Here is a 215,767-nt window from a genome sequence, read left to right on the forward strand (position 1 = left end):
TTTACTTCTTGCAGGTAATGGCAAATTCTTTCTTGAAGGGAGAGCCTAGCAGTGATCCTTCACGCCTGCCACAGACTGCCCCGGGAGTGCCACTAGCGTGGAGGGTGGTGAAAGAATTTTTGAGAACTTGACACATGCCTCCTGGAATTTGGGGACATCTGTGAACATAGAAGATTCCCACTTCTCCCCCAGAGAATGCTGCAGGTTGAATAAAATAACCTACCACAGCAGGGTAAGGCGAGAAGGCAGAAGTCGGGGCGGGGGGCGGGGGCTTGTTCTCCCATTGGTCGGCATGGGGAGGATGCTTGAGTTTCCCAAGAAACAAGTAGGTGCCTCAGAATGAAGCTGGACTCCAGCTGTTGTGAAGTTATCCTGCTTTCAGCAGGCAACCTGTTGAGGTGAGGGATCCCCAGTAGTAAGAGGCCATGAGGTATACTATCAGGGATAGGAACTGAAGGAAGGTTGCAAGTAAATCAACAAGAGAGCCCAGTGTTCAAACTGGGGAACTGTGCAGTGTGGAGAGTTTTTTGGCATCTCTGAAGACTCCATCTATGTGTCCTCCTAACCTCTACCTCCCCCAAAAGCAAGCATTAGGAATATCTGCCACGCTGAGGACATCAAGGCCAGACTATATTAGGCAAGAAAGAGTGACAAAAGAGACCAGATAAGTAAAAATAAAAACAAAAATGAAACATCAAAAACAAAACACTTGGGGACACCTGGGTGGCTCAGTCGGTTGGGCATCTGCCTTCGGCTCAGGTCATGATCCCGGGGTCCTGGGATTGAGCCCTGCATCGGGCTCCCTGCTCAGCGGGAAGCCTGCTTCTCCCTCTGCCTCTGCCTCTCCCCCTGCTTGTTCTCTCTCTCTCTCTCTCTCACAAATAAATAAAATCTTAAAAAAAAGGAAAACAAAACACTTGGCTCCTTTCCTCTAACCCCCCACCGCCCCTTACCCTAGGGGACCCAGAAGCAGCTGAGCGAGGGGAAGGAGAATAAAAGAGCAGTAGAGGTCAGGCCTGACCTGGGATGGGAGAAGACACTGTTTGAGTGGAGTGGTTGGAGACAAAGCTTTTTTTTTTTTTTTTTTTTAGATTTTATTTATTTATCTGACAGAGAGAGCACAGAAGCAGGGGGAGCTGCAGGCAGAGGAAGAAGGACAAGCAGACTCCCCACTGAGCAGGGAGCCCATCTTGGGGCTCCATCCCAGGACCCTGGGATCATGATGTGAGCCAAAGGCAGACGCTTAACCAACTGAGCCACTTTGCCCTGAGACAAAGTTTTTTTGTATATACACTCCACCAAATTAAAAATGTTCAATAAATCAGGGGCGCCTGGGTGGCTCAGATGGTTAAGCATCTGCCTTCGGCTCGGGTCATAATCCCAGAATCCTGGGATCAAGCCCCACGTCTGGCTCCTGGCTCAGCGGGGAGCCTGCTTCTCCCTCTGCCTCTTACCCTGCTCATGCTCTCTCTCTCTCTGTATCTCTGTGTCTCGAACGAATAAATAAAATCTTTAAAAAAATGTTCAATAAATCAATTATATATCCATAGATCTAAATATACATTGGAAAAAATTGGGAAAGATACATATCAAACTGTTGTTTATGGTAATTACTAGGGATTTAGGGGAAGTTAAGGGTGGGGCACAATTTTATTTTTTACTTTATATGCTTCTGTATGAGTTTTATTTCATCAAGCACTAATTAGTTTTAAAATAAAGAAAGTAAGTTAAATAAAACAAGTTGTTTGAAATGAACTAACTGAAAAGTATTTGAGAGTTAATTTATTGTACACATTCATGAAGCTCAATGGATCTCAAGGAGGATAAACATAAAGAGAGCCACAGATACACACAGCATAGTAAAATCCATTCTCTATATTTTTTCGGTTTTTTTAAGTGGTTGTTAAAAGGTTTATCCTCAAATTCTGGGAAGATGGCAGCTTGAACAAATGTCCATGGCACACTCTTTCTACTCAATTCTGCCTAAGAATAACACAACAGCCAGTGTAGGCAAGGTGACGGAGCCTGGAAGCTGCATCTAAGGCCATATTTCTTTTAGGATCCTCTAGTGGGGATGAAAAACAGATTCAAGCCAAGGTCATGCTCTTCTTGGGCAGCCTCCAGCTAATGACTGACTAAGCATGGCAGGGGTGCTCGTGCCTGACCATTTTTGCCCAATGTGGGATACTTCAAATAAGAGATCTTTGCTCCGGAGTTACTTCTTCGGTTGGCTGAGACTGTTTGATCACCTTAAAGTGGGGTGAGAGTCAAGGGATAGTGGTAGAGGACAGGGCATATCTGTTGGAAACATGGGATAATGACAGTGATTTAGTGGTTCTCTGAGGAAGTTCAGCCTGCCCTATGAAGCCTGGTCCTGCCTACCTGCTTTCCTAAGGTCCTACAGGGGCCTGATTCAGCTGACCGTGGTGGACCTCCAAGAAAACTAATCTGTTCGTCTGAATTGCTACGGTTGGAAGAGATTTCTACTAGTGTTCAGGGAGACATGGGACAGAGAAGCTTCCTCCCTGTGCCTCACAAAGGCATAATGGCTCTTCATCTAGTTTATTTCTGACCCACAAAAACAAAAACTACTTAACCTTCTACCATTCACTACCATTTACCACTGCTCAAGAGATGCTAATTGCCTGACCTAATTGCTAAGGAGTCAAAATCACAAGAAGGCAAAGAGAAATAACCCATTTAAGGAAAATGATTACCTAGAGGGAGGAAGACTAACTTGAACAATTAGGTGGTTCCCATTAATGTAGAAAGGAAGAGTCAGAAGGGAATTATTAAATAATTAAACAAATTAATATTTGCAAAATGTTTAGAACAGTTCCTGTCATACATGTTTGTTAAATAATAAACTATAACAAGAAGTAATGAGAACGCCCAAGGATGTGGAATTGGAGCACAAAAAAGACCCTGTAGAACTAGAAAGTATGATTTTAGAAATTCAAAAATTCAGAACAAAAATCTTGCAAGCTTCCATGCAGAAAGAACACATTCTGGTTTCCAGCTGATTTGGACAACAGGAGGCATTGGTGGATGGTTGGAGGCAGGGAATACGGAGAAGCCAGAATATTTCTTCACCTCCTTCTCTGCCTCAGATAGCATCGCTAGTAGTGATTACAGCTCCTCTGTAGCCCCAGCTCCTACCAGGCAGGCTTCCACTGAGTAACCCTGGCCCCTGGGCTCCAGTAAAACCATTTCCTGCCTTTGACACCCGCCCCCAGCCTAGGGGCAGTAGATGTTCCCTGCCTTTCTTAATCTCTGGGCTGTCCCTTATTGTCCCCTGTTTGGTTTATCAATTCTTCCATTATCTGTGTGATCCATTCCCTGTATTTTTATATTCTATTTTATTTATTTATTTATTTATTTATTCATTCATTCATTTATTTAGTGATCTCTACACCCAACATGGGGCTTGAACTCATGACCCCAAGATCAAGAGTCGCATGCTCTTCCAACTGAGCCAGCCAGGTGCCCCGTATAGCCCTCTGTTTTGTTTTTTATTTTTTTAAAGATTTATTTATTTATTTGAGAGACACACAGAAAGAGTGCAAGCAGGTAGAGCAGCAAAGCAAGAGGGAGAGAGAATCCTAAAGGAGACTCCCCACTGAGCGCAGAGCCCGACATGGGAGCCTTGATCCCAGGACCCTGAGATCATGACCTGAGCTGAAATCAAGAGTGAGATGCTTAATTGACTGAGCCACCCAGGCACCCCTCCCTCAATTTTAAATACTCAGAGCTGTTTCTATTTTCTGGTTGGACTCTGACTGACACTCTTATTACAAAGGAAAATAAACCAGGATTAGAGGTTTTTTTTTATAAGGCTGTTTTTTTTTTTTTTTAGTGTATTTATTTATTTGAGAGAGAGAGAGTGTGGGAGTGTGAGTGAGAGAGCACGAGTTGGAGGTGGGGGGGCAGAGGGAGAAGTAGAGACCCACTGAGCTGGGAGTCTAATGCAGGGGCTCGATCCCAGGACCCTGAGATCATGACCTGAGCTGAAGGCAGATGCTTAACTGACTGAGCCACCCAGGTGCCCCAGGACTAGAGTTTTAATATATGACACAGAAAGCTGGAAAACACTGGAATACCATCTATAGAATGTTGGGAGTAGAGGATTGCTGGCTGACAAACATATACCAGGCTTTGACAGCCTGCTTCTAAAGTGGCTTCCAGTAATCCTCACCTCCTGGTATTCACTCCCTGTGTAATTCCCTCTTCTTGTGTGTGTGTTGGTCCTTGTGACTTGCTTATCACAGACTATGGCAAAAATGATGGGATGTCACTTTCATAATTAGGTTGTGAAAAACTGTGGCTTCTGTTCTGCTTATGTTCCCTCTGGCTGTTCTCATACTCTGATGTAGAGAGCCATCTGGCAAAAAAACTGAGGACCTCAGTCCAACAGCCAGCAAGGAACTGAATCCTGCCAAAAACCATGTGACTGAACTTGGACATGGATCCTGTCCCAGCTGAGCCTTGAGATAAGACTGCAGCCCCAGTTGATAATTGATGGCAGCCTGTGAGAGACCCTGAGTGGATACCCTGATGGAAATCCTGAGAGATTGTTAAGTAGATGACTCAGTTAGGCCATGCTATTCCTGACCCGTAGAAACAGTGAGATCATAAATGTGTGCTGCTTAAGCTAAGTTTTATTTTTTTTAAAGGTGGAATTCAAGATTAAAAGCAATAAACAATACAAAAAGGGGCATAAATTGTTCGATCTTTAATGAAGAGATGAGCCATAAACCTTTATGTACTAAATTGTTACAGCAGCTTAAGATTTAAAACAAAACTCTTAGAAACACAAGAAGATTTGGTAAAAACCACAACCATAATGGGAGATTATAATATACCTCCTTCAAAACTTAACTGATCAAGTACACAAAAAATAAGCTAGAAAATAGATGATTTGGGGGCACCTGGAAAGGTCAGTCTGTTGAGTGACTAACTCTTGGTTTTGGCTCAGGTCATGATCTCAGGGTCATGGGATTGAGCCCCCTGTTGGGCTCCATGTTCAGCGAAGAGTCGGCTTGGGATTCTCTCTCTCCCTCTTCTTCTGCCCCTCCCCCCCCACTCATGCTTGTTAAATAAATAAATAAAATCTTAAAAAAAGAAAATAGATGATTTGATTAATATAACCAAAAAGCTCAATGTATGACTATATATATATATATATTCATATGCATCTAAAAGTGTAAACTATTTTCTAATGTTCATTAACTGTGCTTCATCACAGAGGAGAAACTTCATAAATTTAAGAGAAGAGAATTCTTTTTTTTTTAAAGATTTTATTTATTTATTTGACAGAGACACAGTGAGAGAGGGAACACAAGCAGGGGGAGTGGGAGAGGGAGAAGCAGGCTTCCTGCCAAGCAGGGAGCCCGATGTGGGGCTTGATCCCAGGACCCTGGGATCATGACCTGAGCCGAAGGCAGATGCTTAATGACTGAGCCATCCAGGCGCCCTGAGAATTCTTTTTTTAAGTAAGCTCTACACCCAACATGGGGTTTGACCTCACAAACCCGAGATCAAGAGTCGCATGGTCTACTGACTGAGCCACCCAGGCACCCCTAAGAGAGGAGATTTTAGAGGCTGCATTTTCTCATTGTCATCCAGTGAAATTAGAAATAAGTAATAAAAGATGGTCAAAATATCTTTACTAGTTAGAAATTGAAGAACATCAATTTAATCCTAGATTAAAGAGAAAATAAAAACAGAACTCTTAAAAAAAGTTTAGGAAGTAACAAAATGTGGATATACCACATACTATGGGATCACCTAAAACTTTATTTAGAAGAAAATTTATAGCTCTGGGGCGCCTGGGTGGCTCAGTTGGTTGGAGTATCTGCCTTCGGCTCAGGTCATGATCTCAGGGTCCTGGGATGGAGCTCTGCATTACGCTCCCTCTGCTGCTGCCTCTGCCGCTCCCCCTACTTGTACTCTCTCACTCTCGCTCTTTCTCAAATAAATAAATGAAATCTTAAAAAAGAAAAAGAACTTTCTAAAAAAAAAAGAGGATTCACAGCTTTAAATCAGGAATCACAAAAGTCTAGGTAGGTGATGGAGATGTACGAAGTGGCTAGATATAAAAGTGGAGGTGGGGCCTATGGAGACTCAGCAGAGACATGACTGCCCTGAAAGCACTGGAGTCCACCAGTCTGTGATACCCCCTTTAAATGCTTTTCGTGTTGGGCGCCTGGGTGGCTCAGTTGGTTAAGCGACTGCCTTCGGCTCAGGTCACGATCCTGGAGTCCCGGGATCGAGTCCCGCATCGGGCTTCCTGCTCAGCGGGGAGTCTGCTTCTCCCTCTGACCCTCTTCCCTCTCGTGCTCTCTATCTCTCATTCTCTCTCTCTCTCTCAAATAAATAAATAAAAATCTTTATAAAAAATAAAAAAAAAATAAATGCTTTTCGTGTTAACAAAGAAAAAGGGCACCTCGGTGGCTCAGTCGTTAAGCATCTGCCTTCGGCTCAGGTCATGATCCCAGGGTCCTGGGATTGAGCCCCGCATTGGGCTCCCTGCTCAGCAGGAAGCCTGTTTCTCCCTTTCCCATTCCCCCTGCTTATGTTCCTGCTCTCGCTGTCTCTCTCTGTCAAATAAATAAAAATTTAAAAAAATATATAAAAAAAGATTTTAAAAAAAGAAGGGAAAAAATGGAAAATATGGAAATGAATCAACTAAGACCACAGTGGCAAAGCTGCACAATTATCTAAAAGAAAACATAAACGGAATTAATAAAAATAAAGCTCAAAAAATTAGTGAAACAGAAAATTGTCACAGGTTGGGTTCCCTGGGAAACAGATGCTGAGGAGGAAAGGATCCAAAAGGTTTATTGAGGAGTAGGGTCTGTGAAGCAGAAGAGGCAGGGCATGTTGGCGGCCTTGCAGACCTGACAGTCTCTGCCAGCTCACTGGGGAGCTGCACAGCAAAGATGTTCCAAGGATCCCGCATTGGGCAGAAAAGGCTATGCCCCAGTCCTTCCACCTTGCCTGGTCATTAGCCGTGGGCATCCCAAGAGCAGTGTGACCCTCAGCTCAAAATCTGAGGTGGACTCTGAAGGTCCTAAAGGCTGCCAGCACTCTTTGTGGCTGGGCAGTTAGTCCTTTCTGGAAGTGGGCTCTGAGTGTTGCCTCTCTGCCACAAAAACAATAAAAAGTGGTATAAAAAATTAATAAAACCAAAAGCTGGCTTTAAAAAAATTAATTCAGTTTATTAAAGCTTCCGCCTTTTATGTGTGTGTGTGCACAATTTGCAAAATTGTGCTGCAAGTGGAATCTATGGGCACAAATCTGCAAAGAAGGGACATTTAGACTATGTTGAATGGTATCAGGTAAAAACAAGTAGCCTTTAAGTCCCTCATCTTTTTAAACCAGCCTTCCTTCCACTGCTCTGTAAATAAGGAACTGATTTTTAATGATCTAAAATTAAGAAAAGGCTACCCCTCCTAGAAAACCAGAGAGGATCGTTGTATCAGGAAGGGCTTGGCTGGGACCTTGGACAGGGTATGTGAATGTGCCCTTGAATCCCTGAGGATTCAGAGATTGGGTGGACCCAGTTTGCTTCAACTGTCCAACTCACTGAGATTTCCTGCCAGTTTCTGCACTGGCTTGACTGGCATAATTCAAATGGGAAAACCTCACAGTCCTTCCAATTTTCTGGAGCTCCATGGTAACATGTAGTAACAGCTGATAGGATGTATTCCACACATTGTATTATGGAATTTCTTCAAGGAATTACTAAAATATATGGAGCTAATTGTTTTATAGTACTCCTACATGTTTTATTTAGATTACATTCTAGATTGTCAATAGATCCATTAAATGGCTCTGGAGATTAAGCCCAGTAACTATTCAGAACATTTGATCAGCCTCAGTGGCAGAAATGGAAGAAACTGCACTGTCCAGTATGCTGATCACTAGCCACATGTGGCTACCGAGCACCCAAAATGTTGGTAATCCGATTGGAAATGTGCTAGAAGTGTAAATACATGCAGGATGTCAAAGAGTTGGTATGAAAAAGGAATGTGAAATATCTCATAATTTTCCATACTGATGAATATTGACGTATTTTGGATATATTAGAGAAAATATATTAAGGTTTATTTGACCTGTTTCTTTTAACTCTTTTTAATGGAGCTACTAGTATTTAAAATCACACATGCGGGGGTGCCTGGCTGGCTCAATCGGAAGGACGTGGGACTCTTGATCTGGTGGTGAGTTTGAGCCCCACATTGGGTGAAGAGATTGCTAAAATAAATAAACTTTTAAAAAATCACACATGTAGCTCACATTTGTGACTTGCATCGTATTTCTATTGTACCGTGCTGCACGAGATATTTACTGTGAAGTTTCCTGAATCCCTGTTCTTTTAAAAAAATCATTTATTTTTTTGAAATTCCAGTATAATTAACATACAATTTGAATTCCTCTTCTTTCGACTCACTCGAGTTTCAACCGGCACAGCAATGGTGGTAAATCCATCCTTATGGCTTCCTAAGGCTTTAACTGTATAAAGGCTGGTGTATGTCATTACTGTGTTCATCTTCAGTTCTCCGTAATCTTTTGATTAATGGGGAGGTGAGGTGAAGATATCCAGCGTCTATCCACACTGGAAAGTGCACATCGAGAGAGGGGAACATGATGGGAAGGTCCTAAGCAGGGGCAGCAACAAAACAACAAAACCCGCATTAAGTTATCCTGCCCCGCGTGTGATAATGGCTCCAGCGAGTCCTTTTGTTGACCGACCTGTGAAGGCCAACCTTCTAGGTGTGCATTCGGCTGAAATCCTGCGGCTGTGTACCACTGTGTACCGCCCGGGCACTCGGCTGGACATCTGGTGCAGGAGGATGAACCGAGCGGCGGCCGCGGCAGTGCGGCTGGAGTGGCTCCAGGAGGGACCAGGCACCGCGAGCCCGGCCGGGGGCGGGGGGGGGGGGTGGCGGAGGCGGCGACAAAGAAGAAGGTGATAGCATCCGGGGCCGCGACGCCGGAAGACGGGGCTGGCGGCTACTTCCCTAAGCCCGGAAAACCCCGGAGTTACCGCTTCTGCGCGGCGGAGCCGATTCCCCGGAGCCGCCCCCACCGCCCTGTCGCCTCCGCTGGGAGTGACCGGGTCCCCGGGCTCCGCGTTCGCGCGCCTCACGCCTGACTCGGGGTTGGGCTTGCCCGTCCGCCGGCTCCCCAAAGCCGAGCTGTTTGGAAAGGACCAGTAAAATAAACTCTTGGCTAGCCAGACTAAGGTAGGAAGGAAGAAAAGGAGGAAGGGGAGGTAAAATATTAGTAATGAATGACGTTGTGGATAAAAACAGATCTATATTAAAAGACTTTAAAGAGAATCTCGTGTGCAACGAATGTGAATATACAGAAGGAATGATGGATTTCCTGGCAAACTATAAGCTACCAAAATTGGCCCAAGAAGGAGAAAACCGGAAGAGAGCAGTAACTGTAGATGAGAATGAAAAGTCAGCAGGTCCGGGTGCTTTCATAGCGAAGTCCTAGATAACCTTTAAGAAACAAATAATTTTAATGTCATTTGGTCCCTTCTAGACCAGTGTTTTTCAAAACATCTGTAGTGAAGCACCCGTTTTTAAAAAATTTTACAATTATTGTGGAGATATACTTTTGTAAAAGTTAATAAGAATATTAGAGAAATGAAATAAGCAAAGAGCAAGCGCAATTTTTAAGTTTTAGTATTCATCAGAAATAAATTACATTTCATTAAATATAATCAAAACCAATTTAACATAGGGACAAAAAAGTAATTACAAAAACGGCATGCAGTGTTCATGGATGAGTCCAGCGATCACTGCTTGGATGTCATAGCAATGTCTAATTGCTATTAAGGTTTCTAAACCCTCTCCATTTCTGTACTTATCCCGTCATGGGTTGGTAACAAACAGTCCAGGGACTGGCACCAGTTCTCAGACCACAGAAACAGATGGAAAGATCCCAGATTAATTTTTTAAAGTTAGTATAGCCTTACATATGGTTATATACTAAAATATTTGTACAAAATATACACATAGAAATTCCAAATAAAATCTTAAACAGAATCTAGCAGTGTAGCAAAAGAATAATGCACCATGACCAAGTAGGGTTTATTTCAGAAATGCAAAAATGATTCAACATTAGGAAGTTTATCAACATAATTTAGGACATGAAACAATTAAAGGAGAAAACCTATAGTATTATGTTAATAGAAACTGAAAAGGCATTTGAAAATTCAACAGCCATTCTTTTTTTCTTTTTAATTTTTTTTACATAGGCTCCACACCCAGGGTGGAGCCCAACACAGGACCTCAACTCGCAACCCTGAGATTCAGACCTGAGCTGAGATCAAGAGTCAGATACTCGGGTCGCTTGGGTGGCTCAGTCGTTAAGCATCTGCCTTCAGCTCAGGTCATGATCCCAGGGACTTGGGATCAAGCCCTGCATCGGCTCCCTGCTCGGCAGGAAGCCTGCTTCTCCCTTTCCCACTCCCCCTGCTTGTGTTCCCTCTCTTGCTATGTCTCTGTCAAATAAATAAGTAAAATCTTAAAAAAAAGAGAGAGATGGTCAACCAACTGAGTGCCCCTTCAGGAGCCATTCTTAATAAATATTTCAAGTAAAATAGAAATTTATTTATTTTTTAAAATAAAAATGTAAAAGAAACTACTTAGCTATGATAAAGATTGCTTACCAAAACTCAACAGCAAACATACTGATAAAATAGTTAAGTCATTTTCATTAAAATCATGAATGAGAGAAGGATGCTGTCACCACTATTCTTCAACATCGTTTTGGGTGCTCTAACTAATCTAGAAGACAAGACAAAGAAGTATTATGTGTAGCCTACTGTTAGTTGTCTTCAAAATTCTGTTCTCCCCTTCTTCCTTAGAAATACAGTTTAAGCTAAGGACGTGGCTGGGAGACTACATTTCCCAGTTTCTCCTGAAGCTAAGTGCAGCCATATGACTGTGTTTGCACCAGTGGAATATGCACGGATGTGATGAGGTCAACATATCCCTCAAGTGCTTAAAAGGAAGTTGTTTATCCTAGACTTTTCTCCCACCCTGTTCCTTATGGATTGGAACATAGATGTGACTGTAACTCGACCTCAACCATGCAGATGAGTAGAACACTCCAATAGATGGCAGGGCAATAAGATGAAAGGAACATGGGTCACTGAATAACCTGGAGGAGCAAGGGTATTTGTTCACCAGCCTGGACTGGTCAGTGACTGTGTAAGAAAGAAAGAAACTTCGATATTATTTATACCACTATATTTCTCTCTCTCTCTTTCTCCTTCTCTCTCAGGGGTGTTGAGCTTTTACCACAACTAAAATGATAGGAATTCACATTAGAAAGAATATGCAAACATCCGATTTATTTTTTATTTATTATTTTTATTATAAGATTTTATTTTTTTTAAAGATTTTATTTATTTATTTGACAGAGACACAGCAAGAGAGGGAACACAAGCAGGGGGAGTGGGAGAGGGAGAAGCAGGCCTCCCGCAGAGCAGGGAGCCCGATGCGGGGCTCGATCCCCGGACCCCGGGATCATGACCTGAGCCGAAGGCAGACGCTTAACGACTGAGCCACCCAGGCACCCCAAGATTTTATTTTTTTAAAAGTAATCTCTACAACCAGCGTGGGGTTCGAACTTACAACCTCGAGATCAAGAGTCACATGCTCATCTGACTGAGCCAGTCAGACGCCCCCCCAAATTATCCTATTTAAAAAATTATATTTGTGGAAAACTTACTAGATTCAAGTTTTACAAAAACTGCCAGAAGTAATACAAGTTTGTTGTGAGATGGTTAACTATATGAAAATAGGCAAAAACCGATAATATTTATGTTATCAATAACCAGCTAGAAATAGTAATGGGAAAGTATTCCATTCACAACACTGACAAAAATTTCAAATGCTTAGGAGTGAGGGTTGCCTGGCTGGCTCAGTAAGTGGAGTGTGAGACTCTTGATCTCAGGGTTGTGAGTTCAAGCCCCACATTGAGGGTAGAGATTACTTAAAACTTAAAAAAATACCTAGGAATGAGTGGAAGAGGAAATATACAGAATTTATATGAAGAACAGCATAGCTTCTTATTGAAGAACATAAAATCTGGAGAGGGGTGCCTGGCTGGCTCAGTGTCGGTGGAGCCTACAACTCTTGATCTCAGAGTCCTGAGTTCAAGTCCCATGTTGGGTGGAGAGATTACTTAAAAAAAAAAGATCTGAAGAAATGGAAAGGACATAATGTCATAAGAACAGTAATCTTCCCCAAATGACAAATATAATGCAATTCAAATAGGACTCAAAAAAGTCTCATTATTTAATTAATCATAAAAATTAAGATTTTGTTTATTGTTTTAAATGAGTGAAATATTCATATGGTCCAAGTTTAGAAGTTACCAAGAGGCACTAAATGGGAGAAACTTGTGACCTAATTGTCTATGCAGAAGATAACTGAGTGGCTGGGGGAGGGGTGAGGGAGGGGTGGAGAGAGCTGTGTGCCTCTTGTATCTCTTTCAGAGATACTTGAATCATTTTTTTACACAACATTCACACTGTTCTTCATATTGCTTTGTCTTAACAATGTAACTTTGAGATGTACCTAAAGAACTTGCTTCTTGTTTCTTTGTGTATACAAAATTTCATTTTAGGGATACATCATTGTTTAACTAGTTCTCTTTTGATGGACTTTAATATTTATTTTTTTGATGGACTTTAACATTTAAAATACCTTACCAATCTCCTTCTATTACAAACACTACTTCAATGAATAGCATTGTATATATGATTTGTATATTCCCAACTATATATATAGGATATATTTCTAAACGTAGAATTTCTGAGTCAAGCAGCATGTACATTTTAAATGCTTGTAGATGATGCCAAACTGCTGTCCATATAAGTTGTATCAATTTATATTCCTACCAACAATGTATGAAAGTGGGTGTTTTCCTCACAAAAATAGCATTTTATTAAACTTTTTGGTCTTTGCGTATCTGTGAAGTGTGGTTTCATTTCACATTTTTCTAATTATGATGAAGTTTGAACATGTTTTCATACATTGAAGAGGCATTTATATCTATGTTTTGTGAACTGTATGCTCATATTCTTTGCCCATTATTCTACTGGGTTGTCGCTCATTTTCTTGTTGATTTTATTGTGACTCTGTACATGTTATGGAAATTCGTCCTTTGTGAGATTAGTTGCAAGTATATTTTACCAGATATTAAAGGTACCAAAGAATAACAATAATCAAAACATATTGATTCCTGTATGGTACGTATACAGGAATAAAAACTTGATCAATGAAATATAATTGTCCAGAAACAAAATCCAAATAAGCATTGTAAATTAAAAGATAACAAAAGCAGCACTTTAATTCAATTGTTTGATAAACTGATATTGGCACAATTGGCTATCCACACGAAAGAAAATAGCCATGCCTCTATCTCATACCATATCAGAAATATAACTTAGATTTACTTATTTTAATAAAGTTATTTTAGAGTCCGGAAATAGACCTATTCATATATAGTCAATTATTTTTAAATAATATTATTTTGAAACAATTTTAGATTTACAGAAAAATAGCAAAGATAGTATAGAGTTTCCATATACCTTTCACCCCATTTCTTTTATTAACATCTTATATTAACATAGATGGTACATTTGTCATAATTTGTTCAAATACAGCAGTATTGATTCATTTTTATCAACTATAGTCCATACTTTATTTAGATTTTCTTAGTTTTACCCTAATGTCCTTTTTCATTTCCAGGATCCCATCCAGGATACCACATTACATTTAGTAGTCATATTTCACTGGGCCCTTTTTGATTGTGACAGTTTCTCAGACTTTCCTTGCTTTTCATTACCGTGACAGCTTTGAGGAATACTGGTCAGGTATTTTGTAGTATGTTCCTCAGTTGAGGTTTGTCTTCTCAATATTAGACTTGTTTTATGGGTTTTGAAGACCACCACAGAGGTAACATGCCATGTCATCACATATTAGCAAGGAGGACATATTATCAAAATAACATCATTGTTCCTATTAACCTTGATCGCCTGTTTGAGGTAGCATTTGTCAGTCTTCTCTACTGGAAAATTGTGCCCAGTCCCCCCCCCCCCGCCAATACTCTACTCTTTGGAAGGAGGCCACAGTGCACAGTCCACACTTAAGTAGTGGGAAGTTATGATGTACCTCCTTGAGGACAGAGTGTATACATAAATTATTTGAACTTCTTCTGAGTGGGAGATTTGTCTCTTCTCCCCTATTTCTTTATATAATCATTTATTTATAATAGTATGAATCTATGGATAAGTATTTTGTACTTATAATTTAACACTACTATTTCTTGTTACTTAAGTTGTTCCAACTTTGATTATCAGGAGCTCTTTCAGTTTGGCTCCTGTGTCCCTTTGACCTACCTTCATCATTGTGGATTTTTTTGAAGATTTTATTTATTTATTTAGAGAGAACAAGCAGGGGGGGCATAAGGAGAGGGAGAGAATCTCAAGCAGATTCTCCACTGAGCACGGAGCCCAACATGGGGCTTAATCTCACAACCCTGAGATCATGACTTGAGCTGAAACGAAGAGTTGGATAATTAACTGATTGTGCCACCTGGGTGCCCATGAAGGTAGATTATTTTAAAGGATTTTTAAAAAGCTTATTCAATTTTATTTTATTTTTGGTAATCTCTACACCCAATGTGGGGCTTGAACTCATGACCCCAAGATCAAGAGTTGCATGCTCTTCCAGCTGAGCCAGCCAGGCACCCCTGAAGGTAGATTTTTTTTATTTTAAAGATTTTATTTATTTATTTGACAGAGAGAGACACAGTGAGAGAGGGAACACAAGCAGGGGGAATGGGAGAGGGAGAAGCAGGCTTCCCGTGGAGCCGGGAGCCCGATGGGGGGCTTGATCCCAGGACCCTGGAATCATGACCTGAGCCGAAGGCAGATGCTTAACGACTGACACCCATGCGCCCCTCATTAGGCTATACTTCTAAGAATACTTATGTCAGGGATCGAGCCACGCATCGGGCTCCCTGCTTGGCGGGAAGCCTGCTTCTCCCTCTCCAGCTCCCCCTGCTTGTGTTGTCTCTCTCTCTGTCAAATAAATAAATAAAATCTTCAAAAAAAAAAAAAAAGAATGCTTATGGCAGCATTGTTTGTGGAGGCAAATCTGGAAACTACCTGAATGTTTAGCAGTAGGAAAGTAGATATGGTTATCCATATTATGGAATTTGACACAGCTATTAAAATATGAATTAGATATATAATGTATTGATCTGAAGATTTCCATGAAGCCTCATAAAATGAAAAAAGGTATTGCAGAACAATGTGTATGGCATGAGTTATTTTTTGGGGGGGTAACAACCAACAGCAATGGCAACAAAACCCCTCCATATGTTGGGAGGGGTTCATTCAGTATGAACAGAGGCCAGAGAGGAGATGGGTTACATTGGGTTTCCTCACCGTGAGACACTGAGGCAAAGCTTTGAGTACAAATAGTCTATATGGGAGGTGATAAGCATCGGTAGAAAAGTGAGGCATGGAAAGAAGGAAAGCAAATGCAAGGTGCATTAGTGAGCAGGCATGGTTCTGGGCAGTTGGGTCTCAGTCCTCCAGGGGAATCTCTAGGTGGCCATGGAACACAACTCAAGGTTGTCTCACCTGGGCCAGAGGCAAGGAAGCTGGCACTATTCCCTGCCAGTCCTGTCAGGGTATGGCCTCATTTCTTTTGGCTGGCTTGAGGGAGTTTCAGAGGCTTCCACTTAGCCATTTCTATCTTAATGGCTTCTACTTGTTAGGTGAGGGAACAACTTGAGGGTTCTTCTAACTGCTGAATATGTCTCTTCCAATAATATACTCAGGGACCACAGAAATGACCACAGAAAGGGTGTGGATCCATTGGTTTCACTGTAAGACTTGGGCCAAGACTCCATTTCCTATGAAGCCTCCACACATTGCACTCTAACAGAGGGCCCCATGATGGTGCTTTAGGTTCCCTGACATCAGCTCCACAGAACATGGGTGTTCCTTTCCCCTCTACTTTACCATCACACTGATGAATAGGCTTAGGTCCTGTGGAGGCAGAGTCGCTGGAATCATAACTGTATATATTTGCTGTGGATTTGCAGGGTCCTTCCTCAAGGGGACTTGGCCTTTCTTCACTTGATCAATTCTGGGTCTGAGAGACTGCTCAGGGATGGAAACTCGACAAAGGATCAGATTTTTCCACTGTGGCAACTGACAGTCTACTGCTCAAGTAGTCTTGATTTGTTTATCTTTATTTTTTTAGTTTTATAAGAAATACTCTTGCTGGTTTCTGTTATGAGCTGAATTGTGTCCCCCCAAAATTTGTGTGTTGAAGTCCTAACCCTCAGTATCTTAGAATGTGACATATTTTGGAGATAGGGCCTTTAAGGAGATAATTAAGGTAGAATAAGGTCATTTGGGTAGGCCCGAATCCAATATGACTGGTGTCCTTATAAGAAGAATAAATTAGGACACAGACAACATACAGGCAACCATGTAAGGACACAGTGAGAAGACACAGCCATCTTTAAGCCAAGGAGAGAGACCTCGGAAGAAACTGACCCTGCCAACAATTTGACCTTGGACTTCCAGCTTCTAGAACTGTGAGGAAGAATCTGACCTTGCCAACAATTTGATCTTGGACTCCTAGATTCTAGAACTGTGAGGAGATAAATTTCTGTTGTTTAAGCTCCCAAGTCTGGTATTTTGTTATGAACTGGTACAGCTTGCCATCTGTATTGTTCCCAAGAATGCCATAGTTTACTAGCCGTCTCTACAGATCCTTGCAGGTCAAAGCCCCATCTTTGCCACTCCAGATTTGGTGTCTATAATGGTTATGACACTTTCCTTGACTCTGACAGTTAACTGCTGCCACCTGGCTTCTGCTATTTTAGAATCCTATCATCCCCATTGACACCAAGGAGCCTAAATTACATAGTCGTCTCCCCTATCATGAACCCTGACCCACAGAAGACAACCACCATGGAGCTTTTCCACAATGCCAGTAACACATTTCTTGTTGCCTTAATAAAAAAAAGTGTCCTCTGGGCCCTTCCAGGGGATGCCATCAACTAGTGTGCTTTCTGGTCTTACATAAGGAAGCCATTCTAATGTGCCAACCCCTCTAAGCTTTTTGACCCTTCTCTCAGTACTCTTTCAAGGCAATTCCAACAACTCCACTTCATTTACTATATAGGCTTTGTTGTTTCCAAGTTTCAAGGAGCCATTCCAGCAGCATACTAGGACTGACTCCAGGTATCCCTGCCAGGATGTGGAATCCTGAGTCATGGGAGAGTGTTCCAATATAAAAAACTCTTCCATATCTAGTTTTATATTCTTCCCTGGTCCAGCCCCCTCAAGATCCATTCCCAGGTTTATGCTCTCAATTCCAGCAAGTATGTATTCACTAAGTCCTACAACTATTCAGTGAATAATCTCTTTTATCTCCTACCCGAAATGGTATTTCTCTGCTTGGGCCATAGTAAGAATTGTCCCTAAAAGAAATATGCTGAGGTGGGGACAGATCTTAAGGAAGACAAGCATCATCCTCCTGTGTAACTCTATCACTCTCACAATCAAATCTGGAACTGATTTTTAGCCTAGACTGACCCTTTCTGGAAGGAATGAAAAAAGATAAAAGTTCCCATGAAGGCCTTCTGCTTCCTTCCTGTTCCTTGACTTAATAATTGGCTAACCAAACTTGTCATTTGCTTTCTTTAGGGTTTCTACGGTCATTGACAAGAGCAAACCAACTCCCTGATTTTCAAAGTTTTCATCTCTCAAGTGCTAGAGCTATTGCATGAACCGGTGTATTTCCTTCCATTTGTATCCTATCCCAATCCAGCATAGGCAAGAGTCTCATCAATTGTCATTCTACAGCATGCCAGAGATGGCCACCACTCTACCTACCAGCAGTAGTGAGGTCTTTGTGTTCCTATGTTGTATGGGATTGTGTTCCAGAATCCCATCCTGAAGGTCTACTTCAAAAGACCACTTCTGGTACCAGCTGTCTTACTTTGGGTGAAACAGACCCTCAGAGAAGTATTTGAGAGCAAGTGGTGTATTTGGAAAATAAGCCTAGGAAGCCAAGGAGGGAAGTGGGGAAGTGAGACAGGTAAGACAGTGAAACAATACAAGGTCTGTAAATGAGCAGGTTAGTGCTGTGGGCCATGGGGACTTGACTCTATTGGGACCTCAGGAAGACAAAATAGAACATGCCTCAGGGTTTCCATCCAGGAAACAAGGACGCTGGGATATTTTTCCTACATTCATGGTCATCACTGAGAGGTTTGCTCCTATGGACCTTAACTCCCTGCCGCTTCTGGCTAAGCACACTCCTGTGGCCAGCAAGTCATCGGGCAGAGTTACAGGTGCCTGCAGGAGGGGTCATTGAAAGAGAAAGGACGAGTGCCTAGGGGACATTGGAGGGCCATCAACACAGGATGTTAACCTTTTCTTTATATACACTTGTGTCCTTTTTCTGGTTGAGGCGAGGATGTGCCCTGTGCACTGGCTGCCAAGGGGCAGGAAGATGAAAGATTTCCTCATTTATGGGCGCCTGGGTGGCTCAGTTGGTTAAGCGACTGCCTTCGGCTCAGGTCATGATCCCGGAGTCCCGGGATCGAGTCCCACATCGGGCTCCCTGCTCAGTAAGGGAGCCTGCTTCTCCCTCTGACCCTCCCCCCTCTCATGTAGTCTCTCTCTCATTCTCTCTCTCTCAAATAAATAAATAAATCTTTAAAAAAAAAAAGAAAGATTTCCTCATTTAGACTTTGTAGTGGGTAGTGCAGTCCATCAAGGCTGTACTCACGGGGGACTCCCCCCCCAATAGGAAGAGGAATTGGATGTTGGACAGAAAAAAATTCCACTATGCACACATTTCTTTTTTAAGATCTTATTTATTCATTTGAGAGACAGAAAGAGAGAGAGAGAGAGAGAGAGAGCATGAGTAGGGGGAGGGGCAGAGGGAGAGGCAGACTTCCTGTTGAGCAGGGAGCCCGATGCGGGGCTCAATTCCAGGACCCCGGGACCATGACTTGAGCCCAAGGCAGACGCTCAACCGACTGAGCCACCCAGGTGCCATCCCCACTGTGCACACCTTTCATGATCAAGTTAGGTCTCTGTGATATGTGGTGATGTTCACTCACAGCCATTTATGCCTACTTGTCACTCAGAGCTGTTTTTGTCTGCATGTAACTGGATAACTACAAGAGCTGGAAAGTATGGGTCTATGGTTTGTTAGTTTGTTTTCCCCTCACAGGACAAGAAGGCTGGAAGTCAGGGGCGGCTGGCATTTCTTCAGCAGCTCAACAATATCAGGGCTGAGGGCTGCATAGGTCTCTTGGCCTTTCCCTCAGTGTCACCAGATGACTTCTATGGCTCCACATTCGAGGCAAGAATAAGGAAGAAGAGGAAGGGACGATACGTGTGGCAGGAAGGCAACAGTTTTCTCAAGGAATCCATGCATGAGTTTCCTCTGTCTGCTCTAACAAAGCTCTGTGAATGTAGTGGCTTAAAGCAACACAAGCTTATCATCTTACGGTTCTGGATGTGAGAAGTCTGAAATGGGTTTTGCTAGGCTAAAATCACAGTGTTGGTAGGGTTGCCTTCCTTCTCTGAGCTCTAAAGGAATAGTGGTTTCCTTGCCAGAAGGTGCCTGCATTCCTTGACTGGTGGTCCCCTTCCATCTTCACAGCCAGTCACATCACTGTGACTTCGGCTTTTTCTCATCACATCTCTGACTTTCTGGTCCTCCATCTGCCACATTGAAGGATCTTTGTGATGACATTGGGCCCACCTGGATAATCCGTTATACGCTCCCTCTTCTTCTTCTTTTTTTTTTTCTTCACAGTTTTATTTAAATTTTAGTTACTTAACATATAGTGTAATATTGGTTTCAGGAATAGAATTTAATGATTCGTCACTTATGTATAACACCCAGTGCTTACGCTCCCTCTTCTAAGGTCAACTGATTAGTAAGCGTAATTCTATCTGCAACCTTAATTCTTTGCCGTGTAACCCAACAGATGCACAGGTTCTGGGGATTAGGATGTGATTGAGGGGACCATGATTTGCCTGCCATGACCCATTTTTGTTTCATTGGCCAAAATTCTAGCTGGAAGGAGGCTTGAGAGTGGGAGTTGGATTAACTGAACAACAGCGTCTGCCATATCTTGCTAGCACTTCTTGAAGTTTGTAATTACATATTTCTTGTGTGATTTTTTTCCCCCAGTAGACCCTATATTCCACAAGAGCAAGAACCATGTCTGTTTTGCTCACCATTGTATTTTCAGCATATAACATGGTACCTGACATATAAGAGCAGCTCAGTAAAGTTTTAGTGCATAAAGGAATGCATGAACAAGTACAGAGACACAAACACATGCACACATATGGAAAAGCATACTGTAGCATTTTCTGGGTCATAGCCAAGAAACGGAAGCAATCTAACTGTTCATCTATAGGAAACTGGTTATATAAATCATTGATTTTTGAAAAGTAAACCCCTGGTACATGTCTACAAAAGAATATTCAGTTTTTGTAAACAATGAGACCGATCTTAAGTGTAGGGACATGAAAGGATGTTCATTATTTATCACTAAGGGAAAATGCAATTTGCAGAACAGCACGTATTGTATGACCCTATTTGTGTGATAGAGAATCAAATGAAGCTTATTGCCCTCGGGAAGGAAGAACACAAAGAACCAGAAAGAACAAAGAGTCAAATTCTTGGCCTTGGATTGTTCTGGGAACCCACACCAAGCACATTCCTGTCTCATGGTCTTTGCACTGATTGTTCCTTCTGTCTCCATTACTCCTTCCTCACATATTAACATATTGATATTAATTAACAATGTTAACAGCTTGCTCTCCTCTTTCATTAAGTCTCTGTCCAATGTCATCTTCTTATAGAGGGCCTGACTTGACCACCCTGTCTTAAACAGCATGCCCTATCACTCTCCATTCCCATGATCCACTTTATTTTATATGACATTATATATCTATTTGCTTATTTTTTTAAGTTTATTTAAGTAATCTCTTCCCTACCCCCGACGTGGGGCTCGAACTCACAACCCCCAGATCAAGAGCCACATGCTCTACTGACTGAGGCAGCCAGGCACCCCTTGTTTAATTGTTTATTATATCGCTTCTCCACTCGAACGTAAGTGCCATGGGGCCAGGGATCTAGGTGATTCTGATGCAGGTTGCTGGAGTATCTCAGTTTAGGAATCACTTCTAACTCTTAGGACAGCAGTTCTCAAAGTGTGGTCTGCAGACCAGCAACATCAGCATCACCTGGGGACTTGTTAGAAGGGCACATTCTCAAGCCTCACCTACTGAGTCAAAACTCCTGGGAGTAGGGCCCAGCAGTCTGTTGTTAAGAAACCTTCCGGGTAGTTCTGATGCCCACTCAAGTCTGAGAACAACTGACTTTGCTTCTCTTTTTTAAGCAGCACTCCCTGGCTCTTTTCCCAGGGAGATTTTCCAGGTAGAAAGGGGTTAACTCTATTCCCTATCCTTTCCTCTATGCTGCTCCTAAGAATGTTCTGAATAAGATAGAAATGTTGAAATTCTGTGTTTAGGGGCGCCTGGGTGGCTCAGTTGGTTAAGCGACTGCCTTCGGCTCAGGTCATGATCCTGGAGTCCCTGGATCGAGTCCCACATCGGGCTCCCTGCTCGGCAGGGAGTCTGCTTCTCCCTCTGACCCTCCCTCCTCTCATGTGCTCTCTCTCATTCTCTCTCTCTCTCAAATAAATAAATAAAATCTTTAGAAAAAAAAAGAAAAATTCTGTGTTTAATGTACCTTAATTTAACTTAAATTTTTCTTGAACTTTATCCTCTAGGGAAGGGGCTGACAGTCAGCATTTTTGGCTTTGCCGGCCAGAGTCGGATGCAACTACCCAACTCTGCCCTGGAGTGGGAAGGCAGCCAGAGACAATATGTAAATGAATGAGCATGGCTGTGTGCCAATAAAACTTCATATATGGACACTGAAATTTGAATTGTCAGCAATCTGGTGGCATAATGTGTACATAATATGATGTTATTTTGCGTTTCTCTGATTACATTCATTTGGCCTCTTCTGCGAAATGCTTGCCCATTTCTTTTGCCCCCTTTCCTATCTGCTAAAGGGAACTCATTCCAGTGCGCAGTTCCCTTGGGCATTCCTTTTGTATGGAGGGAGATGAAGCCTGATATGTGGACATACACAGTGAATCCTGAAAAGTGGCAAGTATCTTGGCTCATTGGAGGCATAGAAGGACAACACTGCCCTACCAGTGGCAAGGTTGTCTGGGAAAGAGATACGGAGATGGGCCCCTGGGGTTGGTTCCAAGTGTGTGTATCTTTGTCTCACATTAATATTCACCAAAGAGCATCCATTGCAGAGTAGATTCAAAACCAACCAGGTGGGTAAGCCAAACTTTCTCCTTGGCTACCATAGTAGTGGTACCCTGAATAGGTGGTTATGCAGGCAGGCGGGGAGGGAGGCAATGCATGGGCCTAGCAGCATGGGCTTCGCCTCTCCAAGGCTGGTTTAGCTACTGCCACCTGCTGAGTGCCCAAGAAGCCAACAGCAGAGACCAATGGTGAGTCCTTTATACAGTGCTGATGGCTAAAGGAACACTAGCCAGCTACCTTATGGTCTTAATTCCATTAGGCCCCTTCCACCTTGGAAGGGAGAGTGAGTTGTCTTTGATGGAATCGACACATACTTTGGATTTGGGTTTGTTTTGCCTGCCTGTACTGCCTCTGCCCAGTGCTACCGCCTCCTCATTTGCTTCACAGGTTTCACTCTCCAGTAAATGCTTTGCATCCTAACTCAGTTTCAGCTTTGGCTTCCTAAAGAATGCAATCTGCGACAACCTCTTTTCTAGGGGGAAATGAGATACTTGTAATGCGTGGTATGCACTGGATGACGATTACTCAAATTATCAGCTATGGTGGCTTGAAATGGAATACAAGTGGAGGGCAAAGCTTTGGGAAATCAAGAGGCTAGAGCACTTAGTCCCTATGGTGACAGTGATGATTGCAAAGGATGTGGCTAGGGCTGCTTCTGATGACCGTAGAGAGCTTATACAAAAAAGAGGACAAATGGAAAGCCTTGAATGCACAGCACAGATCAGAGTGGAAAATCAAAGACCCTCACTGTCACCATTCAAGTAGTCTTTATTCTCCTGGAACTGTAGGATGGATATGCCTGACAGTCATGCCCAGGGACTGATCATAAACGTTGCAGAGTTGCAACACTGATTAAAGGTATGGCCTTGTTAGAGCTCTGAGGTTAACTGATGGGCTCTTCTGGGGGAAAGAATAGGACCCTAACACAATGAGTGGAAATATTTGGGCATAAACAGATGAAGCTGAGAAAAATTTAGCCTCCACATTTCCCTGAACCTTCCTTGCCAGGAGAAGGAGTCATATGTCCTTTCTCTAATGGTACCAGCCTTCCTCTGCATAAAAACCTTTTGGTGACTTCCAGGGGGGTGCTTGCCTCACAGGAAATACTGATTCTCCTCAGGACTAACCCCCACAACAGTTCATTGTCTCCACTCCCATAAGAATCATTGGATTTCAGTATATCCTATATGCCGTAATGCCCAAGGAGAAGGGAATGTGGAAGTGGATCTATGATGTGCAATCTGCTCAGTGCCTACCACTAACTCTACTCGTACAAAGACTGCAGTAGAGTTTCCTGGGTTGTGGGATTTTCAGCTTTAAAAATGTGACAGTCTCAGGAAAATTTGTACCGGTCAGTCACCCTATTGGGAGGTCATTCTTCACTAAAGCATTAAGAAATATATTAGGTGTTATACGCAACTAATGAATCATTGAACACAACATCAAAAATTAATGATGTACTATATGCTGGCTAATTGAATTTAATTAAAAAAAGAAATACATTGGTGAGAGGAGCACCAGTATGATTGAAAAGCTCTATGGAATAGCCTCTGTAGGCCAGAGATGATAGTGAGAGATGCTTCAGTGGAATTGGACACCCAGATTTCAAAAGGACTAATGGAGTCCTAAAGGGTAGAGTCTAGGGGATGGTGCTTAACTGTCAGAACTAATGTGGATGCAACTGACATAAAGCACAAGGATAGAGTGTTTTGACCTCCATCTGTTGCAGGGGGTGATTGTTTATGGAATTTCCTAGGAATGAAATAGATGTGATATAGAGAAACAGAAAAATTCTAGGTCTGGTGGACAAAAATTTTGCAGACTCTTGAACTCTTACTCTGTTCCCAGATCTACTAAGCCAGTTCACAGGTCTGAGGTCCTTGATTTTTTTTTTTTTTTGAGCTCCTTGATTAAGGGGGAGGCCAGATCTCTTTGAGAAAGGACCTTACTGCAATGCTATCACAGATGTATACTGCAAATCTTCCAAATGTTCCTCAGACTGAGACCTATGGTCATTTATTAGGAGGACATGACCAGGGTAAAGAAAATATCCAGAACCTTCTGAGGGTTATAAGATTCCAGCTCTGAATTGATGCTAATTATTGGGAGTGTGCCACTGTGGTTCATTTCCAGAGTGGGGACTTAGGGAGTCAGGTGATAAATTAGGTCTTGGTCTGAGTTCATTTCAGTGGGAACTTGGACCCATCTTGGCCAAATCACCACACATTATTTTTCTGACTCATGATCCATGGAGGGAGGGCTCTCATTATAGGAAAGGTCAAGTAGTATCCCCTGGAACTGTACCCATCTCCCCTTTCACCTCTATTGCCAATAAAGTAAACCAAAGCAACACCAAGTTCCTGGGGCAACTGAAGAGATAAGAGCCACCACCAAAGACTTGAACAATGAAATCGTGAAGACTCCAACCACATGCCCGTATATAACTTGCCTATTCAGCCTGTGGGTAAAGGCATATAAATTTTGGAGAATGCTTTTGAATTATTGTTCATTTAATCAGGTTGTGACACCAATCACAACTGTGTTTCTTAATGTGATATCTTTATTGGAGTAAATCAACCCAGCCTCTGGCACCTATTGACCTAGCAACGATCATCAGCAGAGATAATCAGAAATAGTTTGCACTTGCTCTCTTACCTCAGGGCTATCTCAAACTATGCTGTTTTCTGTTATAATCTAGTCCAGAAGGAACTTGTCTTTTTATTCCACAGGCATAATGCTGGTCCATGACATTGATGGCATTATGCTAATGACTCTGAGGAGCGGGAAGAATCAAGTATTCTAGATGCCTCATGACCAGAGGATGGGAGATAAGCCCTGTGAAAGTTCAGGAGCCTGCTACATGGATGACATTTCTAGGGATCCAGTAATCTGGGGAATGTCAGAATATCTCTTCTGAAGTAAGAGATAAGTTCTTTTTCCTTGTACTGCCAACCACAAAGAAAGAAACCAATACTTGGTGGACCTCTCTGGATTTAGGAGGCAACATATACCATATTTGGGTATGCTGCTCTAACCCATTTACTGAGTAACCTGTAAGGCTGCCAGTTTTGAGTGGGATCTGAAGCAAGAAAAGCATCAGCAATAAATCTGAGTCTGTGGTACATGTTCAATGAAGCCTCAATAGAAGCCTCATAGCACAGACTCTTAGGGTGTTGCAGTAAGGCCAGACTTTCCTTAATTGACAATTATTTTCCATTTGAAAGGCAATGCCTCTATTGCTTCCAGGTTCTGATAGTGACTGCATGAGACACCAGGAGACTATGTGACTTGAACGGGCCATTAGGAAATGGGTATTATCTAATCCACTCAATCATCAAATGGCCATGTGCAGCAGCATTCTATTGTTAAATGGAAACTGTGAATGAAATCACATCTGAGAAAATTGGGAAAGTAAAAGTGAAGTGAATGAGGAGCTAGCTCAGACTCACATGGTACTTGCTCCTACTATATCACTGCCTCTCCATCAGCCCCTACATATGGCCTCAAGGACAGTTCTCTATAATCATTGAACAGAGCAAGAGAATGTAGGCCTATGGCTTTATAGATGGGTTTGCATGGTAGGCTGGCACCTGGCAGAAGTAGGTCACAGGTGGCTGACAGCTCCACTCAGGGATGGCCCCTAAAGACAGAGGTAAAGGAAAATCCTGCCAAGTAGTACATCTAATTGTCTACTTCGGTGGAAGGAGAAATGGCCTAATATACTGATGTAGACTGATTCAAGGGCAGAGGCTAACATGTTGGCTGGATGGTGAAGAATGTGGAAGGAACAAGATAGGAATTTGGTGATAAGGAGGCCTAGGAAAAAGATATATGCATAGGCCTCTTAGAATGGGCCAGAAGTGTGAAGATTATTTGTGTTCCATATAATTGCATCTAGAGGACATCCACTGTGGAAGATGCTGTCAGTAATCAGGTGGATAATATAACTTATTTTGTTGATGTTAGCCTCTTTAGCTACTCTAGTGCTTGCTCAGTAGACCCATATACAAAATGGCTGTGGCAGCTGGGATGGGGTGTATGTATGGGATCTTTTCTCACTGAAGCTGATTTGTCTATTACCACTTTGAATTGGCAATCTGCTTATCAGCAGAGACCAAATGCTGAGGCACCAATATGCACCATTCCTTGGGGGCGACCAGGTAGTCATCTGGTGGCAGATTGGTTATACTGAACCCCCTTCCATCACGGAGGAGGCACTGACTGTCTTCACAGGAATAGATACATATTCTGAATACGGATTTGCTTTTCATGCCTGCAAAGCTTCTGCCAGCACCACCATGTGGACTCACAGAATGCCTGATTCATCACCATGGTATTCCACCCAACATTGCTTCCAACAAAGGAACTCAGTTTAGTGTGAAGGAAGTGTGGCAATGGGCTTGTCCCCATGGAATTCATTGGTCTTATCACATGTCTCATCACCCAGAAACAACTGGCTTGATAGAATGATGACATTTCCTGCCAAAGGCTCAGTTATGGCACCATAACCTGCAAGTTTGGGGTACTGTCCTACAGAACCTAGTATATACTTTAAACCGGGGCCAATATATCATATCATCTCCCTTGTAGCCAGAATGTATGGGTCCGGGATTCCAGAGGTAGAGGTGGGATTGACCCCTCTTCCTGAAGAAATATTTGCTTCCCATCCCTACATCTTGGACTCAGTGGGTTAAGAGGTTCTAATGCCCAAGGGAGAAATGCTTCCACCAGGGAACATGTCAGGATTCTGATGTTTTGGAAACTGACACTGCCCTCTGGCCATTTTGTGTTCTTCATGCTGTTTAACTAATGGGCAGACAAGGCGTCACTGTACAGACCAGGGTGGTCTATTCTGATTACCAAAGGCAGATTAGGTTACTCCTACGCAATGGAGGCAAGGAGAACTATCTCTAGAACCCAGGGGCTTCACTGGGGTGCCTCTTCTCACTCCCTTGTTCAATAGTACTGGTCAATGAAAACTGGTAACCCAGTCAAGGTAAGATTATAAGGATTCAGATCCCCTGTGGGGATGAAGGTTTATGTCACTCCACCAGGGAACGTATCGTGTCCTACTGAGAAGAGGGCAAGGGAAGCATGGAGTGGGTGGAAGAAAAATTGAAGCTATGATTATCAACTTAGGGCCTGCTTCTAGTTACAGAAGCAGGGACTATAGCAACTATGTTTTTTTTTAATTTTTAAAAAGATTTTATTTATTTATTTACTTGAGAGAGAGAGAGAGCGCGCGCATGCAGGGGGAAGGGCAGAGGAAGAGGGAGAGAGAGATTCTCAAGCAGGTTCCACTCCCAGCATGGAGCCCTATGCAGGGCTTGATCCCATAACCCTGAGATCATGATCTGAGCCGAAATCAAGAGTCAGATACCTAAGTGACTGAGCCATTCAGGTGCCCCTATGGCAACTATGTTTTATGCTTAGAGCTGCCTTTCCCTTCTACTTTGTATGAAAAGCACTGTTGGTGGTTAATATTTCAGATTTCATGTGAGCGTATGAATGAATTGACATCCCCCTGCAATGATACAATAGCTGGTGGGTATTTACATTTTGTCTGAGGTCATGGGGATTTCATCTGGATGAGGGACAAGAGTGGTGTGGAGGGGCAAAAGGAATGGTCAGTGCTGGGAATTCTCTGTTTTCCCTTTCAAGGTTGGCTTTACATCCTTCTCCACCCAGCTCTTTTCCCTGACTCACATTAACTGCATTTGGCCCCCCTGCATTATGGCTCTCAGTAGCCATCAGCCAATGGGAGGTATCAGCAACAGGAGATCAGATGGTGGAAGGAGAGAAAGGTCAGGAAATTTATTTCCTACATTCCCTCCCTGCAGGGATGTGAGTTGGCGGTGATTCTTCTATAGAAGGCCACAGTTCCTGTTGAATGTTCCTTTCCTTACTATTTTATTTTATTTTTCCTTATTGCCTTAGTTTTTGGTAACCATTCCCTCTCCTTGCCCCTTTAGGCTTACAGGTACTAACATCTTCCAGTGTTGCTAGCCCTGAGGTGCTTCACCATCCATTGTTGATTTCCCTTAATCCTGCCCACCCACATCCTTGTGCATGGTTCCTTCATTAAACTGTCTTTAGGGGTCCCTTGCTGGCTCAGTCCATGGAGCATGTGACTCTTGATCTCCGGGTTGTAAGTTTGACTCCCACATTGGGGGTAAAGATTACTTAAAAATAAAATCTTGGGGCACCTGGGTGGCTCAGTCATTAAGCGTCTGCCTGTGGCTCAGGTCATGATCCCAGGGTCATGGGATCGAGCCCCACATCAGGCTCCCTGCTCAGCGGGAAGCCTGCTTCTCCCTCTCCCACTCCCCCTGCTCGTGTTTCCTCTCTCGCTGTGTCTCTCTCTGTCAAAGGAATAAATAAAATCTAAAAAATAAAATAAAATCTTAAAAAAAACTGTCTTTATCCATTTTTAGTATGTCATCTGTTTCCTGTCATGAACCCAACTGATACAATTCCTAATATTTGTTTATATATACACCTTCTCCCATTTTTGTAATCAGTCTTTCCAGAGAGGTTTATCAGTCTTTTTTTTTAAAGATTTTATTTATTTATTTGAGAGAGAGAGAATGAGAGATAGAGAGCACGAGAGGGAAGAGGGTCAGAGGGAGAAGCAGACTCCCCGCTGAGTAGGGAGCCCGATGCGGGACTCGATCCCGGGACTCCAGGATCATGACCTGAGCCGAAGGCAGTTGCCTAACCAACTGAGCCACCCAGGCGCCCCAGGTTTATCAGTCTTATTAGACTTTTCAACCAACCAGTTTTGGGTTTTATTGATCTTTTGTATTAGACATTTTCTTTTTTTATTAATATTTGTTATTTTGAAATGTCCTTATTTCTGCTTTCTCATTTACTCTGTTATTGTTTTTGTAGCTTCTTAAATCAGATACTTAGGTTTTTAATTTCCAGCCTTGCTTCTTTTTTTTTTAATATTTTATTTATTTATTTGACAGAGAGAGAGAGTGTGAGCATAAGCAAGGGGAACACAGGCAGAGGGAGAGGGAGCGGGAGATGCAGGTTCCCCACTGAGCAGGGAGAGCCCGATGCGGGGCTTGATCCCAGGACTCTGGGATCATAACCTGAGCCGAAGGCCGATGCTTAACGGACTGAGCCACCCAGGTGCCCCAGCCTTACTTCTTTAATCATACAAAGGTTTCACAACATAAATTTCTTTCTAAATACCACTTGGGCTGCAACCCATAATTTTCAAATTAGTTTTCTTTTCTCTTAAGTAGGCTCTATGCCCAAGGTGGGGCTTGAGCTCACAACCCTAAGATCAAGAGTCACTTCCTCTACCGACTGACACAGCCATGTACCCCTATTAGTTTTGACATGTAATATTTTCATTATTGTTCTGTTCTAAGTATTTTCTAATTTTTAGTATGATTTTTTCTCTTTGACGCCTGATTTCAAAGTATGTTTTAAAATTTCCAAACATAGATGTTTTCTTTATCTTCTTGTTACCGATTTCCACTTTAATTGCAGTGTGGTCAGAAAATGTGAACTGTTTGAGACTGAGTCTTTGAAATTTGTTGACATTTTTTTTAACCTAGCATATGATTAACTTTTATGAATGTTTCATGTGTTGGACCACTACTAGATGACATATTGCTTTTGTATGAATTAGGAAAATGTGTTCTTTCTTCCAGATGGATGTAGCACCACACCTGAGCATGTGGTTTGGCAAATGGAGCATGAGATGGCTTTTGACCCCCACTTGTCCCCTTGGCTAGGTACTTTTGATCAGTGAACAATCTGTATGTGGTGACTTGTTCATGTGTTCTTGTAAAGAATGTTTATTTTCTAAGTACGGTGTTCTTTGTATATCTACTAGAACAAGCTTGTTCATTTGATGTTCAAATTTTCTACATCTTTACTGATTTTTTGTCTGCTTCATCTATGAATTCATGAGAGAGAGATGAACTAAAAACTCACTGTGGTGGTGGATTTGTCTATTTCTCCTTATATCTCTGTTAATTTTTGTTTCACATAGTCAAAGCAGTTGAATACATTCAAGGTTAGTATTATTACATTTTTCTGTTGAATTGAAATTTTTATCAGTATACTGTAAACTTCTTTATTTTTTAAAAATTATTTTTAAAATATTTTATTTTTAAGTAATGTCTACACCCAGCATGGGGCTTGAACCTATAACCCCAAGATCAAGAGTTCCATGTTCTACCAACTGAGCCAGCCAGGCACCTTTTATAACCTTCTTTAAATCTAGTAATTATTTTTCCCTTGAAGTCTGTTTTGTGTGATATTAATCTAGCTATAACAGCTTATATTTTATTGATCATACTATTTGCCTATGTATTTTTTCCATCATTTTTACTTTCAGACTTACTGTGTATGTGTGTTTTGGGGGTATCTCTTAAAAATAGCTAGACTTCTTTAAATCCAGACTGATAATCTTTACTTTTAACTGGAGCATTTGGTTCATTTACATTTTATGCAATTATTGATATATTTAAGTTTAAATCTACCATCTTCCTCTATTCTCTTTGTCCCACTTTTCCAAAAAGTTTTTCCTCCTTTCTTGCCTTTTTTGGATTGGTGGTTGATTTTTTTCTCTTTCTCTCTTTTAATTTTCCCCCTTTTGGTAGTTTGGAAGAGATATAATATCCTTTTATGTTAGTGGTTATCCTAGAAATTTTAATATGTATATTCAACATAATTAAGTCTTTAGTTAATAGAAATCCATTACCAATACTCAGCATTCTAGGGCACAATTCCACAAAGGGTACAGTTTTTGCATTCATTCTTCGATTATTTTATTTATTTTGTCTTGTTTTGCTTGACCTTACAGTGACCTGAAATTAAACTATCACTCTGTGCATCAGACTGTCAACATTGAAACCACCCAATCCCTAGCCTTCACCACAGATCTCAGTCCCTGCCTAGTCCATTGGTACCCTGGAGCCAGTGAGATCACCAGGGAACAGTACTCTCAGCTGCTGAGATAAGACCAGACTCTGATAGCAAAGGACAGGCAAGCCAACAGCAAAGATGCAAAAGATGTGATAGCTTTGCAATCTTATAGAGCGAAAAGCCAATTAGCTCCGAGGAATTCCTAAAGGAGTCATCATAACATGTAAAAATAGTTCTGCAGGCTCTGGGAGAAGGGAAAATCAAAGCTTCAAAGGGCATCACTGCAGTCAGGTCATACCACATTTGTAGCATACTGAGTAGTATGCATACTGCACACAGTTCAGTGTTTGGAAGGAGAAATCACTCTGATAAAGTGGCAAGGTAAACCACAATACACCAGAATATTGTCAGTGGCTCTCAACAGGGGGTTATTTTGCACTTCAGGGGACATTTTGCAATGTCTGGAGAGACTGTTGTAACCACTGGTGTGTGTGGGGGGGTTCTACAATACACAGGATCCTCCCTGTCCTCTACAAAGAATTATCTGGACTCAAATGTGGATAGTGCCCACTGCTATCGGTTATACAGTGAAGTATAGATAAGCAGCAGGATAGTGTTTCTTGTATCGCAGAAGCCATCCTATAATAATGATTTCACATTTCTTTAAGGGAGGATGATGGTACAGCAAGGATTCACTATACCTTTTTGTTGACACTTGAAAAGTCCATAATAATGAAAAATGAAAAGATCAGCGGGCACTCATTTCTCTGAACCTCCTTGAAATGGCAAAGGGTTTTTATGAGCAGATGTCACTGAAACTAAACGGTGTGTATTTTCTAATTAGTGGCTTTAGGATTTCAAAATCAGACGGGACATTAGGAGACTAGATATAGCTCATGAAAAACAATCATGAACAATGTGGTATTTCCCCAGAGCTTATTATGAATACAGCCTATCCCTCCAACAGCTTTTCAATGCAAATGAACCTGGTGCATTTGGTGAAAATTGCCAAATTTAGAATATACTAGTTCTAAAGTTCATACCTTAATATATGTGTGGTAGGATTTCTTTCTTTGGTTTACCTCTATTTTCTTAAATTTTTGCCAAACACTTATTTTTTAAAACTTTTTTTGTTTTGAAAAGTTGCACAAACAGAACAGAGAATCCTTGTGTGTCCTTCACTTAGACTCCTAAAATGTTAATATTTTACATTTGCTTAATCATCCAAGGGTTTTCTTCTGAGATATTTCAGAGTAAGTTGCAACATAATGCCCCATTATCTCTGAATACTCCAGCGAGTATTTCTTAAACAAGGACTTTCATGTTAACCATAGCACAAGTATAAAAATCAAGAAATTTACATTGATATAGTATTATTAATCTATAGATATTCAAATTTTGTCAGTTGTCCCAGTAATACCCTTTTTAGCAAAAGAAAAATGTTCTTTTTCTGGCTGGGGATCAGTTGTCATGTCTGTTTCTTTTAATCTGGAGGATTAGTGACTTTGATGATTTTGAAGAGTGCAAGCCAGTAATTTTGTAGACTGTCCCTCTATGGGTTTGTTTGATATTGCCTTATGATTAAATTCAGGTTATGCGAATTATGGCGTCATGAATACTACAAAATTGGTTGGTTTTTCTTAGCACCTTATCAGGAGGCACAGAATGCCCATTTCTGGGCGTGCTGATTTTCATCACAATTAGGACGGTATCTGCCATGTTTTCCCACTGTAGCTTTTATTTCGCCTTTGAAATCGTAGTATCTTGTCGAGAAATACTTTGAGACTGTAATGTAAACAAGTTGTTTCTTATGGTAATTGCGCCCCCTAGTTTTGTTTAAGGTTACAGAGGCAGAGGCTGATTACCGTAGGGTGTCAGCACTGGTGGCGCAAGTGTTCCCAGGGGTCAATTTCTGCTCGCATCCCTTGTATTAGCATGTCTAGCACATAGTAAATGGCTGCTTCTTTCCTGATTAATTTCTTTTATCTCAGCAGTTAGTAGGGTGTATTGTAATTGATCTGCTTATGTTTGTCTTTCCCACAGACTGTGAGCTCGTTGAGGGTAGGCGCAATGGCTTATTGCTTCTCTGTCCCCAGTGTCTAGCACATACTAGGGGCTTGAAAAATACATGTTTGAATTAGTGGCCTGGAGTAGATACTACGGAAGAAGATAAGGGCTATGAGTCGGCCTGGGGATGGCATTTTTCCTGTTCTAAAGGGAAGCTAGGGCAAGGGTTGTAGAGGGCGCGGTCGGCGCAGTCACTCTGCAAAGGAACCCATGGGTCTCAGCCACCTAGTTACAGGCAAGGCCTCGGGTTTCCGCGGGTGGGGAGGAAAGTGGGGCGGGAAATCGAAAACCGAACTCGCAGCTCCCGGCATTCCCCGTGGGCGGTGCTCCCCTTTGACCCCTCGCTCGCGTGCTACACATCCGGGCCTCTGCTACTAGTGAGGGGAAGATGGCGGCCGCAACTGTGGTGGTTCCCGTAGAGTGGATAAAGAACTGGGAGAAATCAGGGAGAGGCGAATTGTGAGTGTCCGGGCTGGAGGCGGGCGCACGGCCGGGCCGGGCCCGGGCGTCAGCCGTGCTCTCCCATGTGGGGAAAGGTTGTGGGGGGAAGATGTGCCCCCTCCCCCATCCGGGCGGCGGGTGTGGAGGGTTGGCTAGGAGTTTCGAACTCGGGGAGGAGAGGTGCCGGTAACCGTCGCCGACCTCCTTCCTTCTCTGGCCTCTCTGAAATCCCCGTTGCCCGCCGTAGGCTGTGTTCCTTTAGTCTCTTAGCAGAACTCCCGTTTCGCCCCTGCGGGTCCCCGCGCTCCCGCTCCGTCTCTTTTTGTCCCCCTCTTTGCTTGAGCTCACTTGGCTCCTTTCTTTTTGCGGGGCCGCGCCGGGGGGTTTCGGACTTTCCATCTCTCTGTCCCATTTCTTTACTCTGCATCCGTTCGACTCTGCAGTTTGGAGCCCGACGCCTCCTTTGCCCGAAGTCCGGGGAGGGCGAACCGTCCCGACTCCCTCCCCTCCTCTCCGCCCGCCGCCGCCGCGGTGCCCGGGGCGTCGCGAAGAGCCCCGCTTGGTACCTCTCTTCCTCCCGGGGAGCGGTCCTTTCGGATTGTCCCGGCCTCGCGCGGCGCCACTGGCCGTGGGAGAAGTGTAGCTGGGATTGCCGCTTTCCCCGAAGACCTACCGGCATTTCTTTGCTCCGTTTTTTCACTTTAGAGCCATTTCGGTTTTGATTCAACTTTCGTCATTAAATGTTTCCTAAACCCCATTTTGTCCTGGGACTGCAACTAATTTTGGCAACTCTCCAAGGTTCTCGAGTACCTGGAATAACGCGTTTCCTTTAGTCATAAAACTTGTTTTTTTCCCCCGGTAATACAGAAAACAGTAATTTGCCATACCCGCGGTTTCCTCGCCCAAAATTTCAGTTCGCGCTCTCTCGGAAAGAAATCGTTTAAGCAGTAAAACCCCAGATTCAAAAACAAATAACTTATTTCTAGTTTCTTTCTCTGAATCGCTTTATTAGCTAAAGCTCAACATTGTATGAGATTAACTCTCCTTAGCCATTTTTGCGGTCGTCTCCCCCCCCCCCCCCCCCCCCCGTCAGTTTAGGTTGCTGGTGCAAAAGATAGCGAATCTTTGGAACTTCGTTACTTCGAACGAAACCCGGGGAATGCGTTGCCCGATCTTGCGAGTGTAATATTGCCAGCCTATATGGCCTCCCCCCGCCCCCCTCGCGCGCACTCTCACTGCTTTACGAAGTCTTAACTGTGTGAGCTCTAGAATTGTAATTTCTTGGGTAAGCGGCGGTCTTAGCCACTTAACTAGCTGAGTGACCTTGGGTAAGTTCCTTAACCACTTTGACCGTTTCCCCTTGAGTAAATTGGGATTAATAAGTACTCTACTCAAAGGATTGTTGTGAAGACTAAATAATGCCTGTAAAGCACTTGGCTTATAGTAAGTGCTCAAGTGATAGCTATTAAAAGTAATATTATTATTCCAATCTTTAGATATTTAAACTTCTCTGGACAGCCCTTGCTCTTAAAGTCCGCACCACTCAGGTTAGCAATTAATTGGTCTTTGACTCTCCTGCATACTCTTGTACTCTAACGAATTGAGAGACCCTTGAAGAGTGGGGACTGTGGTTCATATTTATTTTGGTTCAACCCTCCCGCCCCGCCCCCCTCCCCCGCTCCCGCCCCTTCTCCCTCTCCCCCTAGCTTTTCTAGCATATGCTTAGAGTGAGGGCTTATTGGTTTATTAAGTGAGAAGTCTATTCGATAAACATTCATTTTTAACTGTTAGGAACGTTTTCCAGATCCTTGTACATGCTATTTAACAAATCGCTATTAAGTTCCTTGTGTGCAGGGAAGGCAGGATGGGAGGTTACCTAACCAAACCATCATTTTCATCTATGTTAGATTAGGATAACCTCCCCAAACTGATAAATCAGTTCATTGTTTTGTTTACCTACTTAGTTATTTAGGGCCTGTCATCTTCAGTAGATTGCACAGCTTCCTCCTTCCAGCTGTTTTTGACAGTTTTATTATTATTACTTTCACCTTAGAATGAGTGGCATTAGGGCTAGGAGGTGAAATTCTTCTTGACTTCTTACCGGCAGTGGTTGGAGAAAAATAGTGATGTAGGAGGTTGAAGTACCTCGTCAAAATGAGATTTTGGATTCACTTTATGTATATTTGCATGATCCATGTTACCCGTATTGTTCCTGAAGAGCTTTTTCAAAACTGTTGTTAGGGCTTATTTGTATGTAGTTATTCCATGGCTTGAGGAATGTAGTTTGAATTACCGTAGATCCAAATCAGTGTAGTCAGTTTTATAATTATATTCTGTTATATGAAGAGAGCATAAGGTGTTAATTGTATGACATAACGAAATGTTTTAAATAGGCAAACACATCACCATCCAGTACTTAGGTTTCATTTATTGACCTCTTTCCCCTCTTTGAAAACTTTGTTGTATATAGTCTAACTTCAGAGTTTTTGTATCTAGCATTTTCATTTTATTAGAATGAGTGGTCTTGTAAATATATTACCAAAAATCCTTTCCTTTCTCTGAAAACAGAGCCTCTTAATTATAAGCCAGCAACTAGAAATGTTAAAAATGAAGGTAATGTGCCAACAAATTATTAGTGAACCCATTTATAGATTTGGCTTTTAGAATATGACCAATATTTAAAATAACATCTTGGGTGGGTTTTTAGTTTTTAACGAGATAAATTAGCAGATGAGATTTAACTTGACTGAAAATTATCTTTTAAAGAAAAATGCATGAAGTATTTCATGAGGTTTTTAGTTCATTTCTTGTCGGTCACTTCTTACCAGTATATTTTGGGAGTTGTAGTCAGCTTCAGCCACATAGTGTTAAAGCAACACATGAGATGTATGGGACATTTAGTAAATTTCAGAGAGGGCAGTTTCTTAATTAAGATTTTCAGTAAGTTGAGAAGCAACTGTTTTAGGATGGAAAGTCTTGGCTTTGAAGAATAAGCTTTGTTAGGTAATTATGGGGAAAAGAAAAAACTTTATTTTGCTTGTCTAAGTGGTCAGTCACATACCTAGCTAACCTGTTGTTTCCAGAGATACTGATTATGTTTTTAATGATAAATTATAGAACTTTTAAAGTGATCTTTACCCACGGACACCAAAAGGACAAAGGAGGACTACCAAAACATAATTATTAAGGGTCTTTTCTAGTAACATTTAGATCTATTCTTACAAGTTTCACATCTAAATGCAAACTTATGAATTCTGCCACATATGAAAGATAAGGATTTAATCACTTCAATTTTGGAATTAGAGTTTTAGTTCCTTGACGACTTCATATAAGCATAGGACTTGCCATGATTATGCTAATAAACTTGCATGTGCTGGTAGATCCAGTGGTGAATTTTGTTTTTAGTAGAAATCATTAACACAGTGAACTCAACATTTCTTTGTGTCACAAGCAACCTTAATGGAGGATTTATGTTTCAAGCTCAATCTGAAGACTTTGGCCTCATGCCCATACTTGGTCTAATTTTGAAATACCTATATTTGTTGAATATTATCTATTTGTTCCAAGAACTTAATTATATAAAAAATTTACATATCAATTAGAAATTTTTGTTAGATCTCACCTTATTAATTATTGGTAGTTACAATAAGCTTTTAAAATTTAATTGTCAGATGTTTTGATTGCCATTCTTTGTCTTTTGCTGCTGCTAAATGATTTTACATCTTCCAGAACTTAGCTAAGTGCATTTGGACGTTCATTAAATGTTGTCTGACTTGAATTTTTTGGAGGGAGGTAGGGGGAAGGAGTCTGTGGCAAATAATCATTCAAAGAGATTTGTCTTGGTAGTTGTTTTTTTTTTTCTTCAAAAGATGCTCTTTCAGCTGAAGTTTTATCTGAAGCCTTTTCTTCATATTTTAGTTTTCATTGGCATTTATTTTCTCATTTTGACCTGTATTCACAAATTAAGAATAAATCTTTGTCCTTTTTCCTGGTAAGAGAAATGCATTTTTCAAAAAAATGTAGCAATATCAGGAGATTTTCTAGGCATTGCTTTCTTTGTTAGAAAAATTAAATTATTCTCCAGTGCTTAAATATTAAGGTACAAAGAGCGCTATTAATGTACTTGTGTGCAGGAACCTTTGTTCTTTTTTAAACATTTCCTGTTTCCTTTCCTCCTCATAAAGTGAATATTTTCATTTTCATAAATACATGTTTCAAGATAAAACTACATGCCCAATATTTCATTTTTGTGTTATATTTCTGTTCTGATAATGATAGTAGAGGTAGTACTTTACTTCACCAAATTTAGCCTTTTTTGTTGTTTTGCTTTTAAGAATTAATTGAAGGACAAATTGACATCAGTGTTTCATATGTGAAGCCAACTTTGAGATGGTGACCATAATCAAGTAGCTCAGGCTTGTGCTGTTTCCTTTTTTACTGGAAAATGGATTCAAGCTAGGTGGAAAGCTAAATACTCAAGAACTATTCACAAAATACCTCATGAGTCCTTGGAAGAATTTAAGACATTCAGTTTAAGTTTCACAGGTCTTTGACAGAATGTAGATTCTGTCTTTGTTCTCAGGGACCTGAGACAGCATCTCCTCCATAATAGCACCAAATTGTTTTAAAAGTGGAAAAACTGGCACCAAATTGTTTTAAAAGTGGAAAAATTGGCAAACTCAATTATTTGGAGTTATGAGAGGAATAAAATAATCACTTAGACTGAGGCAGAATATTTGATTAAGCCACGTTAAAATGGGCAACTACTGGAGGTAGTTTTTTTTTTCTTCCTTTATAATTTAGGATAGAGTACTAAAACTGTTTAATGGGTGTGGTAAGACATGCAGTATTCAAAAACAGAATTGTGGTTTTGTTTTGTTTTGTTTTTTTTTAAAGATTTTATTTATTTGACAGCACAAGCCGGGGGAGCTGCAGAGGGAGAGGGAGAAGCAATGTGATGAGGGGCTTGATGTGAGCCTAGTCCCAGGACCCTGGGATCATGACCTGAGCCGAAGGTAGATGCTTATCGGACTGAGGCACCCAGAATTGTTTTTTTAAGGATACTTTATGATTGATCTTCTGTTAGTGAATTACTTAGGGAGAAGAGCATGGACAAATCTACTGATTGGGGAAACATTCTTAGCAATTGGTTTAGTTTCCTCCTCCAACTAGAGAAGAGCTGTTTTATACTAGGGAAATAAAAGTATCTTATGCAGGTGAATTGCCTTATCGTAATAAACCATCTGTAATTCCTTACACAATTTGAGCAAATCTTTGAGATGCTAATTAATAGTTCATGATGACATTATCACCTACATTCTAATGAGTATGTTTGTGGCCTTGTGACTGACAAGATGGAATTATGTTTCAATTATTTCTTAAAATTATGTAACAGTGGCTGTACCATTAGATTAGGTGGGATGAGGTGGGAACACTGACATTCCCTCCTCCCCACTGGAAGGATTATTGTGAAAGATATGCTTTAAACTTATTAAAACAAACAGAAAATGAAGCTATTGAAAATGTAAACAAGCATGTAATGTTTACCATAAGGAATATTTGACCTTGCTTTTTAGTAGTCTGGATACAAAGGGAACGATGAGTTACTTGATTCCATTCCATTCTTCTGTCAAAAACCAATGTTTCGTACTAGTACTTTCTAAAGGGAATTGAACCTTTGGGGACAGTGAGAACCACAAGGAATTGTTTTAATACTTTATAACAAATATTGAAGTGATCTTGATATACTTTCTTTCTTTTTTTTTTTTTTAAAGATTTTACTTATTTATATGAGAGAGAGAGAAGAGAACGAACAAGAATGAGAGAGCCCAAGCAGGGGGAGCTGCAGAGGGAGAGGGAGAAGCAGGCTCCCTGAGGCCCAGCACGGGGCTGGATCCCAGGACCCCGGGATCACGACCTGAGCCAAAGGCAGACACCTAAATGACAGAGCCACCCAGGCGCCCCAACTTTCTTCTATATTTACTCTTAACAGAAAAGAGCTAGATGGTAGACATTTTTAGGTTACATTTTCTGATGCTAGTCTGAAGCAGATTTTTCTGTGTTGCTTGTTGGAAGGAAGATTGATTTTGTTTTATATTTCAGATAAGCTTGTGGTAGGTTTAACATTTTGAGAAATTAAAAGCTTTACCACTGTTCTCAGCACATTGGAAAGCCTGTTTAGTTTTCAGGGAAGTAGTTGAAAGTATTTGGGGTCAAACTTAAATCAGTTTATTTTACCATTTATAATGTACTCTCTGAAAATTTTTCTTTTTGTTTTTTAATAGGAGTTGGTTAAGAAACTAATAACTAAATGAAAATTTCAAACTATGCAGATTTAATTAGTCTCCATTGGCAAGGCCTTTTTATTCTTTGACTTTGAAGATAATTTTGTGAGACCTACATGTAAATTGTTGACCAAGAAAAGTTTACTTTATTGCCTTTAAACAACCTTACTCTGCTCATCATGATGATGAAGTATTGAAATAATCAAAAGACAGAGTGGTGAGCTGCGATAGCATAGATAATCTGCAGAGTAGATAATCTCTGTGTGGGTGATTGTAATGTGGCATATTTCACTTTAGGTGTGATAATAGAGTGATATTCTAGAAGTCTTAAAAATTGTTTTATTGACTGCGGAAAAAGGATTGCTAGACATAAAAGTAAAAAACACGCATTCATTGGTTTTCTTTTTTGTTAGAGCCTTGTGCAACTTGTAATAAGAATATTTCTTTTTGGGGGCGCCTGGGTGGCTCAGTTGGTTAAGTGACTGCCTTTGGCTCCGGTCATGATCCTGGAGTCCCGGGATCGAGTCCCACATCGGGCTCCCTGCTCAGCAGGGAGTCTGCCTGTCCCTCTGACCCTCTTCCCTCTCATGCTCTCTATCTCTCATTCTCTCTCTCAAATAAATAAATAAAATCTTTAAAAAAAAGAATATTTCTTTTTGTAAATTGTGCAATTAAAACAATGCAGAAAATTGCATAAAACTTAAATATAGAGCCTAAAGAATCAGTGTAATATGCACATCCATGTAACTCACACCCAGATCAAGACAACCGCCTTCCAGATTGCACACTTTTTTCCTCTCCATGGTAACCATTATCCTGACATTTATGGTTTTCTCTTCCTTGTTTTTATTTACAGTTTTACTACCCTATAAACTTAAGTTTGTTGTTGAATTTCCTATAAATGGAATCATAGAGGGTGTATTCTCTTGTATCTGGCTGCTTTTGCGCAACATTATGTCTTTAGGATCCATCAGTATTTTTGCAAGTATTTGCCATTCTTTGATTTTCATAGTTACAAGATGCTCCATTGCATAACTCTACCATAATTTTATTTCTTGTGCTATTGATAAACAATTTTGCTGTTTTGAAATTTCAGGTATTACCAACAGCGCCAATGAAACATTCTTATACAAGTATCTTGGTGTATATAAGCATGTGTTTTTGTGGGATATATACTGAAGTGTAGAAAATCGCTGCGTTCTAGATTGTGACTAACTTCAGCTCTCCTATAAACTGAAGCTATTTCAAAATACGCTTCCAAAAGCAGGTGTATGGGAGTTCCCCTTGCTTCACATCCTCGCTAACATTTAATATTGTCAGACTTTAAAGATTTTATTTATTTGTCAGAGAGAGAGAGCACAAGCAGGGGGAGTGGCAGGCAGAGGGGGAAGCAGGCTCCCCGCTGAGCCTGATGTGGGACTCCATCCCAGGACCCTGGGACCATGACCTGAGCCAAAGGCAGACGCTTAATGGACTGAGCCACCCAGGCATCCCTAATATTGTCAGACTTTAAATTTTTTGTCAATATTTATGTAATGGTGTTATATTGGGGCTTATATTTTCATGGGCATCTTTTTTAATTTTAATTTTCTTTAAAGATTTTATTTATTTGTCAGAGAGAGAGAGAGTGGGCGAGCAAAAGTGCACAATCAGGGAGAGTGGCAGGCAGAGGGAGAAGGCAGGCTCCCCGCTGAGCTAGGAGCCCGATGTGGGACTTGATCCCAGGACCCTGGGATTATGACCTGAGCCGAAGGCAGACACTCCACCGACTGAGCCACCCAGGCATCCCCATGGGCGTTTTTTTATGTTATTGGCTGGTTGGATTTTTGATTTCTTGCGAAAGGCCTCTTTATATTTTTTCTTCCATTTTTCTATTGGATTGTTTGCATTTCTTTCATTGATTTGTAGGAGTTCTTTATAGAGTCTGTATTTGTGTCCTTTGTGAGTTATAGTGTATATGTGGCAGGTATCTTTTACTCTTTGGCTTGCATTTCCACTCTTAAAATGGTGATTTTTGATGAACAGAAGTTATTTTAATGTCAAATTTATTGATCTTTTGCTTTATGATTAGTAGTTTTTTGTGTTTAAGCAGTCTTTTCCCCATTCCAAGGCAAATGAACTTATCCTCCTATGATCTTCTGGAAACATATTATTTTGCTTTTCATTTTTAAGCCTTACCTAAATGGAGTTGATTTTTATATGTGCTATGAAGTAGGGTTTGCAATATATTGTTGTGGATGATGTATATGAAGAAAATCCAGCCTCACACAGATAAATAGTTGGCAAAAGGAGGAGAATTTTAATAGTCTTTCCAGGTAATTGTATATATTCTTCTTTGGTATCATGTCAAAATTTGTCAGGTGGTAGTTTCTTAATGGTTTGTTGCAATGCCAAATCCAAAACCACATCAGTGAACTTTTTGTACTATGTTAAATTAAAATGCATTTGTCTTTTATTTGAAATCTTTACCCATGCATTATTTTGCAACATCATGCATTGGTCAGTTGGGAAATACTGGTTCACTGAATGATGCAGCTCTTCCAAATATTGACACAGTACATTGTATTAAATTTAAAAAACCCACATTCTTTAGTATCATCACTGAACTAATCAGGAAAGTTTTTATGAATTGGGAATTAGTCAAGTCCATGGTGGCAGCTGTAAGTTTTTCACTATTTGGATTTTTGTTTGAAACCTCACATTTTATCATTGGCAACAAATACTCTCAGTTGTTTTCCTTGAAGTGACTGGCTCAGTTGGTTCATTTTTGAGAAAACGCCTGCCAAAGCCCCAAGTCTGAATAACCATTGTTTGTCAGTTGTTCTTTCAAGTAAAAATGGCATTTTATGAAAAAGTGGCTAGCTCAGCTCACGATTTAAACAGTTGCTTAAGTGATTTTCCTGGAGACAACTGTAGTATTTTGGTGTGTGGCAGAAATGCTTTATGTGTAACTTCCATTTTGTCACATAGAATATTAAAATATATGTTCTTAAAAAATGTGTTCTCAGGGCTCAGGATTTAATTAAAGTAATATTTTTTTTTACTACTTCATCAAGCACATTTTTTTATTATAGATAAAAACACATAACGAGATCAGCCTTACCAAATTTTTAAGTGAACAGTACCATATTGTTAAAGATAAGCACAATGTTGTACAATAGATCTCTGGATCTTTTTTGTCTTGTGTAACTGAAGTTTTATACCCATTGAATAGCAACTCCCCATTTCTCTTTTTCTCTAGTCCCTGGCAACCATTGAAATTACACTTTTTGCTTCTATGAATTTGACTCCCTTAGATATACTTCATATAAGCAGAATCCTGCAGTATTTATGCTTCTGTGACTGACTTATTTCACTTTGCATACTGTCCTCAAGGCTCATCTATGTTGTAGTATATGACAGGAATTCCTTCTTACAGCTGAAGGAATATTCAGTTGTATGTATATGCCACATTTTCTTTATACATTCATCTGTTGATGTGCATTTTGTTTGTTTCTACCTTTTGACTATTGTGAATAATGCTGCAGTGAACATGGGAGTGCAGATACCTCTTTGAAATCCTGATTTTAACTCTTGTGAATAAATACCCAGAAGTGGGATTGCTGGGTTGTAGTTCTATTTTTAATTACTTGAGGAACTTCCATACTACTTCTCGTAGTTGCTGCACCATTTTACATTTCCACCAACAATTCACAAGGATTCTAGTTTCTCCACATCCTCCCCAGCACTTGTTGTTTTGTTTTTTTTTCCAAAGAATTAATTTTTGACAGCAGTTTTAGGTTAACCGAAAACTAGAGAAGAAGGTACAGAGATTTCCCATTTACCCCTTGCCCCCGCACATGCATAGCTATCTTCTTTATTTTCAACATTCCCCACCAGAGTGGTACCTTTATTGTTACAGTTGGTGAATCTATGTTGACACATCACAATCACCCAAAGTTCATAGTTTACCTTTGACTTCATTCTTGGTGTTGTATATTCTATGGGTTTATATAAACGTGTACTGATAGTATCCTCTGTTAGAGTATCAGAGTATTTCCCCTGCCCTAAGTATCCTCTGTGTTGTTTGTTCATCTCTCTGGCTACCCCCAACCCCTGGCAACCACTGATCTTTTCACTCTCTCCATAGTTTTGCCTTTTCCAAAATGTCATATAGTTGAGAATATATACTATACAGCTTTTTCAGATTGGTTTTCTTCACTTAGGAATATGCATTTAAGGTTCCCCCATGTTTTTTCATGGCTTGAATGCTCATTTCTGTTCAGTACTGAATAATAGCATTTTATCCATTCATCTACTGAAGTACATCTTGGTTGCTTCCAGGTTTTGGCAATTATGAATAAAGCTGCTGGAAACATCTATGTGTAGGTTTTTGTGTGGACATAAGTTTTCACTTCTTTTGGGTAAATACCAAGGAGTGAGATTGCTGGATCATATGGGTAAATACCAAGGAGTGAGATTGCTGGATCATAAGGTTAGAGTGTGTTTAGTTTTATAAGAAGCCACCAAACTGTTCCAATGTGGCTGTACCATTTTTCATTTTCACCAGTAATGATTGAGAGTTCCTGTTGTGCCACATCCTTAATAGCATTCAGTATTGGCGGTTTTCCAGAATTTGGCAATTCTAATAGGTGTGTAGTGGTATCTTGTTTTAATCTGCATTTCCCTGATGACATATAATGTAGGGCATCTTTTCATATGCTTATTTTGCCATCTGTATATCTTTGGTGAAATGTCTGTTAAGGGCTTTTGCCCATTTTTAAATTGAATTTTTTTAACTGAATTTTAAGAGTTCTTTGTATATTTTGGATAACTCCTTTATCAGGTGTTCTGTTTCTGTTTTTTTTTTTTTTTATAATGGCCATCCTTACAGAAGTGATACCTGTGGTTTTGATTTACATTTCTCTTGATAAGTGATGTTGTACATCTTTTCATATAACTATTGGCCATTTGTATGTCTGCTTTGGAGAAATGTGTTCAAGTTCTTTGCCCATTTTTTAATTGGCTTGTTTTTTTGCTATTGAATTATAGATGTTCCTTATATATTTTGGATATTAACCCCTTATCAGATATATGGTTTGCATATATTTTCTTCCATTCCATAGGTTGCCTTTACATTCTGTTTCCTTTGCTGTGCATACAATTTTTAGCTTGATGTCCTACTTGTCTGTTTTTGCTTTTGTTGTCATAGCCAAGAAATCATTGCCAAGACCAATGTCATAAAGCTTTTCTCTTAGGAATGCCACAGTTTTGGATCTTAAATTTATGTATTTAATCCATTTTGAGTTGGTTTTTGTATGATATAAGATAAGTGTCCAATTTCATTCTTTTGCATATGAGTATCCATAAATGCTTTTGAACCTCTTTTTTTATTTTTCAGTTATTAGTTTTTTTTTTTTCTTTAAGCCCAATATGGGGCTCAAACTCATGACTCTGAGATCAAGAGTTTCATGGTCTACTGACTGAGCCAGCCAGGGGCCCCAGTTATTACATTCTTTAGCTCCAGAATTTGTTCGGTTCCTTTTAAATATTTTCTGTCCTTTTGTTGAAAATCTCATTTTATTGTTGCATTTTCCTGAGCTCATTGAGCATCTTTATGATGGTTATTTTAAATTCTTTGTCAGGTAACTCACGTATCTCTAATTCTTTAGGGTCAGTTTTTGGAGACCCATTTTGTTCCTCTTATCGGGCCGTCTTCCCTGTTTCTTTACATTCTTTTTTTTTTTTTAAAGATTTTATTTATTCATTTTAGACACAGAGAGAGAGAGCATGAGCAGGGGAGAAGCAGAGGGAGAGGGAGAAGCAGGCTCCCTGCCGAGCCAGGAGCCCAATGTGGGGCTTGATCCCAGGACTCTGGGATCATGACCTGAGCCAAAGGCAGATGTCCAACCATCTGAGCCACCCAGGCGCCCCTCTTTATGTTCTTTTTAATTTTGTGTTTGTATGATTATATTTGAAAGAACACTCTCTCTCCCAGTCTTTATGGACCTGCTTAGTACAGGGAAAAGCCTTTACCAATCAGCCTGGCTATAGATTCTGGGGGCTTCTCAAACCTTTTCCCTGGAATGTGTCTTTTGGATTTATGTGTGTAGATTCCACATTAAAGGAATTTTCCAGTTTCTTTTTTTCAGAAGCTTGTACTCCTTTGGTGTCCATCTGTTGTACTCTGGGTCCTATGAAGTAGCAGCATACCACCCAGCTCTTTTTTGTTCTTGGTGGCCCCTAGGCAGCTAGAGTAGGCTGGATGCTGTCACTGCCCTAGGTCAGTCTAAACAGAAACTAGTCCCCCCAGGCAGTCCCCCCAAAAGCTGGAATGTTGGATATTCTTTCTCCCCTGAGGGAGAGGTTACTGAGCTGTATTGGTTTCTGTTTGCTGTACTATGGATTCTGTGGATCTGCAGCTTGCCACCCAGCTTTTTGTTGTTGTTGTCAGCAGGCCTCAGGCACCTAGGGTACGCAAGGTCCTGTCTGTGCTCCAAGATGTTCAGGAAAGAAACTAGTTCCTCAGGCAGCCCCTATCCCAAGTCAGAATGTTAGATATAAAGTCCAGTCTTCTCTTTCATCCTCAGGGGGAATTTGGGAGCTGGGAGGTTTTTTTCCTAATTGTGTGGTGCTGTGCCAGGAAGAAGGACTGTGGTGAAAGGGTGACATGAATTTTCCTGCTGGCTTTGATGCAGTTGGTTTAGTGCTCACCTGGTGTGCAGGAGCTTCTTAACTGGTTTCTGAATTTCTCATGATGGGAATTGGTATGTGTATTGTTGTTGAGTTGGTGTTTCTTTGGGAGGAAGGAGAACCTGGGACTTCCTGTTCTGCCATCTTGCTGATGCCACTCCCATCAAGTACCTTCTTAAGTGAAACTGGCTTTTGTTTTGAGAATGATGGTGAAAAATAAAATAGTTTGGTGACATCTTACACGGGACTGGCTTTATTCTTTCCTTTCCTTTTTTTTTTTTTTTAAGGGTTGATTTGAGAGAGAGAGAGAGAGCATGCACACGTGGGTTGGGCGAGAGGCAGAGGGGGAGAATCCCAAGCAGACTCTCCACTGACCAGAGAGTCCAATGTGGGGCTCAATCTCAGAACCCATGAGATCATGACCTGAGCCAAAATCAGGACTCCGATGCGCAACCAACTGAACCACCCAGGTGACCCTCTTTCCTTTGATTTCTTGGTCACGGAGAATCAATGAAGCAGTTTGGTGCAAGTGCCTTGATACGTGCTAAGGTGCCAGCAGTCTTTCCTTCCTTTTCTTTTGAACTGTTAGTGCATGGGCACCTGGGTGGCTCAGTTGGTTAAGCGTTGGACTCTCGTTTTCGGCTCAGGTCATGATCTCTCAGGGTTGTGAGATCGAGCCCCATGTCGTGCTTCAAGCTAGGTATGGAGCCTGCTGAGAATTCTCTCTCCTCCCTCTGCCCCTTCCCCCTCTAAGAAAAAAAAAAGAAATGAACTGGTAGTGTAAATGTTAATACTGCAAAAAAGGGAAATGAAGTCTTAGTATTATTATGAATATGGTTTTGACCTTGCAGAACTCTAGAAAGTGTCTTGGGGATCAGGGGTTCATGAACCACACTATCAGAACTGCTACTTTACCAAATTATAACGGGTCCTTTCTATTCCTATTTTTAAGTCTTTTTTAAAAAAGTAGTGAATGGATGTTGAATTTTGTCAAATGTCTTTTATGCATCTGTTGAAGTCATGTGATTTTTAAAAGTCAGTTTAATGTGAATTAATTTGAACCAACTTTGTGTGTTTGGGATAAACCCACATAAGTCTTGATGTATTTCAATATTAGTTTTCCATTTATCTATATATTTAATACTGCACATGTTTAAATACCACAAGACACTATTACTGTTATCAGTTAATATTCTTTTAGAATCACCCATATACTTGCCACTTTTTCCTCATTTCTTGCTTCAACTCCAAAGTTCTCTCTGGAATAACTTTTATTCTGCCTAAAAAATGTCCTTAAGTGTTTATTTTAGTGTGTGAATCAGTTATTTGTCTGAACTTCAGTCCTTATTTTGCCTTTTCTTGGAACTTGGAACTATGCTTTTTGGGTATAGAATTTTAGGTGGGCAGATACTTTGTTTTAGCACTTTGGATGTATCTTTCAGCTATCTTTTGCATTCAGTGTTCTGGTTGAGAAGTCCTGAAGATACTGTCTTTTTTCCCCCCTCAGGTGCTTAACTGATTTTGTCTTTGGTTTTCTCTAGCTTTATTATGATGTGTCCAGTTGTGGATTTCACTTCAGTTCTAGAAAACTGAATTCTTGGCTATTATTTCTTCAAAAATCGTTTTTGTCCCTGTTTTCTCTTCTTTCTGGAATTCCAATTAAGCATACCTCTTTTCACTGTGTTGTGTATATCTATCCTTTACAATATTTAAATTAACCTAATGAAGAGGTATTTAAAATGTTTTTTTTCAACTTTCAGTTTTTTTTTTTAAAGATTTTATTTATTTATTTGACAGAGAGAGACACAGCGAGAGAGGGAACACAAGCAGGGGGACTGGGAGAGGGAGAAGCAGGCTTCCCGCCAAGCAGGAGCCCGATGTGGGGCTCGATCCCAGGACCCTGGGATCATGACCTGAGCCGAAGGCAGATGCTTAACGACTGAGCCACCCAGGCGCCCCTCAGGTTTTTTGTTTTTAAACTTTATTATTGGAAAAAAATCTCAAACAGATGAGAAAGTATTCAGAATACTAATGAAATCATCCATCAATCAACTTTCGTAGTTCTCAACTGCTGGCCAGTCTTGTTTCACCTAATACCCCACACCCATTTTCCCATTCCCATTTTATCCGTGAATATTTCAGTATTATCTTTTAAAGATACATTTTCATAAAATTTATAAAATTTTTTTGAAGATTAGAGAGCATGAGAGAGAGAGCGAGCTGGGGGGAGGGGCAGAGTGAGAGGGAGAAACTCAAGCAGACTTCCTGATGAGCGCAGAGCCCACGTGGGGCTTGATCTCATGACCCTGAGATCAAACCTGAGCAAGATGCTCAAACCAAGAGTCAGATGCTTTAACCGACTGTACCACCCAGGCGCCCCCAAAGTTTATAAGATCTTTATAAAATACTCCAGTTGACTCAGAAATATTAATTTTAAAAATACTTGAAAAAAAATACTTGTTTGAAACAGGATCCAAACACTGATTGATGTATCTCTCAAGCCTTTTTTAACCTGAGGATTCCCTGGCATCTTTAATTTTTCCTTGCAGGGTATTTGTTGAAGAGACTGGGTCATTGTCTGTACAGTTTCCCCACAGTTTGAATTTAGGTTCATGGCTTTTTTTTTTTTTCTTAAAGACAACTTCATAGGTGGGTGGTGTATTCTTTCATCAGGATTAGGACACACAAAATGTTTGATTGTCTCTTCTTGTGATGTAAACAGTTCCTGATAGATGTTTAGATCCTTTAATTTATTAGGGATCTTTAAATGGTGGTGTTCTTCTGTCATTCTTTCTTTATTAACTGAAATACTTCAGTACAGAGACATTTATCAATTATTGGCTCATATGTGAAAGGCAGATTAAGTGTTTTTTACTCATTTCCAGTTTTCAAAAATAATGAATTGATTTACTAGCATCCTCCAGTTCTGACCAATTAGGGTTTTTAGGTTTGCTTTATTCTCATTATAAACTAATGGTTTTAAATACATCTTATACGTTTCCAAATATTTTTAGTTGATATAATTTGCTTTCTAAAGGTCATCTATATTAGGATTGGAAATGAATGCAGATTATTTCTATTTTATTCTAGTTTGCATTTATGCCGGATCCTCAGTGAAAATAAAAGCCATGATAGTTCAACTTATAGAGGTAAGACTTTTAAAAGTATCATAGCTATTATTTTTGGCTTGGTCAAAATTAATAGATGTTCTGTTTTCCATTAAATTGTTATGAATGAAAAACAAAAGCTATGAGATAGTTCACATTATATAAAGCCTTTATATGAATATATTACCGTTAAGATTAAAACTGTAGTTATAGTAAGACTATATATTTCTGTATATAGGTGTTTGATCTGCATAATCATATATTGCTTGGCTTTTATCATTGTGACATGGTATATTTGGCCAAATATCAGCAGTTGCTAGCTGTATTAAAAATTATACAGACTAGCTATCAGTCATAAACAGAAGAGAAAAGCTAGTACGGAAAAACTATTCGATTTTGTTTGCACTAGGAAATTTCCAGAAACTGAGGTGGTGTTTTTACTAAAGCTGGTTATGTTTAGGTAGTATCTGGGGATCTTATTAAAGTCAGTTGTCATGGAAAACATTAAAAGCAAAGGAGTTGTTTACTGCATATCACAAGTATGATTTATTAAGTAAGATGTAATTAAACAGGATGTAAATTTTAATTTTAAAGGCTTTTACTATTTTACATTTATTAATTTAAAATTAGGCATTTGGATTTAGAAAAGGAGGGGCAAAAACAAAAGCAATTATGTCTAGTAAGGTTAAAGCATTTTCATATGTAGCTTTCACTGAAGGTAGAACCCATAACAGTTTTTTCAATCTGGAAGAAATAATTTATAACCAGTGATCTATTTTAAATAAAAAATGATTAAATAAAAATTCATTATAGTTATTTAAATTATGCCTTTGTGAATAGAAGATTAAAAACAATGTTTTTCTATAGATTTACTTTTGTTTTATAAGAAATTAAATATTAATATGATTAAGATTTTTAAAGAACATTTGAATTTTTGAGTGGAAAGCATTTTTTAACAAATGAGCCTTTTTTTTTTTTTTTTTCGGTCATTTGGGTAAGACCCGTTTTAAGACTTGACATTCCTAGCCTGCACCCCTACTTATTTTCCAGTTTATCCTGCTTATAAACTCGCATGATCTTTCATAAAGATTTCTGAGGTTGTTATAATGCCTTTTCTTTTTTTTTTTTTTAAAGATTTTATTTATTTATTTGAGAGAGCGAGAATGAGAGAGAGAGAGCACATGAGAGGGGGGAGGGTCAGAGGGAGAAGCAGACTCCCTGCTGAGCAGGGAGCCCGATGTGGGACTCGATCCCGGGACTCCAGGATCATGACCTGAGCCGAAGGCAGTCGCTTAACCAACTGAGCCACCCAGGCGCCCATGCCTTTTCTTTTGAATAAGTCAGTTGACTGCCAGAATTGTAAGAAAGTAAAGAAAGACTCCTTCCTGAAAGCACTTGGATACTTAACTTTTTTTCTTCCTTATGTTTAAAACAAGTTTATAACTTCTCAGTTAACTTTGATCTTGTCTGTGATTGAAATCTTATGTGGGTAAAATAAGAGAAAGAATTTTCAGAAAACTGTAAATAGTGTGACACAGGGTGATTACTCTTCAGTTTTAAATGGGACTGTATGGATCTTTAATAACTACCAGATTATTGTTAATTTGCATGGTTGTTCTGATTCATGTATGAAACCAAAAATAGTTATGAGCGTGGCCTCATTGACAGAATTGCCAGTGCTCTCTTTCACCTGCCTTTGCCTGCTTCCTCAATACATACATTCTTTGGCTGGTATCTGTCAACAGTCAAGCTTTGGTCTAAGGGCTCCAGTTGGTAGTCCATGCAGAAAGCTAACTGAAATGTCATTTCTTCAGAATTTCCTTCGTTCTGTCTTAGGGGGATTGAGTCTGGGTAGTGTTCCCTGAGCCCTTTCCCTTTCTGCCCCTCCCTTCCCAGTTTCCTCTGCTCACATTACTTCTCCTTTTTATAAGTTCCTTCCCCCCAGTAAAATGATATTGTAATGATGGCTGATAAATAGGAGTAGCCCTGACATAACCAAGAACTAGTGTCTTTAGTGTTCAAATCCCACAAAGAATGTCTAAGAATCTCTAGAAGTCCCTTTTACTTGTGGCCGCCCTTAAAACTACTTTTTCTGAGGGGCACCTGGCCGGCTTAGTTGGAAGAACATGCAACTCTTGATTTCCAGGTCGTGAGTTTGAGCCCCACATTGGGTGTAGAGAATACTAAAAATAAACAAGGGAAAAACCCTACTTTTTCTGAAATGTTAGCATTAAGATAGAATCTTTTATTAAATTTTGTGTATAATTATAAGGTTTGTTAAGTTTTTCTCCACGTTGTAAATGTAATGCTTTTCAACTTTAGTATAGATTTTACAGGATTTTGTGGGGTTAGCCTTGGTAGTCTTAAAGTACCACTTATTGTTTCTGTGGCTAAAATACAGTAGATGTTCCTAACCGCTTAAATGGGCATTTAAAAACACGTGAATTGGCGAATGCCTTTGCTCTTTTGTGGACGACATTGTGATTGTTTTCATGTCACTTAGTGTTAGCAGAATGACCTGGGCTATTTGTTCTCTATTTTAATCTCCTTCTCTGATTAAGATTAGAATTTCCTCAGCTCCTATGAGCCCATATTCTTCTGGGACTTTAGTTTATGTTGTTCAGCTGTTTTGTCCTTCCAAGAGTGATTGCTTTTTTTTTTCTAACTTAGTTATCTGGATAACTTTAATTTTATTTATTTATTTTAGAGGTAGCACACTTGAGAGGGGGGAGGGGCAGAGAGAGGGAGAGAAGCAGATTCCCCACTGAGTGTGGAGCCCAATGAGATGCGGGGCTCAATTCCATGAGCCTGAGATCATGACCTGAGCCGAAATCAAGTTGGACGCTTAACCAATTGAGCCACCCAGGCGTTCCTAGTTTTTAATTTTTTTAAAGATTTTATTTTTAAGTAATCTCTACACCTAAGATGGGCTTGGACCCACAACCCTGAGATCCAAGAGTTGTATGCTTCACTGAATTAGCCAGCCAGGTGTCCTTGGATAACTTTAAACATGAGTGTTATTTGTTGTAAAAGCATTTTATTAATGGAAATTGAAAGCATGAAATTGACCTCATATTTCTATCATACTAACAAATAGAAATTTTTTCCTTTGCATTTTAGCTTTTATAGTTTATTATAAGCATAATGAAGGCATATTTATGAAAAAGGTATAGAATATGTTTAATAATGAATTCTTCATTAGGAATTGGGATACTCTGGCTATATTTCTTTTTTTAAAATTTTTTAATTTTAAAGATTTATTTGAGAGATAGAGTGAGTGAGAGAGAGAGCACAAGTTGGGGGAGGGAGAGGGAGAAGCAGACTCCCCACTGAGCAGGGAGCCCGACGTGGGGCTTGATCCTAGGGCCCCGGGATCATGACCTGAATTGAAGGCAGACGCTTAACTGACTGAGCCACCCGGGCTCCCTCTGGCTATATTTCTTTAGCAAATAATTTAATGGACAAATTTATTTCATTGTAAAATAATTGTAAATTAATAAAATTGTGAATAAGGTTTAAAGGGATATTGCTATGTTTTGATTTCTATGCTATTCCTTTTTTGTGACAAGTAGTCAAACTAAGGGAGAAGATTTTTAAATATTTGATGTTTTACTTGCTATTTTGCCCTGAAACATTTTTGATTCCCTTCAGAAAGATAAATTGACTTTATTTTACAGCTGTTTTTAGAGCTACTTGTTTTTCTACTTTTTTTTTATTGAAGTATAGGCGACACATAATTAGTTTCAGGTGTACAACATAGTAATTCAACAACTCTATAACTATACATTATGCTGTGCTCACGCAAGCATAGGTACCATCTGTCACCGTACAGTTTTCTACTTTTAATGAGAGGAAGGAGGTAAAGTTTTCTGTGTATAGGACTAAAGAAAAATATGGCCCGAAGGAGGTAGTCATGTGATCATTAGCTCCCCCCACCCCCGAATTCCTTCTCCAGGGAAGGAAGCTATGGTAATAGTGAATGAGACTATCTGTGGTTGACAGTTATCATAGAACTGCCATTTTACGTATGTATGTATGTCATTATTTTAGTTTGAATTCTGATGGAAATAGAGGCGAAAAGATCTAGATTTGGGGAGACATTTCTCCGAGAGTAGGATATGGATACAACTTGATTTTATATTGACTGGTAGTCTTTACCAGTTGTTAGCGTAGCCCTGAGAGTGAATTGGCTGTGATCCCAATATATGTAGACAAAGCTGTGAAATTTGCTGGTGAGAGAAATGGTTAAATTAGTTTATATCCACCTGCTGGAATTCCATGCAGTCACTGAAAATAATTTGGGAGACTTTGGTAGCATAAGAAAATACTTTAAAAAGTGTGGGGGAATCCAAATACCAAATGATGTGCACTGTGAATGCAAATACGTAAAACATGTAGATACGTAGAAAAAGATTGGAAGGAAATGTTTAAGCAGTAATTATGTTATAGTAGTGGAGTCAAGGTTAACTATTTTCTACTTTTAGTGTTGTGTTTTTGTGAAAGTAAAAGGGAAAAAATCTGTCAGAGAAAAGCATTAGAAGTATATTTTTCTTATTTTTGATACTTATAATTCTGAGAAGTAGGAAATATAGAGGTCTTCCCTCAGAAGGGTCTACCTTTTATGTTCAAGAGATTGTGTTCTTACAGTCTTTCTTTTATGTTCAACAGATTTCCAGCAGGCTCTTTATGAGTTATCATACCATGTCATTAAAGGAAATCTAAAGCATGAACAGGCATCTAATGTTCTTAATGACATTAGCGTAAGTATATACACACACACGTTTTTTAATTTAATAATTACATATATCTTTTTGCCTTTGATACAAAAATCCCTAAAGTATATAACTTGTATTTCATTTTGTTCAGAATTATAGTAGTGGATGTTTTAAGGCAGTATTGATAAGCTGTTGTTGCTAGGTTGAAATTTTAATCTTTGGTTGTGAGTAAATCAGAAAATGTTAGGTAAGCTGAGAGGGCAAAGAAAAAAAAAAGCCTGTCTTGGAACAAAATCACGATATACTTAATTAAAAAATGCTACTATAAAAATAATTTGACTAGAATATTTTTCTCACAGTGAAGCATATCAAAACATTTTCTTTTGTTTGCAGTTATGTTTAGAAATTAAATATATTTTAAAATTTGAGGATTAAGTTATTTTAAATTGAGGTTGCATAGTTGTAACTAATGCTCACTTGATGCCAGTTTTCATGTGTTTGCTGTGTTAGAAAATATTAATAACTAGATTTTTTTCCTGACCTTTAGGTGATTTTTCTGTCTCTTTTATTAGACAATTTAAGTTAGATTCAGACCAGATACTTTTCATAGGTGTTTGGTATTTGAATTGTAAGATGAGCTCTCGAATTGTAAGGGTGTTGTTTGTAAACCAGTAGTTAGGTTTCTTAGGTAGTTAAATGGTGTATTATTCTATTATTATTAGGCTGGATTTTAACCTTGTATAAATAAAATTATCCAGTTGAGAACAGCTTTCATAATGAGTATTATCGACGTGTAGGACCTGAAGCTTCTTGATACCAGTATGAATTTCCCTTGTGCTACTTTAAACTTCTGTAGCCTTTTTCTGTTAGGATAGGTAATGTCCTTCATATGCTTTTTGTGCTTTGCTGAGGATAGTTGTAAGGAATTTCTATGTTTAGCTGTTGTGATTTTTTTCCCCCTACATATTGAGATGTATTTGAGCAGTCAAGGTTCAATATGAGTTTCTCTTTTATCCTTAAACTGTCTCTATCTGACCACAGCAGTATTAATTCATGTTGGAGTAGTCTTTTTTTTTTTCAATAACTAATATTCCATGTTGAAAACTCTCGTCTTGCTCTTTTCTTCAAGTAGCCTGAGTACTTGTATTCAAGTAGACATAGCAAAAATTCATAGCCCTTAAGAAACTTTTGAGACTGAAGTCTGGTGTGCAATTAAGGTTCTTTCATTCTGTAAATTGGCCATTGGTATAGTCTGTTTATAGATTCGATTCTAATATTTTTCCCATTTTTTGAAAATTAATAGTCCAAATGGATTTAATATGTATTTTGTTTTTACTTAGCTTCCCCTTTCCTTTGAGTCTTTATATATACCTTTGCACCTGGATTGTCTTTGTCATGGCTTTCTCATAGTCCCATATCTCACTGTCCCATATCTTAGCCATGGAAGCATATCTTGCACGTTTCTTATAGTGTCAATTTTTTTTTTTGTTAGGATTATATTTCTTTCCTTTACTCTCTGAAAATAGGCTAGTTTAAGGGTTGCTATAGTGCTAGCAAACTAATTGCAATGACTGAACTATGATCCTTACTAATGGAAAATGTCTCTAAAATTGGGCATGGGAGTGGGAAGTCAGGAGACAAATCTAGAATACTTGTTGAAGTTTTCATCCAGAAATGAGGGGAGAATTTTGGCTTAGTTTCTCTAAAGGCTACAAACATCAGTGCATAAAGAAAATAAAGATGGATTTTTGGTAATGGTTTTCATCTTCAGAGAATCTTGAGTTATGGAATGACAGCTTGTAATTGTTTTTGTATTTTTTAGATTTCTGTTCTGATACCACTAGGACTTTTGCATAAATCAGTGTTGATTGAGGCATGAGCACATTTAAAGTTGTAGATGAAAAATGTTCTATTTTTAACAGTAGGTTTAAGGTACCCAAATTCCAGTGGTTTCTAACATGTAACTACTTCATTGGAAAAGTGTCATTCATTTGTGCTCTTTAATATTTCCTGAGGTGCTTGTTAGGTTTTTTTTTTTAAAGATTTATTTGACAGAGAGACAGCGAGAGAAGGAACACAGAGAGAAGGAACACAAGCAGGGAGAGTGGGAGAGGGAGAAGCAGGCTTCCTGCTGAGCAGGGAGCCCGATGCCGGTCTCGATCCCAGGACCCCGGGATCATGACCTGAGCCGAAGGCAGACGCTTAATGACTGAGCCACCCAGGCGCCCCACTTGTTAGGTTTTCTTTTTTTGTCAAGTGTTTTATCAAGTTATTTCATGGTAGTCATTTAAACATTTTTTTTCCAACTGTTGTCTCTTTCTGTTTTCTCTGTATTATGAAACTTGAATTTTATTATTTGTCAACGTATTGGTATTGGGGTTTTGTTAGGTTTTAGGTTTTACTGAAGAGTATTATTCTGAAACCATACTTGCTAGTGTGCTGTTCTTGTATTTACTATGAATAATTATATTTTTATAATTAGGAATTTCGTGAGGATATGCCCTCCATTCTTGCTGATGTATTCTGCATATTAGGTAGGTATCAATCCTTTATTTCACCTGTAAAAAGTGCTGTATGGTAGATTAATGTACTGTGTTTAAAAAAATGTTTTCTTTCAAACTATTTGTAGAAACTAGACTGTATCGTTTCTTTACTTTATAGAGAATATAGTGTTGTAAGTCAAATGTGAGTATGATCACTGTTTATAAACTAGCTTTAGATATAGTTTATAATTTTTTAAATAGTCTGAATTTTGCAGAATGTATGTTTATATAAAATTGAGCTAAATTAAGTCATTTCAAGTAGAAAAAAGCTAAGTTTTTTGAAGTTCAGTTAGTCTGAATTGCTCAGATTTTAGTAACCATATAATTTAATCTTACTCAATGGAGGTTTCAGTGAATGTCAGAATCTCAAACTTAGGACACTCAAGAGATATTTATTTTGTTATTATACTCTTTTGATTCTTCTTAATTTTAGAAAGAGCAAGAAGAGCCAAAGTAAACAAAAGTACTTTTGTTTTGAGGATGAGAAACCAGCTTTGGAAATAGCAACTTCTCTATTTGTCCAGAATAAATAAGAATTTATGCAAGATTAAAAAGGAGTATTTCTTTGACTTAGAACAAAAGGTAGTGTCCCTCCATGGGAAGCATGGATTTAAAAAATAATGTATATTATAAATTTATTTCTCTTAATTTTAGATTTGAATTAAAATAACTTTGAGCACAGTTTTCCCCATCAGTGTTATGCTTTCTAAAACTTTGATCTAATAGAAACCTTTACCATTTTAATATTCACTTTAAAATAAAATAAGACATCCTCTGAGAGTTTGTCAAGCTGGAGTGAATTAATTTAGCTCATTAATCTTAGTTCCTAGAATAGATAGTTTACTTAAATGTCTTACTGAGAATCTGGGAATTTGATCTCATCAAATCTGAATGCCTGGTGCTTGATCCTTCAGGATGTTTAAGATTCATAACAGCAGTAATGTCAGGAACAGGTCAAAATGTATGTGGACTGTGAGTGATTAATGAAAAGAGCAGACCACTGATGGGGTGACCATATGTCCCACTTTTGTTTTTTTTCCCCTGGCATAATTAATAGTGCCTTATTTTGATTTTAAAACTGTCCTGGTTTGAATCATTAAGTATAAGTTCATACTATCTATTGAATTAATTTATGCCAGGAAGAACAACAAAACCTTTTAAGCTTAATTTTTTAAAGCAGGCACTAAAGGTATTACATTATGTATGTTGCATATAAATATAGCTTGAAACTGTTTAAAAAATTTAAAAAAATGGTTTTTACTATAAATTTGTAGGACTGAAAGAGTGATTTGTAGGTAACATTTTGTGGAAGCTGTCATTCCTTGATAGCGTCAGGAGTATATTTTATGTCCTTTTTTTTTGGGTAATCATCAGCTATCAGCTTACTAGTAAGTTCCAGTAATTTCTTTATTGATTTATTCTATTAGGATATATTTTCCCTTCATATTTACTTTAGTAATATGAATTATTGTTATAAGTCATTGCTTTTTACTATTAACATAAATTTATGAGGATGTTTGGTTGCTCTTGGGAAATTTCTTTAGCCTATCCGGTCAATTTTTACAAGCAAGATTAGAATGGCAAACTTGGAAAGAGAATTTCCCTTACCTGTCCCCTCACTCACCCACCCTCACTGTTAGCAGAAAAAAAAAATGATCAAAGGATGACCCCAGACCAAACTAGGGGAATAGGAGTAGGAATGGGAGCTACCTCTAATAATGATAATGGCAATAATAATGTAGATGCTATTTTTGGAGCACCTTCTATGTTCTAAGCATTGTGTTATGCATTTAATTTCATTTTAATCTTTACAGCAACTTCTGTAAAGTAGGTGTACATATCAGAAAATTGAAGCTCAGAGAAGGGATTTTTCAAGGCCACATAGCCAGTAGAACAGGGTTTGGACCTGGGTCTTTTTGGTTCCAGAGCCCATAATTTTTTTTTTACTATATCATGTTTTTCCAATATTTTAAGAGCTATAAGAAAAATCATTGCTGTACTTCCCTGGTTAAGATAACAATTTTCTTTAAAAGACTAATTATGTAAGAATGAGGGGGCCTGAGAGCTATATTAACCTGGAGAGGGAAGTCTGATGTAACTTGATGCACTGATGGGACCTCTGAGCTGGAGTGGGTGGTTGGTGATACTGGGACATAGAGTTGGAAATGGTTTAGGGCTTTTTAGTAAAATCATAGGGGAAATTAAAGAGAATTTACTAGGTACTGATTTCAGGGTTTATGAGTCAGGGATAATGAATGAGTTTATTAGAATATCTTCATTAGTTAGGACAAAAAGAAGAAAGAAACAGGGAAGACATAACTGTGCTAAGAGAGTCGTGTATTGATTGTTGAGATAGCTCAGCAAAGAAGTTTACTGAGGTCCTATTAAGCATTTCTTAACATGGTCAGAACCCAGAGAGTGGTACCTTGATCAGGTCAGACGGCTAAGAGGAGAGGAGACTTGGCTTGAAGAGGATCAACCTGCTATTCAGTTGCTCTGATCTTAGGGACTTTGGGGGTAGATCTTAGGGACTTTTGGGCCTTGGTAGATAGATGTTGGTTAAAAGAATGGGCCCAGTTTAGTCCTGACCCCTCAAGATCAGTATCCTTGAAGTTCTAGCCTGAGGAGAGACCAGAAGACCAGATAACAGGGAGACAGCTAGGAATCCCTGGAAGGGATTGATGAGATACACATGGATTAAAAGTCTAATTAAGAGAATGAGATTGTATTGCAGTTTATGTTGTATAAATTATACCCTCAAATTCTCTTAATACGCTTGAGCTGACCATGTGCTTAGCTACAGTGGCCAGGATATTGGGAAATGGCACTGTCCAAGACGGGAAAGAGGAGAAGGGCCAAGAAAATGTGGAAATGTTTGATGATAAATTCTTTTCTCTTTTGATTCTCAGTTATGGCACTAGAAAGTAAACTGAAGCAGATCAGTGGTAGGACATCTGGGGAGAACTGTAGAACCCTTAGAAGACAATTTTATTATATCACTAAAATCGGTGTCTCTTGTAAATTACGAGTTGACCTTAATATAATAGTATGTAATCATTAAAGCAATAATCCTGAGATCAGCTTTGAAATCCTGTCAATCCTGGTTGAATTTTTTGATGCTTGGCATTAAGAGCTAATTGTTTTATTTCCTCCATACTTAATAAAACTGACAAATTTTCTGAATAATCTTCTGAAACTCGGAGGTCTTAGTTTCTTAATATTTCAACAGGAAGAAAATAAAAATCATGAATAATTTTTTATTGCTGACTAGAGTAATTCAAAACAGGGTGTTAAAAGTATTCTTTTAATACTGTCTTTTCGTAGAGTTGATGGCCAGGTAGTTTGGTTAGAACATGGTGCCAAGGTGGCCAAGGTTAAAGGTTTAATCCTCACAAGTAATAAAATCTTTAGTGTTAGAAGAGATCTTTGTTGTCACCTAGTTCAACTTTATACCTAAGGAAGGAATCTCTTCTTTAGCATCTCTGATGTATTGTCATTTAAACTTTGCTTGAATATTTCCTTTTTTGAAAATATTATTTTTTTGAAGTTTTGTTGCTTCCAGTGCCATAGCATGTAACTCCTGTGTAATCAACTTACCATTTTATGGATATGCCATTGGTCACAGGGTCAGTCTCCAGTATCAGGAGAAATTAATTCTGAGCATTCATACGCATATGAAGGACAGCTCCTGCTTACTATAGTTGCAGATTTGTTTCCAATTTCAGAATGAGGCATTTTAAAAGTAGCTAGTTTTAAAGAAAATAAGTATCTTATTATAGTGCTGGAGACAGTCTAGAAAAATCAAACTTTCATGTTCTTTTCTTCCGTCATTATAGATATTGAGACAAATTGTTTAGAAGAAAAAAGCAAGAGAGACTATTTTACACAATTGGTATTAGCATGTTTGGTAAGTTATAAAAAATACTTTCCCTTTCTAGATTTTTACATTGAACAATTATAATCACAGTTAATCATGTTAATGGAGGAGGATATTGACATTCAATTGGCTATTCATTATAAGGTGAGATTTGGATTTTGAAATGGAATGCTTTGTAAAATTAGACATGCTAATTATGTGAAATATGCATGCTTCATATCAATTATATCAAACTTTTGGTGATATTCCTGACCTAGTAAGTTCCTAAATAAGGAAAAGGTAAGCATCTATCAACTGAGTAGAAATGATGTGGACAACTTTTAAACTGAACAGTTTTTCATAAACTATTAGGCAAGGAGAAAAAGAATGGAGGTAGTTTAAAAATAATAAATTCTAGAACTTGTCATAATCATTGTCGAGTAAACCATTTTATGTTCATAAATTTAGAACCAAGGAGAAATGCTATTACTCAGACCTGGAAGATGTCCTTGTCTTCGCTGTACTAGAATTTGACTTAAACAGTAGAAAGTAATGAAGGCTGAAGGTGCTGTATTACTCTTAAAGAAAAATTCAGTTGACAGACATAGGTTTAATCAGAATTTCATTTGTAGTTCTTGTATTTGTAGGCTGTGTACAGCATGCATATAATTTTTTAGTGAGTTTTATTTAAAGAGCTATATGTCACATTTTTTTCAATATTTGGAGAGTCATCATTTTTGTTAAATTGAAGTTCCAAGCTTTTTTTTAATAAATTGAAATTGGTATATATTTAATGTGATTTTAATATTCTTATTTGGGAAAAATTATTTTGAATGTATTTAAATTGTGGATGTATTAGAATGCTAAGGAATAAATGGCCTTTAATATTTTTTAATACAGTATTTAGTTTCAGACACAGTTCTAAAGGAACGCTTGGATCCAGAAACATTGGAATCATTAGGGCTTATCAAACAATCACAGCAGTTCAATCAAAAGTCAGTTAAAATCAAGACAAAACTCTTGTGAGTACATTTATCTTTATGTTGCAGATCAAGTATCTGAGTATGTTTTCTTTAGTTCTCATTTTGAATACTAGATGTTTCTAATGGCAGTTTGAAGATTTTTGTTGTTGTTGCTGTTAGCATGTCTTGTGTTTTATCCTTTTAAAAGAAGCCTAGGATTAATTAGTCAGCTGTGAACTTTACCTGTGTGAAACCAGTGTTAATTTTTTTCCATATTAGAAGTTAAAGTAATATTCAGTGCTTTTATCATTACCAATAAAATAATTTACAAGTATGGCTATACTCTAGGGTATATTCTTAGTCAACGATGGAAATAGTGGCATGCTATTGTTCCTTGGGATTAACAATATTCTTTTTTTGTGTTACTCGTTTTCCCTGTGTAATTAACATTGGGGTGTCTCTTATGAATCACTGTTATTTTCTATTTTAAAAGATATACAAAGTAAACTTTCAACAACTATTCTTATAATTATTCTATATAAGAGAAATATGAAAATTCAATGAGAAGAATACAGTACTTGTATGCAAGCTTGTTAATTGAATTAATTTTATCCCCTTTATGATGTTTATCTAATTTCAGTTATAAGCAGCAAAAATTCAATTTGTTAAGAGAAGAGAATGAAGGTTATGCCAAGCTGATTGCTGAATTGGGGCAAGATTTATCTGGAAATATTACTAGTGATTTAATCTTAGAAAATATAAAATCTTTAATAGGTAAGACATATGTCTATAATAATAGTATGTGTTACTAAGTTTTTTTTAAACTGTTGGAGAATATCCATAAAGACAAAATGGATGCATTCCCCCATGTAGGTTTCTTTTTTTCAATTAAGAAATGAGAGCAGTGTCTAGCTTGTACTTTTAAGATTTTATCAGTACTAGTAAAATTTGGGATATTTATGAAAAATCTTTTTGTCACTGCTACCTATGTGTTTGTATTCATTTCTCTTTTCTTTTTATTGTTATTATTTTTTATTGTATTATTTGTTTCAGGGGTACAGGTCTGTGATTCATCAGTCTTATACAATACACAGCGCTCACCACAACACATACCCTCCCCAATGTCCATCACCAAGCCACCCCATCCCTCCCACCCTCCTCCACTCCAGCAACCCTCAGTTTGTGTCCTGAGATTAAGAGTCTCTTATGGTTTGTCTCCCTCTCTGGTTTTGTCTTGTTTCATTTTTCCCTCTCTTCCCCCATGATCCTCTGCCTTGTTTCTCACATTCCACATATCAGCAAGATCATATAATTGTCTTTCTCTGATTGACTTATTTCGCTTAGTATAATACCCTCTAGTTCCATCCACATCGTTGCAAATGGCCAGATTTCTTTCTTTTTTTTGATGGCTGCATAATATTCCATTGTATATATATTACCACATCTTCTTTATCCATTCATCTACTGATGGACATCTAGGCTCTTTCCATAGTTTGGCTATTGTGGACATTGCTGCTGTAAACATTGGGGTGCACGTGCCCTTTCAGATCACTACATTTGTATCTTTGGGGTAAATACCCAGTAGTGCAATTGCTGGGTCATAGGGTAGCTCTATTTTCAACTTTTTGAGGAACCTCCATACTGTTTTCCAGAATGGCTGCACCAGTTTGCATTCCCACCAACAGTGTAAGAGGGTTCCCCCTTCCTCCGCATCCTCGCCAACATCTGTTGTTTCCTTACTTAATTTTAGCCATTCTGACTGGTGTGAGGTGGTATCTCATTGTGGTTTCGATTTGTATTTCCCTGATGCCCAGTGATATTGAGCACTTTTTCATGTGTCTGTTGGCCATTTGGATGTCTTCACAGAAATGCCTGTTCATGTCTTCTGCCCATTTCTTGATTGGATCATTTGTTCTTTGGGTGTTGAGTTTGATAAGTTCTTTATAGATTTTAGATACTAGCCCTTTATCTGATAAGTCATTTGCAAATATCTTCTCCCATTCTGTTGGTTGTCTTTTAGTTTTGTTGACTGTTTCCTTTGCTATGCAAAAGCTTTTTATCTTGATGAAGTCCCAATAGTTCATTTTAGCCCTTGCTTCCCTTGCCTTTGGCGATGTGTCTAGGAAAAATTTGCTGCAGCTGAGGTTGAAGAGGTTGCTACCTGCGATCTTCTCAAGGATTTTGATGGATTCCTGTCTTACATTTAGGTCTTTCATCCATTTTGAGTCTATTTTTGTGTGTGGTATAAGGAAGTTGTCCACTTTCATTTTTCTGCATGTGGCTGTCCAGTTTTTCCAACACCATTTGTTGAAGAGATTGTCTTTTTCCATTAGACTTCTTTCCTGCTTTGTCGAAGATTAGTTGACCATAGAGTTGAGGGTCCATTTCTGAGTTCTCTGTTCTTTTCCATTGATATATGTGTCTGTTTTTGTGCCAGTACCATACTGTCTTGATGATTAAAGCTTTGTAATAGTGCGTGAAGTCTGGCATGGTGATGCCACCAGCTTTGGTTTTCTTTTTCAACATTCCTCTGGCTATTTGGGGTCTTTTCTAGTTCCATACAAGTTTTAGGATTATTTGCTCCATTTCTGTGAAAAAAGTTGATGGTATTTTGATAGCGATTGCATTAAATGTATAGATTGCTCTAGGTAGCATAGACATTTTCACAATATTCTTCCAATCCATGAGCATGGAACGTTTTTCCATTTCTTTGTGTCTTCTTCAATTTCTTTCATGAGTATTCTATAGTTTTCTGCGTACAGATTCTTTTCCTCTTTGGTTAGGTTTATTCCTAGGTATCTTATGGTTTTGGGTGCAATTGTACATGGGATCGACTCCTTAATTTCTCTTTCTTCTATCTCGTTGTTGGTGTATAGCAATGCAACTGATTTCTGTGCATTGATTTTATATCCTGCCACTTTACTGAATTCCTGTATGAGTTCTAGCAGTTTTGGGGTGGAGTCTTTTGGATTTTCCACATAAAGTATCATATCCTCTGCAAAGAGTGAGAGTTTGACTTCTCCTTTGCCGATTCAGATGCCTTTTATTTCTTTTTGTTGTCTGATTGCTGAGGCTAGGACTTCTAGTACTGTGTTGAACAGTAGTGGTGGTAGTGGACATCCCTGCCGTGTTCCTGACCTTAGGGGAAAAGCTCTCAGTTTTTCCCCATTGAGAATGATATTCGCTGTGGGTTTTTCATAGATGGCTTTTATGATATTGAGGTATGTACTCTCTGTCCCTACACTGTGAAGAGTTTTAATCAAGAGAGGATGCTGTACTTTGTCAAATGCTTTTTCTGCATCTATTGAGAGTATCATATGGTTCTTGTCCTTTCTTTTATTAATGTAGTGTATCACATTGATTTGCGGATGTTGAATCAACCTTGCAGCCCAGGAATAAATCCCACTTGGTCGTGGTGAATAATCCTTTTAATGTACTGTTGGATCCTATTGGCTAGGATCTTTTTTTTTTTTTAAAGATCTTATTTATTTATTTGACAGAGAGCGAGTGAGCACAAGCAGGGGGAGCAGCAGGCAGAGGGAGGGGGAGAAGCAGTCTCACCAAGCAGGGAGCCCGACATGGGGCTCGATCCCAGGACCCTGGGACCATGACCTGAGCCGAAGGCAGATGCCCAGTGACTGAGCCACCCAGGCGCCCCCTATTGGCTAGGATCTTGTTGAGAATTTTTGCATCCATGTTCATCAGGGATATTGGTCTGTAATTCTCCTTTTTGGTGGGGTCTTTGTCTAGTTTTGGGATCAAGGTAATGCTGGCCTCATAAAATGAGTTTGGAAGTTTTCCTTCTGTTTCTGTTTTTTAGAACAGTTTCAGAGGAATAGGTATTAATTTTTCTTTAAACGTTTGGTAGAATTCCCCTGGGAAGCCATATGGCCCAGGGCTCTTGTTTGTTGGGAGATTTTTGATAACTGCTTCAATTTCCTTGCTGGTTATGGGTCTTTTCAGGTTTTCTATTTCTTCCTGGTTCAGTTTTGGTAGTTTATACGTCTCTAGGAATGCATCTATTTCTTCCAGATTGTCTAATTTGTTGGCATATGGCTGCTCATGATATGTTCTTATAATTATTTGTATTTCTTCTGTGTTGCTTGTGATTTCTCCTCTTTCATTCATGATTTTATTTATTTGGGTCCTTTCTCTTTTCTTTTTTATAAGTCTGGCCAGGGGTTTATCAGTCTTATTAATTCTTTCAAAGAGCCAGCTCCTAGTTTCATTAATCTGTTCTACTGTTTTTTTTTTTGGTTTCTATTTCATTGATTTCTGCTCTGCTCTATTATTTCTCTTTTCCTGCTGGGTGTTTGTATTCATTTCTGTTCTCTCTAGTATTTCTATCTTTTAATTTTTAAGTATTTCTCAGTAATTTATAATTATAGAGGGCAGAAAATAAGCAAATGTGAAAGTTTAATAAAATCTTTATTGAATTCTCAAAACATGGAAATGTTTAGGTCTTTTGAGCTTGATTTAAAAAATATCTTTACAAAGGACTTTGATACATACCTTATTTTATCTTTACAACAGCCTGTTAAAATAAGTGTGGCAGATGTTGTAAAAGATAGGGAAGTGTTATTCTCCCTACCTTTTTTTTTTTTTAAAGATTTTATTTGAGAGAGAGAATGAGAGAGAAAGCACATGATGGGGGGAGGGTCAGAGGGAGAAGCAGACTCCCTGCCGAGCAGGGAACCCTATGCGGGACTCGATCCAGGGACTCCAGGATTATGACCTGAGCCAAAGGCAGTCACTTAACCAACTGAGCCACCCAGGCACCCTATTCTCCCTACCTTTTAAGTAGAATTTCTTCAGCTTTATTCTTTTTATTTGCATTGAGCATTTGGAGGAAATAGTTGGCTTCTGTAGAAAGGAGGAATGAATGGTAGAAAAACAGGGTAATCCTGGTTTTTCAGAATGGAAAGAGTTTTTGCTGCTATTTGTTAGTTGTGCTATCTTAGGGAAGATTCCACAACACCTAGATGTCTTAGATTTTGAGACCTGTTGGAGAAGTCATGTTCCCTGCTTTACTGGTTATATTTTAGGGGGTGGTTATGCTCCACTTCTTAGTTTTTCTCCACTTTTGAAATTTGTGTATGACTAAGAAAGTGAGAGGAAGTGTCCCCCAATCTTCATTCCTTTCCTTCATTCTTACGTATAGGGATCCAGATAAAACTAGATTTACTACAGTTACCTTTGTTTTTAGTTTAGGCTTTTGGTGATCAGCAGGTGTAGCAGGTAAGGAGCTTTTACTTTAAATTTATCCTTTTTAAAAGTTTGTATTTAAATTGCAGTTAGTTAACATAGTGTAATATTAGTTTCAGATATACAATATAGTGGTTCAACACTTCCATGCCACACCCAGTGCTCACCACCACAAGTGCACTCCTTAATCCCCATCACCTGTTTCACCCCTCCCCCCACCTTTGAAGTGAGTCTAGTTCTGGCAGCTGATTTACTCTCTTTGCTACTTCCTCCTGTTGTTAATTTACCACCAAGACTGGTAGCCCATGGGCTCCAGGGCTCTTGCTTATCTTTGTGGCAGTGATCTATTTTTAAAAAAGCCTCCTGTAGGGTTTCCTTTCTATTCTTTTCAGGGTAGGCTCTACATTTTTCCTGCAGCATTTTGATCTAGCTTGAGATGCTTACTTGGCACTATTGCTTTCCTATAGGTTTGTCTTTCCTTATCATACTGCCATGTACTCTTTTAAGATGATACTTCTCACATAAAAATTTTTATGCTGGGGCGCCTGGGTGGCTCAGTTGGTTGAGCATCTGCCTTCGGCTCAGGTCATGATCTCCATTGGGTTCCTGCTCAGTGGGGAGTCTGCTTTCTCTCTCTCTCTCTCTCTCTCTCTCTCTCTCTCTCTCTCTCTCTCTCCCCCTCTCCCCCCTCTCCCCCCTCTCCCCCTCCCCCCTTCCCCCCTCCACTGCTCCTTCTCTCTCAAATAAATAAATAAAATCTTTAAAAAAAATAAAAATGTATGCTATGTAAGCTCCTCAGTTGTTTTTGTTTCTGTTTTATCTGTTGACATTTCTCATCTGTCCTTGTTTCTTCTAATTTTTGTCCTTGTGGGTTTATACCTTTTTAGTCCTTTGTTTTAGGAACATTTCAAAGAGGGATTTTCTTGAAGTTATGCTTTTATCTAATTGGGAAGATATACACTACTTTCTTATCTTGAATGTGGCTCTCCTATAGAACAGGTTATGTTACTGTCTCTGAAGAACAATGTGGTAGTTACAACTGCAAGCTCATGATATACATGGATATTCCATGAATATAAAGAATTTGATTTCTTGGGCTAAACCCCTATTCTGGTCTATCAAGTGGACTCCCAAGCCCATTAGGCCCGAAGCACTCACATGTAACCTCTTCAGTATGGCCTTCCCTGGCCATCCCCCTCAACACTCCATTTCATTCACTATGTTTTCTTCTGAGCACTTATCGCCATATAACATGAACTGCAATTTATTCTCTACCCACCCTGGAATGTAAGCTTCATGAAAATAGTGGTTTTTGTTTTGTTTAGTACCTCTAACTTCAGTGCCTGGTATGTAGGTGCCAAATAAATACTTGCTGAAAAATGAATGAAAATTCTCTCATTCTTTTAGAGTGTATAGTGATTCTTAGCCTCTGTCCCTTGACATGGAGGATTTTAGTAAGCTTATCTCCCTGACTCAAGTGTTTGTTTCTTTCTGGCTTGCTGAGTCTGTCCTCTCCCCCATTGTCTGAGAAAGGAATTTTTTATTGACATGAAAATTGAGGTTAAGACTCCAATTCCAATGAGTACTCTTTCAGTGTTAAAATTTATTGGATTTCCCCTCAATGCAAACTCCATGCAGGCCTTGTCTCATCTGGCCAGAGCAGTTCACTGACACAGCATCTTATTTTCATGTCATCTTTGGACGAGTTTCCCCTTGTTTATTCCCATCATTTTCTCTGTAGTAGCAGTCTGGACATAATACCTCCTACAAAGCTATCTCAGGCCTGATCTCCTTCACTAGCCATTGGCAGAACTGATACCTCCACCTAGTTTGGGAGGTATGCATTTAAATGCACTTATATCTCAGGGCACTTGGTCTGATCAGGAGAAATCGTTATTTATCATCCTTTAATTAAAAGCTAGTCATTTGCTCCCTAAAAGATTCTGGCACATCAAAATGTTTTTATCCTAAATATAACAAACAAGGTTTATATCTTGTTAGATAGGGACTGTTTACTGCATGAGTAAGCAAAGAAGGAGAATCATATGAGTCCGCATGGTGGTTGTGATCTCAAATCTGACAGTAAATTTGAAAAACTTATTAAATGGGAAAGGATAGTGATTAGTAGGCTCTTTAGCTACTAAGTCATAGACCCCACTCAAATGAACCCTGCATCAAGATGGCAAAAGGCATTTAGAAATTCAAGGAAAGATATCAGAGATGGACACCTTTGATTATTGAGCTAAACTATAACTCTACTCTTCTGAGTGCCCTTCAAAAAAAGTAATAGGTATTCCTTTTCTTTCTTTTAAATTAGGAGTCAGCAGATTTTTTCTCTAAAGGGTGAGGTAGTAAATATTTGTTTGCTTTGTGGGCCATATGGTCTCTGTTGCAACTACTCAACTCTGCTGATGTAGTTTGAAAGTAGCCATAGATAATATGTAAATAAATGTGTTCTAGTACAACTTTATTTACAGAAACTGAATGGATTTGACCCACAGGCCACACTCTGCTGGTTTCTGCTCTAAATCAAAAGTTCTGGCTAAAAATGAGTCATGGAGCTAGCTAACCTGAGTTTAGTTTTAGGGAGTGGAAATGGTTCTTCCTGGTTTTGGGTTTAGTGGTCCAGGATCTTTTTGGTCTAGGCTCTAACCCTGTCCTCCTCACCCAGAACCAGAGCCCTCTTCACCAAACCTCAGGACCTTAATTTGTTGCCTGGTGTCCAAGGTTGTAGATTTGGCTGGGGGTGGGGAAAGGTAGGGTGAGAATCTCTGCACTTTCAGTCTCACAAGTTCTCTTGGTTGCTTGGCAAGTAACCTGAGAAACATTAAAAACAAAATAAGACCCCCAAGCCAAATGATTCTTGGGCATATTATGGGACATTTAACCATTTTTTTAAAAGATTTTATTTATTTATTTGTCAGAGAGTGAGCGAGCGAGAGAGAGCACAAGCAGGGGGAGCGGCAGGCAGAGGGAGAAGCAGGCTTCCTGCTGAGCAAGGTGCCCGATGTGGGACTTGATCCCAGGACCCTGGGATCATGACCTGAGCCAAAGACATACGCCCAACTGACTGAGCCACCCAGGCGCCCCCCCCCCCCCTTTTTAAAGATTTTATTTGATTTAATCATTTTGACTAAGTTACCTTGAGTATACTTAGTATTTTATTTTTGGACCAATCTGGATATAAGGGCCATTCAGCCTAGAAGCATCTTATCTTTGTGTCAGCTCTCTGCTATCTCTTGGAAAGGGAAGCCAGTTGACTGCCTCCTTTGCATTTTTGCTTTATTGAAGTTTCTTTATACTAGTTATGAAGATTTTTTCTGCTGTGAAAAAGATGACAGCAATTGGTGTTCTCATTATACTTTTATTTTGTTAGGTGCATTTCTCTGCATCTTGGTTCTCTGGTTCTTTCCTTGAGGTGCACAGTTTTTTTGCAAATACTGTTTCTTAGAAATAATCTAGCATAGGTTTTTATTAGCCTGTTTTAGGCCATTTGGACTGCTATAACAAGTTACCACACAAATGAATGAAGTTTATACTAGGGTTGGAGAAATGAACAATGCTGTGAGAAACCTCCAAGAACTCTTAGATAGTTCATCTTCATTGTGTGTGTTGATGGACACAGTTGGAAAATTGTGTAGGCTGATTAATGAGGATGTGAATGAACAGGTTATGCAGGTATTGGGACCTGAAGACCTCCAAAGCATTATCAACAAACTGGAATAACAGGAGGAATTTTTCCCAGCATTTCAGGCATTTACTAATGATCTACTTGAAATCTTAGAAATTGATGACTTGGATGCCATTGTACCTGCAGTAAAGAAATTAAAAGTACTTTCATACTATAACAAGTTACCACAGACTGGGTGGCTTATAAACAACAGAAATGTATCTCTCACAGTTCTGGAGTCTGGAAGTCCAAAGTCAGGGTGCCAACATGGTTGGGTTCTTGGTGAAAGCCTCCTGACTTCTTGCTGTATCCTCACATGGTGAAAGGGGCAGAGGAGCTCTCTTTTTTAAGGGCATTAAGCTCATTCGTGAGAGCTCTGCTCTTGTGACCTAATCACCTCTCAAAGGCCCCACCTCCTAAATACCATTATGTTGGGGATTAGAATTTCCATATAAGAATTTTTGGTGGGGGGGCACAAGCATTCAGATTACATCATAGCCTGTTTCTAAAGTAATTCTAGATGCCAGATTATGTCCTTTTGTTCAAAACATGGTTTTTCTCTGTCTCATAAGGTCCTTTCTGTCCAGAACATGACGATTGAAGCTATTCTGTTTTCTTGTCTGAATTGTGCAGGTTGGACATCTTTCCCAGTCATGTTTACAATATTACCTTGGGAATTTTTTTCCTGTTAGGAATCTCCATTTGGCATATTCCTCCAACAGCCATTGTCAGTTTAATCAATATTTTTTTTTGCCTCTAGTCACAATCACTTGCTCTAATAATGACTAGTGTCATCCTCTCTATCTTTGGGAAAACTTCAGTTACTTTTACAGCTCATTTCTAAAAAGATGTCATCCAGAAGTTGTGAACTCTCTTTTAGGCATTTTATTAATCTCCCTATCACAGGCACCTGGCACATACCAGGTAGTTATTTAATGTTTATTTAAATGAAGGAATGCATCCATGGCCATTACAGCTCTACCACTTTTTTATTTTTCTACTTGTTCCCTCCAATATGGTTCCCTGTTTATTCCTCAGAAGACATAAAGGCATTCTGTGTGTGTATATATCCCTAATGTAGCTACACCAGCTATATAATGCCTAGGTGGGAAGCTAGGCTTATGATCTCTTTCAAGATCACATGACTGTGATGTTTGGGCTAGACAAAAGCCTTTCTAAGATGGTTGAGCACAAGATTGCCTATGTTCTACCGACAGCTGCCATTAGAAAAAACATTATTTTGGACATTCCAAGCTTACTGATTGTTACTAGAGTCTTATTCTATATGAAATAGCTTAACTGTTACCTAGCAGATCTTTAAGGTTTTAAAAATCATTTTCTAAATCCACGGTTTGGTTACTTTTTCCATCTTATGGAGCAAAAGGTCATTCTAGTTGGTTGCACTAAACTTGAGACACTTAATAGAAAATTCATAAGCCAGTTTTTCTTTTGTGAAAGATGCAAAGGTTGATATCTGTTATAAATGAAGGTATATATCTTCTCTTTTAGATTACTGCCTTAAATTGCACCTAGAAAGAAACTGGTAGTTAGTTGACAGTACAGATCACTGATAGAATAGCCTTGATGCAGTAATACTGTTAAAAAAACATAATGAAGGTGGCTCACACTGTAGCACATTGAAAATACAAATTTTAGGGGCACCTGGGTGGCTCAGTTTGTTAAGCATCTGCCTTCGGCTTTGGTCATTATCCTGAAGTCCTGGCATTGAGCCCCACATCGGGGTCCCTGCTCAGCGGGGGAGTCTGCTTTTCCCTCTGCCCCTCACCCTGCTTGTGCTCGCTCTCTCTCACACTCTCTCTCCTAAATAAATAAAATCTTTAAAAAAAAAAACACAAAACTTTAAAGCAATGTGATTCATGAAGCACAGCATTCCCATGTAACATGTTCTAGTTGTAGCTTGATGGGTAATTATAAACCAGCAATTTTTTCAAAATTATATTTAATGTATCTTTTGTCATCTCTGATAGAGTATTTTTATTTGGTGATTGGATTTTTATATTTAGTAAATTAGCAGTTATAAGGCTAGAGAATTTGCTAGGTCTTACTTTCACAGTCTTTACTGTCCGTGTTAGAACAGTTTGGAGGCATTTTTTTCAGTTTTATTGAGGCATACTTGACATAAATAAACTGCATATTTAAAGTGTACAGTTTGAGTTATAACATGTATGCATCTGTGAAAACATCACAGCAATCTTGATAATGCACATTTACCACTACCCCCTTCCCTCAAATTTCTTCGTGCCCCTTTGTGTTTCATCCTCCTTCCCTCTGTTTCCCCCTCTCCAGGTAACCACTGGTCTGTTTTCTGTCACTATAGATTAGTTTGCATTTTCGAGAATTTTTTTTTATAAGTGGAATCATATAGTGAGTATTCTTTTTTGGTCTGGCTTTTTTCATTCAGAATAATTATTTTGTGATTCATCCACGTTTTTGCTTGTATTATTATTTCTGAGTAGTAGTCTACTGTATATATGACAGTTATACTGTGCTACAGTTTGTCCATTTACATGCTGATAGACATTTGAGAGTGTACGATTATAAATAAAGCTGTTATAAGAAAATAAATAAAGCTGTTATCAAAGACATTTGTAGAAGTCTTTGTATGAACATAGACATTTATTTCTCTTGGGTAAATACTTAAGAATGTAATGGCTGGGTCATAGGGTAGTTATAAGTTTAATTTTTAAGGAAATTGCCAGTTTTACAAAGTAGTTGTGCCATTTTACATTTTATATTTCCATCAACAGCCTTTAAAAATTCCATTTGCTATTTTGGAGTGACTTTTACATTCATAGGCTACTTTTGGGGGGTATAGAGAGAGACAAAAATATTTAGAAGTTTTTTTCTCAGAACTTTAGGTAAATATTTCTTTGGAGAATTTATGAAAATCTGGAGCTCTTTTCAGTGAGACATAATCACGGTGTTAGTCTTTTTTCCCTTTAGTATGAGAAATAGAAGAAAATATTCTTTGGATTTCATAAAACGAGGAAAAATACTTTTTATATTTGGAGAGTTTGGTTTTCCAAGTGATTGCTAAGATACTGTGAATCAGATATTAGTTTTATAGCATTCAGTGTGACTAAGTGTGGAGTTAATAAAAGTAACTCTGGAAATCTCTTATAATAGGTTATATAAGAATTTTCTTTGAAAAATCTCTTAAGTCATCTATAAAATACAGTGTTCAGAACTAAGATTTCTAAGTTCAACATAGTTGTTTTTTCTTCCTCCAGCATTAGAAGAAATGAATATTTATTTATTTGCCCCAATGAAGTGGTTAGCTTGCATGGAGGTGCTATGTCTAATGAAAACTGTGTAATTTAAAATTCTAGAATTCCATTTAGTTTGATGTGCAAGGCATATGGGAATTGATATAAACTGAGGAAACAGCAGATTGATATTTCGTGCTCACTCTGGGTCATAAGCATATGTTTTATTGAGAGGAATGGTGGGTGGAACCTCCTGTATTGTTTAGATTTATTTCTTTCACTTTTTTTTTTTTTTAAAGATTTCTATTTATTTGAGAGCATGAGTGAGAGAGAGCGCACGAGAGGGGGAGGGTCAGAGGGAGATGTGCTGAGCAGGGAGCCCCGTGTGGGACTCCATCCTGGGACTCCAGGATCATGACCTGAGCTGAAAGCAGTCGCCCAACCAACTGAGCCACCCAGGCGCCCCTCTTTCACTTTTTTTGTTGTGTGCAAATTCTCATAAATTAAATGCACATATGATAGGACTGCACTATAATATATGGTAACAGGTGAAGCTGGATGCAAATGGAATTAATAATGTATTAAGAATAGGGTGGCTGATAGGAATGTCTACTAAATCTGTGTCCATTGGCCCTCTTTAGCTTTACCTCAAGAGATTAGCAAGGATAAGTAGCCATCGGCGCCTATTCAGTGCTGCTTTTCCTTTCTTTTCTGGCTCTGCCTAGATCGTTTTCCTCCTCTCTTTGCTTGTGTTATCTATGCTCTTTGGTTATGCCCCCAACTCCTTGGTGTTCTTTCATCTCTTCAGTATCAGTAATATACTTGTTTTCTCCTTAGAATGCTGCCAAAAACCATAGATATAAATCAATGGTGTGGTTTATATTTTATAGTTTTGTTGTGTATGTAAGATAAACTAAGAAATTATTCTAAAAACTATGTTCTGCTTTTATGAACCTGAACTTTTAACTGTTTACCAACATTCCAAATGCTTCTTGAAATATTAAAGAAAACCCTTTAGTTGCCTAACTTGTAAATGCATTGTTTGATTGTTGTATTTTCCTGAGAATTAAAAATGTGGATCTCTTTAGCCTGAGTAATCAAGACCTGAGACAGTGTGGCACAGAAGGAAAGTTTACTTGTCTGTGTGTCGCAGGTCCTGGGCTCCAGCCCATTCTGTCATTAACCCACTTTGTAATTCTGGGCAAGTCATATTTCTCATCTGTAAAATATGGGGAGTAGACTTGATCATCTTGAAAATTATAAAGATTATCTCTGATGCAGGGGAAGCAAACTTGTAAAAGAAGTTGTTTTAAAGATTTTATTTATTCATTTGACAGAGAAAGAGACACAGCGAGAGAGGGAACATAAGCAGGGGGAGTGGGAGAGGGAGAAGCAGGCTCCCTGCTGAGCAGGGAGCCCAACGTGGGGCTTGATCCCAAGACTCTGGGATCATGACCTGAGCCGAAGGCAGACGCTTAACTGACTGAGCCATCCAGGCGCCCCAAAGAAGTTGTTTTTATAAACATTTTATCTTGTTATATAAGTTGTCCCTGAAAATTAATGGTTTAATTATTAGAAATGATGTATAATCACTTTTGAATTTGTGTGTATCTCATCTGTTGCAGGATGCTTTAATCTGGATCCCAATAGAGTTTTGGATGTCATTTTAGAAGTGTTTGAATGCAGGCCAGAACATGATGACTTCTTTATATCTTTATTAGAATCTTACATGAGTATGTGTGAACCGCAAACACTGTGTCATATTCTTGGGTTCAAATTCAAGTTTTACCAGGTAAAAAAAAATGTGTGTGTGTACACAGACATCGATAAATCTCATGGTTTTATATGTATAACTTAATTTGAATTTTATTTGTACATGATTGGTTTCAGCTTAGCCATTCTAGCAAAGCAGATAGATAAATGGATAGCAAACAATGCCCTATGAGAAGTACTATATTAGTAGTATGAATGGTGTGATGTGAAAGCCTAGAGCAAAGCATAATAGATTTTTGCCCTGGGAGAGATGGAATCAGAGAAGACTTTATAGATACAACTCTTTTTTAACCCAGTCCTTGAAGGATGAGTGGGAGTTTGTTGAGAGTTGTCTTTCGAAATAAACTGAGTGAAGACATGGCAGTATGAATGTATATAACCAATTGAAGAAATGGTACATAGTCTGATGTGTCTGGATTGTAAGATATAGGGAAAAGAAAGAACAGGAAGTGAAGTTGGAAAGGTAGGCATACTTTAGATTGTCAAAGGTACTGTGTTGAGTTAGAATTTTATTATATAGGCAATGACCATAGGAATTTTTTTTTGGACATGGATAAATTCTTGAGGCATATTTTACATTATTTTTCACTTAAATCACTATAATAATTAGCAAGTCTGCCTCTATTTCTCTTTCAGTCTGTCTTTCATATTATTACTACTGTTATATTCTAAAAGAGATCGAATTGACCACTGCTCAGAAACCTTTGCAGGATAAAATTCAAACTTCTAAACATGGCAGAAAAGGCTCTTCACAATCTAGCCCCATTCTTTCTTTCCAGCCTCATATTTAGTGGTTTCCCCCCCTCAAATCTAATATTCTAGTCCTATTAAATTACTAGCCATTTCCTGAATTTAGGTATAGACATTACTATATATAGACCTTTATTTATATGCAGTTCCTTATAACTAGAAAACTCTTCTTACTCAACCCTCTCACCCGTCTTTTCCTCATCTTGAGGACTCCTATTTATTCTTTAAGATCAAGTGCTACTTGCTCTGTAAAGTCTTGCTGGCACTTCACCCATGTGGAATTAGTTATTTCTTAATCTCTGTTCTCATAAAACTTGACACAGACTTCTAGCCCTGATCAGGTTATATTAGCATAAACTATATCTGTGTCCTTTGTCAGATTGTGAGCCATTTAGGGTGGGGTCTATATTTTAATAATTTCTCTGGATTAATTTACTGCTTAGCCTATAGTAAATGCTCACTAACTGTAAATGAGTGATCTATGTTTTTAGGAAGATAACTTTCATGATAGCATGGAGGATTTTAATGTAATAAGGCCTCTATTGTCCATCCTTTTGGTATAGCTTTCCTAATTTGTCTACCTGCCTGGGATACTTAGTCAAGAAATACTCATTTATGGAATGTTTATGATATGCTGTTGCTTTGCTAGGCACTGAGGATACTCTGGTAAAGAGGGTCTTTTCCTGTCCTCTGGAGCTCAAATTCAGGATAGTAAGATGGTTTCTTTTAGGATTCTCAAATGGTAACACCACCTACTTACTGCCTCTGCTTATCTTTTATTTTCCATGATCTGGGATGCTCCAGAAGAGAAATCAGATCAGAACTTAGAGCATTTTGATACCAAACAAGACACATGGCAGGGTTTTTAGGCAAGAGTACTTCATCTTTGTTCAAAAATTAGTGATGGCAACTTTCCCCATTCCTACCAGCAGCCAGGGAGTCCACTCTTAGTACAAGGAAGAGAAATTGAAGTATTTATCACAATTTAAGAGGTACCATGATTGCTTTGGGTTTGAGAACATGAAGCCAACTGCTAAAGTGACAGGGTAGCTGAAATTTAACTTGGGCTTAATTAATTAGAATATAGGTTACAGCTTTGGAGACTGTAGGTTTCAGAGCATATTACAGTGAATAATGATGACCTACTGCATAACATCAAGTATTATTAGTTGAATGTGAGGTTTAGAATTTAGAAATTTTTATATGAAAATATTCCTCATAATGGTAACACTTTTGAGCTGAATTAAAATATCCCTGGGGGGTTGACAGTGTTGGAATAATCTTTTTTTTAATTTTAATTTTTTTTAAAGATTTTTATTTATTTATTTGACAGAGAGAGACACAGCGAGAGAGGGAACACAAGCAGGGGGAGTGGGAGAGGGAGAAGCAGATTCCCCGCCGAGCAGGAAGCCTGATGCAGGGCTCGATCCCAGGACCCTGGGATCATGACCTGAGCCGAATGCAGACGCTTAACGACTGAGCCACCCAGGCGCTCCATGGAATAATCTTTTTTTTTAAATAGATGATGGGCCTTTTCCTTATATAAGAAATACCCAGCAAGGAACATTTGATTTAGAAATAACCTATTATTGGAAAGAGTAACCCTTATATTGCTCTGTGTAACACCATTCCTTTGTTTCTATTGCCTGAGCTATCTTGTACAAATCTGCAGTCTTAAGGACCACTGAGGGTAGAGGAAAAAATGTCAAAGATTTTTGATAATTTGTGGTCTGAGAGGTAAAAGAAGGACAACCATGAAAATGAAGAGGTGCTTAGGGCACGTAAGCCTGGGAATTGGCTCCTAGGCATACATGGTCACCCTTATGTATTGGTCCCTTGCCTTACTCCACCCTTCCCTCTTCTTATCATTATCTGAAAATGTTCATTCCCCTAGCCCACAACCCATGTTTTCACCAGTTGGGAATTATTTGGATGAACAGGCTTCTTTTTTTTTTTTCCCCCTTAGTGCTAGGACTTCTAGACAAAGCTGATTATTTATGCCATGAAGTCAGTGAGAGTGATTTTATCCTAGTTTCAACCTGGGATCAGCTATACTGGATGTTTTGACTTGGAAGGGTGGCAGGGGATGTAAGCAGTTTGAGAGCACACTTTGGAAAATTTGGCGGGCACATCTGCTTGATTCTCCTAATAGGGATGGCTATGATAGAGGGCTTAGGGACAGCATGAGGATTAGCACAAAGGACAGAAAGAAAGGAGTACTAGAAAGTGTGAGGGAACCAAAAGATAAACTTTGCTGGAGTTGTCTTGCCACAGGAAAGAGGAAGGAGATGATGACTCTCACCCATATCACAGCCCCTTAATTTCTGGATTCAGAACACAACAATAGTAGTAATAGTGGTATCATGGCTGGGCATTATTATAACTTAAATTCACTCACTTAAGAGATATTGATCGGGGGCACCTGGGTGGCTCAGTCAGTTAAATGTCCATCTCTTGATCTCAGCTCAGGTCTTGATCTCAGGGTCATGAGTTCAAGCCCTGCATTGTGCTCCACACGGGGCATGGAGCCTGCTTAAAAAAAAAATATCAGTGGGGCACCTGGCTGGTCCGGTCGGTGGAGCACAAGACTCTTGATTTCGAGGTTGTGAGTTTGAGCCCTACATTGGGTATAGAGATTATTTAAAAAAAATTTTTTTTGGGGGGGGGGAAGTATTGATTGAGCACTTCCTATGTGCCAGGTAGTGTTCTAGGTGCTGGGGCTACATCTGTAAACAAATAGAAATTCTTGCCTTCATGATGCTTATATTTGAGGTAAATTATATGGTATGTTAGAAGGTGATCAGTGAGATGGGGCAATAAAAGTGTAGAGCAGGGTAAGGAACAGTGGGAGTGGTGGAGTGCTAGGTTGCAATTTTACATAGACTAGTGAGAGTATACATCACTGAAAAGATAGATATAAGCAATGAAATGAAGGATGTGAGGTTTAAACTGTGCAGATATCTGGGGAAGAGGCTCTAGGCAAAGGCCTTAAGGTGTGAGCATGCCTGATGTGTTGGAGAACAACAAGGAGACCAGCGTGGCTGGATCAGACTGATCGGGAGAGTGGTAAGAGATGAGGTCAGAGCTGAGAGATCACATCACATAGAGCTAGTGCTGCAAGATTTTTGGCTTTGATACTGGGTGAAGCTATTGGAGGATTTTGAGTAGGAGAGTGATGTGATCGGACTTAGTTCTTTCATTTTGTTTCTCTTTTATGTTTTCACTTTATTACGAACATTTTCAAACATACAGAAAAGAGTGGATAGTGTAATCCCATCACCTAGAAGTAAGTTTATTAACATGTTGGTATACTTGTTTTGGAAATATTAATTTATATTACAGATATCATGAATGTTTACTCCTAAATACGCTAATTTGTACTTTTTAAAAGTAAGGACTTTTTCTATACAACCATGATACCAATTTCATTCTTACTAGGTTGCTATTATATAATAAACTCCAACCATATTCAGATTTCCCAAATTGTCTCCCAAGTACATTTTATAACTGTTTTGTTCAAACAATGATCCAGTCAGAGGCCATGTGTTTTATTTGTTAGGGTTCTTCAGTCTCTTAATTTAGAATAATGTCCCCTCTCATTCCTTAATGGCATCGACTTGTTGAAGACACCATTACCATAGAAGACTGCATTATTCTTCCAAGCATTAGATTTATCTGATTGCTTTTTCATGGTTGGTTAAATTTGTTCTTTGTCCCCCGTCTGTCTTATGTACTTAGAGTTAGGTCTCAGAGCTTGACTATGTTCAGGTAAAATATTTAATTGCAAAAGACTTCACAGATTGTGCTTTATGTTTCATGTCACGTAACATCTCATGCCTGTCTGACTTTTAATGTTCCAGTAAGTTGATGACAGTCTAATCCCTCCATTCAACAATGACATTTCCCCCCATTTTAATAGGAAGTTATCTGTATGTTGATACTTTGACACCTTGTGAATATCCAGTTTTTCATTAACCTTACATTAAGTGGCTTAGAATACATGAATGATCCTTGCCTGAGTCAGTTATTTCCTTAGGTGTTCCAAATTGTTGATTTACTGATGTTATCATGCTTTCCACATTTATTAGCTATCATTTCTCTGTAAAGAAGAGTTGTCCCTTATTAACTTGGGTTGCTTGGTTACATTGAAATGCAGTTCCTACTGGAAAGGCAGGATGAATGCTTCATTCCCCATCCCCCCCTTAATTACTAGCTATCATGGTAAAGGTGACATGAGCAGTATGTTTGTATGTGAGAGAGAGATAAGAGACACAGAAGACATTGTGTACGTGTGTATTTTGACTTAGGTTATCAAAGAATTGATATTGTTAAGGTAGCAGTGGAAGTTGATGAGCTTCTGAGTATATTTTGAAGGTGGAGCCAATAGTATTCGTTGATTGATTAGATACAGAATGTGAGAGAGTAGAGTTAGGGCTATTTCTAACCTTTTTTTTGGACTGAGCAGCAAAAAGGATGGTGTTAAGTTAGAGTAAATTTCAGGTGGAATGGGTTTGGGGTACTGGGGGTAGAAATCAGGAATTTCAGTTTTGCATATGTTAAGTTTGAGATGTCTTAGATAACCAAGTGTTGAGTAAATAACTGGATGTATAGATCTGATAATCAGAAAGGACTGAGTTAGAAATAGAAATACAGATGTCAGAAACATGTAGGTGGTATTTAAAGTTGTGATACTAAATGAAATCACCAAGAGTTGGATATAGAGAGACAAGAGAAGAGAACCAAGGGCTGAGCCTTGGCACTCCAATGTTAAAGGGCCTGGAGAAGAGGAGGAATTAGCAAATGAGATACAGAAGTAATGTATAAGGTAAGAAGAAAAAAAAAGAGAATATAGCATTTTGGAAGCTAAATGGAAGAAAGAATGATGAACTTTGTTAAATGCCTCTGATAGGTCATTTAAGATGAGAACTAAAATTTGGTCATTGGATTTATCACCAGGGAGGGCAAAACTAGCCATTTTGGTAAAGTTGGGGTGGTGTTAAGAGAACGGGGAGAGTAGGTGGGAGATAGAGTAGACAACTCTAAAGCAGTTGTTACAAAGAGGCACAAAGGTAGCTGGCAGGGGAAGTGAGCTCAAGAGAGATTATTTTTTGAAGAGGGAGAGAGAGAACATATCTTTATGCTCATGGGAATGATTGAGTAGAAAGGAAGAAAACTGGTGATGTAGGAGGGAGTTATTGGAGTAATGTTCTTGGATAGAGAGAATGGAGTTTATGGCATAAGTAGATTGATTGACTTTAAATGGGAGCATAGAGAGTTCATCTAGAATAATAGTTGGAAAGGTAGCAGCATATGTAGGTACAGCTGTTGGTAGGTGGATGGATGTGATGGTGAGAGTTTGTAGAAATTTTGATTGCTCCAGTTTTCTTGCCAAAATAGAAAATAAGGTCATCAGCTGAGAGAGGAAGAGGTATTGGAGGTTAGGAGAGGTTAGTAAAGAAGGTAGGAAATAGTTATATAGGAGAGTGGGAGAGTGAATGAATGAGAGAAATAGAGTATGTCCAGCAGGATTAAGGATCCATTTGAGGGTAGATATGTGAAATCGACATTTTGGAGGGTTTGTAGGTATTGGTAATACTAAAGTTTAGGATATGGAGTGAATGGCTCAAATAGGATAGAGGAGAAGATCTTTGGAAGAGAGGAGTTCCAGGAGCCAAGAGGTTAGCATGATGGAAGTATCACTTACATATATATGAAAATCTCCAACAATTAAAAAAAGATAGAGTTGGATGGAATGACAGTGAATCAGAAGCTATAAGATCATTGCTAAATGAAGGGCAGTGACCCAGGAGTCCATAGGTGGCAACACTAGGACATGACTGAAAATGGCAGAGTAGGGAACTCCAGAGCTCTATACCTCCATAAAAGCAACTAATGAACTGGCAAAAACTGTCAATCAACTTTTACAGAATTCTGGAATTTAGTAAAAAACTTACAACAGTCAGGGAAAGGCTGGGTGAAGGAAGAAGCTGCTGCTTTGGGGAAGAGAGCACTGTGATGTTATAAATTGCCTCACACGCAGATCGATGATGGCCATGAAGATAGAAGTCTGCACTCCTAGTGTAGATTGCTAATGCCAGAGGACATAAAGAATTGTGGGTTGCGATCTCTCTGTTCCCTGAAGGACTTGTGCAAGAGCCTGTTTTTGTTTTGCCTGATTAGGAGCATCTCCAGAGCTGGGGTGGCTTTTGCCAAAAGGATTCTAAGGCACAACTACTGGCTTTAGCAGCTTGGAGTGAGAGGCAACAGTTAGACGAGCAATAGAGAGACTGAAAGCCTGGGAAAAAAGAAGGTTGATAAGGAGATAATACGGGGGAATAGCATGTACGAGGGAATTGGAACAAAAGGCCGTGCTTATGCCCAGAACTGGATACCTACTCAGAAAAGGACTGAGAAGATCCTAGGCTTTTTCCTCTGGCTGGCCTTCAGGCTCTGCACAAGCAAGAAGTGAAGACTTAAGACAGAATTGTAAATGACCTGGCCAAGTGTTGAAGCATGCCCAAACACAGAGCTAGTATGCAAAGACTGGGAGAGTGTTTTTTTTTTCTCTTTTTTTTCTGGCTTCAGGCCTTTAAGAAACCTCAAAACATTAGCTGACCACTCCGCTAACAGAACACAGATTTCAGTGACCGCACAGGACAATAATATAGACTTCACAAAAATGTCACTAAACAAGCAAACAGCAGTAACCCACAATAAGCATCAACAAACCCCAAAGATGGGGCAGAATTTGATTTTCAGAGTTGCCACATAATATTCAAAGTATCCAGTTTTCAACAAGAGATAATGAGGTATGCAATGAAACATAGTATGGCTCATTCACAAGAAAATAGAAACTATCCCTGAGCAAACCCAGGTGATGGACTTATTAGATAATTTAAATCACCAGTCCTAAATATGCTTATGATCTATATAGGAAACCATGGGCAGAGAGCTAAAGGAGGTCAGGCAGAATATCAAAAAAGGAATAGAAATTATGAACAAAGGAACCAAACATTCTGGAGTCAAAAAGTATGATAACTGAAATGAAAAATTCACTAGAGGGTTATAACAGATTTGAGAAGGCTGAAGAAACAGCCAACTTGATGAGCCAATTGAGGTTATCCAGTATGAGGAGCAGAAAGAGAAAAGAATGAAGAAAAATGAACAGAGTCTAAGAGACTATAGGACACCATCCAAAATCAATATGTACATTAGACTCCCAGAAGCAGAGGAGAGAGAGAAAGGGATAGGAAGTAATGTTTGAAAAAAAATAATGGTTGAAAACTTCCCAAATATGATGAAAGATGTGAATCTACACATCTAAGAAGCTCCACAAACACTTAAGTGGATAAACTCAGAGCCACACCAAAACACATTATACTCAGATTGTTGAAAGACAAAGAATTTTGAAAGCAGCAAAACCGATGTGACCCATTGCATACAAAAGATCCTCAAGATTAACAGGTGATTTCTCTTCAGAAGGCAGTAGGATGGCATGAAGTGTTGAAAGAACAAAACTGTCAAAGAATTCTGTAGTAAAACTATCCTTCAAAAATGGTAGTTTATGACATTCCAAGATAAACAAAAGTTGGGGGAATTTGTTGCTAGTAGACCTTAGAAGAAATGCTGAAGAGAGTCCTTTGGGCTGAAATGAAAGGACACTAGACAATAACTTGAAGCTGTATGAAGAAATAAAGAAGTAACAGGTAAAGGTAACTATATAGGTAAATATAAAAGCCAACATTACTGTATTTTTTTGGTTTGTAGTTCCTTTTTTCTTACAAGATTTAAAAGACAAAGTAATAAAACAATAATTATAAATCTAATTGGCAAACAGTATAACAATATAAAAGGGGGAGGGATTGAGGTGTATAGGTACAGAGTTTTTGTATACTATTGAAGCTAAATTGGTATTAGTTCAAACTAGATTATTATGTTTAAAATATCACTTGAAATACCCAGGGTAACCACTAGGAAAATAACTAAAAAAATAGAAAAGGAAAGAAGGGAATCAAAAGGGCACACACAAAAGAAGGCACTAATGGAAGGAATGAGGAACAATAACAACAAAAATATATATATATTAGACCTGTAGAAAACAAATAGAAAAATGGCAGAAGTCCTTCCTTGTCAGTTATTACTTTAAATGTAAATGGATTAAAATTTGTAATCAAAAGGCAGTTTGGCAGAATGTATAAAACATGATTCAACTATATGCTGTCTATAAGCAACTCACTTTTAGATCCAAAGATAGAAGTATGTTCAAAATGGAAAATCCTAGGCAAATAGTATCCATGAGAGAGCTGGGGTGGCTATTCTAATATCAGACAAAATAGACTTTAAGACAAAAAATTTTTACAATAGACAGCAAAGGACATTATATATTGATAAAAGGGTCAACCCATGAAGAAAATAAAACAGTTATAAACACATTTGCACCAAACAGAGCCTCAAAATATATGAAGCATACATTAACAGGATTGCAAGGAGAAATAGTTCTGCAATAATTGTTGGACATTTCCATACCCCACTCTCATTAATGGATAGAACAACTAGACAAAAGGAAATAGAGGACTTGAACAGCCACTATAAACCAATTAGACTTAACAGACATACATATAACAGTACCTAGCTAGCAACAGTAGATTACGTATTCTTCTCAAGTGTGCATGGGACGTTCTCCAGGATAGACCCTATCTTTGACCACAAAGTATGTCTCAATAAATTTATAACATTGAAATCCTACAAAATATTTTCTTTGACCACAATGGAATGAAACTAGATCACAGCAATAGTGAGGGATAGTGAGCGATTGGAAATTCAAAGCTGGGTGGGCTTTAGGGGAGGGTAGAGGGAGAATAGTCTGAAAACAACTATAAAAAGCAAAGATGACTCATAACCCACCTCCAGGCCGAGTAGTGTGAGGGGTCTGGGGAAAAGAGCCACCACTTGACTGGGTTACAGTGAGAGTGGTATTCCTAGGGAGTCTTAGGCTCTGCTTGAGCAAGAAAGTGAAGGGAACAGTTAGAGGAGAAGTTCAGGATATATAGGGGGTTTTGCTGAGGATGGGATTATGAATTCCAGAGGAGTCCATGGAACTTTTTCAAGAATGCAGAAAGGTGGTTTAGGACAGAACAGGGATTGTACAGAGCAATATGAAGATCAGAGTATGGGAGTTTATGTTTGGCCTGGGAGTCAAGGGCTTCTTGTGGTGGACTCATTGTAACAGAGATAATGGGAATAATGAGTGTGTGCCTGGTGGATTCAAGTCAGATAATAAGCTTTTGTGGGTTTGCTCTGAGACCTTGACCACCATTTGTTTTTATAGGAAAATGTTTTGATACTAAATAACCATTTATATACATTTAGAATTAAACTATTGTGAAGTGGAAGACTTACCTGTCTTAAGAAATACAGTGAACAGTGCCTTCTTTATAGGATATCCATTAGTTTGGTTAGCCTCCGTGTTATATCCATAACACCTATTACAATTGTGGGGAACCTTACAAAGATCCTGTTTACAGTGTTGAGTAGGAACGGAACATAATGTATTGTCACTGTTTGCTTTTTATTCGCATTTGGCCATTTAGTAATTGCCAGTTGTCATGACTTCAGTCTTCCATTCAGCTGATCCCAAACAGTTTAAAAATTAGAGGAAAAGTCTTCTTGATTCAAAGATCCTTCTGTTTCTGTGACAGTTCCCTGGAATCGGCCATTCTGTATTTTAAAATGTTGATTTATCCATGTGTAATATGGATAGACACCCGTTTTAAAGGGGGAAATCAGTTGACAAGCAGATATATTTAGCACAAAACCCAAGAAGTAAAAGAATAGGGAGAAAAGTATAAAGTAGACACAGATAGTTCAGCACTTCCAAATTTGTCACTCTTGTCTGTCTGCATCTCCACTGAGAACTACTTGAAAAAGCAAGTTAAGAAAACACACATACAAACAAAACCCAAAACTAAGTATTATGCAGTATAAAATCTCACTAACTCTATTTGATTTTCAGATTTTGTTGAAATACTAGCATGCACTGTAAAATGTGTCCATTTTTGAAACCTTTGTGTTCATCAGAATATGTTCCAGTGTGAAAAGGGATGTTGACCTAATTATCTTTGTCCTCAGTTCAGATGTCATGTATGATCAGGAAGAGCAGTGAAGCTTATTGTTGATCTAGTTATTAGATTCTTGATTATTGGTAGGTAAAGGATATGATTTTAGTTTTACTTTATGCACTAAATAGAAACTTTTTTTGTTTTTCAAGGAACCAAATGGAGAGACTCCTTCATCTTTATACAGAGTTGCAGCAGTACTTCTACAGTTTAATCTTATTGATTTAGATGATCTTTATGTACATGTAAGTCAAGTGGGCTGCTAAGAATATTTGGTTGTCCATCCCAGGGGTGGGAAGAGGAGTAGGCAGCCATATAGCACTTCAAGGTTGGTCAGGCTCTCAAGTTTTAATTTTTGAAGCCCTAATGCATTATTGCTTTGTGTTTACTTTATGAAGTGAATGAATTTAATTCTTTGACAAACTATGGAAATTAAATACCCTCCACCACTCTACAGAGTTTGAGGTTGGATATGAAGTTAAAGTTCTTAATTGTCAGCAAGGTATATCTCATGGGGAGAGAGGCCAAGTTCTAACCAATGTGGTTTTAGACTTCTGTGTTATATGCAAATTATCAGAAATACGGGATTACCTAGATACTTTTTCCTTCTCCCCAAAATGTTAATTTTAGGCATTCAAGATGAATGGGGCAAGTCTGTATATTTTTTAATGGCTTTTCTTGTGTTTTTACTGGGTAGTAAATGACTAGTATTATGCTTTTATTGCTGGATCCAGGATCTAGAAGAGTGTATATGTGATTGTGATTGATGACCTCCAGTTTAGCAACAGTTTAGCCTGTCAGTTTGAAAAAACTAGGTTTGTAGTATAGAAATTCCTGTTTTATTTGATTGTACATTTGGACATCTATGGACTTAAACCTGTCCAAAGCTGATATCATCTTCATTGTCTTTGAAATCACTTTTTCTCTCATATACTATGGTTACAGAGTTGAATAAAACTTAGTCTCTACCTTGGAAGCAGTCATAGTTTAGCAATGGAGAAAACATTTTGCATTATATAGTAACTGCTCTATTGGAGGTATTCACAAAGTGCTGTGGGGGCTCAGAATAGATAGTGACCATGTTTGTCTGGGGGGGATTTTGGAAGGCTTTTTCAAACTAGTGGTGTTGAACTGAGATGTTGGTAGATGAGATGGTAATGGCCTGGCTTTAAAGGTGGGAAGTTTTGTAGGTAGAATTAACTGAGTATAAAGGCAAAAGGATTGGAGGGGCTTCATTATCGCCTTAGGGGAACATCAGGAAGCTCAGAGTGGTTGGAGCCTAGGCTAGTATGTGGGGTGATGAAGATGGAGAAGTAGATTGGGGCTAAACATTGCAGGGCCTTAAGTGCCATAGTAAGGAGTTTGAATTTTTTCTTGTTGGGAGTAGAGAGCCATTCAAGATTTAAAGTAGAAAAGTGATGTTACAAACTGAGAACATGGAAAATTGGTCAGAAAAAGGGGAATTCAAAGACAGGTATGAGTTTATAGGTAAGTATTAGACTGGTGGGACAAATGGAAAGATGATAGATCATGATAGATTTATTACTGAAATGTTTGAGTTTAACAATAAATGCAAGTGGCCTAAGTGTTCCTGTTAAGTTGTCAGAGATTTTCAGATGGGATTAAAAACCAGTTTATTGTTTATTTTTCACATGAGACTTCCAAAACCTAAGGACAAAGGAAGATTGAAAGTAAATGGGTGGGAAAAATATACCAGGGAAATTATTATTGTTAGACAAAATGGACTTTTTGGCAAAAAATGATAGTAACTTCATAGTAAATAAAGTTGTGTTCACAGGAAGATGAAACATTTGTAACTTTATATGCACTTAATTACGTATTCTCAAAATACACAAAACTAGAATTGAGAAGAACTATAAAAGAAACATACAGGGGTGCCTGGCTGGCCCAGTTGGTAGAGTGTGCGACTCTTGATCTCCAGGATGTGAGTTTGAGCCCCATGTTGGGTGAAGAGATTACTTAAAATAATTAAAAAAATAAGAAACGTATAGTTTATTCATTATAATGGGAGATTTTTTAGAGGCAGTTGCATTAATCTAGGTAAAAGATGAGGACCTTTGGCAGGTAAATAGGTAAAGCAATAAAAAATGGGTTTGCTGGCCAGTGGAGAGCAGGAAGAATGAGAAAAAGTCTTGCTTACTCCTTGCCATCAGTCCCTAGTGACTTTTCTTCTGCCTCCATTTTTGACTAATGGGATGAAGTGTACAATACGTTTAATATTTTACTATGTTTCATTTTATTGTTTAGTGATTATTTACTTTGCATTAAACTTAGTTACTGAAGTAGATTATGTATTTCTGGGGGCAGGAACACTTCTTTCATAGCCTACCATAGTGCCTAGCAGAAACTACATGGTTTGTTGGCTGTATTTTTCCTTGTGTCTGGGTTTTTTTTAATTTATTTTATGAAATATTTACATTAACCTTCTACTCATACAAGATGGCTGTACTGGAGATATTTGGTCCTTTTTCATAATGGAAGATTGACTATACACGTATTACTTTCCCTTTTGTAATAAGCTAGAAACTAGTTTGTGACTAAAGTCATCAAATAGGTATTAGAAGATGAAAAGTGAGAGTTGCTCATAATTTTTCTACTTGAGATTTTTCATCTAGAGGAATTAAATTTACCCCTTCATGTAATTTAGTAGCTCATGTCTCCCAAATTGGATCCATATGCAGTACTTTATTTAACTTGGAATTTGACCTTTAAAGGGGAAATCTGTGATATTTTTAATGGAACAGTTGTACATTTTCTTGGGTAATCTAATAAATTCAATGGTAAGCATCACTGTTGTAGTATTGTATTAATGTAGGACCTCTAACAGAAAGAAGACATGGAACTTTGAACTGCTATCTGATTTTAAAAGGTGTACAAATTTCAGATACGTAACCCTGTTAGATTGTAAGAAAATAATGGAGAGAAACTTACTTTGAAGGCACATCATGGTCATTAATAGGCTAGACCTTATTTACAATTTTATCAATTCAGAGTAGTGTTTGCTTTTTATATGTGCAAATAGTATTAGCTGTTTTATGAAACTTTAATGAACCATTTTTAGCTTCTTCCAGCTGATAATTGCATTATGGATGAACACAAACGAGAAATTGTGGAAGCTAAGCAAATTGTTAGAAAACTTACGATGGTTGTATTGTCTTCTGAAAAAATTGATGAGCGAGAGAAAGAAAAGGAAAAAGAAGAGGAGAAAGTAGAGAAGGTATATATATATGGTTCCTTTTTGTAAAATTAACATTGTCTTCTGGATTTAGAATTAGGAAATTTAACTTGTAATAGTTAATCAGCTTATGGGAGAATAACTTATTAATTTTGATTGTGGTGAAATCTGGTTTTTGGAATACCGATTTTCAAAGGTGGTTTTGTTTTTTATCTGATTGGCACCTTCCCAAAAGAGGCTGCCATGTTTTTTTCTTACATAAATTTCAGAATGTACCCTAAGTGAAATATATTTGTGCTCTGTGTATTAATGTCTCTCAAGTCCTAAGGGGATTCTCAAAGATGAATGAATTCTAGTTCCCTATGGCACAGTAAGACATTAAATAGAACTTAATTTAATTCCAGATCTATAAACTGTCATGCTGTGTCTGCTAAATGAAAGAGCATATCCTGTTGTTTTTTTCAGTAGCTAAAAAACTTGATTGTACTTTCAGGGAAATATTGCATTTCCCATGAGTGGCAGCTGTTGACATACATTATTATGGTTATTGAGCTCAATTTTTTTTAAATGAAAAAATACTGAGATTTATTGGTGTCTATATTCTGAGTATCTTTGCTGTAATTGTTCATTTTTAGCCACCTGACAACCAAAAACTTGGTTTGTTGGAAGCCTTGTTAAAGATTGGTGATTGGCAGCATGCGCAGAACATTATGGATCAGATGCCTCCATACTATGCAGCTTCACATAAGCTAATAGCCCTTGCAATTTGCAAGCTCATTCACATAACTATTGAGCCTCTCTACCGAAGGTATGTTACAGTATGCTTTTCTAATCATTGAGGTAGAAATAGCTTAGGACTACAGTAAAAAATCTACATATTTATCTTGTCTTCTCCAACCAAGCAAATATTTTAGTATGTTTTATTAGAAGATAAGAACTATTCACAGAGTGTATCAGTTTTATATGTATTAATCAGTGACTTGTCTCCTAACGTCTAGACCAGGTGATGCAGAAGGTGTGCTGCAGCGTAGTTGGAAAACTAGGTTAGACATCTAGGTTGGGTTTGCTCCACAGAGAGTGAAAACTCCATTCTTCTGTTTTTGACTTTTCCTCCTCTCTTGGTGGGGGGCAGAGAATTCCTCAGGTTTTTACTTAGTGTAAATTTCCTCTGTCCCGGGTTGAGTGGCTCTGAGTGAGGACATTGCCTCTCTGCTTGCCTTATCTCTTCTGGCGTATAGGCTGCTGTTCTGGAAATTGCTAGTGCAGCCTTTCTCATCACCCCTAGATACTGTGTCGACCAGTCCTCTAGCCCTCAGCCTACTTGCAGGATACTTAGGAGCAGTATTGGCAGCAGCTCTGGCTTCAGCCCCACAGATCAGAGCCTGCCTCAAAAGCCCCAGCCTTGTGACTCGTGCATAGCTGCTGGCTGCTGCCTTTAGTGCCACCTGGGCTGTGGACCATGAAGGCTTCTTCTCAAAGAGTGACCCCTGTGACTCCACAGCGGGACACCTGCTCAGCAGGTGAGAACTCTGGGCATGCTGTCCTTTTTAGTGTGACACCCTCTTTCATTATGCTGCTCACCTTCCCTACCACCACCTACCTCATACTCAGTCTAGGTAGTGGAACCCACATTGAGAAGTGTTTATTGACTTGAATCTCTGTTGTTATATCCATATTTTTGTTTCATCTTCCAGTGTCTCTGAGGTCCATCCCTTGTTCCCCATTCCCATATCCAAATTCCTGATACCGGCCAAGTTTAACTAAAACCAAATTCATACAGTGTATGTTAAATGTTACTTGAAATATGCGTTTCTCTGATTTCCTTATGCAATTAATTTGAAACATTCTCTGAACTCTGATTGTTTCCAAATGAGTATTTTTTGTCTTTTTCTACTAGCTAAATTATCTGGTATTAATTAATAAAGTTAGGCACAAGTGAAACATAGAAATCAAATTTGAGCAAGAAAAGCTTTACTTATTGATTAATATGACTGTGTTAACTTAAAATGGGGTATTGTATAGTATACATATAAATTTTGCTTTTTATAGAGTTGGCGTTCCTAAAGGTGCTAAAGGTTCACCTGTTAATGCTTTGCAAAATAAGAGGGCACCAAAACAAGCAGAGAGCTTTGAAGATTTGAGGAGAGATGTCTTCAATATGTTCTGTTACCTTGGTCCTCACCTTTCGCATGATCCCATTTTATTTGCAAAAGTGGTGCGCATAGGCAAATCATTTATGAAAGAGGTTAGTAAGATTTTTTTTTTCCTTCTAAGCAGAAAACTAAATTTTGGAATGAAAATGTTCTATGTATATTTGTCTTATGCATATCTCTAGAAATAAAAAGAAAAGTGAACTTAATTTAAGAAAAGGTTATGTTGAGTAAGGTTTGGGGAAAGTCCATTGTGTCCTAACCACATATATGTGTGTGTGTGCGTGACACACACACACACACACACACACTTAGGTAGAAAATTAGTCAAGTCCCATAGGAAATTAGTCAAGTCCCCATAGGAAAATGTACTTTGGACAAGTGGTTGCTTTTTGAATCCCTTTATAATTTTAGTGATCAACTCAGCTTTCTTTCCCCCTTACTTTTCTTCTACTCCGTTATTTTCTTGGTTGCAATTTTGAATCATTGTGATTATTTGTATGAAGTCAGACTGTTGAGGATGCATTCTTTGCTAGTAAACTTTTTATTTGAAATAAAATGTACAGAAAGTAACAAATCATAATTGTACACCTCAGTGACTTTTTCCAAACCAAACACTCATGTATCCCCTGCCCTGATTAAAAAATAGAACACTACCCCAGAGTTCCCTTGTACTCCCTTCTAGTTAATACCCTAAGGATAACCCTTTATGCTATTAACTAAATTTTAAAATTGGCTTTGAGTTATAATTTACATACAGTAAACTTCATCAATTTGAAGTTTACAATTTGATGAGTTTTGACAAAGGTATACAGTTGTGTGTCCACCACCACAATCATGATAGAGAATGTTTTAATCACCCCAGAAAGTTCCCTATTGCCCCTTTGCCATGAATTCTGTCCCTTCGTTGCTGGTTCTTGGCAACCACTGATAGGCTTTTTGTCACTATAGTTTTGCTTTTTCTAGAACGTCATGTAAATGGAATTGTATAGAATGTACTCTTTTTTGTCTGGTTTCTTTCATGTAATGCTTTTGAGATTCATCCAAGTTGTTGCACGTGTCAGTAGTTCCTTTATTGCTGAGCAATGTTAGATAGACATACCAGAGTTTATGCATTCTCCTCCAATTGATGGGCATTGGGGTTGTTTCTAGTTGGGGGCTATTATAAATAAAGCTGCTATGAATATTCCTGTACAAGTCTTTTTTTGGGGGGGAATATGTTTTTGTTTCCCCAGGAATGGGATTGCTGGGCCATATGGGTAAGTGTATGTTTAACTTTTTGCCAAACTGTTCCAACGTGTGCGTACCATTTTGCATTCCTGTATATGACTTCCAGTTGTTCCACATCCTCATCAGCACTTGTTATTGTCACTCTTAAATTTTAGTCATTCTAGTGGGTGTGTATTGGTACCTATTGTGCTTTTATGTTTCCCTGACGATCGGTGATGTCGAGCATCTTTTCATGTTCTTATTTGCCATTTGTAATCATTGTATATTGAAATGTCTATTCAAATCTCTACCCACTTTAATTGGGTTGTCTTGTTATTTCTCTGATTTGCCTTTTCATTATGTTAATTGTCTTTTGAAAAGCAAAATTTTAAATTAATTCCAATTTAGCAGTATTTTTATGGTTTCTTCTTTGTGTTCTAAGAGATCTTTGCCTAACCCAAGGTCTTGAAATAGAAAAGAATACATAATTTTCAGTTGTAAAAACAAGGCTGCCAAAAGTATCTGCAAATCGTTACAAGCACAAATAGTTTTCTCCAGAGTTTGGTGATTGCATCTAATTTTAATTTTTGACAGCAGTGACTATACAGAAAATTTATCAGCTGTTGTATATTAATCCCTTGGCACCTGAAGTATTTGATTTGGCTTTTAATACTTTTTTTTTTAAATGCTCTCAAATTTACATCGTGTAAAGGTACTCTAAAGAAATCTGCTGGGTGCCTGGGTGGCTCAGTCAATTAAGCATCTGCCTTCCGCTCAGGGCATGATCCCAGGGTCCTGGGATCAAGTCCCGCATCGGGCTCCCTGCTCAGCAGGGAGTCTGCTTCTCCCTCTGCCCCTCCCCTCTGCTTGTTCTCTGTCTCACTCACTCTCAAAATCTTAAAACCACTACAGTTATCAAAATCAATAAATTAACATTGATACCATATTATTAAAAATCTAAGTTTATTACTATACAAATCATTTATTATATAACATATATAAAAAGGAAGTATAACGATGTTCCATTATTTTAATTCTTATAGTCTGAAAGGGATGAGTCATGTTAGTAGTGCCTGTTCAAAGAACAAAAGGGTCATGTCTTTCCCAGTGCCTCATACTGGGAAGCATATGAAGTCAATCTGTCCCATTACTGGTGATGTTAACATAGATCACTTAGTTAAGGTAGTGCACTACCAGGTTTCTCTAGGGTACAATTATTTTTTTTTCCTTTGTTGCTAATATATATCTTGTGGGGAGATACTTTTTTTGACAATGTAAATAGCCTCTTTCTCATCTTACTTTCACCCACTAATGCTATTCTTTTTAACTGAACATCTTAATGTTCAGATCTCTTGTTCTGAAATTCTTTCTTTGGCTGCAAGTATTAAAAACCTGTAAGCAGGAGACCAAACATCCAGGTTGTGGAAGTCCTATACATAGACATATGCATGAACATATGCACAAACATAGACAGTATTGTTACCAAGATGTGCAGGTGGTAGAGCTGTCACCCTTCCCTTCTGCCATCTCCATCGCAGCTCTCCTGTACCTCTGTTCTATCACAGTTGTGCCTGGTGCCTGCCCCTAACTCCGGTCTCTATTTTTGCAGAGGTAGAAGGGCAGAAAGGAAGAGGAAAATGTTTATTTTGATCACAGTGTGGGAAGAAATCTGTCTTCTCTCATTGCTAAGGTTGTGGTAGGAAAAGTGAATCTTTCCAACGATCTGAGTTAGAATTTTGGTTAATTTTTTACCCATGAAAATATTTAACTGTAACAAATCATTTGTTCTGTGTTTATAGGTTTAAAAGGCTTTTGTTGCTTAGCTAGGAATTTAACTAGGGTATGTAAGATTGTTTCTAAAGGAGGAGTTTGACCTTAGTTCCAAATAATATAATTAAATGTCTTTAACAACTCATTGTAAGCTTGGGGTTGCTTGTGTATATAATTTATGCATATTTTGAAAATGTTGGTTATATACTTATACCAGCTGTCACTTAACAGAATAGTCTTCTAGGCTACAGTTATTTGTAATCATTTATCTCTGTGTATTTCTTAAATTTGAGGTATATATCATAGGACCATCTAGTACAGTGATCTTCAAACTTTAGCATACATTAGAATCACCTGGAGCTCATCTTAAAACACATTGTTGGGTCCCGTCCTCAGAATTTCTGATTCAGTAGGTCTGGGGTGGAACCTACTGAAGAGAGTTTGCATTTCTAACAAGTTACCAGGTGATGCTGATGCTACTGATTCAAAAACCAAACTTTGAGAACTGTTGTTCTAGTATATTAAGCAATTTTGGTCTTTATTTCAGCCTTAAAAGAGGGGGTAGCTCTAAAGAATATTTCTATATGAATGGACAGACAGATTTTGCTATCTTTAATTTTCTTTAATTGTAGAGCATAGCTTTAACATGCTCACCTGACATACTTAAATGGCCTTGACAGCACCTATACAACTAAAGATGAATTCCTTGGTGCTTTTTTGCATCCAGTTAATGTTAATGGATTAAGTTGTTTATGATAATGACAGTTAATATTGAGCTCTTACTCTGTGCCAGGTCCTATTCTAAGTACTTCATGTGAGTCAGCTCATTTAATCTTTACCATACCTTTTCTGCTTTAAGTTAAGTAAATTGTTCCAGGTCACACCATTAATATGGGGCAGGGCTGAGATTTCAATTCAGGCAATCTGGATTCAGAGGCCAAGCTCAAAATCATCATGCTCGCCTGCCTATACAAATGTAGTGTGTCTGAAGTGGAAGAAATGATAGGTTATCTAAATTTTGCAATTCTTGAAATTCCTTGCTATTTTAAATTAAATCTGTTAGTGGTATTTTGTTATTTTGTTTATCTCTACAGTCTGTGTTCATCTCAATCTGTGTATCTCATCTTCAAGCTTTTCTTGTTTTGTTAAGTTCATCCTTAAGACTTTTTTCTATGACTATATGTAGATACTTGTGGAGAATCTACCTCTGTCCTTTGTGTTCTACTTTCGTCCACACTGAGTTCGTTTATCTTTTATATGCTTTTTTTTGGGGGGGGGGGGCATGCTATTTATGTTTCCATTGTAGCCACAGCATTTCTTTTCATCTTAATATGTATAGCTTTGTTCACAACTTCTTTCTGATATAGTGAGAGTGAATCTTCTTACCTTTCCTGCCTTATTTATGACCAGTCCTCCTCCCCCAAGCTACAGTCTAATAATTGGGTTCTCCTTTCAGTCTTTTCTGTAGGCTGTGATAAGGGAAGTGAATGAGCTCAGTGAGGCTGAGTATAGCCCTCATTTAGTACCTCTCCTTTCTCTTCTGAGATACTATTACCGATCCTCTACCATGTGGGCATGCCAGCTCCCTTGGGCTTTGACTCGCTCAGCCATCTAAGCACAGTTCCTGTGAACGACAGTAGGCTTTAGCAGCTGGTTCTTGCTTTGCCAGAGTCCTGGTGGGCTCCTGTTCACAAGAGGTTTTCCTCAGTCTACTCACTTACCTTGCAGGTCTTATTGCCTAAAGGATTTTGTTGACTTAACTTCCTTGGTCTGTACTACTTCTGGGATTGGGTTAAGGGCAGGAGCCATACCACACTGTGTGTAGTACCAGAATCGTGTGTGTGTGTGTGTGTGTGTGTGTGTGTGTGTCTCCCCGTCCCCTTGAAGTTAATAGCATAGTTTCCTGTTTTCTTGCTTGGTTGGTGGTGAATTTGGAGCATTAAAACAACAGGGCATGCATTTTTCATTGCATTAGGGATAGGGGAGAGAAATTCTGCTTCACTCTGTCATCTTAATTCATTTGTCTGGGCAGGCTTTTTATATGGCTGTTTCTTATATTGGCCCTTGGTAAAAGCCAGCGTGCTTTAAATTGATTCATAGATGAAGCTTAGAGAAACCTAGAGTCAGAGGGTCAGAATATTCCTTAGATTGGGCATTGGATGATATTAGGAATAGCTAGCTGTGATAATGATATTGTGGTAATGTGGAAGAATGTCCTTTTTAGGAGATGCATACTGAATTATTTTGAGATGAAATGTCATGCCTGCTATTTTTTTGGTCAAAAGGGCAAAATGTTAATTGTCGAATCTACAAAGTAGGTATAAGGTGTTTATTGATAGTGCACTATCCATTCAACTTTTATGTAAACTTGAAATTTTTCATAATAAAAATTGGGGTTGCTAGGGACAGAATCTACCTTAGCCCATTGATTCCAAAGTTCTACTTTATGAACCAGTTACTTTAGAATTTTGGCTTGATATTACTGTTTTTTGTTTTTGTTTTTCTTTTCAAAACTGAAGATCTACCCTGGTTGTGTAGATAGAGCTCAAAGTTAATATTCCTTCTGGATGAAGGTTACTTTTGCTTAATTTGTGTGAAGGTGGCCAGACTTTTTCCATCAAAATACTCAAGTGTGTATGCCTAGGAGTAAGGGTGAAATTGGAGGATTTTTTTCTCTCAGTTTGGTTCAGTTTCTCAGGTCTCTTAACCACATTCAGTGTGAGTCTAGTTTTTAAAGTAATGGGTTTTCATGTGACATGGCCCCTAAATGCAAGCCAGTTACTTCGTTTCATGTTCACATGAATTCATGTTCCCATCTCATGTTCCCATAACAGTGATTTCTTCTAATACTAGAGGGGGGAAAAACAGTCTTGTGTTGGACTTAAATGAAAGATAATGTGTCTGTGTACTTTATAGATAATTTAAGGGACTTTTAAGGGTAATTGTGAGTATATATTCATTGTATGCATTGACTTTAGAACCTAACTTGCCCACAAAGAGTCTTCATTTAAGGCTGTCCCCCAGAGTAATTTAAGGCATTACACATTGATTGTTAGGTTAACTGGTTTCATCAGGATGAGCTGCTAGCTACTTGCTAGTTATGTGACTTTAATCTGGTCATTTTTCTGTGCCAGAGATGAGTGGTAATAACCTCTGCCTTAGCTAGTTCCTGGGGTTGCAGTGAGAATCAAATAAGATATATCTAAACATTAATTAGATGCTAACATTTATTAGGCATTCAACTTCAGAGAGTTAAAGTTGTCATGAATTCTTCAGAACATAGTAAGTTACAGCTTTACTTTTGTAAGTTGTCAGTACACTAACTTTTGATGATTTGTTTTAAAGTGTTAATATACTTTAATCTATCTCTGTCTTTAAATAATAGATACTACTTTCAAGTAGCAGCTTCATTTCCCCATGAGAGCAGATTTGATTTTATATAGGAATACCTTTAACTTCTTTACATTGTAGTGGTAATCAGATGTCCCCCCCCCTTCATTGTGGAAATTTATGTTATAAATTAGTAACAAATCAAAATTTTTATCAAATTAAATTTTTATTGCTGGGGCTTTGTGAGTGGACTAGTCAGGGGTAGCTATAGACATGTCAGTTTCCAATTTTAGGTAGATACAAATTTTGTAAGAATATTTTTAAGAGAATCAGAACCTTGCATTATTCTTATTGTCCAAGAGACAGATGCTGCTCTCATTGGAGGATTTTTTTCTCTCAGTTTGGTTCAGCTCCTCTATGTACTTTTGCTGTTATAAGTCTCATACAATGAAGGGAGGGAAATCGGAGGGGGAGACAAACCATGAGAAACTATGGACTCTGAGAAACAAACTGAGGGTTCTAGAGGGGAGGGGGGTGGGGGGATGGGTTAGCCTGTGATGGGTATTAAAGAGGGCACATACCGAATGGAGCACTGGGTGTTATATGCAAACAATGAATCATGGAACACTGCATCAAAAACTAATGATGTAATGTATGGTGATTAACATAACATAATAAAATAAATAAGTTTCATACAAAGCAAGTGAACTCTAGAATTGGAGACCAAATTTAATCTACAACATTCTTGCTATTTAACGAGCCTGAGCAGGGAAGAACTCTTAGGATGTTTATATTTGTACTTATATTGTCACCTGTAATAATTGGTTTGAACTAAGGTCACCTTAGCTATTAACTGAATATCTTCATGTGACAGTTTTAATCAAGATGTAGAATCATAGTGATGGTAATAAAATTACAAATAGGATCTTAATTTTTACCGTTAGCTATGCTTTTTACTTAAGAGAGATATAAACATACAAGGACAGGCAGATATTAAGTCTGTTAATAGGCAAATGTAGACTCTATGTACAGACAGTATAATTTTAAGAAGTATATTTTATACAAGAAAGAAAAGTCAACTTTTTAGTGTGCATACACTAAGCAATTGATTCAACCCCTGTGCTTCCTCTCAAAGACTGTTTTCTGAAATCGGACCTCAGTGTTCAGTTTCAGAAAAAAAAAATTCAGAATGTAAAACATTTAAAAATATTCGTGAAAAACTCTTCATCTCTTGGAGGTTTGGCCATTTGTCCATGCGGGGCATAGCAGATGCTATTAGATTCCATCTGTATTCTTTTGGCTCTGCACTAGGTCCTTATCATTTTGGTGCGTGCCTGCCCAATTTTCAACTATTGGCACCTGCATCTTGTTGTCTGAGGGCTTTTCTGGCCCTGGAAGCCTGCATAGGTAGGATAGGAATTGGTATCCTGGAATTGCTGGAGAACTCACCTTGCCCCCTCTCCCCAGCTCTCAACCAGTGAAATGATAGGAGTTAGTGTGTAACTACCATGCCTTGAGATGGGATAATCCTGAGTTGTATTTCTACACAGACCCTCAGAGTCCCCAGTGGGATTGAGCTCCAGTTAACCCACAGGAATAATTTCCTACTAGGGTTACTTCCCGGATAAATTATGCCTGTACTTGAATAGGGGCTGCTTTTGGGGGAATGTAAAGTAAAACACAGGGGCATATCCCTTTAATTGAATTCCATATGAAAACTTTAATTTTCCCTAAAGATAGATTTACAGGGCAATTTTTTGTTTTACAAAAGACTTCTATTATGAACTCCATTTATTTTATTTTTATTTATTTATTTATTTTTTAAAGATTTTATTTATTTATTTGAGAGAGAGAATGAGATAGAGAGACAGCATGAGAGGGGAGAGGGTCAGAGGGAGAAGCAGACTCCCTGCCAAGCAGGGAGCCCGATGCGGGACCCGATCCTGGGACTCCAGGATCATGACCTGAGCCGAAGGCAGTCGCTTAACCAACTGAGCCACCCAGGCGCCCATGAACTCCATTTATAAAGAGAATTCATTTAAATAAATCACATATTCATATTCATTAAGTGCACCGAAAATACCCATTTTTACACACAACTTTGTTAGAACTATGCTTGTGTAAAACAGCACAGTTTCATATCATAATCAACTTTTTTTAAAGATTTTATTTGACAGAGACAGCGAGAGAGGGAACACAAGCAGGGGGAGTGGGAGAGGGAGAAGCAGGCTTCCCGCTGAGCAGGGAGCCGGATGCAGGGCTCCATCCCAGGACCCCAGGATCATGACCTGAGCCGAAGGCAGACACTTAACGACTGAGCCACCCAGGCGCCCCATAATCAACGTTTTAACCAAAGTAATTACTTTTGGGTGGTGAATTTTATGAAACCAAGTTTGGCTATTTAGCATTTTGTCTTGTTTGCTATATTTTAATGTTTAAACCACTCCCTCAAGTCCATTTACTGCAGTTTGAATGCTACCCATGTGGTAGGTAGGGAGACCACGTGCTTTATTGTCTAAACTAGGATATTCAAGATGGAAAGGTTGTGCTCTTACTTACACTGGGATAAAAAGCGAGAAGCAGCACATATGGTCATCCTGTGTATAGGTGACTATATTATTAATTCTTTGGTACAGATTTGTATTGAAAAGAATGAAATGTATTGGAAGATAGTACTTTTTCATTTAGTATCTCTGTTTTCAGAAATGACGTAGTAGCAATATTACTGATTGTTTCTAAGTGTTTATAAAATTTTAAGAATTTCTGATTAAAAGATAAAAACAAAACTTTGAACCAAAACATTGAAAGGCAATTCATTTATCTCTTCTTTAGGCTCGGAAAACTCGTGGCCTTGTAACTTTTAACTTAGAGGTTATATTTTCCTATTTCTAAGTTGTTTAGAAATAGGAAAAGTCTTAGTTGGATCCTTTCTAGCAAAAAGATTTTCCTTGGGTGCCTGGGTGGCTCAGTCAGTTAAGTGGCTGCCTTCAGCTCAGGTCATGATCCCAGGGTCTTGGGATGGAGTCCCACATTGGGCTCCCTGCTCAGCGGGGAGCCTGCTTCTCCCTCTCCCTCTACCCCTCCTCCCTGCTCATGTGTTCTTTCTCAAATAAATAAAATCTTTAAAAAAAATTTTTTTTCCTTATAGTTTTAAGACCTAAATGTGAAATTCTTAGCCTACTGTATAGCACATAGTGAGTACTCAATAATTAAGAATGAGAAAAATAAGGAAGGTGAAAATAGTGCCATAATTTACTTAGATGTAGCTTCAGGTTCAAATCTAGTCACAAGTCTTAAGTGTATTTTTCTTTTTTCTTTTTTTTTGAAATAAAATATAAAGTAGCATTTCAAATATGCATGGGTTAGAGATACTAAAAGTAGGACATCAGTAATAAAGTAACTTATCTAGTTAAATCTACAACTTTTTCCCAAGCTTTATTTCTTGACTCTCCAGAAGCCCCCTCTTGGTGGACGTACATTCTTTTTGTGCCCAGTTCTTTTATGCAGCCCTGTCATCTGCTCCCTCATTATAGGGCAAGAATGGAACCTGCTTGGGGCCATTTATAGCTAATGGTTTGTCTAGGCATAATTATGAATGCTTGATTTTATTCAGACTTAAAAATTCAGTTCCTAATAGTACATTGGCAAGCGTAGTTTTGATCTTCAAGAGATCCTCAAAGATAGGAACTGTCTTTGTCACTTCCTCAGAGATTGGAACTCTGTTCTGTTCATCTTTGAACTCCCAGTATCTGGCACATAGTAAATGAATAAATGAAGTGGATGTATTTTCTTCCTCCCCCTCTTTTCTTCCATTTCTTCCTGGACTGGCCATTCAATAAAATTCTAGTGTTGTACTATGAGAATGGAGAGTTTTATATTTATTCTATATTAAAAAGCAAATTAAACTAAAAGGAAAAGCATCAAGGGACTGGAATTTGTCTTTATATTCTTACCAAAGAAAAGAAAATTATTTTACTTGCATGTACTTTACCATTTTTGTTCGTCTTTGTTCATCTTTGTTATAGTTAGCCTTTGATAGAAATGTTTCTTACTACTCTTCTAGTTTCATTGTGCTTTCCATATTTCTTCTTTTTTTAAGATTTTACTTATTTATTTGACAGACCATATTTCTTTTTCTTTTTCAAATTTTCCTGGTTATGAAATCTAGAGAATTGACATAGACATTACAAACTTAAGTATTTAGTAAAGGAATTAGGACAGCTTAGTAGGTAAGAAAATGTTTTATTTCTATGGAGAAAATTCTGTGTAGCTTTATTAGAATCATGATATATTAGAAAAGGAGTAGCTTAACTGCCTTTATCCCCAATGTAATATACTGTAAATCTAGTTCTTCCTAATATGCCACCAGAATTACCCCCTCCCCCAACCAAACAAAACAAAAGCAGCTATCTACTTTGTTTTCTGCCAGGCCATTCCTTCATAACCTGACCCTTATTTGCTGACCAGGATATATGTTGACTTAACAGTTGTTTCTGTGAAAGCGAACCATATCTTTTTAACCTGCTGATTAAAAAAAAGAGAGGGGAATTGTGTGTGTTTTCCCATCAAGGTGACATGGCAGTCCCAGAATTAGTCTTATGTGAAAATGTTGTGCAGCAGTTAGACTTCTCTGTAGTACCATTAAATTACTCAAGTATAAAAACATGCATGCACAAAATACCTATTTCTGCCAGGAAAATAATAAGCTTGTTAGCTGCATGTTAACGGTTTCCCCTTCTGTCACTTGGTATTGAGTTAAATCCTTCCCAGAAATCTAGATTGTCCTTGGCTATCAGTGCTTCAATTGTCCTTTTGGCCTTTGTACACTCCTCTAACTCTCCACCTGCCTATATACACACACACAAGTACTATTTCATTTTGAATGAATGGACAGCATCAGCATCAAACATGGCACTTCAGCAGTCCATCTGCAAATCACTGATACAAAACGACCCAGGTTTTTTCATTCAGTCCAACTTAGGCAGTGGTTTGGTCTTTGTCAGTAATGTTTTACTAATATTTTAGGCTTATTTCTCATTGAGAGTTTAAGTAATGGTGAATTAAAACATAGTTTAAATTTCTTTGGGTTTAATTTTTTTGTTATTGCTTTAGTCTTAGATTTTACTAATTCTGTAGCAGAAAATCAGAACTTCTGGATGGAAAAATGCAAATACATTATAACTAAATTGTGCTGGATACAATCTTATAATAAATACTTAGATCAATTTTAGGATGCTTTGGTTTGTGATAATGAGGTTAAGAAAAGAATTGGCTTATAAAATTGACATTTAAAATTCATGAATGTTGCAGATGATTTGGAAGTTAGAAATATAGGTGAAATTTAAAAATGTTAGTTGGTAATACTGGCTATATTTAAGATCTACACTTGTTTAAAAAGTAAGGAAATAATTCACAACCGTGTACAAGTTAATTTTTTTCAAATTAGATGCTAAATTGTGACATCATAATCTTAACCTTTTTGCATTTTATTTATAGTTTTTTTTAATTTTAGTTTCAGTCTGATGGAAGCAAACAAGAAGATAAAGAGAAAACGGTAAGAGACTAGAAAAATCCGATGTGTCTGATTGGTCTGTGTACAGCATACTGTAAATTTTACTGTGAACAAGTTTTAATCACCTGTGTGAATATTTTTACTCTACATGCTTAGTATAGCTTTCGACATATCTTTTAAGATTGACAACTCCTGTTTTTGAGGATTACCATGTTGAGAAAGGAAGAGGGATAATAAGAATCCCTCATTCTCTTGCTACCCCTTTCCTTACCTCACCTCATTGCTTCCTTAGATGGAGAAGCACAAATATCCACTGTGAAAAGGGCAGTGATAATGTGGGAAATTAGATGTGGTGTGGTATGAGATCAAGGAATGGCAGTTTTTCCAAGGCTGACATAAATTTATTTTGGGGGGGGGGGGTTTAATGTGGACCTTTTACTAAAATAATTTTTTCCTCCCTTCTTCTTAGGAAGTTATCCTTAGCTGTTTACTTAGCATTACTGACCAGGTACTTCTTCCATCTCTTTCTTTGATGGACTGCAATGCTTGTATGTCTGAGGAACTATGGGGAATGTTTAAAACATTTCCATATCAGCATAGGTAAATACATAATATTTTTGTATTTTTAACTACTGTTCTAGTCATTAACCTCTAAGTGTTTAACTTTTCCTAATTCTTCATCTCATCGTTTTTTAAGATATCGTCTGTATGGCCAGTGGAAGAATGAAACTTATAACAGTCACCCACTTTTAGTAAAAGTTAAAGCCCAAACAATAGACAGAGCCAAATATATCATGAAGTAAGTTTTAATTTATTTTTCTTCATATTAACCTAAAGTATATCTGGATCTAATTTACTTTCTTCCAGCCAACTTATGTCTGAGCCTCAGTTCTGAGGAAGCCCAGGAGTATTTGCTTAATGGTATAGTCAGTTATGTACTGCAGATAGAATGACTATCAGTTTTTGTGCTTTTTAGCTCATTTTGACTACCAAGTTAGTTTTTGTAGTTGTCATGTTTGCATAGCTGTAGAATCTAATAATCCTCTTTAATGCATCATAGTATAGGTGAGTTCTTTTTAAAGGACAGCCTACTATGGCCTTTGCTCAATTTGCATAATACATTTAATGGCTTATAAAAGGTGATCAAAGTTCTTGAAATTTCCTCTGCCGAAAGTTATTATAATAAAGATTTTTCTTGGGGTGCCCGGGTGGCTCAGTCAGTGAAGCTTCTGACTCTTGGTTTTGGCTCAGTTTGTGATCTCATGGGTTGTGGGTCCCGCCCTGCATGATTGGGCTCTGCGCTCAGTACAGAGTCTGCTTGGGTTTCTCTGCCTTTCCCTTTCCCTCTACCCCTTCCCCGTGCTTTCTCTCTCTCTCTCTCTCTCTCTCAAATAAATAAGATCTTTAAAAAAATATATTTTTCCTTTTTGGAAGATCTAATGGAATTATGCAGAACTACCTCCTTGAGTCAACTTTTGAAAAATTTCTGTTCATTTTTGTGCTTTATTTTCATGTTATTAAAAACATAAGAGTGATGTTATTTTACTTCTTGGTAAACTGAAATTTAATTATGAAAATTGTATACTTCAGATTAGAGTTGGTTTATATGCTAAATACACTGCTATATTACAAGTGTTTTCAGCAAGGCTATTGATGTTTCTTTTATGTTTGTGCAGTGGTATGGTTATTCTAATTAAAATAGTTCATTCTCTAGTTTAACTAGATTTAACAGTATGCAATGATACTGTCTGCCCAGTGATATTGTCCCTGGCCACAGTCTATTGGGGAAACAGGTGTGTGCACGATCACAATCTCGTTTAATAGTTGTTGTTATACAGTACATATATATGTATGTGTGTGTGTATATATATGTGTGTGTGTGTATATATATATATGTATGTATATGTGTGTGTGTGTGTGTGTGTGTGTGTGTGTGTGTGTGTGTAAAATGTTCTTTGGGAGGATAGAGAAGAGAGTGAGTTATTTCACCCCGTGGAAGTTGGGGAAGGCATGGAAGGAGGTGATATTAGAGTTGGTCATTCCAAAAGAGTTCTGGTCTTAAAAATTCCACAGGTAGTTTCTAGCTTAACAACAGCTAATATTTATGGAGCCATTAATATTTATGTGTGCCAGGCCCTGAACTAAGTGCTTTATATGGATTATTTAATAATACAGTTGACCCTTGAACAAACATGGGTTTGAACTATGCGGATTCACTTATATGTGGATTTTTTTCAATAAATGTATTGGAGGGGCGCCTGGGTGGCTCAGTCGTTAAGCGTCTGCCTTTGGCTCAGGTCATGATCCCAGGGTCCTGGGATCGAGCCCTGCATCGGGCTCCCTGCTCAGTGGGAAGCCTGCTTCTTCCTCTCCCACTCCCCCTGCTTGTATTCCCTCTCTCGCTGTGTCTCTCTCTGTCAAATAAATAAAATCTTAAAAAAAAAAAAGTATTGGAATATTTTTTGGAGATTTGGAACAAATTTGAAGAAACTTACAAATCACATAACCTAGAAATATTGAAAAAAAATCAGGAAAAAGGTATGTCATGAATGCATAAAATATATGTAGATACTAGTCTAGTTTATCATTTGCTATGATAAAATATACACCAATCTATTCTAAAAAGTTAAAATTTACCAGAACTTACTTACATGCACACTTACAGACTGTACAACATGCTGTTCGTAGTCAAGAGAGATGTAAACAAATGTAAAGATTTAGTATTAAGTCATAACTGCATAAAAGTACCTGTAATACTTTACTACTGAAATAATTTCGTAGCCACCCCCTGTTGCTATGCAGTGAGCTCAAGTGTTGCGAGTATCTGCTTAAAACACTGTGTGATGATGATCATCTCTGCGTGAGCAGTTCATCTTTCCAGTAAATTGTGTATTGCAGTAAAAAGTGATCTCTCACGGTTCTTAGGTATTTTTCGTGTTTATTGTGATACGGTAAGCCTTGCATAACACCCTGGGGCCCATACGAAGTACTTCTAGTGCTGCCAGAAGTGCTCCCAAGCAGAGAAAAGTCATGATATTACAAGAAAAAGTTGAATTGCTTTATATGTACCATAGCTTGAGGTCTGTAGATGCAGCTATCCGCCATTTCAAGATAAATGAATCCAGTGTAAGGACTGTTTTTTTTTTTTTTTTAAGGAAATTCATGAAGTCATTGTTGCAGCTATACCAGCAGATGTGAAAACTTTGTACTTTTTGTGAAATACCTTTTTATCTTGTATTGAAAATGCAGCTGTTATGTGGGTACAGGATATGAAATGTCTATTGATTCTAATCTAATGTAATTTGAGAAAATGCCAAATCATTATATGACAACTTAAAGCAAAAGGAAAGTGAAGGATCAGAAGCTGGAGAATTTAAGGCCAGCAAAGGATGGTTTGATAATTTTAGAGAGGTTTGGCTTAAAAAATGTCAAGATGACAGGAGAAAGAGTTTATGCTGACCAAGAGGCAGAAAGTAGATGAGTTCCCGGATGCCATTAAGAAACTCATTGAAGAGGGGCGCCTGGGTGGCTCAGATGGTTTAAGCATCTGCCTTCAGCTCAGGTCATGATCCCAGGGTCCTGGGATCGAGCCCCACATCGGGCTCCATGCTCCGCGGGAAGCCTGCTTTTCCTTCTCCCACTCCCCCTGCTTGTGTTCCCTCTCTTCACTGTCTCTCTCTATCAAATAAATAAATAAAATCTTAAAAAAAAAATCTTTGAGGAGAAGGGATATCTGCCTGAACAGGTTTTTAAATGCAGACGAAAGTTGCCCTATTCTGGAAAATAAAGCCACAAAGGACATTTGTTAGGAAGGAAGAGCAAGCACCAGAAGTTAAGGTAGGAAGGGATAGGCTGACTCTACTGTTGTGTGCAAATGCAGTCAAGTTTATGATCCACAACACCCTTATCTATAAAGCTGCTAACTCCTGCGCCTTGAAGGGAAATGATAAACACCAGGTGCCAGAAAACAAATTGACATTGGACAATCTGGAAGAAGGTTCTGATTATTCTAGACTGCTTTTTGACTTCTATTATGATATGGACCCTTCTATGATATGGGCACTGAAACTAAAGCAAATGGTGGAAGAAGGATAGGTACCGTATAGAAACATTTTTAAAGAAGTAGAAAAGCAAAAAAGTCAGAAATTACCATGTACTTCCATAAAGTTACACTGAGCGTGCCTGTCTCAATTGCCTTCCTTCCACTTCCTCTTCCACTCTGCCAGCCCCGAGACAAGACCAGCAACCATTCCTCTTCCTCCTCCTCCTCAGCCTTCTCAGTGTGAAGGCGGTGAGAGTGAAGATCTTTATGATGATCCACTTTCACTTAATGAATAGTAAATAATCATCATGATAATACAGTTAATAAACTTGTCTGTTGTGTTTGTGTGTCTTTGTGTGAAAATCTAACCCTATGGCAAGAACTATAGGAGATGTTTTTGTGTCCTCCTTATCATCATTATGTAGGATATTGTGTGTAAGACTTGTATGGAAGTGAATAGCCTATCCTTACATAGGCGTAAGGTGAATGATATTTAACAAAATTAATAATGTGTTTTCTTACTGTTTGATAACTTTGCTTTCGAAGATTTGTATTATTGTATGCCTTTCTTGTAATTGGACAAACTGCATTATCAGCCTATCACAGATAAGTGGTTTTTTAAAAAAAGTAACAGTATTTCCAGTACTGTATTATGAATATGACTGTAATGCTATATGCCTTAAAAATTTGATAATGATTCATTCATTAGCATATAAGCTAGGCTACCATGAAGCAGTCGTATCAATTATACTAGGCTGCCATAAAGCAGTCATATTGTTGCTGCTTTGTTATCAGTGCATGAATCATTATACCTATAAATAAATATGAATTTCTTTTTCACATTATCTTTTCATTTTTGATGTCTAGTGTTAGTGATGCATATAATATCTACAGTGTTTTGCATCATACAATATTGGTGTAGGTACTGACAGACTGTTCATCTTGTAAATAGATAATGTAAGCTTAACAGTATTGACAGAACTGTAAATGTATTTTCCTTTTGATTTTCTTAATAACATTTTCTTTAGCTTTATTTTAAGAATATAGTATATAATACATATATAGAATATGTGTTAATCGGCTGTTTATGTTATTAGGCTTCTTTCTGGTCAGTAGTAGGCTATTAGTTAAGGTTTTGGGGAGTCAGAAATTATACACAGATTTTCGACTGTGTAGGGGGTTGTTGCCCCTAATCTCTATGTTGTTCAGGGGTCAACTGTATATTAAATATTATCAGATCTCTTGAATCTGTCTTCTACTCTCTACTGCCACTAACTTATTTCTTTTATTATTGTGCCTTTATTCTTTATTCTTTCTTCAAGATCCTTTGGTGACTAACCATTGCCTGCAGGTTATGTGTCAGCCTTTATGGCATGGTGATGTAAGACATCTTTCATGATCTGTCCCTCCCCATTTCCAACCTCTTTGCCTGCTAATTCTACCTCCAGCTGTGCTGAGCTCAGTTAAGTTTCCCTGAATGTGCTGTGGTCTCCTTTTTCTTTGCATCTGTGTTTCGTTTCTTCTGTTTGTACAGGTTTTCCCTTACCTCTTTTTCCTCTCTCCATCTGGTGACCTCATCATCCTTGGAGGGTGGGCTTCAATGTTAGCTCCTCACGAAGCCTTCTGTAACACATACTGCCAAGCACAATCTACTGTTCTTTGTTTATGCCACCGCTGTCCCGTATGCATATGATGCTATCATACCATTTAGATACATTGCTATGATTATTTTTCTCTTATCTAATTATATAATCTTTGGAATAGTTTATACATTCACATGGCTTAAATTTCAATAAATATGAAGAGGTAGATAATAAAAAGTCTCTCATCTCATCCTCCATTCACTCAGGAGGTAAAAAAGGAAGCCACTGTTTAGTTTCTTATTTATCCTTCCAGAGATTTTTATGTATAAATAGGTGAATACAAATATATTATTCTCCCCCCTTGTACTATTGTTAGCATATAATAAATACTGTTCTGTAACTTGCTGGATTTAAGAAAGTAAAATTTAAAAAATAGGTCAAGTTGGTCTCCCCAGCTGGACTAAGCTTGAGAGCAGGAGCTATTATTCATCCTTGTATTCCGAGTGCTTAGCTCTTTGCCTGTTATAGAAGACGTTAATATGAATGAATGAATTAATAAAAATATATATCACAGAAGAATATGTGTAGAAATTTTAATGTACTTGGATTTTTGTTGTATTTGTTAGTTGTAACTATTTCACCAGGCTTGAACAACCTGTTTTGGTATTGATTAAACATTATATGTTGGGAATGGAGTATATTAATTTATTACTTACAGAATTTCACAAGTTTTGATTACTGTTTAAAAAATGAATTTGCTGTAAGGCATTCAGTAATTCATTCAACAGATGGTCATTGATTGTGTTCCATATGCCAGACACCATTGTAGCTCTTGGGTAAGACATAATCAAGAAAGTACTCCTTTTATTTATTTATTTGGTTTTTCCCTCCAGAGTGGAGGCAGAAGGGAATGGGATAAAAGGTATAGAGAGGAAGGATCTGCTTTGGCAAGTAGAAGGACCACCTGAAATAGTAGGGTCAGAAGTAAGGACAGGTGGTAGTAAGTTTGAAGGTGGAACAGAGTGTAGCCAAAGTTTCAAACTTGATAGGTCTCTCTTTTCTGTGGGAGAAAAGGAAACTGGGCCTTGGAGAATGGGAAAGGGAAGGAGTTGATGATGAAATAATTTTGATTGATGGGTCAGTTTTGTCATAAGAAACTTCTTAAGATAATTATCAAGTTTGTTACTTCCAGAATGGTCCCATTCCTTGAACTATCAACTGAATTCATTATTTGCTTCATCGTATTGTATTTTCATTCTAGGAAGCTTTTAGTCATCAGCTTTTTTAAGTTTCTAGATTTATTATGTAATATCAGAAGAGTTTAAGATGCTGTGTAATAATTTTGAGCTGTAAGCATTTCATAGATCTAAGTTTTCCAGAATGTTAGTAAAAGAATACTGAGCAGTGGAAGAATTAAAGAGGAAGGAAAGGAGTAGAATTGATTTTTTAAAAAATTGTTTACACGAAAACCAGAGAACTTCCTTTATCAAGGAGTGCAGCATTAGCTATTACTCTGTTAGGGTAACTGAGACAGATGGTATGAGGTATTTGATTGCGTTACACTGAATTTGATGCCTACACTGATAAATGAGCGCTTCTAAATCTAAAATAATTATGATTTTCGGGACACCTGGGTGGCTTAGTCGGTTAAGCGTCTGCCTTCTGCTCAGGTCATGATCCCAGGGTCCTGGGATTGAGTCCCGCATTGGGCTCCTTGCTCAGCGGGGAGTCTGCTTCTCTGCCTGCCGCTCTCCCTGCTTGTGCGTGCGCTCTCTCTGACAAATAAATAAAATCTTTAAAAAAATAATTTTGATTTTCTTCAAAAGGAGTTTTATGTACTTGTAGAGTACATTAAGAGTTTTTGCTTATTAGACTATTAGTATAAAATGGAAATGTATATATTATAAATGTTAAGCATTAATTCAAAATCTTAATACCCTTTGGGAGAATGCCTAATCAAAATAACTTAAGGCCTACAGTAATGTATATGAAGAATGTGGTGGTTTTACATGGATCCATTTTGGATACTTGGGAAAGAATTGTTTTTTTGTTTGTTTTTTTATGATATAACAGTGCTATCAACATTGTAAGAGAAATGACTTAAGATGATCTCTGCCACCTTTTTCTCCCCTTGTAGGCGTCTAACCAAGGAAAATGTGAAGCCTTCTGGAAGACAAATTGGGAAGTTGAGCCACAGCAATCCAACCATTTTGTTTGATTATGTATGTTTTGAGGTTAATATTATTTTAAGGGATTTTTCTTTTTGTTGTCTTTAAATCACAAATGGAAATGGAATGATGAAGTTTTAAAAATGATAGTTTTAGGGGAAAAAGTCTTTAGCAAATGAAACACTGTTATTCTAAAAACAGCATACAGTATATTTAACACATTGATCTCCTTTTTGGTCATATGTAACAATGCTGCTGTTAAACAGTCTAACATTGTCTTATTTACCCCATGTTGGTTTATAAAAATATTAATAAAGGGATGCATTATTTATTGATTTTTGTTCTTAGAAACATTTGAATAGCATTTCATTGTGATTCAGGCGTAATACTTTTATATTTAGAAAGAGATTTCTAAAAGACATTTGGCATTTATCATTCCAGAAGTCAAGTTATATGTCCTGGAATTATTTCCTAACTGGAGAATGTAGCCTAAGAAAATATTTCCTAAGAAATGATAGAATATAGTAGGTTTTATATAAATACAAAGTAGAAGGAAGCTACTTTAATTTTAAGCATTGTTTCTTTTGAAAAACAAAAAACGTATAGCCATTATTTAGCCCAGAAGTTCCCTTTTGATGAGTTAATGCCATCTATTTTTTGTTGTTATCTTCCAGATCTTGTCGCAAATACAGAAGTATGATAACTTAATAACACCTGTAGTAGATTCATTGAAATACCTCACTTCATTGAATTATGATGTTTTGGCCTGTATCCTTTCAAGTGAAGTAATACATAGATTTCACATTTCATAGATCTTAATGGTGAACCTTTATTTTCATTCTTTTTGTTTTTCTTTTTCATTCTAAGTTCCATTAGTAACCATATGAGGTTAATTCTCTTGGCTGATCTAAAAAAGGGCCAGTCAGGAGTTTGTGTGTGTGTGTGTCTGCTTTGTGTATAGTGAGAGAACAATGTTAAGTTTACTAAACATGGTAATATAGGTGGAATCTGTCTTGCTTGCTGAAAGATGGAAAAGTTGGTACTACTGTGAGTATAATTTTCAATAATCTGTAGTAACTTGAAGCTGACAGTTTTATTTTTTTTTTGATGTGGCATTTTGTTATTGTTTTAAGGGTCTTTGTTAGAGATGTAGTGACTTAAATTTTTTCCTCAATGTGCGAAAGATTGTATCATTGAAGCTTTAGCTAATCCGGAAAAGGAGAGAATGAAGCATGATGACACAACCATCTCAAGCTGGCTTCAGAGTAAGTATTTTTATTTTTCTAAGGATGAAATTTCCATCTGTTGTAATTGCCATGTTGAGTATTCTATTGCTAATGCTAAGACCCTGTTTGTCAAGAGGTCTTGAGAATACCTAGCCACTCAGCTTGCTCTCAGTGTGTCTAAGTCTTTGGCTGTGTAAGGAGGTTCATGTAGTACTTACTCATTTTCCAACTCAAGAGTCCAGTATTGGCTGTGATAGAATTTGTGCAAGCATTACTGGGGAGATAAAAATTCCCTTCTATTATTTTAGAGGAATCAATCTTAAGGGAACTCTTCTCCTCTCTCTCCTTTCCATCCTGAGGTTTCATTCATCTTAAAAGAACAAAAACTTGGTTGTTAACAGAAACCCTAGCCTTGTTTTGTTCTAAATTTCTTGTGCTTTTGATTTCTAGCAGTGAGTTCCCTTTTCTTTCAACCTATTGTGTCTGATAGCTGAATCTTGTGGTAGCTCCCCATTGCCTTTTAAAGTCTGAAATCTGCATTAAGTCATACAAGTAAGTTCTTTTGGGATCAGGTCCTTACTTGGTGTGTTAGGCTCATCTTTTGCCCCTCCCCATATTCTGGGTTCCATTAATACTGAACTTGTACTTTCCATGGCCTTTTTGTACATGTTATTGCCTCTACTTGGAATACCCTTCCATGTCTACTCATTTCCTCCACCACATCTACTTATTCATTAGATTTCAGCTTAGAGAGGTCACTTTTCTTCAGAAAACTTTTCCTGTTAATGCTCCTACCCAAAAGTCGGAGTTAGGTGCTCCTCTCTGTGCTCCCATGGAACCTTTTATTCATCATAGTTATTTCAGCTTCCTTTTCTGTATCCCTCACTAGACTGTAAGCTCCTTGAGGGCAGGTCCTGTGTCTTTTCCATTATCCTTTAAGGTGCTCAGCAAATAATTGTTGAAAAGGCTACAGATCACTTGATTTTACTAGGATCTCCTCATGACTGGGGTTTTCTCCTTACTCATGATGCAATAAGGACTATTGGTTAAAATTGGTCTCTTGTTTGCTTCTTGGTCTGTTTCCTTCCCTCTCCACATCTAGTAGCATGTTTCTAGATGAGAGATTTTTGTGTGTGTAACTCAAACATTAGAAAGGCAGGTGTTTTGTTGATCATTTAAATTTGCTGGGTGATCTGCAAGATTTTGTTGTAGCCTGGGTAATTGTTGTGGCCTAACAGGCTCTGGAGTCAGGCCGTATACCTTTGAATCACTGCTCTACCTCATACCAGCTATGTGACATGAACAGGTTGCATGATATATCTGTTCCAAATTTTCCTCATCGATAGGTTTTATACCAACCTGAGATGATTATTGCAAAAATTAAATGAGTTAATTAACGTAAAGTGCTTACTTAGTATAGTCTTAGCGTATGTATGCTCAATAAATATTAGCTATTATTAATTGTAAAACTCCATTCAGTGGCATCAGCAGTACAATTATTCCTACCTCATTTTGTTTTAGAAATTGAGTTAGTTGAGAAATGCCACCTAATAATGTGTTTTTTTTTTTTTTTGTTTTATGAACTGTTTTTTAAAAGCCCTATTTTTTTATTTCATATAGGTCTGGCTAGTTTCTGTGGTGCAGTTTTTCGTAAATATCCAATTGATCTTGCTGGTCTTCTTCAATATGTGGCTAATCAGCTAAAGGCAGGCAAAAGGTATTCATAGCAAATTATATGTAAATGAAATTCAATAATTAGAATACTTCTGGTGGTATTGGGATATTGAGATTGCTATTTCTGAAAAAGTATGTTGTAGGCTTAAGTAGAATAGTTGCTCACTTATTTATATGGAATTCTTTAAAAGAAATTGTAATTTCATACATAAACACTTTTTTGCAGAAAGAAATGTAATATTTGGCTATATATGTAACTCATTAAAAAGACATTTCATTTTGACTATCTGTTAGGCTCTTGAGTAAATGGTTTATATGGTATATTGTAAATCCTCTTATGACAAAATGCATTGCATTATTGATTGTGCTGCTGGACAGTAATTGGCCTTTAAGCATATGGTAGGAACATACTTATTTTGAGGGTATATACAGTATTTTTAAAACACAATTTCTTTTGAATTTGAACTTCAGAGATACATACAGCTTATATACCTTTTGGACGGTGTTCTCTTTTCTTTATGAATACTGGGTTTTATTATTTTATTCTGGACCACTATCAGTGTTTAGAGTTTGAATTAGTATGTATATTAAACCTCATCAGCAGTAGACTGACTAGAATCAAAGAACTGGAATTGTTCTCCAAAACTTTCTGGTAGAAAGTGAACAAAAATTTGTAAAGCTATCTGGTGTTCCACACAAGTATAACCTAAGTAATTTTTGAGAGATTATTATTTTGGATTAGGGAAAACTTAAAAAAATAATTAGATTTAGGATTTTGTCAGCATATCACTTACACTATGTGCATCTTTCCACCATTCCTATACATTTTACTCTCCTGTGTCTATGGGCTAGGAGAATATAACATTATTTTAAAATCTGTAACTCAGTTTTCTGTACTCTGAATATAGTTTATATTAAAAGAGAGTTTAAGGAAAAATTAAAACATTTTATTGGTACTTGTTGCATACTAATTTGCATGAGGGCTCTCTTGTTTTCATAAACTACGTTTAGGGAAGGCAAGACAAGTTGAGAGAGTAAGCACTTAATAAGAATCTTCAAAAACTGTGCCTTTTGTTTGTTATTAACTTGTGTCTTGGGTATGTCTAGCTTTACCTTTGGTTTCCAAACAAATACAAACATCTGTATTTGTTTTGTAGGAAAGAAGGTTTCCACTTTATCTTTACTACTTAACTAATTAAAGATCTTGAAAGTCATAAGTTGTTATTTTCATTGACAGTCCTAAACTTTGAGAATTAAAATGCATAACTATTGGCACAATAACAGATGTTCTTAAGGCTGTCATCTTAGGCTCATACACTTCCATTCCCTTCCTTTTTTTCTTTCTCCTCTCCCTCGCTCCCTCCATCCCTTCCAAGTGTGTGTGATTGTTTAGAGAGATGGCGCTATACCATCAAATACATGTATTGGCCACCTTGTACTGGAGGATAAAAGAAATGCTCTGAAGAAGTGAAGGGGATTAAGAGTTCATTTAAACCATGATGAGCACTGAATAATGTATGGAATTGTTGAATCACTATATCTTACATGACTAGAACTAATATAAACTATGTTAATTATACTTGAATTAAAAAAGAACATTTTAAAAATGTTATGAAGGACTGTTGGGCAAACTGATAAAAATGAAATATGAACTATAAAGTATTATCAGTGTTAGATTTACTAAAGTTGGTAACTGTGCTGTGGTTATGTTAAGAGAATGGCTATATTCTTAGGAAATGCACTCTTAGGAAATACATTCTTTGGAATTTTAGGGGTATAATGTGCCCTTAAAATGATGTTGCTTACTAAATAAGTTACCCCAAATGGTTCAAAAAAATTGTGTGTGTGTGTGTGTGTGTGTGTGTGTGTGTGTGTGTGTGTGTAGAAAGGGAGGGAGAGAGAGAAAACAAATGATAAAGTGAACAGGAGTAAGAATGTTAATAATAGGTGAAGTCGGGGTATATGGGTATGCTTTGTACTAATTTTTATCTTTACATCCTATCTGTAAGTTTGAAATTATTCCCAAGGAAAAAGTTAAAATAAACATAAACCTATTACATGCCCCAAATATTTTTCAGTATAGTTCTAGGAATGCAGTTTTTCCTTAAAAACCACTCCAGCCCCTTTTGCTCCATATTTATATACAAATAATTTAGGGATTCTCAGCATATTAATTATAATATATATTGTCACTTTTATGTTTGAGGTTTCAACTACAGACTATTTCTTATTTTTTCTAAATAGTTTTGACCTGCTTATATTGAAAGAAGTGGTACAAAAAATGGCAGGAATAGAAATTACAGAGGAAATGACAATGGAGCAACTAGAGGCCATGACTGGTGGAGAGCAACTAAAAGCTGAGGTGAGAGTTGCTAGTTTTTTTAATCGATTTTTTAAGTTCCAGATATACGCATGCTCATACTAAAGAATCCAGACAACACATAAGTACATGAAGCCAAATGTCAAAGTCATATGTACCCTTGCCATATGACTGCCCTCACCTCCCTTTCAAAAATTGATATACTAGTTACTTTAACCCTTTCAAAAAGCTGAAACAAAGTATAAAAGACAGTGTCACATCTATAAGAGAAGTAAATATCAAGTCTTCTGGTGGTCCTTGATATCCTAACTGGTGTAAATCTGAACATAGTTACTCTGTTGTTGAATCTGTTCCATACTGAATGAAGAATAATCCTTTATAAGGGACTCCCAGGTAGAAAATGGAAAATATGCAGAAGTTTAAAGACAATTGACAGTTATCTTTAAGCCAGTGACTCTAACCAACAACAGTGTCACTAAAATAAATGTGTGAAGAAAGGGAAGGAATGTAAAGGTTTTTTTTTTTATCTTCAGGATTGTAACAGCCTTTTCTATGTCTTTTTCAAATCAGAAAGCATGTGTTAATGTACTCTACACTGGTAAGTTTATGTCTTCTCTTGTGCAGGGTGGTTATTTTGGCCAGATTAGAAACACTAAAAAATCCTCCCAGAGATTAAAGGATGCGCTGTTGGACCATGATCTTGCTCTTCCTCTCTGTTTGCTTATGGCTCAGCAGAGGAATGGGGTAATCTTCCAAGAAGGTGGAGAGAAACATTTGAAACTTGTGGGAAAACTCTATGATCAGGCAAGTTACAGTGGCTTTTGTGTTTATATGGATTTTTTTATCCTGATAATGGAAAATATGGAATGTGATAAAATTTTTAAGATTCATTTTGCACATCATATGAGTGTGAAACACTCTAATGTAAAATAGACATTCTGGAAATAGGGGCTGTTTCTGTGCAAATTACGGTATTTAAGAGAAGGCTGTAGGAGATGTAATAATATGTACAAGGTTTTGAGTTAAGTAGTTAACTTCAGGTTGTTTGTTCTCATATCTTTCCTGATCTCTGGAACTCTGGAATTTCAATCAGAACTAAGTAGATGTGATCTTCATAAAATATATCATAAATATTAAGCAGCAAAACCTGTGATTAGCCTACAAAATGTGTTTATCACCAACTGTATTACAAGGGAAAAAAGATCACATATATTTTATAAATGAAGTTTTACTCTAGGGCAAGGAAATGCTGTATACATAAAATTGTATGTGATGTAGGGTAAATATATCCTGTTACTAAAAGTGATGAACAGTGGCTTGGAACTTGAGACCTCGTTGACTATTAAAGCCTTAGATTGATCAACTTTTCAGGGCCTTGGCATCTTTTTTAGTAATATGATTACATGATGATGTTTATAGATTGTCTCTAAAGTTCTTTTAAGTTGTAAAATTTGAATTCTTAAATGTTAATCAAAATACTGTTAAAATGACATAATCATTTTGGAAAATTTTTATGTTTCATAAAATGGTAGCACATTTGTGTTTTTTGTCTTATTTTTTAAATTTAGTGTCATGATACCCTGGTACAGTTTGGTGGGTTTTTAGCATCTAATCTAAGCACAGAAGATTATATAAAGCGAGTGCCTTCAATTGATGTGCTCTGTAACGAATTTCATACACCCCATGATGCAGCATTTTTCCTGTCTAGGCCAATGTATGCACACCATATTTCGGTAAGTGTAAGTGTCTTTGCTGCCATTCAAGAATTATTCCAAATTATTTCTTAACTGTAAATGTATTTTAGTTTGACACAGATACAGATTATGTCTCTTGGAGAGTTACTCTTTTGTTAATACTCATCTCTGAGCAGTGTACAATGAAAATGCTCCCTTTAAAAGTAAGTCTTACTAGTACTATACCACCAGTTGTCCAGGTTGATGTCTTAAGGGCCCTTTAAACTGTAGCGCTCAAACATTAGTGTAGATGAGAGTCACCAGCGAAGCATCTTTGAAACTCAATCCCGTGTCCCCAGATTCTAATGGTAGTAACTTCAATAGTACCTGGGAATTTCTGTTTAGTTTTTGTTTTTGTTTGTTTTTTAACAAGTGCTAGTTGATTCTGATGCAGGAAAATCTGGTAGGTGATTCTGCGAAACACTCCTATTGAATACAGAGTCCTCTTTCCTCAGTAACAATATCCCTGTCAGTTGACTTGCTATTCATACTGCCTTGAGAGAAATACAGACAGAAAGACCTAACCACCTCCAGCCACTCTAAAAACTCTTGTAGGTTGTGTTATGTAACTTCTCGGAAAGGTATTCATAGTTCTTGTTTTATTTCTCTCCACCTAAATGAGACAACTAAAAAGAAAAGCACAAAAGCAAACCAGAGCTTTCCCAAGCAGGGCATCCCAGCAGTGACTGTAAGGATGGTTGGGGGAAGAGGAGACTGCCTTCCCTCCTCTTCTCTGCCACCTGGACTCCTGCCTACAAAGCAGTGACCTCTAATGGGAATTGACTCTTCCTTTTCCTTCACCACGGTCAGGCCTCTGTTTGGAAACTATAGTACTTCTCCATTCTGACTGGAGCCCCCCAGCACATTCTTCATCTTTGTGTAGGCTTGAATTCTGGCCCTTCTGTTTATTTGTTGTTGGTTTTAAGTCTGTACTGTGTAAGGAAGGCTTTCACTACAGATTTTGGGGGAAGGCCTTGGTCCTTTCTCTTAAAGTAGGATCCCTTCTTTGTTCCCAGTAGGAACATAGGGTTGTGTAGTGGAGGTGTGGGAAAAAGACGCTGAGAAATTTGGAGTCTAATTGATCATTTAATTGACCAATAGCTATTAGTGTTTACATATCAACTGCTACCGTGTCACACTTCCCTCTAACAAGTAACTGTTAATTGATTCAGTTATCACTTGATTAGCATTATACAGCAATACTGTGCTATATTCTCCAGAACGGAAAAAGGGACAGGGGGTAGGATTAGGCCTCTTTTTTCCTCCTTTAGAATCTTTCACTCCAGAAAATGGTGTGCTCTCTTTGCATAGTTATGTCTTGTGTTGTCACCCCACCCCGCAGTAGATCAGTCTCTCAGGCTATACAACAGGGGACCTGATTTCTTGAAGGACTGAGGTGGGAGAGTTGCTTCATCTCAGGAATTCTGACCTGCCCTGTGTTATACTGAGAGGTTAACACACTAATCAGCGATATTGAACCCTAGCAAACAGGAACACCTGGTTGCCTGAGGTTGGCTGAACTTTTCCAGGTCAGAAATGGAGCAGGTCATTCATACTAATAGCTACCTTTTCTGTAGCCTGTGTAAAATATTGTGTCTTTGTCATTTAAGAGATACAAAAATCTAAAAGAAATGTCATTTCCCCTCTCAGGGTTGCAGAGGAAAACAAAGAACTCTATAGAGGTGGCTATAAAGCCAAATCAGGGATAAGTCTGTTACCAATAGGCCACATAACACCCTCTGGAAAAGGAGTTCTTTGGCAACCTTGGTTGCACTGGATGGACACCCAAACTTCCTGGGGATCCTTGCTTTTGCTTCTTGGATGAGAGCCTCTCTCTCTCTCTCTCTCTCTTTTTTTTAAGATTTTATTTATTTATTTGACAGAGAGATAGACAGAAGAGCACAAGCAGAGGGAATGGCAGAGGGAGAGGGAGAAGCAGGCTCTGCACTGAGCAGGGAGCCTGATGCGGGACTCGATCCCAGGACCCTGGGATCATGACCTGAGCCGAAGGCAGACGCTTAACCATCTGAGCCACCCAGGCGCCTGAGAGCCTCTCTTGAAGAGTCTTTGATGAGAGGGTATGAATATTGGAGGACTGCTAGGACCCTTCCATAAATTGATTACCAGTAGGCTCTCATGGGAATAATTCAGCCAGCCAAACACTGTTCAGGTTATTGGGGCAAGAAGAGCTTTTTGAACAGGAATTAGAAGTATAGCAGTAACTGTGGATATCAGTTCTATTTCATAGATTTAGTGCACTGAGTGACTTGAGATGTAGAACTGTTATGCCTCTCCATTTGACTTAAGGTGTAAGCTTGAAGAGGGAGTTAAACTTTAGACCAGGAGCTATTCATCCTAGTTAAATATGAAGTATAGCTGTCTTTTCTGATCAAGCCTCATTTTTTTTAACTAGATAGGGACTAGGTGGGTACCTAGCAATAAAAGTGACAGATTCAGAACCCGAGGACTGGGGAGATGGGGGGCTGTTGTACCACATCATTACCCTCTCATACCTATAAACATAATTTTCAGTTCTAATTGTTGAGACCCACCTTGTAACACAGTTCTGAAAGAAAGGCTTTCCCCCACCCACTTCATATTCTAGATCTTGCCCCAATCAGGTAGTTAAGCTATCCTATACAGGTAGTTTTGGCACTGCTTACTCTGTGTTTTGTTAGAACCTTAGCAGATGTCATTCTGCCTCACAGATTGATACTAGTTACCATCAACAGGACCTGCCCTCAAAGTGTAAAAATGCTTCCTTATCCTTGCTGTTATTCTCTCAGGTCTGTGATGTAATTGGGACTTCTCTCTCATAAGTAATATTGTTTGTAGTTTTGTCACCTGTGTGGTCTCATAATTATCAGCGTGCTCTCTAAAATGGGGGTAACAGAAAGTAAATCCACTTACAGAAAATTTGTAAGAGTCTCAGATTGTAATTATAATAATTGTAAGATGCTGCTTGAGATACCCTCTGGAACAAAATACTTGGTATATCTTCAGTCCAGTTAGCCTGGGGTATAGAGACACTTAGGAGGGAAGACAGCTGGAGTGTAAGGAGCCAAGACTCTTGTCTACCACAATGCAGAACTGGAAGTGGAACCTTTGACCTCTGACCTTCTAGTTCTGGGTTCCATGTTTAGTACAAACTGATGATTTAAATGCTTTTCTAACAAAAAGAAATGTTTTAATCTCCTCTTAGGTTCATATTCAGGGATGATGCCTAACCCAAACAAAATTTTCATCTTAGACTGAAGGACATGAGACAATAGCAACAACACTTTGTATTATTTTCTTTTTTACATTTGGTATTATGCTCTGTGAACTAATATGTAGTTCCCTCCCATTGTACTAACAGATTCTTTTCCTCATACTCTTATGAAAAGTATGGCTTTCCTCTGACTCTCTTCCAAATTAGGATAAACCAGTCCAGTCTAAAAAAGCTGCAGTGTCAATTCCCACATGCTTTAAACTAATATACCATATCCATTTCATAGGAAGTCTTACTTAGGGGCGCCTGGGTGGCTCAGTCCGTTAAGCATCTGCCTTTAGTTCAGGTCATGATTCTAGCGTCCTAGAATTGAACCCTGTGTTGGACTCCCTGCTTGGTGGGGAATCTGTTTCTCCCTCTCCCTTTGCCCCTCCCACTGCCTTTGCTCTCGCTCATGCATGCTCACTCCCTCTCTCTGAAATAAGTAAACAGAATCTTAAAAATAAAAAAAGTCTTATTTAGGTTTGTTTGGGACTTCGCCAGTTTTGGCACTATACTCTTACATCCTGGGAATCCCCTCATTCACTGGCAAACCTGAACAGTTAGTCACCTTACTTAGCAGTCTTATAGTAACTTTCTCATAGCCTTTCTTTTCTTTTTTTTTTTTTTAAGATTTTATTTATTTATTTGAGAGAGAGAATGAGAGATAGCACGAGAGGGAAGAGGGTCAGAGGGAGAAGCAGACTCCCCACTGAGCAGGGAGCCCAATGTGGGACTCGATCCCAGGACTCTAGGATCATGACCTGAGCCGAAGGCAGTCGCTTAACCAACTGAGCCACCCAGGCGCCCTCTCATAGCCTTTCTTAATGTTGATCCAATTTCTTTCTCTTTTTTTTTTTTTGTTTTTTTGAAGATTTTATTTTTAAGTAATTTCTATACCCAAAGTGGGGCTGGAGCTCACAACCCTGAGATGAAAAGTTGCACATTCCACCGACAGCCAGGCGCCCCAGATCCACTTTCTTAATTGACAAATTGTAATGGCCAACAGGGGCTATGTGTAGTAATAAAGCATACTGTGCTGGTTGGTTGTTCCTAGTTCCATTATGCCTCTTTACTAGTGTTAAGACCCTTTACTTGGTTCCCTTGAAGATCTTAAAAGCTGGAGTGGAAACCCTACATGTTCAATTCTTAATGTAGTAGTAAGCGAGAGTACGGTGGAAGATATGGATGGTGGAGGGGGTACACATACCCTATTTACTTATGCAACAGGTGAGATTTAATAAGAATCTTCTTAAAAGCTCCTAGTGATCACACAGGACTAAAGATGAGAACAGCTTCCAGGGATGATTTATCTTAAAATAAATGTCATTGGTAAGAACTTAGAATTCCTACAACAGTTTTGATTGGTTGTCTTCTGATTCTTGAAAAGGGAACATATAGGTTTTTATACTATGAAAGTTAGTGCTATAAATTGTGTTGTGTTTGTTTTTACTTTTTATCTCCAGTCTAAATATGATGAACTTAAAAAATCAGAAAAGGGAAGTAAACAGCAACATAAAGTTCACAAGTATATTACATCATGTGAAATGGTGATGGCTCCTGTCCATGAAGCAGTGGTCTCCTTACACGTTTCCAAAGTCTGGGATGACATCAGCCCTCAGTTCTATGCCACATTCTGGTCATTGACAATGTATGACCTTGCAGTTCCACACACCAGCTATGAACGGGAAGTCAATAAACTTAAAGTCCAGATGAAAGCAATTGATGACAATCAGGAAATGGTAGGTTTTTGTTCTAGTAGCTCAAGTACAATAATTTCATGGTAATAATTTAATATTACGCATGCTTTGTATTAGTTCAGGTTCCTTAAAGCTGTGATCTTATTGCTATATAGTATTTTCCTAAGTGAGTTAATGGTGACCTCCCAGTGGGTGGGGCAGGGGCTTGGTGAATACCTGGCAGTTATGATCACACAAAAGGTATTTGAGTTGTTTTTTTTTTTTTAAACTGAAGATTGTGTTAGCAATATAAAATGATCTGTGTGACTCCAGTTGCAAGAGCAATAGGAGTTCCCAAAAGGAGAACTCTTTAGGAGAAGACTTTATTGAAGAGGTGAGTCTTGAGCTAGGTAGGCTTTGAAGGTAGATTAGGTTTGGAAATAGGGAGGCAGATTGGCCACTCAAGAGCTTCAGCAAAGGTATGAAGTAATTTAAGATTTAAAGAGACCACTTTTACTGTAGTGAATGGGCTTAGTGATAAATTTGAATGGTTAGGATGGGATCAGATTATGTAGAGAAGTGAAAGTTAGTAAAGAAGACTTGATAAAATTGAGAGCTATATTAGATTCCTCAGCAGGGAAGTGATAATGGTAAAAATGGTACTTTAGAAAGATTACTCTTGACAGTGGTTCGAAGGATGCATTTCTTAGGGGAAGGGACTGGCATCAAGGCTGGAGTCCAGCTAGGTGGCTCTTAGGGTAATTCATTGTGAAGTACTGAGAACATAGACTATTGGTGGAGGTAGTGGGAATGCATGAGACTTGTAAGCAATCGGGATGCTGGAATGAAGGAGAAGGAAGAGTCAAAGACGACTTCATGCCTGAGACTAAAAGTATGAGTGCTAGGAAGGTAGCCTGTTTTGATGTGAAGACCAGATTTTGAATTTGTTGAATGACGGTGAAAGCACATCCAGGTAGACTCCTCAATATCCCTGTGAAGTGGTAAATATAAAATATCAGCACTGATCTCTTTTTGAATTTTTTAATTAAAAGGAAGGGGAGGTAATGTGCATGTAGTTAGAAAAGTATCTAACTTATACTTCGTAGCCTCCAAATAAAAAGAAAAAAGAGAAAGAGCGTTGTACTGCCCTTCAGGACAAGCTTCTTGAAGAAGAAAAGAAACAGATGGAACATGTACAGCGAGTTCTACAGAGACTGAAACTGGAAAAGGACAACTGGCTTTTAGCAAGTAGGTTGTTGGAATTGTTATGTTCCTGCTACTGCCAAATTACAAAAGCAAACCTCTATAACTTCAGAGGTGTTGAAGTGTATTATGTTTGTATTTCAGCTCAGTGTTCACTATCCCATTCTTTGGTTATTCATAAATGCAGAGTCGACCTCACATGTTCACCAAAGGAACTGTTTTAGTTTGCTGGTGAAATTAACTTATAACTACAATATTGGCAGCTTATCATTCAACCTTTCTGTATGAAATCATGTTTCTGGAGAAGTTATAGATAGAAAAATGTCCACGTAGTGAAAGTGAAAGTTTTATCCCAGGCATGACCTTTTGGTTACAAACTATAAGGAGTTTGTGGGGTTTTTTTTATAGCATTCTTTACACTAAAATTAATATGTTGTCATGTTTAGTGGTCTTGAGGCACTTGAGGAAGAAGTTTACCACTTAATATATTCTTCCCTTATTTTTAGAATCTACCAAAAATGAGACCATCACAAAATTTCTACAGCTGTGTATATTTCCTCGATGTATTTTTTCAGCAATTGATGCTGTTTACTGTGCTCGTTTTGTTGAATTGGTACATCAACAGAAAACTCCAAATTTTTCCACACTTCTTTGCTATGATCGAGTAAGTTCTTTTTATTGCAACCTTTAAAAAAAAAAACTCACACAAAGATAGCTAAACATTATAATCTATAGAGGTATTATTGTGTGTGTGGTTAAAAGCATGAACTCAAGAGCCAAGTGCCTGAACTTGAATCCTAGCTCTGCTACTTTCTAGCTATACGATCTTTGGCAAGTTTTTTAACCTCTCTGTGCCTCAGTTTTCTTATCTGTAAAATGGGATAATAGTACTTGCTTCATAAGATTGTTGTGACAATTAAATGAGTCACTGCACACGAAAGTGCTTTGAGTAGTGCCTGACATGTAATAAGCACTCCTAGTTCATGTAGTAACTCATAGTATGGGTTTATATGTTTGTCATAATAGAACTCTTTTTCTTAACCTTCACCCCCTCAAAAAAACAACAAAACAGCTTACACCTTCATACATAAAAGCAGGGATGCTTTTCAGTATGGTTACATTTATGTATTTTTGCATCTGGCTTTTTTCTTAATAGTAAATACTGCATTTGTGGTTTTAAAATGTAGTATATGTCACAGCATGTCAGCTGCCTATTTCTAGTTTCTGTCAGCCTCGCCTCTGCTTACTGTCCCCCTAACCTCAGTAATATCTATGGCTAAGTCTTTGTTGAAGAAGTTATGTTGTAATAATAATGATAGTTTTTTCCACTGTCATTGTAAATCAGTTTTTTTAAATAAAAGTTTGTTGTTGTTGCTTTATGAATGAACTATTTCCTCACAAAGGCCAAAATCTTTAAAGGTTTCTGGAATTGTGACTATAAAAGGGGAAGATACATTTTGACTAAACTAACCTGTTCAGTTTATTTGCTATAAAAACCTTTTACTATTTTGAACTAATTTTGACCTTGATTTGTTTTTATTTTTCAAACATTTTTCCTGTAGGTTTTCTCTGATATAATTTACACAGTTGCAAGCTGTACTGAAAATGAAGCTAGTCGGTATGGGAGATTTCTTTGCTGCATGTTAGAGACTGTGACCCGGTGGCACAGTGACAGAGCCACGTATGAAAAGGTATGGCTAATAAACACCCTTACATTTTACCCATGTATCTAACAGCAGCTTTCAGTAATCTTTAGGTTCAGTTCTGAAAGGGAAGCTGAGTTTAAGATTCAGTTGTAAAACAGTGTTTAAAATTTAAACATCATTCATTATTAAAAAGTGCTTTTTAAAAAAATCTATCTCAAACTGACATTCCAAATTCCTACCACTGAATAAGTTGAACCTTTCTGTGAAAACTACCTGTCATTCAAATACACATCTTGTTTTTGCATGGAATCATTAATCTAGTCCACTTAAGTTTTCAGCTTCTGCTATTTTAGGGGCAGAATTTTTCTTTAACGACCTTTCTCCCCCCCTCCCCCCCCGCAAGGAATGTGGAAATTATCCAGGATTCCTTACTATATTACGGGCCACTGGATTTGATGGTGGAAATAAAGCTGACCAATTAGACTATGAAAATTTTCGACATGTTGTACATAAATGGCATTACAAACTAACCAAGGTAAAAAAAAATTATGTTTCTCAAAGGTGGTTTTTTTCTTTATACTTATACTTTTGTAATAATAGATCTTAAAATGTTTGTTGTAGGCATCCGTACATTGCCTTGAAACAGGCGAATATACTCACATCAGGAATATCTTGATTGTGCTAACAAAAATACTTCCTTGGTACCCAAAAGTTTTGAATTTGGGTCAGGCTTTGGAAAGAAGAGTGCATAAAATCTGCCAAGAAGAAAAAGAGAAGAGGCCAGATCTATATGCATTGGCTATGGGGTAACAGAATTATACTTTAATGTGACTTATGAGACTAGATGACAGAAGGATTCTGAAGACTTTAAAATGTTTTACAGTGTTGAAGTTTATCTTCTGCCTTACTTCAGGAGATTATGGGAGATTATGCGATCATGTTCCCACAGGCTGGTGAGAGTTGTCACTTCTGATTATCAGCTTCCGGTCTATACTGGATGATAGTTTCAAAAGTCATATACAATATGTCTTGGTTTGGAGGAAATGTAATTTTATTATCGTCAGTTGAGTTTTGGATCTTCGGTAGTGAGAAAAAGGCATCTTAGTTTAAGGATTAGTTTACATTGAAATTTTTATTTTTTAAGAAAGCATCTGGGGCTCTCTATAAAGACCTTCAGGAACTTATTGAAAATTAGTATTTTTTATTCTCTGAAACCAAGTAGCAGAGTGAATAATTTGCTAATTTTATTCTTTTAAACTCCATGTTTGTGCTTTTGATTTGTATTTGTATATTTAAACACTTTGTGCGACTTTCAGCTACTCTGGGCAGTTGAAAAGTAGAAAGTCATACATGATACCTGAAAATGAGTTTCATCACAAAGACCCCCCTCCGAGGAATGCAGTTGCCAGTGTACAAAATGGGCCTGGTGGTGGGCCTTCTTCATCGTCGATAGGAAGCGCATCTAAGTCGGATGAAAGCAGTACTGAGGAGACTGGTATGCTTATTTGTAGAAATTTATAAGTAATACATTTTGTTTCAACAAACTAAGCTGTTTTATATCGCATGACAAATAAAATGTTGGCTTAGTATTAGAGTTTATTCCTTAGGTAGGAGTATGTAACTGTCAAGAAGAAATTAGCCCTTTGTTTCTTTCTAATTAATCTCTAATCATTTTGCTGTGAAATTATAGTTTATTTATAATTAGGGGCTTATCAAATAAAACCTTACCTTTATTTCAGATAAATCAAGGGAGAGATCTCAGTGTGGTGTGAAAGCTGTTAATAAAGCTTCTAGTGCCACACCGAAAGGGAATTCAAGCAATGGAAACAGTAGCTCTAACAGGTAGGAACACTGGCTATATGTCAGAATTCTAAATTCTTATATGATTAACCTCATTAGACATGAATGGAACAGGGTGGTAGTTGAATACTGTGAAAGTCATTTATGTTGGACCTTGAAATTTTGTGTGTACCCCTAATTGGTGATGCGCTTAACTGTCCTCATTATGTTTTATATAATGCTGAGACTGACATTGTTTCCCCTGCTGAGTTATGCAGATGAAGGTAGGTGGTGAAGTTAGAAAAACATTTTAGGATTGAGTGCTTGCTGTGGGCATTCTGGGTAAGGATAATGAACATAAAAGAAGCCTACACTGATTTAGACCAGTGATCCATCCAGCCAAGTAATCCAGTTCCTGATAATAGCACCCTTGATCGGCTTGTGGGATAATTTTTGGTTGTGACCTTGTAATCCTCAGAGGTTATGAACATATACAAAGAACGGCCTGACATCACTTTAGTCATTCTTTTTTAATCTGCTGTTCATGAATTTGGTCATTTATTATTTAATGAATAAAGAAGTACTTTTTACTTGTCTTTAAGGTCTTTTAGTTTTCAAAGGGCTACTCTTGTATTTTTGAAGTCAGTAAGAAACCCTTTAGGATTTATAACATGGAATATGTTTTATGACTGTTTGTCTTAAGATCTTGTGTTTTTATTCTTAAGCAGCAAAGCTGTTAAAGAAAATGACAAAGAAAAAGGGAAAGAAAAAGAAAAAGAGAAAAAAGAAAAGACTCCAGCTACTACTCCAGAGGCCAGGATACTTGGTAAAGATGGTAAAGAAAAACCGAAGGAAGAGCGGCCAAATAAAGATGAAAAAGCAAGAGAGACGAAGGAAAGAACACCCAAGTCAGACAAAGAGAAAGAAAAATTCAAGAAGGAAGAAAAAGCTAAAGATGAGAAATTCAAAACCACTGTTGCCAACGTAGAATCAAAATCGACTCAAGAAAAGGAAAGAGAGAAGGAGCCATCCAGAGAAAGAGATATAGCAAAGGAAATGAAATCAAAGGAAAATGTTAAAGGAGGAGAAAAAACACCAGTTTCTGGGTCCTTGAAGTCACCTGTTCCCCGATCAGATGTTGCAGAACCTGAAAGGGGCAAGTTCGCCTTTCTTTATATATGGTTTACTTTCGGTTCTTGTTAATGTATAGTTGGTTCTTGTTTCCTTGTTTCGGCAAGCTATCTAGGGACTTTACTTGCGGGGGGCGGGGAGCGAATACTTGATGACCTTAAAGGTGATTTTAAAAGTGACCTTAAAAGTGGTGATTTTTTAAGTGTTTGGAAAAAGTAGAAATCTATCTTACTGTGACCATTTCTTTTTGTCCCAACAGAACAGAAACGCCGCAAAATTGATACCCACCCTTCTCCATCACATTCCTCAACAGTAAAGGTTAGTATAGCCTGAGGAAGGCAGCGTCCATGTTAGGCTCACCTGGTTGGAATACGTGTCCTGACTTCCTTCAAGTCTTGTGCCAAGTATTCACTGGAGCCACTGGAGGTTTTATATTGCATTAGAAAATGAATTTTTTACATATTGGTGGACTGATATTTTTTTCCTATTGAGTATTTTTATTATAAAAATATTAAAACTTCAAGGACCTAGCACTAATTTTGTAGTGTTTCAAAGTGCAAGAAAAATTTTACCCAGAAGTGCCTCACTGCTTTAAGCAGTCTTTTTTGGAGTGCAATGGTAGCTACAAGCAAATGAATCTTTTCAGCAGAATGAAGCCTATTTTTCAGCATAAATATTGAAGAATATATAGCCCTGAAGACTTCCTGGATGATACAGGATAAACAAGATACCTCTGAATTCATCAAGCTTCTTGATGAGCATCATACCGATGTGTGCCTTCTAAGAAGGAGTCTTGAAAGGAGTTCCATTTTAAAGTCTCCTTGGTGATCAGTTCTCCTGTAGTTATGTATATTCAGTGAGCATGCAGCTTCTGTTGTATCTTCCCTTGGAGGTTTGTTTATACCCATTGGGTTCCCAACAAGTTGAACCTTGCGTTACGATAAAAGCAGATGTGGCATCCAATCCTACCACCCAGCAAAGAGAAACCCCAGGCATTCAACTGCAGCACAAAATCGTGGGTGTAGCCTTCTTGAAGACTCAGGGTAGCCATTCCTTGCTCCATATTTAATTTTAATTCTAAAGTCATCTAATTTCATGGAATCTTTGAATTTGCAGTACGTTGAACTTTTAAAACTGTAAGTTAACTAATTCTTCATCAAGAGCACTGTGGTGGAATACCGTAATTGATTTCTTTTTCTTTCTTTTTTTTTTTAAGTGCTTTTTTTGTGGGAGGTATGAGATTCACCATCAGAGGCACTTTGCAAAAAAGTGACTACTCTTGTAGAGAATACATTTTGTTTTCTTGTTAATATAATGCCACTGAGTTTTTTGGCTAGGATTAAGAATGTCTATATTTATGGTAGAGTCATAAGTGAAGTAAAATTTGAAACCTCCCAATTAAAGAACAACCATGAAAATGTAAGATAATGTTCTTCCACAGTGACCTCCACTGTTTTAAACCTTTTGTGGAGGGAAAAAAGTGTTTTGCTTTCTTGAGCCTCTTAACATTACTTATAGTTTACGTACAGTGTTATGAAAAATGTGGCATTGACATTTATTTTTAAATTATGAACAAAGATTTTTATTTGTTACATTGAGCACATATAATTTAGTTTTTTTAACATTACAATTCCATTACATGGTTTTGCTTTTGTTTTTTATTGTTGATATTCATATAATAATTGACATCACAAGATTTATCCTCACAAGAAGTAGCTGGTTTATTTCCAGGTTACAGCCATACTTCCCAAAGTTCCTCTGGGTTCTGAGAACTATGCCAGCTCACCTGTCATCTCCATTCATTTTCTACAGGACAGTCTCATCGAACTCAAGGAGTCTTCAGCAAAGGTTTGAGTCTTTTAAAATCATCATGCCTAAGTAAAACAAAAAAATTCTTCATTTATTTAGTAGATACTTTCACCCTAGTAAATTCAGTAAGCTAGTGAATAACCTTTAAAAATACCTATCACAAACTGAAACAATGGATGACAACGGTCCCTTTTAATGAGATTGTTATCAAATGCGTGTAATGTGGCAACATTTCTATAATCTCTCTTTGCTTGCTGTGTTATGCATTATCCTTTTATGCTTCAAAATCTGGAAATAAGTTTAAGGTTTGGGGAAGGGGTTGTTGGTTTGTTTTGGGGAGTAAGCTTATTTAATTTCTCAAAACAAATCCGTTAGGTTGTTTTCTGACTTTTTTAGACAACCCAAAAGACCAGAAAAGAAATTTGATGCATTCACATACTTTTCTAAAAACTGAGCCCATCTCAATCCATAAAACTCTATTGTCTCTGCTGAGCTACCTTTTTGGTAGTTGTAGCATAATTATCAAGAAATCTGGTTAATGTCAACTAATCATTCTCTCGGAGGGGAATACTCCACTTGATGGTCGTGTTTACATGTCAGTATTAATTCTTGCCTATTACTCTACTTTCTTGAGTATTCTTCTAAAAATAATGTGCAGTTTGTGTATCTTATTACAGAGTTCACTTCATTATTGTAGTTGAATTGTCCATTGTTCATGTTATTTTGTCTACTTATTATAAAATTTGTACCCTCTTTCACTTTGATTTTCTACTTTGCCTCCTCTTACATCTGCTAAGTATTATCTCTTACTGGTCGACCAATACAAAATGAAATTTTGAAACAAAGCCAGTTGACATTACTAACTGCTTTTAGATCTGTAGCTTTATAATGAAATGTCTGTGGATATTGGGCAATAAGCACTAATTTTTTAATAGTTTAGGTTAGCCAATATGCCTTTGTCCTGAAATTGTAGCATTGTTTTTAGAGTATACTGTATTAATCAAAAGAGTATTAGCTGTACTGTGTGAATGCTTTCTTTTAAGGTAAAACTTTTTATTGGCTAAAATATGTATTGCAATACAGTTGGTTTTCATAACCAGTTTGGGATTATGTATGTCAGTCTTAACCATCAGTGGCTTGTGTGGGCTATTTTTAAATTCATGGGTTAACAATGTTACCTTGTGAGTATTTATTTCCTGAAACATACTTTGAAGCAGTTTGAAACCTGCTGTTATAGTTAACTGGAATTTCTCATCAATGATGAAAATTATGGTTCCTTAAATTTGTGAAAGCCTTTTGAAAATAAAACATGTGAGATAAATATGTTATCTCATTTCATGCTCATAACAGTGCTGTGAGGTAGTTAGGGCAGGAGGGTAGTGTCTTTTGGACAAATAAGAGACTGAAAAAGTTCTTGATCTTTTCCCAGTGGCATATAACTTGTTAGTAGTACCAAAACTTGGACTAAAATTAAGGTTCCTCAAGTATTCTTACCACAATGAAAAAAAAATTGCAAAAAAAATATATGGTCCCTTGATTCTTTGCACCCATTTCAGCAGTAGTCGAAATGGGTTCCTAACTCCTTTAGTGTGTTTGCCTTGTTTTTAAAATTATAGTGCTTTAAGTCAGTCTCCCTATCCCCCTTTGAAAAAAGATAGTGATTTTCTGGATATTTAAAGTTCAGTAGATTTATTCCACATTCAACCAGAAATTTTTGAAAATGGCATCTGAATGCACTTGTGAAAATCGTGTGACTCATACCACTTTTCAGATCCTTAGTGCTCAGTATGGTTAACTTGGTGATATGATTAGGTGTTCAGTAACTATTTGAAATGAACTCTTATGCCTTTGGACTTTGGTAAAGCATCCACAGATTACTGGTCTGCATTTTTATATGTCTAGGAAAGTTCAATAGCATATGAATGTCTTACAAAAAAAAAAAACCCCAAAAAAACGTTACCGGACTTTGATCTTTAAAATCGACGATCTATATCAACTCACTGTTTCTGGGGTAGCTTTTACTTTTTAGAGGATTTGAATGATGTGTGTATATTTTTCGTGTTCTCTTGTCAGTTGTACATATAAAATTGTTTCTGTGCTTTTTTTAGTTATGCTTTTTCCCTGGGATCCTCTTTTTTATTAAATTACTTAACTATTTTCACCTTCTAATCCATGGTAAAAGTAATACATGGATTTGGCTTTTCAAGTGGGATTTGTTAAAGGGAGAAAAATCTAGCTTAGTATCCAAATTGTTTCTGTTTACCTTCCACCCCCAACTTCCAATTGGCATATTTCCAGTTTGGTCACTTGTGTTTTCACCTAGCAAACCTGGCAGCTACATTTGATGAAAGTGTGAAAAGCATTTTCTTTACCCAAGCTTCTCTGTAATTGAGGAGGGCAGCAGTGACCACTCAAAACAGAATTCAGGTTTTAATTCTGTTCATCGTCTTAAAACAAGGATTTATAATCAAAGGGAAGCCTACAAGTGAGGCCATCTTTATATATGGTAGCCTTGATAAAGTCAGTGTAGCAGTGTTAACAGATTTTGAAAATCAGTCATGTTTTTTGGACCTGTTGATCCCAATGTAAAGAATAAAAGCAAATGAAAAGCAAAATCCATCAACACTATATGCAGATCAATTTAACAAATCATTCATTTTGTTTGGCAAACATGTATTTAGTACTTGGTTGTGTACAAGGCAGTAGGAAGTGTGTAAAAGTAGAAAAGACACATTAGCTTCCCTGCCATTCTGGAAACTGTTACGGACAAGAATAAGTGACATGAAATTAATAGGGAATACCTTTCACAAGAAAAGGTTAATATATAATAATAACAGGAATTCACTGGAAAGTGAGTTGCAGAGTTGAGGGACGATTAAAGTGCTGATGGCTTTTGAGCTGTCTTTGAAGACTAGTAGGATTTTAAGAGATTAAGATAAAGTGAGCTACCATTCTGGTGAAGAGAACTGCTGGGAAGGACAGGGTGTTAGGGAGCCAGTGGTAGCCAAAGCATAGAGTGCATTAGGTTGCCCTATAGTAGGATATAATTGTGCAAAGATTGTGAAGAGCTTGGAAGTACTAAGGAGTATGCATTTTATTCCGTAGGCAGTGAGAGACTGCATCCTACTATGGAAAAGAGTATTGTGATCAGAACTATTTTTAGAAGGGTAGGAAGAATGAATAGAATTAGGTACATTTCTAAAGTAAGAATATATAGGTTTCTCAGGTCCTTACAATACAGAATTCAAGTTAGGCACAATTAAAAACTTCATTCTTGAGGAGTGTGTGTGTGTGCGTGTGTATGTACATGCGTGTGCTTGTGTGTACTTACGTGTAATCACAACCCCCCCGTTTTTTCTTTTATCAGGAGAATTAAGCAATACTTCCCTTAGAGAAATCTTCTTTGAGTATTGCAGGAATATATTATTTCTTTTGTCCTATCATTTTCATAAGTAATATTAACTTAAGATATGAATAAACCTCACAATTAGAAAATCTTGAAGTGTTGTATAGGGCATTAACCCAGCAAGAGTACCATTCGGACAAGCACTTTTATGACTGTTTCTCATTCTCTTGCTCTTTGTTATTAATAAAATTTTGTCTATTTCAGTTGATCATCAACTTTTAAACATTGACATTTTAAAGAATCTACTTCTGCATTGCTAATGGCAGTATTTCTGAGCCAACTGAATTGAAAATATTTGGTGGTGTTAAAGTGTTTCTTTAATTTTCAAACTGATGGTCTTTTTTTGATGTATTCCTTTGACTACAAAGGATTTCCTCATGTAAAACTATTTGACTTTTGACTCACTATTGTTTTCATTCCTAAGGTATATCTAGGATTGTGTAGTTATGTAATGAGTTATATTTCATATTCTGCCTAATACTTGTAACGTCTTAAATTGAACATAAACTTGTAGCACAGTTACAAATGCTGTAAGGATAGGTATCTGATAACTTCCTTAATGTTTTCTTTTATACTAGATTTCCATATTTACAACTTGCATAAGTTATTAAGGTTGTCTCTTAATTATTTAGGTAGCACATCCTTGATCTTTGGCTGTTTATTGCCTGTGGGCCTTTTAAAACAATAGGCAGACATCAGTTCATCATTTTTCAGTCTCTGAGTTTTTTTTATCATCCTCAGCTGACCAAATGGTTTTCTGAGCTATTTAGAACCAGTGAGACAAATTTCACAGTCTGTTGTGATTATTTGGTAGAAATTGGAGTGCTTTCAGAAGTAGAGGATATGCAGCCTTTACATTTATAAAAATAATTTAGGGTAATGTATGCATGGTATATGCTGAGGCAGAAAAGACTTAGTAAAATCATGGCTAGGTTTTATTTTATACTTTGGCTTACTTGCCTTGTAAGTGGATGGTAAAACTAAAATTTCTGTGATTGTGTAGAGGTTTGTATCTTTTTTTTTTTTTTTTTTTTACAGTAGAGAAAGTCAGTCATTATTTTTCACATGGACTCCTGTAGTGGTGGTTATAGATCTTCACAATGGAGTTATAAAAGGAACTGTAGCTTATAGATTTACTCATGAGTCTCAGTTAAGACAGGAATGAACTGATTGAGTTTAAATGAAAATTTTTGTAAGGCCAAGAATTGAAGTCTTTGCATAATTTGTGCCATGCTCTTGTATTTCACCTCTTGTAATCCAGACAGCTGACCAGTTTTGACTTTGGGTCTAACTACCAATTGTCTTTCATTAAATAAACAATCAAGCAGATGAAGCTGATACTGGAAAACTAATAATCTTTAGTAATATTGCCTTAATTTAACAGCTCTACATTAATCATACTCCTCCACCACTGTCCAAGAGTAAGGAGAGAGAAATGGACAAGAAAGACTTGGACAAGTCGAGGGAAAGATCCAGAGAAAGAGAGAAAAAAGATGAAAAGGACAGGAAAGAGCGGAAAAGGGTTTGTAATTTTTTAAAAACTAGTTTGGAAAGCCATTATATTATGTATGGTAGTGTGTTGCCTTTTTTAAAGTACTAGTTTGTTGCATGGCAAGCTGTTATTTGGTGTTTTAACTGGTATTTTCACCCTAAAATGTGTTTGAATTGAATCTTCTACAGTAATAAGGATCTTCACCCTAACAGTCTACCAGCTCTGCTTGTCTTTCATGTCATTTTACAATGTAAAACGACTGCCAGTACTCTACAATGCTAGTTAGCTGTACCCTTGTATAAAAGTAATATTTTAAAACAAAAACATAAACTCTTGATCAATGTAGTTCACAATTCTTGGTTCTAGGATCATTCAAACAATGACCGTGAAGTGCCGCCGGACTTAGCCAAGAGGCGAAAAGAGGAAAATGGAACAAGTAGGTAGATTTATTAATGCTTTTGAAGCTGTTGTCAAACTGAACTGGAAGAGGCTTTCATGATTCTCTTTTATACTTTTAGTGGGGGTTTCAAAACACAAAAGTGAAAGTCCGTGTGAGTCTCCTTATCCAAATGAGAAGGACAAGGAAAAAAATAAGTCAAAATCTTCAGGCAAAGAAAAAGGCGGCGATTCTTTTAAATCTGAAAAGATGGATAAAATCTCCTCCGGTGGCAAAAAGGTAAATTAGGGAAACAAAGGAACAAAAGGCTTTTTCTTGAAAAATGGACTCTGAGTATTTAGCAAATACTGAGTTTTTTTTGGTAATCAAATAGTCTTTGGTTACTTATTTGAGGGTGGGAAGGGGAGGCAGTGGGGGAGGGCAGGTTATCTGGGGGGGAATTCCAGCCAGTTGGGTGCCAAATTATGGGAAGAGTAGAATTAGTTTACCTCTGAAATTCCTTTTCTCTCCCATTCCACCCCCACCTACTTCTATTCATTGAGCTTTACCCTTTACCCTTTCTTTTTGTGTTTTCTTTTATTCCTCCTTGCCAACAGTGTTTTTGGTTTCTTTACATTCATGAGATTAAAATATGGTTATGTGTATTCTTTCTCCCTGATCATTACATTGTCATAAAGTCTTTATTAATTGTAATTTTTAAACATTTTTATAACATTTTCTCCTAATAAACTTACGTGTTTGCAACTTGTATTTGATTTTCAAACTAAGTATAATGTGCATTTTCTTAGATACTCATGGATGATATTTATAATACATTTCATGCATCTGCCATAAAGTAGGCAAGTCATTACTAAGGTGTAAAGTGTTTCAAAAGCATTATTATGGTACATATAGTCATAGTTCTTAAAAGCAGTTTTGGAAAATTGTAATCATTTTAAAATTTCTCTGTGCTTTGGGGTGCTTGGGTGGCTCAGTCAGTTAAGCTTCTGGCTCTTGATCTCGGGGTCATGAGTTCAAGCCCTGCGTTGGGCTCCATGCTGGGTGTGGAGCCTACTTAAAAAAATTCTGTATGTTTTAAAAGTGATGCTCCTTTTAAATAAGTATTTTTTAAATTGAGGTAAAATTCACATAACATAAAAATAACCATTGTAAAGTGTACAATTCAATGGCATTTAGTATATTTACAATGTTTTGCGATCATCATGTCTATCAAGTTCCAAAACATTTTCATCACCCCAAAGAGAAACCCCATACCCATTAAGCAGTCATTCCCTATTTCCCTCTCCTTTTAGCCCCTGTCAACTACTAATTTGCTTTCTGTCTCTATGGGCTTACCAGTTTTGGATATTTTATGTAAATGGAATTGAATAATAATGTGGCCTTTTGTGTCTGACTTCTTTCACTTAGCATAATATTTTGAGAGTCTTCCATGCTGTAGCATGTATCAGTACTTCCATTTCTTTTTATGGCTGAATAATATTCCATTGTATGCATATACCACATTTGTTCATCCATTTGTCAGTTGATGGACTTTTTTGTTGTTTCCCTTTGGCTATTGTGAATAGTGCTGCTATGAATGTTCGTGTGCTGCTCTGAAGTGTTTGTTTGAAGACCTGTTTTTAGTTCTCTTGTGCGTATACCCAGGAGTGGAATTTCTGGGTTATATGGTAATGCTATGTTTAACTTTTTGAGGAACCGACAAACTTTTCCACAGTGGCTGATCAGCTTATGTTTTACCAGCAATGTACAAGGGTGCCAATTTCTCTACATCATTGCCAATGCTTGTTATTTTCTGGGTTTTTTTTTAATTATTAATTTTTTTTTTTAATATAGCCATCCTAGTGGGTGTGAAGTGGTATCTCATTGTGGTTTTGATTTTGCATTTCCTTAATGACTAATGATGTTGAGCATCTTTTCATGTGTTTGTTGGCCATTTGTATACCTTCTTTGGAGAAATCTCTTCAGATGCTGTGGCCATTTTTAAATTGGATTGTTTGTCTTTTTGTTGCTCCGTTGTAAGACTTCTTTATATAGTCTAGAAACTAGACCCGTATGAGATGTATGATTTGCAAATATTTTCCCCCATTCCGTACATTGTATTTTCACTTTCTTGCTAGTGTTCTTTGATGCATGAAAGTTTTTGTTTTTGATGAAGTCCAATTTTTTTCTTTTGTTGCTTGTGCTTTTGGCATCATTAAATACGTTTTTGAAGAAAATGTATGACTGATGGGTGATAAAAAGGGATTTTGAGCTGATTTTTATATTTGGTTTTCCCTTCCCAAACTAATTCCACCATTCCTTATAGGAGTCCAGGCATGATAAAGAAAAGATAGAAAAGAAAGAGAAACGGGACAGTTCAGGAGGAAAGGAAGAGAAGAAACAATATCCTTTTCATCTTATTGGAGTTTTTAATCAGTGTAATGGAAAGCTTTGATACTGGTCATGTTCAGAATTGTACCCTTGTAGTATGTGGTCTGAATAAAGTTTAAGGGCTTACTAGCTTTTAAATAGTCTCTTCAGTTAACCCTCTCAAATGTATGAAATGTGGAAGTGGGAGACTTGATATATATATATTTTTTTAACTTCTGTGGTGACTGTGAGGTTGTTTTATGCCGTCAAGGGATTTAGATTCTCTCTGGTCGTATTACTACTGAGAGGAAGAAAGGGAACAGAGTGCCTTGGGCTGGGGGCATGGGGATTAGAAGGGCAAGATGATGCAGCAGATGAGCAGAGCTGGTAGAAGTTGAGGCTACCAGGCTGGTCGGAGCCAATTAGGCCTGCAAGCTGAAGGACTGCACTAAAAAGTTGAGACACCATTCCTTTTTTTTTTTCAAAGTTGTTTTCCCTTAATTTGTCATCTACTCATAAGTCCTCGGACAAGCACAGATAATGAAGACTTTCAATCAAGGTGAGTGTTTTCTCACCTCCTTTCATTTAAAGATAGAAATATGAAATGAGGTCTGATAATGTTGGAGAAACTAGATACATTTTGCAAGATGCAACTTGAATTTGCACCTAACTCTAATGACCAGGTCTTTGGGTACAGATGCAAAACAAGATTCACAGTTACTTTTAAACTGCTTTCATCTTAAGCTTGCTGATTAGCCACGCAGTTTTGTTTTTGTTTTTGTTTTTTTTAAGCACCAAGATGTATTTAAGAACATCTGGCTTTCTCTTCACCACTCATTCCCAACTTCTCTGGATAATTAATCACCTTTTTTTAAAGTACCTATAGCCTTGTGGGTGGTGCTGGTATCTGCACTTTACAGGTGAAGAACCTGAGACTCTGAGGGGTTAAGTTGAAGAGGCTAGCAGAGATATTAGCTGACAGAGCCAGTATTCACAGCATAGGTTTTCTTGCCCTTTAGTGTTCTCTGTTCTTCTTTTTGCCTTTTCATGCAGATGTGTTATCCAGAAATTTTTGTTCTAAGTTTTTATGCCTCATTTTCTACCACAGCCCATGTTTTGCAAGGCCAGAAAATAGGGTCTGTGCTTTTTGTTCTGGAATTTAAAATATGCAACGTTTTCAAGGTAATTATGCCTTGTATGAGATTTAAAAAGTGTTTAACCATCTTAAATAAATTGTATGTGAACAGTAGTTTACTCTGTCTTAGTGAAGAGAGTGTTCAGAACTTAAGATAGTCTTTTTTGAGTACTCAGATCATCATCTGAATAGCTCTTGTTTGGTGATACTTTAGGATTATTGAGATTTGTAGGATGATTTGCCCTCTACATTTAATTGTTTGAGATGGCCGTATTTGAAGTTGTCAACTCTTTTGTAGCCCATTTTCTTGCTTCCATTATAGCTGTCATTTCTTAATGATATCAAGTATACTTGCAATGATATCAAGTATACTTGCTGTCTCTACCCTCCCCCTAATATTATTTGCTGCTGCTTTTATGAAACCAGAGAGAGAACCAAGACTGTTTACGGTTGTTTAAATTAAGAGTCAGAAATGTATGAGAGCCTGTTCTGTATAAGGTATGAGTTTTAGGGCATGGATTTTGTCCCATTTAGTTTGGCTGCAGAGCAGGGACTTGAATTTGCCAGCTGGGTAATATCCTAACAAGTGGTGTGTGCCTTGCTTTGTTATTCTCTCCTTGTTATCTAAGTAGTAGAATAGGCTAAATGAGAGTTATGAGAGAACATTTAGAATTTAGTAGATTTTCTTGAAAACCTTTAGAAAGATTGCCCATTCCTCAGTTGTAGTCATCCCCTGCCCCAACAACTAACTAGCTGTCTTCCCTAGCGAACTATAAACTCATCTTTTTTTATGCTTCACTTTACTCTTTTCTTTTGGCATTTTGCTTTTTACTTCTTGCTTTCACATGGTCTCCTTATTAAAGAAAACAAAAGAACCTACCACTTATCTCTTCATTAGGTATGGGTCAACCTTTGTGACTGACCACTTTAATGTGATTTTATATATATTCTCTTTACTCAGTACCTAAATATTGTTCTTTGGTATGTGAAGGTTTTACTACAGATTTCTTTGAGTTCTTATTCACACAGGCCATGGTTTTGTACTTTACCTCTCTCTATAAGCTTTCAGGACCAAAGGCATGAAAAGACTGATTTGGGTGTTAGATGTTAGGTCGGTGGTCTTATAGCAAACCTTCTCAGTTCAGATGTCCTTTTAAGATATATTTGGCTTGATGTTCATCCTGTTCACTTTCTTCTTGACAACCATGTCCTGTACTTTCTCCTTGGGTAAACTCTTAATTTTGTGAGGCTCTGGTTGATTTTGTCCTTCTTCTGGCTGTGCTGGCTGCCTCCTTCTATTTGGATACATTCTAGGATTAGTCAGGTCTTTCTTTTGTTCTTCCTTGTCCTTTAGAAGTCTCATCATTTCTGATTGGCACCATTTACCTTTAGGCTCCTTCAAATCTGCAGCTCTCTGCTCCCTTTTTTAGTTATTTTATGTTCTACAGAAAAGAGAGCTGCTGTATAATGTCACATTTCCATGATTCAAAGATGTTATTAATTGTTAAGATTCATTGTTGGTTTCTAGAACTATTTTTTGAGCAGAGTGGATAGGGAAATGACATTGATTTGTAAATATCACCCTGATTTCAGGAAAATTAAAATGATCACATTAGAGGTAAGAAAATACAATGTGTAAATGTGACCCAGATTAAATTGCTTCCGAAGTCTTCTGTCGTCTTTTCCTATCTCATGATTTTTAGTTGTAAAATCCTTTCTCCTTGTTCTCTGTATCTTCTGTTACTTGTTATTGCTAATGTTTTTGTCCAAATTCATCTTATCTTTCCTTGATTTAGTCTCTTGAACACTACTAGTTGCTTTGCCTTTAACTTTTTCCCCTAGTTTAATCTCTAAAAACTCCTGCCTATTAAAAATTTTTTCTTAGAACCAGGTTCCTTTAGCTTCTCAATTTTAATTTGATATGTGTGAGCCTCAGTTCATGAGTGTCAGGGTTAACTAACTTTTGAGAGTCCTTTTGTGAACCAGATGCCATACTGAGACTTGCTCCCAGACTTTGAGAAGCTCAGTCTTCTTGGACTTTGATTCTTGATTTTGAAGAATATTAGCAGTTAAGCTCTATCCTACCCATCTGTATTTGTAGTATACTACATTCCTGTTCTAATCCTCCACTCCAACGAGGCCTGATCTGTTTTGCAGGTTCTTCTCTCACCTCCAGTATCATAGGTGTAACCTAACTCTTTTATCCTTTAAACCACACTCTGCCCAAGGGCAAATTCTTAGCCCTTGGGCAGACTGTGCCTTGTTATATGTACTTCCTTGGCCTCACACAATATTTAACCTTATTTTAATTGATATGATAAAATCCAAATTTCAGTTTCTCTTGAAGAATTGGAACATCTGGCAACATTGTGTCCTGATTTCTGCATGGCAACAATCAGCTGGGCCCCCTAGGTGCTGCCCGCCCCCTTATATAGAGAGTGGGTCTTTTTTTTTTTTTTTTTATAGTTTACCTCAATCAGTCCCCACCCCACTTCATTTATTTCCATTATATACTAGCGTCTGTAAACAATTGATTTTGTAATTCCTGTTCTGAGCCTTTTTTCTCCAGTCCATACTTAGGAACTGACCTCCTAAGTGCTCAAAGATTGTTTATTTTAGGAATGTGTCGCCATGGTGAAGCACAGTCCTAGGTCCTGGTAATATTTGTTGGAGTGGGGAGTGTTCAGTTAGGTTTCTTTTTTGGTTTCCCATTGCTTATGTGTGGGCATGTCTGCTTGCCTACAGAGTCTTAGTCATAGATTCCTGTGTAATATATGAGTATGTTACATATCCCTCTCCTTAGATTGTGATCTTGTTGAAGACAGTGACTTCATCCTTTCCTTCTAATCAAGCAACCAGGTATTTTTCTCTATTGCCTGCTGTGTTTCAGATACTCTGTTAAGTCTACAGGGAGAGCTATGTGCAGAAGTATTATGTATATCTCTTTGGGATTGATGAGAAAGAGCACTGGACTTTTTTTTGCCCTCAAAAGAAGGTTCACTTTATAGCATTTGGTAGTATCCTGTTTAAGAAGAGGTTGCTTTGTGTGCTACAACACATTTTTGAGGGCAGGTTTATTATGCTTTCATTTTGGTCTGTATGTGGTAATCATTAAATGCGTTCGAAAATTTTGTTAGGAGATTGAAATGATAGACACAAACTATTTTTCTCTTCATTACCATCATTTATACTCTTTAGTGGATGTGCATTCTTTGCACTGATATTCATAGGTACCAAAAAGTTGGACAGAATAGGAATTTTCTATTTTCTTTTTCTCACGTAGGGTAGACCAAATATTCAGTAGGTGCTGTGCTGTTTTTATTGGGACATAGGCCTAGAAAAGGACTCCCATGCCACATTTACCCCTGAGTGTGAATATCCCTTATACATGCTTTTATCCTAAGAGGCACCCCTGTGTGTGCTAAGATTCAGTTCAACAGAATTCCAGTTTTAATTCTGTGTCACATTTATCTACATGGAACATCTCAGGAAGTATGTTTGCTATGATATGAATTCCTAGGTAGCAGTAGTATGAGGAGAGTAAATGAAGGAGTAAAGTGGAATTAAGATGGCTGTCCCTATGTCTTTCTCCTATATCTTCTTCCTCATAAATGTTCATTTGACTTTTTAACTGTCAGCTTCATCCATATATGCCTTTCTACTGTGTGTGTGTGTGTGTGTGTGTGTGTGTGTGTGTGTGTGTGTGTGTGTGTGTGTGTGTGTGAAATAGGATCACAAAATCCTGATAAATCAGCTTCAGAAACTGGTGAAAATGAAGTGAACCAAATTCTCAGATGCCTCCTTTGAGGTGAAGACACTTAACCCAAAACAATCTTATTAATTCTGTGGGCCTGTGTTTTATAGTTTCTCTAAAAAAAATTCTGTTGCCCTCAAGCAGGCTCCTTTATGAGGAATCTGTATACTATTGAAACATTTCTTAGGGTCTTTTTGGTGAATTTGATCATAAAATTTGTGTGTGTGTGTGTGTGTGTGTGTTTATAAGGGCATACCTTAGATAAGAAGGCTGAATTTATATTTGCCTTTCTTCTCTACTTTGATCACCAGTCTAGCTGTTCTTTTCTCAAGACCACTCTACTATTCAGACTTGCTTCTTGCTGTCACAACTCTCTATAAAGTAACATCATTTAAAACCAGCTCCTCAGCTCTGAGAGCATGCTTGCTCTTCGAGGGCATTTCATGCATAGTTTTCTGATGCCCAGGAGGAGGGTGTGGTGGAACTTAGGGAAGTTGCAACCTTACTAATACAGCAGGGCCTATTTCTGGGGGTGTTGGGGGGAGGGAATAAAATACCTCAGGATGTCCTGGCCAGATAATACCCAGTAGAAAGTGATGTTTACAAAGGTAATCTTGTCTTTCTGCAAACACAGTATTACCAGTGCAGTCAGTAGCACCGATAGAGTAGAGATGTCTAGGATGGAGGACAGCCAGCTCTGGACCCAGCCTGAAGTAGAAACCCTGTGAAAAACATCAGCAGTCCTAGGTGTGAAAAAGGTAGATCTGTGTTAACTCTTGCATTTAGCGCCTCTGCTTTGTTATTTACAAACATTAAAGTGGCACATATTTTTAAAAAAATAAAAAAACCAATAACCTTAGGAGAATGTTCCAGGTAATGTGGTATAAATGCATTGTTAATGAGAAGAAAATATTACTCTGCTGGAAGATAAGAGTCCTGAAGGCTGAGTTTGGCATTGTTTCATCACCATATGACTTTTCTTCTTGATGGCAGTTCTTTCTGAAGTTCACTGAACTTGGGGCCGTTTTCAAGTTTGTAATCCCAACACTTCAACATTGTATTGATAAATACGCTCTGGACACTGCTGAGAGACTGACATCCAGTATCTTCTTTCCACTTGCTCTTGTGCTTGCTGATTTGTCATTCCAGGGTATGGACAGACCCCTAAGCTGAAGGTCTCCCAGAGGAGGATGCCAAAGCTCCATGCGTCACTCTCAGAACGATATCTCCCATAATTAAGAGCTTCTGGTGCTGTCCATTTAATGGGAATCTGCTTTAAGTCAGAAGATGAATACACACCACCATCCTCTTGACGAGACATTCCAAAGTCACTGATTTTCAGAACATTATTTTCACCTCCAGGCAGTTTCTTGCAGCAAGGTCCCTGTGTATACAATTTTTACTCGAGATTCGCCATCCAGAAGCAGCATCTAATGAAAATTTCACTAACTGTTTTAGTTCATCCTTCTTTCTCAGAAAGGAGAGGAAATCGCCTCCTGGAACCAGTTCCTTAATGATACAGATAGGCTGTATTTGTGTGCGAACTCCTATAAGTTTGACAATATCGGGATGATTATATTGCTTGAGGATTTTGGCTTCTTGTAAAAATTTTAATTTCAGTTCCTGGGAAAGATCATCTTTACATGTTTTAATGGCAACAGCAGTTTTATCCTTTAATGTGCCCTTAAATATGTCAGCAAAAGTTCCCTTGCCCAGTAATTCTCCTACTGTGACATCATCATGATTGAGACCCCCATTTCTTTTTCTAGTTATGGCCATACTGATACCATGCTACTCTTTATTGCAACACTTTTCTTTTTTTGCAATTTAAAAAATTGAGATAAAATTTACATAACATATAAAATTTGGCATTTTAAAGTGGTTTTTAGTATATTCACTATGTTGTAGCCATCACCACTAATTCCAGAACATTTCCATCATCCCCAGAAGAGACCCCATACCCGTTAGCAGTCACTCCCAATTCTCCCCTTCCCCGCCCCTGGAAACAGCTAATGTACTTTCTGTCTCTATGGATTTGCCTGTTTTGGACACTTCATAAAAATGGAATCATGCAATATGTGGCCTTTTGTGTCTGGCTTCTTTCACTTAGCATCATGTTTTCAAGGCTCATCCATGTTGTAGCATGTATCAGAACTTCATTTCTTTTTATAACTGAATAATGCTCCATTGTATGAATGTGTACCACATTTTGTTTATCCATTCATCAGTGATGGACAGGAACAGTGATTTTTAAGTATTAAAATTGTAAGTTCAACATTAGTGTATCCACAATTATAATTGGTAATGTCAAGGTTATACATGGTGTGAACAGAATGCTGTATAGAAATGATGTGTAAATTATTTGTCAGCATTTCATGCAAATGTGATTACTTTCCAAGGCCCTTCTAGCTCTGGTTTTATGAAATATGTGAATGTAGTATTTTCGTCAATAAAGTTTAATGCTTTAAGCATTAGTTTAAAATTTGAATGAGAACAATGTTAGGCAGATATGAAGTTATTTGCCACATGTTGTAATGATCATGTTTTGAATTTATTTCAATATGCAGTATTTGAAAATGTCAGTACATAAAGGAAAGGAAATGAGTATAGTTAAGTCAATATATTTTTAAAGCAATTTTTATAATTTAGCAGACATTGCATCTTAATATAAGTCACTATTAAAATCGTGTCCTTGTGAAAAATGTGATGTCATTTTTCTCTTTTTTTTTTTGTTGATCATGTAAAATCGGTTCCTTTTCATTGCTCTGTGTTCTGTTTACTTTTGACAAGCTATTGCTTGACCCTGTGGAATATTTTCTTGTTTCTATTTAATTTTATCCTCTCTCCCCTCCCCTGACTTCTCCCTCTCTCACAAACAAAATATTCAGTGTTCTTTTTTTTTTAAACTTCTCATAGTGTGCCTATCTTTAATGGTTTCTGAGAGGGGGAAATGATGAGAAATACACAAATATTTCATTCTTATCTGGGGACTTATTAATTCAAGCCTTTGTTATTGACAGAACTCATTGATTTTTCTTTGTTTCGTAAATCTTCCTTCTTTCCTTCCTTCTTGTTTTCCTCCTTTCCTCCTCCTTCATTTCTTTCCTCCCTCCCTCCCTTCCCTCCTTTGTTTCTCCTTGCCTCCCTCTGCCCCTTTTTTCCATCCATTCCCCCTTCCCTTTCTTCTCCCTGCCTCCTTCCTTCTCTTTTTCCTTTCTTATCTATCAATATAATCACTTTGTTTCTTTCAGGTGAGATTGGAATGAAATTGTTCAGCCGTGACCAGAAATTTATTTTCCTGAGTAGATTGCCGAGAATTATGAATCAAGAGGGCCCATTTGCATCTTCTTAAGTTATTCAGTTATCTGCTTTATTGCTCCATGCCGAAAACTTAAAATTGTTGAGTTGTGCATTACTGTATTTAACTTGTTGCTTAGTTTCTACATGTTTATTTTCAGTAAATGGCTGAAAGTGTTAACTGTTCCATATTTTTAGCACAATGTGCTGCATACAGTTCCCAACAAGCGAATAAGGTTACATGTGTACAGAATTTCACTTTAGGTTAACTAAATATTGCCTGGGTTTAGTTGGGGTTTTTTTGTTTGTTTTTTTTTTCCCCAATCTGAAATGCTTCCTTTTTATTGTTTGAAACTGAAAATAAACAATTATTGAACCATTTTGAATTTACCTCGTTTTAAAACTCAGTTTTAATTTATTATATGGCTTGTTTTTAATATTAGTCACTAAAAACAAAGTGGGAGCAGTGTCTTATGCAATGCTTAGGAATCATTTTATATAGTACGTGTACAACATTAAAACCTGTTTAAAAAAGAAAAAGGTACCAGCACTCACTTGTCCCTTGCCATTTTTTCTTGTAATTATGTCAGACAAATCGGGTGGGAAAACCGAAAGTTAATTATGTTTTAATTCTACAGCTACAGGAGCTTTGTATTGCTGAACTTTAGTCTGGAAAAGTTTCACAGTGACATTTTTAAAAGAAAATTTTTTTATCTACTGAATTCTACCAGTGTAACCTTTTTTCTAAATAAACAATAGTTTTCTCAAATGATTGTATATCATTGTGTATATTGTTGCTTATTCACAATAACTTAGTAAAGATAATTCAGTAAGGCTCCTAGCCCTTTCTTTTCTTTTCTGTCCTAGTCCATGGTCTACAATGTTTTCAAATGATATCCAATAATATGAAAAAATCTTACTTGCTCACCTCTGCACCTGGGGTAAACAGTGGGCTGAAACCATGCCTAAAATTATCCATTTACTCTTTAATTCTTTGGAACTGATGATACCTATGCAAATTAATTTTTTTTTTTTTAGAGAATGACAAGGCTCTAATTTTTTAAAGGATTGAGAAATGCTGAGCACATTTGAGAATTGGCAAAGGGATATAAATCTTGATGCCCCCTTTCAGGTAATTGTAATTTGCAAAAATTGATGAGCACAATAATTATGGGAGAATGATCCATTCAGTGACTATTGAGCACCCATAATGTGCCTGGCATAAAAAGAAATTATGCATTGTTAAAATGATTTTGACATTGAGAAAATAGCTATGGTTCACCTCAGAATCATTTGTCTGAAACATAGGGAGGAGCTCTCCAGTTATGTTGCATTCACATTTTAAAGAATACATGATTGTGAGTTTGAACTAGAAAGTTCACTACTTGCTTAGCATCAGGCTCTCTCCTCCTTGTCCCTCAAATTATTGAACATAGGTGAGCTTTGGTCATATCCTTGCTAGAAATGAATGAGGATGGAAAATACTAACTTTGGATTTAACTGTGCAAAAATAATTTATGTTGGAAGTAGGAAATCTGTATTTGTGTAGTGGTAGCTATTTTTAAACATCTACTCTGTTCTAGGTACAAAGGAGTATTAAGACCCAACTCCTGTACCTAGGGTGCTTCCAATCTAGTTTGAGAAATAAGGGCCAAATGTGTGCTATTGGGGGTAAGCAAACTATTTCTGTAAAGGGCCAGATAGTAAATATTTAAGACTTTACGGGCTGTGTATACCCTGTTGCAACTCCTTGGCTCTGCCATTATAGCATGAAAGGAGCCATAGGTGATATGTAAATGAGTAAGCATGACTGAGTTCTAGTAGAATTTCGTTTACAAAAACTGGCTATAGAGCCTCCTATAGAAGATTTATTTAAAAAATACTTGAGTGCCTCTTATGCACCAGAGGTGCACCAGAGGTATATAGCCTTGAGCACAACAAAGTCCCTGCTACCCTCATGTAACTTCCATTCTAGTCAATGGAGGCAAACAAATAACGTTGGATGGAGGGAGGTCCTCCGAGGAAATCTAAACCTAGGTGATGCAGGGCTTACTGCTCTGTATATAGAGGGATCATGTGGAGTGAAGAGGTGCAAAGCAGTATATTTTGAGGCAGTTATCACACTATGAATATTACTAAGTAATATGAGCAGGTGTCATCCTAACCCCTCCCCCCAAAATCTTTGAACGTTTTACATGAAAATCATGTAATATGCAGGATTTCTCTCTCAGGAACTAGGCTCTAAGCTGTATTGACTGGTGTCTTAAGCTTGCCATCTTTTAGAAAGGAGTTCTTACCTTTAGGCTCATAAATGGAGAATATCTACAGGACCCACCCCCCGAAATTTTTGTGGTATGTGCATTTTTTCTAGCTTTCAGTTCTCAAAAAGATTTTAAGGTGGCAAGTTTGTTTTTCTGGGTCTTGATCCGAAGAACTGTATATAAACACGTACAAGTAACCCTGAACCCTCTCTTGAGCTGGTGAGAAGTTGGAAGACAGTCGTCCATCCATCTGCGTTGTCTTAAACGGTAGGGTCAAAAGTTAGAATATCTTGCCTTGTCTTGTCAGTGTACAAGTGATTTTCAGTTTATTGTTAGAAAATCACTGGTCCATGGTACAGGGCTGTTTTCTGTTTCCTGGAAGCACCTTAGCCAAGTACGGGTGGAAATTCTAGCAGCCTTATTTTTTTTTCCCAGCAATTGTGTAATTATTTTATTCCTACCCTACCATGTTCCAAAAAGGATTTACGAAAATACATACAGTACAGTATTTAAGAAGTAAATGAGAAAATTTGATTTCTGGGTGAAATTAATACCTAAAGTGAAGTTAACACCCCAAAATGTCATGTACACCTGGGCCATGAATCAGTTCTGAGAAACTTGATAGGTCACACAGAGAAGGTGTGATGTGTCAGTTACAGGAATTACAGTGTCCATTAAATAAAAAGCCAGTCATGGAGAAGAACATTTTCTGGCAATGTAACCCGAAAGAAACTTTTCCTTTGCATTCTCATAAGGAACAAGCCCTGTCTTTTCAGTAAACAAAACAAAGGGATATATCTTGTAGTGGCCCTGAATATTAGCTGATGGCCAACACCTCAACTCATCCTGGTGAGTATATTTCTACAATGACACCAAAATATGTGTTCCAGGCACCCAGGTCTCTGATGATTTGGTTCAGTCCAGGAAAACGTTTTCGAATATTCAGGACAGGTTTTCTAAACTAGGATTTATGATGGCCTTACTTTTCATAAGCATGTTTGTAAAGATCAGAAAACTCATGCAACCGTTGTTTGGTTTCCATGATACAAGTAAGATAAACAAGATTTCATTAGTTTAAAAGCTGTGCCTGGCCTTTGATTTTTTTGTTTGTTTTTATGGATACTGATCTCTAAGGCCTTAGGTAGAATGGATCTTATAATATTAGAGCCACTTAATATTCTGTCTTATCACTTATCAGAAGCATGGTTTAAATGTTTAATTTTTTAAATTGAAGTAACATTTCTAGAGACATTGTCAGGGCCAAAGAGATTTCACTGGACCTAGAGTTGAGAATAAAAAGAGGAGCTGCTTAAGAGATGGTAATTCATGCTAGTTGCATACGGATTTTGTTGGTATTTATAAATGCAAATTGACATAACTAAGAATGACAATAGAAGGGATATTGGAAATGTGACTAAAGGAAGTGCGACAACCTGAGAAGATCTGTATTAACGTTAAGAATAATTGCTTTTTATTTCTGATTCTTAGATACTGTTTTACCTTCTAATGACCAGTTCCACATCAATCAGGCTAACAAAGCTTAATTCCTTTGATGTGTTGTTAAATAGGGGTGTTTAGTGGAAGAAGAAAAGAAGATTTTGGACACAGGGCACATAAATGCATCATTGCAAGTCAGAAGTAGCCTTCATTTAAGGAAGGATTAGGAGCTAGAAAATGACCTGGTACTTAACCTCTAGCTTAGTTTGACCTCTGGTTTTTGTCCTGTGACAGCTAGATGTCCTTAGATTTGAATATCAAGCTGATAAAGAGCTACTATCACCCATGTTCCCACAACATTTTAACCGGAATGATATTATTGTCCTATATTCAAGGCCTTCATGATCCTAATTTCATGCAGTTTGTTGTGATGCTTATCTTCTAGGGTTACCTATATCATCATTATCAAAGAACATTTATGACATAATTTAAATATGCCGTTGCTAGTTACTATTATGCAGACACCTTTTGCGCTTTCCAGGATAATTGATCCAGGACGTCAATAATAGAGAAAAGATCACGCTTACAAGATACAAGCAGGAAATGAAGTGTAAAACGAGTAAGGTATTCATACCACATGCAACTGGGGTCCTGTTACATTTTAAGATGATGGTGAGTACTCAGGGTAAGAATGACCTCAGACTAGGTGTGATTTGGGAAGTCTTGCTCTCAACAGGTTGATCTGGGAAGACTTCAGGAAGGATTGGATGGTCAGGAAGCCATTCTCAGGCGACAGAATGTTGAACTTGGAATTCAGACCCATTTTTGTATAGTGCAGAATCCTTGAAGTCAACCTGTTCCCCTGCTAGTGCAGGATTGGATCATATTTGAGAGGCAAATACTCCCTCTTTGGATACTGTTCCATGCTGCCTCAAGACTTTTTCCTTTTTTTGTCTTTCTTCATGACTAAGTCCGACATCACCAATCTTTTTATTGCTTTAATCAGTGTTAATCACATTTTTCATATCTTTACAGGTAATTGAAAAGTTACTGCCTGTATGTCAAGATGATTTCCCTTATCTGTTTCCCTCTGAGTGGGGATGAGCTCCACTTGAATGTCCTTGCCTGGTCTTCACAGTGCCCTTTTGTTAATGAATTAAATCTAACAATACATTAAAGCACATAAAGAGGACCTAGTAGTGGCAGGTACTCAGTAACTGTTAGCAATTTTATGTAGTGATAATATTTATACCAGTAGTTTGCAGACTGGGAATCATCAGAGTTAGAATTAATTGGGAAACTTTAGGTTCTGCATTCCAAATATACTGAATTAGATTATTTTGGAGTGGGGGCCTGGAGTATTTTTTAACACAGTTCCTCAGGTGATTCTAATGTAGGGATGATATTTGGGGATCACAGTTCAACCAGCCTGCAATCCTGACCTCTCTGTTCTTACCTCAATTAGAAACAGAACACATCAGAAGCTTCTTATTTCTGAGGGTAGTAAGTGTTAGGCTCCAGGGACAACTCATCTTTGGCAGGAAGTATTTTAAAGATAAGAGTAACAACCCCTGTCCTGGGATCAGAGTTCATCAACTCTGCTAGCCCGTGCTGCCCTTGTTCATTCTGACTCCCTGCCTTCTCCAGCCTACCTTCACTGACCTTCCTGGATCTAAGTTCTTGTTAACCTAGACGTATATTGTCAGCAAGCATCGACTATGAAGGTAAGATGTATGGAGTTCAGAGCTGCTTTTGATACCACTTGTACTTTCTCCTTTAACTTTCATCTGCAGTGGGTCACTTTTCTATGGTGGTTGTGTTCAGGGCTGGGTTTTGTCCTCCATTCCTTTTCCTTGCATAATATCCTGATGTTTGTGGAGGGGGGTTGCATAACTTTAATAATTCAATGCTATAAATTTCTCTTTAACCACTGCTCTAATTGCATCCCACAATTTTAATATGTGGCATTTTCATTTTCATTCAGCTCAAAATATTTTCCAACTTCCCTTATGATTTATTCTTTGACCCATGTGTTATTTAGAAGTGTTTTAATTTCCAAATATTTGCAAAATTTCTCAGATACCCTTCTGTTATTGATACGTAGTTTAGTTCTGTTGGTCAAAGAACATACTTTGAATTATTTCAATTCTCTTACATTTACTGAGGCTTATTTTATGGCACAGTAGCTGGTCTACCATGGTGAATACTCCATGTGCATTTGAAAAGAATGTGTATTCTGTTTTTGTTGGATGTAGTGTTCTATAAATGCCAGTTAGGTCAAGTTGGTTGGTGGTGTTCCAAATATTCTGTGTCCTTGCTGATTTTCTGTCTGCTTGGTCTGTCAGTTGCTGAGAGAGGTGTATTGTAATTTGAAAATAATAATTGTGGCTTTATCTTATTTCTTCTTTTGGTTTTGTCAATTTTTGTTCTATGTATTTTGAAACTTTGTGATTAGGTGCATACACATTTGGGATTATGTACTCTTGGTGAATTGACCCCTTTATCAAAATGAAATATTCTTTATTTCTGATAATATTCCTCATTCTAAAATCCATGTCAAAATTAATATAGTTTCTCCAGCTTTCTTCTGATTCCATTTGCAGGGTGTATTTTTTCCATTCTTTTTTTTAAATATTGAAAATGGGTTTCTTATTAATCCAATTTGACAATCTCTGCCTTTTAAAAAATATTTAAGATTTATTTATTTAAGAGAGAGAGAACATGCACATGTGTGCAGGGGGAGGGGTGGGGGGAGAGAGAGAGAGAATCTCAAGCAGACTCCCTACCAAGCAGGGAGCCCGATGTGGGGCCCTATCCCATGACCGCGAGATTATGACCTGAGCAGAAATCAAGAGTCAGATGCCCAACTGACTGCACCTCCCAGGCACATCTGTCTATCTGTCTGTCTATCTATCTATCTATCTATCTATCTATCTATCTATCTAATTTATCTATCAAGTGATCTTCATGCCAGCGTGGGGCTCAGACTCATGACCCTGAGATCAAAAGTTGTATGCTCTACCAACTGAGTCAGCCAGGTGCCCCAACAATCTCTGCCTTTTAATTAGGGTGTTTAGACAATGCATTTAATGTCATTATTGATGTGATTGGGTTTAAATCTGACATCTTGCTATTTGTTTTCTATTTGTCCCATCATATCTTCCTTTTTTTCCTGCCTTCTTTTAGATGGATTGTCCTTCAGTTTCCTCATTGGTAAAATGAGGCTAATAATAACAGCCATTTCATAAGGTACTCCTAAGGATTAAATGAGATAATTTTTTTTAAAGATTTATTTGAGAGAGAAAGCGCACAAGCAGGGGGAGGAGCAGAGGGAGAGGGACAAGCAGACTCCATGCTGAGTGCAGAGCATGAAGGGAGGCTCTGTCCCAGGACCCTGAGATCATGACCTGAGCCAAAGTCAGAAGCTTAACCAAGTGAGCCACCCAGGTGCCCCAAATGAGACAGTTTATACATCGATGCTTGGCACATATTTATATAGAGCTCTAATTTTTTTAAATCAAAGGATAGAGAACTCCTTAGGATGTCAACTCTTCAAAGGTTTTCGGTTCTAGACCTATTATGTACATATACAGATGAGTTACGTAGTTGTCTACAGGAGTAGTTTGGGCACTGAAAGGTCCTGATTCCAAAATATCTCCCCTACTGGCCAGCTGTGGTGTGTGAAATTTTCACAAGTACGGATTTTTTTTTTTTTTTTTAACTTAAATAGCCTACTTTGAAGAACGTTAGCTATTAAGATCGTGAGGGCCAGCAGCAGTTGCCGGCAGAGGCCTCCGCTCCGGGAGCGCGTGGGACGGGCGGGTGCCATGGGAGCGCTGGGGGGGGGGCGGGGGGGGCACAGGTTGCCGAGAGGCGCCCGGAGGCCGTGGTGGGAAGGCTCGGCGGGCCTTTGGCGGGCCAAAGGCTGTGGCGGGAGTGCAGACTGGGCCGGCCGCGCAGGAGGAGTGGGAGGCACAGGAGGTGGCGCACGGGGAGAGGCGCTTTTCCTCTGGCTTTTCTCTGAAGCGCCTGCCTGCCACCCAAGGGGCTTTTCCTCTGGCCGAGGGTGGGACTCCAGGTGCGCGCGAAAGACACCGATCAGCCCCTCCTCGGTATTTTCTCAAGTCTTCATTTCTTTAAGAGCGCAACAGGTGGGAACTCCCTCTCGCCGCCACCCTTGTACCTGCGCTAGGTGTTTCTCAGCAGCGGACGCCACCTATATGCCCCATCTCGGGCCCCGCCCCGGTGTCCGCCTGTAAGATTAGCAGCTGGCCCTGCCCAGCAGAAGCCCTGACTGTACAGAGACTCACTCCCCGGGCGCGGCCACAAGTAAGGATTTTATAGGAACTTCTGGAGATGTGCATATCCTTTAAGAAAGGGATTATGGGAGGAGTCAACCAATTTTCTCACGAGCACTGAAGCACAAATGATTTCTGATGACCCCATCATGCTCCCATATTCCCTAGGAAAGCATTGAGAGGTTTTGCTTTAGGCAAAATTCAGAGAAAGGGACACAGCCTGAGGCTGTGAGAGTACCACAGTGGGCAGCTCAGATGGCTACTTGAAGGTAAAAGGAGAGGTGGGAAATTTGCCCAAATGGACCTGGCACAGTTGGTGGTTTTATTTTGTGCCAGTTTGTGAAGTTAAGCTTCTGGTTTTTGTATTTGAGGCTTTCCTTCAGTTTCATTGTAAGAGGAATATGTCACAATTGATACTTAATTGTTTGACCTATGCAATAGTTGACTTGGTCATATTTTATATTTTATTCACTTCCAAAAGATGAGGGCTGGTTTGGAAGTCTAATTTAGTAGGTTGGGAACAGTTGTGCTTTCCCATCTTTTGCTTCTTCATTGAGGATTTGTTTGGTTTCTGTGGCTTCTTCAACACTCATCTAGACTATAAGCTTCACAATTGCAGGACTGTTGTTTAATGCCAGCACCTACCACATGGCACAGGGTACTCAATAAATATTGGACCCAGGGGTGCCTGGCTGGCTCAGTCAGTAGGTTGGTTCTGAGGTAGCTCCATGGTTGAGGTAGATTTGCAATCTATAGGCTTTTGCAAGCTGGTCAGAGACCCTAACCACCCTTTGTTATGGGAAAATATGTTCTGCTTTCCCAACAGTTGACATACAAATAAATTTTGGAACACAACCCATTGAAAAATTGGAGATGATTGGTAGACTAATTCATCCATGCTTTTTTCACCAGGAAGCCCAAGTAAATAGATTTCCAGATTGGTCTGTATATAACAGTGAGTGCCACTGCTTTTCTATAACTCTGGACAAATAGCAGAGAAGGTTTTTCTTTTCAAGGTTGATATAATTATCATTATTATTTAAAAAAATCTTTTTAGAGAGAGAGAGGGGCAGAGGGAGAGAGAGAATCTTAAGCAGCCTCCATGCCCAGCTCATGAACCCAACATGGGGCTCAATCTCACAACCCTGAGATCATGACCTGAACTGAAATCAAGAGTCGAGACACTTAACCAATTGAGCCACCCAGACCCCCCAAGGTTGATATAATTATTTTTGATGGAATATGAATTGGCTAAAGAAAATTCTGGGGGCTCCTGGGTGGCTCAGTCAGTTAAGCATCTGCCTTCGGCTCAGGTCATGATCCCAGTGTCCTGAGATCGAGCCCTACATTGGGCTACCTGCTCAGTGGGGGAGCCTGCTTCTCCCTCTCCCTCTGCTCCTTCCCCTGCTTGTGTTCTCTCTCTCTGACAAATAAACAAAATCTTAAAAAAAAAATTCTTTCTGGTTACTTTATTTTGGTGGTAGTTGGGAGGGATATTAGTTTAGAGCAACTTAAAAAAAATACTGGAGTTCAACTTTTTTCAAATACATTTTTTTCTCTTTATAATCAAAATAACATTCATTGAGGCAATTTACATGACAGATTTCCCAGGGTCTCTTTCATTGTTCAACTTTGTTGGCAGACATAAAATGTAGATGTCTAATGTCCTAAGAACTAGGATAGGCTAACCTTTGAAGAAAGAACATTATGGGTAAAGATATCTGCCAGAGGGACCTTTCATGCCATCAACTCCCAATTATTTTAGAGCTGGTATGTTGAAAGATGAAGTCATTAGGAATATTTTAAGAGCCACATCTCACTGTTCCCTGTGGGATATGACCAGGAAATTCTGACTCTGCCTACTGGCCCAAATAGAGTTTAAATTCTTTCTCAAAGTAAGAAATACTTGGCGTTCTTTGTCTTGGTGAAACATAACAGCTGCTGAGGTATGAAATAATTGATTTGCTTTTACGTTTAGTCAGAAAGCTTCCTTAGGACGTTTTTAAACCATAGTTCAGTTAACAAAAGTTCCACTTACCTACAGCATTTGAACATATTCAGTGGCTTAACTGAGATACATGCTAAAATTAAAGTGACAAACGAATTTCCATTAAAATTCTGATTCATGTAGCTTAGGTAGATGTTAGCACTGTTAACAGTATGTTTTCTTTTGAGGAAGGATGGTAGGATACTTTGTTTTAGTGGGGAGGGAGTACAGGTTTGGTCAGGGAGAAGGTGAAGTAAGATGGCAAGCATTTCAGATTTATTCATTTATTTTTTAGTAATCTCTACACCCAAGGTGGGGCTTGAACTTACAACCCTGAGATCAAGAGTCACATGCTCTTCCGACTTTAGCCAACCAGGTACCCCAAGATGGCAAACATTTTTATAGGTGCTAAAATGAAGCATAGCAACATTCATTTTCCGCCCCCCCCCCCCCCCCCTTTTAACCAAAGGCCTTTAGAGGTCAGAGATCAAGTAGCCTGTAAGCTAAACTTCTTCACTATCCTAGGTACTCCTGGTTCACTTTACACAATAAATGTTTCTGGAAAGCACTCTAGAGTGTACACATACATAAATCAAATAATTTTCTCATTGACAGCAGTTTCACTTCTGATCTTTGTCAACAGATTATAAAACTAACCCAGTCAGATAGTTAACACAGAAGGAGATTCTATTGTTTTAGGGAACTCTGGTGAATTATTTCATGAAACAAAGAAGCTTTAGGATAATGTGTACGCTTGTGTCCTATATTTAAATTACATATATGGGCCTTCCTAAAAGTGAGGACTGGCTATATTTTCTCTAATTTATTTTCTCCACATATTCCCCCCTAAATTCTAGAAACCAAATTTTCTTGCTTCATTTTTTCATTTTGGTTATTCGTTGTACCTTATAACAATTATAGAGCAATCATTCATTCTACAAATGTTCATTGTTCATGTAGGATGTGCGATGTGGGAGCACAGGAGGAGTGAGAGGTTGGAGGAAGAGGGGTTCAGGGAAAATTGCTTGGGGTTGGTGATGTCTATAAAAGCACAAGCCTCAGACAAAGTAATTCATTAGCACATGCCAAAGTTTTATTCAACCAATTAATGAGAGAATCAGCAGATACACAAGAATGCTTCTTCAAAGAGCATTTGAAAAACAGGGATTAATTTAATCAGTTGGGAAAAGAATGCCAAAATAAGATGACTAAGTTAGATTAAAAACTGACTAATGTTTTATAGTGCAATAAACTGAAACTTTTGGGGTTATTTACTGAACCAAGAACCCTCCAAAAAGTAAATCACATTTTGGTAGTTTTCTACATGTTAACCTCTAACTTTATAAGACTAAAATTCTCTGGACCCTAATTAGTTGTGGATTGTTAGTCAAAGGTACAAACCTAGAGGGAGAGAACTGACAGGCTTATTAGAAAATTTGCTGCCATGATATTTAATAAGTTTTGCAATCATCATTTTTCCTTATTTTCAAGTTTTAGATTAAGTTTTCTTATATAGTCTTATGCAACCTTGGACAATTTCTTAAGAGTGGTCTTGGGCACACACAACAAAACTGATCTTATTGTGGTTTTGTGTCAAGATAATTAGTTGGGCTTCTTGCTTAGTTAGTAATTTTCTCTAATTCTTAGAGGTAATGGAAATTAGATATAGCCCCAATAGGGTAGATGATATTGTTCAGTTATTTACTCCCCACCTTTCCTGTAAGAGGATTATGTATCCTTGCCTATTGCCAGGTGACTTGCCATGCCTCTTGTGGGAGGAATACAGATTTGACTTTGGGCACAACTGACATGCTTTGGCAATAGAGTGTGAGTGGATATGACATGCCACATCCAAGCAGAGGTTTAAAGTGATTATGTGGTTTGGCTTAACCTCTTATTTTAGCCCTTTGCAAAGATAATAGTATAGCCCAGGTAAAGGCCTCAGGCTGGGTGCTAGAATGAGAAGACATTTATATCTATGGATTAAGGCTAAGAAGAACTGAGCACAGTTGCAACTGACCTGCCATAAGGCCCCAGCTTACATGTAATATGAGCAAAAAATAAAGGTTGTAAGCCACTGAGATTACCCCCTAAGGTCAGGAACAAGACAAGAATGTCCACTCTCTCTGCTTCTGTTCAACACTGTACTAGAGTTCTAGCCAGGGCAAGTAGACAAAACAGTGAAATTAAAGGTATCTGAATTGTGAAGGAAGGAGTAAAACTATCTCTATTTACAGATAACATGATTTATCATATAGAAAATCCTAAGGAATCCACTAATAACTATTAGAACTAATAAAAGGGTTCCACAAAGTTGGAGGATACAGAATTAATATAAAAATCAATTATATTTTTATACAATAGCAATGAGCAACCTGAAAATGAAATTAAGAAAACAATTCCATTTATAATAGCATCAAAAAGATTAAAATATGTAGGAATAAATTTAACAAGAGTGTAACCTTATGTTTTTAGGCGTATAGAACATTATTGAAAGAAATTAAACGAAGCAAATAAATAGAAAGACATCGTATATTCATTAAGATGGCAGTACTTCCCCAATTGATGTATAGATTCAACCCAATCCTTAACAGAATTCCAATTAAAAAATGGACAAATGATCTGAAATGATTTTTCCAAAGAAGATATAGAAATGGCCAATAAGCCCACAAAAAGATGCTCAACATCATTAGCTCTCAGGCAAATGCAAATCAAAACCACAATGAGATACCACACCCAGTAGAATGGCTATAATAAAAAAGATAATAATAAATGTTGACCAGGATGTTGAGAAATGAGAACTTTCATATGTTGTTGGTGGGAATGTAAAATGGTGCAGGCGCTTTGGCAAAGAGTGGCTGTTGCTCAAATGGTTAAACATAGAGTTATAATTTGATCTACCAGTTCTCCTAGGTATATACCCAAGAGAATTGAAAACATTCTTCCACACAAAAATCTGGATACAGATGCTTATAGCAGCATTATTCATAATAGTAAAAAAATGAATGAATAAACAAAATAGGGTATATCCATACTATGGAATATTATTTGGTCATAAAAAGGAATGAAGCTATAACATGAACCTTGAAAATGTTATGCTAAGTGACAGAATCTAGTCTCAAAAGACTATATATTATATGATTTATGTGATACAAAATGTCCAAAATAGGCAGATCTATAGACTTTGAAAGTGGTTTCTAGTTCTGGGGGAATTAAGGGGAATGATGTAGCTAAAGGGCATTGGGTTTTTTCTTAGGGGTGATGAAATGTTCTAAAATTGATTATGGTACTGATTGCAAAATTCTTTCTATATACTGAAAACCATTGAACTGTACAATTTAAGTGTGTGAATTATGTGGTATGTGAATTATATTCAATAAAAGCATTACCCCAAAAAGGTCAGTTTTTGGACAGTGCATGTGAACTTGATTATGCTTCTATCCATCCTGAGGGATATAGTAGCTGAGATATACATATTAAAAACATTTGGCCTATAAAAAATACTGGTGGAATTGGAGCTTCTCTTTATTTGGAAACTTTTCTCGTATTGTGGGTTTGATGACAAGAAAACTCTTATAATAATGTTGATATAATTTTAAATTATAAAACAGAGGCTTCCAGTAATTGTGGAGGAATGAAGTGGTCATGTGTAACTTCTTGCAGATAACAATTACAAAAATTGATTTAAAAAACTTAAGACACTGGGAAGTACCCAAAATCAGAAGAAAAAAACACCACAACTGCAAAGAGTGAGTTGTGAGTTTGTGGCTTTCTGGTCCGAAGACATTTCCTGATCCCTATGGCTATGACTAGAAGAAATTGCAGTGGAAAAACATAGCCTTATTGGCTCAAGGTACCTTTCAGGGCTGGAAAATTAGCTGGAAATTTAAAGAGGGAAATTCTGGCAGCAAGAGGAGTATAGAAAGAATGACACCCAAATTCCAAATATAAATTCTCCCCAGATTCTTTTTGACAGCTAAACTATGCATGTGTAAGAGAGGATTCATGAGACCCAACACAAAGTAGGTAAAGACCAGAGAGAAATCTACACTTGAAATATGGAGCTACAGAGAGCAAGATCTGTGTATTTGTTGCCTTTTTTTGGGTAGGTTTTTGGTTTAACTTTTTAAATTTTTTAAATTTTATTTTTTGAAAAGGATTTTATTTGAGAGAGATAGAAGGCATGAGCCAGGGGGGAAGGGCAGAGGGAGAAGCAGGCTTCCCAACAAGCAGGGAGCCTGATGGGGGGCTCTGCTGAAGGCAGGCGCTCAACTGACTGAGCCACCCAGGCACCCCTAACTTTTATTTTATTTTATTTTATTTTTTTAAAGATTTTATTTATTTGAGAGAGCGAGAATGAGTGAGAGAGAGCGCACATGAGAGAGGGGAGGGTCAGAGGGAGAAGCAGACTCCCCACTGAGCGGGGAGCCCGATGTGGGACTCGATCCTGGGATTCCGGATCATGACCTGAGCCGGAGGCAGTTGCTTAACCAACTGAGCCACCCAGGTGTCCCTAACTTTTTTTTTTTTTTTTTAAAGATTTATTTATTTGAGAGAGAGTGAGAGCACAAGCGGGAGGGTCAGGGGGAGAGGGAGAGAGAATCTCAAGCAGACTCTGCCCTGAGTGCACAGCCTGATGTGGGGCTTGATCTCAGGACCCTGAGTTCATGACCTGAGCTGAAATCAAGAGTCGGATGCTTAAGTGACTGTACCAGGGGCTCCCCTATTTGGCTTCATTTTATTACGAATGTATAAGTTTCAGAAGACAGATCTCTGAGTACAGTTGAAGACTCCTGTAGTGCCCTTCCCCATATTAAAAAATTATTTTTATTTATATTTAAAAAATAAACTTTATTGTTTATTTTATGTTGTGTTTTTTTTTTTCCTTTTTTATTTGGAAACAATTATAAATCCACACGAAGTTTCAAAAAATAGTACAGAGAGGTCTGTGTACCCTTCTCCCAATTTCCCCCAATGGTTACATCTTACGTAACTGTGGTACGGTATCAACACCAGGAAATTGACATAGATAGAATATGTGTCTGTAATTCTGTGCCCTTTTGTTGTGTATGTATATTAGGGTAACCACCAGTACAATCAATATGCAGAACTATCCTGCCACCACAAAGATCTCCCTTGTGCTACCCTTTAATTAGTGATATTCACCCCTCGCCTCCCCACCATCCCTAACCTCTGATAACCACTAATCTGTTTTCCATCACTGCAGTTTTGTTACATGGAGAATGTTATATAAATGGAATAATATTGCATGTGAATTTTTTTGACCCTATGAGATTGGCTTTTTTCACTTAGCATAATTCCCCTGAGATACACATGTTTTCAATATTTCATGCCTGTTTGTTTCTGATTAATATTTCATGGAACAGATATACCACAGTTTATTTAACAATTCACCTATTGAGGGATATTTTGGTTCGCAGTTTTTGGCTATTACAAATAAAGCTGCTAGGGTGCCTGGGTGGCTCAGTCGTTAAGCGTCTGCCTTCGGCTCAGGTCATGATCCCAGGGTCCTGGGATCAAGTCCCACATCGGGCTCCCTGCTCAGCAGGAAGCCTGCTTCTCCCTCTCCCACTCCCCCTGCTTGTGTTCCTGCTCTCGCTGTCTCTCTCTGTCAAATAAATAAATAAAATCTTTTAAAAAAAAAAGAAAATAAAGCTGCTGTGAAGGTTCATGTACAGGTTTTTGTGTAGATGTAAATTTTCACTTTTCTGGGGATAAATGCCCAGGAATATAATTGCTGGGTTGTATGGTAGTTGAATGTTTAGTTTAATAAGAAACTGCCAAACTATGATCATTGATTTCATATTCCCATCAATAATGTATGAGAGATCCTGTTGTTCCATATATTTACCAGCATTTGGTAATGTCACTCTTTTTTATTTTAGCTGTTCTAACAGGTGTGTATTTATATCTCATTGTAGTCTTAATTTGCATTTCTTTAATGGCTAGTGATGTTGAAAAATAATTTTAAAAATAACTTATTGAAGTGAAATTCACACATTATTTGAAGGTTGACAATTCAGTGGCATTTAATACATATATGTTGTGAAATCACCACCTCTATCTCATTCCAAAATATTTCCATCACTCCATAGTAAAAATTCTTATCCATTAAGTGGTTTCTCCTCAGTTGCGCTCCTCCCAGCCCCCTGGCAATCACCAATCGGCATTCTATCTCTATGGATTTACCTATTCCAGGTATTTTTCATATAAATGGATTCATATAATATATGACCTTATTGTCTGGCTTCTTTCATTTAGCGTAATGTTAAACTTACAATCCATGTTGTGGCAGAGATCAGTACTTCATTCCTTTGTTGAGACCTACTGTCTGTATATACCACAATTTATCTGTTCATCCATTGATGGACATTTGGGCTGTTTCAACCTCTGCTATTGTGAATAGTGCTGCTGTGAACATGTAAGCACATGTACTTATTTGAGTACCTGTTTTCAGTTCTTTTGGGTATATATCTAGAGGTGTGTTCCCCCCCCCGTCCCATTTTAACTGTATGCATTCCCATCTGTGCTTAGATGGAGCAGCAGAAAACTGAAGCCTGTGGACTTGCAGTGCCAGTAGACAGAGTGTAAGGCCAGCAGGACAGCTGGTAATTAGGTGTAAAACCTTAGAGGCAAGGAAGCCACAGAAAGGCTGAGCCTCATCTCTGTCCAAATTCTTGGCTGACTGTCAAATTACATGGGCCCGTGGGAGACGCCACAGGGAGTCAGGCTAAAAACAAAGCGGGTAGCTATAAGAACAAACCAAATATATCATTTGCTGCATACCACAAAGAACACAAAATTTGCAGTTTGAGTTCAGGTATGTTAACTGTCTACTAGAATAAAAACCCAATAATTATAAGAATACATCAGAATCCAGAGTCACTGCAACATATTTTCTGTAATGTCTAATTTTCAACCAAAAATACTGGACATTGACAGAAAAGTGAGACTCAGGCCTAGGGAAAAAGGCAGTCAATAGAATTGACTATTAATTCTAAGTGGGTCCAAATATCAGACTTAGCAGACAAAGACTTATCTATTATGAATCTATTTGAACATTCAAAGAATTAAAGGAAAATTTTCAAAGAATTAAAGGAAAATGTGTTATCAATGAATGAGAACATGACAATAGGGATTTTGAAGCTACCACAAAAAACAAATAGATACTCTAGAGCTGAAAAACACAATAACAAATAAATTTACTAGAGGGGCTCAACAACATATTGAAGATGGCAGAAGAATTAATGGACTTGATTTCATATATATATTTCATACATATATAAATTTGAAGAACAGAGAGGACTGAAGCAAAATGAAGAGACAACAGTCCAATGTATTGGTAATTGATATCCCATAGAGGAAAGAGGAAAAAGGGCAGAAAAAAATATTTGAAAAAAGAGTGGCTGAAAAGTTTAAAGGATCTCAAACACACCTAATTATTTCTAGCATCTTCTTTGTTGTGTTTTGCAATAGGTTACAAAGTGGAGGAGCAGGCCTTTGGTGCTACCTAGTGGCCATTTGGAAGTGACAATAATTTTGATATAAACACCTTGATAATTTTAATTCCTTGAATCTCGGAATTTGTGGCTTGTCTCAGAGAAGGGCAACATCAACAAGAGTTTCCAGTTAATAGCACAGATGCCCCAAAAAGGAAATGGCCACAGCCTTGTCTGTGTTATTAATCAGGGAAAAATACTTTGTAATAACTAAAAGAAAAAAATAGATGAGTAATTTCAGCTACTTTATAATTGGAAGCCCATACTCTAATTACAATCATTTATAGTTTTAAAGTATGCAAAATCAGCACAAAAACAAGAACAGTAACAGATCTTTTTGAGCAATTGTATTTGGGTATGGTGAGAAAAACAAACTTTTGTCATCTGGGTAGAACATGCAGAAAGTAAATAACATTTTACACCCTCATGGTTGAGAACAAACCATATACTCAAAGACCACTTTTCTTTCTGAGTTACCAGTCCTCTACTATATATATCTTCTGTTTTTAAAATCAAATAGTTTTAATAGACTTCAATATGTACATATCTAAATGCGTGCACTAAACAATGATACATGACCACACTAAAGCTTTAAACATTAGCTTTAGAAGTTAATCTTACAAGCATATTGTAAGACTTTTAATCGCCTGGATTTTCCATTGTAATCTAAATGTTATGAAGAACAAATACATTTATATATTAATGAGTCAATTAAAAATGAAATTTTATGGTGACCAAATATTTTCACTTTTTCTAGCTCTCTTTAATTTCTTTAAAAATTGTTGCACTTAGATAATGCAATATTCCGCTTGCATTATATTCTTCAATGTAATAAAATCCGGGAGAAGGCATTTAATTTTTTAAATACCAAATTTACCAAATCACTGATTTGTGGGAAGATTCATTTTGATAGAGAATATTAGATGAACTTGGAAATGTATGTTAACTTTTATTTATTTAAAAATATTAAAAATGCTTCACAGAAGTTTTCAGTAGTGCTTTTTTATGATTAGTAGTTACTAGGTTGATATGTCTTCCTCTCTCTCTCTCGCGCGTGCGCGCGCTTGCTTTCTACCTTTCCTTTTCTTTCTTTCCTTTCTTTTTTTATTATTATGTTAATCACCATACATCACATCATTAATTTTTGATGTAGTGTTTCGTGATTCATTATTTGTGTATAACACCCAGTGCTCCATGCAGAACGTGCCCTCTTTAATACCCATCACCAGGCAACCCATCCTCCCACCCCCCTCTCCTCTAGAACCCTCAGTTTGTTTTTCAGAGTCCACTGTCTCTCATGGTTCATCTCCCCCTCCGATTTTCCCCCCTTCATTCTTCCCCTCCTGCTCTCTTCTTTTTTTTTTTTGTAAACATACAACGTATTATTTGTTTCAGAGGTACAGATCTGTGATTCAACAGTCTTGCACAATTCACAGCGCTTACCATAGCACATACCCTCCCCAATGTCTATCACCCAGCCGCCCCATCCCTCCCATCCCCAACCACTCCAGCAACCCCCAGTTTGTTTCCTGAGATTAAGAACTCCTCATATCAGTGGGGTCATATGATACATGTCTTTCTCTGATTGGCTTATTTTGCTCAGCATAACACTCTCCAGTTCTATCCACATCATTGCAAATGGCAAGATTTCATTCCTTTCGATGGCTGCATAATATTCCATTGTATATGTATATATATATATATATATACCACATCTTCTTTATCCATTCATCTGTTGATGGACATCTTGGCTCTTTCCACAATTTGGCTATTGTGGACATTGCTGCTATAAACATCGGGGTGCATGTACCCCTTCGGATCCCTACATTTGTATCTTTGGGGTAAATACCCAGTAGTGCAATTGCTGGGTCGTATGGTAGCTCTATTTTCAACTTTTTGAAGAACCTCCATACTGTTTTCCAGAGTGGCTGCACCAGCTTGCATTCCCACCAACAGTGTAGGAGGGTTCCCCTTTCTCCGCATCCCTGCCAACATCTGTCATTTCCTGACTTGACCATTCTGACTGGTGTGAGGTGATATCTCATTGAGGTTTTGATTTGTATTTCCCTGATGCTGAGTGATGTTGAGCACTTTTTCATGTGTCTGTTGGCCATTTGGATGTCTTCTTTGGAAAAATGTCTGTTCATGTCTTCTGCCCATTTGTTGATTGGATCATTTCTTCTTTGGGTGTTGAGTTTAACAAGTTCCTTATAGATTTTGGATACTAGCCCTTTATCTGATATGTCATTTGCAAATATCTTCTCTCATTCTGTAGGTTGTCTTTTAGTTTTGTTGACTGTTTCCTTTGCTGTGCAAAAGCTTTTTATCTTGATGAGGTCCCAATAGTTCATTTTTGCCCTTGCTTCCCTTGCCTTTGGCGATGTTTCTAGGAAGAAGTTGCTTTGGCCGAAGTCGAAGAGGTTGCTGCCTGTGTTCTCCTTTAGGATTTTGATGGACTCGTCTCACATTTAGGTCTTTCATCCATTTGGAGTCTATTTTTGTGTATGGTGTGAGGAAATGGTCCAGTTTCATTCTTCTGCATGTGGCTGTCCAATTTTCCCAACACCATTTGTTGAAGAGACTGTCTTTTTTCCATTGGACATTCTTTCCTGCTTTGTCGAAGATTAGTTGGCACCCCCCCCCCCCATAGAGTTGAGGGTCCATTTCTGGGCTCTCTATTCTGTTCCATTGATCTATGTGTCTATGTTTGTGCCAGTACCATACTGTCTTGATGATGACAGCTTTGTAATAGAGCTTGAAGTCTGGAATTGTGATGTCGCCAGCTTTGCTTTTCTTTTTCAACATTCTTCTGGCTATTTGGGGTCTTTTCTGGTTCCATACAAATTTTAGGATTATTCCATTTCTTTGAAAAAAGTAGATGGTATTTTGATGGGGATTGCATTGAATGTGTAGATTGCTCTAGGTAGCATTGACATCTTCACAATATTTGTTCTTCCAATCCATGGGCATGGAATGTTTTTCCATTTCTTTGTGTCTTCCTCAATTTCTTTCATGAGTATTTTATAGTTTTCCGAGTACAGATTCTTTGCCTCTTTGGTTAGATTTATTCCTAGGTATCTTATGGTTTTGGGTGCAATTGTAAATGGGATCAACTCCTTAATTTCTCTTCTCCTGTTCTTGTTGTTAGTGTATAGGAATGCCACTGATTTCTTTTTTTTTTTAAAGATTTTTATTTATTGAGAGAGAGAGAGAATGGTAGAGAGCATGAGAGAGAGGAAGGCCAGAGGGAGAAGCAGACTCCCTGCTGAGCAGGGAGCCCGATGCGGGACTCGATCATGGGACTCCAGGATCACGACCTGAGCCGAAGGCAGTCGCTTAACCAACTGAGCCACCCAGGCGCCCCGCCACTGATTTCTGTGCATTGATTTTATATCCTGCCACTTTACTGAATTCCTGTATGAGTTCTAGCTTTTTTGGGGTGGGGTCTTTTGGGTTTTCCACATAAAGAATCATACCATCTGCAAAGAGTGAGAGTTTGACTTCTTCTTTGCCAATTTGGATGACTTTTATTTCTTTTTGTTGTCTGATTGCTGTGGCTAGGACTTCTAATACTATGTTGAACAGTAGTGGTGATAGTGGACATCCCTGCCATGTTCCTGACCTTAGGGGGAAAGCTCTCAGTTTTTCCCCATTGAGAATGATATTCTCGCCGTGATCATATAGTGGTTAGTACTCTTTGTTGTGAGAATGATATTCGCTGTGGGTTTTTCATAGATGGCTTTTATGATATTGAGGTATGTACCCTCTATCCCTATACTCTGAAGAGTTTTGATCAAGAAAGGATGCTGTACTTTGTCAAATGCTTTTTTTGCATCTATTGAGAGGATCATATGGTTCTTGTTCTTTCTTTTATTAATGTATTGTATCACATTGATTGGTTTGCAGATGTTGAACCAACCTTGCAGCCCAGGGATAAATCCCACTTGGTCGTGGTGAATAATCCTTTTAATGTACTGTTGGATCCTATTGGCTAGTATTTTGGTGAGAATTTTTGCATCCATGTTCATCAAGGATATTGGTCTGTAATTCTCCTTTTTGATGGGGTCTTTGTCTGGTTTTGGGATCAAGGTAATGGTGGCCTCATAAAACCTCTTGGAAGTTTTCCTTCCATTTCTATTTTTTGGAGCAGTTTCAGAAGGATAGGTATTAATTCTTCTTTAAATGTTTGGTAGAATTCCCCTGGGAAGCCATCTGGCCCTGGGCTTTTGTTTGTTGGGAGATTTTTGATGACTGCTTCAATTTCGTTAGTGGTTATAGGTCTGTTCAGGTTTTCTATTTCTTCCTGGTTCAGTTTTGGTAGTTGATAACATCTCTAGGAATGTATCCATTTCTTCCAGATTTTCTAATTTGCTGGCATATAGTTGCTCATAATTTGTTCTTATAATTGTTTGTATTTCTTTGGTGTTGGTTGTGATCTCTCCTCTTTCATTCATGATTTTGTTTATTTGGGTCATTTCTCTTCTTTTTGATAAGTCTCGCCAGGGGTTTATCAATCTTGTTAATTCTTTCAAAGAACCAGCTCCTAGTTTCATTGATCTGTTCTACTGTTCTTTTGGTTTCTATTTCATTGATTTCTGCTCTGATCTTTATTATTTCTCTTCTATTGGGTTTAGGCTTTATTTGCTGTTCTTTCTCCAGCTCCTTTAGGTGTAGGGTTAGGTTGTGTATTGAGACCTTTCTTGTTTCTTGAGAAAGTCTTGTATTGCTATATACTTTCCTCTTAGGATTGCCTTTGCTGTATCCCAAAGATTTTGAACAGTTGTGTTTTCATTTTCATTTGTTTCCATGAATTTTTTTTATTCTTTAATTTCCTGGTTGACCCATTCCTTCTTTAGTAGGATGCTCTTTAGCCTCCATGTATTTGAGTTCTTTTCGACTCTCCTCTTATGATTGAGTTCTAGTTTCAAAGCACTGTGGTCTGAAAATATGCCGGGAATGATCCCAGTCTTTTGGTACCAGTTGAGACCTGATTTGTGACCTAGGATGTGATCTATTCTGGAGAATGTTCCATGGGCACCAGAGAAGAATGTGTATTCTGTTGCTTTGGGATGGAATGTTCTGAATATATCTGTGAAGTCCATTTGGTCCAGTGTGTCATTTAAAGTCTTTATTTCCTTGTTGATCTTTTGCTTAGATGATCTGTCCATTTCAGTGAGGGGGGTGTAAAGTCCCCCACTATTACTGTATTGTTGTCAATTTGTTTCTTTGCTTGTGTTATTAATTGCCTTATATAATTGGTTGCTCCTATATTAGGGTCATAGATATTTACAATTGTTAGATCTTCTTGTTGGATAGACTCTTTAAGTAGGATATAGTATCCTTCCTCATCTCTTATTACAGTCTTTGGTTTAAAATCTAATTTGTGTGATATAAGGATTGCCACCCCAGCTTTCTTTTGGTGTCCATTAGCATAGTAAATGGTTTTCCACCCCTTCGCTTTCAATCTGGGGTGTCTTTGGGTCTAAAATGAGTCTCTTGCAGACAGCATATTGATGGGTCTTGTTTTTTTATCCGATCTGATACCCTGTGTCTTTTGATTGGGGCATTTAGCCCATTTACATTCAGGGTAACTATTTTTTTTTTAAAGATTTTATTTATTTATTTGACAGAGAGAGAGACAGTGAGAGAGGGAACACAAGCAGGGGGAGTGGGAGAGGGAGAAGCAGGCTTCCTGCAGAGCAGGGAGCCCGATGTGGGGCTCGGTCCCAGGACCCTGGGATCACGACCTGAGCCGAAGGCAGACGCTTAACAACTGAGCCATCCAGGCGCCCTCAGGGTAACTATTGAAAGATATGAATTTAGTGCCATTGTATTGCCTGTAAGGTGACTGTTACTGTATATTGTCTGTGTTCCTTTCTGGTCTATGTTGCTTTTAGGCTCTCTCTTTACTTAGAGGACCCCTTTCAATATTTCTTGTACGGCTGGTTTTGTGTTTGCAAATTCCTTTAGTTTTTGTTTGTCCTGGAGGCTTTTTATCTCTCCTTCTATTTTCTTTCTTTTTTTTTTAAGATTTTATTTATTTATTTGAGAGAGAGAGAATGAGAGACAGAGCACAAGAGGGAAGAGGGTCAGAGGGAGAAGCAGACTCCCCGCTGAGCAGGGAGCCCAATATGGGACTCGATCCTGGGACTCCAGGATCATGACCTGAGCCAAAGGCAGTCGCTTAACCAACTGAGCCAGCCACGCACCCTCCTATTTTCAATGACTGCCTAGCTGGATATAGTATTCTTGGCTGCATATTTTTCTCATTTAGTGCTCTGAATATATCATAGGTCTGTTGCCAATCTAATGTTTCTACCATTGTAGGTTACATATCTCTTCTCCCGAGCTGCTTTCAGGATTTTCTCTTTGTCTCTGAGACTCATAAGTTTTACTATTAGATGTCAGGGTGTTGACCTATTTTTATTGATTTTGAGAGGGGTTCTCTGTGCCTCCTGGATTTTGATGCCTGTTTCCTTCCCCAAATTAGGGAAGTTCTCTGCTATAATTTGCTCCAATATACCTTCTGCCCCTCTCTCTCTTTCTTCTTCTTCAGGGATCCCAATTATTCTCATGTTGTTTCATCTTATGGTATCACTTATCTCTCGAATTCTGCCCTCGTGATCCAGTAGTTGTTTATCTCTCTTTTTCTCAGCTTCTTTATTTTCCATCATTTGGTCTTCCATATCACTAATTCTCTCTTCTGCCTCATTTATCCTAGCAGTTAGAGCCTCCATTTTTGATTGCACCTCATTAATAGCCTTTTTGATTTCGACTTGGTTAGATTTTAGTTCTTTTATTTCTCCAGAAAGGGTTTCTCTAATAACTTCCATGCTTTTTTCAAGCCCAGCTAGTATCTTTAAAATCATCATTCTGAACTCTAGTTCCGACATCGTACTAATGTCCGTATTGAGTAGGTCCCTGGCATTCGGTACTGCCTCTTGTTCTGTTTTTTGAGGTGATTTTTTTCCATCTTGCCATTTTGTCCAGAGGAGAATAGATGAATGAGACAACAAAATGCTAACAGGATAACAACATCCCCAGAAAATACACCCTAAACAAATCAGAAAAGACCTGAAACCGGGGGAAAAGAAAGGGAAGGAAAGAAGAAAGAAAAAGAAAAAGAAAAGAAAAAGATAAAAACAAACAAAAAACAAAACAGTATGATCAAATATGATCAGGCTGGTGCATAGATCAGTGCCACACACTAGATTTTGGGCATATTTTGGTCTGTTAGAAGAAAGTGCCTCCCAAAATTTTAAAGAAACACTTATATATGTACAAAAATAAGGGTTAATACGATGAAGGTTGGAATATGACTGTAAAGATGAAAATTAGAAAAGATTTTATAAAAGGAATTGATAAGAAGTTGGTTGAAAAAAGAAAGAAGAGGATTTAAAAAAAAAGGGAGAGAATGTGATCAGGCAGGAGACTAGAACAAAGCCATACACTAGAGATTTAGGGTATATTTTGATCTGTTAGAAGAAACTGTACCTCAAAATTTTAGAGAACAACTTATATATATATATACCAAAAATAAGGGTAACTACTATGAAGGAATAGAATATGACTCTAAAAATGAAAAATAAAAATGTTTTTTTTTTAAAAGGGATTGATAAGATGGTTGAAAAAGGGAAAAAGAAAAATTCAAAAAAAAGTTAAAAAAAATTAACTTTGAAAGACTAAAGAATCATGGTAAAAAAGCCATGAATTCTATGTGCAGTATTCCCCTACTGCTGGAGTTCTGCCCTTCTCATTGATCGGTAAACTTGGTCTTGGCTGGCTGTTCTTGCTGATCTTCTGGGGGAGTGTCCTGTTGCCGTGGTTCCCAAATGTCTTTGCGGGAGGTGGAATTGCCCCGCCCTTGCCTGTCGGGCTAAGTAATCTGCTCGGGTTTGCTTTGGGAGCTTTTGTTCCCTGCAAGGTTTCGGTACAGCTTTGGAGGACGAGAGTGAAAATGGTGGCCTCCCAATCTCCATCCCGGAGGAGCTGAGAACTCGGGACCCCGCTCCTCAGTGCACCCCCAGAGAAAAGCAGTCCGTCACTCCCGCCTCCCTGGTCTCCCGCCGAACTCCGTGCTCACCTGGCCTGTGACCAAGCATTTCTAATTCTGGCACCCGACCCCGTGTGGAGTCTCCAAACCCAGCAGATCCCTGCGGTGCACTCCCGTGCCGCTCCTCCTAGGGGGGGAGGGGAGTCTCCCCGGATCTGCTGCTTGTTGGGTCCCTGCTGGAGGAGCAATGGCCCAACTGTGCCATGGATCTCAGTTTATGGCAACCCCGAGCTGAGAGCCCGTGCCTCGGCTCCGTCTCTGCAGGTGGCTTCCCCGCTCTGATACCTGGGAGCTCTGCTGCACTCAGGCACCCCCGGTCTTTCTGTGACCCCGAGGCTCCTGAGACCACACTGTCCTGTGAGGGTTCCACCCCCCGCTTAGCCACTGGAGTGACATCCCCCAGCGGAGCTGACTTCTACAAGTTCTGATCTTGTGCCGTGTGGCTCCATCACTTGCCAGAAGTGGCCGGCGGAGGCCCCCTCCTCCGCCGTCCATCCTCCTGAATAGCACCTCGGATTCACTTCTCTGCACATCCTACCTTCCAGAAAGTGGTTGCTTTTCTGTTCAGAGAGTTGCTGCTATTCTTTTCTTCGATCTCCTCTTGAGTTCGTAGATGTTCAGAATGGTTTGATCCCTCTCCAGCTGAATTCCTGAGACCAGACGAAATCCAGGTCTCCTACTCCTCCGCCATCTTGCTCCGCCCCCTCTCCATTTTTTTTTCTTTCTGTTTGACTGTCTCAACTTGTCAGTTTCTGAATTGGCAGTTTCTGTGTGTGAAGAGGTTTTCTTAAAGGGTCTTACATTTAAAGCAACAGTCTAATTTCTTCCTTCTATGAGAATTCCTGAGTTCTTTTCTTCTAGGTTTATATCAATACTTGTTAGTCTCAATAATCTAAACAGAGCAGAATGTCTTTTATTGTTTAATTATTTATTTAGAGCAGAATGTCTTAAGACTTTATAATCAAATTTATTACCTCTCTCTGGAGGTAGGAAGAAGTGTTTAAATTTATTTCTTTAGAAAATACTTCATATTCATCTAGTGGAAGAATCATATCACACTTTTGGACAAGCTAGAATTTGCCCAAGTTGGAGTTTATAGTTGAAGTTTCTTCCCCTCTATTTTGCTGTGTGCTGTTTTCTGTAGGACTTGTCCAGTTAATATGTGAGTTGAGCTAGAGGTTCAATGTCAGCACACATACAATGTTTTTATTACATTTTGACTTGGCTTATTTGTGTAGGTCTTATAAGATTTGCTCACTTCTTACCAGGAAAGAAGGAAAATGAATACACTCAAGAATTCTTAAGACTTCTCAGATAATTAGAGGTCATTAAATGTCTGGATAAGCCAGAAGCAGGTAGACACATCCCATTTCTTGTTTTCTCATTCCATGTATAATTTAATATTTTAAATACTTGTACAAACTCATTCATATTATTGTGAAAACTGCTCTCTAAGCTATGCAAAGCCTGTTTCAATCCATTTCCTTAACTTTGGTGATAAGTCTTTTTGGATTAGATACTTATATAATGTGCATAAATGACAGATTCCTGTATCAGTTAATCTCTGAAAGTGATCCTCCCAAAAGCCAGGCACAAAGGGTTGCAGTTACAAATAGATTATTGTACATGGTTAATTTCTACTGTGAGGAGGAAGTAAAGGTTTTTCTCTTAAACACACACACAATTGTCTTTAGTCAGGGAACAAAAGGAAATACAGAGACAGATAGATATGTGAAATTCACTTTAGGGAAAAAGAAATTAAAATGCCCATCCTTTTAATTTTTTTATGGGATAGTCACCATTCTTCAGCCATATGATACACTGCTGTGGACCACTAGTTTCTATTTGATCTTGGGATTTATCATCCCCAACCCATGGATTTACTTAAATAGAAGATACACTGACAAAATCCCTGTAAGTCCATGACTTCAAATTTTTGAAACTTTTATAGACTTTCAGAAACAGTTTTACCATAGCCAGGATGATATATCCAGACTTTTAGTCTCAAACTGAAAGACACGTGTCCAATCATATCTGGCAGTTTTTCACCGTGGAAATGTTGTTGCCATCATGACCTCTGGTTGAAAAACCAAAGTTTTTCAAACTCTTAAAAAAAACAAAATAGGTCTCATGAGCCTCTAAATGGCAGGCAGTCATGACTTGCAAATCCAAATTTTCTCTCCAGATGAGAGATGGGAGAAGTGGAAGCTGCAAGACTCTGGGGGAGTTTATTTTCCTTTATTGTTCTGAGATCAGTGGATCCCTCTGGAGCCTGGGTTGTCATCTTTTCTTGTCAATGCTCTTGTCCTAGCATGTGAGGTTGGATCATGGTACTGTACCTCAAGTGAGACGAATGCACATAGTTCAGAAAGAAGAGGCTCCCAGCTTCACGAAGCATTTCTTCGTTAGGTATTGAATTGTTTATACTTTTGTTGGTGTGTTTTTAATTTTTAATTTTGATTTCTAGGCATTTATTAAGGAAGCTTCCACTCCACAGTGGTGGAAGAATGTGGTTTGAAGAATCTCTGATTCCAAAGCCATGTTTTCTCACATTATTTCTCTTTCATATCCAAGAAGATCAAACTTATTTGACCTCTAATTACCATAATCCTAGGCCAACTGATAGACCCAGTGGAGGCTGTAGATGGAGGGATTCTTGGTACCCTTTATTCAGAACCATTTTTGAAAGCTATAGAGGGGTGTTGTGGCTGATTGGGACCGTTATGGGTAAAAGGGTAGAATTTTCTGTTTGATTTTGACCCTTTTAAATACTGGCATTTATATGCTAAATACAGCTAGAGGAAATAGGTTGGGGTAAGTTACCACAAATTTAAAAAAAAGGTTCTGTTGTTCATTTTGCCTTGGCCTCTGCCTGCTACAATATTAATAATGACAGGATTCTCTTACAGAATTCTAGGAGGTTGGTTAATAGCTGGCTCTGACCATCCATTTTCAATTGCTCTTGAGAAACAATCAAATGCAGGCCTCAGACTAAAATGCGAATAGACTGTATGTTAAATGGCTGCTGTGAATCATGTTGATAAGTTTGCTGGTAGCTTGGCCTGCCTCCTGGTAGCATCTGCATCAAGACTTTTGTTCTGTCTTGACATAATCAAGATGGAAAATGTTGTACTTGCCTAGAGCAAAAGAACATGCATTTTGCAATCACTGCATATTACTTCAGGTCATTGCAGACTTTTCAATCTTGCCCAAACTGAGGAGGTAACTTGCATTATGCTTCCAATTTCAACATGGTAAGCAACAAAGCCTGGCAGAGGAAGTATATGCTGTTTAAAATACAAGAACTGTCCCAGGAATACCCATCACTTAGCATTGGGTAATCTTCATTTCTGCTCATAATATTGCAGACACAGAGGGGGTACCTGACAAGATGCTTTATAATATTGCAGTGGTCCTCATTTGCAGGCAGATGTACTGAAAGAATGAAGTCACTTTTATTTTTTAAAAAGATTTTATTTATTTGAGAGAGAGCAGCACAAGCTGGGGGCGGGGTGGGGTGAGAGGCAGAGGGAGAAGCAGACTCCCCGCCGATCAGGGAGCCCTGTGCCACTGGGCTCGATCCCAGAACCCTGGGATCATGACCTGAGCTGAAGGCAGCCTCTTAACTGGCTGAGCCACACAGTCATCCCAGAATGAAGTCAATTTTAGATTGATACCTATTATATAATTTAAAAGCTCAAAAGGTCCAAGATTATTAAATGCATGTTGGAGCAAGTTTACCAAGATCATCGTCTTTTCAAGATAGCAAAGACCACATAGGTGATATTGTTGGAAGATAGCTCACCTTTCTATAAACATTGAGTACTGAGTAGCAGCTGCATTCCAGGCCGGTTTATACTTGTTACCACTCTCAAAAGCCTCTTAGGAGAGAATGGATTTCTGCCCCTGGGAACTAGTGTCCTAGGAATCAAAGACAATACAGTAGGGCAACCACAGGAAGTTGTCAATGTGTTTTTTTTCCAGAAGATTTTCTGGGGGGTACTGGGAACCTACTTTGAAGCATCAAGGGTTATATATATTTAGCAACTGAACCCATTCTCCTGAATGAATGCAATGAATGCACCTTTGCACCATGTGGTATAAAAAGAGCACAAGCTTTGGGAACAAACAGACCTGGGCTTTAAACACATTTCTGTTACTTAACTTGTTATCTTAGGAAAGTTATTTTACATTTCTGAGCTTCAGTTTTCTTATCTGTAAAATGAGAAGGATAATACTACCTGTCTCATACGTAGGATGATTCTACATCTCAGTTTGCCTGGGATGGTCCTGGCATGTGTCTTTTATCCAGGCATAATTATTAATAGTGCCCTCTTTCTCTTCAAAATGTCCTGATTTGGAGACGCCTGGGTGGCTCAGTCAGTTAAGCAGCTGCTTTTGGCTCAGGTCATGATCTCAGGGTCCTGGGATTGAGTCGTGCACTGGGGTCCCTGATCAGCAGGGAGTTTGCTTCTCCTTCTTCCCCCACCTCCCCCCACTTGTGCTGTTCTTTCTCTCTCTGTCAAATAAATAAATAAAATATTAAAAAAAAAAAAGAACCAAAGTGTCCTGATTTGGACAGTAAATTTTATGACTACTATCATCAGATTCAGCAACCAATATAAAGAGCCTAGCACAATGCCTGAACTATAGTTAGCACTTAATGATGCTACTTTTTTTTATTATTATTATCTTGCTGTTAGGGAAAATAACAAAAAATCAGAAGAATAGTTTTATAAGGAGTCTTTTTAAGGTTAGGAAAGATTAATGCTTGAGAAGCCAGCTTGAAGAGAATTAGGAATTCTTGCCTTACAAACAAAGCATGAGATCCTTAGCAATTAAAATTCAGGTCCTAAGTTACATGTAAAAAGTAGCTTATTGGGGTGCCTGGGTGACTCAGTCAGTAAGTGTCTACCTTCAGCTCAGGTCATGATCCCGGGGTCCTGGGATTGAGCCCCACATCGGGCTCCCTGCTCCGCGGGAAGCCTGCTTCTCCCTCTCCCACTCTCCCTGCTTGTGTTCCCTCTCTCGCTGTGTCTCTCTCTGTCAAATAAATAAAATCTTAAAAAAAAAAAGTAGTTTATTGGCAAAGGATAGGAAGAATTGTCGTTTCAGTCAAAGAAACTGTATAGGAGATGTGGGCTTCAGCCTGAATTGGTTAAGACAAAGACTACAGGCAACCAGCAATGAAGGGAGAACCATGCTTTGATTTTGGTTTTGGATGGCAGGACATCCCCAAAATTGCTTCATTGAAGGAAAGCCTACGGATTCTTAAACTTGATGTTAAAAGTTATTTGACATTGCACTTCCTGTCACCATATTCACAAAGTGAGAAAATAATCCACTCTTTTAGAGCCACCACAGTTTCCAAAAACATCTGGAAACCCTCCATGCCTAGCTTATCAAAATTCATGTTTGTTAAATGTGTTTCAAAATTCATGTCCTGCCTCTCTCTTTATAAACATTTATTATCCTTTTAAAATCTAATTTTAAATCCAATATAAGTCCATATGTGGCTAAAAAAAACAAGCAAAAGGAAGAGCATTTCCAGAATGGTGGATTAAGAACTTCTGAAATTTGCACCATCATGAAAACAAGAGCACTGGCAAAAATTGTCAAAATCAACTTTTTTGGAACTCTGGGAATTAACCAAAGCTTGCAGTGATCTGAAGACTATTTATTCAAGAAAAACATCTGAACCCCGGTAAGAACAGTGAGTTTTGTACCATTTTAACTTGCCCTAATGCCATTCCTTTCTCTCCATTTCCATAATACTCTTGAAAGCCAATAGTTATTGAAACTATTGGTAGCTATAAAAACCAACAAGCCTAGAAGCTACTGGAGGGGTTAGGAGTTTTCCTGCAAAGTTCTATCTCCAGAGAATTGTCACTCTTTGACCTGTCTGGAAGCTTTCTGAAAAGATCCTTTCCCAGGGCTTTAATTTATTTGACATGACTCAGGTTGCAATATGAAGAGCTCTATCCCCAGGACACCTGGGTGGCTCAGTCGGTTAAGTGTCTGCCTTCGGCTCAGGTCATAATCCCAGGGTCCTGGGATTGAGTCCTGTGTTGGGCTCCCTGCTCAGGGTGGAGCCTGCTTCTCCCTCTCCCTCTGCCTGCCACTCTGCCTACTTGTGCTCTCTCTCTGTCAAATAAATAAATAAAATCTTAAAAAAATAAAACAAAAAAAGAGCTCTATCCCCAGGTTACTTCTTAAAAGCAATCAGTGGCAATTGTTTAAAATCATAGTTGTCTGAGGTGGTGATACCTTTTAACAAGAGGACTGTAAATAAGGGACTAATTGGAAGCTGTCCAAAAAACGTGAACAGAAAAACTGAGGAATGAGATGTCCATAGGGAAGTTTGAAAAGCTCTGACATATTCCTGGGAATCTCAGAGGCCGCATGCATGTTTGGGGCTGTGTGCATGCAAGGCTAAGGCTGAGTTGTAAACTGCCTGCCAGAATGTTGAAGGCATGTCACACACACACACACACACACACACACACACACACACACACACACACACACACACACACACACACACACACAGAGCATCATGGAAAAGGCTCAGAGACTTATTGCTTCATGGCATTTGAGGAAATCTCTGTTCAATATTTAGCTGACTGCTAATCTAACCAAGCAGGAGACCATACTTGCCAAGGAATATAAACTTTGAGGAATTAGTTCAGTAAAGTCACCAAACAGCAGCAACAACAACAAAAACAGCAAACCCTGGGGAGAAGGGAAAAACTGATTTTCAGAGTTGACACATTGTATTACTTAACATGTCCAGTTTTCAACAAAAAGTTATGAGACAAGAAAAGAAACAGAAAAGTATGGCTCATACTGAAGGGGAAAAAGGAATCAATACAAACTGCCCTCGAAGAAGCCCAGTCACTAGACTTAATAAAGACTTTAAATTAGCTATTAAAAAATATGTTCAAAGAACTAAGGGAAACCATGTCTAAAGAACTAAAGGAAGGGGTCCCTGGGTGGCTCAGTCAGTTAAGTGGCTGCCTTTGGCTCAGGTCATGATCCCAGGGTCCTGGGATCGAGCCCCGCATCGGGCTCCCTGCTCAGCGGGAAGCCTGCTTCTCCCTCTCCCACTCCCCATGCTTGTGTTCTCTAGTTCTCTCTCTCTCTCAGTTAAATAAATAAATATTAAAAAAAAACTAAAGGAAAATGTGAGAACAAAATCCCTTTAAATAGAGAATATCAATAAAAAGAAATTATAAAAAAGAGCCAAGTAGAAATTCTGTAGTTGAGAAGTACAATATTCCCAAGTGGGGTACAACTGAAGATTTTAACTAGCAGAATAAAGAAGCCGCAAACTCGAAGGTAGGTCAACTGAGATTATCCAGTCTGGGGAGGAGAAAAAAAAAAGGTGAAGAAAAATGAACATAACCTCAGAGACCTGTGGGACCCCATCAAGCATACCAGCATATGCATAATGCTGATGGGCTTATACCATATAAAAATGTAATTCATATAACTATATTAGCACAAAGGACGGGGATGGATAAGGAATTATATAAGAGTAAAGTTTTTGTATACTTTTGAAATTAAAAACTAGATTTTTATAAATTAAAACTAGATTTTTATAAATCTAAACTGATCTTTAAAAATTAAGTTGTTGAGGGGCGCCTGGGTGGCTCAGTCGGTTGGGTGTCCAACTCTTGATTTCAGCTTGGGTCATGATCTCAGGGTTGTCAGATTGAGCCCTGTGTCAGGCTCCATGCTCAGCATGGAGTCTGCTTGTCCCTCTCCTTCAGCTCTTTCCCTGGCTCACTCATGTGTTCTCTCTCTTAAATAAATAAATAAACAAATAAATAAAATCTTAAAAAATTGTTAATAGTAATCCCCAGGACAACAACTAAGAAACTGACTAAAAATATATAGTATAAGAAATGATAAAGGAATACAAAGATACACTAGAAAACATCTATTTAACACAAAAGAGGCAATACTGGAGGAAGATAAATAAAGAGGACATAAGTCATATAGAAAAAAAATGACGATCGGGTGCCTGGGTGGCTCAGTTGGTTAAGCGTCTGCCTTCGGCTCAGGTCATGATCCTGGGGTCCTGGGATCGAGCCCCACATTGGGCTCCCTGCTCTGTGGGGAGCCTGCTTGTGTTCCCTCTCTGGCTGTGTCTCTGTCAAATAATAAAATATTTTTTAAAAAACAAAATGATGGATACAAATGATACTTTATTAGCATTACATTAAATAAAAGTGGATTAAACACTCCAATTATAAGGCAAAAATTGGCAAAATGGGTTAAGAACACATCCAACTAGATGCTGTTTACAAGAAACATACTTTAGATTCAACAGCACAAAAAACTTGAAAGTAAAAGGATGGAAAAAGATAGTGACCCAACGTCCGTCCCTTTGGGATATTATTATTTTAATCATTGAAATGAAATTTAATGGAAAAATCTCAAACAAAAATGTAGACAGTGATATAGTGAACCTCTATGTCTTTGATGACTTCCTTGCTTTCTGGTATGACAGGAGTTCTTAGATTTATTTTGTACATTTTCTGCCCCATGCCTGGAATCAACCATTTCTCCAAGAAGCCCTGGTTCCTTTTATTTGTTGGTTGGTAAATTTGCAAATTAGCACTCACTGTCTATCAGGCTTTCATATATTATTTGGCAAAAGTATACTAGAAGGAACAAAGTTTACAAGTCAGTGTACTTTACTGCATGTTCTTAAAATTTCCTTGTGCTCTGCACAGGGAGTCCCTCTGAGCTATTCAGGAGAGGGGAAATAGTGAGGTCATAGGTTAACAAACACCCAAAGGCTGATTTATTCATCAAAATATAACCCTGTCCAGTTAGTGTTCTTTCTCTTGGTTAGGCACAAAATCTGGGTGATTCTATGAGATTTGAGTCTGTTCTCTGGAATGTCTATCATGAATCAGTTCATATGCAAAATTAGTTTTGATTTTCAAAACTGTCTGTTTCAAGAAGAACCACATTTGAGTGAGGGAAAAAACTGCCTCTCAGCTGGTTTTGATCCAGAGCCCAAGTTGAGAATTTTATGTGTCTCCTAGTCATATCCATGATTATTATTCCAGGCACCATCTTTATGCTGACAACTCCCAGACTTCTGTCTTTCATACAGTCTCTTGCCTAACATTGGAACCTACTGGAAATCTCCACTTGGGTGTCCTATAAGCATCTCAAGTGCAACATGTCCAAAATTGAACTCATCAGTTTCCCTTACCATACTTGTTCTTTTTCTTCCTGCATTTCAGTGAATGAGACCTCACATATGCCAGGCACTGTTTTAAATCATGGTGATTCAGTAATTCATAGGACAGACAAGGTGCCTGCTCTTTTGGAATTTGGGGAGACAGTTAATAAATAGAAACATGTATAAATAAGGAAACTATTAGAGTTATTATGTGGAGAACTAAAGGTGGTGCAATACATGGTTACCAGATTGGAATAATCAGGCATTTCTAAGGAGGTGACATTTAAACTGGTATCTGAAGGATAGTAAGTAGCCAATAAAGCACAATTGTTGTGAAAGTGTCCTTCCAGATAGAAGAAATAGCAAGTGCAAAGCCCTTGAGGTAGAAAAGAATCTGGTCTCTTCCAGACATAAGAATATGTCTTTGTGGGAAAAGTGTAGTGAGCTGGGGGGTGGGGGGTGTGGTCAGTGGGGTTGGAGAGACAGGGACCAGATCATGCAGACCTTTGTAGGCTCTGGTAAGGATTTTGTATTTTATTCTAAATGCAGTGGTAAATCAACAGAGCATATTAGGCAGGGGAGAGTGATACAACTGGTTTATCACTTAAAAAGGAAATTCACTCTGGCTGCTGTGTGACCAGAGGTGAATGAATTTACCATAAAACTAATGGGTCCCTTCTAAGGGCCTATGGGAAGCCCTAACAATGTGTGTCCATGGCCATATGTTTTTATAATATATGCAGAAGTAAGGTATTTTAACAGCAACTGGTTATAACTGCCATCTCTTTCCATTTGAGCCTTCCCTTCCATCATATTTCCCCTGTTGGTGGTTGGCCTTGGACTGGCAATGGGAATTTCTGGGATCTGGCTACTGGGCAGTTGAAGGAAATGCATTGTGTATAGTTAGGTTATTGATAATGCAGTCTGCTCGAAGTGTGAGAGCACGGGTTGTGCTGCAGTGACAAATGTGCCTCTGGTACCTGGTACAGAGAGTTTGTGCTTAGTGGAGAAGAAACAAAATTTGAAATGTACGGAAACAGAAGCTAGTCTATAGAAGGTTCTTCCAATTGCCAGACTTGTAGCATTTTATGTGGAGGTTGGTTCTTATCAATACCTAATCAAGACATAACTTCTGGCCTGATAAGAATAAAATCAGTAATGCGGCATAAATGATTATAAATATACCATAAACATTTTTCTTTCTTTTTGATGGAAGTCTAATTAAAGAGAATTTATCAGAATTTCTGTGTTTGTAAGCCCAAACCTATAGCAGTACTATAAGCAAAGAGTATGTGTATGAAGTCTTGTGTTTTATACATCCCAACATATTGGACTGTGTTCTTATATATGATCCATGCTTTCCAGACAAACTCTGGCAGTTTTGCATGGAACAGCATGTAAAATTGCCACTAATACAATGAAATGGCTTGAAGAAACAAATGCTTCAGTGGCGAAATGCCTACACATAGTGTCCAGTATGTCAGTGTATAGAGCATAAGTGTAATGTGATATATAATGGACAATATGTATCTGATATGTACCCCATTTTTCTTCAGAAATGTTGACCGACCCAAATTCAAATATGACATGAAGAAAAGTATTATAGTGGAAACCAAAAACAAAAACTGAATGAAGGAAGACTGGCAGAAGCTTCAACATGTTAAAAGCTTTTATATCACAATACAAACTAAACATTCTAAAAATAAAAAAATTGGGGGCGCCTGGGTGGCTCAGTCATTGGGCGTCTGCCTTCGGCTCGGGTCATGGTCCCGGGGTCCTGGGATCGAGCTCCACATCGGGCTCCCTGCTCTGTAGGAAGCTCGCTTCTCCCTCTCCCACTCCCCCTGCTGTGTTCCTGCTCTCGCTGTGTCTCTCTCTCTGTCAAATAAATAAATAAAATCTTTTAAAAAATAAAAATAAAGGGGCGCCTGGGTGGTTCAGATGGTTAAGCGTCTGCCTTCGGCTCAGGTCATGATCCCAGGGTCCTGGGATCGAGTCCCGCATCGGGCTCCCTGCTCAGCAGGGAGTCTGCTTCTCCCTCTGCCTCTCTCTCTCTCTCTCTCTCTCTCTCTCTGTCTCTGTCTCTCATGAATAAATAAAAAAAATATTTAAAAAAATAAAAAATAAAAATAAAAATTAAAAAATTGTAGAATTAAGGAAAAGAGCCACTATAGTCAAGAAAATATTAATAATGAAGATGATAACAGAAGAAAAGAAAGAAGATTGTAAGCATCAGACAGACCTCAAGAGGAACTGAAAAAGTGGAAGATGATGTAAAACACAACTCACAATTTGTAGGGTCAACAGAGCATATATGAAGGTTAGATTTCATTGACTTCAGTGAGAACTGTGAACTTTCCTTGTGCTCTTTATGATGAAGAATAATTCCCTTCAACATTGTTTAATGAAAGACATTTTCCCCAACTCATTATCCCAATAGTATTTACACAGAATCACACATATTATAAAATGGATCTTATAAATGCTTTAAATTAAGCTGTTATGAGATCCTCATTAGCCTATCCCAAGACTAAGGATTATTGTTTTGCTTATAAACTCTTTTCCACAAAACAGACTGGATGACTATATTAATTCATGAAGACTCTACAGAGCACCAGCAGGCTGTGGTTTACTTGGAATACCTGAAAGCCAAGTGAAAATGCACTAAACCAATGTCTCGAAAAACACATAAGACATTCGGTGTAGTTGCTGCTATTAAATTTTTAAGTGAAAGAGGTGTTCTCTTCAGAGGTTACAAAGAAAAGTGGCATTCTTCAAAAACCAAATTTCAGAGGAATCTTTAAACAAAATGATAAATTGGATCAATCATTGCATAAATACTTGGAAAAATATAAAAATTAAAATGTGACTGGGGCGCCCAGGTGGCTCAGTCGGTTAAGTGTCGGACTCTTGGTTTCAGCTCAAGTCGTGATCTCAGGGTCATGAGATCAAGCCCCACATTGGCTCCATCTTCAGCCCAGAGTCCACTTGGGATTCTCTCACTCTCTCCCTCTGTCCCTCCCCACCTCTCTCTCTCTCTCTCTAAAGTAAATAAATAAATCTTTAAAAAAATTAAAATATGACTTATTCAAACTAGTTTACAAGACTTAGTGGAATCAATGAGAAAATGAAGTGGGAAATTAAATTAGTAAACCAGACACCAAATACTACCCCATTATTGTAGATTCTATACTGGATATGACAAACGCCAATCATTTGGTCATTACTGGGCATGACTCTTGTGGATATTCCTTGATAATACACCAAAATTTGACAAGTGGAAGTTTCTTAGAAGTTAGTTCCAACGTGGAATCTGAAACAATATCAGTGAATTTTGTGTTTTTGTACATGAAAAATCCATTACAATATCCTCACTTTGAATGGATTTTTAAAGCCATGCATGATTTTGTAACATCATGCATTGATCATTTGAAAAATATTGCTTCACTGAGTTATGCAGATCTTCCAAATATTGACATATTTCATGATACAATATAAAAACATCACATTTGTTACTATAACCATTGATCTCATCAGGAAAGTATTTATGTTTTGGAAAGCTGTCAAGCTCATGGTGGCAGATGCAAGTTTTCTAAAAGTCTAATTTTTACTTGAAAACTTGAATTTTATAATTGGCAAAAAATGCTGTCAGTTGTTTTCCTTGAAGTGACAGGCTCACTGTGTTAATTTTAGAGAAAATGGCTGCCAAGAACCCAAGTCTGAATAACCAAAATTTTTCTGTCAGTAATTCTTCCAAGTAAAAATGGTGTTTTGTGAGAAAAAAAGTTGCTTTAAAATTGCACAAGTGTTTGTCTTTGAGGCAATTATTATCCTTCAGGATGCAGCAGAAATGCTTTATACATACTTCCCATTTTGTCATACAAAATATTGACCCTTTGTACTCAAGGGTCAATATTTATAACATTAATAATCTTTACTGCTCCATCAAAGACATTCTTGAGTGCAGCTGACTTTTGCTTTTTTAATAACACTGCATATGGTGGTGGTGAAGACAGTGACCACTAGTACCATCTGGAGCTACTCCCCAGTTTCTTAGGGCTGCTGTAACAAATTCCTATAGATTGGTGATTTAAAACAACACACGTTATTCTCTTGCAATTCCAGGGGTCAGAAGTCTGAACAATCAGTTTCACAGGGGCTGAAATGAAGGTGTTGATAGGGTTGTATTCCCTCCAGCAGCTCTAGGGGACAATTCATTAGCTTGCTATTCGTTTTCAGCATCATGAACTTCATTCCTTCATTCCTTGGCTCATGGACCCTTCCTTCATTTTCAAAACCAGCAGCCAAGCATCTTATTTTAGTCATTATGTTACCTTCTGTTCAAATCTCCCTGTCTCTGTTGTGACTGTTGGAGGAGGTCATGGAGAAGACATGACCACTGGTTGATCTCTGAGCCAACCCGGGGCAATCAGAGACCCCTTGCCCCCTCCCCTGTCCTTGGAATGTACACTCTACCCACTGTTCCCACAGTAGGAGCTGTTTTCAAGGATACAGTCTTGAGAGAGCAAGGAGTTGTTGAGACCATCTGGACTGAATAGGTGACAGAACCCTACTAAGGCCTCTAAACTTTTATGATTCTGGTGGGCAGATCTACTCATCTTGCAGCCACCCAAGACAAACCTTGCAAGTTCCTTGCCTATTAAACCTGCCACCTACCAACCTGGAGTGGCTGGCCTCTGGTCTCTCCTTGCCCTCCTTGTATAAAGGCCAGTTTGCAAACCAATAGTGACCATCCTAAAGAAACACGATGGCCCCCCCGCCCCCAAATTGGTCTGGATGTCAAGACTGGTGGAACTACACATACACAAAGGATATAAAAAGCTTCAGTACTTACACGGTTGAGGCTTTTCTGGGGAGAGCAGGGCAAACCTCAAGCAGGTCTGAAAATGAGAGAGCAAAGAAAGGAGACTAGTTCGAGTTTAAAAAAAAATGAATTTTTTATTGTGGTTAGGCGATGGGGGCCGGGGTGAGAGTTCCTGCACGTAGGCAGGGCCTTATGTGGTTTGAATCTCCAACCAGTGGCAAAGGAGGGAGTGCCCAGCCTTTCTTATCAACTGGCATAAATGTAGGGCAGAAGGGGGAAGAAAAGGGGTCAAGCTTAAAAGGTGTTAGCAGTTGAACATCAGAAAATGGAGTCAGACTCCTCATGAGACAGCTTCCTTCTTACAAGGACACTTGTGATTACATTTAGGGCTCATGCAGATGATCCAGAGTAATCTCTCCATCTCAAGATCTTTAACTTCAAGTCAGCAAAGTCCTTCAAGCCATATAAGATAACATTCACGGGTTCCAAGGGATTAGGACCTGGGTATCTTTGGGGGCCATTATTCAGGCTACCACAACCCACCACTGATTTTGCACTGTTAGTGCAAATAGCAACATAGTGCAAAAGGCAAATAACTTCTTGATATTATGAGAACAGTTGCCATGGACCCCTTAAAAGGGCCTCAGGGTCCCCCACAGGTCCATGGGTCACACTTTGAGAACTGTAGCTCTGGGGTATATAGGTAGAAGTGGACTTAACTGAGTTTGTAGGGATGTACATCTTCAATTTTACTTGATATTGTTAAATTGTTCTCCTTAAAGGTTGTAGCAATTTGCATCCCACCACCAAGGTGGCAGGGTTCCTGTTTCCCCACATCCTCACCAAACCTGGCGTTATCAGATTTAAATTTTTTGCCAACATGACAGATGTGACACAATCTTATTCTTTTTTTAGATTTATTTATTTAAGAAATCTTTGCACCCAATGTGGGGCTTGAACTCATGACTGAGGTCAAGAGTCGAATGCTTTTCCAACTGAGCCAGCCAGACACCCCAATACAAATCTTATTCTTGTTTTACTTTGTATTTCTCTGATTTTAAGTGAAGTTTTTTCATATATCTTTTGGCCTATTTTTCTATTGTGTTGTTTTCTTCTTAGTGTTTTAATGAGCTCTTTATATATTCTAGATACTAATATAGTAATACAATAGATACTATCATATAAATATATATTACAATACAAATATTTTTCCTAGTCTGTAGCTCATATTGTAACTTTTTTTAATATTGTAACTTTTTAATTGTGACTTTTCTCATGTGGAAGTTTTATTTTTTTAAATTTTTTGAGTATAGTTGACACATAAAGTTACATTAGTTTCAGGTGTACAACACAGTGATTCAACTTCTCTATAGGTTATGTTAATGCTCACCACAAGTATAGCTCTCATCTGTCATCATACAATACTATTACAATATCATTGACTATATTCACTATGCTGTGCCTTTTATTTCCTTGACTTATTCATATCATAACTGGAAGCCTGTATCTCCCACTCCCCTTCACCCATTTTGCCAATCCTCCCATCCCCTTCCCTCTAGCAATCATCAGTTCTCTGTATTACAAAGTCTGATTCTGCTTTTTGTTTATTCATTTGTTTTTTAGATTCCACATATGAGTGAACTCATATGGTATTTGTCTTTCTCAGTCTGACTTATTTCACTTAACATAATACCCTCTAGGTCCATCCGTGTTGCCACAAGTGGGAAGATCTCATCCTTTTTATGGCTGCATAATATTCCATTGTTCATATGGAAGTTTTATATTCAAATATAATCAAATATCTATGTTTCTCTTTACGGTTTGTGCCTTAAGTGTTGAATTTAAGAAATCCTTTCCTGTGTCTCCTAGAGTCTGTTGTCTTTGTTTCTAAAAAGTTTTACAACTCTTCCCTTTACATTTTTAAACCATTGTATGTCTTATATGTGTGATGTGAGATGTAGTTTTCTAATTTTTAACCTGGAAAGACATTTATCCTAGCACAACTTTTTGAATAATCTTTTTATTTTTCACCACTGAATTGTAATTCCATCTCTTTTATATGCCAAGTTTCTATATATACGTGAGGCAGCTTCTTGACTTTCTAATCTGTTTTGGTTGTCTGCTTGTATATTGCTATACCAATACCCTATTTAAGATATATTATTCCTGGGGTGCCTGGGGGGCTCAGTCATTAAGCATCTGCCTTCGGCTCAGGTCATGATCCCAGAGTCCTGGGATTGAGCCCGCATCGGGCTCCCTGCTCAGCAGGAAGACTGCTTCTCCCTCTCCCACTCCCCCTGCTGTGTTCCCTCTCTCGCTGTCTCTCTCTCTGTCAAGTAAATAAATAAAATATTTTAAAAATAAAATAAAATATATTATTCCTTTTAAGTCTTAAAATCTGGTAGTGTAAGATTCCTTCTTATACAAGATCATTTAGTTTATTCTTGACTCTTCATTCTTAATTCCAGTTGGAATTTTGATTGGAATTGCAATGAATTAGCAAGTCAATTTGAGGAGAATTGACATCTATATATAATTTCCATCCATGAATATGATGTATTCATTTATCCAAGTCTTCCCTTATGTCCCTCAATAGAATTTATTGTCATCATAAAGATCTTACATAACTTTTATTATATTTACTCCTAGCCACCACAGAGTTTTGAAATTTATACTGAATTACTTCTTAAAAAAAATCTAAAAATTAATTTTGCATTTTTAAATTGGTTGCTATTACTGAATAAAAGCATGATATTGTATCCAACAGTCTTGCTAAACTTTCTTAGTTTTAGTAGTTTTTAACTTTTTGTGGATTTTTTAATGGGTTTTGTCTGAAAACAATGATTATATTGCCTCTTCCTTTCTAATTCTAACAGATATTAGTTATTTCCCTTATTGCTTTGTCTATGACCTCCAGTACAGTAACACATAACAGTGGTGATAGAATATCCTTGGTAAAATTATCCTTGCCTTCATCCTTTGATGAGAATGCTTCTAAAATTTCACAATGATCTTTGATATAGGTGTTTGGGAGAGACCCCTTTTTGTGTTTAAGTTCCCTTCTATTCCTGTTCCAAACGGTACCTCATGCTCTAAGTCTCTTCAGTTCCAGTCGCTATTAAAACATATCCATCATATATTGTATTTGTAGGGCCTTTGAAAGTCACTGGTTTGCACAGTTATAATAATAGACAAGACTTTAAAATGTGAGTTAGTGTCGTTATAGCTAATGGTTGAGGGAGGTTTCTGACTTACATTATCTGGATTTGAATCCAACTCTGTCATTTACTAGCTGGGTAAGTCAATTAACTAACCTTTTTCAGCCTCAGATTCCTTATCTGCATATAAGCTATAATAATAATAATATCCACTTTATATTCATTCATTGAACAAATATTGAATGAGTCATTCATGTTTTAAGCATTGGGGACATGCCAGTGAATAAAAAAGTAAAAATTCATGCTCTCATGGAATTTATAAAGTTGTAATGAAGATTAAGGGAGATAATGGTCCCCAGTGTTTGGCACAGTACCTGGAACATAATAAATCCTCAATAATTATTACTAGTTGCTGTTATCATGATTCTTAGTATTCTCCTGAAGGATCTTGTAACATAAAGCATCTAGGTTTTTTTATCCACTCAACAAATATTTATTTTGCCCTTATGTCATGCTAGACACTTTACTAAGGACTAGGGGTAAAGAATTTTGGGGAACTGTTTCCTCTTGGCCCAAGTTCTAAGAAATCAAAATATTAAAAGTGCTGCTTCAGAAGAAAATTGAGGGCTTTTCCTATCTGCTTGGAAGCATTTGTGGCTTCATCTGACACTTGAAGCAGATTTTGTTTTTATTGTTTTTTTCTTAAACCATGCTTTCTGCTGTTCAGGAGTTATTAAAAGTCATCAGCTCTGCATGGCATGCAATAGTCTTGTATTTTCACAGTATATATTTACCTGCTTCAGGCTGATCATATAGTTTTTGGTTTTATCTTATGAGAGGATTTAGATGTATCTATAAGATACAAAGCTTTAATTCAAGGAAGTATTAGAAAGACCTTCCTCTTGGGGTGCCTGGGTGGCTCAGTCGTTAAGGGTCTGCCTTTGGCTCAGGTCATGATCCCAGGGTCCTGGGATCGAGCACCACATCGGGTTCCCTGCTCTGCAGGAGGCCTGCTTCTCCCTCTCTCACTCCCCCTGCTTGTGTTCCCTCTCTTGCTGTGTGTGTCTCTGTCAAATAAATGAATAAAGTCTTTAAAAAAAGACCTTCCTCTTGTAATTTATTATTCTTATTTTTCTTATATTTAGTCATTCAATAAATATATATTGAACACCTAAAAATTTTTTAAAAAATTGTTATTGAAATTCTCAAATATTTTCCATATTTATATCTATTTTGAAATTCTCAAATATAGAGAGAATAATGTAATGAACACCCACATGCCTATTGTTTGTTTAGCTTCAATAATTATCAGCTCAGTGTCACTCGTGTTTCATATATATCTTCACACTCCCCCATTATTTTGGGTTTGTTTTTAAGGTTGAGTATTTATTTATTTATTTGTTTATTTATCTGAGAGAGAAAGAGCATGCACAGGGAGAAGGAAAGGGAGAGAATCCCAAAAAGACTCTGTGCTGGGTGCTGAGGCTGATGTGGGGCTCAGTCCCTGGGCCCTGAGATCATGAAATGGGCTGAAACCAAGAATCAGATGCTTAACTGACTGAGCCACCCAGGCGTCCCTGTTTTTTTTTTTTTTTTAAGATTTTATTTTTAAGAAATCTCCACACCCAACATGGGGCTCGAACTCACAATCCCAAGATCAAGAGTTGCAGGCTCCACCAACTGAGCCAGCCAGGCACACCTCCCCCATTATTTAGAAGTAACTCCCAAACATCATTTCATCTGTAACTAGTTCAGTGCATAGGAGCAGTTGTCTTAATCAGCCCTGCACAGCCTTACTATGATGTTCATTATTCCCAGCCTATATTCCCATGTAGAAGGGACTGTCTCCAGATCAGGAAAATTGAGATAGGCTTAGGAAAATTGGCTATGTAGAGTCTCTTTTTCCAGTTCTGTAGTAGCTAAGATAGAGGAGGGGAAGCTCAGAGCTTTTGATAACGTCTTGGAAAACAGAATTCCAGCAAACATGAACAAATGTGAAGCATTTTAATTTCCAAGACAAGGGGTCAAAAAGGTCTTGCCAACAAAATGGGCATAGAATTTTTTTTTTCCAAAGAGAACTTTAATTTAGAGGAAGAAATTGTGTTTTGTCTTTCAGTGGATGGTGATGTCTTTAAGTTATCTCAACTTCATTTATGTGGTTTAAAGCAAGGAACACAAGTTCACAGTCTCACTTTTGCCTTTCCTCCCTTCTTTCAGTCTCTATCAGAACTAGAGTAAATGGCTAATTCAGTTAGGGCAGGGGTCCTCAAACTTCTTCTGTAAAGGGCCAAAGAGTAAATGTTTTAGGCTTTGTGGGCTATAAGGTCTCTGTCATAACTGCTCAACTTAGTATGCAAAAGCAGCCATAGACTGTAAGTTCCAATAAAATTCTATTAATAAATACTGAAGTCTGAATTTAATATAATTTTCATGGGTCACAAATTAGTCTTCTTTTTCTGATTTCTATTCAACCATAAAAAAATGTACAAACCACTCGGCTCACAGATCATACAAAAACAGATGATGAGCTGGATTTGTCCTGCAGGCTACAATTTGATGACCCTTGGATTCGTGTTTCAGAAGAGATGGGGGAAATACCACATTTATTTAACAATTCACAAAAAATTTTCACACATATTATTTCATTTGATTTTTAGAACTCTATGCAGTAGATATTTTCATCTTCTCATTTTACAGATAAGAAAACCGAGGCTCAAAGATCAGTCTAAAGCAGTCGCTCTCAACCCTGGCTGCACGTAGGAATTATCTGGGGGGCTTTTAAAGAATATCAGGCTCCACCCCTAGACATTCTGATTTATTTGGTCTAGGGCCATGGTTCTCAAGTGGGGACAATCTTGCTCCCCCTCTGCCAAAGGGCATTTGCCAATGTCTAAGAGATAATATTGGTTGTAATGACTGAGGGGGAGGTGAACTGGCATGTAGTTGGTAGAGTCCAGTAATGTTTTGAAACATCATACAATGCACAGAACAGCCCTTCACTGTAAAGAATTATCTGACTAAAATGTCAGTAGTGCCAAAGTTGAGAAACCCTGGTCTTGGGCATGGCCCAGCCACCGATCTGTATGAAAAGCTCCCCAAGTAAGTTTCCAGGTGGTAGCTTGTTATCTATTCTCTATCTGTGGTATGAAGGCTCCATGAGAACTTGGATAATTCATATCAACAGACAATTGTGAATTTTCAAGAAAATATGATTCTAGCTCTGCACTGACAACTTTTTTTCTTGAGCTGCTAATAAGATGCTAAATGGGTGGGTTTAAAGCCCCCCTCCTTTGTTTTATCTTGCCCACTCTGTGGACAGGAAAGGCTTAGATAAGCCTTTCTTTGGGTAACAGGGAGGTTTGCAAGAAACAGAGCTTATGTATTTACTTGAAAAGCTCCTGCTCTGAAACATGTGGGAATCTGACTGGCTTAGGGAAGACTGCATGTCTTCCAGAAGGGTGCCACTAATTGGAACTTTCAAAGGGGAATGCACATGTGTGAAGGCCGGAGAGGTATGAGTCTGGAGAAGGAAAATGTAGAAAATGTGACTTTTTCCAGTTCAGGCTAATGAGGTGAGATGGAGCCCAGGGAATATTAGTGAAAGTTGATTAGGGCATACAGAAGGCTCTCAAGAGAGATACTGGAAAGATTTATAATGCAAGGATTCAAAACAACTTAATGCAAAGGGATAAAGAAAACATTGTGTGGGTCAGTGTTTCTCACAATGTCATCCTTGAATCATTTATAAAACTACTGTCTGGGTTATTTGTTTAAAATACAGAGTTTTCAGGCCCCACCAAGATCTTTCAAATCAAGACCAGTGTTGGGGCCCCGGAATCTGCATGTTTAGCAGGTTTTCCAAGTGTTTCTGATGTATACTGAAGTTTGACATGCTCTGGTATAAGCAGAACTCTGGTTCTAAATGGAGGATGGTTAAGATGACAGTGTTGTTTGAAATAAAGATTTTCCTTGCCTTAGGAAAGAATGTCTTCCTGAGAAGTTATGTGTTAATAGAGGTTTTCTACATTTGCATTTATTGTAATTGCACCAGTGGGACTCATCATTACTCAAAGGAGGCCAAAGGTTTAGACTTTCATAGTGAATGTTCACATTCAACTGATATTTTAAAACATTTGGGGGATCTTGAATCACTGTATTGTACACCAGAAACTGATATAACACTGTATGTTAACTAACTGGAATTAAAATAAAAACTTAAATGGGGGGATCTAATCTGTTATTATCAATATTAGCTAGCTAGCTAAAACAAGATGCAGGCATCTAAAATATCTACTCTATACCTATTTCTGTGATCCTTTAGCACTTTGCCTTTCACAAAAACGTTTTGTGTCAATTTTAAGCTTAGAAAATAGAGCAAATTAGGTTTAATTAAATTTGACAACCATGATAACATGCTTGTTATGATTATATAAATGAGATTTTTGTGGCTTCCATATCTGTTGCATCTCGTGTTCAAACAAAGATCTCACACTGGAGCAGAAATATGCTGATTAGATGAATGACATTAAGTACAAAATTGTATTGTGCTGGGTGCATTTGAATTTTACATAAAGAACAGACTCGGAGTCTGATTATCCCAGTCTCTGATTGCTTTGTCATTCACAGTTTTGATAAATGGTTTAATCATTTAATGAATTGATAATTTGCTATTGAGTCAACAAAATATCAAATTACAAACCTTACTTATGAAAATCTGAAGTCTAGTTGGATGTTCATCCGTTGCATTATTTAATAGTGTATATATAATTGTTCTAATTTTTTCTACTGTCCTTAATCACTTCCACTTGATTTGATAAGGCCCTCGCAGGCTCTCTGTAAGATTTTCATTTTGACAGGATGATGATAATACATGGCACATTGAAAATTACAGCAACTCAAATAGAGGAGAATAATGGCTTTATAGTGTGGAAATGTAGAGTCCCTATTTAGAAAATCAAATCGGTGGATAAATGAAATGCATTCCCAGCTTGTTTCCAAATTATCTGTTCAATGAGGCCCATGTCAATCCACAGTGTTTTCAGTGTAAAGGAATCCAGAAGAGTATGGGATTTCAGAACTAAAGACTGTTGAAGCTGGAAGGAACTTAGGATTTCTCAAAGTCAGATATCTAAAAGGGCCAGGCAATTAACATAAATGAGTGATGTGCAGCAAACTGCAATATAAAGGCCACCCCCCCTTGTTGATTGCGGAAATGTGGGCTCAGTGTATCTAAATATTCTGATTTTTCAAGAGATGCCCGAATCTGGTTTTCCCTTTTCATCCTCCTGCTGTGTTGCTCCCTGGACATGAGACCCCTCCTCTTAGTCACAGCTGATCGGACCAGGGACAGATGCCTGTCTTTGAGGGATGCTAGTCACCCATAGGCTGGCAGCCAAGTCTTATGGCCCAGGCTTAAGATGAACAGGAGCAGAGTATTACCTCAGGAAGTTTGATTCATGACACAAAGGAAATTCACCAGTTGTTAGCAGAGCAGAAAGAAGTAGACACAGAACCTGGAGCCAAATCATATTAATTGCAGAGCTCTTGACACAAGGTCATGCAATTCTGCAGCTGAGGTCTTTAGAGTGACTTAGAATCTAAACCCACCCACCATCTAGATCCCCATGCTAGGTAAGGTGTTTTATTTTAACGGTGATCTAAGCCAAAGGGAAATGGACATACTGTATTTGGAAATGTGTATGTGCAACACTGGGTTAACTGGGGATAAGAGTCATTCTATGAATTAAATGAGAACATGTGAAAGGGTCTGTGTTAGTACCCAACACATAGTAGGTACTTAGTCTACCTTCCTGGCTCCCTTCTTCTCTCCTCCCCCACCACCTATGTATTGATACGTTGCTGGTCTCAGTCAAGGGCAGGATACCAGTATCTGTGACTCAGGCCAATGATGGATAAAGAGTGTTTTCCTATTAGCCAGCTGTTACCTGAAAGGCCCCTGTCTAGAACTTATATTTTTCCAGACTCATGTCTTGAGGGGAATTGGTAAAAGACCCTGACCCTGGCTGCCTGTATTTGTCAGAAGCCACTGTAGGTATTTTCAGTTGAAATTGATTTAAGAAAATTAAGATTTAAAAAAAAGATCATTGGAAGGATTGGAAGAGTGGTCTCTAGGTTAGGCCTGAAGGAATGGCTCTCAGAATCTTACAGAACTGATCCACCAGTTGGCTACTACCTCTGATACCATCTCTGGAATGCTCAGTTCAAGAACATAGCACTATGGATATGGCCCAGGGGACAGAAGCTGGAATTAGGAGATGCCTCTGTCATTGATGGGAACTGCCTCTTGACACCAAAAAGCTGGAGACTAGATGTTGGTACACTGCTGTAGAACATTCTCATGATTATCAGGTAAAGGGGCCCAAAAGGGCAAGGAAGGTGATCTTGGCTTGACTTCTGCTTTCTAAATCTCACATAAGTGCACATAATTGGTAGAAGCTATCGCACACCCAGAACTCTAGCTAGAAAAGAGTCTGTGTAATATTTAATGCAATCTCTATCAAAATACCAACAGCATTTTTTTCACAGAGTTAGAACAAACAATCCTAAAATTTGTATGGAAGCACAAAAGACCCCAAATAGCCAAAGCAATCTTGAAAAAGAAAAACAAACCTGGAGGCATCACAATTCTGGACTTCAAGTTATATAACAAACCTGTAGTAATCAAAACAGTATGGTACTGGGACAAAAATAGACACATGGATCAATGGAACAGAATGGAAAACAGAAACAAACCCACATTTATATGGTCGATTAATCTTTGACAAAGGAGGCAAGAATATGCAATGGGAAAAAGACAGTCTCTTCAACATATGGGGTTGGGAAAACTGGACCACTTTCTCCATACACAAAAATAAATTCAAAATGGATCAAGGACATAAATGTGAGATCTGGAACCATAAAAATCCTAGAAGAGAGCACAGGCAGTAATTTCTCTGACATCAGTCATAACATCTTTCTAGATATGTCTCCTGAGACAAGGGAAACAAAAGCAAAAATAAACTATGGGGACTACATCAAAATTAAAACCTTCTGCACAACAAAGGAAACAACCAACAAAACTAAAAGACAACCTATTGGGAGAAGATAGTTGCAAATGACATATCCAGTAAGGGGCTAGTACATTTGTCATTTTGTGCCTGTCCTTTACCTGTCCCCAGCTCACTGAGGTTCTGTATTTTCTGCAGGGATGGCAGTGAGTCAGGGAGGGATGTAGGAATGACTCTCTCGTGATCACTGGGGTCTTTCTCAGTTCGGTGTAAGGACTCCTGGGTACAGTAAGTTTCACAGGTCTTTACTTTTGTGCTTCTTGAGACAGTGGAGACCAACTGAAAAATACGTCTCTTTGTTAGCTTTGCAATGTTATGTCCCTGCATTTTATGTGATTAAAGTTTTGGACTCCACTTATAGCTTTTAAAAAACTGTTCTATACTTGCTTCTTGGTTTTATTTTCTTCGTAGAAGTCTTTAGTATACTCTGGGGTTTGAGATAATGCTTTCAGTGCATTGAAACGGGGGAAGGGGCAGGAATTATTAGATCATTATCTCTGGGAGGACCATAGTGCTAGCACACGTCCTTAAGGATATAGTGCCCATCTATAGGGGTATGTATCAGTCAAGGTCCCAGCTAGGAACAGTTGGCACAATTTGAGTAATTTGATAAGAATTTAATTAAAGATACAGGAAGATTTAAGGAATTTGCAAAAGAGAGTACAGGAATTCAGGGCTAGCAACAGTGGAGAGGAATGATTACATCTGCTGCATAAAGGGGTGAGTAGAGGAAGCTATGAGTGGTCACCAGACTGTGTGGAGGGTAGCTATGTGGAAAGATCCTCTTGATAGCAGCTTGTTGCCTTCATTAGGTCCCAAAGGGAGAGAGCTGGGGGAATAACACTCTTTCACCATCCTCCAAACTCCTACTGGTGCTCCCCACTGGCCAAACCCAAGCAGAAGCCAGAAGGCAAGGGAGCCCATTGACTAGGTCCATACAGGTCAGTTTCCTGGGGAACAGAGCATGGTAGACAAGGTTAGAGATGGAATTGATGGGCAAATGGGAGACATCCAGCACAGGTAGGTTGGAAGCCACTGGAGGTCCACATTCTTTCCCTTAGCTCTAAATTTGCACCTTTGCATCTTTGAGAAGGCTCACTTTTCTCACTCCTATGCCTACCGATGTGAATTTGTAAGCATGTGAGTGTATACATGGGCTGCGTCAGATAGCATGGGTCTCCTCTTTTGTGAACTGTCCAGCTGCTACAAGTGAGGGAAGAGGTGGATCAGTGGAACAGAATAAGAAGCCTAGAAACTGACACTATCATAAATCAATGCTTAATGACCACTTAATAAGAAGCAAAAAAGTGAAGGAGAAATTGTTATTTCTTCTAGTTAATGATTGTAGCAGCATTATTCAATAAAGCTATAGTCTGACCTCACACTTCAAAATAAATTCCATATGGATTGAATAGTTAAATGTAAATAATAAAACCAGAGATCTAGAGGAAAAAATATAAATATAATTTAGGAGAAGGAAAGGCCTTTTAAAACGTGGCACCAAAGTCAGAAACCATAAAGGATAGACTTGAATGTGTAAAAATCAAACTTCTACATGCCAAAGAAATAGAAAGACAATGACATGTTGAGAACACTTGTGACATATGACAAAGGGTTAACCCATAAACTGTTTACAAATCAATAAAGAAGATAAATATTCCAACAGGAGAAAAGAACAGGCAAAAGACAAGGACAGGCAATTTACAAAGGAAGACATACAAAAAACCAATGAAAAAATGAAAGCAATTCCAATTCACTGATAATAAAAAATGAAAATGAAAAAAAACACCATGCCATTTCACAGTTTTCCCCATTTTTTGCCCGTCAGTGGCAAAGAATAAAAGTAACAATAATACCCAGTGTTGACTGGGGCGTGAGGAAACAAACACTTTCAAATATAGCTGTTGGGAAAATAAATTTGTATAATCTTTCTGGAGGGTAATTTGGCAATATGTTTCAAAAGTATTACATGTGCCTGCTCTTTAACTGAGTTGTCACAATCTCAGGAATTGGTCCTAAGGAAATAATCAGATATGTTATTTGTAAGGAAACTCCTACGACATAATTTTACAATGTTGAAAATTTAGAAGCCGTCTGAATGCTTTAACAATATGGAATTGGTTAACGAATTATGATATATCCATAAGTGAATCACAGTACATCCATATGTTGGAATACTATTCGGCCATTAAAAATAATGTTCTACAAGAATGACATGGAAAATGCCCATGATATGCCACTAAGTGGAAAAAGCAGGCACCGAATCTATGTGTATTGAGTGACAACATTTTATTATTCATAGAAAGACAGGAGGGAAATAAAATATTAATAAAGGTTATTTCTGGGTGGTAAGGTTGTGGATGATTTTAATGTTTGTGTCTTTCAGATCTTTATTCCCAATTTTTTTTTTTTTTCATTAAGGAAGCATTTTTTAGGAAAAAAAATTAGAAATCACGATTCCAGTGTAAACTCTTTTGGTTTGTTGTCTATAAAGGCAACTGACTGAGGATAAATTGTTTTTGTTACTAGTGGTCTTGGGCCAAGTCCAGCCCGTTAAGCCTATGCTAAGTTTCCACAAGCAATAACAAGGGTGGGTCAGATTGTGGGGTAGTTTAAATGAGAAAGTTGCTGGGAAACTCACCTTACTCCATCCTGCAGCACAAAGACAAGTGCTTTCTCTGACACTTGCTTTTCAACCTTCAGTGGCCACTGAATGTCAGTGTGGTTCCAAGGAAAAGCAGTGAAAAGACTTTTTGGTCCTGGTAATGACTATGGAGATTGGGGTTGGAAAAATAAATAGACAAAGCAGCCCCAGAATTCTCTAGAGGCCTGCACAATGCCTACAGCCTCCTATTTCTACTAACGATACATTGGGGCTGATAAATGAGCACTGAGAACTAAGTGTTTGAGTCAACACTTCCCAGGCTTTAAGATTTTCTAAGTCCCATGTAGTAAGAACCAAAAATCCCAGGTTGTGATCCTGGTTCTACCAAACCCTGTCCAGAATCCTTCAAAAAGGATGCTGGAACGGCATCCCTGACTACTACCCCTTTAGTCTGGATTAGGTACCTCTCCTTAGTGGTGTCGTGGTACTTGTGCTTACTTCTATCATAACATTTATGGCACCGAGTTACAATGATCCATTTACATGTTGGTAGGTTGCTTGAAGCTAGGGACTGTGTCTTTTGATACAACCCTCTGCGCTTAGTGCAAAAGAAAAAAGAAGTTTTTATAATCCCTCCCTGCCCTCCCCCATCCACCATCCACCCAAGGTGGTGGATCATGGTAACTAGAAAATCCTTCCTCCTGCCCCTCAAATGGGCTGAGTTACAAGTTTGGAGAAACTGGAGTTGGTTTAGGGGTAGGAATAAGAGGTCCAGGATTCGAGAAGTTAGTGAGGCTAGGCAGATCTAAGTGGATGATGGAAAAAATATCCCATTGGTGAGATGGTTGGAGAGAGAGACTGAGACTGGGACACAGGTCAAAAGGGGGCTGATGAAATATATGATGTAAATGTTTCCTCTATGGCCCTGGGAAATCTTCAGTATAATCTTCAATGCTTTGTCAATAGATTTTTTTGGGGTATGTGTGTATTAAGAAGTGTCAACATTGGGCAAAAACAGATGCTGCCCCCCTGGGAATAACTAATCTATGTGTTACAGTAGACCAACACACATGCCTCTCACTTCCATGCTCTTTCCAGGAGAGCTGATTTGTCTTATTCACATAGGCCTGCTATAATCAGCTGTCCTGATATCTGAGAGCCTCAGAGACCAAATGTGACTGTGTAAAGTCAACCCCAAGTGTACATGGAGTGGCTACCTCTGTGGTACTGACCCCTTTCTCTCTTTTTTATTTTTGTTCTTTTACTGAGGTAGAATTGATGTAACATTATATTAGTTTCAGGTATACAATGTAATAATTTGATATTTGTGTATAGTAAAAAATGATCACCACCGTAAGTCCAGTTAATAATTATCACCATACATAGTCACAAAAATGTTTTTCTATTAACTGTGGTCACCATGCTGTACATTACATCCTTATGACTTACTCACTTTATTTTAAATTTGTTATTATAATTTTTTAAAAGTTAAAATACAGTTGCCTTATATTAGTTTCAGGTGTAAACATAGTGATTCTACATTTATATGCATTATGCAATGCTCACCACGTTAAGTCTAGTTACCATCTGTCACCATACAAAGTTATTACAATATTATTGACTATATTCCCTATGCTGTACATGACATCCCCATGACTTACTTATTTTGTAACTGGAAGCTTGTACCTCTTAATCCCCTTCACCCATTTCACTCCCTCTACCCTCTGGCAACCACTAGTTCTCTGTATTTTTGAGTCTGTTTCTGTTTTGTTTTCTTCCTTTGTTTCATTTTTTAAATTCTATATGTAAGTGAGATCATTCAATATTTATTTTTTTTCTGACTTCTTTCACTGACCATAATACCCTCTAGGTCCATCCATGTTGTCACAAGTGGCAAGATTTCATTCTTCCGAATGGCTAATATTCCATTGTGTGTGTGTATATATACCACATCTTTTTTGTCCATTCATCTATTGATGGACAGTTATGTTTCTTCCTTATCTTGGTTATTGTACATAATGATACAAAGCCAGACAAAGACATCACAAAAAAATTATAGGCCAATATCCTTGTTGAACATAGATGCAAAATCCCCAACAAAATATTAGCAAACCAAATTCGACTTATTCATTCTGGAAATTTGTACTTTTTGATACCTTTCCACCCATTTCACCTACCCCTCCCATCCCCAACCTCAGGCAACCACCAATCTGTTCTCTATATTGATGACTTGGCTTTTTGACAGAGGCACAGCGAGAGAGGGAACACAAGCAGGGAGAGAGGCAGAGGGAGAAGCAGGCTTCCCCCAGAGCAGGGAGCCCGATGGGGGGCTTGATCCCAAGATCCTGGGATCATAACCTGAGCTGAAGGCAGACGCCTAACGACTGAGCCACTGAGGTGCCCCGATGACTTGGCTTTTTGTTTGTGGTGGTGTTGTTTTAGATTCCACATATGAGATAATACAATATTTATTTTTTTCTGTCTGACTTAGCATAATGCCCTCCATCCATGTTGTCACAAATGGCAAGATGTCATTCTTTTTTATGATTAAATAATATTCCATTGCATACACACACACACACACACACACACACACACACACACACACACACACACCATATTTTTGTTATCCATTCATCCATTGATGGGCACTTGGGCTGTTTCCATGTTTTGGCTATTGTGAACAATGCTGCAATAAACATAGGGGTGCGTGTATCTTTTTGAATTAGTGTTTTTGTTTTCTTTGGATAAATACCCAGCAGTGAAATTGCTGGATTGTATGGTAGTTCTATTTCTAACTTTTTGAGGACCCTCTATAATCTTTTCCAGAGTGGCTGCACCAGTTTGCATTCTCATCAACAGTGCAATAGGCTTCCCTTTTCTCTACATCCTTGCCAACACTTGTTATTTCTTGTCTTTTTTTTTTTAAAAAAGATTTTATTTATTTATTTATTTATTTATTAGAGAGAGAGCATGTACGAGCAGGGGGAGGGGCAGAGGGAGAAGCAGACTCCCCGCCTAGCAGGGAGCCCGATGTGGAGCTCCATCCCAGGACCCCAGGATCACAACCTGAGCTGAAGGTAGATACTTAACCGACTGAGCCACCCAGGCCAGAGGCCCCTCTTGTCTTTTTTTTTTTTTTTAAGATTTTATTTATTTATTTGACAGGAAGAGTGAGAGAGCACAAGCAGGGGGAACAGTTGGAGAGGGAGAAGCAGGTTCCCTGCCAAGCAGGGAGCGTAATGCGGGGCTCGATCCCAGGACACTGGGATCATGTCCTGAGCCGAAGGCAGATGCTTAACCATCTGAGCCACCCAGGCTTCCCTCCCTCTTGTTTTTTTGATAATAACCATTCTAACAGGTGTGAGGTGATGTCTCATTGTGGTTTTGAATTGCATTTCCTTGATGACTAGTAATGTTGAGCGTCTTTTCATGTACCTGTTGGCTATTTGTATATCTTCTTTGGAAAACTGTTCAGGTCTTTTCCCATTTTTAAATTGGGTTATCTATTTTTTGCTATTGAGTGTATGAGTTTTTTATATATTTTAAATATTAACCCTTTGTCAGATATGTGATTTGCATATAGCCAGTTACCTTACTCATTAGTCATTGCTTTTTGGGCAAAGAAAAGGGGGGAAATAGAGATTTACCCTGAACTGTGGGTCCCATTGTCTCCTTCCCTGGACACTCTCTTGTCTATTCTTCAGATCATCCTGTTTCCTATCTGAACCACCCCTCTTGCATCCACTCTCCCATTCCCTCGGAGACCTATTCTCTGTTAAGTTTCCAGGCCACATCTCTTTCTGAGGCTGAGGACCTTGTAGACATGCTTGACTCCTCTCTTTCTTTTTGCCTTCATCCAATTCATCAGCAAATCCTTTGGCTCTACTTTGAAATACATCCAGAATCTGACCTCTTCTCACCCTCTCTACGGCTACCACCCTGGTCCAAGGCATCATCTTCTGTCTCCCTGGGACTCTTGCAATCGTCTTGTAAACATTCTCCCTGCTCTTACCCTTGTCTCGTACAGTCTATTCTTAACATAGCAGCTGGCCGACTCTTTCAAAACTGAAGTCAAATCATATAATTTCTGTGATCATGTGATCACATGATCATGTGATGCCTCAACAGCTTCTCATTTCTCCTGGTAAAAACCAAAGTCCTTGTGGGGATACATGACCTCACTGACTTCATTTCCTATTACTCTCGCCTATGAGTGCTCACTGCACTCTAGCTACAGTGACTTCTTTGCTGCTTCTCAAACACACCAGGCATGCTCCCACCTTAGGGTCTTTGCTTACTATTATTCCCACTGCCTGCAATGATCTTCCTCTAGATATCTACAGAGATCATTCATCACCTAAAGGTCTCTTCCTAAATGCTGACCACAATAGCTTTTGGGAAAGTTGTTTCTTTGGGAATGTGACCTAAGGAAGCAGGAGTGAGGGGCAGGGAAATTGAAACAGGGACAGAGGGAGGGCCAATATAAAGATTAGTTATGGAGCTGGCCACAGCTGTGGGTGAGTGTTTTCTCAGTTCTGCTGGATATCTGAGAGGTTGTACACCATGTGTATCAGCACCATTTTCTGGGAGTTAAAAAGGGAAAAACATCCACCAGCTCCCCATCCCCCATGCAGGACCAACTACATAATTTGTAGGACCCAGTGCAAAGTGAAAATGCAGGGCCCCTCATTTTGGGAGGATCTCAAATAAAGAACTCTTGATAACATTACTAATTCTCTCTTTGCTCTTCCATGGCTCCTCTTTTTCCCTTTTCCAAAGGAGCAAGGGAATGGTGCAAGCACTCCTCAGCACAATCTGTACCCTCTCCTGGGGTCATGGCATCAATACATTGGGGGATGAACAATGGAGTTTCTCATTCTTATTCTTTCTCATGTTTGTGAATTTGCCTGGACTGCTACCTTCCTTCCTCTAGCGTGTGGCTGAGGTTGGGTGAAGGGTGCTGACTTGAACAGTAACATGCTATCATATACCTTGTGCTGGGGACAGCTCTTCCTCACAGTGCTGTTTTTGAGTATGCAAACAGCAAAATAGGCACAGTCTTGACTTTCCATCTGCCGGTTGATTACCAAAATATGTTCTTCCCTTCTTCCTAGGAACATGGTACGTGGTTATACCTTCTCCAGTCCCTTGTGCAGTAGGTTTAGCCATTTGACTAAGTTCTCCCCCAGCAAAGTGTGAATGAAAGTGATAGGTGCCACTTCCAGGCCTTAAGAAAGTGAATATGCCTCCTCTGTACTGCAACTCACAACAACCTAACTTGAACCAAACAGATGACATCCGTGAATGAAGGGATGAAGGGGCAGCCCCACAAAAGGAAACCAGATCCTTAAATGATCACAGGTCAGACAGAGCTGCCTTGCTTACCATGACTTATATACTTGCATCACAAATAGTATGAGAGAGATATATCAACTTCTTTTTTTAAAAATCCTTGTATTGTTAGTACTGTTTGTTAAAGCAGCTCACCATTTTGCCCTAAAACACTGTAAATAGGCTATGGACAGAGCCCCAAATTCAAGTAGGACATTTTTGCTGCAGTAAAATCTTGTGCAGGAGAAGGCAAGCCTTATTACACCTGGAAACAGAGATTGAGTTGCTCCCCTGGTGGGAATGTTTGCACAGACATAGCCATAAAGTCACTTGTCCTCCCAGGGTGGAAGGTGACCTGGCCAAGATCAGAGGTCACACTGAAGTTGGAGGCAAGGGTGCAGTTTGGCTATGGAAAGCCGAACCGGTCCATGTAGGGACTGAATCCATTAAGACCTTAGCTTCATTAACAATAAGCATGACTCAATTGAGTTAATGATCCCAGGAGAAAAAAAGCCTGAGCATATGAGAAGTTGTCTTATTGAAAAATAATAGTGAAAGAAAACCTTTATAATTCTAATAAAGGATCCTAGACATGGAAGAGAAAAGTCACATTTTTGTCATTCTAACTTGATTCTACGGTTACTAAAGATTGTATTCTGTGGGAAATTTCACTTGAATAGTTTATTAGAACTTCAGATTTTCTGGAGCAAAGAAAAGTAAGATTGTCAAAGAGTTGCCAGACCTCAAAGACACTTGATACAAGGTATTCTGAATCTTTATGGTCCAGACAAGCTGTCCTTTCTTTAGGTGGCTAGAAATGGGATCCTTTGTCTTCCTAGAAAGCCATGGAAGTCCTTTGTTGATTTCATGAAAGCAGAATTGTGGGTTTAAGAAACATTAGCTGTGTCACCTCCTCAAAGACACTGAGAAATGTGCACCCTTTAAACATGAAAGGAGAGTGTGAATTATTTTAGCTGCAAGTTTAAAGTGTGATCTTAGAAACGTAATTCTTTGGCAAGTAAGATTTACTCTTTATAATTGGGGGGATAGGAGGTGAATCTGCACAGAGAATTAAGCCCATGCAAGAATGAAATATTTATTTGCCTTCTAAAAAAGATTGAAGCAATAAATCATAAACATTTCTTTGACAAAAGTCTTTGAAAATAACTTTTCGTGTCTTTTGGGGGGAAAAAAAATCTATCACCTGGTTAGCACCTGGTGGTATTAGTAGTTGATTGATGTTTTTCAAGTAAGGAGAATGTATTTTGAATGAGTTGGGGGATGTTTGTGATATTTTTCTTGAGGGTGAGTGCTATTCTCTCAGGTATGGAGTAATCAGCATTTGCATGCTGTTAATTTTTTGTTATTTCATATCTTTGGAGCCTGGGGGAGCCATGTTGTCCATTCATAGCTAAGTGATGGCTCAGTTAGCTTGACTTCACAACCAGTCATCCCCGAACTTAGGGGCTTCAGGCCATAATCAGTTTATTTGGTCACAGTTCTGTTGGTCAGTTATTTGGGTTGAACAGTTATTGTGCTGGTCCTACCTGGAGTCGCTGATGCACTGACCTGGGATCACTTAATGCAGTGAAGCAGGAGGGAAGGGTAGAGCCAAATGCAGAATGACTTCACCCTTCCCTCCTACTTTGTTATCTCATGGAAGGGTCTTCTGCTGGCAAAAGCTAACCAGAGACTTGCTGGCGAAGAGAGTCTTGGAAATGTAGGTTTTCTGGCTTTCAGCAGCACAGGGAAGATTATAGAAGGTCAGGTGTGGACCCTAAGTACCCACAGACAATATCTGATGTAACTAAAGGAAGGAAGGAAGTTAGAAGGATTAATGAGATAAAATATACAAACTGTATAAAATGGTGCCTTGGCACATAGCAAACACTCACAAAGTGTGTAATTATGGGTACAAATACACATCCGGAATAGTTGTACATCTATTTACCTTGCTTCTGCTAAATAGTTCTTGACAAACTAAAATGTTTTTCTCTTTTTTTTCCCTTCCCTATGGTCTCTTAGACTACATTAAAAGCACCATATAAAATATTTTCTGATTTATCTCAAAATATTTAGCTGCTAGAAGTAGATTTAAAATTTTTTTTCTATTAAGTGTTCTAGAAATATAAATGTAGCATGTTAGCAGCTTCTAACATATTTCATTTTGCTTCAGTGGCTACGAGGTGTGGGTTACCACTTGTCTGTAAGTTAGTTGTGGAACTCTATCAAGTAGGAGTTTCTTTGTGACTAATTTTCCTTTTATTTCTGTGGTTTCTTTGCATTTTGTCGCTCAAATTTCAGAGCTTTAAAGTGTGATGAATTTTGCATTAACACAAATCTTGGAGATAACAGTAGAATTGACATTTCTTCATTAAAGCAACTGCAGATCTGGGCTTTTCATCCTGCCAACCTTGGCCAACTCCTTAGACTTCTGCAGCCATCACCAAATGGTCTCCCATTTCCTGGAACTCAGACAGTTTTTTTCCTAAGGCCAGATTTTGAGGTCCATCCACTAAAGCAGTTTCTGGCTAGTAGAGGCTTCTCTGAACTTGGTGTTCTTCTGGGCATGCTCAACAGTTGAATAGTTCCACCGACTGGTGGGAAATGAATGGGAAAAGCGGATGAAATGAAAAAATGGGGGAAAGGTCCTGTATGAGAAACCAGGAAGCATTCCACCTCACCTTCATCTAGATAGTTATGAGTTAACTAGTTAACTAGTTAACTTCATCTAGTAGATATGAGTTATGACAGCACAGTCTGTGTTAGACAACCCACTTCTCTGCTCTTGTGCTCTGTCAAATATATACATCACATTAGCTGGTCAGCTCCCCTTGGTCTTACTCTACCACATGATTGTCCCACTTATACCTGCCCGTATACATGATACCTTTATACTTGTCTATGTATTGAGCAGATATCTTTAAAATAATTAAGTGGTTCCCATCATCTTTATGATAAAATTCACACCTCTTGCCATGGTGGCCAAGGTCTTTCCTATTTTGATGTTGCCTTATTTTCCCATCTGGCCTAAACTCCCTCTACTCCCCACTTCATAGGTTATACTCCAGCCACACTGAAATTCATCACCCACACCCACCAGCCACCAGCCACGGCTCACCACCAATAATCAACAACCACCAACCTCTCACCAACCCTGCCCACTCCCAGTAAGTCCTGCTTACTAGGTCAGTCCATTAGGCCTCTCCATCTCCAGCCATACCCAATAGCCCTGGCCACCACCACCATTTCTGCCCCCCAGATATGTCTACCAACAGTAGTCCAATTTACTCCCCCTACTTCCCAACCCTGTGGCTTAGTCCTGTTGATTCTCCTCAACATCTCATTAAATGGCCTATGCATCGGTTCTCTTCTCCCTAATTCTTCCTTGTTCTAGATCAAACTACCACCATCTCTCCCCTGGAATACTGCATCAGCCTCCTGACTAGGCTCCCTGCCTCCAGGTTAGCCTCTCTCCAGTCCATCCAATGCATGCTCCTAGAGTGATCTTTCTGACATCTAAATATGACCATATCCTCCCCCTTATAAAAGACGGTGATGGTCATTAGTGCTGTCTACTAAATATATCTGGCTCTCCATTCTTCTAGGCACAGGGTAGGATCACACTTCTTTAGCCCCTTGAAGTTAGGTATGATTGTATGACCCACTTTAGTCAATGAAATGTGAGCAGAAGTGCTGAATGACGTCTTGTGACAGAAACTTCAAGAGCCAGTGTACAATTTGCCCTATTCTCTGTCTCTTTGGCTCCCGGTGGTGGCTATTCTTTTTTTTTTTTTTTTTAAGATTTTAGTTATTTATTCATGAGAGACAGAGGAGGAGAGAGAGAGAAGCAGAAGGAGAAGCAGGCTCCCAAGGAGCAGGGAGCCCGATGCGGGACTCGATCCCAGGACCCTGGGATCATGACCTGAGCCGAAGGCAGACGCTTAACCATCTGAGCCACCCAGGCACCCATGGTGGTGGCTATTCTGTTAGTCTGCATCCACAAGTGAGAGGCCCCCAGACTAGTCACAATAGATATGTGGCATGACTAAGAAACAAACCCTGTTGTTTGAAATCACTGATTTTGGGGTTTTTACTGCAGCATAATCTGGCATACTTTGAGTAATACAAAGACTAAGGTAAAGCTCAAACTCCTCAGCAAAATATTGATATCTTTTATAACCTGACCTCCACCTTTCAGTCTCATTTTATACTATTTCTCTTCTCACATCCTACGCTCTAGACAAACTACTGTTCCTGGTATGTGCTCTTGGGCTTTCCTGCTTTGGTTATTTGCTGTTTCACCTGTGCTTCTAACTAAGCGTGCCCAAAAACCATCTCTCCCTCTTTAAACTCTGATAGCATTTTTATCTGGTTCATTTTTCTATTTGCATCAGAATTTCTTATATGTGTACTTTATCTACTCTGTTTACCTGGAATCTCCTTCATGCCAGGGTTTCGGTCTAAATCATCTTTGTATTCATTTACATATTTAGGCCAATGCTCTTGATCGTGTTAGCACTTAAAGATTTGTCAAATGAGTGTACTTTGTTCCTGAAATACAGTATAATTATAATAATCATCTTAATTTTTACAGTAGGGTTTTTTAAATGTAAAAAATAGCTTTATTGAGGTATAATTGATATAAAAAAACCCTGCACATGTTTAAGGTATACAATTGATAGGTTTGGACATATGCATACACCTGTGATACTATCACTACAATGAAGGTGATAAAACATTATCCATCACCTCTATAAGTTTCCTTGCAACCCTCCCCTTTTTTGTTGTGGTAAGAACACTTAATATGAGATCTACCCTCTTCACACAATTTTAAGTGCACAATACCATGTTGTTAACTATAGGAACTGTGTTGTACAGCAGATTTCTAGAACTCTTTCACCTTACATAATCGAGACTTGATACCCATTGAACAATCATGCCCCATTTCCCTCTCCTCCCTGCCGTTGGTAACCACCATTCTGTTCTCTGCTTCTATGAGTTTGACCTCACATAAATGGAGTCATACAGTATATGTCCTCCTGAGACTGGCTTGTTTCACTTAGCAGAATGTCCTCAAGGTTCATCCATGTTGCCACAAATGATTGGATTTGCTTCTTTATAGGCTGAGTAATATTCCATGATATGTATATACCACATTTTCTTTATCCATTCATCTGTTGATGGACATTTGTATTGATCCCATATTTTGGCTCTTGTGAATAATGGGAGAGTTTGTTTTGTGTCACTGGGTGGGGTAGGAAGTGTAGGGAACTGATTAGGGGGATGGGATGGAAAAGGAAAAAGGGGAGGGAAAAGTGACGTTCATGCATCGTTACCTGGCATCTGCCCAAACCCTAACACTGTGCTAGGCACTATGAAGAATTTCCAGGAAGAGGACACTACTCTTGACCCCATGAACTTATTGTCTGGTGTGGTGACAGAACATTATATGCACGAAGCCATATAAAACAGATGGAGGTTATAGTACAGACTTGAATTACTGAAATCCTGTCCCAGACAGTGAATTTTCAACTATTTCTGCAATATGCTATTGTATCTCTAAGGCTATTACAAAAATTTTCAAGCAAGGTTAGCAACAGTGTACCTCAATTAAAAAAATTGCCATGCATTTAAATTAAGGGGGAGGGGGCAAAGCACAAAATCGTGATTGTTGCAAATCCAAACCATGACCAACAGCAGGCTGTTGTGGATGTGAAAAAACTGGCTGAGTTGGAACTTGCTCCCACTCGAATTTCTGTGGTTGATTCTATTCTGTGTGACTGGATAGGATTTTTAATCTCCGAAGCTCTTTGAGGCAATCTGACATGTTTTAAATGTCGTGTGTGTGTGTGTGTCTGTGTGGTGGTGGTGGTGATAAATGTTTCACGTTTATCCTGGGGGTAGGGGGGCTGGGAGGCTGGAAGGCCCTGATCTGCCACATTTGCCTATTTCTGTGGTGTCAATACTCCCACCATGGCCAATTGGAAAACTGCCAATTGAACATTGACTGTGGAGTTGGGATAGGGGGGCGTACAGTTAGCTCTCAAAAGCCCCTGCATGCAGGCTCCAATGCACCACTTAGTGAAGGGGTGGGTGGGAGGAGGGAGGCAGAATGAGGGGTGAGGGTAGGCCCGGATATAAATAAGCAAAGGAACTGCCTTAAAGACCCTAAAGTAAGAAGCAAGGCCAGAAGTTTGGATAATTTTGAACTACAGTAGTCCCTGGAACAATATGTGTTTGACTGCGCTGGTCCATTTCTATGTGAATGTTTTCCAATAAATACAGCACAGGCCTGTAAATGTATTTTCTCTTCCTTGTGATTTTCTTAAAGATATATATTTTTTAATTTATTTGTCAGAATGAGAGAGAGAGAGAGAGCACAAGCAGGGGGAGCGGCAGGCAGAGGGAGAAGCAGGCTCTCCGCTGGGCAAGGAGCCCAGTGCAGATATGGGGCTCAATCCCAGGACCCTGGGATCATGACCTGAGCTGAAGACAGACACTTAACCGACTGAGCCACCCAGGAGCCCCCTGCCCTTTTTTAAAAGACTGATTCTGCATTTTTAAGAAGTTACTCACTTTGAAACTCATCTATAGTGATACAAATCAGAATAGTGGTTGCCTTCTGGGTATAGATGGGGAGGAGGCATGGAGAAGGATTCTGGGGTGCTGAAAACTTTCCATATCTTGATCTGGGTAGTGATTATGCATGTTCATTTTATATCTCAATAATAAATAAATAATCATAAACAGTTTGCTCACTTTGAACATCCTGTCCCTTCCCTGCCAAATGTTTCTTCTAGGTATATGTTAGATCAAAAATAGTGGGAAGGGAGTGAGTGGGAGGCAGGGAAGAAATACAAATTATCTTATTAGGCAATGCGCATCCCAATACCTACTATATGTGATGTGTTTTGCACAGTGTATATTTCACACTGTACATTATTCATTACACACTCAGTGGTATTAGCTGGGAAATTGGGATCAGGTAAATAATACCAGGAAGTAATGACTGTTGACATTACATGTAGTAATCTGTTTTCCTGGAACAAACTGCAAATGTTTTCTGTTTGGAATTAATACAGTATTTTAAATTTTATCCATAAAAATGACTAATGAGATTGAATCCATTAGTTTAATGGAATATCACAATCATTATTCCAAACTTATTTATATTGCAATCAGTAGAATGGGATGTCTCTTCCAAATAAGAAAATGAATGTGAATGCCAAAGATTTTCTCTTATTTAATTTTAATAATTGTAAATCATCATATGTGTTATGTATTTTTCATATTTATGCCTGTAAATAAATCCCACCAGAGAAAATAAAATAGGGGAAAGCCACATTAAACTTGCAAACTTTTTCTCTCAGATGGTTTTAGGGCTCTGTTTCCACAATGAAATGATCAGCATTAAGGCATGGTCCCTACTGAGGGTCAGGTATAGGCCAGGAGTAATGGACAAGGGAAAACTCATGGCATGACACTCATGATGTGAAGCATTTCAGAGGAGCCTTGCATCTCACCAGAATATTTGTCAAGGCGAGAGTTTCTAATCAAGACTTTGGAAAATCCTGGAATGGCAATTCCTTTTGGAAAAAATGTTAAAAAAATTATGAGTGGGATGTTTTTGACTCCACTGCCTCTAGAAATTAGCCAATCAGCAGGCTTGAAATTTTACTATTAGACATTCATTCCTTTGGTTTGAATATTGCCTCTGCAGGGTGGCCCAATTAAAATATCCTGCCATTTACAATTTGGGGTTAGCAAATTTCTTAACCTGTCTGTGCCTCAGTTTCCTCATTTGTAAAGTGGAGAAAGTAAGAGAACCTGCATCACAGGCTTGTGATGATGTAATAGTAAATATGACTCTAACACCAAGGCATGGTTGATTTATCATATTGTCAAGTCTCTTTCCCAAAGGTACAATTTCAGAGATGGCACTCAGAAAGAACGAATTAAATTGGAGACTTCTATATGCTGCTGTGTCCCTTATAGGAAAAATAGAGGGTTCAGGAACCAAGGAGTAGAAACAGGAATGGCCCCACTAGCCGTCACTCCCAGTGACCCGCTGGAGGATTTTGTGTTTCCTGTCTCTACAACTCTCTGCTTCACAGTGTAAAGGGGATACATTCTCCCCAGGGGACACAATAAAGATCCCATTGACCTATAAGTTACAACTGGCACTTGGACCCTTTGTGCTCCTTGTGTCCAATGACCAGCAGCCAAGAACAGGACTCACCAGCCTATCAGGTATAATTTGTCCTCTTTGGCAAGAGATAGGAATAATGTTCCACAATGAGAATAGAGAGGAATATGTGTGGAACTCGGATGACTCATCTGGGTGCCCCCTGATAGTCCCCTAGGCTGCTGTAAAACTGAGTGAGCAGCATGTGCAGCAACCCCACTCTGAGAAGGGTATGGTTTACTGGGGGCTCTGATCTTTCAGGAATGAGGGTTTGGCTCAGACTATCAGATGAACCACCAAAACCTGCCAAGGTGATAGCTGAGGGGAATTTAGAATGGATAGTGGAAGAGAAAGGCAATGAGTACAGTTACAGCCCAAGACCAAGTTGAACTGCAGTTGGGAGGCTGCACTTTATACTACCAGTGTCCCTGTTGTAAGGGCCACAGGAGCCCTGGAGGGGCTTTTCCCTGAACATGTGTGGAGAAGCAGATCAACACAATACAAGGACAGACTGTGGCAGACCCAGCAGATGTGTCGCTCAGATCCCTCTTCAAGAAAGTGTTTGCTGCCCAGCTGCAAGGAGAGTAATTACTTGGCAGCCACCAGCTGTTAGCACCTTCAAGGTTGGCCTCAGCTTTTGAGCCAAGGTCATGCTCTGCTTGGAGCAGCCTCTGGCCAATGACTGACTGAGGCAGTGGTACCAGAACCCCACCACTTCTGTCTAGCATGAAACGCCTCCAATGAGACTCTTTCCTCCAGAAATCCCCCATTGGGCTGCCAGAATCTTTTTCATGTCTGCACCAAGTCTGATTGCCTCTCCTACCCCAGACCTGCTTCCTTCCTTCTCCTGCATAGGTGTCACTCCCCAATAAATCTCAATGTCTGCCTCCTGGACAACCTTTCTTTCCTGCATTCTAGTGTTCTGAGAGGCCAGCTGCTTCTGGATGTTGTGCTATGTGACATGACCAATGGATCCCACGGTCACGGGCCTACTCCCGTATCTCCTTTGTCGTAAAGGTGGTCTCCCTTGTTGAATTTCACACTTGGGGGTCATGCATTCCGTAAGTACCTGGATAGTGGTTCTGCTTGAGGTTCTGCAGGTAGGAAAAACAAACCCATACCCAAAATAGATATCTATCCCTGTGCAAATGAACTGCTGGCCCTTCCAGGATAGATGCGGCGACTGCAGTAAACTTACTACCAAGTGACTGATTGGTCTCCTTGGGGGATGCTACCATACCAGGGCTTCAGCTTTGGTTACTGTTACTGGCCATTTAAACATTTATAGGCGTAACAGCCAAATAAATCACCCTAAGTGAGTGAGAGTGCATCCGTACTTTTGGGCCCGTACATTGCCCTAGTTCCTCCCACTATGCTGTGCCTTTCGGGAGCACATTTTGCCAGTGTTTGGGTAGTTGATGAAGAAGGGTGGTTAGCATCATTTTGTTTACTTGATGTCTAGTAGCTCTTCCATGGTAGATCCCTTCTGATGGATGTTAACATTTGATACAAAAATCTTCACCATTCATGCCTGCTCCCATATGCCAATCTATATACCTCTATTCCAGAATCTGTTTTTATTTTCTTCCTGATTTTCCCATTTTCCTCCTTCCAAGGCCCTGACCCAGCCATTCACCACTGCCTATCAGGATTCATTCTATCCTGGAGCGTGACTTCTCCCACACAATGTAGATGATTAGGTACACATCCTGTAGTTTTGTCCATTGGGTATTTTTCCCCTCTAGGCTATCTTTCAAGGTTACCCCTGAGTGAAGCTGTAATGTAGTCACTTTCTGTTTTTGGCTTGCATTGTATATCAAGATAACCCATCTGTAAACCAAATCCAGAGTTTTTCTTTTTCCTTCAGTTTGTTGTAGGTGAACCCTTCAGGATGGTCATCAGTGTGAGATGAAGGAAGGGTGCTGGTGTAGCTGTGGTAGGTAACATGAGAGTTGGGGCTACCTTCTCATGAAGCTTGCCAGGGTCTACTGGTTCAGCTTGTGCTAGGTCCTGGAGGTGCCATTTCCATGTTACCATGGATTGCTTCTAGGCCTCCTTGATGTTAAAACTTGGTGGGGACCCAGCACATAATGGGCATTTCTAGATGCATGGTCACTCTTCCATGGTCAAGCATTCTATTTCTCTCATGGCCTATAGCTTGCCAGGAGCTATTTTCCAAAAGGTGTGTACGTCCTCTGGCATTGCTTTATCCTAGAACTCTAGAGGCCTGCATTGTGATTGTCTCACATCTCTTTAATAAATTCAACACTGCATTTTTTTTTTCAACACCAAAACCTCCAACAACACAAGGTCTGCCAGGTGGTATGGCCCAGGTAGCCTGGTTGCTTGCTCCATGGCTTAAATCTACTGTGGGGTCCTTTCTTGCTGTAGACCCTGCTCAAAATGGGTAAGGCTTTTGTTTCACCCATTACATGGGCCAGAGCAGTATTCCTGTGTATGGAATGCATTGCCTCCAGAACCCAAACAGACCTATCAGGCATTGTGTTTACTTCTTTAGAGTAGAGTTTACAAGATTCAACAATTTGTCTCTTGGGAGAGGATATTCCCGCGTGCCCCTGATATTAGACCTCCTAATCACTGTACTGAATTATTAGGTCCCTAAATCTTTAAAGCATTTTTTTCCTCACCCTCTGGAGCATGTATCTTACCAAAGCCATCCTCATGCTGGACACCTGAGGCTTATTCTTCTGGATCAACGTGATGATGTCGATCGATGTAAGAGATCAATGTGATCATGTCCTGCGGAATGTCCAAATGGCCCATATCTCTCTGGACTCCATTATTACAGAGGGTATGAGGATTAACATAGCCCTGAGGCAAAATTGCACATGTGTTTGTTTTCTTTTTC

The 215,767-nt window shown here is 38.3% G+C and overlaps 1 protein-coding gene and 1 pseudogene across 14 annotated transcripts; one reads left to right on the forward strand and one right to left on the reverse strand.

Moving 5' to 3' along the window:
* Nucleotides 1–33,731: 33,731 nt before the first annotated feature.
* THOC2 (THO complex 2) lies at nt 33,732–147,721 on the forward strand. 13 transcript variants are annotated; one of them, XM_027607557.1, is made up of 39 exons: nt 33,732–33,862; nt 49,891–49,949; nt 54,576–54,667; nt 57,105–57,156; nt 61,002–61,072; nt 61,922–62,043; nt 62,624–62,757; nt 75,711–75,877; nt 86,876–86,968; nt 89,806–89,961; nt 90,555–90,727; nt 91,969–92,164; nt 103,891–103,932; nt 104,360–104,490; nt 104,588–104,689; nt 111,653–111,737; nt 112,358–112,451; nt 112,868–112,948; nt 114,530–114,626; nt 116,828–116,945; nt 117,528–117,707; nt 118,472–118,636; nt 123,353–123,628; nt 124,672–124,813; nt 125,275–125,432; nt 126,331–126,459; nt 126,818–126,949; nt 127,036–127,220; nt 127,731–127,909; nt 128,154–128,256; nt 128,919–129,349; nt 129,584–129,642; nt 131,056–131,172; nt 135,924–136,061; nt 136,398–136,467; nt 136,550–136,707; nt 138,734–138,810; nt 139,291–139,336; nt 144,816–146,368. In XM_027607557.1, exons 1-38 carry the CDS (start codon nt 33,792–33,794, stop codon nt 139,316–139,318), a joined length of 4,863 nt encoding a protein of 1,620 aa, XP_027463358.1. In that variant the 5' UTR covers nt 33,732–33,791; the 3' UTR covers nt 139,319–139,336; nt 144,816–146,368. The 13 variants fall into 13 exon arrangements, with proteins under 13 accessions (XP_027463358.1, XP_027463365.1, XP_027463367.1 ...); XM_027607564.1 differs by having other exon boundaries at nt 131,137–131,172; XM_027607566.1 differs by having other exon boundaries at nt 128,922–129,349; nt 131,137–131,172.
* LOC113930326 lies at nt 144,615–145,482 on the reverse strand (annotated as a pseudogene). The gene has a single exon (XR_003522516.2). The product of XR_003522516.2 is annotated as a tyrosine-protein kinase Fer-like (transcript).
* Nucleotides 147,722–215,767: the final 68,046 nt, after the last annotated feature.

This window comes from Zalophus californianus, chromosome X (assembly GCF_009762305.2).
Source record: "Zalophus californianus isolate mZalCal1 chromosome X, mZalCal1.pri.v2, whole genome shotgun sequence".
In the NCBI taxonomy this organism is placed as follows: Eukaryota; Metazoa; Chordata; class Mammalia; order Carnivora; family Otariidae; genus Zalophus; species Zalophus californianus.

Excerpts from the sequence above, each read along its gene's own strand:
- THOC2 (XM_027607555.1), top strand. The coding sequence starts at position 33,792 with ATGGCGGCCGCAACTGTGGTGGTTCCCGTAGAGTGGATAAAGAACTGG. Across the intron at positions 61,073-61,921 it reads AATTGGTATTAGCATGTTTG|TATTTAGTTTCAGACACAGT; the intron begins GTAAGTTATAAA and ends TTTTTAATACAG. Across the intron at positions 136,468-136,549 it reads AAAAGAGGAAAATGGAACAA|TGGGGGTTTCAAAACACAAA; the intron begins GTAGGTAGATTT and ends TTATACTTTTAG.